Genomic DNA, 288,358 nt, shown 5'->3' with positions numbered 1-288,358 from the left:
ATAAAAATTGTGGTTTTGGCTAAATATTCAATTCAAAAAGCTTCACTGTCCATCAAAGAATGACAGGAAATTGTCTTGGGTTTGAGGCTCCGAAGTAACATTAAAAACATACATCCATAAAAACCCACACAAATCACAGCAGCATTAAAAGAAGTGGTGACAGCCTGTTTGGCTTTGTTTAAAATGGATACTGAAGTGGGAATTTAAGAGGTTTTGTATGTTCTCTGAAACTTGCTCCATCTCATGCTCTTAACCAAAAATAATGACCTTTCCCTTAAGTTGCTTTGAGTGGTTTAATTAAAACTATAAAAACATTAATTATACTTTAGCCAGGAGGAGTTCAAAATATACATTTTACCTCATTAGTTGATGAAGCAGCTTTGAACAGTATATGAATGTTAATTTGAAGATGAAGTGAAGCAATTTCTTAGTTTTATCCTTGCACGCTATGGTATAAAATGTTCAAAAATCTGACATTTTGATCAGTAAAGATCACCTCATGGCATCTATTGACCTGGATATCTTTTTATTTATATATCTACAACAACATAAAAAGACCTCTATCATGACAATAAGGTTATTTTCAAGCAATAATTTGTTTTGGTTGACCCTTGACCTGAATATATTCAGCAGCAGTGACACAAACATTTTCCTCACTCTACTCTGAAATTGCAAACAGACAAACCACATCCCCTCCAAAAAACGATGGAAATAATGAATTCTATATTGGTTGCTTGGGTTGAGCTCATGCTTTACTGTAAGTGCACAACAACAACAACGACTCCAGAAACCAGCATCACCGGGGGCGGCAGCATCAGCAAGTACAGATGAACCAACATGACTATTTAAGGCTATCATTACGCTGTGTTTGTGCCACGGGATAACTCCTCACGACGCTCTGCAGCCACATGTGCAAATTATTTACACATGTGCACAAGAAGGATGCATGTGCCACTCTCCACTGAGACACACTGGGACAATATGTGAAGAAAAGTGACATCAAACAGAGGATTTGGGTGACATTTCATTCAAAGCCATAATAAAATTGGCACATCATAAGTCTCAATAAATTTACATTTCAGAACTTTTACAGATGTGAATATTAACGTCTTTTTATCGAGAATGGTTTGTTCTCATATAGATGTTGGAGAATAATAAAAACCAGCGCAGAAACGTGACCTCCTGCCTCACACGGGATCAATAAAAAAGTTTTAAAATTCATCGGCACGTCCGCACAAATACTTGATTCTCGATGTTTGATGACACAGCAAAAACACAAATTTAGCTGTTTAACTTCTGTAACTAAAAAGCAAACGTGAAACAGGAACATGATAATGCTAGTCGGTCCCAATAGCTCTCCTTTTTCTTCATTTGTTCCCTAAGTTTAGTCAGTGCGCTTGTTAGCTGGGGCAATGAGTTCATACAGTTTATTTAGAAGACTAATCTGGTTTCATAACAGGAGCATATCTATCTTTTCCAGCTCATCAAAATGACATCTAAATATGACCTTTTTAAAGGGTTTTATGTTCTCAGCAATGTTCTCCCTGTAGGTCCAATATAGGACAAATATTCAATGTGTGTTTCCCTGTGTCAATATCCTAAAATCCCCCACATACAGCAGCAGGCAAGACAGTTTTCTATACTTTAGATACAGACATCTCCACACTTCTTCAATTGAGACGTCCATCTCCCTCATAACTGCCTGAAAACCATTCTTCTCAGTTTATACTGAGTTAATTAAAAGTTCATGGTAGTAAAAATGTCTCTCTGTTCTGAGGTCAGCACTGTAAACATCACTGGTGCAAATTCATTCACCAAAGTTGAAAAAATATGCACTGCCCTCTGCAGTTCTGCACGATTTGGCTGCAAAAATGTTTGCAGTAGTAACTACGCCCATTTATTAACCATTGTGTTGTCTTAGGGGTCAAAAATGACCTGTCACTATTTACCAAGATTGTGGCATTCATGAATTTTTTTCTTATCCAGGATTTTTCTTAGGTAAGAACAAAAACAAACACTCAGGAGCACATTTCAGTGCTGACATGTTGGCATGATTGTTTCTTTTGTTAAGTTTAATAAATACATTACAGTGAAATTTCCCTCATATTTATGTATTTATTTATTTATTTATTTATTTATTTTTTCATTTTTCATTTTACTTAAATTAAATGTGCCAACGCTTTAACATGAATCAAGTAAATTGGAAATCATGCCGTCCATTAGTGATACCACCCTATTTTATAGGTGCCATTTCTCCATCCACGGCCTACAAAACAATGGCATATATCTTGCTGCTGCAGGAGGGCTCTGTCCATTCTGGTTCTGTTGCAAGTTGGCTCAGCGGGACTTCATCTGTGATAAAAGATAAATAAATAAAATCAAGCCAAGGTTGCAACCATAGACTGTATATAAATCAGTCCAATACACGTTTTATATATATATATATATATATTCTAGATATTCCAGAAAATAAATTGTTTGTGTTGTTGCAACCTGCACTAAGGCTGCTAAATGTATCTAAAGTTTTCTTTTATTTTCACCTGTGCTCCAACGGATTTACGCTTTGCTTTAGGCATTCTGTTGCTGTTTCCTCTGTGTGGCGTCTACACACGGCCCTGCAGTCCTTTTTATGGGTCCTTTTATGGGCATTAATGGGCGGTTACCTATGCTAATCATATGTTAATTAGACTCACCTCGCACGCCTGCTCAATTTACAAGGAGATGGCATTCATCAATTTAACAACACGACTGCAAACAATTCAGCAGCTTAAGAACACGTAGATGAATCTGACGTAGGGTCTTCTTAGAAATCTTCTTAAGAAGGACTTAAGAAAGAATCTAAGAAGGTTCTTAAGAAGATGTTGGTGAATGAGGTCCATTGACTTTACCCCATCTTGAGAAAAAGTAAAGCATTGCCTTTGTTCATATTTCCATGAAAGTTATACACAAACAAATCTTGTTTTAGGGGTCATTTTTGACCATAAAAACCATGCATGCATGTGTGTACATATGCACTAAAAACTAAAAAATTGTGTTTAAAAATATTAAGATAAATAATATAGATTAAAGATATAATCTATATTAAATATAGAATAAAGATTATATCCAGATTTTATGCACTGTAAAAAGGAAAACCTAGATATTCACAAAGTTTATGATTAATGATTAATGGGTTTTTTCTTCAAGCAAAATAGATTTGGGTTTTAAAATTCAATCAAGCCGCTTCATTTAAGGTGTTTTAGTGAAGGTGGGTCATATTTTACCCATAGGACAAGAAAGAAAGTTAAGACAACACAAGGGTTGTTAAGGTGTTTTACTGTTTACAAAGCAGTGTAACTTGGTCATTTTTGGTTATGCTTTATTGATTAATAATCCAACCTCTCTCTTGTTTTGGTCAAAGCTGAAAAAAGAAGTCTGACTATCAGCTGTTTGGTTACATTTTTAAGACTCTGCTGCCAATAATCGCCGCTGTGACACCACTTACTGAGCATTTTTTGTCTAATATGCTCTTTGATAGTTGTTTTTATACTCTATTATTGCTTTAGTTAAACTTATATGCACACACATCTTATTTCTTTCTCTGCTGATCTGTATTTATTTCTGTCATGCTGCTGCAGAAAACAAACTTCCCTCTGACGATCATTAAAAGCTTATAGTTTAATTGTATTACTCTTCTTTTTGTTTATCTTCCAAAAATCTAACTTAAGTTTGGGAGTACAATATAATATTTTTTAATTTAAAAAAAAATACATTGCTCAGGTGGAAATATATTACAAAAGGCTAGTTTTATAGTATCTCAGGTTGCATTTACACTCCGAAGTTAGAAAGCCAACTCTAATCCGATCTTCACGCTGAGATTTAATGTGATTTTTCTCTTTACAGTCTGATAACTCAGCATGCTTGCTAATAAGAGGTGTAAACACGTTGGGAGACTGTTGCTAATTGAAAAGAGACACAGACTAATGAGCAGCAGTGCTGTATGTTTCTGTGAGGTGCACTGAGAGACAAAAAGCACAGATAAGGACGTCTGCAGCACATCAAAAGGTTAATTGGCATGACTATATTTATGTACAGTGCTGCCACTTATTTGTCTCTCCCCATTACTTCCTCTCCATCTGTTTTCCTGCCACAGACAGGGAAGATAGAAACTCAAGAGCATTCAGAAAAAAAATGGTCATCTCCACGCCCTCGAAATGAAAACATAATTTCCGTGCGCTATCAGAGCTGCCACCTGTAACATTTCATATTTAATGACTTATTTCATGACTGATATTAGTCGCTGGGTGATTGTGCCTTGCAGTAGTGACTCGTTTTCCTCCCAGTATCTTCATGTTTGGTGGTCTGAGCCATCACGTCTGTGCTGAAATGGACTTGCTGATTAACTGAAGGACAGCCGTTCATTACCAACGATCTCAAATGTTGCTGATTTTGCTCCTTCCATCACATTTTTCTTCTCCGTCATCAGGCCCACATTTCTATTTGCAGCCTATAAGGGATAAAATGAGACACATGACGAGGCTTGAGTGCTACTGCAAAGCTTCTCCTCTGATATTAGAGAAAAAGAGAAAACACTTTAGGAGCACATCAAACCTCGCTGTTCAGACTGATTATTCGGAGATGGAGCGACAGTTGGATTGGAAAATGCAAAGTAGAAGCCTTATATACAAACCACTTTAATCATGAATCACACAAAGGAAACTGGATTTTTACAAGAGAGCCAGAGACTAAAAACAGCATTTTTATGAATAGCTTGAGGGACACACTTTTTACAACGTGAGTCAATGTGATATGTGTTTAGCGACTTCTTTATCTTCACTGCTGGAAGATTTCTGTTTCTAAAAGAGTGCACATATTCACTGTTTTTTGCAAAAAGCTGCGGCTTGATGCATATCAACTCTCCTGCTGTGAGTCAGAGGTGATAGACACCTCACACAAATATGATGCCAGTTAGCTTAGCGCAAAGACTGGAAACAAGGGGAAACTGTTAGCACCTCCAAAATTCACCAATAAGCGTTTTATCTCGACTGATTTTGCACAACAAAGTTTAAAGCAGACATTTGTGTCGAGCTGCAGTGTGTTTCTGGGTTCTGGAAGAAATATTCTATGGAGAAAGTTTATGATTTCATTTTAACTCCCTTCAAGAACAATCAACCCGTGTAACGCCAAAACAGTCTGAATGTTTGGCCCTCAGTATTGCTCTTTGCAGGTTTCTCAAGAGACACTCGACACCGTGCTTCTCTGGTCCAAAGCAATACACATGCCATGACATAATTGCATCCCTTGGCAATGCTAGGGTATACAAATATACACCAGTGCTCAAAAGTTTGGGGTTTTCCATGAAAACAAACTGTTCTATTCATGAAATGAGTTACAAAATGAAGCGAAAATATAATAAAGACATTAACGTGGGTAGAAATAATCATTTTAACCTGTACAAATCTCCAACTTTACCTCTAGATACTCAACCAGCCTGAGGAAGGATCATTTTATTGCTTCTCAAATCAGCACAAAACATTTTTCAGCTGTATTAACATAATGCACACGTGGTTTAATGATCAATGAGCCTTTCAACACTATAAATGTGGATTAACACAATGTGCCACTGGAACACATGACAATATATAAAAGATATTTCATAAGAAAATCAGCCATTTACAGGTGAGTAAATAGTCATTTGCCACATTAACAATGTCCAGACTGTATGTCGGTTATTTTAATTTTAAAAAATTGTGCTTTTCTTTCAAAAATAAGGACATTTCTAAGTGACCCCAAACTTTTGAGGGGTAGTGTATATTTGGGCCAGGCCATTCCCACAAACTAAAGTTCATCCCGAATGTTACAGCACTGATGCTTAAAATATTTGATTTGCTACAATGTAACATCTTCATCATCTCAATCTTCATCTCCTCTTGAATGTCAGAGGGTGAGCTGTACCCAGCATTTATGAATGTATGTATAAAGAGATCTGGATACAGTTTTAGTGGCGGGGCTCTGCTTATTCCCTATTAGAGCTGCTCAGTGGCGCATGAAGCCAAAAAAAGTTTGATTACCCAGGTCTTCCACATCTATTGCACTGTAATAAATGATTCTGTAGTCATTTCATTTTACTTAATATATTTGATAAAATGTATTAAATATAAATGCGTCCTTGATTTTGAGGCAGTTGTTTAAGTAACTTTAATATAAAAATGTTTGAGATGGAATCTACTTATTTTGATCACATTAAATATAATCTTTATGTGTATGTAATTCTAAATCAAGAGAATTTTGAATGAATCCAACACAATAGAATTAGTGTTTTTAAATGACAGGCACTTCCTGATAAGTTGTTATTAACTGAACTTGTAAGGTAGTTAGATTTAATTAATAATATTGCGTGCAATCTGTTGCCTCAATTTTATTGAGTAGTTATTGTTTATCTTTTTTTTTACAGTGTGGGTCCATGTGGCTTGTGTGCTAAATACTGCTGCAGGTCGAGCCAGTACAACTTGACTGTGAACATTTATTCATTCATTATTTTTAACCGCTTATCTGACACTTAGAGACAGACAATCACGCTCTCAGTCACTCTCATTCCTATTTCCGGGCAATTTAGAGTCACCAATTGAACCTAAGTGCATGTTTTTGGACTGTGGGAGGAAGCCGGAGTACCCAGTGAGAACCCAAGCTGACACGGGGAGAACATGCAAACTCCACACAGAAGGCCATAATCAAGCCAGCGACCCTCTCACAGTGAGGCAAGAATGCTAATGCTTAATCTAGACTGAACTGATTAAATTCTGACAGTGACATGAGTCATTTTGCAGGAGATCCGTTGATTTACAGACATTTCCTTACCAATGTAGGTCTATAAGTCTATCAGCAGTGTTAAGGAGTCCCCTCACAACACACTACACAGTGTGTACACAACAAGCTACTAAGAAATGTCCTGTGAATCTCAAGAGACACAGCACTCCACTGGGTCCTCAGGAAAACACCAAAAAGCCAATCAGATGAACTGTTCCACAGAAAATCAGAGGACAGACAGGCACACAGACAGTCTATTCATCTCACTTCAGTCTTGTTATTTCTCCACAATGAGAGTCAAACCCACAGACTGACCAATAAAGTACTGAGTCCAACTGAACAGAACTGATATCAAACATGTATGGACAACCACAACTGCAGCATTTATCAAACTTTCCTGATTTTTAAGCTTCACTGCTTTGAATAGCTTTGATACAGCTGTATCTGTGAAATAACGTCACAACAGAGTCACATACCTGGGTTCCACTGTCTATAGCTAAAACCTAGCTAAAAACATTGTATGGCCTCAAGTCTTTACAAATGAAGAAAGTAATGGATACATTTTTTCTATAGCATGATGTCAGAGGTCACATGGGTGCTTTGAAAATCACCATGAAACATTAAAAAAAAGCCTAACTTTGCAGCGTTATTTCATCAACCTCTCGACACGATTTCCTGACACACATGGTGTGTAGATTCCTCGGATCTTCTAGTTTAATATGATACCAGTTTCTCCAATATATTCCTAAAAGTGAGCCCACTACGGCCTCCAGAAACGCTTAATATCGATACTTGGCAGCCAAGCCATGAATCGATATAATAATGCCATGCAAAATATCGCGATACTATGCTGTATCAATTTTTTCCACCACTTCTAATGTTTACAAATCATAATGACAAACCTTGATATTAGTTCTGGTTAATTTGGTGACACCACAGGTCAAAGGTCCAAGAGTTCTATTGAAAATTACACATGTATCAACCACTGGGGACAACAAAAAGTTTGAACTAGAGACCATCGTCAAAGGCGAGGGGTGGTTCTTCCTACCCCCCTATGTTTCCCCCACCTTGCTCGGACCACATCAATCCTTGAACATTGCCTTTATTTTCTGCTAAACACCTGCAAAGTTTCATGACTGTATCTTGCACGGTTTTGACAGAAAGACATATAAACACCTGGTAAAGAAAGCTGAACTCAAAACTGCTCGTGCAGTATAGTTCCTGCTATAGTAAGAGTCTTCAGCACATTTTCCACGATGACACTCACACAAACACACTATGAAAGTGATCCGAGCCCAATGCTGCCGCGGCTGGTAATAAGGAGGACAATAATACAGCTGTTTACTCATGCATGAGCAAGGAGCACCTGTGATCAGATCTCACGCTGTGCACAGCGAGTTTCCATAGACGGCCAAAAAAACGAGTGGTTTACCTTGATGACGTGTGTGTTGGCCCTTATGCAGCGCAGCAGGCGCCCGTCTGTCTGCAGCTCTTCATCCTACAGCTCGCTGCGGTCTCTCTTCTGGTAACATTCCTCCCTGCAGGAATTAAAAACAAGAAAAAGCTGAAAAACTTTCCATATCATGTTTTGTTTTTTTTGCTGCCACTAACCTCTAAGTGACCACAAAGTGACAAATACATTGCATTTCCTGTGGCTGCTTTACAATAAAAGCCACTTCATAATTCACCACTTGAACTCAAACATAAAGCAGGAGCATTGGGGTTTTTTTTGCACAAGCAGCAAATTTACGCTTGTTTCCCATAATTTGAGAAAAAATTGCATCACTTCCATACCTTATTTAAATGTATTACATTGCATGCAAGTTATCTTCTTAACCTTTATAACCTGCACTTTCAATTTATTGAATTTCATAACTATATTTTCATCTCCACACTACCGCTGTTAACTTGAAACATAGTGCTCATTCTGCCTCTGCCTCTCCTCTGCACATTAAATCTGCATTCATACACAGATTTACTGCTGCATCCATGAATTTCACGTCTTCTTTAAGCTTGTGAATTGCTTTTCTGTCTTTGTTCATTACAGGAACCTTATATTTGCTTCTGGCGAATGGAGGGGAATCATATTGGAGAAAAAAAGGCTTGATTACATTAGCTGATTACATCAGTTAGTCTCAGCTCATTTTGTAATGTTGATTCCTTTTTGAGGTAGAGAAGCGATGAACTGTGGACAGCAGGACAACAATAGAATGTAAATCACTAAGTCAATGTTGTATAAGTGAACCTCTCGTCCTTCACGGTGCAGCAGAACTTCAGGACACAGTGCAGCGAATAACGGGAGAGGGTCGACTCTGTTTACATACTGCGCTGCTGAGGTCAATGAATACAGAACAAGAGGTTATTATAGCTGTGATTACGCCCTTCAGGTGTGGCACGTGTCAGCAAAGACTGCATTAAAGATAGAAGAGCCTCCGGGTCAAAGCCTTAAACCTGCATTCTTTCTTATGGCCAGCAGGGGGCGACTTCACTGGCTGCAAAAAAAAGTCAGGTTGTACAGAAAAGATGAGAAAATTACCAACCAATTAACAACTTCTCACTTGATTTATTACCTAAGTAAACAAGCTCATAATGAGTTTATGGTCTCAATCTTCAGTTTCAAGTCTTCTTCAATACAGCACGATGTTCACTTTGTAAATTATGTTGCCATTTAGAGTAAAATAGACAATAAAGAAGGGTAGGGTATGGTTGAGGGCATGGTTATCTTGTGACTGATCTGTCAATCTGGATAGAGGTGTAGCTTGTGTTTCCATGCACTGTGTACATTTCAATCACAACTTATTTCTGGCTTCTCTTTAATTATAGGCTTGTTTCGACTGAGTACTTTCTGAGAACTTTTTAGAAAGCAGAGTGTTTTGGCTCCGCCCACTAGTTAGTTCCCCTCAGCCTCTGTTCCCATACAGGTACTTTTGTTGCGGCTAACCAACGGAATTCGAATGTGATGACAAACCGACGCGGCAAGCAGTGTTGCCAACATAGTGACTTTGTCTCTATATTTAGCAACTATTCAGACCCCTCTAGCAACTATTTTTCAAAAAAGCGACTAGCAACAAATCTGGCAACTTTTTATGGTGTTGTTGGAGACTTTTGGAGACTCGTTCCTACTCTTAATGAGTAGCGCCGCCCCAAAGCACTCACAAGTGGCCCAGTCCTCCCGCAGCAGTCTCTCCCAGCTGCAGTCAGAGCAGGAGATGTTAACCCCTCAGCGTCCAGTTTGCACAAGCCTGCAAATTAATCATGTATGCGCCAAATCGCCGCTCAGTAGCGGCTCAGAAAGTACCTATACCCGAGGCAGGCACTTTCTGAGCCGCTAACCGGTGAAGTGGGGCGGATCCTCTCTCCCAAGCCACACCCATAGCGGCTCACTAGAGGGAAAAGTACCTAATGGAAACCGCCTTATGGAAACTCTTCAGGTAAGTGCAGTTAGGTTGCCGATGTAGATGACCTTCTATAGTGTCATTGTGTTCTCCAACACACTGCCATTCTCAGCTCTTCTCACACTTTTTAATGCAGTGAGTAGCCAGCTGCATAAGCTACAACCCTCTACTATGGTTGCAGGTTTAAACACATTGTTAATGTTGTGATTTCAAACAAAACTCATTGGTTATGTTCAGGAAAAGAAGGTTTAAAATAAGTATGTTTGTTACGTAAGTGGAGTCACAGAAACTATTTGGTTGAGGTTAAAAAAAAGAGCATGGTTTGGGTTAAAATAAGCAATTTTCTTCAGTAAATTAAGTTATGGAAGTTAAGCACTTGACTTGGTTTCACATGAGACATGAACAGCCGTCTCTTATGTGAAAGTCATGTGTCATCCACCCCAACCTGCTCTCCCTACAGGCTGACCTTCTTGCTTATTAAACTTAGTCACCGGACTTCTGGAGCTCTTGATCTGAGCTTATATTGCTGCGGTTTCCACTGGAGTTAATTGAAAGCTTGGTACATCTCACACAGACACTAAAAGATGACACAATGCAGAGGGGTACTGATAAAGTGTTGGTATTTGATGACCTGGAATAAGAATGGGAGATCCACTATCTTGCCCATATGTGGTCACTTCTGGCTTCACAAACACAAATTGGCTTCAAAACAACAGTCCACAAACCAGTGGGTGAAATCACACTGCTTCATACAGTCTGTGGGTGTCGGTCAGCAGAGGTCCATTACGACAACAAGGTTTCTCCGAACCTAATTAACCTGTGAATCCTGGACTCCGTCCTTTTATCGCAGAGACTGATGAGTGGCTATATCGGGTTTAGTGTTGGGTAATTGACCCCTCCTGCTGGGTTTCTATTCAACCGTCTAATTATAGGTATTCAGCTGGCATTCCAGGTGTAAATCAGCATCTGATTAAACCAGCCGAGCAAAGACAATGACTCAAGTGCCGCCACAGATGGTGTAAGGCCACGAGGATGAGCCACAGGTTGTTTCAGGAGCTCCTCTCTCTCAGTGCATCGCTGTTACATAAGGGGACATCTACATTATGGTGTGGGTTTAATATCACAGTATACCAGAATCTGGATGAGGCATGTGCATTACAAAAACATTCTTCTCTTACATCTAATGATATCAAGAAATCAATACACTGTTGGGAAAAAAGTATTTTTAACAAGACTAGCTGTATCAAATCATCTGCAAGCACGGCCAAAACTGTGTGCATGGGTCAATATGGAAGAAACAAGTAAGAAAATGTATGTTTTTGTAATTTGAGTGAAACACATGTTTAACACTGTATGCCTTAGATGCCTTCATATATACAAATATTACCAAATAAAAACACACACAACACACAATGCTAATCATCTTACTGTACAAACCAGTCATATATATTACTGTATAGTGTAATATAAACATTGTACAAGTACATGCACATACTATCCTGTGCTGACTATAACTATTGTACATACATATTCAATGCTATCTGCAAGTCTAAGCAGACTGCAAATTCTTCACAGATATATTCAATATAATGCATGTAAAACCACCTTTCTGAACAGTGGAACATGCTATCCATGCAATATTTATTTCAGCATTCACCACCCTCTACATACAGTCGATAAAAAAAAAAAAAGTCCCTGTGAAACTGATGTTAGATCGTCTTCAGCTACTATATTGTGACATTTTTCCCAGTGGAAACACAATAAAATCCTTTGCATTTGATTGGAAAAAGTAGGTGGACTCAGCATTATATGGAGCTACAGAGGATTGTACGACCCCAAATGGTGAAGATTTGTAAAAGTCTATTTCGATTGGATACATATTTAAAAACATTTTTGAATCATCTTTATTCGTGCAGTTCACATTTTACAAATAACAGAACACGTGGAACAAGGAAGACATTTTAAACAGGTACAAAAATATGCAGCACCAGGTGTTTTTTTTGGTGTAGCAAAGAATATAATATAAGAATATAACAAGTTCAGTAAATATTTTAAATTTGGAGCACAGTTTTAAACTGCTATAATAATAAAAATAATGTATAAAATAATAATAAAGGCACAAAAAGCAGGTTTTTAGAACCTTGCATTTATGAATATAAAACTTAGCTAACAGTATAATGGGGTTGCGTAGATAATATTCTTTTTTATTATTGGATAAATTCTTGTAAATTCCCTCAAGTACAAACATTTTAGACCATTTTACAGGAAAGGGAAAGACAGGGATTTTGATGTAAAAATATACATTTGTTTTTTAAAACAAGTACGGTCAGGTCACATGTTACAAATAAAACTTGTCAGTGCTCTCTAGTGGAGAAACTCTGCAGTGGCATCACTGTTTCTAATCTACCTCAAACATTTCTGTACTTCGTTTTCTCCACATACACTTTACAATAAATATCTGTGATAAGCCAGTATCGTCTGATGTATCACATGAACTGGACACTCAGTTAATATTACCTGGAGGTAGTTTCCCATGTTTGGCTGTAGTGTTTACCACTTTGTCTTCTGTTTGAGTGCAATTTCCTGGAAGGCATTTCCCGATAGGCTTCAGTGTTAAAAATTGCCTTTCTGACTCATATCTGCTTCAACAGAACAGTGAGGTCTTCAGGGCTCACATGCCCTCCCTCCCTCCTCCACACAAACGCCTCCAAACAACACACTCTTTTAATCTGAGCCACGCTTCTACACGTCCTCATATATATATAACAGGAAATGTTAGTGCATGGGAGAACATACAGTGGAGTGGAAGCAGGAGCATGTGGGTGCACAGAGATGAAAGCTCAGGCAGCTTCAAAGAGAAAAAAACAGTGATTTCTGACGTGTGTGTCTTATGTCATTCTCAACATTTAGAGCAGCTCAGGAAAGACAGATTCTCAGAACGTAAGAGCTGATTAGTCTGTGACGGCCTTACATAAAAGCTAATAGTTATAGTGCTCATCAGTATTCTCATCCACTTTATGCTAAGAGCAGAATTTAAGAGAGCTGAGAGGCCGTGTTTTCACTCAGGAACATTTTGCTCTTTGTGCAAGTTGGAAAAATAATTGTCAAAATGCTTTTAACAATATCGTTATTATATTGTTATTTAAAGCAGTTTTTTTTTTACTTTCCATCATGCATTACATTATCAGAATAACTCTAATTATGCAAACACTAAATTGATTTGAAAAGGGGGATGCTGAGTGCAATAAGTTCTGTTTGGATTAATGTTTATTTCTGCTCACCATAATTTTCCTTTCAGGCTCTTTTAACTGCAACAAGTCAACAGCAGATCTGTTTTTGAATCTAATATGCAGTGAAATTGAGCTCGCAGTTTCAGTATTTTGCAAGCCATAAGCTGTTTCTTTCAAAGAGTGACAGGACTCGGTGTGACAGAAACCTCATGTGACGGGAACTTTGATGAACGTTTTAACTCTTGCCATAAACGCACGAGAAACACTGACAGTTACAAAAACTGTGGTGGGACTTTGCTTGTACACATGTGAACACCATTATAATGTGTGTGAAAGATTTATTTGTACAGTGTTTTTGCCAAGAAATCTGTCTCCCAGATCCTGCCCCCCTTATACGTTATAAACATTGTGTTCAAATACCATTAACAGACATCTACTAAACTTAACCCTCATGCATTATGGACATTTTTGTCCATTTGGGCAATTTTTTTGGTTGTGTTCATGCATATGGCATACATTTTTGTAAGAAAGTCTCTCTCTTAATTTTCCTAATGATGAATAGAACAATGTGAAACAAATTTACCATACTCTTAAGTCATTAGGGACAAAAAATATTAGGCTAATAATGCATCAAAGTCATATATTTTGGCTAATCTTTGACATATCCAAAAATAACATTTGTTATTTGGAAAATAACTAAATAAATAATTTTTGTGTGATTAAAATGAGTGATAAAATCCTACCTATTATTCAATATTTGAATGTTTATATCTTTTTATATCAAGATTGCTAAAAATGTGTAATATGGAAAATAACAAATTTTTGTGTATTTTTCATAAATAACAGCAGTGACATCAAACAATCAAACTGGCATTTAAAGGGTTAACATCCTCAAAATTATTAAATGTTTGTTAGTTTTGAGAAGGGCTGAAGTTGTTTAGGAGGTTTATGCAGAAAAAAAAGCAGGAAAAATAATTCCAGTTTTCTTTTATCAGTTTTTCTTTTTTCTTTTAGTTGTTTTTCTATTTTTATTACTTCGGCCAAGGAGATCATGTTTTCTGTTCAGTTTGTTTGTCAGTTTGGCAGCAGGAGAACAGAAAAACGTAATGTTCAAGTGTCTCGTGGGCTCAAGAAGAAGCCATCAACTTTTGGAGCGTACGAATCACAGCATGAACGCACAAATTGTTTTTCAATTTCGTCAACATTGCCAGGTAGGACTCGGCCTTGGCGGAGGTCTGTGTTCCACCAGTGCCCATCTAGTGAAATTATTCTGATTACAATGCAAAAAAAAACATTATGCAGTGGAATTATTCAAATCATAAGTTAACAAGTAATTTCTGCTGGGTTTAATCAGAACCATGGAGGTCGGACAGAAGTGGTACAAAATGTTTGTCTGCATGTGTTAGAAACCTATTTCAGACAAATGCTTCCAGATTAAACAACTTCTATCTTTACACAGAATACTTTGATCTGTCAGAGGGGCAGCGGCTGATCTCTGCTCTCACTGCACATGTGTTCGCTTCTACTACTGGCTGTGAGTCTGTGAGTGCAACATCAAATGCTAGATTCCTTATAAAAGCAACAAAAAACTGCATGTGAACATTAATAACATGAAGCAGAGCCTGCGAGCTGGTTCCTGCAATTAATTTGAGTCTACAGCTACAGACTCACTTTTCCCTGCTTCACTACAGAGCTAGGAGATATGGATGAATAAAAAATATACCAATAATTGTGCTCAAATACCTCAAGATCAATACTGTAAGATAAAGAAAAAGATTTCATATCAAACAAAAAGGTTTATGTATGAAAAAAGATAACAAAGGAAGAAAACGAAGAACGTTTTCACTGTTATTTTAGTTAGTTTTAGTTAGTTTTGTAACCAAACAATACAGTTTTAGTTAGTTTTTTATTTTTATTTCAGTTAACAAAAAATGATTTTTCAATTGTAGTTTTCATTATTTCTTTATTTTTCGTGAACTGAAATAACCTTGGCACAGACCAAATTTATTTTTGGTCAAAATTCAGTCGATTCAGTCGTTATGAGACTATTGAATGGTCGTTTATTAGCGCTTCCCATCCTATAAGCGTGGCTAAATAATAATTGAATAATGTTCGTAATTAGTGCAGTCACTAGAGGGCGCCGCCAACAACACATGTTAATATATCAGCCCATTCAATGAGCTGAAAATGACCTGCTGAACCTACTAGAAGGTAGAGCAGGCCCAGACTTGTCCACAGTTATTGGATGATAAGCACTGACAAACACCCATTCAATAGTGTCATAATGTTCGGATCGAGTGCAAAAAATCCTCTGAACAGTTCAAAATCAGGTGCTTGAGCTGGTAGAGAACTTGTTATAAAGGTCAATAACAGAGCAGCTGAAACATCTCTTTGTTGTAATTCCTTTAAAGCTGAAGTAGGCAGGAACGTAAAAAATTAAAGTGTTTCTGAAACCTTTGAGGTGAGAAATAGGCAACAAAATAACACAATCTTGATTTATATTTGATCAGCCGTCTAGTTTGACAGCTCACAAGCACTCAATGATGTGATTGACAGCTGCATTCGAGACTATGGCTCTGATGGGAACGTGATTATTTTATCATTTTTCACAAATTATCTGCCTCGTGTATCACTGTCAGGATATAGTGACAGTTACAACAAACATGACAGATATAAAAGTTGCCAACTGTAGCTTCAAGACAACACTTATTCCATATAATTATATCCAAAATATAAAATTATCACCAGCCCTGAAACACAATATACAGAAACTGGTGATTCTGAGTTGTGTGAACTTATATTTTGCTCTCCTGTGTTTTTAAAGCAGTGGTTATGGAAGCATTACTTGTGAAAGAGACAAACGATGGTGTTTTAACCACAGGAAGACGCTAATCCACCGTTTTAGATCCCATTAGTCGTGGTCAGAGTTCTCATGTGTCTTCCTGACAGCAAGGGGAATAAATGTTTCCACAAGTTTTTGCAGGACAAAAAAAAACACATTTTTTGCTGGATCAGATCTTCTACAACATTAAATATCATTTCATACTGAAAATAATGACTTAAACATTCATTTTGACACTATTAAAGATAGCCAGATGGCTTACAGCAGCGCACATACAGGAACAATGTGACTTATCTCTTTGGATTAATTACATTTTTAGGAACATTGCCTCTGAAAGCTGTGCAAACAATACCTTTTTAATGTGGGAATGTTTCCCTTTTGGGCAACTACTGTACGTTTTATCTCTGAGGTGCATGTCACTGCAACACATTCTTCTCACCTTTAATCAGATTTTCTCTTTTGCAGAGTGCATGTGAAAGCGTCTGTTCAGGTCTCTGCAGAGCCGTGCGTCTCTCTCTGGGTTTCAAATCACTTGAATCTCAGTCACATCAGTTTGAAAGTCGTGATATAAAACCTGAAGCTCCACTGAAAACAAAAACGAGGGCTGTATTATTATATCAACAGTAGTTTTAATTCTTATCTTAAGCTAGATGAATTGATATTGATTGGACACCATGAGCAGACCAGGACCCAGTCAATAACAATGATCTGTAGTCCCTAAAGACTCAGTTAACATGCTCTATTTGCCTCGGCTTATCGAGTGAAGCCTGCACAAGCTTCATCATCTCCCCCTCTGCAGGGCACAACACACTCCCAACCGGTGCTCGATACCATAATGAGGTCTGAAGCATCCCATTCATTATCACATTTAACGCTCAAAATTTCAAAGCAGTTGCACCCGGAAATCAATAAAGAAAAGCCAATGTTTCGATCGCGAGACATCTAAGAGAAGTCTGTGCACCAGTGAGCGGTGTCGTATTTGTAAACAACCTTGTTAGAGGTTTGATTGGCCGTTGGACTGGGAGGCGCTCGGGGGCCGGCTTATGGTGTTTACCAGCCAATCGATGCAGCTCGCTCCAACACCAGACGCTTGACCGAACATCAGAGCGACCACCATTAAGATATAAACAATCAGTCACAGTCATTGATTACATCACCTCGCTCTCAGCTGGTTTGTGTTTTTTAGCCTTGTTAGGTCACCGACGATCAATATCTCAGCGTCCGTCAGCAGGTCAACACCTTCATCCACACGGAAATATCTCAATAACTTCTGGATGGATTACCAGTTAAGTTTCATACAGACGTTCATGGTCCCCAGAGGACTTTCTCCTCACATGGATATTGAATGTTTTGACTGAAATGCTTCGACAACTGTTTGATGGATTGTCATGAAATGTGGCTCAAACATGCATGTTGCCTTGAGGATTAATTGTATAAACTTTGATCACTCTCAGACTTTGTATCTAGCGCCACCATCAGGCCACATTTTGATTTTGTCCAGTGCTTAAAAACTAATGACTGAGGACTTTAATGATAATAATGGCAAAAAATGACTTTCATATTTGCATTTTTGTTTTTTGTTGTATACACTTCTTGTTGAGGTGAAATTTTTTTATATGAGCGTTTTTTTTTTATACCTCTCATCTGTAAAACTTGCTTCTTTTTTTCTGTTTTTGTGTTTTATTACGCAAATAAAATTAACAAATTTAAGTAATTTCCCCCTGGGGATTAATAAAGTACTTCTGATACTGACATCACTTTACTGTACTGATCACAATACAGGATTGTCTGTCTTATAATGGGCTATCTTAAGTTAGTAAGAAAGTAATCTCAACAGGGGATCAAACATTACGAGACATTTTGCTTGAAAGGAATCCTTAACAAGTCTGTCTGTTCTCCAAAAACACAAAGGAGTTTAGTCTTCAGGACAAGATTTCTGTTGTAACAGGTTGTTAATGGTGTGGTTTTAACCCAAATCATTATCATTTTTTCTCAGCCTAACCAAGTCATTTTGTTGCCTAAACTTGAGCAAACTGTCACAGAAAATAATAAATCAACTAAGTCTAAGAAAAGGGTTTTTTTCTGGGGTAAAATACCTGTTTCACCTATTCATCCACCTCCTCTCTGCAGGTATTTTCACACTTTTTATACCACCAGAACTATTACTACTACTAACTAACTAACTAACTACTGCTACTAAGTCTGATTATTATTATTTTATCTGTATGAGACAATGAACTTTGTGTTCTTTTGATGTCATATATTGTTTTTTTTTTTGTTTTTTTAACTTTTGCACAATGTTACATGTTTAATCTATTACACATGCTGCATTTCTTGTTGTTTCTACCCTGTTATCATCTAGCAAAGGGACTACCGATGAAAATTACCTCCTCTGCTAATTCGGGTGCATTTATACAAAAGTGCATAATGCACGCTGTCCCTTTTCAAGTAAAGAATTTAATTAATTCTGTGTCCCTCACTCTGTATCTATCTCTGTGCTTTTATTGGCTTCATGTCCAGTCAAAACAAATCTCACAAATTTCAGGATCTGGACAGGTCCAGATATTTCAGCTGCTGGATATCTCTTTGGGGTCTGTGATGCACTTGTGCATCTCTCAGATTGTGTCTTCATACACTACCGGTCAAAAGTTTTAGAACACCCCAATTTTTCCATTTTTTATTGAAATTCAAGCAGTTCAAGTCAAATGAACAGCTTGAAAGGGTACGAAGGTAAGTGGTGAACTGCCAGAGGTAAATAAAAAAAGCTAAGGTTAACCAAAACTGAAAGATAATGTACATTTCAGAATTATGCAAGTAGACCTTTTTTCAGGGAACAAGAAATGGGTTAACAACTTTACTCTATGGAGTCTTGGGCTGTTTTGTCCATTTTTGAATACTTTTCATGTCTTTTTTTTTGTCATTTTGTGTCTTTTTTTTGGTCATTTTGTGTATTTCTTTAGTCCTTTAGTTCAACATAAAATGTGATTTTGAATCTTTTTTTTATTTTCAAAACACTATCATGCTCAATAAAGAATTTTAAATATTGCAAATGTGCATTAATTTCAGAGTAGACTGAGACATTAAACTACATCATTTTCAATTAAATTCTGGAAAAGTTGGTGTGTTCTAAAACTTTTGACCAGTAGTGTACATAGTGCCTCTGATCTCCAAAAGTCTATCAAAAACACCAAAGTGATGTTTACAGAAACATACATAACCATTGCTTAATTAAATCACAGTCTAACAACAGGAATTATCTCACCAGAGAGGAAGCAAACAAGATAAATCTGAGCTCTCAGTACTGGACTTCTTGCTATGTGCATATTTCTGATTAAATACAATAAAATGATTGAGGTCGAACTGTGAAGAGGCACCAATTTCCAGAGCACATCTGACTGTTAATTGATTGAAAATGTTACATACAAGTGATTAAAAGGAAACCAAAGGGTGAACTATATTAAACAGATGCTGCTGGACTGATTTGCTTTAACGTTAAGTGTTAATATGATCAAAGTTAATATATTTTTAAATGCTGATTTGCGTCAGGTCAGCGTAGGATCCGATCCATCATGCCGGCTGATGGCCTCGCTTATTACAGTGCTTTGGAAGAAACATTTCTGTCCTCGACAGAATGCCTCGGGCACAAAGTGGGTGAGCGGAGGACAAAACACTGAACCTGCCTGTCAGGACACCTGGAGGAAACCTAATCAGAGCTACACAGCCAGATGTCCACAGAGAAGGATGAAAAACATTACATCCTTTCACCCAACTTGCTCCAAGTATGAAAAAAAAGAGCGATGACTGAAAGTTCTTGTATTCTGTCGAGGGTGGGAGGATTAAAGATTGAGAAGAGGCGAGAAGATGAGAAGAGAATGAGAGAGACTCTGAACGAGCCCTTGCAGTGGGGCAGATTACTTGCGTCTATGGTGTTCACACAGATTTCATGAAGCTAATATCAAAGCAACAGCTGGAGGAAAAGGCCAGGCGGAGACACACGAGGACAGCTGCAGAAAGGGAATGAGAATTGCAATCTGCGTAAGAGAGGAGGAGCACGTGTGTGTGTGTGTGTTTCCATGTATATATTCATACACAGCTCAGCGGCCGCCCGCCCTCTGCCTCTTTAACTTTAAAGGAAATTTTTCAGGCGAAACTCAGTGGGCTAATATTTTATACAGCAGCGAACGAAAACCTTGGGATGAATTCAGAAGCCCTCTGATTGAGAACATCTTAAAAAATGCAAACCCCATCAAAGAGCTCCAGTCTGAGTCCATGTGAAGATGCAGCTGGCTCGCACTGAAACTTCTTTTTAACTCAACAGCTACTTTCTTCTCTGGCCTTGATGTAAACCCTCTGGGTGCTGATTATCATAAAGCTCTTCCCATTCTTTAAAAAAAATGCTTTGCTTTCACCATTTCCTCAAACACATTTTGTCCGACACACAATGTATGTTTTTGTTCATATTTGTTGCTCTCGTTACTGTACCTCGTGGTTATATTATGTAATGTGTTCTCTGTGGGTGATTTGTTTGGTCAGTGTGGACGTTTATCTCCCCGCTGCATCTAAAGACCGTTTAATACTGGAGCAGAATTAATTTCCTGTGGAAGATTATCTGTCCTCAACTAATACTGGCTTCAGAACTCTGTTTGCATTCAGCTTCATTTTTCTATTTTGATCATATAAGAAGCTGCTCTAGTATACAGACACAGAATTTATTTTCTATCATGACATATAACTTAAACAATAATATAAGTCGACACAGACTGCAGCTGCTTCAATGATAATAAACAGAGAAGTGTGACTTTGCAAATTAGCAATCATAATTATTATGAATAGCTGTTAATCATAAAAGTTTATAAACACATTTTAAAGTGTGACAATAAACACCATTTCAGCACATTAACATTACTAACACATAAGCTGCTGGATCACGGCTGCTACCTGTCGCAGCTCAAACTAACTGACAATTATTCATGGATTTTTTTTTTGCAGGATGGTGCAGATGCAAGTTGGGAAGTCGAAGAAGAAGAAGAAGAAGAAGAAGAAGAAGAAGAAGAAGAAGAAGAAGAAGAAGAAGAAGTGTTTAAAGAAAACATGAACCTGACAACAAAGAGCAGAGGAAACCGATCAGGTGAGTGATGAAATATGATTTCCAAAATTCACCAGCTTGACTTCCTACTGAACGTTTCTAGAAATGTTTGGGACATTTTTCCACCTCTTTGCAACCTTAAATATGAACCAAAATGAGTTGCTCTGACTTGAGAGACCATTCATGTTTCTCCCAGTCAAGAGCAAACGTTTTTGGACAACCAAGGATAGGAACACATTGGGTAATTTGTAAATGCATATTGCACAGACCAAAATGCCTCGGAGAAGACCTATAACCACTCAGAGCAATTAAACCTGACCCCCAACCAATCAGAGCCACATCTGTCATGTCACCTGCTGCAGCACAAAATATGTGACTTTGTTTTTAAGTTGCATAAGAACGAGACATCAATAATAAGTCTGGTATAAGTCAGTACAACCATCTGCCTGTGCCAGGACTACATTATGTAAATAGAGTTTAAAGTGGAACTATTCGAATTGACGTCTTTTGCAAACTGATTTGGATTTGAGAGCAAAGGACATTTTTAAAAAAGTCTGTAATGGTCAGAAAGATTAAATCAAGGACTCTGTCTGGCAGCACACAACTAATTTGCATTTTCACAAACCATTTATGGAACTAAATCAAGGTTCAATCTTAAAACTGAAAGAAAACGTATCCATAAGTTGCTCAGCATTGAAAGCAGGCTAATTGAGTGCCTAGCTGTGAGCTAACTGAGCCTGTCTTCAACCTTCTTTCAGTCAGGAAGAGTCGAATGCTGTGAAGTCAGAGTCATTATTAATTTGTGAAGCGTTACAGTGGAGCGTGGTGGCTCAGGTGCTGCTCTGCTCTCTGTATACTGTCAGCACTGTGCTGAAAAGTCAGCAGGGAAAAGAACAAAGCCTGTAGAAAGTCACAGAAGATTTACAGAAGAAATCATCACAGCTACTGTATATTAATTAGTGAGGAAGCAGGAAGGTTTGGTGTTTGTTATGGGGACGGTGATGTGAGATTAATGCAACCTGATTCAACTGAATGCAGGATTCTCAGAGGAGGCTCAACCATCACAAATAGAGAAGGAGGTCGATAAGGTCTGCAAGTCTTACTGAAAGATTTCAGAAAAGCCTAAAGGAAATATCTAATATTCTCCAGCGCAAAGGACAGTCACATGAAGACCAGAAAGATGAATAATGCATGCTGCATCTTCAGCATTATCATGGCTCCTAAATAAATCAATACATCGATTAATTAGCTTAACCTATGTGTAGTCGACCATGAAATTTTAGTCCTCGGGGGTCAAAAACGACCCCATGACTTTAGAATGGCTTATGGACATGTAGGAAAAAACTTTTTTTTTTTTGTAGGCAACTCAAGACCAACACATCGATATATAATTTTGTATATTTGACTAAAACTGACCAATAATAAAGATATATATATATATATATATATCATATATATATATATGTATATATATATATATATATATATATATATATATATATATATATATATATATATATATATATATATATATATATAATAAAACCTGAATATTTTTTCCAATAGTTATGGTAAAAAAAAATGTCTTGATGGGAATGCGCAAAGTGGGAAATGTCAACTTCTGTTTTTTAAACATTGTACATTTTTAGATGACAGCAAAAAAGTTTTTAAAAAAGTTTAAAAAAATCACAACTGTAGTCCTCCCAGGTCAAAAAGGACACTAAGACTATAGGAGGGTTAAATATAACAGATAATCAGAAATTTAGCTTTTATCCATCACAAGTATTGGGACGCAAAAGGCCGGTACCCACTGGACCGGATCACGACACATTTCAAAACCTAATTTCGTGGCTAATGTAATACCCGAGCAGTCAGTGGATTCATCCTCAGGTTCTCCAACATGAACATTACCGGCAACAGAACCACGCCACAGGCTTAAGAATATTACTTCAATTTTGAACATTTAAGTATACTTAAAGTGGTGGGTAATTCATTATCCCAAAGGTCCACATGAGATTCAGCAAATTTTGTGGAGGGCCAGACCAAAACTCTGACCTTAATTCTGCTCAAAAATAATTTCATCGCTTTATAAAATGCAGTAAATCATCTGGTTTTGAGCTGCTACTGGTAGGAATACATGTTAATGTGGAGTAAGTCAAATGTAGCAGCAAAAAATAGTAAAAAATGTATTTTAAACACAATATACATTCAAACCACAAAAACAATATAGAGCATGTATGTTATGCAGCACACCAGCAATTTATTAACTTTATTAACTTAACTTTAACTGCAAAAAGCAATGTGTTTTTTACAAGCTAACAGACAACTCAATGTTTTTGTTGAACGCATTTCTGTGCATGAACATACATAAATCGTCTTCAAAATAAAAGCACTGCGATTGTATTGATATCTAGAAATTTCTAATTTCCAGGTAACCTAACGCAAGCCGGACAGGGAGAATCAACAGGTCTGCTTTAAAATGTTAATAGTCAATATAATGTTCAATAAGAACTCTCAGCAATAAAAATCTGTTCTTTCATGACGCTGACTATTGCTTTTTATCGGTTCAGACTGTTTTAATACCGGTATTAGACATAACCCTAATTAACTTAACTTATAACTCTTATTGTGAGACATTCAGTCTGCAAAACTAGAGCATTAAACATGCAGAGCTACAGGCACGAGATAACTTGTTGCAGCCTTTGTTGTGATGCATCCTGAACAATACAAGACCATCAAATCAGCCTCCACACCTTTCATGTTCATATTGAGATATTACAGTTTAAATGTCTTCAGCTGACAGTTCTGACTCTCAAAACAAAGCAACAAACTACAATTAATCTCATAAAAAATGCTTGTTTGTGGAAGACGGTATGTGTTGTTGTTGTCCTCTGTCAACAAGAAGAAGCTACACAAACATGTCAGGGACACATGTAAGGTCACACACATGGATATTTAATGAACTACAGTGACATGCTTTCATTTCGTGCAGCGAGGACACAACCAGCAGTTATTTATTTATTTATTTATTCAGCAAGTGTGTGTGCACAGTTCTGCTGCACGTTTTATTCCAAAGCCTCAGAAAGGAAAATCCACTTCACGTACACCTGACCGTACTTTCACCTTGGCCCAGAGACACACTCCGCCCGCCCCGCATGGACTCTGATAACACATTCACACGTTCATGAACACAAGGTCAGACATTCAGAGTGCACACTGTACACACACAAACACACACACAGACAGAGCCTGCAGCTTAAAACGTATACAGTATGTATGTAGAGCTGCCAGCCTCGTTCCCTGTTAGTGTCATCGCTTTGAGTTAAAAGCCTTTAATATGAACGACGGTGACTACAGCTGCATGAAAAAATAACATAACAGGTCTGAGAGGACAGGGAGACGGAGAAGGAGAGCTGAAAAGAGAGCGAGGGGGGGATGGGAAGATGTGCCGGAAAAAGAAAAACCCTCCAGTACGAAACCATCTATCCAGTAGCGCCGCTGCAACTAATGATTATTTTCATTATTATTTTTTCGATTAGCCTCCTGATCATTATCTTTTGATTAAAATGGTACTCCAGCAATTCAGCACTGTTCTTCCATAAAGTTGGAGGCTGGAGAGAGATTAAACAATGATGAATGGTCAAGATCAAAGACGCAGAAGCAGCCAAGGCCTTCAGTTTTTAGCCGAGTCCAGATCTAAAAAGCATCAGATCCTGCAAAGATTTTCCCGACTGATTCTAATTTCTCACCTGCTGATCCTCATTCTGACCAATTCCAAATGATTTTTCTCCAAAAACTAAAAAAGTGACAGCATGCAGAACAATTTTTAGAACTTTTTCTTTTATGGAAAAGCCAATTTTATAATAATAATAATAATAATAATAATAATAAAATTGACAATAATAAAACTTTTACATGCAGCAGGTTCAGGACCTCTCTCACTCAAACAAACCTGGAAAAAAAAGTGCTGCAGGCTAACAGACAGACCATTTTGTATAAATGAAATCCAACTGAAAATGAACTGCAGAATATAATTTAACATGTTTTCATTTCCATGAAAAAACAGCCGCAGCAGATCCATATAACAACACAACTAATGTTATTTATTTCCATCAAATTTTTCCATTACCATTAAGAAAATGCACCCGATTACTGGAGCTTGACCTTTAAAAATATGCAGCTATTCATCTATTTATCTACACTAAAATTATTTATGAAACTGATCCGTTTATAAGCATCTAAAATGTGTGTGCATTTACTTCACAACCCTGTGTAAAAAGTAAATAAAAAAGGATGCATCAAATCTAGAATTCAGAGTGTTTATTTACCATAAAAGTTATCAGTTTCAGCAAATTATAATATGCAGTCTTATTCATGTTTTTATTTTATTTATTTTAATTGTTGTTTTTTATTTTATATATTTTATTTTATGTATTTTATATTTTATGTATTTTTTATTTTATGTATTTTTTATTTCATGTATTTTATTTTATTTATTTTATATATTTTATTTATGATTAATTATTATTTATTCAACGTCCCAATATTGTTGTATGCATGGGAATTAATTACTATAGAATATATTTGAATACTTTTCTGACTGTTTTGCTGATGGTGTTAAAAAATGCAAAGTCAGAATTTGTTGCTAGTCCGTTTTTTTATTAATACAGTCGCTAGGAGCGTCTGAAATATTGTGAAATCAAACTTAAAGAACCCTATTCAGCTGCAGTGTCTCCCTGAAGCTGCACTGCTGCTATCTGACATTCCTTTCTTGATAAACGATTGTTGAAACTGTTTAATAAATTCAGGGCTACTTCTGAGGATAAAAACATTTCTATAAATTATCTCCAACAGAGATGAGGCTGTTTACAGTCACACAACATGTTTCAGTGCTCACTTTGTCTTGAGGAGACACACAAGGTCACATGCAATCAGGACTGCTTTTATCTCTTTCTCTTTCATCTACACACACATATAGACGCCTCTTTATCTCCAGGCCGCTCTGTCTCTCTGTCTCTCTGTCTCTCTGTCTGTCTGTCTGCTGGCCTTATTTCTTCCTCTTATGCTGCTTCTTGGTGTTGAAAGTGATATTTTATTCAGCAGCATTTTCTAGTTTAGAACAAGCATTAATGCTTAATTAAACTGAAAAGAATCAGTGTGTACGCATCAGCCTCAAGCGGCAAATTTGAAAAAATCTCCTTTGAAACGGAGCTGGCGACGGATTTCACACCTTCCTGTCTCGACCTATACGGCCAATAAAACACTTAATACTGTGGTATGGATAATAACACTTGGCAAAGCAGCACCTTCCTGCCAGCCTTCACTGTAATAAATCCGTCCTATCGCTCCATTTCTCCTCAGATGCACATTACTGACAGAGAAACTGGCTCTGAATCAAACCTGAGAGTGTTTAAGCTGTAAGCACAGACGTTTACAGTCAAGAGCAGGTAGACATTTTGGCCCTTTTCATTAAATGTACAGTTTTTTTATTTATACTGGGGGATGTTGAGAGGTACACATCCTGCATCCCTGACTCATTCTACCGATGCATCAAAGAAATGCATGCGGTTTTTACCTGATAACATTGTTGTTTGGTCCCCCAAACAGATTCATAACTCACCGGGAGCGATTCAGAAGCCGAGCATTTTCCTGCCTGATGTTGTTGAACTGCAGATTTTGTGGTTGTTTGTGTTTGTGCAAACGGAGCTTAACATGCAGCAGGTTTCAGAGGAACATGAAGTGTTAAAACACTTATTTCTATGTCATGTAACTTTATACTTCTACTTCACTACATTTTGAGGCAAATATTTAACTGTTTACGCCACATTTACTCTACATTTAGCTGACAGCTTTAGTCACTTTTCAGGTCGAGATTTAACATAAAAAAACATGATCAATTTAAAGTGATTTTGAACATTTTTCTTTAATTAAACCTCATAGCAGTATATTTCGTAGTTAAAACTTCACAAAATTAAAATGCTGCTTACATATATCAGCATCAATAATAAGAATCCAATATTATATTTAGAATATGTATAACATTGGGGTCATTCTGCATAAAGAGTGTTTTGATACTTTAAGTACATTTTGATGCTGATACTTTTGTACTTTTACTTCACTAAGTAATTTTGAATGCAGGACTTTTTCTGTTTTTTTTCAGTGGAGTAATTTCACAGTGTGGTATTAGTATTTTTAATGAAGTAATGGATTTGAATACTTTTTACACCACTGCTGCAGTTTAATATGACAATGCAACAAGTTTATAGCAGATAAATAAACTGAAGTGCTGCAGCTGATTACTAGAGCCCGACAGATATTATCAGTATCGGTGTATATGCTGTCCCATATTTGCTGTTATGAAAACTTTTTTTACACAATATGTAATGCAGAACACGGTGATTGGCAGGGTATAGAAATGGTGTTAGCTATTCATTTGCTGTTAAATCCTTGTTACGATTCGTTTGGTCACTTGTGAATGCTCCAATCGTACAATTTGGAGTTTGAAAGACATGTTTCGTTCGAAAAAGTCCCCTAAATTGCAGCATTCACCAGGGCCAGAAACTGTAAAAACAGAAAATATCGTTGGATTTTCGAATTTCCGACTGTCATTGAACATGTCATGTGTCTCTGTTAATCGAAGAACCTAATATCCAGCCTTAAATCATTTTCTTCTACACGCCTCATTTAAAATCTTACAAAAAATAAACAATTTGCTTTAACAAGGTCCTAAACAGTAATGATGTTTATTTACCTTTTTATTGTATCCCTATTTATTCTTTATTTTCTCAGTTATCATTCATAGAATTGGCTGACAATGCAATACATTGTTTGTATAATGCATAATTATGTATAAGATGTTTTATGCTTGGGAAAGTCTCTGGGTTTGCAGAGTGGTGAAAAATCTGTGCACAATCCGCATAAAAAAAAAAGATTTTCAAGAAATGACTAGGTCAGCCAGCATATCAATGAATTTTCCTTCTAAAATCAGTATCGGCATCGACCAAAGAAATCTTATATTGGTCGGGCTCTAATGAGTCCAGTTTAGAGGTAGAAATACTTTGAGTTTGTTGTGTTTGACGCTTTACATCAATCATTAACTACAGCTCTCTACTCAAGTACGCTGCTGTATATTGATTAAATGTTTTACATAATAAATAAATAATGAAAAAACGTCAGGTAACTCACATTGTAATCTGGATTATTTTGAAATTAAAACTGGTATGGCTAGTTGCTATTGATATCCAGTGCTAGATATGGGGATCTGAGGGAGCTACAGCCAAAGCGAGCAGCGGACACAGACTGAGAGAAGGAGGATTAAGTGCTGTGGTGGTTTTGTGTGTTTGAGACAGAAAAAGGAGAGAAAAGGAAGTCGAGATGTGTCTGTAGTGATTAATAATTCACTCTGCTTCATCACTTTTTGACCCACCCCAAAACCTGTGACATTTTTCTAGTAAGCTGGAGCATCAGACTGTATAAAGCTCGACTGGGTCCGACCCTGGTCCCAGCGGGTCGACCTGCTCTTCGCCTCAAATACTCCTCTCCGATTCCTCCTGGTGGAAGCCTGTGGAGTGTGTGACCCTCATGAAGTGTGAAAACCACAACGACTTCAGGGCTTCAAAGTAGTCTATCTGAACAATAGAAAGATCTGATGACTTCAGACAGTCTCCCCTCAAAAACAACATTAAAGGTTGTTTGTACAAGCAGCAAAAGACAACTCATATTTACGCTTTAGACCGTCCTGCAGAGTTTAAATGGCGGATGACACATTTTCGAACAACTTTTTACATAACTTCTTTATGTGGCTCACGTCACCTTACTAACTACTTCACTTCCAGCATTCACGTACATTTATTTACTGTTCAAACTTTCTTTTTATAATGCCTAACTAGGAAGTTTTTTGCCCTAAACCTAAGTCAGTGGTTTTGTAGCCTAAAGTCAAAGAAACTGTAGTCTTTTTTAACAACCACAAACCGTACGCATATGCTCATAGGAGTCTATGGGTGGTATCAACAAACGGTCTATTGTATCGTTTAGGTTGAAGATCTTGTTGGATTACTTCTAAAGTCAGGTAGTCTGAACCAGGCATTAACCTTGTTTGTTTTTTTAGTGTAGCCATCAATAATAGAGAGAATAATAACATTTCAATTTAATTGCTTGGAAAGCTTTTCCAAGCAATTAAATTGAAATATTATTTTTCAATTTTAATTTTTCACAGGTTGTTGGTTTTTTTTTACAGTTTTGTTATTATTATTATTTATTTTATGTATTTTTTACAGTATATTTATTTATTTACTTTTTAAGTAAAAGTAAATATAATAATTTCCTCATAATGTTAATGGTGTCATTATTATATCACTAACAACTATAAATGATAACTATATTTTTATCTTGGGATAGTTAACACTGGTTCTGGGACAGTAGTAAAAAAGGTTTTTATAAAGTTAGTTTGGACTCAGGTATCCAATCCTATTCAAATGACGTCCTGTGGGTCCGAGGGACTGATAATATTGACAACCTCTCACCACTGTACACTGCAGTGAATTGTATCTTACTAAAACGTATTTCTGTATATTTATTCTGTCCCTAATTTGTATGCGTCTAGTGTTGAAATTGTAACACAATGTCAGAAAAAACAATAAAAAATAAACATGTACATGTGAGCTCCAGCAGGAGAACATCTTTGTTGTATGAATGTGGGAAAAAATAACGACATGTCTTGGGAGATCTGCCTGCTCTCTGCCAACAGGGATCCCAGTGTCACTAAGCTGCAGGACACATGCACTGTCAGCCTGCAGCTACAATCACCTGTCACCTCAGTCACACGGAGGAGCTTCAGATGATGTGTGCGCTCCTCAGGGAAGCCACACATTAAACAAAGTCTGCGGAAATGACTGAAGGCAAAGATCAGTGGGAAGCGAAGCGTTAAAAAGAGGCCACGTGTTGAGACGCTCTCTCCCGGTGCAGATGACTGAACATCCTCCACTGCCTGCCAGCCTCGCTGTGACCTGAGCACATACATGTTCCAAAGACAATTTTAATAAAGCAAAACGATGGTATGGCTGCTTGTGTTTGTCTGGGATTTATAGTAAAATAGTAAAAGTAAAATATCAAAGCTCAGCACTTGTATCTCCATACTGTCACCTCCTCGAGCGTTTCTTCACTTTCCATCGCTTTTGTTTGTCTTATGAGGACAGCTTTTCAATTTTGCATACGTCCCCTTCTCACTCTCCTCCAGAGATTTGCCTTTTCAAACAAATGGCTAATCTCTGAGGAAATGTGCAAATGGCACAAAGTGAGACTGAGCAGATTGTGATAGTGGTGCAGCGTGCAGGCGGCTGTTCGTGTGGAATTTTAATATCTCTTGGAACAAAAAAAAAAGAAAAAATATCCCTCCCTCTGCCTTGAAATGAATTCACTTCCAGCCAGAGGAAAATGTCATCTGCAGCGAAGCAAAACTAATTTAGAATAGAATAAATGATGTACCTGCTCAATTGACAGACACTCAAACCTCTGATCCCTTGTTATATGCTTCATTTCTCTCTTTTGGACGCCCGTGATAACCGATTGAGCAGCAGGGATACTCTCGAAGATCATCACTTTCATGCCAAAAGAAAAAAAAAGAGCAGACAGCGCCCTTAACGAGCACTGAGATATAATGCCCCGCAGCTGATCAATAAACAACTTGTGGAAGTGACTCATCACCAGCATGCTCGGCCTCTTCACCCCGCAGGCAAAGTGCTGATGCAAGGCTCCAGAGCCATGCTGGCCCCACTCAGACACAAGTGGCCCGCTGGCAGCGAGTCCATCTCATTTCATTGATCCGCTTCGGCCCGGATCTAAGAAATATGACTGAGGTCTGATTCCCTAATGGGACTGCAAATGCAAGCAGTAGGGCCGCGGCCTGTCTGCATGATGTATGCCGCGAGATGGACGGGCCACTCGTCTTCTCATTGTCAGCTAATCGCCTCTGTGCCGTGCCTCGTGTGTCGGTCGGGCCATGGATAATAGCCAGCAGGCCGTGTCTCCCCGCTGTCACGCCCAGCCCCCATCCTGCACCAGATCAATGTCATAAATACATACATTCCCCCCTCGGCTCTGTCCCTTTCCGTCCACCTTCCCATAAGGGACAGGCCGAGTGCTGTGGTTATGGCTAAGTGTTGCAGTTATGGTTATGCACATGCATTTATAATCAAACCTATGGCCCTCTGAAAGGCACCGGGAGCGCCACGATTCATATTCAGCCACACACTGCACCACAAACTATACATCATGTGCACTCAGATAGGCTCTTATAATTTATTGACGTTAATGGTCGAGGCAATTTTCGAGTAAAAAGTAACCAAAGAGAGAAGCTCTGCTCAGTGTGTGTCTACTGTCTGATCGTATCTGTGCACAATATTGAAAAGGTGCTGGATAAGATCAGCCCAATCAATCATGTAGAAGGCTAATATTTTGTTCCCCCCAGTACACAAACGCAACATCACTTAATCTGGGGATCAAATCAGAGAAACTATATTAAAGTCGAGTTATTAAAGTAAACTTACATAATAAAATGACAACTATGAACTAGCTCTAATTATTTTACCCTGTTTTAACTTTAATTAATAATGATTATTAGGCCTGGAATTATTTAGCCTCAATACTTATTGGCATCAACAGAAATGTCTTTGTATCGTTGCAATATTCTCCAAATTAAAATTTAATTTGGTCACTTTAAAGGCGACCTATTCTGACACTGTTTATGCTCAACATTTTAGGTTTTTACTTGAACATGTTTACAGCCTTACAAACTTTTTTCACACACTCCCTATAGCTGTTACATCACCATCACTGATTATCCAACCTTGCACCAGGTTTCAGCCTCGTCTCTGGCTAAAAACATCCAGTAATTCAAATTTTAAAAAATCAAAGCTTAGGGAAACATCTGAACAAATGAATCTAATTTAGTGCAGGATAAATGTTTCTGATCCTGTTAATCATCTTGTGACCCTTCAGATTTGTTTTCTGACCCCGTGAGGCTGCTGCAGATTTACTTTTTGCCACAAATTGTGTGTCTCGGACAAATTTCTTTGATCTAAGACTAAAACCCTGCAGTTGTCAGAGAGAGAGAATCTGCAGCGGGGCGGGGAGGGACAGAGGACACACCAACACACACACACACACACACACACACACACACACACGGAGTTACATTATTAAATGTCAAAGGAGTCATGGAGCGAGCTTCATGGGGAATGAAAAACAAACAGAGTGACATAATAAGACACATCAGAGACACAACATATATACAACCAGCAGAGAGAGAGAGAGAGAGAGAGAAAGAGGAGGGACGACAGCAGGAGGTGCAGGCGCAGGTGGAGGTCAGATTAATATACGTTGAATATAAAAAAGTCTCAGTAGAGAACTGGTGTAAATGCAGTGGAGAAGGAGTTCTGTTGCAGCCTGTGGTGATATTCTGATTATTTAAATGTCAAATTCTAATTGTCGATTTTTTTTATTGCAGTTGGCTGGTGAGAATTCCTCCTCACTGACTCGTCACAAGCTGAAGCGATCTTTAACTCACTCGAGACACTCAAGTCTATTGATTATACCATATCTAAAAGGAGGAGTGAAATGAGTAATCCATACTGCATATAACCCCTGAAGATAGATGTTTGCTCACAGATTCTTTAGATGAGTTTAAGATCTTTTTATTACAGACTGGTCTCCCATCAAAAACCTCAATTTATGGCGTTTGTACAGGCAGCACAATACGACTTACATAAGGTACTTTTCCCTCTAGTGAGCCGCTATGGGTGTGGCTTGGGGAGAGGATCCGCCCAACTTCACCGGTTAGTGGCTCAGGTAGCGGCTCAGAAAGTACCTGCCTCGGGTAGGTACTTTCTGAGCCGCTACTGAGCCGTTACTAACTAGTCAACACTGATTGTATGATTCAATGCAGACTGGTGCAAACTGGACGCCAACATCTCCTGCTCTGACTGCAGCTGGGAGAGACTGCTGCAGGAGGACTGGGCCACTTGTGAGTGCTTTGGGGCGACACCTGCTACCCGTGAAGAAGAGTAAGAACGAGTCTCCAAAAGTCTCCAATAACACCAGAAAAAGTCGCCAGATTTGTCACTTTTGTGAAAAAGAGTCGCTAGAGGGGTCTGAATAGTTGCTAAATATAGAGACAACTAAGTCACTAAGTGTCCCTTCCATGTGAAAATAAAAGTAAATCACTTATTACATAACTTATGTTTTTTACTACTTTTTACTTTATGTTTTAACTTATTTGGCTCACATCCCTCCTCTTAACTACTTCACTTCCGGCATTTCTGTACGTGTCTGTTTAATATATGTGTCGTTATGGGTGGTGATGACAAACAGTCTCCTCTGTCGTTTAGGTTGAAGACCTTTTGTTTGATTAACATGCTGTGTTGAATCCTGTCTGTTCTGTTGCAGAGCACAGCAAGGCAAGTATCTAAACACAGCTACTGTAGATTGTCACAGCACCACAATGCAACTAATGTCTTTTGTCACACATAAACAAACAATTATTTACCACCTCTACAGTAAGTAGGTGAAGAATCAACAGCTGCTTGGTTCAGGAATGATCGGGGTCATGGTTGAAGGAAACCAAATTTTACAGTCTGAAGATGCCACAGAAACAAAACAACTATTTTGATAATCGATTAATCACTAACGTAATTTAAGAAACAACAAAAAGTGTTGTTGTTGTGTCTCTTTTTTTATATATCTTATTAAACTTAATATCTTTAGGCTTTGGAATGACAAATCAAAACATTTCAGGATATAAGCTCCGACTTCAAAAAACCTGGTTAAGTTAAATTACGTACATAAATGTAGCTGGGTGAAGGTGTTTCTTTGACCCATCCATGCACACTTTATTGCTCTTTTTATACTAAACCTATACTATGTTATGACTCTCTGACAAAACATCGATATTTGACCTGGGAATGAAACCGGTCTGCTGCTCAGCTCATCCTTGAGATCTCCACAAAAGCAGCCAGAGTTGAAGTTATGAAAACACTGAGCAAAGTGCTGCTCATCAAAGAGGCAACAACAAGCAAACTACTGTAACGGCCTCACACGACTCAGAGCTTGATGCCTGTGTTGCAGCGTGCAGGCGGGCAATCTTCCTACATGGATGTATGTAGGAGGTAATGGGCGAGATGTACTCACAGCAGCAGCCACTGCGGCTGACCTTGCTGCTCCTCACGAATCAGCCGAGCACTCAGCTCGAGCCCAGGCAGGGGAAAAATCACTGTGAATAATTTCTTAATGCTTTCACAGAGGAACAAAGAGGGAGGGTGAAAGAAAGGGGTCAGAGAGAGAGAGAGAGAGAGAGAGAGGAGGGGGAATAAAAAGCTAGAAGAAGAAAAAGAAGAGCAGGACAGAGACAGAGCGAGAAGTTGAAATGGATGATAGTGAGACAGAGAGCAAATAAGAAGTGGAGACAAAGAGGAAAGAGGAGCGTGATGATACATAAAGTCAGAGTAAAAAGGAGGAATGGATGAAAGAGAGGCTGACCATGAAAGGATGCAGCTGCTGTGTCCGGTGTCCTGGGATCCTGCAGCAGTCTACATTATTCATCGCAGCAGCAGATTCATCCAGGGTGACTTACATCGCTCATCATTTACATGCCATCACCTATGAATTATTAAAGTAATGAGTTGTGGGGGCTGATGATCCATAAAGTAAGGGGGGTGCGCTCCCCAGAGGGAAACATTGACTTAGAGGTCAATCACAAGCAGCTATAAGGCTGAATTACATCCTGGATAAACACAGTGGAAGTGATACAGACTCCTCATGTTAAAAGGCCGTAACAGTTACAGTTTTCAGAAAATGCAAAACCGGCGTTCAGGAGAAACTAAAGCAGCAGCTGGTGAAAAAGGAGTGCAGCCCAGAGCATACTAAGTCTATAGTAGGAGAGCAGAATCAATTCCTGAAGAATTGATACAACAGAGTCATGTCTCGAGGATCGATACAAGAGAATTGATCTGTTACTCTCTTCCAAACTTATAGCAACAAAGAGTTGAGCTCCTTGCAATCAAAGTGCGGTTTTCTTCTGACAGTGTGATGTTAGATCAGTTTCTCTGCTGCCTTCATCACTCAATGCATCACTTACTCATAAAAAAAGTATCTATAATTGGTGTTTAGGCCCAGGTTTTAATTGTTATTGTTGAAGGGGTCAAAAAGCCAAAAGCTTAAAGACAAAACGTGCTTAAGAAGTCCACTGGGGATCATTACATCGGTGAAAAGTAATTCAGCTCGTTTTGATTCTTTCCACGTTGATTTTACATTAATTTAGCTCCAGAAAGTTGTTATGTTTTGTAATGGCAGGAAAACCCTGATGTTTATGTGCTTCTGACCAAAGAACATTTATGCAGCTTTGTTTATTCGCTCTAAACCAGCTGATGTAAACTTCCCTAATTCACATTTTCTTTAATGCAACATTTCAAAACTCCACTTCTAAATTCGCTTTGACTTAATGGAAACATGACTAAAGGCTAATACATACTCCACAAGAACAGAGAAACTTGCAGCCCTGGGAGAGAGAACACATTCCTCTGTTCTTGACACATCATCTGGGCAGAACTTTTTTCTTGTGTGTTGTCTGAGAACTATTGCTTGATTGATCAGAAATTTGAATTTGACGTGTACTGCAGTGGGAGGGCCCTTTGAGGAGTTCTGCACTTGAGTTTCTCGTGAAGTATGAAATGTCCTGGCCAGAACTAACTTTCTCTGTTCTTGCAGAGTATGTATTAGCCTTAATGGTAGAGGTGCAAATCATCTTTATCCCTATATTTGAGTCACGATAGGATACTATTGCCATTTTAGGCATTTTGCAATATGGTGAGTATTGCGATACAATATATTCTGCAATTTAACTGTTTCACTGCATTTTGTGTCCACAAAATTATATTCAACCAAGAATTGCTTTGTCAAATAAGAGAAAATTCTCAGTGTATTCATCTCACTTCAGTCTTTTTATTTCTCCACAATGAGAGTCAAACCCACAGAATGACCAACAAAGTATTCAGTCAAACTGAACTGAACTGAAATCAAACATGTATGGACGACAACAACTGCAGCATTTTATCAAACTTTCAAAAACTTTAAGCTTCACTGCTCTCAATGTTTTTGAATGTAACAATAAAAAAGGCTCACTTTACAGTGTTATTTCCAACACGATATCCTGACACATGGTGGCTATAGATTCCTTAGATCTTCTAGTTTCATATGATACCATATCTCCAGTAAATTCCTAAAAGTGAGTCCACTACAGCCTCCGGAAAAGAAAAGAAAAAGTTGAAAATACTGACGGCCCGCTGGCGCTAAATATCGATACTTGGCGGCCATGATTCAATATAATATTGCCATGTAAAATATCCCGATACTATGCTGTATCAATTTTTTCCCCCACCTCTATTTAATGGGGACAACAGTTCTTGAAACTGGTCCAGTATTGAGGACCAATTTCAGAAGATATATAGAACTAAAGTAAAGGTCTTACCGTAATGTTGGTTTCTTAACTTTGTGATCCATATTATTGGTCCGTAGCAGCTTCCATTCAACTGTCAATAAAGTAAATAAATAAGTATCACATTAAATCACTGCCATGTTGAAGTGGCTGTCATGTTGAGAACTGTGTGCAGAAAAAAATCAATATACTCTAAATTCCACTTTACAACAACAACAACAACAACAACAACAACAACAAGCCTAAATAAAGTATCTCCAACAAAGTCATCAAGCATATCACAATATACATTTTAAAAGTTAATCTTGTTTTCTGTTATATAGATATTTGTCTCATGGTTAGAGGTGTTTTGTCCCACAGAGAAAGGTCCAGCAGGATCATTCAATCAGCCAGAGAAAAGGCTGAAATCCTGGAGGACAAACAGTCTACATAAGGTTCTGTTAGCATTGTTCTATATTTACTGCTGCGTGCAGTGATAACTTATACTGCCGGCCATATATAGAACATTTGATTAGTCTGTGGTGATGCAGCAGGTCGTTGTTATAAACTCGATCCAGCTGTGACACGTTACAGCTAATCTAATCTCACTTTATGAACTCTAATATTATGCTTCCCTCCTGAGTCTTCCTGCTGTGCACAGTCACTTTACTGCAGGCTCTATGGAAATATGGAATAAGTTGTATGTTTCTGTGAATGGATCTTAAGTCAATTAAAATCAATGCAAAAACCACAAATAACTGTGTCTGCCCTCCAGGAACAGCACAACGCCACATTTATTTATTAGACGAGAAAGATTGTTAACTTATTTCTTTATACTTTCCTGCAGGAGTTTTTGTTTTTTTTAGAAATTCCATTTGTTTACATATGTTATTCATATGTGTAGTATTCCTAGCAAAAAGAAACAAGAAGGTCTTTAGTTCACTTGGAGTTTCATAATAAGAAGAAAGGATTGTTGGCAAAACAAAGTATTGACATTTGAGATATTCTTTGCCAAAAATCTATAGAAAAAAATAACCATTTCCTAATTCACCCCTAAACAGAATACTGAAATGTTAAATAGACAATTTCACCGGAGAATCAGACAATTAATGGTTATGAATTCATGAGAATTCTGACGTTAAAAGAATGTTTTAGTTGAAAATAAAGATTTTTTTTAAAACTATATTTCATACTGCTTCTGTCAACCCTATATATATATAAATGAGGGGGGGGGGGGGGGGGGGGGGGAAGGCAGACTAAAACTGTCAATTGGCTGAAAAATTAATTCAAGTGAATTTATTTGTGTGAAATAAAAGAGTTAAACAATGAAATTACATTTAAAAAATATATTTTTAACCGTTTTCTGTTAACATAGTTATTTTGACATGTCCTCTTGACAATTTCTCGCATTAATGTAAGGTAACACTTAATAATTCCTACATACATCTGTTTTGTTTTTAGGAGTACAAATGTTATATGTTACATGTTATATATGTTAATTGCTTAATTTTGTCTTGCTTAATTTTTGTCATATTTCTGGTTAAAATAACCTATGTGTGTTACTTTTTGGAGTAACTAACTAACTAATTACCAGGATTTGATACTTAGTTTACAACAAAAGACAAACAGAACCTGACATGAACAGGTGGAGCCACGCGACACACCTGCACGTGGAGCTAATGAGTGGGCGGGGCTTACACAGTTGTTATTGTTTTGGTTTTTTTGCCCTCCACCCCCACCCCCCACTTTTGGAGGACAACTTTATTTTGATTTACAGAACAAGAAGAGGTCAAGCAACTTAAACAGAAAATAAGGTAAATAATCAAAAAAAAAAAAGAGTAGATATTTACAATACCAGTTGTTGTTAATATTGATTTCTGATAGTTAATAAGTAGGAGGAGGGTTATTGTGTGGCCATACATGTATGCTGATAAGCAAATCAGCAGACAGACAGACCCAGATGGGGGAATTTTATGTAAATGCTATAGATGCGTATATGTGTGTGTGTGTGTGTGTGTGTGTGTGTGTGTGCGTGTACTTTGTATTTATAAGTGCTTGTATATATGTGTGGATATTTCAGGGAGGAAAAAAGAGATGTGTTGCAAAGTTCTGTGGAATTTCTGTGTGGGGCTTACACAGTTTAAAATCACCGCCTTAGTGAGAGGGTGGGTTTCTAATTATGTATATACATACTGTATATTTTCAGTTTAGTCATTTGCAATTACTTGATATTAATTTATGTTATATTTTATCCCTCATTTTAACAAAAAACAAGTTACGGTTAGATTCTGATCACGTTTTTACTAAACATGCAATCTTTTTTTTTGTCATTTCTGTAAATATGATGATTAAAAAACTTGAACTTGAATGTTATTTTTCAAGCAATGACCTAAATTTAGAAATCAAAATAAACAAATCAGTGACTGAATAAATGCTGTAGCTGGTGTTTAAACAGCTTCAGATTCCTCAGAAAACAAAATGTTTGTGAAGATTAATTGATGTCTCATCTCCTGTTAGTACTGTAGTCAGTGGTACAGCTTGGTGATTTCTTGTATACTAAATAAAAGAAAGAGTATTCTGGTTCTATGAAAATGACTACATAATCTATGCCTTTATCTTGCATGGAATTGGGACACAAACCTGTTTCCACAGCAGACTTGTTGACTTGTCGCAGCAGGTGTAACATTAATGAGTTCCTCAGTGCTCCAGCATGCACCTGGACTGGGAAGTTGTTATTAATGTTATTAGGACTAATTATCACTCCCGGCAAGGAGGTTATGTTGTCCGTTTGTTTATCTGTCTGTCTGCAGGTTTACTGAGAAACTACTGGCCCACTTTTAATGAAACTTGGTGGAGCGGTGCAGCATCAGCTGAGGATGGAGCAATTAAAGTTTGGAGTGCTTCCAAATCAAATGGCACCAATTAATATATCACTTTTATTAACACTGTAAGACAGGTCATTTGTTCTCCATTAATGGTCAGTGGTAGAATGTAACTACATTTACTCAAGTAGGCTATATTTTAGAGGCACTTATACTTTACTTGAGTATTTCCATTTATGTAACTTTATACTTCTACACCACTACATTTTAAAGGTAAATATTGTACTTTTTACTCCACTACATTTAGCTGACAGCTTTAGTTACTCTTCAGGTCAAGATTTAATCAGAATCAGAAATACTTTACTGATCCCATGGGGGAAATTGCTTTGGTACAGTTGCTGCTGTGTAAGAAATAGAATAGAAAGTAATTCTGCAGATAAAATAAAAGTAAAAAGAGCATGCCACACTAAATATACAACAATATGAATACAAATCCAAGTCTTAAGTAAAAGATATGTACAAACAGAAATATGAGATATAGAATAACATAACATTAATTTGATTGTTTTTATAACCAATATGTATTTTAACATAAAAAAAAAAAACACGATTTATAGTGAAGTTGTAAGTACATGTTGATACTGATTGTAATTGTGGTGGAGTAAAGTCAAAGTCACTTCTGACTGAAGTTAGAAGCTGAATACTTTTCCAATCATTTGTCATTCATATTATTATTAACATGTTGTTTAAACGCTCCGAGCAACAAAATACAGCACATTTCCTTTGTAGAATCCATGGTGTTTCTACATTACAACTTAAAGTGGGAAGAATAAATTCACAATTTGGCCATAAGTTTATGAAAACTTATAAATCTTGTCATTTCTTGACAACTTCTCCAAGGCTCCTTGGAGTGACTGTAGACACAATCATTGAATGTTTGGTAGTCTTGAACAAGTTTGAGGTTGTTGAAGAAAAAAGGCAGAAAAAAACATTGATGGATTTTTGTGCGTGAACATTTTTGCCACAAAGGTGTCAAGCAGTGTTTATGAAAACTTATAAATCTTGTTATTTCTCGGCAACTTCTCCAAGGCTCCTTCTGCTGACATACAATGCAGAAACGTCTCAAAGAGGCCGTTTGTTGAGTAAACCTGGTGGTATGTTTTCCCAGAAGTCTGCAGTAAAAAAAAGTATAATTCTCAGTAATGTAAGTTATCTAACTAAGAGAGATCACTTGTTCCCATGATCTTGTGAGAGAAAAAAGAGGAATTATTAATTCTAAAAGCCCAGCGACCCCTCTGGAACCTCTTTAAAAAAAGTTTCTGAATGCAACAACTGTCCAAAGTTCAAAGTCGAACCATCCCATCTAATTATTTTCAGAACTGACACGGCCCCGGGCTGCAGCTGTCAATGAGACTCTGTAATAACACAGGGGGAAGGAGTATTCAATCTGATGTTAAAGGGAGAGAAAATTTGAGTGGTGTGACTCAAAAAAAGTATAGTATAGATTAAATTATTAATATTCAGCATAATTACCCATTGGAACGACTTTCAGTTAGCAGGGAAGCTTTTGTCACTCAATGCAAGACGGAGATTAACTCTGCATACCAATCGTAATTGGTCCAATTTAAAGCAAATTATTGAGAATAGTTTAAGTTAAATGATTTACATTCAAGACTGCAGACTGGTCGGGTCTGCAGAGAATACATCCCACCCATTAGATCACAGAGAGAGAGAGAGAGAGAGAGAGAGAGAGAGAGAGAGAGAGAGAGAGAGAGAGAGAGAGAGTGGTGCAGCGATAAGATGGAAAGAAACTGCAGTAAAGACGGTTCAGTCTGTGATCAAAGGCACACACTCGGTTCTATACATAGATAGAATATTTAGATAGAAATGCTAATTATTAATTACTGTTAATCAGAGTGGACTGAGTCAGTGACTGAGACGCTTCTTTTATCTTTGCACTTCCCCGAAGCACAAATCCATATTTATGCAGGTGCAGAGGAATTTCTAAAAAAAATAAAAAAAATATGGAATTGATATGATTAGGAGGGCAGTGAACGAAATCTAATACTGAACAGAAACTTTACCTGAGTTTTTACATTTTCTACAACTTTATACTGCTACTCTGCTACATTTCAGAGATATATTTGATATATTTTTATATATTTTACTCCACTTTATTTATCTTTAAAACTTAAGTAATTTTGCAGACTCAAATTAAGAATACATTTTGATCAAAAGATGTTAGATAAATCAAAAGGTGGACCTTCACAAGCTATACACAAGTAGTATATTAAATAATAATAATAATAATAATAATACCCCCATATTTACCAAGATAAGATAAGATAAGAAATTCAGGTGTTGCAGCAACACAAGTACAAAGTAAAATAAAAATTAAATTAAATTAAATTAAATTAAATTAAATTAAATTAAATTAAATTAAATTAAAATCTAAATTTGAACTATATGACTATAAGAATGTTTATGTCTGGTGATTTAATAGTAGTTTTTTGTGCGTGTAAATTTTCCCCACAAAGGTGTCCAGATGGAGTAACTTAAAAATACTAATGCAATCAAATCAATTTTGTTGCTAATCTTTGACACATCCAAGACTCTAATCACCACCAAAGCCCCAGCACCCTACTATTTATTACATAGAAAATAATTAATTTTTAAGAAATTAAATAATTCTAATATATAAACTGGCAAATAAAGGGTTAAAATCCTGACAATGATTTAATATTTGGTAGCTTTGAACAAGTCTGAAGTTGTTTAAGAGATCTATGAAAAAAAGCAGAATAAAATATTGCTGTATGGTGATTTAATAGCAGTTTACAGAGGATGCAAAATGAGTAGTAAAAGACATTAGATTTCAAAAACGTTTCTAAAAAAAAAGTTCTTGCAAAAACTCATGCCTGAGAGAGAAAAATGTGCAAAAACAAGGGTTAAGACAACGTCCAAACTTTTTTTAATAATCTGGGTTGTTCAAACGACCTCTGGGGTCGTTTTTGTGGGAAAGAAGATCTCTGTTTTGTTACTTTTTTTAAAGTAAAAGATGTAAGAGCCCTTCTTCCTCCACCTGTTAAATCCAACCACGCTGGACTGATGTTTTGTTCTCGACCTGGAGCACTTGATGAGATTAAAATAAAGTGAGGTCAGGTGGATACAAGCCCGTCAGTAAGAGAGACACGTGTAACACCTGGGTGTCGTGTGTCTTACTAACACCTCAGAAATGTCTCCGTGCCCGACCCAAGGCTTTCAGCTGCAGCCTCCGTCCTTGAGTTGGCTCAAAGCGCTCTGAGACTCGTAATGCGATTGCGGTCCAGTCGATGAAATTACATTAGTGCATCCTTCAGGAGCCACTTGTGATAACAGTGCAGTGATGGCATTCTGCCATTTGGATGCATTTATTTTGTTTGAAGCTTTGAGGAATAAATACTGTTTTAAAGCCTTCACTGATGATCTGAGGAATATATTAAATCCCTTGTTTTCTGTTCCTTTTTGTTGAAAAAGTCATAAATAGATCAGAGTTTGGTTCCTGCTGCTGTTCCTGGCTCACACACACCTTTCCCCTCTCTTCTCTTCAGCATCTATTCCTCCCTTTGCTTCTTCTTCATCCCCTTCTCCTTCCCCTCCGTGCACTCACACTAAGTGAGATAATAAAACACCACAGAAGCACATACACACACACACACTCCCACAGACAGGCCCCTTTTTGGAAAACAATGGAGCTGGCTGTCCTTGAAGAGGGAAAATAAAACAAAAATAACACAAAGCCAGCGCAAAATGCTCAGTAAGCCCATGGTAATTAATTAAGAATGTTCAGATTTAGTCATGGCTTAATACCCAGCAGTGCAGTACTAAATTGCTGCGAAGTGAAAGCTAATTAGGCCTGTCTCTTAAGCCGTGATGTGTTTTATTTATGACTGCATTTCTGGAGCGTCTCCTCCATTTATTTGACACTACCATGGTGACCGAAGGATTTTACGCCGCCGGTTTCAAACTCTAGATGTCACGGAGCAATCATAAATCTTATTATTGGGTGGAATGAGTGTGTTAATAATGTAAAACAAGAGCAGTTTATGAATATTCATAGTTCCCATGATAGATCTGGGTGAGGCGTTATGAGTTGGCTTATGGCTCCGCCCCGGGCAGACAGCTCATTCTTAAAAACTATTCATCATGTGGAGGTGTCACTGCAGACTGGCTCATCTGTTAGAGCACTAAAGTGGCTTTCAGTCTGCAGTCAGACAGACTCTGCATCAGACTGTGAGCTCGGCTTTATACCTGTTCAAAGGAAACAATCTGATACAGGTCAATGTCTGCTCTTGCTGCTTGTTTGAAGCTGCTTTAAAGGCCCTGAAGAGCAATTTTCTCAATCAGTGTGCTACTATGAGTGATGGGATCCTTCATGGACTCACAGGTTTGTGCTGAAGTTTGATGACTTTTGGTTATTTTACATGTCTGACAATGATTTTAGCCTCTGGGGGGCGACGGACAGTACTTCCTGTCCCGTGCATCAGTCATCGTTTACAAACTTTACAAACATGAGTATGGAGTTGGAGTTGAAAGACAGTTTATTTCTATAAAAACATATCTATATATGAGATAAAAAGAGAATAAAAAGCTAAATCCACAGGAGACGATAGCCATGTGTTCAACCACTTTTGTTCTTCACACAAACTTTATAATTGCACAGCAAAACGTGATTAGTGTATATATATATATATATATATATATATATATACACACACACACACACACACACACAAATGTACAAATGTATTATACCAGCAGTTTGTGCCACAGCTGTCCTAAATTAACAGCATTAGTAATTACCAAAATCAATTTTTTATGTTTCTGTAATGGGTAATACACCAGTATGTAGAAGCTATTTAACCCAAATTATATTTTAATGCTAAAATATAATTATTATTGTAATCCATGATTTTTAAAAATTCTCTGTTGTATTAAAAAAAACAACTGTAAAAAATAGTAAAGCACATTATCATTTCTTGATTCAGAGTGAGTTTTAGTGGTTGAATGTTCTCTCTAAAAAGGTGAATTCAGTTTGTTATTTGCCAAATAAATAACAGAAACATTTTCAGTTTTAAATAGGCTTTTGAAAGATTTCTAAAATATTATTTTTTTCTCATTTTTCATATGACAGGTGGTCTCATGAATTTGTGAAGCACTGTATCTATTTCATATGTTAGATAATATTGGACTACAAATGAAAACCAGAACGCTTTCTCCCTTGCCTAAGGAATCCGATTTTTTATCTGTTTATAGAGGTTCATTTACATGAAATATTTCTGTATTTTTTTGTTTTGTTTGTTCTTTTTTCAATGGTTTGAAGTGGGCGAGGCTTGATTGGAAAAGGTGACTTCACATAATTACGTTTCTGCACCAAATTAGACTTTATCAACATTTAAACAAAAACAGCACTGATGAGTTTGTGACTTGAGGTATTTACTTTTTAGGAGTCAAACTTGTGAGTTTATTTTCTCTTTTTATTTTTCTGTGCTCAGGACATTTCTATTATTTTTCAAAAACTTCCATATTTGTACATATTGTTCCTAATATTGATATTTTTTTGAATATTGTTTGAATCCTGACTTTTTCTAGTCTTTTTTTTTTTAATTGAAGTCCTTGTTTCCTTTATATATTTATAATTAGCACTTTGTTCTTTTGCACCAACTCACTACAGAAAATGTCTTGGCAATAAAAAAATAATTCTGAATCTGATTTCTGGGCGTCAGTCTGGGTGTGAAGACTCAGCAACAGTGTGAAAGAACCAGATCATTCACATCCAAGAGGAAGCTACGAAAATGGCACAGCACCAAAAACAGAAAACAAATATAGTGAGACAAACTCTGAGCTTGTTCCAATCGTGCACTTCTGGTGTTGTTAAGCGGGGGAGGAGGGGCCAACAGACAAATCCGACTCATTCTGCCTTTATAGAACAGACTTTACACATAAACTCAGAATTTACACAGCATTTAGTGTGAATTAATTTGTTTAACTATAGAAAACACAACATGTTTGGCCCAGTTTGTGTCTCTATCTAAATTTGTTTTGGGTTATCTTTGACTCTTGAGTGCCCACCAATGCTGAAATCAAACCTGCATCAATTTAAGATCCCATAAAGAACCATAAATGAACGATTTGCAGATTAGCTTCTGAGATATATATATATATATGTTTGTGAGTTGGTGAAAGTAGGGAACGTTCCACGCGGAGAGAAAAAAAACGAATTTAAATGCTAATTTTAGTTTTCCAATTGAGGATGTGAGGGTGGTGCAGAGAACAGACTGACATGTACATTTATACATCTGCACCGTGCTGCCATGGAGGAACATATAATCAACATACTGTACTGTCTGTGCTGCTTCGCACCACATCTATTTCTACTTCTTTACAAGACGGCACATATGATTTCTGTGTGTTTGTCAGGAGGAGCCATCAGCCAGCAGACTGACCTTAAGGAAGCCTCTGAGAGTCCCACAGAGCCTTTCAGGGACTGTCTCCTGTCCTCACTCCTGCCCTTGGCTCCCTCACTTAGATCAAAAACCCCGTGGGGTACCCAGAGCTCATAATTAATTGATCTAATTCTTGTTTGGTTCTATTTATAGATCACCGCTTCCGTACAGTAACACTTCCTTTCTTCCCTGCTACATGAAACACACAACACTCTGATCTGGCATCGTTATCAGGTCGAACTGTGTCAATGTCACAGCGGGGCGACCGAGCAGCGAATCTATGGTTTGTTGCGTTTTATCTCATCCTTAATGCTGTCACATGCACAGAAAAACAGAGCACACGCTGTGGGAGCCTCACTACATGGGGCATGCATATTTCAAATGCTTAATGTGAATAGATGGCAGCGCCACATGATCTCTGGGTTGCTAAGGGCTCGATGGGGGCGCTGCCTCTCCGCCGGGCTCGTCATCCATATTGGATGATGTTGTTGGTTGTGTGGTGGCCATGTGACTTTGTTTTCCTCCCAGAAGGAAGCAGACATGCTGCCAGTATGAGAGGAAGTAAAATATGTCATCAGAGTCAGGGTTTGTTGGGAGTGATATGATTATTATATTATTCCCTTTCATTAAATGTGTAACACACGTAGCTTTAATGACAGCTGTACAGTGTGACCTGTGGGGGAAGAGGTCATACGATTTTGTTTTGAACCCTCCTGTTATGTTGTGGGTCAAATTGACCCATTTCAAGTTAAAAAATCTTTTTAAAAATAAGTAAGTAAAATAAGTATTTTTGGGGGGGGAGGGGTGAAACTTCTATATGTGATCAACATATACAATGAAAATGGTTCATTTCACATATCAATGTCATTTAAAACTATTGTATTTTATATGTAGGTCTTTCCAATGAACATAAAAAAAGTTTTAACGTGCATTTTTTAAAATGAAAAACAGGTGAATTATCCTCATTGAACATTATCTATGAGGTAAAGAACACCATTGCACTAAATATTGATTGAGATGGTTAGTAATTGAGTTATTAATGAAATATAAACAAGCTTCCTCCGTAGGGTGGCTGGGCTCAGCCTTAGAGATAGGGTGAGGAGCTCAGACATCCGGAGGGAGCTCGGAGTAGAGCCGCTGCTCCTTCGCGTCGAAAGGAGCCAGCTGAGGTGGTTTGGGCATCTGGTAAGGATCCTCCTGGGCGCCTCCCGTTAGAGGTGTTCCGGGCACGTCCAACTGGTAGGAGGCCCCGGGGAAGACCCAGAACACGGTGGAGGGATTATGTCTCTCTCCTGGCCTGGGAACGCCTCGGGGTCCCCCAGGAGGAGCTGGACGTTGTGGCTGGGGAGAGGGGCGCCTGGAATGCCCTGCTTAGCCTGCTGCCCCCGCGACCCGGCCCCGGATAAGCGGACTAGAATGGATGGAGAATGGATGGATGAAATATAAACAATGTTTATTGGGATTGTTTGTTTTCTGACACTTTCGGATAAAATTTTGTCAACGTTAAATAAAGAATTTTATTTTTTTTTTAAGTATCAAAACTGACAGAACCTGGTACCTAGTTCATTTCCTTACATAAACAGGAGTAAAAACAAACTGATTGCAAGTAAAAATCATCCATTTTCATTACTTAACTAAAAATGTGAAAGTATTTAAAGCAAGAAGCATCCAAAGTAAAAGTATTTGATGTGGTCACATGACCACTGTGGCTGTTTCACTGTTGTACGTTAGATTATTATGACTCATGCATTAATGTCTGTGCAGCTGTGGCTGGTTGAGGTGAAGGTGAAGCAGAGTGAGTGAGTGCTGAGGCAGACTGCGCAGTAAATAAGATATAGAATATAGAAATCACCTGGGATAGTGACTGTGTAATGAGTTGCAAAAAAAAGATATACATTTTTTTAAATCTTTCATAAGTCATTACAGTGTTGCAATGATTGCAGATATGAATGTATTTGCAGTTATTTGCCTGCTGCATACATACTGTTCGCTCCATCCTGCATATTGCATATTTTCCTGCATAAAACATATTGCAGATATATGTGCTCAATTACCAGAAAGAAGATTAGGATGCATAAATCTGCAACATGAGTTTTATTTCATGACAGAACAGAACAGTTGCTACCTGTGCTAAAACACTTTTTCATATTTTCTGATTTATCTGGGCTTATATGGGTCGTAGTGACTGTAAATCTGTTTGTGCATAAATGAGTGAATGAGCAGAGAAGAGGAAACCTCTGGACAAAAAGACGAGAGAAAAAGACCAATAATCTCTTCCTTGCGGCGTTCCTATTTATAGGGATTGAATGTCGCTTCAGATTAAGGTCACTGACAGCCATCTGCTGCCCTCTGCTGGACACACACACATTTTAGTTGTAGTTACATATATATTTTTTTTTACATTACAGTATTTGTTAACCAGATCCAAATCTTTTATATTTATCTTTGATTAAGAATAACACAAACAATAAACGGTTAATAATTAAAATGCTACTGTTGTAACTCTGTACTGCACACATATTATTGTGCACTATATGCCTCAAATCTTTACATGGCAGCACAGGATATAATTCAATTAATTGGACCATGAATCCACTTTCACAAATCCATTCACAGCCGCCCCAGGCACTGGTCTCTTAAAGCTCATATGACATAAAGAGAATATGAAAATGCCTGTGTGCACATGCATCTGCAGGGGAAGGGGAAGGGGGAGAATCAGGCATATAATCTATTCAATTATAACATTTTAATTAAATAAAGTTACAACAGTAACATTTCATGAATCAGAAATAGAGATAATTACACAAACATGTCTGGCTGAATGGTCATTATAGAAATGGACATAATGAGAAAAGTTATGGTACTTTGCATTTCAGGCCTTTGTGCTTCTGTGGATGATATTATCCAAGTTAATATCATAGACTGTATATAAATAAGGTTAATATAAATTTAAGGCTGCTATATTACTTGTGTACTGTAAAGTATTCAGATCTTTTACTTGCATGAAAAGTACTAATACCACACTGTGAAAATACTTCAGTATAATGCCTGGATTCACGTACGTATCAGCAGATTTTACGTCTATAATGAAAAGGAAAAATATTCATTGTGCAGTAAATTTTCCCTTTTAGTGTTTTACTGTTTCGAAACACCTTAAATAAACCAACTTGACTGAATTTTAAAACCCAAATCTCTTTTGCATGATGAAACAACCTGTCACTCATCACAAAACTCATTAATATCTAGGTTTTCCTCTTGCAGAAAAACTGGATTTAATCAGTGGAATCTACGATTTTTTACAATACACCTGTCATAATTGGTTTACTGTTTTACTGAAGTAGAGGTTTATTTCTATTATTTTTCTTGCTAAACATACTGCATAGGTGTAAACGTAATCTTCTAGCAAGCGTGCTTGCATATGTGCATACATGGTTTTTGAGTTTTTGGTGTGAAAATTATTTTATAACTGCCTTAGACAAGATTTGTACCCTGTTGGTGTACAGCTTTCGTGGAAATATGAACAAAGGCTGTGTTTTAGTTTTTCTCATGTTGGGGTCATGCAAGGAAAAGTTATTGTATTTGAACTTGAAAGAAGATCATTAAAGGGATTTCCTCTGCTGTTGAATATAGTCGTGGGTCTGTTTTGACCCCTAAGACAACACAAGGGTTAACTCCTTCATCTACTCTTGGGTAGTTTAATCTTCATTAATGCAGCATATTCTATAAGATAATCATGTTTGTAGTGTGAGAAGCACCTAGTATCTCTAAGAAGTCGACTTCTCTTGAGCTCAGAAACACAGCTGTTTTCAACTTTGTGATGATGCATTTTCCTGCTCATCTAAGAGTTTGTTTGGATCGAGAAGAAGAAGGATTTTGTCAACACAAACAAACACTTCTTCCTTCAGTTTGTCACAAATCATCAGATCTAGAGATATAAGTAGCATAAAAAGTAAATACCATGAGTAGAGGTACTTAAGTGCACATTAAAATTGCACTTAATTACAGTACTTGAGTCAGTGCACTCAGTTATTTTCCAAGCGATTAGACTGCCAACAAAAAAACAACAAAGAAAATATTTAAGAATATTTTTTTCAAAATGTAGAAACAAATTACTTCAATGTACCAAATGCACTGCCATCATCTTGTAAAAGTGTGTATATTTATGAATTTTACCTTAAAACCAGTACAGCTGCACTAAAAGCAAGTAGATTTGTTGAGAAACTAAAAAAAAAGGTTTAATAATTAGGAAAAAATAGGCCTAAAAATTTGCCTAAATTGCACATCCAATGCTGCTGCAGTCATCGTGAAAATTACAAAGAAAAATTACATATTGTTTAATTTATTCCTGACTTCCATTAATTCGTTTAATTAGTCTGCAGATTGATGAATTGCCTTTATTTGCCTGGTCTCATACAGTAGTGTTCAAAAATAATAGCAGTCCAATGTGATTAACCAGATAAATCCAGGTTTTTAGTATATATTTTTTTATTGCTACATGGCAAACAAGTTACCAGTAGATTAGCAGTAGATTCTCAGAAAACCAACAAGACCCAGCATTCGTGATATGCACGCTCTTAAGGCTGTGCAATTGGGCAATTAGTTGAAAGGGGTGTGTTCAAAAAAATAGCAGTGTGGCATTCAATCAGTGAGTTCATCGATTTTGTGAAAAAACAGGTGTGAATCAGGTGGCCTCTATTTAAGGATGAAGCCAGCACTTGTTGAACATGCATTTCTCTTTGAAAGCCTGAGGAAAATGGGTCGTTCAAGACATTGTTCAGAAGAACAGCGTACTTTGATTAAAAAGTTGATTGTAGAGGGGAAAACTTATAAAGAGGTGCAAATAAGTGTAGGCTGTTCAGCTAAAATGATCTCCAATGCTTTAAAATGGAGAGCAAAGCCAGAGACACGTGGCAGAAAACGGAAGACAACCATCAAAATGGATGGAAGAATAACCAGAATGGCAAAGGCTCAGCCAATGATCAGCTCCAGGATGATCACAGACAGTCTGGAGTTACCTGTAAGTGCTGTGACAGTTAGAAGACGTCTGTGTGAAGCTAATCTATTTACAAGAATCCCCCGCAAAGTCCCTCTGTTAAAAAAAGGCATGTGCAGAAGAGGTTACAATCTGCCAAAGAACACATCAACTGGCCTAAAGAGAAATGGAGGAACATTTTGTGGACTGATGAGAGTAAAATTGTTCTTTTTGGGTCCAAGGGCCGCAGACAGTTTGTGAGACGACCCCCAAACTCTGAATTCAAGCCACAGTACACAGTGAAGACAGTGAAGCATGGTGGTGCTAGCATCATGATATGGGCATGTTTCTCTACTATGGTGTTGGGCCTATTTATCTCATACCAGGGATCATGGATCAGTTTGCATACGTCAAAATACTTGAAGAGGTCATGTTGCCTTATGCTGAAGAGGACATGCCCTTGAAATGGGTGTTTCAACAAGACAATGACCCCAAACACACTAGTAAACCAGCAAAATCTTGGTTCCAAACCAACAACATTGATGTTATGGAGTGGCCAGCCCAATCCTCGGACCTTAAGCCAATTGAGAACTTGTGGGGTGACGCTGTTTCTGAAGCAAAACCAAGAAATGTGAATGAACTGTGGAATGTTGTTTAAGAATCTTGGAGTGGAATAACAGCTGAAAGGGACGTGAAGCAGTTATTAAAAAAAACTGTGGTCATACAACTAAATATTAGTTTAGTGATTTACAGGATAGCTAAATCCTGCTGAAGTTTGTACAAAATAGTTTTGAGTTTTTAAAGTCAACGGCAGACACTGCTATATTTTTTACACAGTCTTAAGAGCTGCATATCACGAATGCTGGGTCTTGTTGGTTTTCTGAGAATCTACTGCTCCTACTGGTACCTTGTTTGCCATGTAGCAATAAAAAATATACTAAAAACCTGGATTAATCTGGTTAGTCACATTGGACTGCTATTATTTTGAACACTACTGTACATGCAAATATGATTTCAGCCTTTCACACAATATTCCTTCACCAGGAACATTTAAAAGAAACAATGAAACAAGTTTAATTACTCATGAATCCAGGATTACACATGAAACTACAAAATTGTTGTTACACCTCTGATCCTCACTGTCAATATCACAAGAAATTAAATTATTGTTTTCATGTCAGGGTGCCAGATCTTTGTGTTCCACAGCATTTAATCCACCATAACACCCTGTTATATTCACTCTAATACCTCATCATTACTTTCACTTAATCAATGTTTAACAAGCCTCCGGTGTTGTGTAACAGCAAGCTGGATCGGCTTGCAATGTTGAAATGAAGACAGAGGATTAAATTTTAGATTTGAAGTTTGCTACCAGCTGGAAGTGACAGAGAGGACGAGGCAGCAAGGTTTCAGCTGGAGGCTTTAGGACAAACTTGTCATTTTATTAGTCTGGTTAACTGCAAGGTATCAGGATGCTATGGGCAGTTCTACCTGTCTGAAATAAAACTCTAAAGCATTTTTCAACATTTCTGTCACACAGCATTACTGTGGACACATTTAGAAACAAGATCCTACTTTTATTTGATGAACTGTACACTGTTTTAATACCAGAGAGGCAGCTCTGAGATGCAATGTTAAAAAGGCCTCTTGACCCTTGAACTCAACTCTGATAAACACACACTAAAAAAAGCCTGGAAGTTTAGATATCCACAAATCTATCTGATCTTTAAATCTTTATTTAGATTCCATGCTCAGCCTTCCTTTAGTGATTAAATCACAAAAAGGCCGGAGGATCCTACAGGTTTTCATGTCGTAAAAACGTAGAATGTAAGTAAAAGTAGAAAAGTTTATGTGTCCAACATATCCTGTCAATCTCAGACACCACAGCTCAGCTACAACACAAAGCAACAATAATGAACATCCTTTTCTTACAGAAAAGTACAAATAATGAAGTTTAAAAAAAAAAAACTCCATTGCAAGTAAAAGTCCTACATTTAAATTGTTACATATCTAATTAGAGAAATGTAGAAAACTTATCTTAAGTGAAAGTACTCATTTTGCAGAAACCCTATGAAGGGAGAATCTGGTTTATTTTCTTCCATAAAAGTACTAAAATACTCCGTTGTAGGTAAAAGTCCTTACTTTAAATCATTTAACTATTAAATAATGTCAAACGTGAAATAACTCGTTCTGCAGAAAAATAAAAAGCCCCTTTCGAGAAAAGTATTGTTCTCCTCATCAAAGTGCTAATAATGTAGTAAAAATAAACATTGCAAGTAAAAGTCCTTCATTTAACTCAACTATTAAACAAAATAGAAAAGTCCACTTGTCTGAATAAACCCAACATATCCATCAATCTCAGACAGTAAAAAGAAAATAATCCATTGCAAGTAAAAGTAAATGTTACTAAGCCAATTAGAAAAATGTAGATAAAAGTGAAAGTACTCGTTTTGCAGAAAACATGCCCCACATGAAGGGAAAATCTGGTTTCTTTTCTTCCATAAAAGTACTAAAACACACTTATGGAGGTAAAAAAAGTAAAAAGTGAAGAAACTCTTTCTGCAGAAAAATGAAAGGCCCCTTTTGAGAATAATATTGTTCCGTTTCCTCATAAAAGTGCTAATAATGGAGCAAAGTTCCTCATTTAACTCAACTATTACACAACAAAGTAGAAAGTTTTATTAGTATTGTCTGAATAAATCCAACATATATTAGATGCCATAGCTCAAGCAACAATAAAGAATTTGGAGAAGATATTTGAAAAATACTGTATTTGGGGTAAAGCACTCTTACAGAGGATCACAGACATTTCCTTCAAAATAAAAGCACACCAGTACACTGATCCACAAACAGAAGCCACTGTTTCACATTTAATCAACATTCGATTCAACCTTCTTCCACAAAACTATTGTCTAAAGTGTCCAGTAAAAAAAAAAACACTTTGTGCTATGAAACATCATAGCATGTCCTTGTAATAAAGCCCTTTATGGTGACAATATATCAGAAACATCATGATGAGAAAGAAATTAAAGCGGCAGAAGATCAAATCTTATTTACAAACCCACAGTTCTTTGGTCCATGCTAGTCATTGGTTGGGTCAATGCATCAATTATAAAGTGTTCCAATTCAATATTCAATCTGCTGCAAGAAAATAAAACTGTTTTGGATTCAGCTGTAATTAATATCAAACAGCATGACTCACGATAATAAAACTACCTTCATGCTACTATGGCTACTGCTAATACTACTGCTGAGAAATAAGATGAGTGGCCAACACTGTGCGGCTAACATCTGTAAACAGATCTAAAATTAAAAGAATCTTCAGATCTCTCTTTGAAAGCAGTTTGACAACACTGAACAATGTTTGGTATCAGAACATTTTGACTCTTACTGCTGCATAAAATGTTTTTAATCTTGTAGGAGAATTAACAGAATCATCACGTTTGAAGTGTCTGTTACAGTTTTTGGCTGATCGTTACTAAATCAAACTGCAGTTTCCGTTTAATATTATTGCTTCACATTAACTACCATGCAATGGTTCTTCTAGAAGAAATCATATACATGCACTAGACTAGTAATATGTAAAACTTTAAAGCAAAAATGTTCCGGACAGTCTTTACAGTGACATATTACCTTTTAGACATTCTTACTCTAATAAGGAGCAGCTTTCTTAAATAACTCGGAATCCCTTTTAGCACAAACTACGCTCATTTCCTTGAACCCTAAAATGAATTTGAGAGGATGAAGAGTGAGCACATGATGTTGTTGAATGATCTGGATTTGTATCAGATTTCATTTTGAGGCGTTTCTAATATTCTGCCCACTTTTATGTCAGTCATGACTCCTAAACATTACGCTCCCATTCAACAAGACGTTTCCAGGAACCCGTTTTTCTCTTGGATTATGGTTGCAGTTTTCAACACAAGGTTATTGTTTTGATTCGGAACAAAACTACTTTGTTAGGTTTAGAATTAGATCATGGTTTGGGTTAAAATACGTGTGTTTGTTACATATGCAAGTTAAGTATGTTACATAAGGTAAAGGGGACATTTTATACTAAATTTTCAGGTTCACATATACATGCTGCACCTTTGTAAAGGTAGCTCTCCAGCTGTGGGTGGAGATACTCAGATGGAGAAGAGGTATTTTTTAATCAGCCTGCAGGTGATGAATCTGGATGACTTGTTTTCTGATCTAGGCAGCCCACAAAAAACCCTGTCTTATTTCACAGTTTGATGGTTGGTTGGCACTCCAGATACCCAGATGTACAGTATGTGCACAAGAACTGAAAACCTAAGTTTTTCATTATATGTCCACTTTAACTTAAAATAAGTTAGCACTGATGTTTGGTTTCACACAGGACATAAACAGCGATGAAAGGAAACAAAATTCCTCGGTTAGGTTTAGGAAAAGATCATGGTTTGTTACATAACTGAAGTTACGTACGTAAGTTAAGTTCATTACTGTACGGCTGGATATGTTACGCAAGTTATCCAAGTTAAAACATGGGTCAAAATCCTGAGCTTGTTTGACCAATTCATCCAGTAGACCTTCTGAACATAATCTGCTAAACACAAATTTGGGAGAAAATAAGTTTCCCACAAAGTGTAATTGAGAATGAAGTTTTGTTGTATGGGAACATAATTCTTAGAAATGAGGGCTTCATACATGTGTAAATGAGGAGAACAGAATATTAGAAACACCTTACTGTATTTCAGGATTTACTGCAATGCTACTTTAGTGGACTGCATTAGATTGCACAGGCGTACCTAATAAATTGGCCCCTCAGTCTGTCTTTAAACTCCAAACTAAGATGCAGACATGACATGTGATGGGTCCTGAGTACTTCTAGTGACAAGCCTGAGTCCCCACGGTGAAGAAGTACTTGTCTCTGAACTCGTGTTGTGTCAGTAGGTTGCTCTTGTGCAGACAGCTCTGCAGACAGGAGGTTTGCTGTGACACAAACCAGAACAAGAGGTGTCCAAATATGGAAATGGTCAGATAAAAATAAGAGTTGCTTAACCTCCCAATCTTGGCCCCGACTAGAATAGCGCGGGCTAAATATAAAAACCTTGTGGTTTCTTGTGTCTCGCCTCTGCAGCAGTTCACAGGTCCCTTACCATTTCATTAAAATAGTGTTACTCTCCTGTAGGCACGGAGGCCTTAAGAAAGAGGAAGCTTCTCGTAGGAGTGCAGCTGAATAAATACAGCAGTGTATCATTACATACAAAATAAGTTTTGATGACAGCCTCAGAGTGCCAGTGGGTGTAAAATGGCACGATATGTGTGCGACTACATTGTCCTCTCCCTCTGACACCTGTCACAGCAGGAAATTGTCATTTCTACAGAAATGGACATAATCATAATACTCCCTTTCTAAGAAAGTCTTTGAAAAACCTGTGACTCAAAGGAAAGAGGCTACAAACCATCACACCAGCACACTTTCCCTTTGTGCACTTTCTACTGTGTCTCTTTCCTGGGGTTTGGTACCATGGTAGTATCCCCAGTAGGCTTCATTTAGAGCGCGGCTCAGCAGAGTAGAGAGCCAGAGGGCCACGGATCCTCATGGATCTGCAGCCAAATCAGAGGCCTGATACTCTGTGTGCGCTCAGCAGTCCACGGGGACTGAGGGAAGGAGGTGTCCTCTTCCGCCTTGTCAGTACTTATTAATCCCAAAGATCCTCACACCGTGCAGCTGGGGCAGCTTGGGGATCAGTACAGTGAGCAAAGAAACAGTGTTGACCACAAAATGGGCCCGATCATATTTGGTGTAGAAGCTGGTTAGTATATACCTGAAACAGACACAGAAGAGAAGATAAAGGTAATGAGAGACTGCATTCATGTCTGCATTTGTTTGAAGTTATTTTGTTAACAAGCCTGATACACACAAGGTCTTCTTTAAAGAAAAATTAAAAGATTAAAGCTGTCAAAACATCACTTTAAGTATTTAATAACCCTTTCACTTATTTTCTCTCTGATAGTCACAAGATGTGCCAACACTTTAATCTGTGAGTGTTTCAACACCCCGACAAACACGATTGCAACATCAGTTCATTGAACTAAACTATCCTCATGATGCTGCAATCTATAAAGCTCAGTGTGACCTTTGAACCCCCAAACTCTGCACAAGCTTTGAAAAGCATGTTTAAAATAAAATTTAAAAATAATGGCCAAAATGACATCATTTATCATACACAGAAACTGTAGAAACTTTTCTATGGTCCTTGAATGGATCATGTGTGATGAATGCTCTGGTCACTAAACCTAACCAAATCAAAACATTAAAAAAAGAGATTTTTTTTTAACAAAGTCACTTTATATGGGGCATTCAGAATCTCACCTAAAGTAAAGCATTTACATTTGTAAAAACAAAACAAAAAAACATTAAATTCAGTGTTTCTCAGCACAACTGTGAAGCCAGGAACTGAGACCGGAAAAAATGTAAATAGTTACTGTATAATGTACAGCATGTGGAAAAATGTTCCATGTTATTCCAGTTTTTGTCAAATTAATTATCAAAGAAATACACATTTTTATGATTTATGGCATGATAGCTTTGCGATACTGTTCAAAAGACATTTAGCCACTTTTAGCCATGACTGTGCTGTTTCCATAGAAGTTAAGGACTTATATATTGCAGGGAAATAAAAGGACACAGGGAGCAAAACAATGGCTTGGGTTTAACCAACAAGTAACAAACATTCATTTCTGCCTCTAAAGTGAGTTCCCAGCACCAACTGTGTTTTGGCTACATGCTGACAGATAATGTACAGATGTTTCTGGTGAGACACAGGAGTCAATATGAAAGTACACTGATCTCATATAAACAGCAATTTATAGATGCAACGGCAAACAGCAGTGGGGGTTTTTTGCTTGAGCTTACAATGAGAAACTGCACATCCTGTTCTCTCCAGAAACAAGTGAGGACATGCAATGATGGTTCTCAGGAGACTTTTACAGACATGGAGCTTTTCCATCTGGAAACTACAAACTGACCACCAGTCTCCTCCAGCTGGCACTGGTTGAAAAACAAAAGGCCTTTACAAAAACAAGTGTGAAAAAGTGAACACCTGCAAGAAGTGCTATGGCTACAATGTCCAAGTTGAGCTTGCAGGTCAACCCCAGGGAGCCAGAGTGCTTCCTGTAAACTGAACTGCTGGTTAATAAGGACAAGGGCATGAAAGCAGTGAGGGGTACGATTGCAAACACTAAGCCCCTGAACAATTTGGGAGCTTGGCTAATAAGGGAACAGCAGGGACGCTGATCAATCAAAACTCAAAAAGAGAGAAACAAGAAGAGGACATTTTGTAATGCAAAGCACATGTTTTGCAGGTTTACCAAAACACGTATATAGAATAAATTCAGCAAAGAAACTACTTAAAGTTAAAAGGTTGCACCCTGGTTTAGGCACCAGCGGAAAAAAGGAACCGGCAACTTCCACAGAGACCCACAACACACAGCTGGTGCTGGTGGTTGGGTAGTAAGGTTGGGCTGATGGATGATGGCTGACTGATGGTGGCACTAAAGGAATTAATTATGTGCTTAAAAAGCAACAAATCTGATTAATCAACAGTGCATAGACTTATTTTAATGAGTAAATCTAAAGATGGAGACACAATGCTGTCACTGTTCCTAAGATCAAGATCAAACAAATCCAAAGTAAAAGGCAACTTTTTCAAACAAATTAACTGGAGATTAACTGAAGATTAACTATTATGAACGCCAATTCTGAATTTGAACACATTTGAACAGTTTGGCTGTTCTCTCGGCTGCAGGCTGAGCATTATGTTTTGAGGAACCACTTACAGGACGATGGGTGTGATGGTGAGGAACTTGCGTGAAGCAGTGAACTGCACACCGTAGTCCATCTGCTCCCAGTGTGTCAGCAGGCGAGCCTTGCCCTGATCTGGGGTCTCAAAGGGCGTCCCTTTGACCGTGTGAAGTAGCAGGTACATGCACTGCAACAGACAACAGACACACAGTCACAGACAAAAGAAGAGCTTGCTTAACTAAGCAACACTTAGTTAGCTCTTTTCCACTTTTCGAACAATCTCAACAAAAAAAAATCCTTATTTCACAGAATTTGATGTAAAACATTTTCACAAATGCAGAGAGGTACTTTGAACTTTCTGGCTCGCACATTTCACGCTGTATGAGTTCAACAAATGAAAGGATTTATTTGGGATAATAATTGATTATGTCTTTATATGATATTGTAAAAGGTTGCTTCTATCTGTATGACATGATAAACAACGCCTGAGCGAATAACCTCAATATTTCCATTTTATTACTGTTATTTCTCATTAATTCCCATAAATTCCCAAAGTTTACACCTTGAATATTCCCAGACTTTTGCACCCACTTATTGAAAAACATAAATAACATGTAAATGTCCTGCTGGTGGATGAAAGATATAGCCTAGAATGTTTTTGATTAGCTGTAAAGACCACAAAACCAGCAGGGTCTTTTCTCAGGATTCCTAGTGTTAGGAAAACTTTAAAACTTCGGATCCATCTACAGAATACACTCCTGGAACAACAAAATCCAACTGCAGTTAATATTGAAGTCTTCAGGGCCAGACAGACCCTGTTAGGTGATCAAAGTTTATGATGCAATACTGAAGAATACCTCGGATCTTAAAATTAAATTCTGGTTGAATCATTACTGGCACCCACCTAACTTAACATGACAGTGGAGCTTTTTTTCTTCTTACAATAGCTTAGTACAGAGACTTGTTCCCCTCTGACTCATTAGTCCCAAAGCCTTTCACCAGGCTGCACTGTTAGCAAATGTTAGAGCACACTGTGGTGGTGCCACGGCTCCACTCACCAGATTGTGAATGAGGTTGGTGAGGGTCCAGACCACGGGCACGCTGGCGAAGGGAATGCTGAGCAGGATGACGTGCAGGAGGCCGATGCCCAGGATGTAAGACAGCCACATTCCTCTGCTGTTCATCACTCGGGTGTTGGGGTTCACCTCGCTGTGCGCCGTGCCCACATTCATGATGGCGGCGGTGCCACTTCAGAGCACTCTGCCCACTATATAACGTAGCAGATTGAACCCAGCTGGGGACTGCCTGTCTGCTGAAAGATAAACACAGACATGAGTCATAACTGTTAATTTGTACAACACATCTGTAAAAGGATATCTGATAAATCATTATCTATAGTTATTAAGACTTATGGCAACCATCTTAACTGTTCTGGAACAATGTACACTGTCACATTTTAATACTATGACTTGCTTATTCATAACTCAAGTCACACAATGAAATTAAACACTTGCAAGGCTGGGCAATGATTGAATATAACCATTTTCCATTTTATGTGTAATTTATCTAGACCCCTATAGGCTATTGAGAATGTATAATAATCCATCTAATTAATACATAATAACAATAGTTAATCCTCAAGGAGCATACATTAATATTATTAGTATTAACAATATGTCAGAAGAAATGGCAAAAACAGTGATCTTGATTGCTGCATATGATCATATCATGTGTTATTCTGTTTTTGAACAAAAACTGTGGTAGTTGTTGAAGTTTTTCATTTACAAGAAGGTTGATTAAAGTGAATGCCAGTTAAGAATGCTTAACATACATTAACTTATGTTCGGTATGATTTTTCATATCATGATGTATCAATGTAACCCATTACTACTTATCATTAATACTGTAGTAGGCTAATAGTGGTTTTACACCAGGTGTTACACACTATAAGTGCTCTAATTAAATCCCAAAGCACCTACATACAGCACTAAAGCACAATCGATGATGATTTTAGCAGGCATGTGCCAGCCAATCAGAAACCAGTATTCACTGTGACCATGGTAGAAATGGAAACGTGCAACTGTGGCTGAGTTAAGACATGAGTCGGCTGATTATTAAAGAAAAAAAAAACAAGAGAAACTGCTGATGGAGGCAGTATGTCTGGTCAACAGCAGCTGATTGACCAGAGTAAACAATGTAGCAAAGCCTCATTCCAGCATGCTGTCCTGTTAAGTTGCTTAAAATGTAACTGGCTAAATAATTATCCGTAACGTGGCTACAAAGATCTACAAGTGGACTACCGAGCACCATATGAGTTAAAATATGTACTTATATATGAGAATTATGAGTGAGTAAATAAATCATTGCACTCACATCAGAGAAAAATGGCTTCAACTCCGACCTGTATTGGTACTAGTCCGTTATCACAGTTTTTGTCTTATCGATGCCTTCAGTTATGTAAGTGGGTCTATCACGGTGAGAGTGGCGAGGCTCCGGGGTTTCCATCAGTCATCCGGCACCATCTTTCGGCTCCAAACGTGCTGCTAAGCGCCACGGCTCCGCTCGTGGAGGCTCACAATCAACCGAGACACATCCACTTTTCCTTCGTCTTCCAGACAACAGCTGGTGACAACACAGCACAGCTCATCATAGAACGTCACCGCTAGTCGCGTTCACGTTTTTCATGGCCGCAAGTTTTTTTACTCCGCGCATTCGGCTGCAATTGGTCGCGAGCGGTCACGTGTCCAAATTCGACCTATCAGCAGTTAGTGCGTCTTTAAAGAAACTGGACCACACCCCCTTCTGACGTCAGAGCAGAGGCGGGATCCGAGGAAACCGGCATGATTGACACTTAGGGTTTTTATCAACGGGAAGAAGAAAAGATTTGACATTAAATATCCTTTTAAAACCAATAACAAACATAAAAACATATATGAATAAAGCAAATGTATGAATAAAAATAAATACATTTGGCACTAGACTAAATATAAAAATATATAAAGCCCATTGCCAAATTTTATTTTATACATTTGCATGATTCATGTTGCTTACCTTGCCATGTTTTTTTTATTCTCTATTTATTTATCTTTGTGGATTTTAAGACTTTTGTTTTTCTTTTTTTGTATTTGTTGTAATTATTTCTATTTTTTTAATAAGCCTTTTTTAATCTAACCCACACAATTTGCTTTTTTCTGCTTTATGTCTCTGTTCCTTATTGTGCAAATAAATGCAAAACAAACAATTTGCATATTTTTCTAAACTTTTCTTTTTTGGTAGGTTGGTAAGTAGGTTATATAAAAAAGAAAAAGTAGTTTTAAAATGTAATTTAAAAAAAATGTATACAATATTGGGAGAATGCATAAATGAGTAAGCAATATAATCTTTGCATTACTGCAATAAAGCACTGTTTTAAAACAGGAAAACAACTCTAACTGTGCAGCCAGAGGTGGAAGATACACTCAAATCTTAAGTAAAAGTAGTAAGGTACCAAAAGTATAAGTACTCATTATGGCCAATTTCAAAATAATGTTCTTTTTATACTGTTGTATTATAACTATTGATGCATTAATGTACACATCACTTTCAAGTTTAAACTGGCAAAGTAAACTACTTTATATACTTGATCTGCTTGTGAATTTTCCCTGGGGAACAGTACAATCTTCTGTTGTCTTAATCTATAATAAAAAATCATAATAATTAATACGTTTGGTAGTATGTTTGTATTTATCTGAATCTGCAAAGTAACCTGTAACTAAACTTATCAAATAAATGTAGTGGAGTAAAAAAGTACAATATTTTTCTAACCCTTCTGATCTGTATCGGAGTAGAAGTACAAAATAGTAGAAAAATTGAAAAAAGTGAAGGAGCTCAAAGTGCAGAAAGATGTCCTAACCTACAATGGTATTCTACAGAGTAAAGAAAAAGTCTCTGTTCGATAGAAATGTGTGCAAAAAAAAGGTCATGATCATTTTAATATATTTTTCAATACAAATGATACAATGGTGTTGTAAAAATGGTCACTCCCCCCCAGTATCATGTATAAGATACTGATGTTTAGCAGGTAGTTTACCATGTTCATCAGGTCAGTTAAGGCCCTTGCATGCTAAAAATGTGCTAATTTGCACTAAATATAAAGTGCAGCTGAGGCTGATGGGAATGCCCTGAGGTTTGCAGGTAATTGGACTATTGGATAAATCAAAATGTTGCACTGACAGTGGCTCTGAGGAAAAGTCATTGCATCCTGAGGGAGACATGGCTGTCTGTACTAAATGTCATGGCATTCCATCAAATAATTGCTGAAATATTTCAGTCTGGGCCAAAGTTGTGGCTCGATCCAACAGTCTGACAGATAAAAATGGCAATCCTGTATCCCAGTAAGATCAATGTCATTCGGCTCTAAATTATACTCATTTTTATTAAGAGTAGGTTTAATCAAAATAGCCACCGGCTTGGATATGTTTCTGATTGATACTGAAGTACAAAAGGAGGCCTTTGACTACTAAGGAAGGAACCCAAGGTGAGAGAAGACCTTGCTGGAGGCGAGGAGTGACGTGGCTGGTACTCTGGTCCCAAAAATCAAAGATCAACAGTGTCATGTTCAAGATCCAAACATAAGTCCTAATACTAATTTAGGCCCACAGTAGCCTGAGGCCGAAGGGGTCAACTGTGTTCTACTTGCATGCGATGTTACGTGACACCCACTGTTTCTAAGGGGACCCCTGGGATGAGTGGCATGAAACAGGTTTGGCTGGACTCTCTCCTACGCTCATCGCCCTGGGTGCTGTAGCTGTGTTAGCTATGTAAACCTAGAGCTCTGTTCTGATGCAAACTATGGATGACTGTGCTGTGAGATCATTGCTGGCACTGGAACAATGGACAAATATGATAAAGAAGACCTCAGGAGGGGGGCAGATGATGAGTACTGATGCTACTTACGTCAGGTCCATAAGTTGTCATCTGGGAATATTTGACATTGAGGGACACAGAGTAGGCTTTATAGGGAGACTGAAGTTTTTTCAGGCCTTTCAGTAGCACAAAAGACTGCACACACATAATAAAATGATTAAATAAAACTAGGTTGTTATTTGTACTGTATTACTTCTGAAACAATAATGGGTATTTTTAAATTCAAGGTTTCTAAAATTATAAATATTGTCAGTTCAAGCAATATACAACTGAAAATTAATAATAAATAAGCTTTTAAGGCTGTTTAAATTAAGCTGCCTTTACACCACCGTGCAGAAACTGACAAGCATCTACAATACCTGCAACCAAATTACGCTTCATACCCCTACAGTTGTCGAAACGAAACCTATGAATCATAGAGTAAGATTAAAAGAGTACCGACAAAAAAACTAAAGTATAAACTAAAATAGACAACAATAGATATAATTTCTAAGACAAAAAGTAACAACAAAGAGCAATACATCTTAAAAGTCAACAGTAGTCAGTAAGTAGAGGTCACTATAATAGAAAACGAGGGATAAAAATAGTGTGAAAACCAGTGATTAAGGCTTAAAAACCAGGGCAACAAATGACAAGGCACCTTAAGCAAAAGCCAGGCTAAAAAGATTATGTCTTAAAGTCACTACACATGGAATTCAGAGCATAACACTTGCCTAAACACAGCTTTCAACATGGCAAACATATAGAGCACAGAGCCAACAGTGAAACCTGTGGCTTCCACGAAAATTAGGTGGCTCAGAATGGTACTAAGGAGATAGCCGACGCTTGATGCACAGGGTGTTACCTTTTATGTTTTGCTGTCCAGCACACATCTGAAAAAAGCTCTAAGAACACTCTGGCTTCTCTGGCAGTGATAAAATCAAAGCTTCAAAGTCCTGCACTCTTATCTATTTCATCACAACCACACATTTAATAGATGTTTAGATATGTAGACTATATTTCTCTGTACTTTGTGTGATGCCCACAGGCCATCAGGCTAAGCCTTTTAGTTGTAATCTGATTCTGTTAATAGGACTCATGCCAATAATAAAAGCTTTTAATGAGGAGATGCATTTCATGTTCTGGCATCAGAGGCTGTGAAGAAAATACATTACTTGCTAATGACATATAAAGAACTTACACTAAGGCATATCTGACTGTTCAGATAACAGATTCAGATAGCATAATATGAATTTAACTGGGGATATTTTTCTCCCAGTCTCCATCTGCGTTTTTGAACTAATTATCATTGAATTGCTCCAAAACATTTTATTCTTTAGGATTATTATAATGTAAAGGGTTTTTTATGTAACATTACTTTTACTCGTTGAATACTCCATAAAAGAGATCAATAAAGGTTTACTAGATGTTGAAACATGTGCAGTCTTTATATTATTCTGGAACTTAAAATCCAAGCTGCTTTTTTGTAGCAGAGAAAGTTGTATTGCAATGACTTGACTCTTGCCTAAGGAATTTGGTGTTACAATCCTTGGTGTACCAGAGATTGCAGCAATGTTGCAATTCTGTCAGTGTAGTAATTTAATCCTAACCATTAACCCAACCCATCAAAGAACAGCTGTCATCTTGTTCAACAAATTTGCCTTAATTAAACAATGAATTTACTGTTTTATAAAAGTAGAAGCTACACATTCTGCTCCTGTTTTTAGAGCTATACCAGATTTGAAGATGTTTCGGGTAAATAATGGTGACTTATTCAAATAAAAAAATAATTGTTTGTTACATCTTTTGTTGTCTACAGGCTCATTGCTCAATGCTTAAAAGATGTTTTGTACATGTAGTTGATAATCTAGATCTTCTGCTGGTGTGTGACCAGCAGATGTCACCATCAACACACTTTAAAGTGGCTGCTGCCCTCCTGGAGTCTGTAGTGAAGCACCTACAGTTGGGTAACTTTAACACAAGCACAGAGATGCATTCAAGATTAAAGGTTTAATAATTAAGTTCAGGTTATTCTTGTAGAGCTTTTCTACTTGTGCATATGTTTTAAATATGCATCTATCTATCTACATCTGTTTATGCACAATGATGACAATTCATATGATTCAACTACCAAAATGAAATGTTATGGTCATACTCTTCTTCTTTTGTATGCTTAATAAATGCGTAGGTCCTAATACATGCACAGTACATAGTTAGAATCGTGTAAAAAGTTTTGGCTTTTGTTAAAAGTGTTTGAAAGCTTTTGATTGAAATGTATGGTGTGTTATTCTGAGAGGTATTTCTAATATTTTGTTCATCCAAATAATGTCAATGAGAATTACCTCTTTTACATTAAAAAATATTAGACAAGGCAATATCTGACTGTAGTCTACTTATCACCCGAAACAGAGCATTATCTTTATAATTTGCTGTACTTTTCTGACATTTTACTTCATTAAATCTGTATTTCCAGCAATTTCCACATTTCCCGCTAACTGAATATATTTCAAGAACTACAGGTGTACAGATAAACCATCACGCAGTGAAGCCAAAAAGCAAGGATTTGTTCAAATTAAACAAAACTGATAGGGGTGTCATAATTTTTGTAATAATTAATGTAATAATTTCATTTATAAATCAAAATCAATCATTTGAATCATAAGCAGGCTTATTGCCTTATTGTAGTGCAATCGAAAAGAAAAACATCAGTCACATCAAACTTGATACCATGAAGTTTATGAGCTTATCTTTTTAAAAGAAGAATGTAACGATATATATGCGATAGCTGTCCAAAAAACAAACACAATCTGTTGATCTTTATGAATCAACACCCAGCAGTAATAATTACAGAGCAGTCAGTGCTGAGAGAGACCCCTAAAACTAATGAATACAATAAAAAAAAACAGAAAAAATATTCTCAATTTGTTCTGTAAGTGTTAAGGTTAAAGCATCTGATTTTTTTGCAAAGAAATTGAAGTGGTCATTGTCATCGACAATGTTACTTGAAAATACAGAAATATGCATGTCTATTCATACGAATGTGTCCATACAGTCAGCAGCACAGCGGTTTGTTTGGCCTGTAGATGAGCTGGATGTGACAGGAATGACACTGCTGGGGCAGCTTTCTCTAATAGGAGAGGTGGACTTGTGACCCAGGCAGGCTTGGATGATAGCCTCGCTGGAAAAGGCTGACGCAGGGAGTCCATTATTGCCCCTGGAGGAAGCTGAGGATTAGAACACCAAAGAATTTCAATAAAAGAAGTGTCTGTTTGGGGGTCGGGGAGGGGCAGAAGGATGGTGGAGGTGGTGGGGTCGGGGGGTTCCCCTCATTGTCCCAACAGTGATTGAGAGCAAGAGGAGGGGAGTGGGACGGCATTGTGTTTGCAGCTCCTCTGAAGAAGGTGGTTATTAGGGGGGATGGCTAAGGAGGGGTGAGGGATGGGGAGGCTGTTGACTCTTCATCTTGTGTGAACAAAGTCTCTGGCACATAGCCCTCTTCTGTCCCTCTGTCCTGGACTCCCTTGTTTACGAGTGCCATGAATTCTGTCCCTCTCGACGGGGACCCCCACCAACTCCAACCTGCACCGCCGCACATTGTGGGGCTTAAGTGCCCTTTAATTAGGCCGCCTCAGTGTCCGGCTGAAGACCGCTGAGGGTTTAGGCTCTTCCCTGTGGGACCTTGCTGAGCGGCTCATACAGCTTCCCTCACACAGTCGAGGGATGAAGTGTTTGCTGCTCTAATGAAAAAGGTTTATTTGGGGGAAGAGCTCTTGTCGTCTTTGTCCCCCGTCTTAAAAAGTCCTGACAAAGGCATTGATATTATCCCTAACACTCTCCCATTTCCAGGACACATTAGCGAGGACTCTGAGGTGAGGCAGCAGTCTCAGAGAGACACATGCCTTCCAAATTTCTCCAGACAAATCATGAAAGTAAACATGATGCCTTTCCTGTGCAGACGGAGCACACTGCGCACTTTATTATTATCTGCTATTAATTTATCAGGCAAGTACTTCACAGATGGAAGCCAAACAAAATCTGGTCCGTGGTCACGAAATGGGAAATTTCCATTTTGCACATTATGTAGAGAAGCGTGAATTCATGCAAAAATATGTAAAGGAGCGTGATTTCACCTAAACTCGTCCATGATCCACAAACACAGCCAAACACATGCACAGCTTTGTCATTGTGATGCAGCACATTTCATTATCATAACAGCAACAAGCACAGGATCCAGAGTACAAAGGGGGAGGTGGGCAAGAGGCATTGGGAATTTGCTGAACTGCTCTGGCAAAATGAGTAATTTCTGGATGCCCCATTGTGTGAAGAGCTTACAGGGTGAGGGCTCTGAAAGGAAGAGGCAAAGGAAGGATATAAACATGAGAGCAAGTGAAATAAAGTGAAAGATGGAAGGAATGAGAGACAGAGAAGAATGAAAAGAAGTTTGTGAAGGGAGCAGGGCGGGATTGGGCGTGTTCAGAAACTTTTTCGCTACAGCCCAGTGTGTGTAGATACCCTCCTAATCCTGGTTTTATTGGCTGCCTGTGTCCAGCCATGCTGGTCGGATTGAGTAGGGAGGGTAAAGAGGTGGGGGGGCCGAACACATGTCCTTCTTTGTGGTAATACGCTGATTAGGCCTGAGAAAGAGCCGGACCTGGTTACGGCCTTTCTCAGGTCACCGTAGAAACCGGCCCGGTAGGGGACCACTGTGTGTGCCTCCCCCTCCTGTGCACCTACTGATGCAGACCCACAGACCGAGGCCCTTCCTCTGCGAGAGTTTGTAAAAAACACCACAAGTGTTGTTGAGTCACAGTTCATTTCGAGATCAGACTCCAATGTTCTTGACCTTAATCGCTGTTGCCTTTCCAGACATTTTGCATTGCACTTGTGGCCTCAACCTGGGAAACGTGGTTTCAATGTTGTTCAGATGCAGACCGCAGACTGATTCCTTTGCCTGCACTCATAAATTAGACCACTGTCACATTCCCCCCATCCATCCCTGGCCCTGCACACCGTCTACAGCTCCTACAGAGCAACTGTCGTCCAAATCCCAGAGCTGAGCTCGGCACATTTCTGACGATGCCGTAACACATGACAATGTTCATGATCGAAAACAGACCTGCCTCATTGTCAGCACCGCTATGACATACCGCATCTTGACTCGAGGTATTGAAAAGCCATCTTTATTGGTATAATGTAGAAGACTCCCCACCACGACTGGCAGGAGAGCAGGCTTCATACAAGTTTCACAAAGATATCTATCAATTATTGTCACATTTAGAGGCTCCGAGGACCCCCCTCCCCTACTCTCAAACAGGGCGGTAGGTCGAGTGCTGCTCAGTCACTGCCTGTTTCCCTATCTTCTTTGTTATGTAGGAATAAAACACAGAAGGGGCGGGTGAAGGGGGGCACTCCACTACTGACCTCCAGACTGTGGTCACTGCGCTCTCTCCCTGCGGTGGGCACTCAGCCTCCTCTCTGCAGAGTGCATGCTCCCAGCCCCTGCTGAGCGACCTTCCAGCCCCCTCAGTCCACGGAGCTCACTGACGCCCTGGAGGTCCTGAGCAGAAAGACCACAGCCTCCTGACAACACACAGCAGAGAGATTTAGGTATTTTATAGTATAAATACATTCAAAATCACTTAGGAGTAACAGTATTTGTGTCACAGTGACATGTCCATGATAAACTTTGTGTTTAACAACAGTAAACAGTGTGACATTTGAGTGACTTGTCATTTTAACAGCATTGTGAACTCTAATCTATGCAGGTATCACATTTCTGTCTTTGTGAATTGGTGACATTTTCTCTTCAAAGTCCACAAAAGAATTTTCATTCATTTTTTTTTTTTTTTTTTGCAGCTAAAATATTAAAGCAGGATGAAATCAATAAAACATCTTTTACTATGGTATTGGACTTATTATGATCTTGCTTACTTGGAAACAGATCTCCCTAAAGCTGACTTCCACATGGCTTCACACACTCAATATGTTGTGAAATCTATCAGGTAACCCATCTGGTCTAATTATATTTAAATGTATTTCCAGTAAGTGTTAACTCACACTTTAAAAAACCAACAACAACCTTCAAGTCTACTTCGCAGAGGAACATTAAAATAAAAAAAGTGGTTTTTTTAAAATGTTTTGGTCTTTTTTAGAATTTACTCACGTCACAAAAGAGAGACTTGGAATTCAACTATAAATAAACTACAAAACCTGACACAGACTTCTACAATAACAGGTTAACATTGACATGAATAAATAAAAGAAATTTAGCAGTAAACTGGTCGGTAGATTAAAATAATCCTGATGTCAGAGAAACTTCAGAGCCTCGTTTCTCATAAAAAGTTATGTTCTGTGAAGTATGAGCTTAATACTAATAAACCCCTTCATTACTGGTTTCAAAATGTCTTCTGCAGCGGTCACGTCTTTATTGGTCATTCTTTCCACAATTTATAATCCTTTGAGACAAAACTCTTGACTAGATTGTTATCACTACAACCGGCTTTGTTTGATCTCTGCCGGCTATCTTGTTTGTATTCGTCCTGATCAGTTTCCTTGTGTGTGAATCAAAAGCTTGGTTACTTCAGGCTAAGTCCATCACAAGTGTCCCACCCTCCTCCTTCACTCTCTATCTGTCTCCCACTCCTCTCCCTCCTCCCCCTGTCCCACGGCTGCTCGCCCCACAGCCCATCAGAATGACAATAGTATTGATGTAAAATGTGTCGCCTTTGGGCCGCTGAAGCATATAACCCCTGCATGCCTGGCCCAGCCACCACCACAGTTTATGGCTTTATTGTGTCCCCTTTTATGTCCTCCCCTGTTGGGGTGGGCGGAAAACAATTTAGAAAATTCACTGTATATGTCCCTGTGAGTGGAGCAGAGAGTATGCATGTGTTGACGTGTGCGTGTCTGTGTGTGTGTGTGTATGTGTGTGTGTGTGTGTGTGTGTGTGCGCACAGTATGCACGTATATCCGGATCAATTAGTCAGGGCACAACCCCTAAAAATCAATGTGTCAACATGTACGTCAGCTGGTGTGAACCCTACATCCCTTCACCTTCCTCCAGCCACTTTGGGGAATAGTTTTTTTTTTCAATGATCACACATGAAACAAGTTGAGTAACAACTCTACTCTACCTTTTTTCATGTGTCCCTCCCCATACCTCCCTCTCTCATTTCCCTCCCTCCCTCTTTTCACTCTTTCCTTTCTTTTCCACATTACCAGGGGGTGGCGTGTGATTGACAGATGGGAACGAATCATAATTTTTTTTCGTAACCTAAGGCCATCTTCTGTGATTGGCTTGCCAGCTGACATCTCCAAACCTCATTCCCCCCGCCTCTACCCCCCCTTTAATATTGGGCCTGTGGATGAGGCATCCTGAGGGAGAAAAAAGTAGAGAGAGAGAAAAGATATCTACCTTAGGGAAGAACCTTAGAGAGAGGGAGGGAAGGAGAGGACGGGTAGGAGCGTGTGTGCATGTGTGTAAGAGACACTTATTCTCTTAACTACTAGGAGACAGACACACTTTCCTGGCCCGACTCAAAGAAGGGGGGAAAACAGGAGGAAGATTTTTTTTTCAATATCATTTTAATCTTCCCCTCATTCAACAATCAAGCTGCCCTAAAGCTTCTCTTCCTGGAAACTCTTCTTCATTGCCTGCTGGAAGTTCTATGTATTGATCCATTTACCCTCTCACACACTACAAGGCTTACCTCATGGATTTGTATCTGATTGGATATTTGATGTGTGTGTGGTTGTCCAGCTCTCGGGTGCTTGGAGGCTATCCCATCTGGTGGTGAGTACAAATCCACAGTTTCAGCATCAGACCCTATAGCCGCATAAAGAGAGAGAGTCTTTTTGGTCAAATGATCATTTTGAGAGGGCAGAATGTGCACTTTCAGTTGACTGCGTGGAAAAATGTTCTCCGGCCCAGTCCAAAGAATCTTAACCTCAAATACTAGTGTAACGGAAAAGGCTCGCCGTTCTTTTTCCCTCCACATGCAGGTCCATTTATCATATTGGAGTATGTTGTGATGCAAAGAGGGTGGATTTTTAGTTTGGGAATCATTAAAGGATTAAAAATGTGGAGACCTTTTTTTAATTTAAGGAAAAATACACGAGCGAGTGGTTGCCATGTTGATATGAATTAGTCAGCACTGTAAGGACTTGTGAGGCATTTCCACACACCAGTGTAAGTCAGTAGGATCATTCATTATTACATAAATTGTAGATATCGCTTAAGCACGATGACAACACTGATGTTGCTCATGAAAACTCAACAAAGGCTCAGAAGAGGCTCCTGTTTCTACTCCATAATCAATTTCTGTCTTGAAATACAACCATATAATTTAAGGAGGGCCTCAGGGAGTACAACAATCATGACTTATAAGATCAGCGTCATTTTGTTTTGTTTGCTATTGTGCGTCACTGTTCTACATTCAGGCCGCTGGCCCCCAAACATGCCGTGAATTGAATCTGAATTGTTTTTGGCTTTTTTGGGGAGCTGTATGACATGTATTGAATACAAAATCTTTGCGGCTGCCAAACTTGTGCACAATTTTTTCAATATTACAAATTTGTGGTCTGCCATGGGGTATCAGCTGTAATTAAATTAATCCCTTTTTTCTTTTTTTGAAAAACAGTTAAGCATATCATTTTGCTTTTCAATTGCACCACAATTCACCCCCTCCACCACGGATTTGTCAGGAGACAATATGTTTAGGTGCCGCAGGGTTTTATTCTTTGTTAAATTATCCCAGATCGCTTTTGGCACCAGTAACTGAAATTTAGAGGTTTATCTCATTACAAATTCAGCTACATGCAGCTGACCTCATAGCTCCTGGTCTTCTTTTGTAACATAAAGCTTCTATTTTGGAGATATTTGCGTAGGCGTATGACAAAGCTCTTTTGGCTCACGACACAATACTTGTCAGAGCTACTGCACTTTTAGTAGCCCAACTAGCATGTGGTCCCACCATAGTGCTGTCCAAACCGCGAGCATCTTCTGGTTTCATTTACAGAGCAGGCAGCTGCCAAGCACACAGGCCACAGGGCTGAAGTGTTAATGGCAAAGAGGACTTTACACCCACTCCTGGCTCTAGCAAGAACCATCAGACAACAGTGACAAAGAGCCTGGGATTCTCTCTGTGTGAATTACCTGCAGCTGTTCTGTTCAAGGAGCTTACATGACACTGGTATAATGTTCGAAGCTCAACAATGAGCACCACCTTTGATTTGGGTAACAAATTTTGAAGTGTAGGCTGGGGAAGGGGTTACTGGGAGGGTGGAAAGATGAAAAGCAGAGCCGTAGCTCCAGGTGACTGGGCAGGTGCTGAGGAATGGGTGTCAAACAGCGATGTCAGTGGCATCACCCCGCGGTGTCGAACATGTCCAGAAGGAGACAAAATGAGGTTGTGCGTCAAACAAGAGGGTGCCGAGTTTCAGCAAGGGCCCAGGCAGGGTCCTCTCAGCTTCTGTCTCAGGGGCGATGACTTGACCATAAATTCTCCAGCCAAGGTGGGACGAGCTGAAGGGGAGAGCAGTTTTGACTGCTCTATGCCTGGCAGCCTTGCTTTTACAAGATGGGGTGTTGAAAACACAACAGGGCATAAATAACTCGAGTGATATGCACATATGCATGGACGAAGATGAGGTGTAGTAGAAAAACATAGCAATCTAATGAGGTGGGTTTGGAAAAGGCGAGACAGAGGAGTAAATTGCCGTCTTGAAATGCAAGAATGCTGGGGAAACAGCAGTTTTGTACAACATGAGCAAAATCAAAGTTTGAGAAAATTCATGACAGCTTAAAGCCATGCTGTGACTCACTCTACATAATCCACAGGTCCCACAGTGTTTCTGTCCAATAATCTGACAACGCAGTCCTTTCCGTGTGGTTTGAAAATGAAAAAATATCTGTTCCTGGACTTATTGCTGTGTTTTGGTTTCACCTTTTTAACCCATGTTTAATAATCACAGAGTATCAATATCTACGAAATTGAAGCTGAGGACCATGACATAATATTCTCTACTTATCAAACACTGGGGCTGTTAATATAAGTCACGGCTGGTATTGTATTAAGCCTGTGTGGCTTAACTCATCAACAAAATCTTAAGCCACTCTGTCAGCCAGCTGTGTGTTTGTATTCCTTGCATAAACAGCGGCGGCTTTAAGTGAATGATGACAGTCACTTTCAGCGAGGAATTACCTCAGCTGAATTTAGTCCGATACCAGCGATCGAGCATCAGCAGTGATTATCGGTTTAAGTCTGTCATATCACACCGCACGGCCACGAGATGTTTAAATCCAATAACTGTTATTCTCTTAATCCTTTGTTGTCATCACTACTGTTATATCTGCATGAGAAAACTGAGACATTGGACACTTGATGCAAGTTCTTCTTTTGCATATGGATTATACTTTTCAATGCGTCAGATTGCCTAAAATGTACATAGTTGTGGTTATGAAATATTTCTCTGAATTGATGGCCCTGAAAGGGTTTTTTTTTTTAAACTTCCACTCAGGTGGGATATAAACAAAAAGAAGCAGTTATAACTGCTTAATATTCAGCCTACAAATCCAGGAACAGGTTATAAGTAACTCTGTAAAATCAGAACATAAAAAAAGAAATTGCAGTTGTTCTACAATAAGGCTACGTGTAACTTGAAAGCTTTCAGTGATTTAATTTTAACATCCAAATGCAATTAGATTTGGAGTGTGTATGAGCCTAAATACGGCTTCCTGACTAAAATCATGTTTGCTGTTTGAAGGACCACTTGTGGAAGTTTTGAGGGCCTCAATAACGTCAGTGACATAACTCTCGAAAGATCTCACGCACAGCTATCTAGGTTCAACAAACTGCCCTGTCTACACACAGACCTTTCCAGTTCAACCTGAGCGGCTTAAATGGGGCTCTAGAGTCCATCTCTGGGTCTCAGGAATGTCATTATCTGACTGTGACACCCCCCACCTCCAATCTTCAATCCAATCTTCAACCGCAAAACCCCTACCATTGGCAAAGGGATCACTTAAATGATTCTTACTGCGGGAAAATCCTCCGTCTGCCGTCTTGTGTGAAAAGATCAAGGATGTTCGGGTATTATTCTCAGCAGTGCAGTGGAAGGTAGAGAAAAGAGCAGGAAAGTCCAGAAGAATGTCATTCATAAGAAACTTTAGGGTTCCATTATGAATGGCTGAGGGCCGCCATAGGACCAGGGTCAAAGGCAATTTTGGGCTAAAGCCAAAGAGAAATGTCTCAACAGAAAGTGACATCCACGGGGATGCAGGAAATATGCAAGGAGTAAATTCCTTTAAAAAAAATATGTATGACTATAACCCTATGCAATTTGCCACTGTAAAACACATCTTGAATGCATTTTAATTATTGTTTTTTCCTCGATGCTTGTACCTTTAAGTAATTACAAGAAACTTTCATTTAATTTTGATTTTGGCTGCCCCTGTGGAGAAAAGTGGTAGTGTTTCCATGAGCACCACCGCCTCATGTCGTAAAGATCTTGATCTGGCGTGCATTTGTTTAGGAAGCAAGTGAAGGTAACTTCTTTTTAATACTATTTCTGTTTTTCTAAACACAGCTGTTTTCAGCATGCATAAAGCAATGAAATAATGTATATTTTTGGCTACATAAGAATAATAACTGTAATATAACGATGGTGAAACAAAGTAAACTTTGTTTTAGTCATGTATTGATGAAAAACCATGTCTCTCAATCTATTGTTTGTTTGTAAGTTTGGCTGATTTAACATCAGTTTTGAAATCTCTTTCAAATCCTGCAGTTCTTTCCATCTGTTGAATGATCCTCCAAAGTTGACCCGTGCTCTATCACTCTCCATTTTAGCTTTTTCTAGGTTTTTCGGTCAAGCCATTTCTTTTTCTCTTTTTCTCTGCTACAAAAGATAACGAAAAAATTAAATTCTTTAGGGAAAAATGTATATAGGCACTACCGCTCTAAGCACCATAAAGAGTTTGATCTGATTTTGCAAGCAATCTGATGCAGTGACAGGTCTGAAGAATAATGTTACAGAAATTGCCAATCTTCTCCCTGATGGTCTTGTTTGCTTATTTAGGTCATACAGAACAATCAGTGTTAAACTGGAAATGTTTCATAACCAGTTAAAACTCCTTTAGGCTGCTTTAAAGAATGTTGCCTTTTACAATAACCAAAAAATGCAGCAGTCTTTAACCGTACTGTCAGTGAGAGTTACCTTCATGTACTGAACCAACACGTTACTTCACAAAACAAACTTACAAGACTGTCGTCAGTGAACAAGCATGTGGGATGACATTACCCAGTCAGACCCAAGCTAGGCAAGAGCTTCAAAGGAGAGTGGTATTTCAAAGCAGCGAAGGCGAGTTCTAATCTTCACACACTATCAAAGGACATGCAATGTGCTCTTGTAGGAAATGACAAAGTCCCTCAGTGCACAGCTATTAGCTGCACTAAAACACAGGCCAGGACAGTTCCTCAAAGGGAAAACACCAACGGCCAGAGGCAAAGGGATCATTAGGGGACACGTGTGGAGGCACACACACACACACTTACACACAATATTTAAAGTCTTCATTACCTGGCTGATCTCACCAGGATGACTTGTTACAGAGGTTAATTATTAGCAGAAAGCAATTTCACACAGGGTCAGTGACAAAGATGTGTTGCTCGCACCTGTACAGCCTATATTCAGTCCAAGCCCTCAGGTCACTGACCAGGTCAACCAAACAGCTACTGGATGCAGAACAGAACAGAAGAGAGGGCTTTCATTCATTGTCTCTAAATTACAAGGAACATTCACTTTACTTGTTGAAAAAAAAAAGCTCAAAATATTTTTGAATAAGGTGTCATGTCTTTGCAATCATGAAACTTTCAAATATGAATCATAATGACATTGAAAAAAAATATTTTTGTCATATTAATCCTTGTCATGGTAGAGCTTTTTTAATGCTAGTCACGATATGACTTTTCAAACTGAACTACCTGTTTCTCTTGGCCTATACAGGTAAGATAACCGATAATTTCACCTATTGTATTATAAAAAGAAGTTCATAACCTCTAGTTGATACACCAGAGGGTGAGAAAGGCTGACATGTAGTGAGCAAAGATGGATGATTTAATATTCCTTAGCTCTGACCTAACCAGATTTAGCTAACGTCACTCTTCAAATGTTCACTAATTACTTCTAGCAAAGTACATAAAAAACATTAAGATACATACTTTGACTTTCAAAGCGCACATTGTCTCAGAATTTAAATTAAATTCTTTGACATAATCTGTTAGATCAAATATGCCAATGTATTCAGACATGCCATCCCCTGTTTCGCATTGTGTAAATGCTGCACTTGTTCAGTAAACGAAAGCAATTTTGCTTCTTATTATGAGTGGAGAATTTATCTGCTGTAATTTCAATTATAATATAATAAACTGATAATATTGGCATCAATACATCATGCATGATATTGACTAGATATGACTACTGAGTTTCAGTACTGATACCACAGCAATTTATTTTTTCAACACTTTAAATTGAGAAATATAACCATGTTTCTACAAATACCATTTTTTCATCCAACAAAAGAAGCCTGGGTCTCAAAAGGTTAAATGTTGTTTCAAAGCAAGCAGCCGCATAAGAAGATCATTAAGATCAAACATTTCGCCTGAGTGAAATATCTGCAGACCTGCACGCTCTCTAAACCAGGTTTGACACCAACAATACAATCACATCACAGATCTGTCTGAGTTTTTTCGAGATTGCCTAAGCATGCGAAAGTCAACAGCAATTAGGTTTTTAACAGCTTTTAAACACACAATGTGGTGTTGGAAATTACCACAAAGAAATTCCAGACATACAATAGAAGATTCCAGACAATCCACTACGAGTTATGATTTGCATAGACAATTCAAGCAGCGGTGCCAACAAGCTGGTCCTAATGAGCAGTGGCAGGGAACAATGCACTGTTTGAGTTGTGGTTCATTCACACAGTCCCTCAAGACTCTCATTCAAACAAGCTCTGTCCTCTCAAGACAACAGATCAGAGTCTGTTGTGTCCACCTACAGACAGAAAAGGACACCGAGCTTCCAGTCTAGCGTGCATTTGTCAGTGCCTTGTACTCTCCAGTGCACTTGTGTGCAGAGCTGCTCTCATTCACTTTCTGACAGGCAGGTTCACAAGTTTACACCCTGTTCAGTTTCCCTCTTCACGTCTCCATACTTGTGACTGCAGGGGCTCCTTGTCCCAACTCCACACTCTCAGCAACAGTCTGCAGAGAGGGGAAAGGAGGGGAGGCAAAGGAGGTAGAAAGAAAGAACAGGTTGGAACATTTTTCAGGGGTCCTGTCATTTTTTATCTGATCAGCCAGGAGCTGTTGGACTACAAATCAAAAGTGTGCCAAAGAAAAAGAGAAGACAACAAAACACAGACAGGAGCTTTGCATTCCAGCCTCCACCAGGAAAAGTCCCATCCTCGGGCAAAGCCGGCAACTTTCCTTGGCCCACTTACTCTCTTTCGAGTGTCTTTATCTCTCTGCGGACTCTGTTGTGGGATTTATAAATGAAATTCTGATGGCAATGTTTTCAATGCACGTCTCTGACTGCTCTGCCAGGGCCTCATTTAGCAACACGATGTCCTCCAGGCAAATCTGACAAGTTGAGCTGCGGCGTCAACATATAGAGGTAAATTAGAGGTAGATTGGAGTTTAATGCAAACAATATTCCCGCAGTCTGTTACTGCAGAGGCCTTTTTCAGGAGCATGGCTCTCACAGAGGATGTGACAGAACTCACTCAGGACTCAGCGCTTCAGGCACAAACCCAGCATAAGCTAACATTATTAATTTTTCTTTAATGAAATAAGTTAACTTGTTCCGACATGGCTGAAAACGACTGGCACCCATCATCAATAATGGCAAATACATTGGAATGCGACAGCATTTCATCAAATATGAAGCCAGAATCAAATCTGGGGCAGATCATAATCCTCTATTGGCTCTATTAAGCTGTAGGTTGAAACAATTACAAGTTATAATATAATTAAGTTATTATAGCATCCAAGACCAAACCTTAATGTTTTGTATGAGTAATTTCATTTCTCATAAAATACAAGAGAGGAGATAAAAGATTTGATGAGAGATTGATTACAGCATCAGAGCGGCATGAATCCTCGTATTTTACTAACTTTGAATCGAACCCTAATTGTAGACATGCACAAACGCAGTGCAGTTGACTGCATCATCATCATCAAAGTATCCTCTTGACCTTAAAGCAAAAGCCTAGAGAGTGTCCAATCATGTGATGAGACACAATGGAAATTTTATATCAGCATTTTATCATCTTGTTTCAGCAGTTTTCAGCATGTCTTGCAACAAGGGTAGAACCCTTGTCTACAATTAACGCTTTCACAATGTTTGCCCAGAATGAGCAATACGAAAAAAGCATCCAGCTCTTGCCATCATCTTAGTGATAACCTTGTTCGAAGTAGGAGCTTACAAGTAGCAACACAACCATGCAGTTCACTCTGCCTTCATACATGCACGCAGGTTTCCATGAGTCTTTGAACAGTGCCTAAGGAATAAATGCATGGAGGGATGGATTGTGACAGGCTCTCTAATCCTTCGCTTTTCCTCTCTGCTTCACCCTCATACTTTGCTTGCCACTTCAACACTACAATTTGTTCTGAACTATAACCACGAGAAGCTTGAACGTAAAACATATTTCAATTTGTGCCTTTCTGATCAGTGTTCAAGGTTAATCATTTCAGCTGAAAGCAGTAGTGGAAACAAAGTGCACGGTGCTCCAGTCCAGTCCAAATTTGTGTTACTTTAGGCTTCGACTCCACTAGATTTAAGGGGAAAATAATGTACTTTTTTCTCAACATTACTTTAACAGCTATACTTTACAATTTTCCATTCACACACAATGCATGTCTGAAAGCCCTTTGAGGCAAATTTGTGAATTGTAATTATGCACTCTAAAAATAAATTGAATTGAATTAAGCTTATAAATAAGAGATTTTATGAATTAAACTAAGCCACAGTAGTAAGCCTATAATTAGCTCTACCTCAGCCTACTACAAAATATATGACTACTTTTAGTAGTACATCAGCATTGTAACATTAACTCCTTATTCTCTTAACTGCAGGACTCGTAATGGAATATTTCTACATTGTGATATAGCTACTTTTACTTGAGTAAAGGACTTGTCTCACACTGGCTGAAATTTAAAGACAAAATAGTATTTCATGGAAACTCTGTTACCTTGTTGCCCGCATGCATTGAGGAGTAGAACAATAATACAAAACATATTCTTTAATGTTCTATAGTTTACTTTCATATAAAATTGAACTATTACAGGTGAAGTAGATATTCTCTACCCAGCTGTAAAGTAACCTAAAACATATTTTACAAGACGCCACTTAATAACTGATGTTAAATATTTTACTTAGGTAAAAGTAGCAATACTACAGAGTACAAATACTGTTACAAGCAAAATTCTTGCATTCAAATTCGTACTTAAGTTAAAAGAACAAAAGTATTAACAAAAACATACAAATTATGCAGGATAACCCACTTCAGAGTCATATATTAGATATATAATTTAATCATGCAATATTGTGTATATGACTTTACTGTTGTAGCTGGTAAAAGTGGGGATAATTTTAACGACTTTCTATAGCTACAGCTGGGTAGCCTAATTTGTAGTAATACATCACAGTTTATGAATTTATAATCTTAATCTGCAAAACTAAAGCTAATAACAAATAAATGTAGGGGAGTAAAAAGTACAATATTTTCCTCTAAAATGTAAATTTTACTGTATGAAGCACAGTACTTCGTATAGAGTTGAGGAGTAACGGTTAGGACCAACATACAATATCGTCACACTGTAAAAATAATCGCCATTTCAATCGTAATTTTTTTGTCAAAATTGTTTTTTTGTTGCCTAAATCATCTCCTCATGACGCCGGCCACCATATGGTAAAATCGCCTACATCCTCAGTTGATCAGATCATGTGATTTTACACCTTTAAGATAATGGCCTATGTCAAGTGTGTGACTTAAGCGGATTTATTATGCCTAAGTCAAAATAAAATGTAACTTAGGTAATTTTTTGAACATGCCTTTGTGACTCAAGCGAGATATGGTAACACTTTATTTTGAAGTGTCTACATGTCTAAGAGTGACATGAGCGTGTCATAAACATTAATGACACTTTGAAGTAACATTAATGCTCATGATACTTGTCATGTCATGTTTCTGACAGGCTTGTGTGACTCTTATGTAGACACCTTCAAAATAAAGTGTTACCATATCTTGCTTAAGTCACAAAGGCATGTTCAAAAAAATTGTCTAAGTCATTTATTTCTCTCAAATTACATAATTTACACACAGTCTTTTTACTATGCCAATAGTCATCCTTTGATACTTCCTTTTTGAGTGAAATGATCAATAAATGTCATATGTTACACGTTTGGTGAAGTTTTTTGTGTTTCCTGCAAAACTTGAAAAAATGAGTTAGCCGATTATTTTAACAGGGTGATGATATATTTTTAGGTTGATATCTGCTACAATGGTACTTAAAAATAAACTAGATATACTTCAGCAGCTCCTTCTAAGCAACATATAAAGGGCGGAATGATTACAGGTATAGTAGACATTGTTTTACTCAGTTGTCATTTAGCAAATATCATTTTAACTTGAGACGTTACTTAACTGACGTTGAACAGCTAACATTACATTTAAAGCTAACGGCTAACGGTTTCTGTTTTTCTGAAGGCTAAATATATAAGATATGAGTCCAATATTGACCTTAAAAAATAAGCAAGTCGTTTGAGAACACTTACCGCTGTTTTGAAGAGATTTCCAGATTACTTAAAGTTATAAATTACTCTGGCGTTATCCTCAGCTGCAAGGTGAAGAAGAAGCCGTTTTCCACATTCTGATCCAAGATGGCAGCCGGAAGTGACATATTACCTCCTCGGTTGCTTTTTACAACTCAACAAAAATGTCAGTATTTATCGTATAGGAAAATGAACAATTATAGGAAATAATGTGATCTATATAAATTATTATACATATTCCTTTAAATAATAATTATCAGGGTAAAAGTGTCAAATGTAAAAACAATATCAGACACAATCTGAGGCGAAGCAACATCTACACAACCATGCATGTGCAATTGAAACTACTTTTTCAGTATTCAACAACACATTCATGTACTCCTTAGATGGTCCTGTTTTCCAAGATGTGAAGTCTTCTTCCACGTTCAGTGTGCAATAAGTTTAATGCGGAAAAAACATGCATGCTACAAAGAAGATAACTTTTCTAACTAATCTAGGTCAAAAATCCTTCGCTCTTAAATGCATCAGGCTGTCTAATTCTTCAATAATTTACAGAAGAGCAGACTAACAGAATTTCCCCTCGGGGATAAATGAAGTAATTTTGATTTGATTTGACTTTTTTGATTTATGTGGACAGCAACAAACAGTTACAACCTAATACCATATTACAAATTCTTTGTGAGCAGAACATTGATGTGCAATACTTGAATCAATGACAAGTTTCTTACCACCAATACAACATTTACTTTTGTTTTTGCATAGTATAACTCATTTTTATGATTATTCCGTGACCACATGGATGCAGCATTACACCAAGGCTAGGACCAGGACCCCAAAAAAGTATAAAGGGCTTGCCTGAGTACACACTTATTTGGCTTCACTTACTCAAAGATGTGCATAAACTCTGACAAGATATATTGAAGTTGTGGTTATCACATGATGATAAATGACGCAAACAAGCTGGAGATCAGCACCTCTGTGCTTTGATACTTGTATACGGGCCCTGGTCATGAACTTCAAACTGTTTCTATAGCCCAGCAGGCTAAAGGCAGTGAGGTCAGATGTCATGTTCTGCTCAACAGGTTCAGAGGGTCACCTGGTACTTTTTGTGCCTCTGGACATGGAAGGCTGTCACACAAAGAAAGCTCATCTGTGCACAGACATGTGCTTCACGCTGACCCCTGTAATGCAGACCTCCCACAACAGCAGCTGCAACACATTTCTTATAGTACAAGATTTCTTGCTCAGAGACAGAATAAAAACAGAGATGCTGTCACTTCTCTTCTTGAACCAGGCAGCAGGGAGTGTAGTGGTGACTTTATTGCATTGGGAGTGGTTCAGTCAAAAGTTTTTGTTGACAGTGTTATAGTCTTGATTGCGTGAATTTCCACTCTTTTGCGAGGTGTGTGGTGGAATCCCTTTGTTTCCTCTGCTTCATTTCTGTGGTTTGCAGCAGCCCGTCATACTTTCACATCAGCCCAGTTTAGATACTGAGAAAACCCCCAACCAAGCCGTAAACCCCCCCAAGCCAGTAGAGGCCCCATACGGACCTGCCTGGGCATGCACCTGCCAAGCCCTGCCGCTCGCTGCTGCTCTGCTGCTTGTCTCGTCCCCTGCAGCAGATTCCCCCGGCATTCTGCCTCTGTGGAGGTCTCTGCGTCTGCTGCTCCCTCATTCGGTTGAGACACGTTGCTCGTGGCTTCCGAGAAGTGAGGCAAGGCAGGCAGGATCAGCATGGCTCACATGTGGTCTGCATGCATGCGTCTGTGTGTGCGTCTGTTTGCACGATACGCCTCATAACCCCTCAGGGTTAAGACTCTCATTAGCACCTAGCCAAAAAGATATCCCTTTCATCTCATCTGTCCATACGGATCAAGTGAGGCACATCCTTTGCAAACAAAGACAAATAGGCTGGCAGATCCACAGCCTGTAGTCTAAACATGCTATGTCCACCACAAAGTCCTATGCGGTTAGCTAATTGATTCCATCAGAAATCCTAAATTCACTGGCTAAGCCTGCATGTCAGGGTGGTGGGCAAGTGGTTTAGCTGTCCTGAACAGAACCTGTAATGTAGCAGAGGTTGGCACAGCGGTCGAAATACAGAGATATCTCACTTGGAGAAGAGAGATTTTCCTTTGAGGTAACTGAGTGATGTTGTTGGGGAGTATGTGACACCATGGTTCAAATACAAGCTCTGAGCAGGGCATCACCCACTCTGGTCCATCCCATGACTGAGAGATTAATGGGCAGTAACCAAGCTAGCAGACAGTGTAATTAAGGCCCTTAGTCACTCAGTCACCAGACAGAGTGAAGTCAGCAACACTTGAACTCTTTGGTGTTGGTGGGATCGGGACTGGCAGATGAGCTAATGTGGCTGCCTTCGCTTCGGTTAACTTAAGACAAGAACATGAACGAGATTGATGAGCGCTATCAAATTACTGCATGGGAACATCAAATTGGGCAAAACAGCATTTCTAAGTTTGAATTATTAAGTTGGATATGAAAGAGAAGAGACTTATTTTTCCTCGTGCATAGAAGTGTTTGAGAGTTTTTGAATAGTTTATGTCACCGTGCTATCCTTGATGAACTCTTCATACTGAAACGTAAGAATAGTTTGTTGTGTATCATGCCAACAACACAAGAGGCCTATAGCTGATTATGTTATTATCAAATATTCCATTGCACCAGCTGTAAATGCAAAACAACTCGGCATCATGCCTCTGTGTAAGCTCTGCTGGCAAGCCTTGATACCTGGGAGCCTGCTGTAACAATGCTCACCTGAGATCAAAAACAGTGTTTGGAAAGGAGGAGGAGGGTGTTGGGAGGTGGGGGCAGGGTTTTGTTGGTAGCCATATGTAGAAAGCAAAAGCACACATGAGCTGAGGGGAGATTTTTTCCCTGTGACTTCAATGGCTTGACTTTTGTGTTGGGGTGGGGCACTGCACTGCACTCATCTGTCAGAGTCAGTGGCTGCTATGATTGGGTTGCGCCCTGCGGGGGACCTGAGGTCATCCTGAGTGGCGCTCTGATCTGATCGGCATCAATTGTTCCCCCATGATCCTCTCATGGCCTCCAGCGCCACGTTGTCGGCCCAGACACAACCAAGTGCTGGAGAGTCTGCTCGACACTGGTAACGTTCTTCTCTTTGAGCTGCTGGCAGCACATCGTCACATCTCTAACCCTGTAAACACAATCATACACATTTTTTATACATCAATTATCTCTTCAGGACACTGACCTATACAGAAACATGCATGTTTCTTCAGTTTACATACACTGTATACCCAGAAATAAATAAACAAGAAATTTGAGCCCAACATCTTCATCAAATTCGTGACCTTCTGGAAGGAACCGCACAGTTTTGTTTGAGCCTGTCATCACAAAGAGCATGTTAAAACATGGGCATGGCAAACATGTTTTCTCTCTCTCTCTCTTTTATTTCAAGAGAAATAGAAAGCAATTACAATTAATTACCTGAATGAAACTATAATGGTTTCTGGCATCGCAAGCTGATCTTGGCTGTCTCGTTGTGGTGATTAATCCCTGCTTAGGCACATCTTCACGAGCCTTCTGGTGAGGCACATATCTTCAGATATGCTGTTTTTCGTCCATCAACAGTGAGCTGAACTGTGTACGCTGTCACTCTTGTCAAATCAGCTACAGAGGAAAACCGCAAATTAATAATGGAACTGCAGGGGCAGGTGTTTTCATATATTTGAAATTATATGAGGGGGCTTTTCCCAACCTAAGCAGACAGGTTCTTGTGTGTTATCTGTTAGATCAGCAGATATGTGTATGCTAACAAGTGGGAACACTTTGAAAAGTCAGTACTAATAGCTTGTATCCCTGCCCTGAAGTGGGCCTATTAGCCACCCTTCTCCTGCTGGAAAAAAAGAGACAAAATAAACAGGAGCTCTTAGTATAAACTACATTAAACAGATAAGTCAATAAAGCACTCTAGTATGAATCACTGTACTGTCACAGAGCTGCGCTTACAGTTAAACCTGAGATTAATGAATACAGAAGTGGTCTCCTCTCAAGAGGCCTCCCTGGCAGGTCACCATTATTGCTATTGTGGGCTGGAGTTCAGGGAGGGCACAGACTTCTACTGCAAGGCAAACTGTCTCGCTTCCCACATCCTATGAAACTGTAAAAGCACAAGAGCTGGATGCACAATGTTTTTTGATGACTTACTTTGAGAGATATACATCTCAGAAATGTTATTATTTCAGCATAAACCCCATGAAATGTATCATCTTGGTTGCAAGGGGGTCCCAAATAAACACTCGACAAACAGAAGGATAACACAACAGTATGAGACACAATAATATAACACAACAATGACAAAAGAAAAAACAAATTAAATACCAAGACAAAAAATGAGTAGAGACACAACCAAAAGAAAAAGAAATATGATCAGTCTATAAATAAATACAGCGGTTGCATTACTGAAAACATATTGTTTTAAGATTCCTAAACTGCTTAAATGACAGAACAGATATTTACAGGTAACTTTTTGCAATCTGAATTGGTATACATGTTTTCTGTAAAAAAAACTTTCAGTCATTTAGCAAAAGAAACCAAAGTCCTCAAATGTAAAATGTTGTCTAAACACAAGCAACAGTAAAATACTTAATGAAGTAAAGTCATTCAACATGGGCACAATGTTAATATAAATCAGGAACTATCTGGCCAAAAAATAAGCATACAAGATGATCTGACCAAATGGTAAATGGTAAATGGTAAAATGGTAAATGGGGTGCACTTATATAGCACTTTTATCCAAAGCGCTTTACACTACACACTACGCTCATTCACCCATTCACACACACATTCATACTGGTGGCAGAGGCTACCAGGGCACACTGGGCACACATTCATTCACACACCGATGAACGCAGCATTAGGAGCAATTTGGGGTTCAGTATCTTGCTCAAGGATACTTCGACATGTAGCTGCCATGGTCGGGGATCGAACCACCGGTTACTGGACGAACACTCAACCAACTGAGCCACAGCCGCCCCGATATTCAAACATCAGCTTTCACAAATACCAAAAAAGTTTAGGGTTTAATAACCCTAAAAAGCAAAGAACAAGAAATGTGACTTTAAAAGATGTTCAATGCAACCAAAAATTGATTTCTTATTTGCAGTGTTGGCCTGTTAAATTTTTGATTTTGTTGTTAAACCTGATAACTGGTCATGTTGCCGTTCCGTGCTAAACACAGATACAGATGTGTGTTTTGTCCAGCAGATCTCACCCGATGATGCTCTCCCTCTTTCTGTGTCACAGGTCCCTGGCCCTTGGGCATCAGTACTCGTCTCTGGGCTCCCAACCCATCCTGTGTGGCTCGATCCCGGGCCTGGTGCCCAAGCAGCTGCGATTCTGTCGCAACTACATAGAGATCATGCCCAGCGTTGCAGAAGGTGTCAAACTGGGGATCCAGGAGTGCCAGCACCAGTTCAGGGGCCGCCGATGGAACTGTACCACCATTAAGGACAACCTGGCCATCTTTGGCCCCGTGCTAGATAAAGGTAAACTATTTACAAGTGCCATGAATCTTTATCGCTGTATTATGTGAGGATGTTCATATAAGAAATAATGATCTGAACAATCCGTGCCAAACTTGCTACTGTAAAAACTAGGTTGTATATCTGAGGCTAATGCAAGCTGTTACAAAACGTAAACCCTAAGGCTCAGCACTGCCTGTTCTCTGGGCTTTTGCTGACAAACGCCTAACTAGGGCAATTACAATAATATACACCTTTCCTGGCTGCAGTGAGAAATGAGTGCAGGTACAAGCACTGACACATTATTCAACTTCCATCCATCTTTACCTTCAGTATCGCATTTGTCTTCAGTTTTTTTCTGTTTTCCCAACCGTGTTTACACTCTGTTACATGAAAGGGGGTCAGCTCGGTAAATCTATCAGCACAACCTGACGAGTACAGCTGATATACTGGAGACATCCATCAGGCGCTTCACACGCAGAATACTAATTGTAAGACATTGCCACACTAACTGTCTCCTCTAAACAATCCCACTAAACCTGACAGTGGGGAAACAATAGGCGCAGGTGTCTCGCTTAAGGCCTTGCAGTCCCTAATTATAAAGGTAGAAGTTTGTGTTGTGAGTGAGGCTGCTGATTGGAAATGAATTACCCTGTGTGTCAGAGGGGAAGGAATCTGGGCAGAAATGGGCAGTGTGAGCAGTCCAAGCTCCTCAGTCAAATAAAAGGGAGAGGGGAGGCCAAATGAGATTACAGGCAATAGAAAAGGGCCGGGGGCTCCGCTCAACCCCTACTGTGCATGAAGACCAGTGCGCGCCTCACACAGTCCAGCTCCCACGGACGCCCCATTCACACGCCCTTTTGACTCTGTCATGAAAACAGGCTGAAAGGGGATCTCTCCCAACCTAGCCCGGGTGTGCACTTCGGGATAGGGAAGCAAAGGAAGGAAGGAAGGAGGGAAGGAGGGAAGGAAGGAAGGAGAGCGTCTCACTTTGGGAGTGATGAATGGAAACGTTGGGGTTCGGGAAGAGAGAGCCACCAACCACCAGCCCCAGCCACCTTAAGCTGCATGTTGGCCATGGTGGTGCTGTTGGTGGATGCCTGGAGGAAGTGGGGGGTTGAGGTCCTGTGGTGGGTGGTGGTGTATGGGATTTCAGCTCAGGGTGTTGGCGGAGGGGTGGCTGGAGAGAGAGGGGGGTGGTGGGGGGGTTAGGGAGTTTAGGGAATGCCAGCTCCGGGCAGAGCGGGGCTGTGGGGGCGCGAGTCGCTGGGCCCTTTGTGTGGATAATACAGTGTGACACAAGGGAAACAAAGGCGGATTGATGGGCCCAGCAGGTAGCAGAAGCAGCGCTAGCCATGGCTAACAGCCAGAGCTCCAGGGCCCAGGGCTCACAGGCCCCTGTTGTGGAGGGCCCAGCTCGGCTTGCCAGGGCGAGCAGGGATGCCCAACCTGAGGACGGAGTGTCATCCAATCATGCAAGGACTCACTGGAGATTTAGACCAAAGCTGTATCATTTCACAAGGAATGAATGTTGGAAATACAGTATTCCTAGTCACAAAAAAAGTCTAGTTATTTTTCCATTGTTTAGATTTCATCAATGCTATGCCAGACAATGCTATGCTATTTTCTACAAAAACATTAAAAAACTTTGGTAGCACTTATATGACGGACACGTTGTGTCCGAACTGTTAAGATTCTCAGCTTCCCAAAGCAATTTGAATGATGCCAATGTCAACACAGAAGGTGCACACAGTCATATGATATGGAAATTTACAATAAGTTAGATGTTATTCAATGTTAAAGTTGATGTTGACCAAAATCAGCACCAAAAACCACCAGAACATATCAAATACTGATTAAAAGGTGTATTTGCATTAGGGAAAAACTGTGGTTCACTAAGGTGTTTCAAGAAAACATCTGTTTTGGGGAAAACTATTTTGTATGTCAAACATGGTATGTTCATCCAATGGTAATACATGGTACCGAAATGGCAAAAATACACAATTATGTTACTTAGGTTTATATGATATGTCTAAAAAAGACACGTTGTTTTTTTTTATATTATTGAATATAGTTGTGATTTACAGTATTTCAGCACCTGCATTACATTTTGACAACAAGGCACCACATCAGATGATCCATCTGACCTTTCACCCTGTGAATTTTTAGCATCAATACGCTTAAAACAATAAAACAGCAGACATACTGACCCCTGTGACATCATATCAGCCCTACAGCTTAACACAAAAACATATTATTGTTTTGTACGTTTGCATGCAGACACTTCCAGGGTGGGAAAGTATGACTAGCCTCCAGCCAAACATCAGTTAACTTTTTTTCTGTGGCCTGTAAAATAGTCTGATGGGTCTTGAAAGCCTCATTGGCAGTAGGATTGCTGAGGAATTTCTGGCTTTAGTGGCCACTGTGGTCTGAAAAAATACGTGTTTAATTCCCTGGTCGTGTTCGTACAAATGTAAAAAAAAACTTAGATCACGCAATGGTGCATATCAGACACTCAGGCCACTCAACGCTCTTGAAAAGTCGAGCCGTTGCTTAAGGACAGTTCCCCGTACCTCCGTGTGTATGTTTGTATGTCTGCTGCACGGGCAGTGGAGTGTAATGGGTGAGCCACGGTAAGTGTGCTGTGATTGTGAAACAATGGTGTCTGGTTACATAATAAGCTGTTGCCTTCAAAGGAGGCGTAACTCCATCCTTCAGTGTGAAAAAGAAACAGGCCGACACACTGCTAGGTTTCACCAGAAGGCCTTGGGCTCTGAACGGGGACGGGTATGAGGTGGGGGTGACAACATTCCTGAAACACTATCCAGATGCAAAGCAGCACACCTCAGGGATGACAGGAGGTCACTGAGATCCCACTGAGCATTAGTCCCTCCTGACACAACCACAATGGGCTGATGTCACTGCAGGGACTCTGCTTTTAGCCTCCTTCATGTGCTTCTCCATTGCTGATGATGATCATATGGTAAATACTGTGAACCGTGTTTATATATTGTAAAATACGAGAGGGTTAAAGTTTTTTTTTTCCTCCATAGGCTTCTTGTTTTTCACAGTGTCAAACACCCGTACATAGATGTGCCTTCTCACAGATGAAATATTGTGTTAAAAGGTTACTGCCTGGAGGGATCTCTTTCAATACTTCTGTCTGGATGTTGGCAGCAGTAAAGATGGCCTTGTCCATGTTTAACATAAGATTGACACACTCTCCATCTCTCTCTTTCTCTCTGTCTTTCTTCATCCGTCTCTCTCAGCAACCAGAGAGTCAGCGTTTGTCCACGCTATAGCTTCAGCAGGCGTGGCGTTCGCAGTGACGCGCTCCTGCGCCGAGGGCACGTCCACCATGTGCGGCTGTGACTCCCACCACAAGGGACCTCCCGGGGAGGGCTGGAAGTGGGGCGGCTGCAGCGAGGACGCAGAGTTTGGGGTGCTGGTGTCGAGGGAGTTCGCCGACGCTAGAGAGAACCGTCCAGACGCTCGATCAGCAATGAACCGACACAACAACGAGGCGGGACGCACGGTAAACACATTTAGACATGTAAATGTAAATTGTATTTTTCAGGTTTCTATATTCCATATCAACATAAACGACATTGCCAAAAGTATGTAGACGTGCATTTCTGCATTTCTGCGATTTTCTCCCTTTCAGCAACAGGAGTATTGGTGAGATCCAACACTGATCCTAAAGGTGTTGGATGGGGTTAAAGTCAGGGCTCTGTGCAGGCCAGTCGTGTTCTTCCACACCAAACTGGAAAAAGCATTTCTCTGTGGAGCTGGCTATGTGTACAGGGGCACTGTCATGTTCAAAAAGTAAAGAGACAAGCACAAACTGTTGCTACAAAATTGGAAGCACACTATTGTCCAAAATGTCATTGTATGCTGAAACTAGGACCGGCCGATATGACCAAAATGTTATCAAGATTTAAGTCCTGTTTTAATAACGATTTATCACGATAAAGCATGTTTTCTGCTATTCAATAAAGAAAAGTCTGTACAAATAAACACATAGTAAAGCCTATTTCTGCTACTACATGTTAGCAGGACAGCACCTCTATGGTTTTCTCCAGTTTTACTACCATGTGCAAAGGTCACAACGTAAAGTATTCAGTTCAGCTGCTGATTATACGACATTGCAATACAATCAACATACAAAAATACATACAATAGACATTTTCTGGTATTGTTTTGACAGTGCATATCGTCATATCACCCAGCCCTAGCTGCAACATTAAGTTTTCCCTTCAATTATACTACGTGGTCTAGCACAAACTATTAAAAGCAAATGAAAAAAGGTGGACAGGGGAGTCCACATATTTTTGGCCAGATATTGTACATATTGATTACCACAAGACTAAACTGATCTAACAGGCAGCAGTGGTTCAATAGTATCTGCAGGACTGACTCTGCGGGACAGAAGCAGGTTGCATTGCTGAGCACATTTTGTACAGTGGGATGCTTCACAGCTCTGTCATACATCATATTCATTAGACAACCTGGGCACACATTGTACCGTGGTCTGTAGTAAAAGGGGAAAAACAGAAACCAAGATGCCGTTAACAATGGACCTGACTGTCTTCTGAAGGGAGTGGATTTACCCAGGAAACATTACTGTTTGGGATTACTAATTGTTCATGTGACGGGCAGGGATTTGGTATCTGACTTGTCCGCACATTTCTGAGTTTCCACCTGAAAATGAGCACTTGACTTTGAATGACTGGTTAATTACTCGGCTAAGCAACACCGCGCCCCCACACCTCGCCTTTCATGCCTTGCATCCCAATGAAAAATTCCCTGACAGTCAAATAACCGAAGTGAGTTGAGGGGGAAAAGAAGGAAATCAGCTCAGACTTAAAACATCACTGGCTGCTGTCACCGCTTGGAAAGAAACCGTCTCCCCGGCTGCTTGCTGAGGGGCAAATGGAGGGACCACACGGCAACAAGACAGGCCTTTGATCTGAGCACACAGGAGCAGCCGGGGAGACCACAGGAGCTAACTGAACAGCCGTACTGTCAGGACTCTCCTCTCCTCTCCACCTGGCCCTCTCACGCTCCATTATTTAGCCCTGAGGGCCTCTGGGACTTAATGTTGGCATGACAAGCTCACAGAGTGATGTCACTAGCCCACCCCCCTCCTACCTCTGCCCCCACACTCCCCTTCCTCAGCCAGAGGTGCCACAGCCACCTGCCTTCCGCCGCAGCTGGGGGAATTCTGCAGCTAAATATAGCTGTTGAATTAAAGCACAACAAAATCAAAACACAAAGGTAAAATAAGCCCCGCGGCTGCACACTCATGATGTGAGCCAGTGACTTCAGAGAGAATTAGCAGCAGCGCAAAGCCTCTGTACTTCACAGCTGCATGACACTTAAATAAATTGTAGCCAGTGGCATATTGTTTTTCTTGGCCTGCTCTGCGAGTCTTCAGCGCTTTTGTTAGTCTGCAGTAACTGAATTGCCTGTACATTTCTGACCATAAAATTCCAACAGATCTTGCCTGGTGGTTCCTGACTTCACTGCCCCACAAGTCATTTAGCAAATCTACCAGCACGTTTTAGTTCATGACTTTTAAGGAATACTGTCCCAAAATGTACCTTTTTTGATTATGAAATTCTCACTGCCTGAAGGCCTTGAAAACTGGCTCTGGAAATTATGTAGCTTACTTACAAGCAGCAACCTGCATGTCTGAAAAAAATGAAGCCAATACAGAAATGCAAAAAAAAAAAAAAAGGTGCAGTTCCTCAAATGGCCACTTGAGGCTGGCTCAAAAGCGAGTCAATCCCAATAGACATTGATGTAACTGCTGAAATAAACATTCACAGCACCCCCAAAAACACTTTTGGCCACTTTAGCTAAATTCCTGTATCTCCCAGTGATTTTTTCCATGTAACTCAACCATTTAAAGTATACTGAGGCTTAATATTATGCAAAATTATGTGCATGGCCACTTGGAGTGACAGGTGGGTGCATCACAGGTGGTGTGTCTCAGCAACCGTGCTGTATTCAGCCTTCCTACGCTCCACCTCTTTGCCCATTTTTGGATTAGCCAGGAGGTAGCAGGAGTCAGAGAATGCCACCCACACTGAGCACAAGGAGATTACATCCATGTTTTATACAATCTATGCTGGTTTCTTCCCAGAGGACGAGGCTGTAGTCAGTTTGATTTCACAGCACTGCAAGGGGATTCCTTTGGCAACTGAGAGACAGTAAATGAATGTCAAAACGTCCATAGAAACTTCTCACCACCTCATAGCTCCAAAGCTCTGCCAAAAAAAAAGTGTATTCAGGGATTTCTTGGCCAAGGGCATACTGAACATATGGATCCACTGCGTAGAGGTGGTCTATACGTTTCAGACGTTCCTATATCTATTCTGTATCTTTGTGTCTCTTTGAAATCTGCTGCAACTGCTGTGGATCCAAACCTCAGAGCCAGCTTTCATGGCCCACAGGCAGTGAGTTTTACACTCTAAAGATAGATCTGAGTGGAGTTTTGCTTTAAGGGGCCAGGAAAATGGGTATTAAACATGTTGGTTGTTTGCCAGGCTGTTAAATTTCTTGTGCTGAGTTGTACATGCACTTTTGTCAAATTTAAAGCTTATATCGGCTTTATTTACACTTTACCTAGTATGCTTTTCTTTATTTTCAGTCATATTTATATAATGGCACAGTGTTGGATGTTCATATAAAATGTGGCAAAAATGTCAAATATTGTTGTAAACATATATAAGTAATCCCAAGTCATTCTCAACAGTAGTAACCATCTACTCTTGGTTGAAACTGACGTAAGCTTGTGATATGCTCACGTCAGGGAAACCTGTAATCTTGGTTGCCAACATTAATATTACCCCAATATTGCATCACATTCCTGCTGATTGTGTAGCTTTTGGTTTAGAAGCTTTTATCTCTGATTTTAAACCAAAGAAAGTGGTGTTATTATCTGTCAAAGTCATTCCTCAGGCTGTAATGATGGACAGTGCATAGCCCATGTATGTTTAGGAGAACTGGATACAGGGTTGGGGATGGGCTCTACTAAATCTCTCTGAATCCTAAAAGTTTCACTTTTGTGCATAAAAAACCAGGTCCATGGAACCTGCCTACTAAAGACTAAACGCCAGCCAAGTTGACTACTTACGTTTTTTTTTTTGTGATCAAATCTTTTTATTCAAAATAATCACATAGGGTGGCAGAGCACCATCACATGAGTGCTCTTTCAAATCACAAACAATATGCTGAGACAGAAGGAGGTGTCCCAGGACCAAAAAACACAGGGAGGAAAGACGGGAAGGGGAGGGGTAGATAATAAAAACACAACAGTAAGAATGATGTCTGCAGCTTACTAATGAGCTATATAGAAACAGACATACACAAACACACACATAAACAAACAAACAAACAAACAAATAAACATTGACGAAGGAACAGACATAAGACAAAACGGACCAAACATATGTGCAAATAGATGTAAGAAGGTAAAGCACATATCTACAGCATATTCTTTAAAGACTCAGCAATGTTGAGTCAAGTGTCCAAAGTCTTTTCTGGTGCTGCATTTATATGAGCTGTAGAGAGCTCCATATATATGACATCCAAAAAGGAAAGGGTCCATGTTCCAGTAGACAAGTCATGAGGTGGTCTCCAACTAGTTGCAATCATCCTCTTAGCAGCTTTAAGTCTGGCAAATGCAGCACGCTTTTGAATTTTAGAGAGCTGAAGCGCTGACAAAAACACTGATATAACAGGTATAGTATCATTTATCAAGGCAGATAACTTGGATGCAATACTGTTCCAAATCTGACAAACAGGAGAGCATTCCCAGAACATGTGAAGATATGTACCCCAAGCTTTTAGTGGGCAGAAAGTGCATAAAGTACTGGTAATTACTTTCATGTGAAGCATTTTCACAGGGGTGAGATATGTCCAATGAATGAAATTGTAGTGAATCTGCTGATGGTCTGGATTGCGTGACACTTCTGGAATGTTAGACCATACATCATGCCAGTCGAGATCAATGTCCAGGTCTGGGCAATCGCGTTCCCAGGCCCTCTCAATAGGAAGGCTGAGGCGGCCAGGTATCACCAAAAACTGATAAAGCTTGGATACCATACCGCTGTTTTTGCGCTGCATTGTAAATAATTTCCGGATAGGATGGATGGGCAAAGATCTCTGCCATGGGACACCATATGCCTTGAGTGCTGATCTTGCAGAGCGCGAGAGATATTGAAAAGCATTAGAGCCTTCTAGCCCCTCTGTCAAACCAATGGCACGAATATTGCACCTTCAGTTTCTGTCCTCCATATCCGCTAGCTTCACCTCCAGCTCTTGATAAGCGTGGCCATGGCTATCCAGTACGCTTGAGTTGCTTTCCACAGTAGATTTTAAGTTGTCCACATCAGACCTGATAGAGCCAAGGCTTACGGTAAGAGATGCTAGTTGTGCATGGATAGCAGTTAGCTTCCCTTCGTTGTTGCTCCCAACCTGTTGATTCTGAGCAAGACGCGGCTCGAGGTAGCTTCGCTGTTTCTCCAGCAATGCCTCTGCAATGGCATCAGTATCGTTGCGTTGGGGTCTGCCTTTGTTTGACATTCTGCTTGAACTGACTTTATCGAACATAAAATGGTAAAATGTCAGAGTTGGAGCCATATAAACAAACTATTTGACAAGGTTGGGCTAGGAGCTAAACTTTAAGTCGCCATCTCTTTCCAGCTGAAGATACGGAAGACCAATCAGAAAAGACTGGTTGGCTTTTTTCGGGACTGGGGCTTAAAGAGACAGGTGTCTGACGGAGTGTCTCAGACAAAAGGTGCAGCAGCCATGAGCAGTACAAGAAAAATGATGTGTTTATTTTGAACATTTAAGCGTCAAAACAGTATAAATATGTATGGTACAACTACAACACATGGTACAACAACTTTAAACATTCCTACAAAGTGAACATTAAAGTGTGTTCTGTGTTTCTCAGACCATCCTGGACCACATGCACCTGCGCTGTAAGTGTCACGGCCTGTCAGGGAGCTGTGAGGTGAAGACCTGCTGGTGGGCGCAGCCAGACTTCCGCATGCTGGGCGACTACCTGAAGGACAAGTACGACAGCGCGTCAGAGATGGTGGTGGAGAAGCACCGCGAGTCCCGAGGCTGGGTGGAGACGCTGCGAGTCAAGTACAACTTCTTCAAGCACCCCACTGAGCGCGACCTGGTCTACTACGAGGGTTCGCCCAACTTCTGCGAGCCCAACCCGGAGACCGGCTCCTTCGGGACGCGCGACCGGGCCTGCAACGTGTCGTCACATGGCATCGAGGGCTGCGACCTGCTCTGCTGCGGCCGCGGCCACAACACCCGGACTGAGAAACGCAAAGAGAAGTGCCACTGCATCTTCCACTGGTGCTGCTACGTCAGCTGTCAGGAGTGTGTGCGCGTCTACGACGTCCACACGTGCAAGTGAGAGAGGCTTTGAGACAAACTGACTGCTGGACTACAAGTGCTGCCCACCAACCCTCCAACCTCCCACCTCCTGCACGACTTCTCCGCTTCCCCAGACACAGACTCTGCACCACACACACAAACATATTCATCAGCACACACACTCAGGCCCTAATGGGTCATGGCACATCAGCTATGGATACTTCTACACCTTGTTTTGTAAAAACCCTGTCCTAGAATCCAAACCACTGCACCATTTACATAATATCTGACCAGAAAGTGTCCTGTGTTGACCTGAATGATCTCTACTCTGAGGTCTAGTCTGTTCTCACGGGAAGAAGCTCGAGTTGTGCCACTTTGTTCCTCTCCCTGCAGCATTGGGCCCCTTCCCTCCCCCTCGTCTTTATTTATTTCCCCCCTCCATGCCAACACAATGTCTGTGGCATGTACAGTAACACTTTTTACCTGTGAGATTAATGCAGTAAAAAAAAGCAAAAAAAAAACAAACAAAACTTTCAGACTCTTTTTGCTTTTGAATAAAAAGCATCTTCTAACTAACACCTCACTTCTCCGGCCAGTCCGGCTGGTTTTGTTTTTGTTTTTAAACTAAACCAACCTCTACACGTCACATAAGTGATACTGAACACGTCGGCAGCCCCAGGAAACCATCACTTTGTAACTACTGAACTGAACAGGTGTTGGAAGTGCCACAGTCCTGTCTTTTGTAAACTACTGAGCTGATGAAATCCTCAGTGTTGCTACTCTCCCTGCTGACTGACTCTACTGCACCAGTCAACCGGGAAGCCTGGAAGATATATGCTACAGTCTGATTTTATAGCCCTGCATTTCTGAAATATTACCACTGGGCTGGGACTGCAGGTATGCAGCATGTGTGTGAACAAGCATGCTCATTCCACTAACTAACAACCCTACACATGTATATGTATGCACTATTCAGTTACTCCAGGTGGTAAAAATTTGAGCATTGTTTATGCGAGCAAATTTTTCTTCATTGCAAGCTAGCTGTTCATGAATGACAACTTTGTTCCTGCATTCGGGCACCGTCGACCTGTAGATTGCTCACGATTTCCACACAGTCAGTCAATCTATGGAGCCATGCGGTGAAAACAACCAGCATTCAAATTATATCACTGATGATCATTTGTGGCTGTTTCATTTATAAATTTATGCATCAAACGTGAGCTTCAGCATGCTTAATATTAATTCTGGTCTTATGAGCAAAGTGATTATTGGGAGATCTTTTTATCTAACACTTCATGCATTCATCAGGTCCATCTTAGAGACTTCTGTCTGACCAGATCTTTCTTTTATCACTGTAAAAAAAAAGAAAAAAGAAAAAGGGGGACATGTGACGACATGTGGAGACCAGAGGAGGTTTTGATTGGCTTTCACACCCTTCCTTCCTTTTCTCTGTATTTTCCCTCATTTGGACAGCTGAGGTTATAAGGAAACCTGATTTATGGACTTGTACTCTTGTCAGTACACCCAAAAAAACACTCCTGCTTTGCGGTTTTGGAGATATTGGAAGAACAAAATACTGTAATATACTCACAGTACTTCTGTTTTTCAGAAGCTGATGTATGCCTGCCCAGTCAACCGACTGATTTTTTTTGGGAAAATAAAATTATTTGTATGGAAGCCTGTAATGGGCAGCGTAATAGGGAAAAAAGAGATCCTGTAAATCATTATAATGATACATTTTCTCAAAATAATGAGGAACTTAAATTACTTACTATTATTATCAAACACAACCGTTTTCCAACAGTTTGAGAGCAAATCTATCAACACTGCAATTAATTGTTTTTTATTGCATGTAAAATACATTTGTGGTTTAAAATGTTGTAAAATAATGTGGACAACCTGTTCTGTTTGATTGCATAATGAATACATAAAAATAGCCCCATATTGCAAAAAAAAAACAAAAAACTAACTCAATGTATACATACCAAGAAAACAATTACTTGGTATCTCAAAATAACTTATGAGACATTTTCTCAAAATAATGACTAATGACCCAGACATAAATCTTTTTTTTTCAACCAGCACAATTATGTACAATGTCAATACAGGGACGCAACTAAACTCTACTCAAATAAATCCTGCAATGCAAATATGCAATATTGTGCATTGATGCAAGTTCACATTTTTACAGCTTGAATGAGAAATTCAAAGTCCATCCAGAAAACACGCATTTTAAAAGTTATTTGCTTGTCGTCTTACAGACAGACCCGACAAAGCATTAAGTCAGACTATTTACAAATCAGCATCACAATTTAGTTATTTCGGCATAGTATTGATTTGTTTGTTTGCAATGAAATAACAGCAAAATGTGAACCATACTGTAGTAGCTGCTGTAGTAGCACTGTAGCAGCAGTCATGCAGACACAGTTCCAGGAGAAGGCGGTGAAATTCACGGAGCTGTGTGCACACAATAGTGGTTATTTCGACCACGGTTGACACTGTGGAAAGGTTGTTTACAACGGCATGTCTACCATGAGTAATATGAATAAACACAAAAATCTTCAAACTGAGAAACTATCTAAATAATTAGGATCTATTGAGAAAGTTTCCAACTATTTTAGAGATACGAAGTCATTACTTTAAGATAAGTCATTATTTTGACGATGTTCCAAACTATAATGACTTACAGGATCTTATTTTTTTACTGGCGGAAACAGGCTTCCATAGTTGAGACTTTTGGGTGGACAGAACAGACTTCTTGTTCATGTAGATTCAGAGAACATTCAGCAGAAGCAGGAAGGAGCTGGGTGATTTATGTGTGCAGGCTGTGGATGTGAACGTGATGGCTGCCAGTGACAAACAAGTAAATGGAAAGATGGATGGATGGTTGGCAGGCAGGCTGCTCACAATGGTGGAACAAACTGTGAGAGGTTTCCACAAAACATGTTCTGACAGTCCCACCTGCTTCCTATTAATTATATTCAACAGCAGAAATACCCAGTAGTGTGTAGGCTGTCCTCTGTTTGTGACATAGCTTAGCATCGTGTCATCTCTACCTGGGCCTTCCTCTCTGTGTTCAGTTCCCTCCTACCCCCGACCCCCACCTCCTTCCACTTCTCCCGCTATATCCAAAGTTTTGTACAAATGTTTTAAAGTGAATAATTCCCTTTTTATTTTATAATCGTAAATGTTATGTTTTTATAAATATTATTTATTATACAATGTATATATCTGTATGACTGAACTAAGATTATATATTTGAAGAACAAAACTGTCTCTTGTTTTTCGTCACACCCACACACACACACACACATACATTAAACATACAATAAGCAGTTTTCTGATACTCTTAATCCAAACAATAACAAAAGACAGAGTTTAGTGACTTCAGTTTTCATCATTTAGAAGCAGAATTATCCGCAGATGTCTCCTCCTCTCCAAAACAACCAGACAAACTGATTAAAACAAGGCAAAAACACTGAATAAAGGTGTTTCACATTAAAAATTATCTAAACTTATAATGAGGTTTGGTGGACACTGGACGTGCCGGAGCATTTGCACAGCATGTTTGTATCAAACAGTTTAAAGATTTAATCATAATGTTGACATTAACTTTCAAATGCTGCACAGCTTCTCTTTTTTTCTTTTGCATGGCTATTAATTCAGTTTAAAAGAGGCATTTCTGGACAGTTGTTTAGTCTAAAAGTCAAACTGTGATGAAAAATTCCCAAAATGTTTTTTAACTACTGAAATATTTTACTTCAATCCATATTGTTGAACGAAAAATCAAATATAATTGAATCACTTATTAAAATAAATTATATTTTTTATGGCCATGATGACAATACGACAATCAACATTTGAAGCTTCGTTCAAAAACCTAAATTAAACCTTCAAATAAAAAGGAGGAAAAAAAGAAGAATGTGGAATAATAGTGAAGAGTTGGTCAATAATTTGCACTATACTGTAGTTATATTTTAGATATTTCATATTACATATTTACGATATCTAAAGAGATGGTGATGAGATGAGGTGACACAATCACATCTTAGTCATCAAAAGCACACAGACATGTAGAATAATGGCATTTAAGATACAAACAAAGGGAATCAATGGTTCAATTTTATTTAATTTCACTTATATATATATAAAAAATAGAAAACCACAAGTTGTAGCAACAGAAGTTCCATTTGCAGCACAGTTATGAGGGAGGAGTTACTTAGAAAATATGGTGGCAGGCACTTCCATTACAGCACAGCAACAGTGGGATATTTAAAGATTAATAATAAAGAGGTAATTAGATAATTAGGTAGTTTAACATTTTGCAGCCCTGATTCATAAATACACAGAAAGTGTTTCCAAGTAACCAATCACAGCAATAAACATATAATGTGTACAGATTAACAGTGTGGAGTGATTTAGAAATGGTGTTTATTATTATATTTCTAATTAATATATTTCCTCAGTTATTATTTCTAGAAGTGGTTGACAATGCGAGACATTTATAATTCTCCAAATCCATGATTCAGTTTCAATTTTGCGGTCATGATTCGATTTAATTTTTTTGTCTTGATTCATAAACATCAACAGATCACTGATTTTATACCCGGATAACTGTCACTTACATTTTGAATTTATTCTTCATCCATACTTCTACTTTCTTACGTTTAATTTCTTTAAAAAAGAAAAGGCTACATGGTACCAGCTGTGATATGACTGCCATATACCCATATATGGTCAAATTTTGATTTTGTTGAATCAAACTGAAAGCTAATTTAGATAAAGTTAGAACTGAAATAATGACACCCATGTTGTATATAAGGTATAATAATGTATAATAGTGTTAGATATTATGTAATACAGTTATTTGTTTAGGAAAGCAGCCCTCTGAGAACTTTTGCAGAGTCATATCGCTGCACAATCCACACAGAAAGGATCTATTTTCATACCAGCTTCTAAAAATTACATTTTTTAAAAATTATTTTTTATCCTCCAAAAACAATATGTTTTATTGTTAGCAGGTTACCATGTTGTTACCTAAATATTACTAGACTATTATTAAAGTTTTGCCTTGTTGCTATCTTTAAACATGTTTCCCAGTTATTAAACTTTTGTGTTTGGCCCCTTATTACCCAGTAAATTTAAAATAAATTGATGTCTAATATTTCCCAGATATTACCTGGTTATTATTTGTTTAATGACATGTTATTACTTAATTAAAACCTCTTTAACTATTGATGATGAGTGACAGGTGTGCTGCAGTAGCTTCCTGCTTAATGCTCGACTGTTTTCTTACTCACTGATTGCTCAACATCGATGTTAACCGCGAGCGTCTGAGTAGCTTCATCTCATTATGAGATGTCAAATTTCTTCATAATTACGAGATAATTACACCCGATGATTATGATAGAGACATGTCTTTAGGATTTCAACATGCCGTAATTATGAGAAAAACACTTGATAATGAAAACAACTGGAGGTGGATTCATTTTTCTTCTTGTGTGGCAGTGTGTTCAGAGGGACTGCAGGGAACTTAGAGACGATTTGGAGCTTAAATCAACAAAAAACACCCACAGATTCTTCATTTTACTGGACTGTACTTTTGCATGGAAACAACTTAATTTCATCATTAATTTAGAAAGTTTTCTTGTTAGTAGTAGTAATAGAATTAAATTTATTCACAAAATAAAAAAGGCAAGTACATGACATGATAGGAAAAGATGTTTAAGTGAGGGCGCCACATGTCCTGGAATGATCAGATTACAAAGCTGTGCATACAAATGACGCCTATATGAACAAACTGTGTTATGATTAGTGTTCGTGCATGCACAATTCACTCTTTTATATATATAAAAACCCAATGGAGTGCCCGGGCATCACATGGAGATTACAGCACTCAAGTCTTCTGCAAATGCAATATACACAGATACCACAAACACGGCTTATATCTCATATTTTACACGTGCTGAAGAGGAGGAGGTCGTCTGGTTGGTTGCTGCTGCTGCAGAAAGCTGCAGTGCAGAGAGACGCGCACAGAGCTTCAGGGATGCAGAGAGAGAGAGATGGAAACTATCTCTTGCTCGCTTCCTCCTGCCAGCCTCTTTCAGGCTTCCGTTCCTCAGCAACTGAGTGATCAGAGACAAATAAAAGTGAGAAGAGACAGGCAGGCAAAGGAGACACGCTGCCACAGGAGAGCACCTGTCTAGTCGACCTATTTTTAGGCACACCGCGCGAACTAACTATACCATAAGTCTCTGAGGCTGCGACGAGAAGCAAAAAGCTCCAAGTTGAAGAGTTGTTCCAAGTTTGTGTTTGTTCGTCGACACCCTGGGCAGCCCGTCCCCACGGGGCGCAGCTCACAGAGCAGGATTAGCAAGATAACTTTCAGAAGAGAAATATCTTCTGGAACTTCGCCATTATCAACACACGGATATAGGACAATCATTTCACAGTCACCTGGAGAACTTTCTGGTCCTATTCTGTGAAGCTCCCTCCTGATGCTGCTGCAGAGAGCTTATTATTTATGTGAATACAGCGTCCACACAGGACAAATATATAGTCACTGTGGACATCCGTACACTTACAGCCTACAGTACAAGTACATTTTAAGGGAAACTTTGGATTTTTTTCCCAGCCTGAACTCTGTTTTCTCAGTGATAACATATTTCAGATTGACCCAGTACTGAGATTTCTGCAGCCGGCTGTCATTGTAATCCTTCAGCGTAGTAAATCAAGATAAATATTTTAGAAATGTCATGATGTCAGTCATGAATCAGTTAATATTTTGCACTTACTGCTGAGATGTCAGGTTTAACACAATAACATAGCTTCTGCTCTGCCTACAGCACATCTCCACTCTTTGAACAGCATTTTTCTTTAGGATAAAGTGGAAAAGTTCAGTGTAAAAAACATTTTTTAGTTTTACAGAGCACACTATTTGTCCTTTTTGCTGTTCATGCACTAAGTGAAGCTAACCTGCTGCAAGCTCGAACTCATATCTATCACACAGACTTGAGAGTGATATTAATTCACTCATGCAACACTCTGCAAGAAAGCAAATAACTGTGTCTCCCAAAATGTCGATAGACTCCTTCAGAATGACAAAAACTACTACTCTGATGCAGAAAAAGAACAACAACAAAAAATATTGTAAAAAATTAATAAATTATATCATTAAATAGTGTAATCCTTATTTCAAAATGATATATTGATGCATGGAGAAGAAAAACAAGCAGAAAATATTAATTCTGATTTAAATGCATGTCTATAGCTTTAAAAAATAAATAAATCTAAAAGTAGATTACTTGCACAATTACTCATAAAGGTGGGTTGTAGCAGTGCAGCAGTGATGGCTGTGTGTTTATTAATCTATACAGTACCAAAAAAATGTCTGAGGTCTATTTTTAACCAGCTAATCACATCTTAATTAGAATCACATACAGTTGGTTTGAATGACTCTTTGGTCGGACTTCTGCTTGACACAGATTATGTGTAAATAACTTGATGCAACAAGTTGAGGGGATTTATTAGTAAACTGAACTCACAGTTTACAGTGTTCTACATTAGTTCTGCTCTCAAGACCGGACAGGAAATGATGCAGCCTGATGCAGGCCCAGCAGTCTTACCGTTGAAGGATGCCTCTTTTTCACTCTGCGGCTCCACTGAGTCTAGATCGCCATAAACTTGTCAAAAGCCGAGTTAGACCTAGCAGAAGAACCCAGTCTGCAGAAGAGGAAAAAAAAGACCAAAATGTCTATTATTAATCTCACTTGATACAACGATAGAAATATAAACATTTTGTGCTCCTAACTAGTTTTTTTTTCCTTGCGTGGTGTGAGTGTTCAGTGTCACTGACGATCCCACAGGAATACTTACCCTCCTTCATCCTTCAGTAGACTCAGGAACTTGCTGACTCTGTGGCCAGGATCCATCTAAAACAATAAAACATTACTTCTTAGATGCAAATAATGCAATAACCTCATATTTACAAACAGGTCTTCGTTTCCCCTTTGGGTGAGCATCTGTTTCATTTAGAACTCAGAAGCAAGGTGTTGAAACATGAGAGCAGTGTGGAATAGTGGCAGGTCCTGGAGTTCACGTTTCAGTTTGTACAAACAGGAGTGCAGAGAAGAGGAGGGAGGAGAGGAAGTAAAATTAATGGCAACCTATGCAATAACTTACAGTGCGTCTGGAATCGCCTGTAGCTACCAGAGTTATGACATGAGAGCAGTCAGAAACGCTGGAATGAGAGGAAAAAAGATGAAGAGAAGACTGAGGAGTGACTGTGAATGTGTGTGTAGCGGCGTGGATGTTTGCAGCATGTCTCGGCAAACACGGATTCATACTTCTTCAGGCTCCAAGTGGGGTGGGTGGGTGGGTGGGTGTGTGTGTGTGTGTGTGTGTGTGTATGTGTGTGTGTGTGAGGGTGCAGAACATGGCTGCATTTGTGCATACCACAGCAATTACACAGCATCAACAAGCAGGCGGTACACATCACCAACATACCACAGACACACAGTCAAGGGGGAGAAATTAACACCAGCCAGCAGTCACATTTAGGTCAATTTCTGCTGCTGCACGGCTGCTACCTGCTTCGGTAAACAAACGTATTTAGAGACCACTGAAGCGGATTTTATCAGATGATCTGGCCACTGCAGACTGCATGCTCCTGCTCAAGATCTGAATTAAAAACGTCTTTCTATTTCATATCTAACGAGTTAAAGGCACACTATGCAGGAATTGTTGCTTACTGTTTGTAAACACAACGTTGACTCTTGGCCCCTCCTACCTGGCTCAACGAGAGTGAGAGTGAAAGCAAACCCCAGATTCATTCTCCTGTTCATGGCAAAAAAGGGGTGGCTAAAAACAAGATAAAAACACTAAATCTGAGGGAAATTATCTTGCTGCATGGACAGATAATTTCAATTGACAAGATTTGTGAATAAAGATTGTTAAATCTAGAAATAAGCATGTTAAACACTTAAAATAAGAAATTAACTCATAAAACAAGATAAATTATCTTACACTTCTAAATCTAAATTTTTTATCTTGGTAAGAAACAAATCATTTGCAGTGTTGGAAGAAGCTTTGTCCGCAGCAAAAATGTAAAGAACCCAAAAAATCCAGGCAGAGGGCAGGATCTCTGCACGTGATTGATTCCAAACTATTTTTTTCCAAGGAAAATCCTGCAGATATGGCTTTAAGCTTTAAACGTAACTCCAGCAATGTACACTCATTCATTCATCTGGGGAATCAGAACCAACTGAATTGATTATCCTGGTGTTTTGACGGGTCAGAGCCTATACAAGGCTTGGCAAGTACAACCCTGATTTAAAAAAAAAGTTGTGAATGCAGTTATTTGCCAATTCTTTTTGACTTATATCTATAACCCTCCTGTGATGTTGCGGGTCAAATTGATCCATTTTAAAGTAAAAAAAAAAAAAGGGATTCAATTTCTTTTTGCTTGGTTTAATGAGTGCAATCAACACTTTACAGAAAAATCTGTTAAGTGTGAGAATGCAGGTGTACGGAAGCGCATTGCATTCACTGGATAAAAAAAAAAATAGACACCTTATCTCATAATTACGAGATCTTTTCTCGTAATTACGAGATCCTGATCTCATAATTACGAGATCTTTTCTCATAATTATGAGATCCTGATCTCAAAATTACAAGATCAGGGGGACAGCGTGAGATGCATGCACAATACAGACGAACAGTGTCTGCTAAGAAGCACCAATCCTAACAGGTAGCATATCAAAATGATGGGGAGAAACTCAGCTAAAAGCCGTTACCAAGCATTGCCACCCAAACGAAAAATAGTTCAATCCCAACGAAATTATATGGGCATGTAACAAAAACATGAAAACGGGGCATGTTAACTTTAGTGCTTCTGCTACTTTCACCACTTCAACCAAACCACACAAACGACAAAGTTTGTCTTGGTGCGATAGACTATCTTTGAGTTTACTTCCTTCTGGATCGTCATTGGTAGGTCAAAGGTGAATGTGGGTGGTATCAATCGATTCTCCTGACTCTGACTGGTCGATAGAGGTGTCAATCATCAAAATCCACCAATCGGTTGCCAATATATCGCTCTGCATAATGTTTCAGTGAGTTCTACCCAGGCTGTGAGCTGTGCGCCCTCATGCGTAAACGCAGGGGGATTTTCAAAATTAATCAGAAACAGTTTTATTTGGATGGAATGAATAACCATAGTGATAAATCAGTGAAATATGATTAGTTTTCCAGTCTGGTACCTGAAAAAGGTCAAATGGCACATATGGTGCACATGTGGTGGATCCGCCTGGACATACCTGTGTTAAAAAATAATGCCTGCGCAGTGTTGACATACTAATAATAATACCATCCTCATTTTTAAAAAACATCAGTATTTCCCAGTGTCTCAAACCGAGAAGGTAGTAGTAGCAGATTAACTGCGATAGCGCCATCATTGCCACTGAGAGAGGATTTACAGACTTTTCCTTTTTCTTTATCTTACGAGGATCTCGTAATTATGAGATCAGGTGTCTATTTTTTTTCAAGTGAATGCAATGCGCTTCCGTACAGGTGTTATGACTTTTGCTTGTTATTTTGTTACATAAGAAAAAATGTTAAAATGTAAAATAAAATTGAAAACATATCAATGTGATGTGAAACCATTGTATTTTATATATAGGTCTTTCCAATGTGCATAAAAAAGTTTAAACGTGCATTTATTTATGAAAAAGGAGTGAATTATTCTCATTGAGCCGTGATCTGTGAGAGGTAAAGAACACCATTGCACTAAATATTGATTGAGATGGTTAGTAATTGAGTTAATAATGAAATACAAACAATGTTTATTGGGATTTTTTGGTTTCTGACACTTTTGGATTACTAAATATGCCCCGGGTCAAATTGACCCACAAACATTATTGCAATTCCTGAGAAACGAACACAACAAACCACTTGCCTGCTAGAGGTAAAACACTTGGTGGATTTTTAGCCACATGCTAAACAAGTATGGCTGCAGAAACTAGAATATTTTACCTTTTAAATGAAGCCTTATTCATGCATGTGGGCCTTAAAGCTCTTCTGTGAGAAGCTTTGGCTCCGAACCCTTCCCCTAAATCTACCCGGGCAGGTGGGATTTAAGAAGTTAATGCTCAAGCTGATAAACTTTAGTGTTTGTAAAGACAAAGTCTGAATTCTGAATTTGACACCTTCTGTTTTTATGTATGTTTTACACAATTCTTTGGAGTCGAGGTTGTAAATCATTTGGGTACACGGCGAACAGAAGTAACTACAGTGATGTCAACAGGGACTCTGACTCTGAGGCCAAACCACAAAACCCCTAAAGACAACTTCAAGAAGGTGAGCAGGTTTTATACCTACTCTACTTATCTACATACATACAACTGACGTGTTGAAAGGAAGCCAAGAATCTGCTGTGAGTTGGTGGTCTGTGTTTTTTTCTCTCTGTTTCCACAGTTGGATGGGTTTAATGTACACATTTTTTTTAACCTGCCACATGTGTCGGATGACTGATCTTTACTGATTTAGCTCCAAATTGTAGGTACAGTGAAAGCATGAGGTGTGCATGACAGTTCTTATGAGTAGCTTCCCCCTGATTCAGAACATGTGAATGTAACTTGGAACGCTCTGCAGAACATGGTTTCATAACTATAAATGTATTGGATCTCGACGGTTTGGAGAATGGTTTGTGAACTAGAAATGTTCTGGATCCTTTCTGCTCAACAAATCATCAGGAAAGCCACACAGTTTTTCATTTCAGCTAATAGATGACAGTTTTTTGTGACGGAGGCAGATTCTGTTGACTGTTGAGAATGCCGGCCAGATGTCGAGGAAGAGAAGGGACAGGCTGCTCGAGCTCAGACCGCACCATCACAAAAACAATAATACACAGGCCGAGCCAACTGGAAATGTGTGTTTCAGAAGTAAAAAAGACAAAGCTGCCTTGCTCTTGCCTTCATCCCTTTCTGTAATCGAATAGTGAATATTTCTGATGTTGGACAGAAAACAGAGACTGTGTCTTAATCCTGATACTGTTTTGTTGTTGGCATATTATGTGTATATTAAAAAATAAAGAGACCACAATCACAAGTTTTCATCTCTTCCCACACAAAATTGTATCTAATCTAATCTAATCTAATCTAATCTAATCTAATCACAATGCTTCAAATATCAAGCTGCAGTATTAATAACTCAAGATAAATTAAATCAAAAAATCAAAAAAAGGGAAATAAAACAAAAAAAGGAGAGAAATTATTAAGTAGTGGATTTGACACAAATACATGGTACCAGGAAAGGGTTATGAATCTTCAATTTATAAAAATATTGTATGATTGGACCCCAACTGGATTTGAATTCACTCACGAATCCCACAACGAAAATGTAATTTTCTCCAATTTTACAAAAAAAAAAAAATCCCCCAACCACACAGAAGAATTTGGAGTTCAAGTTGACTTACAATCCTTTGTGGAATTCTTCTACGAGCCAAATAAATAACTGAGAAACTCTGACACGGCTTAGAATATTGTAATTCTGATGCTTTTGTGAGTACACTTCCATGTAGTACACTGAATACACTGTGGATCTCCTTGTGTAGTGTGAGACGGAGTGGCATATCACAGCTTTTTCTTTCTGATTTCAATGGTAATTTGTAACTGTAAGGAGCATTACCGCAAACATTTGATCTTGATTATTACCTGCCAAAATATCTTCCGGCTTGTTTGCTCATTTAACACTTTAAAAACTCATGAAATAAACAGGATTTTGTTTTTATTTGCTTGTGTATGCTCTTTGTTTCACAGTTGTTGGAAGATACGACGCCATTACATTTATTCGAAATCAGTCAGTACAGATGGAGCAAAATTGTTTTCGCAAAAACAAACCATATAAACAAACACTGAAGGTTCTGGATTAAAAAAACAAACAATTCCTTTCAAATTATCAGGAAGTATAATTTTCTGACTTTTGAAAACTGTTTTTGTTCATTGCTCTTCCAGAGCCTTGCTTCACCAACATTTAGAAATGTTATGACCAACTGATCAAGTGAACTGATTATTAGCTTTTGGAAACCATGAATGTCTGAACAACTTTTCATGACAATCCATCAGATAATTGTTAAAAAGGTTCAGTCTGGACCAAAGTTGTTTGAACGACTGTCATCCAGTACTACAGACATTCTGCTGGCATGGCTGAAAAACACAACAGCAAAAAAAAAGGATATCTCTCTCACCTGTGCAGCCATTTCAATCAGCATGAGCAGCTTTTTGATGCCGATCCACAGTGTTTGACCCTTCACAGCTTCAGCTATTCTGGCACGCTCCACATCCTGGAAACTGCCCAGCAGCTGTGTTGAGGAGACGAATAAATAAGTAGAAATAAAAAAGATAAATTCATCATTCAAATTGGGAAATGTGTTCATGAAGTGGAAGATGGAATTTCACACTAGAGTATATAAAATACCGGCTAATAACACGCCTAGTCAGCATTGAGGAAATGCACATTATAAGTTGAATAAAACATGCTTAACACCTTCACTGACAGTAAAGAGTATATCAAGTGAATTAAATAGTGAGGGGTTTAAAAGCTCTGCTGCATGCATTCAGTGTTTGCATGTGTAAGTGTGTGTGTGTGTGTGTGTGTGTGTGTGTGTGTGTTACCTCCAGGGCTTCGACCAGCTGCTCTCCCCCTGAGATATTGGGAATGTGGATGGTGGTGCTGAAAGCATCCAACATCTCCATTTCCTGCAGGACGTCTTTACGGCTCGTGGTGCCGATGATCAGCAGCTTACGACCCTGAAAGAGACGCAGACGTGATTCCCGACTTTATTATTTTTGTTATTCAACCAGTCATTTGTTTTAACTCTTTACCCGCTTTACTTTTAAAAGACACAAGACTTGTTATGCGTAATTAAAAGTATGTGTTACAGATATAAACACCAGGTTTCATTCAGATTTTTTAAGAGGACAATTCAAGCACTTTTCAAGCTATTTCAAGATACCTAAACCAAATATTTCCAACCTCTTGAAGCCTTTACCATCACATCTAAATTGTCCTTTTAAATGCCAATGTGAAAAATAAAGTTTACAGACTTGCTTTATACCTACAACAAGTAATTATTTTATTAGCTGTTCATATTAACTCCAGTCTTCCAGAGTAAGGCATCAGGAGAGGTTTAATCTAGCTCTGAAAGACGAGTGAACACAAGAAAACAAATTTTCTTTTTCAAACAAATATGAGACGGGATTGTTTCCTTTCAGATTTTTCATCTGCAAGTACTTGTGCAGATGCAACATCAGATTATATTGAAAATATTTATCAAAAATTATATTGTAAATTTGACAGTTGTACACCCCCTGAAATGGAGATTTAGGGACATGGATTGAGGATTCTTTGTTTGTTACATACTGTGTGATACCAGCTGTGTTGCAGGCTTTCTGGTTGGTCTAATAAAATCTTACTAAAAGTCTGTGTCGCTCTGTGTGGTATTAGTCATCATGTCACGTGCAAAGATGAATGTTAAGAGAATCATAGCTCTGATATCGTTTTCCCCTTTTCTCAAAAATGCATACAGTGTCCCAACGTATTCTACATCAGTTCAGGTTTTATTCTGAGTGGCTGGCTTATAGCAGCTGTCACACTGCGAGAATTTAGTCCTTCATTGTCGTTATTTTGTTGTCATTTTCATGCAGGCCGTATTTTAACAGCAAATCTTTTATCCACATCAGTGAATGCGTCTCACACTGAGATCTTGGACCAGATTTCACCACATTTCTCTCATGATTGTGCGATTTCGGGCTATCCCAGATGGAGGTTGCCCGTGTACAGGGGCCTTAAGTCACAACAAGAGCACAGAGAATGGAAAATAACAGGAGACGGGAGAAGACAGGACAAGCGAACAGAGCATAACACCGCGGAAGACAACAGTAGAGAAGACAAACATGAGCAGAGAAGAAAGAAGAGAAGCAAAAGAAATGTAGCTCCGCTAAGCCGACAAGTTGGAGAAGGACCAGGGGAAGAAGACGAAGGAGGAGAGGCAGAGGAGTGGCGAGTAGACAGGGGGATTATGGCTGCCGGCTGCCCCCCCATGGCGTGGGGGGTTGTGATGCTGCATGCAGATGAGGTGCCACACAGGCGGCGGTGCTGCCAGGTCCTGGCTCTCTCACAGAGCCCATTCTCCTCCGTGTCCCCCTGGCCTCCCCCGGCCCCAGGCACCCCGCTGGGCCCAGCGCTTTACAACCCCAGAGGAGCACTGCAGCCAGGCATTCAACACCAGGCCCCGCGCCACTTCTCATGCACATGCAGCCATATAGTGGGCTATACTCTCATTCACAAACCCATCAACAACAGACACACACACACAAACTACAACCAAAGAAACTATGAGAAATGGGTCTCTACCACCACCATTCACTGTGAGCACAACGGGCCTGGACCAAAACACTCGCTAATAACCATACACTCACACACACAGTCGCTCACACATGCCAGTTGCAGCCAAAGACCTCCAACAATTCCTCACAAGACGCTGCGCTGGCATCCATAAGATCTGCTGCCCTCTTTCTGCCACCTGAGGACTAGCAGCCCTGCAGTGAGCACGATGCAAATAAATGCCACAACAAAGTGTTTGTTACCTTTGGAGGAGGTTTCTTCAGCAGCACCAGTAACGCTTGTAGCACCAGGTTGGAGAAACGAGGGCCGATCGGCACGTAATCTGATGAGAGAGATCAGTTTATGTTACAGGGTTTCTACACCTTTTCTAGAGTCAATTTCAATCACTTTCCAAGCACTTTTTAGGTGCATTTTCAAGCTTTTCCAGCACCTGACAGCTGTGGTTAATGACATACTTATATACAGTATATACAGATTATTTAACAGTTTTTTGAGCATTCTTTTCTTTTAGGAAATCACAGCATAGCTTCAAAATATGTCTCTTCTTTGTAAGTAGACTTGGTATTCAATATAACCTGGTTGAGCTGACATAAAACAATTATTCAGACAGTCACTACTTGAAAAACTTGTGTAGGCAGTCACTCAGCTCCTTGAGCCTTTTTTAAAATAAAACAAATACAAAATATTGTGCAAATCAAAACAAAGGAAGAAAAAATGACATGTCCAGTGTATACATTCACTGTAGTACAGTGACTCTCTGAATCTTACCTAACAAACGTTCAATGTCATCCACAACCACACAGCTCAGCTGGGACTTGTAGGCATCATCAAATATCTATTACAGGGATTTAAAAAGTTTGTAATCAAAGCATAAATAGGCAAACAGTGTTATGCATGACTTGAAATCACTCTAAATAAGAATGTATTTGTTATGAAATGAGTAAAAACGACTGTCCGTAAATTATTTCAGTTTAAAAAATGTCTTCCATACTTATTAAGTCAGACAATAAAACTATTAAAGCCGGGGTATTCAGTTTTTCGGAAAAGGAACCTCCCAAAAAAAATGTAGCCCTCCTGCAGATCTCCCCTCTCTGTAAAGCTCTTTGAGATGAGTGACTGTGATTTGAGGCTCTAGTTAGCTACATAAACATGAACTAGAGGCGTCAACCTTTGGCTACTGTTAGAAGAAGGCTAAACTATTAGTAACATTTTCTCCCCATCTCAGAAACGCTTCACAGATATTGCTGTGTGTTATTGTCGGACTGTCTTTATGCAAAGTCCATCTTCCTTTTTTTTTTGTGGGGGTGTGTTCAATCAGGCTTTCACCATCTGATGCATGCATGCAGAAGAGACACTGCCTGCAGCAGCGTTAACTGGTCATACAGATGAGTCCAAAGTCTAGACACATTCTCCACATTTTCCACATCTTCACATATTTTCTGTACAATCCCAAACATTTCAAGACCTTGACGTGACTAAAATATGGTCTCTCAAGACTTTCTACTAAAAAGTAAAACAATTTTACTAAACATTTTTTTTAAATTGTCATATCCGTGTTACCTTTTTGATGGCTTGGCATTTGGCGATCTCCGAGTGTCCGATCATCTTGTCCGGGGAACAGATTTTGATAAAGGGGAACTGTGAGTCTTCAGAGATCTTAGCAGCCAGCGCTGTTTTCCCACTGTTAGGTGGGCCTGAGGGAGAGGATCAATCACACATCAGCTGTTTGTAATAACACAAATCATTTGGCTGAGCTCTACATTTGTAGTCAATCACAACAGATGTCCTTTTACATGCATTCCAGTTTTAGTTTCAGTTTTAAAGGACTTTAGAGGGTTTATTTGTTTGTTACTGACTAAGGATGTTGCATGAGGTTAAAGTGTGCTCCTACCCTCCAGCAGCACAGAGACCAGCGGTGTGCGGTCGCTGTTCTTCGTCTGCTGCACCAGCAGCCCCCCGTCCTCCAGGACCGCCGAGACCGGATCTCCCCAGCGGATTATTCCGTTCATGATGTAGCTGGCGTAGTCCTCCTGGTTGGTACCAAACGCCTGGACAGGAAGAGGGAGAGAGAGAAAAGTTGTTAAGTTGCATTTTGTTTGTTGTTGTTGTTGTGTGAGTTAAAGTGAGAAAGAAAATACAGCATATGCTTTAAATGTGACTCTCTCATCACCTACACTAGTTCGTTTTGTGAGTCAGCTCAGCTAACATGTGGCAGCCTCCCTGTGAGCTTTTTTGTAAATCATACCAAGCAAACCATGAACCACTCGTTGGTGGTTCACATGTTTCATGCATGTTGATATTTACAACCAGGTTGTTCTTAGGACAGGGGGAGGACAGGAGAATGTGGATAGTGAATTTTTTATTAATGACTTTGGATTATTTGTATCATAAGGCTGTAAATGTCAAGTTAAATTAAAGCATTATGCATTTCTACTTTATTGTTTATTGGGGCTGTCAATCAATAAAAACAAGATAACTAATTAATCACAAATTTTTAATGTGATTAATTGCAGTTGATTGCTTTTTCCCTATAATAATGACAATAATTGTCTGTAATGAGGAGACTTATGGGTACCCATAAAAAACATTATTTATACCCCTCCCTACAAGATATGCTGGCATGCCTTTATTTTGTAGTACTTGCAGCCATTTTATGCATTAAATATTTCAGATTATTCACAAGAATTTGTACATTTTTCTAATTACGGTATAGTGCGAGAGACAGAGAGAGAGAGAGAGAGAGAGCGAGAGAGAGAGAGAGAGAGAGAGAGAGTGAGAGATGTAAAGAAACTTACAGGTTTGATGTCATTGTTGAGCGAGGCCATGAAGTCGAGCCTGCTGACCTGCAGCTTCTCTGCCGTCTCAATGTTTACCTCCACCGTGTTACTGGCCTGCAACAAACACAAACACACACAGACATACACACAATTCATGTTGAGTGACAGCTGATAATGAGTTGCTTTCGTTGGTGCATGAACTCCGTGCACCCCGTTAATGAAATCCATTACATGAAGTATTGCACATTTAGATTGCACAATGTGTCAGGAGACAGTGTTCTCCCTCAGAGCAGAAAGGTCAGAGCGGGAGGAGAGGGAGGGAGGAGCAAGTGTTCAGAGGAGTGAAGAGAAACGTCACAGCCATCAGACGTGTGTAAGGCCCCTGTCTGTCATTTATCATCACCCTCCAATATCTGCTGCTCCGTCTGTGTGTGTGTGTGTGTGTGTGTGTGTGCATGTCTGTGGGGGCAGAACACTTAACAGATGAGAACTTCACCTTATCTGTGTGAGCTGTGTAGATTTGAGCCTGTGCACCTGATAAAACACTTAAGTAAGGGGCACACACACACACATACATACTCACACACTCAGATACACACACGTGCACACAAACACACACACACGCACACACACACACACCTGGCTTCTTTACCCGATCCTTCCTCACCTGGGTGGCTAGCTAAACTGGCACCGTGCAGTAGTGCATCATGCCTGCCAGGTGTGTGGCCTGCACCTTAAACTTAACATGACATTATTCCAGTGATTGCTTTAAAAAACAGCTCTTTTTACAACAAATATTCCAAAAAAAGTTGGGACGTTAATGAAAATAATGAAAAAGAATGTGATCATTTGGTAATCCTTCGCGACATATATTCAATTAAAAACTTTACCAAAATAATACATTAAACCTCTAAACCTGTCTACCACCAGGTTGTACTAAAAAACTTTCAGTTTTTAAAAGTTTAAAAAAAACAGAATGGAAAAATAATGATTTTGGTTATTATCAAGAAAACCATGGAAAATGTCTAGGTATCAGCTCTTAAATTAAACTCTTTTCAGTTATTTTTGTTGTTATCATTATATTTTTCTAAACAAATGTATCTTTAATTGTACCAGGCATAAAAATGAACAAGAAATTAAAGAAAAAGGGTGGTCTAATAATTTTCCATGACTGTAAACCTTTCAAATAAAGCCTCCTACATGTATTTTGGCCTTACAGGTCTTTCTGTTATAAGCTTTGTCAAAAAAAAGTTTTGGTCTAACCCTCGCCTAAACCATACAGAGTTTTTCCAGTAAGTGAGAATGCGTCTGACACAGACAATCTCCTGTTGTGTGATACACGATTAAGACTCCAGACAACATCCAGACCTGATTCCAGACCTGATTCTCCACAGTTTATATGAGAAAATCCGGCACAAACAGATTTAAGTGTGGGGGACAGGCCTTTAAAATCTCCAGTGGAAATTTTGATTAATCATCTGGTCAAAAAGATACCACAATTACTGAATATGGCTTCTCAAATGTGAATCTGTGCTGGTTTTCTGTTCTGTATTACTGTTATTTGAATATCTTTGAGTTCTAGACTATTGGTCAGACAAAATATGCACAGTTTGAATTGGTTTCTGATGGGCACTTTCTTGGCAATTTTATGATAATTTATAGACAAAGTAATTGCTAGTCTGACACAACAAATACAGAGTTTACTTGAGCAGTAAGTAACCCTGGAGGAGTCTGACCTTGATGTGTCTGTTCATGGCAGTGGACTGTGCGGCCCGGACCAGGCCCTCCAGCTCAGCTCCGCTGTAGTTCTTTGTCTCCACCGCCAGCTCCGGGATGTTTACGTCGCCTGCCAGCAGATCGTGAAGACGCATCTTTGCAGTGTGGATCTGGAGGATCTGAACGCGGCCCTTTTCATCCGGTAAACCTGGTGTAGAGGGAGAGTGAGGGAGACGGTAAGCTTCAGCAAAGAGAGGCATCCTGCTTCCGAAGTGCTACATTCAGAGCAGAGAAAATGTCTGCAGGTAAACATTTTATGCATTTGAAATGTTCATTTATGATTTAAATGTAGGTCTGACAGTGTCTCTTTTCTAGACCAGTTAGAGAAATTACTTTTAGGCTGCAATTTTTAGTCCAGTTAAATCAGACTTCGGTTCATCTGGCCAGGTGTGAACACTAGGGATGGGCGTTTGGAAGAAACCTGCCAACTTGATTATCTAAAATGTTAACGATTAAATCAATTGATTAATCGCTGCATGCATACTTTGACTTCTTAATTTTCTTGTTAATTTTAATGCCTGGTACAACTTAAGGTACATTTGTTTGGACAAACATAATGATAACAACAAAAATAGCTCATAAGAGTTTAATTTAAGAGCTGATATCTATACATTTCAATGGTTTTCTTGATAATAACCAAAATCATTGTTGTTATCATTATTTGTTCAAACAAATGTACCTTAAGTTGTACCAGGCATTAAAATTGACAAGAAAATTAAGAAAACAAAAGTGGTCTAATATTTTTTTTCCATAACTGTATATACAATACAATTCAAAAGCTTGTTTTGATAATGGACACTTTTATTTTGAAAGGACGAAAAGAGACTAGATCCTGTCGGTTGGAAAACGAAATCAACTGAGATGATACTGTAGAGATAACATCAAGGAGTTCAATGTTTTATGTTTTAACCCCCGAAGAGGCATGAGGTTAGTTTTAACAGTAAAAGTGTGTTTTGTGTTTAAATAACTTTTGGATAAAAATTTTAACGAGTAATTCATGCTAACAAGGTTTGATACAGTAAGCTCAAATTAAAACTCTTGTGTTTTATGATTTTTATTGCAACTTTCAGTTGGCAAACTGTAGCTTTATTCAACTTAATTCTCAGCTTATTGAGAATCATTGGCTTATTGACGTACGGCCGCAGAACAACAAGTAATACCAACAAGTAATACTCAACAGTCCTACAACAACTTTAACAGTAAAAATACATTCCAAAATAAATTAGACAAAAAGTTCATTACAAAATGCAGCACAAATTAAAAAGACCGTTTGTAGAATCAAACCATTAAATGATAGCCATTTGGATTAAATGTTTAGGAATAATTGGTCAAATGCATTTGATCAGAAAACAAATAAAATACAAAAAAAAAATAACAATACAGCTTTAACCAGTATCATTGATTGTAATCCTGGACATCATGAATCCAGGCAAACATCGCTTCTATAAAGAGTAGCGTCCTTTCAACCAAAATAAACGAAACGATGTTGACATTAATATACTTTTAACTCCCCTTCCAGTCTACTGAGATAAACTGTGTGGATTTAACGCTAGAGTGAAACCTTATCAGTGTGTTGTTCACTTCTTACCGATCTCCATCTTCACCTCCAGTCTTCCCGGCCTCAACAAGGCCTCATCTATCAGGTCAGGCCTGTTGGTCATACCTGAGGGAGGGACAGATGGACAAAGGATTAATGAGAGGGATGATTTAGAGTGCAGATGTTCGGGGATAACACTGCAGAGCCTGTCAGATTGTGTTTTCTTGTGAAAAGGAGGGAGAAGTGTGTGTGTGTGTGTGTGTGTGTGTGTGTTTTTGCATCTGAGCACCTATGACCAGGATGTTGTTGAGCTGCTCCACTCCGTCGATCTTGGAGAGCAGCTGGTTGACAACAGTGTCGTGGACTCCTGTGCTGCCGGCCATGCTGCCACGCTGTTTACAGATCGCGTCGATCTCATCGAATATGATGATGTGGAGGCCGCTGTTTGCACCGAGCTGTGCAGAGAGAAAGAGAGTTAGTGGGTGAGCTGTAAATATGTGCTGCGGAGAAGGATTTTCATTATTTTTGAGAGCTTTTTGTTATTTTGTGACATAAAATCATCATTTCAAGAATGCTTCTCAATTTTTTAAAAGATTCTAAGCCATTTTATTTTTTAGTTTTCTCATTATTTTGAGATACAAAGTTATTTCAAGATGAGTAAATATTATTTTAATAATCTTTCTCAATTTTGGAGATACTAAGCCATTTTTCTTTCATCATTTTGTGACATTTAGCCATTTTCTGGGGTGAAGAAATCTTGAGATGAAATTTTTGAGATATTAAATCATTATCCCGAGATAAGAAAGCATTTATTTTGAGAATATTTCTCATTATCTTTGGATATAAAGTCACTCTTTTATTATCAGAATTACAATTAAACATCCTACTACACCTTTACATGGTCAACTAGCACCTAGCAGGGAAAAAGGATACCACCAATACTACTGTGAACACTTTTGATAGTAGAGGAAGAAGAAATACATAAAATCATGTTCATGTTTTCCTCTATTTTTATTCTTTGCAGCCAATGTTTTTCTCTCATTCTGACCTGAACAGGGAGACAGATGGGAACAGTGAGCGAGCAGCGGGGTGGGGGGTTATCCCTCCATCTACAGACCTGTCAGTCTCAGCCGTAGCATTTAAAGCAGGTGTGGAGCTGTCCTTATAACACACTGGACTGTGTGTGAGTGAGTGAGTGTGTGTGTGTGTCTGTGTGTGTGTAAGGAGGTCTAATAGGGGGTCAGACAGCCCAGCCCCTCATTAAGTGGTGAAGAGTGAGGCTCGACGCTGGTGTCTCCCCATCCAGACTGACCATTGCAGCAAACACACACACACAAACTTTACCAGAGTTATTACAGCTATGTCTGGCTAAAGGGCAGATCTCTCCACTCCTGCAGAATGAGCTTTTTTCTGTTTAGATAGATGAAATGCTTATCTGTGTTTCACAGGGATAAATGGGAGAATACTGATCCACGAGAAGAGACTTTTTATCTGATGTGTAGATAGTAAATTCAGCAAAGTTGTAGAGCTACGGGTAATGCATGTGGACGTTGTAATAAAACTGAATCATTAATCAACACCAAACTGTGGGGTTATTATTGTTATCTATGTGGGCTTGTCTTTTATAATATCTAAAAGCAACTCAACCAATGTTGGCATTACCAGTATATCGCAACACCTCTAGTTCAAACCCAGAGAAATCTGTATTTATCTAAAGTAATGGTGCTTTATATTTGGTCACCTGTCATATAATCTTTTCTACCTCTAGTTTCTCTGACTGCTGGGAAAACACAGAAAACACACCAAATGAGATGGCAGAAAGAGTAACTGTAGATCATACAGAGTCACAGTATTATACTCACTAACAGTGAAACAGCATTATTTTTTAATTTTTGCTGCATTTTTTGCTGCAGTAGCTGTATCAATGAATGTCATGTAAATACATCATTAGAAAAAATTCACATTTTTCAATAGAAAAATATGCAATTTCACATAATTTTGGACTGGTATTATTACAACATCTGTGCATAAAAAGTTGTTAAAGCAAAAGTAGAGCAGATGATAAATAAATCTGAAAAAGCTTAAACAAAACTTGCTAAAGAAATCCTCTAGCGACCAACTATCATCAATAGATCTGGTAAATTTAGTCAGTTTTGATGCTCTCCACATTGATTTTACAGTAATTTGGGTTCGGTCATACTCAAAAAGGCTTCGGTGTTGCACCTAAACCTTATAGCAGAAGAGAAAATTCTGACCAACACAACTTTTTTTTCTTCTGTCTGAGTCACATATAAAGACTTTCATCAGCAGTGGAGGTTATTTAATAATAAATGATCCTGTGCTACTTCACAACATAAAAGTCAATCTTTTGAATTTGCTTTGATTGAGAAGCCCGAAGCACCAGAAAATACATTGTATGTGTTTCAATTCTACACCTCTTGAAAGCTCAACAATGCAGTTTTTAATGTATGAAGATAAAATTAAGATTCACACTAAATGTGAGTAAATAATGCACGGTGTCCTCTGCTCACCCTCTTCTGTTCCTCCTCTGCGTCTGCGAACAGCTTCCTGATGTTGGCCTCAGACTCTCCAACGTACTTGTTGAGGATCTCGGGGCCGTTGACGATCTTTGGCTCCCGGGCTTTGAGCATGTTGCCAATCTGTCGTGCCATCAGGGTTTTACCGCAGCCCGGGGGTCCGTACAGCAGGATTCCCTTCACATGCTTACAGCCTGCAGACACACACAGCCAGGGAGAGAAAAGGAAGTTACACTCAGCTCAGGAGTTCATGCTTTCATGCTTATACACAGGAAATGTTGTCATGCTAGTTATAAAGTTTATATCATTGTTAGGGGTCCTCAGGGTTCATGTCATGGAATTTATTGAAAGAATGTATATATATATAAGCCTTGAAGTCATCATATTACAAATCTAGACATAAAATAAGAACAATGAATGTCATATTACAGCCAGTGAAAGTACAAAAAAAGTGCTATTTTTAAAAAATTACAAATGATGAAAAAGCACTATAACATCTTTATTTTCTTTTTTATATATATTTGCAATGATTATGAACAATTCCCCATGATAAAAAAAAAGGTTGAAACAAAATTACAATAATCCTTGGTGTTTTTCTCAGCTCTAAAGCTATATTTATAAAGTTCTGTGGAACTTTACGTTTTTAATACATGATCAAATAACTTCTAGATGTGATAGATCTATATTAACGCTACACAGAATCATAATTTGGCAAGACAGTGAAAGCTAGTGGCTATACAAATTAAAAATTCTTCATTGGGGTAAAAAAAATAATATTCGTATTAACTTGGTTACTGTAAAGCATTAACTTAAACACATATTTATTGACGTTTTTACAAGAATACATGTTTCTTAGGGCTTTTTGGATGTCCAGTACAAATATCAACCCAACTCAGTCAATTATAATAGGCAAGTCTCAAAATATAAATATATATAGAATATTAATTTAGCTCTGAGGGCCAAACTTTAAAAAATGTATAACTAAGAAGGTATTTGAAGTAGAGCTATCGGTTTGTTTGATTTTTTTTGGACATGATTTAGGAAAAGTTGTGGGTGAGTTGGCATGAAACTGACCCTTAGGTAAAGGCCAGACAGAGTACTTTTTATCCAGTCTTACAAATAATGGTAATTGAGCAGCAGGAATAAACCACAAATTTATTACAAATGTGGCAACAGAAGACCAGCAGCAGCATAATCTGGACAGTTATTCCAGCTGTTCCGCTGATTTCCTTTGTTTAATTCCGTCTCCATAAAGATCAAGTGTGGAGTCTGCAAACTCTCCACCCAAGCGACTTTACAGTGTAGCTCTTTTAATGGCCTTTTGCACCTGTTTAATGACATTTAGCCCAGACTAATTGAGAGGCCCCAGATAACCATCTGAGCTGCCATTTGGGCCCGCTGAAGGAAAAGCAGCCAGGCTGACAGGCTGACAGGTGGGGGAGGAGGGAAAAGTTATGTGGTTGCGTTGTGTTTGGGAGAGAAGCTTCTGTCTGTCTGCTTCACCTCTTGGGGAGCAAAGGGGAGACAAGGTGAAACTCTCAAACCTTTGCTCTGCCGCACATACAGCATGAGCGACGTACACGTGCACGCCACCTCTCTGTCATCACCTGCTCTGCCTGCTCCCCACGCCTGCCAATTACAGCTTTACCTTTTAGCTGGATGCTCTATCAGGGCAAGCCATCTCATTACAGCAGCCAGCTGGCCACAGCCAAAGGCCGACTCCTGCACACAGCCACCCAGCTAAAGGTCAGCTCACACACTGCTGGATGCTGTCACAGGCTCCGAGCAGCCGCTGTGGGTACCAGATTTAAGTAATGTGTGTATTTGCAGAGCTCAGAGGTCTTTACAACAGGTTTTCACAAGACTTCTAAGTCTGGGAGCGAGGATTAGGACTGATGTGTGTGTGGGAAGGGAGGGTTTTGTGTATGAGTCACAAAGAAGACTACCTGATGGCCTTTCCAGAGTGAATCATCGTCGTAATCTGACAGCTGTCAAAGATCTATTAATGAGTGTGTGCAGGGATCACTGCCGGGGGATGCCAGGGTCTTTAGTCATGGTCGAGACACACAGAAGGATGCGGCCTCGTCGGCTAATCGTTGATTGCCATGTTTCGCTGATTCAGGCAATGAATGATACATTCCTCAAAGTAATTCTTTAAAGTTTCTTTGGTTTTGGGATTAAAAAAAAGATGAATATAATATTTAATTACAGAGAACAGTGATTGTTTTGGCAGGTATTACTAATCTGTTCCACCTGAAGAATGCTGAAAGATTCTTTGCCAATTCTAAGTGTTTCTCACAACATAACTGTGTTTTTTGTCTGCAGCTGTTAACATTTAGCATGTTGAAGAAATGTCCTCACATTGATTTAAATTAGTTTAACCCTCTGAACCTCACAACCTGCTGGCAGATTTTTCTGAACAAAATCATCCAATTTACAACATTTATCACATCCAGAAACTGTAAAAACAAACATTTCTGTTGGATTTTCAAATGTTCTCATGGTGTTTGAATAAAGCATTTGTGAGGAACGCTTCTGTCTGGAAAAGTAACCAAACTTTAGAACTTTATTCTACATGTCTCATTTAAACTTTTGCCCAAAATAAACAGTTTGCACTGACCAGACCCTGTAAAAAACATTCAATTCTGCACTCAGTGCAACTGTGAGGCCAGTGAAAACTTCAACTAAACTGCACAGAAGAGGAGAGATTGTAAAAATGTAAATAGTTCATTTTGTATAGCATGTGGAGTCTGCAGTTTTTGCTCTGCAATCATGGGGTCTTGGAAATGTTGAATGTGTAGATTTGATTTGATTTCCAATTTTTCAAAAATAAATGATCCAAAAAACACAACTTGTGTTTTTTCCTTTCTTTATGATTTCTGTCATTCTAACAGTGTTATTCTGCACAAAGACATGTTTGAGTTGTTCCCTTCTCTTGCAATGATAAGAGCTGCAGGACTTATTTATTGCAGTGGAAAACAAGGCCACAGTGAGTATGATGTAAAAAGAGCAACTGAAACAGAAACAAACTTAAACATACTTAAACAAGACTGTCAGATGAAAATGTGTCCTCAGCACAAAGAAAATCTTGTGAAATCACCATCTGACTTACAGCAGGACTATAAACAGAGACACAAACAAATAAATAAATAAGTGATGTCTGGATAATAAAAAAAAGAGAGAAACTCACCCATCTGTTCCACTATGTCTGGAGGGAAGACTCGAGAGGCGAAGGCTCGACGGAAGATGTCAGAAAACTCCTTGTCGAGGCCGCCGATACCCATCTTCTCAAAGTTCCAGTCCGGGGTGATGATGGACTGCCGAGAGTCTCGGGTCTTCGATTTCCCTGGAGGCGTGAGATAAAAAACAGACACTAGATGTTTTGCTCCAAGTCTAATGTTTTATGATTATTAACTCAAAAACAGATGAGTAGATAGAGGTGCTTTTTGTCTTTTAATTTATAGTTATAAAATACTGTTGGAGGAGTCACAGCATGATTGTTTGCAGTGAAATTAACATGACTGATTGAAAAACTGCTTTGTTTTTATATCAGGTAAGTTTTAAATCTTCATAATCATAATCAGGTTTATTGCCAAGTAGGTTTTCTCATTTAAGGAATTAGCCTCAGTGTTTTGGTGCATTACAATAAATTAAGAGAAAATAAAAATAAAGAAGACAAGTAGGCTCTGCAAAAGTCAAAAAACATAATAATGACAGAAAAAAATGATAATAAAAATGTGAAATACTGTCAAAAAGATGTGCAACATATCTGTTTAAAAGAGCTGAACAGTTGTAGTTTTTTCAGGAAAATGAAAAACTTTAGTTTGTAAACTGTTTTGTTAATTTATGGTTTTCTTTTTTCATTTGTAGTTTACTTGTTTGTCTTATGTTTTCTTTGCCTTGGGTTTTTACTTACTATACTTTTTTTTTGTTTGTTATGTAATGGTTACTTATGTGGACTCCAGGAAGAGAAGTTGCAACCTTGTCATGGATAATAGGATCCAAATTTACAAATAAACTGTAAGAAGTATAACACGTTAATGTGTATTATAGTTCACAGAGATAATTGCCAAAAAGATGTACATTAATGTAACACACAGAACATATTTTTGCTTTGTTTCTGGCTTTTGTGTTGAATATGCACATCACCACAATATATTACATTTAAGCCTGATTATGAAGTTAAACTGAGCATCAGGTGGTGACCGGGAGAGTTGGACTTTAAAAGAGTAACATGTGTGAAGTGTGCCCCCTTGTGGTGTTAAGGAGAGTCTCCCTTCAGCCAGTGGACATAAGAACACGTTTCTTTTTGAATAATAATGGGAAATAAGTGAGAGGTTTGCAGTGGTTTAAAAGTTCACTATCTTTCATCATCATGCAGCTTTACTGTCTGTAATTAACATTTACACTGGCTGTTAAGTAAAGGCTAGACAAGAGAAAACGTCAAAGAGTTAAAATAATTTAAAGTAATGTCAACAATGTCCAATGTCAGCTACCCAAACTGTAGATACTTGAGATACAATGCTCTTGTTTTAGGTGGAAAAAATAGTTGCATCTTGTTTTTTAAAAGGTGAAAAATAGCAAAGAGCTGACACTCACCGACCAGCGTCATGGATGAAGTCTCTGACTTCTCAAATATCACCTGACTGTTTCCCAGCAATAAACCGATTTCAATCTGAGGAGAGAAACAATAAAGATGATACTCACTCAGGTCAAAGTACAATCAGCAGTTGTGCTTACTCTACTGTATTTATGAATGTGGAAGAGCTCAACTTGCTTTTCACTGGTGCCACTTTTGTAAAATGACAGCAGGCTTGGGGCCACTGTCCCCTCTTTTTATTATAGGCAAGCTCTATTTTGATGCTATTTTTGCATCCTGGCACCTTATCTACTTTCAACGTACATAAAGAATTCCCTGTTTGAATCAATTTATTTCCATTGTGAATTAGAAAATGGTCAACGGGCAACCTTTACTCAAATCATTTTGCTTTTGTTCTTGGATCTTATTTGTATTACTTATTTATTCATATATATTCTGTTTCACTTCCTCTGTGTTAAATGTGTCTCAAGTGTGATTTAAAACTCAGCGTGCACACTGTATCAATCCTCTGTGGGGTGGGACCGCAGGGACACAGTTGTGCGCTGGGAATCTGACGTGTGAATTAATTTACCTTTTCAATTTATTTAGTCTTTCCCTCTTCTCCCTTGTGCACACATTTACAACTTTGCTTGTAAGTACATGCCAACCTTGTGTATCATGATTTGAGCTGTTTTCTAAAGAAAATGATGAACAGTACAGAGGAAAATTATAGACATTATGGGGCAGTGGTTACCTTCTGTTTCTTAGAAGATGAATTTCCTCCCTTTAGGATGCTGGGGTCCATGCCCTCAATATCCTTTATCAGCAAGCCAAACAGCTTGTCAAAGCTGCTAAACGCCAGCTGGAAAACAAAAACAGAGAGATGAGGACAGAGAAACTCTTAATTACCACAAACAAATGGAACATTTTTGTGCTTGCACAGAGTAGGGCTGCACAATTAACCCAAATTGCAGTATGGACTAAAATCGCATTAGTTGATGTGGTGCTGCAGAGATGTCCCAATCTACAAATCGTGTTCTTCAGACAGAATAAATCTTTGTTTGATACAAATCCTTGTAAAACATCAAGCAATTTTCAATGAAATTAAGAATAAAAAGTCCTTCCAATATCATGAATCAAATCGTATTGCAATGTTAGCCAACTTAATTGCAATTATTATTCTAAATTGTGCAGCTCTAGTATTGGGAAAAAATTTAATAAATTGTTAAAGAAAGAGAGAAACAATTCATTCAACACATTTAACAGTAAGTTTTTGCTTTTACTGTGCATGTGCATCACATTAACTAGGATTAAAATCTGAACAAGTCTCTCTCACAGCGGCAGAGTCTATATTAGTTACTCTAATAAATTCTACAATAAACTAGAAGCTTGGCAGGTTGAGTGTTCAGCACCTGCTGTCCGACGCTGAAGGCCTGGTTGTTGAAGTGCTGGAGGAACTCGGTGGCTATTTTGTCCGAGTCGTAGGGGTTACTGTCCACCACCTTCTTCTGCAGGAAGTCGATTTCCACTGTCATGCTGCCTATACACTGCTTGGACTTGTCAAACGTGTAGTTTCTTACTATAAGGGGGTAAAAACAAAAAGAAAGCTGGTGAGGATTCGACAACAACATCTGGATTATGTCTGATAGGAAAGTTAGTTTTCATACTGTATAAGAGAAAATAAAGCTTCATTTATTGATTTTTGTGACTACTTTGGGGAAAGCATCTGAAGTATTATCAGCTTTTAAAGTGGCAAACCGATGCTTTTTTCACATGCAGCAGACACAGAGAGCAAGATTAGGATCAATTCTTCTGTGGCTGAGAAAGTATCTGGCTCTTAATCTGTCAGAGGCTGTTCTTTCTCTACCGGCTAACTTTGTTTCGATGCCTCGCTTCATTGCGCCAAAGATCGAGGCCTTCTTACATCACCGGGGCAGTTTTGAATACAGGGTGTTCCTGTCAATCTGCCATAGTATTTAAAAAGAGAGCTGCAGACTGTTTAAAATGTTTTTTATTGTGAATAAAATAAGACAAATGAAAAAAGGGAATCCCCTTGTATTCTGACTAAATCATCTCATATTTAATCCATCCACACTGGTGCAATACCAGGGTTTGGCCAGCAGATGTCACCATTTCTGACTGACTATCAAATTCAAAACAATGAACCGTTTCCAATGGTATTGCTTTATATTGATTCAGTGCTTCAGAAACCTCAGTTTCTCCCATCACTACTGAATATCGCTCGCAGCTCAAAGGCACATCGCCGATATTTATCCTCCGATTATGTTCAATCAGACACTGACTTAACTGCAGGGTCTCAGCTCATTAGTACGTTTGTTGTGGTTACCAAATCAATAAATGCCTTATTAGCCGGCATCAAACAGTGATTCCTTTGTTCTGTAATGGGAGAAACAAAATCAGCAACACAACAGGCAGCTCCTGAACTGGACGTGATTTGTGGTGCCCTGTTCTAATTGTCTGCATGTCTTTAAACTGCCTCATTATGGAAATGAGATCTTCTTTAAGTGGCTCCCCTCTAGATTGGGCTGATATTTCCACCGCTGCCAGGTAATTAGGAAAATTAAACCCACAATACCTCTGCATAATTCATATCCAAGTTACCAGGACACACTGCTAAAAATATTCAGTTCACGGTGGAATTTAAATGTTGAATGTTCTGATATGGTAGCTTTAAACACAAAAGGACAGATTATTACTTTAATCGAATATTCAAAATTGCATATCTCTTGAATTTCCTCAGGTTTTCAATTAAGGTTATAACCACAGTTCACATCTGGTTTTTACACAGGTTTGTCTTTGGTTATAACCACAGTTCACATCTGGTTTTTACACAGGTTTGTCCCTGGTTTTAACCACCGTTATAGCCCTTTTTTCAACCACAGGAACTTTTCCCAGAGACAAGGAACCTTTTTGAGGGAATCATTGCTTTTAAACTGGGATCAGGATATAAAATAAGTTACAGAGACATTTTTGGGGGCCATTTGACCCCCTAAAATGGGTCTGGTTAGGGGGTAGTACTTTCTGAAAGCACAGGAAGTTTTAGGGATCACTTATTGGAAAAAACACACATCAAAGCTGCTTCAGCTGCATGAACCATGCAACGGGTAATACAAAGAAATACTCTAGTAGCGATTAAGGACCATTTTAGGACACATTTTCTTAAAAAGGAGACAGAGAAATTGTTTCCACTGCCTATTGTCATCCTTTATTTTAACACTGATGTTAATCTCTTAAATTGGTTTTTATGCCCTCTAATCCTTTTTTCTTCCCCGGTTTCACACCTGGTTCTAACACAGTTTTTTCTTCCTAATCAAAAGCTTCACTGCTTTTTTTGTTTCCAGACGATGTCAGGAAAGATTAAGGTATCATGGGGCTTTTTCACTCAGTGGATTATATTTTCATTCCTCCTTTTCACTCCTGATATGCAGACAGTATCACAATAGCCATCATTCTGGGCATCGTTTGGCCTCAGGGAGCTGAGTGAAATATTTCATCAAAGAGCAGGTCTTCTCTTTCTCTGGATGCTGGCCAGCCTCTGAGACAGATGTGCAGTGACACCACCCACCCATATTGTTAGACTGTCTTTCCCTGCACTGGCTAAATCCTGTTGCCTTCACCCCTCATGACACCTAAATAATAGTTAAACTCCCTAACCCCACCTATAATTAGTCATCTGTAGGATGTGGCCATCACAGTGAGATGTTTCTCTGGCAGCCTTTAAAGCCATTCACATGTTTGTTGCATGAATCCTTCAAAGTCTGAGGGTTTGGTTCTTATGTTTCTACTGAGGTGAGGTGTCTCACAGAAAAGACTGTCAAGCACTGCTAATCAATATATGACAAATTAATGTCAATCAGACAAAAGGCTGAAAAGGTGCAGGACAATCAGAGGTCTGTGCAGCTGCTTAATACATACGGTTAACCTTTTCATTTTACCCGCAAACAGCTGGTGAAGACAAAATTGAATTAAGAAAATGTGTTAATCAAAATTCTGTTTAACATTTCATATCCTGCTGATTGACTGGTTTGGTGTATAGTTCTTCTAAAAGTGTAGTAGATGAATTATAATGTCTAAAGGTGTGACCGATGCATAAAGATGCAAGTTATTAAGGATGTTGTTATCTAATATTTTTGTCAATGTCAGCAAATCCCATGAAAAACAAAACCAACAATGTGTTAGTCTGTCTCCAAATACTTTGACTTCCCTGCCCTGTTTTGGCAGCCAGCACCAAGTCCATTTGTGCCAACTGTAAATTGTTAAATGGGATGGCAAATAGGCAGTTTAATTTTTTAATGAGGCACTATAATTTCCTATAATTGCTGTAATCGCTGTAGTTTTTAGCAAACATTGCTCAAACAGATGGAAATGGTGCTTCTGTTGGGAACTATTTTCAGCAGCAGATTCATCCACATAAACCACAGTGTGTGTTCATGTAATGAAGGAAAATGTTGCCCAGTGCAACAATGCAACAGTGCAGCTCTGTGCAGAGGAGGAAGATCAATCCAACTTTGGAAACAGAAAACACTTCTCAGTAGGATTTATTCATTGTTGGCTTTGTTTGTTCAAGGGATTTTATACTAGAAAATCACAGAACATATGCTTTAAAATGTAAAGCTTACCTTCAACCTCTTGTCCAATCGACAGGCCAGCCCATTTTCTCTGTAAAGAAAAAAAAGCAAGGAATTGATTAAGTCCCATGTCTCATTATTTCCTTTTGTATTAGGACACATTATTACAATGGAAAAGGGCAATTAAAGCTTCCAGAAGAACACAGTTGTCAGACAAAGGACAGCTATATGATTTAATTAACAACACTACGCGTTTCAGAAACATGATTGCAACATTCCTCTGCAATATGGTCTCATTTCACAACTTCTTCACACTAAAACGCATCACTTAGACCTATATTTTAAACATTTTTGATGGCCATTTTTGGGTTTTCGGAGATGGCAGCCGATAATGGCCATCATGTCATATATAAATTGATCAAACTGTGGATAATATTTAATGAATTCTTGTGGTGAAATAAGACCATCATGAGGAGGTTGCAGTAGTACCTGTGTGCCGTTGTGGCTGCCATAAAGACGGAGGAAGAGCGGGCAGAGAAAGGCAAGTCAAAAAAGGAAAAAAGCAGTCACAGACAGATTGAGACAAACAAGGAGGGCCATGCAAAGAGCCCGCAGAGAACCACCCAATACAGCAGCACTATCAAGGTTTAAAAAACATACAATGTCTGCAGAAAGAACTAATGATTGTATACAGTTTGCTGCCTTTAACACCATGCAGTGCAAGGAAATACTACATGTTAAATAAATGTGTTATTTAGGCAAATATACAGGTGTATCTCAAAAAATTTGAATATCATGGAAAAGTCCATTTCCAGTAGTTCGAGTCAAATATCCCCAACCAAGTATTGAGTGCATATAGATGGACATACTTTTCAGAAGCCAACATTTCCATATTAAACATACTTTTTAAAATTGGTCTTTTGTAATATTGATTTTTTTTGAGACACTGAATTGTAGCTCTTCATTAAATGCAAGTCATAATCATTATAATTAGAAGAAATAAAAAAAATGAAGACATGAAATGTTTCATTTTGTGTGTAATGGATCTATATAATGTGTGATTTTCACTTTATGAATTGAATTACTGACATAAATAAACTTTCTATGATATTCTAATTTATTGAGATGCACCTGTAGGCATTGTGTTATTTACACTTTAGAAGTGGCATCAATCATTAAGGAATAATGGTTTACTACAAACATTTTTATTCAATTTGTCTCATAACATCAATCAGCCTTGATGATATCTGCAGAGCAACTGTTTAGCAGAGATGCACAGCCACCATCAGGTGACACAGTAATCATGGTGAACACATGGCACTAACACCAACCTGTGGAAGGCTGAAGGCAATGCTCCCAGGGCTAACACCGGGATGCCTCGTCAAGGTGAACACAAACTTGTGGGCTAAATTGCGCACCGTCACATGTCTGCATTGTGATGAGGAGACAGAGGAGAAAGGGTTAAGTATGGTCCAGAACCACTGTGGATCCGGATGTTATTGTTCTTCCACAGGAAATCCCACTCACGCTTCAAACAGCTGCTCCTTGTCATTAATGACGGCACAGTTGGTCAATGACAGCTCGTCTGTCGGGCATCGAGCCGCTTGCATTATCTGAAATAAAGACAGCAGAGTAAAATGTAAACGGTGACACCACTGAGGAACTAGGATCTATAAACAGTATCTGGATGATGCAGGTTTCTGTAGCTCCTACAAGGTTCTTTTTAGTCCTTTCATTTAACCTTTCTCAATGATTTTATTGTTTTATGTAAAGCACTTTGAATTGTCTTGCAATGCTGAAATGTGCTGTATAAATAAACTTGCCTTGCCCTACTAATAAAAAATGATTTACATTTCAAAGTGCAGTTTTCTACTCATTTTCCCTTTGAGCTAAATCAAAGAATCCCTGAGTGCAATATCACACTGTGATTGTGATGTGTAACTTATCAAGCAAGTAGACACTGCGATGACAATAAAAGAATGATATATTGTGCAACCATGTTAAGCTTGATAGGTGACATGCCACCATACCTCAGCACTTTATTAAACTGGTCACATTAAAAACTGAATTTGGAAAAACTGCTTTCAGTTTTTCTGCTGCATCTACCTGGAACATCTTACAACATTCACTCAAACTCAACACAATTATAACTATGGGCCAGTTTAAAACTATGATAACCAATAACTTTGCCTTTCACTGTAACTGTTTTTAATGTATTTGCATGTGTTTTGTCTGTGCTGCTTTCTGTTTTCTCTGTACTCTGTTTTGTGTTTTCTCTGTGCTCTCGACATCATTGTAAATGAAGGGTTGCCCTCAATGATTCCTCGAGAAAATAAATAAAGGATAAATGAAATTAAAATTAATACAGCCTCAATAAAGAGCTAGACTAGAATATATATGGCTAAAATATATATGTGGAAAAAGGTGGTTTTAATGGAGGTGGGAAACTGGATGTAAACATGACAAAGCTGCAGCTCCTCTCCCTCTGCTCCCTCAATGAGTGATGTACTATTATTGCATCACACTGAGGAAAGAGAGCAGACAGCAGCAACGACTGCTGCAATACTCTTTCATAACAATCTGACCCACAGTGTTAGCTGTTGACTGGGTGAATCAGCAAGTAAGAAACATCATGATCTACTCTACTATATAAAGAGTTTTAACTAGTTATAAAAGAGTTGAATAATATTGATGCCTCTATAGACTTGCATAATCAAATGAGACCATCAGCAAGAAGATTGGTTGTATAGTGATGCGTAACGGCCATCCCAGAGTCCGATGCCCCACCAAATCAGATGAAATAATTTACGGCACTCAGACTAGAACAGCCAATTCCAAGATACCTCGCTAATGTCAAGCTGCTCTCTGTCTAAAAATACAATAGATTGGCATTTTGAGTCCTAAAATAAATGTTATCTTGTAAGGCTGAAGGGTGTTGAGTATGTTTACCAAATAAATGTTTACTAAGTGTATTTTGAGAAATGCCCTCATCAGGGTGTCCCAGAACTCCTCATACTCTGAGGATCAACTTTAAAAAACAACTGATATATAAACATATTACAGAAAGACAACAATACTTGCTAAGATACTGTCAACCTAGTCATTTAAAGTTAGAAAAAAAGTCTTGTGTCTAATTAAGACTTTCTAACAAAAAGACACAAGCACAGAAAATCATCCTGCTCCCGTTACAATAAGCTAATTAAGCTAAAGCAAACCGAGAGAGCATCACTGACTGGCCTACATCTCAAAATCATTCAACTTAACCTATTTCAAGTATTTTAGAATGCAGGCTAAGTAACCAGTGCTGCAGAGATTATCTTAACAGCAGAAATAGATAATGAAGCCTGCTGTAGGAACATGGGGACACACTGAATATAGAAATCCAGAGACAGTCAATAAAAACTAAATGTCACGCTTCAAAACGCATTATTTTATTTATTATTTTGCCCTTTTTTTTTACGTTTTATGCTGTACACAATCTATTTCAATAAAAAAAATAAAAAGTTGAAAATGTGATCCATGACTTGTGCCTTTAAGCTAAAGTCTAATGTAAAGTATTTCCTCTGCAGAGATTGTGTTAAGGACATTCCTTACATTGTTTCCACATAATCAGCTCAGATGTAAAATGCAAATAAGATACAGGAAAAAGTCACAGGGTCTGAAATATCAGGGATAAGGAAAGGAGAAAATTGTTGCTTTGAGTAAACATAAGATGGCGTGACATAAAACCCAACATGCAAAAGTGTTTACTCAGTAACCAGTTTATGAGGTATGCCTAGCTGAAATTAATGTAGATAAATGTCATGAAGGTTACAATGCACAGTTGTTGTTTAAGCAGTTTTAGAAAGTGTGTAATTCAACTTGATGGTAATTTTTTAGAATATTATTTGTAGTGCTGTTTTCTGTGTTTAGTAAAGACTATTTTGACACCTTCATTGCTAATAATGGGTTGGACAATATTTTATTAAATATTAGAAACACCTCTCAGTAAGGCGCAACACTGAATAAACACCTCTTTAAAACACTGAAATGCAAGAAAATACATTTTCGACCTTGGAAACAGTAGCTAAAAAAAAAAAACTCGACTCAAGGTCCACTTATTATCATTCCATCAGCTGACCAGTGAGATGTGGTAGGCTTCTTCTTCAAAAAAAAAACACTCATGGAACTTGAGTTTTTCCTAACCTAATCATTTATTTAATGCATTGTCACAAAAAAATTCACTTTGTTGCTCACAGGAGAGCCATGCAACAAGCATATGATGATCTAATAGAACATGATGCTCGGCTTTAGATAAAACTAAACAAAAGTATATAAAGAGGTTTGAATTAGTACAACCTTAAAAATATACAGCAGTAAAACACACATGAATGCAGCAGCAATACTACTACAAAAATACAAAAGAAATAGCAAAACACTGACAGGAACTGTAACTGCACAATGTGTACTTTTACTTTCTGTGCATTTTACTGACACTTTTACTTTTACTTTACTAATAAGGCTTTGCATGCAGCACCTTTACTTATAGTGAAGTATTATCCCAGTGTGATATTCGTACTTATACTTAAATAAAGTCACGTTGTGTGCTTTCCACTAGCTGTACCCATACACAGACAATTGTTTGTATGTGTACACAGCTGCACAGCCTTAAAATGAAAAGCACTTTGTTTACACTGCAGCTGCCTAAAACTGGCCACTAATGTAAGGAGTAAACTGCGTGTTAAAGATCAGTTGTTGTTCCTTTTTAGCCATTTAATGAAGCTACACTTCCCCACTTTCACTGAGGAGCCATCATTGATTTAGCCCTTTAAAGTTAGACCTTTATTTACAGCCCATAGCTGCATTTTTATATCGAAGTCAATAACACAATTAGCAAGACAGTTTCGCGGCTGTGGCTGCTCGTTAGCGGTTGAAAACATTAATTTCCAAGTAGAACAACAATAGTAAAAGCACTCTATGCTAGCAGTGGTCATAAGATACTCGAGTCGTCTTCCGGGCTGCCTACGAACTTTTGAATGACATCTGAATCTGCCACACAGGCTAGTGCTGTGTTGGCTCACTTTACGTGTCAAATAAATAAGCTTAATGTCCTTAAAGTACACGTTAGGTGAATAATTCAGTGTCAATATTGTGTGGTGGGTTTGTATCCTAATATTCGCTTCAGTAAACTCACCCTTTCGCCCATCTTTGTGTGTTTTTTTTGTTAAACTGCCGTTCAAGTGCAATTCAGCAGAAAGGTTCCGCTGACAGACCAACTGCTGAAATCTGACGTATGAGGGGCGGGATCTACGACGCGACTTGACGTCATTACGCACAAAGCACGCACAGATTGATAATAATTTTTTTTTTTTTGCAATGATGATTCTGAATCTTTAATACACTTGTTTTACCATTGTACACATTATTACATATATTCACATCAGAATGTAAATTTTGACTGTAAACGCTTCATTACATATTTTGAACGCAATACATTTAACACTGTCTTCATTATTAACCTGCTGATTTTATATGGTAAGTTTTACATTGCAAAATAAAAGCCCAACATATTTTCATGGATTTATGAGTTTAAAAATTATATTAAGACGCTTAAACTTATAAATACTAACAAAAATGGATAAAACTTTGAAAATTATCTTTATGCATGTTTCTTCTTTTTATTATAATTTATTTGCTCAGTTTCTATTGTTTTAACATATTATTCATTTATCCATGTAAAGTAATCTCTTGTTTATTTGTATTACTATATGGAGCACATTATCTGCAATGTTTGTATATTTGAATTTTGTATTCAATAAAGTTAAAAAAAAATAAGAGTGCGGAAAAAAGGAAAAGACCCTGTTGTGAAATTTAACAACACTCAATAATGCATAAAAATAAAGTATAAAAATTGTTAATATAATTGTTTTTCTTGTCGGACAAACCCAGGATTAATATAATGGTTAAAAATAAATGATTAATTTTAAATTACCTGATAGAAGTGTTTAAAAATGTTTGAATTTAAAATATTTTATATTAATCCGGATCAAAAACCACAACTTTATTTCATTGGTTTATAAAGAATGTTGAGACCTACATTAACATTTTTAAAATGTAACATGCCAACACATTAGAAAACTTAAGTAAAGTAAAATCTTTATTTTGGATGCTAAACGGGTCACAGTGAAAAGCTGTACACCTTTGTTAACAAATACTGAACGACACCAATTTAAAAAAATCTCTTTATGATGGAACATTTGAGGCTCAGAAGTCTTCTTCGTGGGCGTGACAGCTACATTTGAAATCATATTTCTATATTGTGCTTTTGTACATTGTAAAAGAGGAAAATAAGAAACAAATCGTGCATTTTGTAGCACTTGATTGAACCCTTTTGTGTCTGAAACTGTAATTTTGAATTTTGTTCTCTGGGCTCCAACCACAAATCTGAAGAAATGTTAAAACAAGTCAACAAGTCAAACCATTTGGCTGAAAAGTTAATTATTCTTCTCATGCTATATATTTAGTCCTTGGGCACACGGGAACTACATTTTTTCTATATCTTGAATTATATTTTGGCCAAAAAACAGTAGTCCCATGTGCCCAAAGATATAGTAATATGTATAATGTTGGATTTTTTTCCTTATTTTTCTACTTCCAGTAAAATATTAAACTTTTTAAGTTTCTAAATACTGTTAGCTATCTGGCAAAAGTTTGTCTGTACCGATTAAAAAAATCAGACCAAATCAGAGCATAATTGGGACATTCTGCATTATATCAAATGTCATTTTGAGGCACAAAAGAGTTAATCGGTTTTGATAAATGAGGAAAGGGTTGTAAAACCAAGATGCTCTTGTGATAAAATGGGAAATAGTCATGTGTAAAAACCAAAATAAGACAATCCAAAGCTGTCCATTTAACTGATTTAATGCCCTTTGATGTGTTCTTTTTCAAATTAGTGACACATAGCAGCAGGAGGAAGAGACTCAGGTGAATTCTGTATTTTGTAGTGTCAAAATCTGTATTTCTGTTCTTCTGACTGCATATAGATACCTCCCCTTCTACTTGTCCTTTAATGATCAGGCATACAGCACTTCCATTAACTGTTGTATACATTTTCTGGGTCACACTGCCATTTTTAGCGCATTTCAGACACTTTGCAACATGTAAATCCCCGTCTTCTCATCCTTAAACTGTAAAACAAATATCACAGCTGAGTGGCCGATTGAAAAATCACCAAGTCAAATTACCATCAGCAAGTCTTTTTTTGCAAGAGACAAGACAAAATCCTTAAAATACAAAATATTTATTTTGAAAATGTCTTTATAAGAGTAAAACAAAAAAAACAAAAAAAATCAAAACCAAATCAAAACCATACAAATTGTTTGGTTACTAGCATACCACACTAGTGCTAGGAACTAACAATGGAGAATTGCTCAGTCAGGGATAACTCACAGACGCTCAGAGGCAATGAATAAATCTCCACCTCTGCCCTCCGCTCTCATATTGCGCCCAAATACTGAGGCAAACAGAAGCGCCCAAAAAGTGGCACTAGTGGTGAAATGGCATCCAGTCTGTACTATAAACAGACATAACCAGGGTGGGCAGACATGTGGCAACCATCTGATTTTCTTTTTTTTCATTTTTTTTTTAAAAAACAAAATCACAAAACCAAAAACAAATAAAGTGAGTTTAATACATATCTGAAATACAATGGGGACTTAACTGTTGGCATTGATATGGTGAGGAAAAAAGAAATAAGAGTTAGGGGGAGCTCTTCAACCAAAATTCAGTATCCCAAGGAGTATCCCAACCTTCCAAAAACTGAACAGTGTGCTTCTGAAAGATATGGACAAGAAGAAGGAGAAAGCCTTGATTCTGCATACGCAGTAGGTAGCAGAGTCCGAGGCCCCAGAGGTCAATGTTGCACCTTTGAGGTTGCAGTGGAGTCAGCTTGGCAAGCCCGACCTTATAGCAGATATAAACATATATGTATTCTTAAACCTTTTAATCTGTTTATTGTGGTTGTACAATATTCCCTGATGGCCTGATTTGGCCGCTGAGTGTTATACAGAATCCTGAAGAGATATCAAAATTAAAGGAGGAAAAAAAAAATAAACAAGAGAAGTGATGAAATTGTCCATTGAGGGAGAGGAGGAGGAGGAAGAGGAGGAGGGGGGAGTTTGATGGGGAATCCTGTTTGTTGCAGTTTGTGGGACTTTTTGTTGCTCTCCCTTGTCCCCTTCTTAAAATGTTACACACGCTGGTCAAACACACACACAGTTCCTCCATCTCACTGCCGTGGCAATCTGCTCTGAGGACAAAACACGAACCATAGTTAAGATAAGAGTAGAGAAAGAATTAAAATCAATGCTTCTTCTCTTCATAAAATATATTGATTTTTTACCTATGTCAGCTTCTTGGCTTTGTTGTAAAGTGAATCCACAACTTTGCTCATGTTCTGAATTGTTTCCAAGGCTGCTTCGTATGTTTTGTCCACTGGAGGCTCTTCGAATATGATCAAAACACCTTCGCCTTGGTCAAGGATTCCTGCTCAGAAATATATAACAGCACACTGAAAAATCCTGCTCTGCCTGTGAAATGCTGATATTCGTTTTCATAGGAAAATACTTTTTACAATTACCGTGAAACTTTTTGTCCAGAATCATCTGTGATAATTTCCTCTCAACATCCGCCTATAAAATAAAATAATAAAAAATTAAACCCACATTTAACGAGATCTAAATTTCGATTTTAAAACTCAATGAAAATTGCAAATATACAAACCTTTGACAGTTTGATTAGACCTGATATGTGTTCTATCTGAAAAAAACAAAACAAGGAGAGGCAAATTAAATAATCATTCATTTCATTGTTATTGATGAGGAACAGGACAAGTAAGGTAGTAGATGTTAGCCTGGCATATAGGGAGAATACATCAGTATAAGCTCATGAGAAAGACTGATTAGAAAATAAATCCTTCGTACAAAAATACATCAGGGCTCTAGACTAAATGTTCCAGATCAATGGGCATAGTCTGTTAATTGTTGCCTTAAAACCTATCCTGAGAGTGTATTTACAAAGTCCCGAGAGAAAATAAGGAATAAATGCTGAGTCACAAGGGAATTAAAAGATTCAGGACCTGGTAATAAGCTGGTAAAAGCAGCTTGAAGGCTGAAGTTTCCTTACCTGTACTCTGGAAAAGGGTTCAATGACTCGGATGAGGTTTTGTTCCAGCAGGTTGTCATACAGCTTGGCCAGGTGAGTGCTGATAATGGGATCGTCCCTCAGTTCTGCTCTGTACTCTGTGAGGGCCTGGAAGAGGCAAAACCTTGACTTTAAAAACTTGTTGCGTGGCAGCACATAAAAAAACCCTCACTCAAATGCACTATTTAAGGTTTTGGCTGTTATATTATCATAGGAATAATCCAAACAACTTGCAAGAGTGTGTGCTGCACATTTCACCCATCAGGCAAAAGGAGAAAGGAAAAAAAAAAAGACCAAAAGGCTAAATGGAGGTTTGTCTTATCTGCATAAAAATCTGATGACACAGATGTGTTAAGACTAAAAGGATTCTCACCTTTTCAAAGTCTGCTAACGATCTGTTCTTGCAAGCCTGGGCGACACATTTCAGCGCATCTGTCTGGATGGAAAACAACAAAAAACATGTCATTTTACAGAAACCAGCTAAATTAAATAGCTTACTTTCACAAAACTTAAGTACAGGGAAGTTAGCTATCTTTTAGAAACGGAAGTAACTACAAATAATATACCACATTGCAAAATCCAACCAATATAGAATAATCTCAATGTTGAAAAGAGGCAGAAAATTGTGTAAACCCTGTATTTTTTATTTATTTTGACCTTAATCATCCAGCAATATTCAGGGAAACAACTGATGTTTGCCACAAATTAAAACAAATGAGTAGAAAATGATTGGTACTTGCCTGTCGGCCGGCATACCGCAGGCCCAGTTTTCCACTGCTCAGGGCTTGAACCTCTTCTGGTCTGAAACAGTCAACAGGAAAATCAATTATAAGACGACAATAAGATTTATTAATTCAGTAATGGAATCTGAAACAGTAAAGCATTGTGCGCCGAGTTTGAAGCACTACTTACAAGTTGAGGACAATTTTGCACAGAAGCATGTATTTGAGTGCTGTGATGGCTCTGGGGCTGTCGATGGAGTCGTAGCCCTCGAAGGCCTCAAAGAAGTAGGAGTAGGCCGTCTTCCAGTCCTTCTCCTCTGCTGCGTGGATGATCCCTGCAACAGAGATCACACTGCATGATAGAATGTCTCAAACAAACCGCGTCAGCCACCGTGAAATGTGAAATACTAACATAAACTGGAGAAACTGGCTGGGCTGGAGATAAACACTGAGATTGTACGATTAAAAGAAACGTTAAACACCAGTGTGTTGGCTGTTGTCTGGATCACTATAAATTCAAGAAGAATTAGCCATAAACTGTGTCTCTTTTTCTCCATTTCACACTGTGCTGTAAAGTCATGAATAAGCATTATATTATCATGCCTCACAGCTCTTCTGCTTTCACACTGGTAAATACAAACTGTGACTTTGAGCTTGTTATCAGCAGAAAATGAGCTGAATCACTGAACATATAACGCAGAAGAAGGTTTACAATATATTGGTATACATAACTCGTTTTAAATATTTTGTAAATAGTAAACACCGTAGGATTTAAACTGGGCACACGTTTCACACTTGACTGGCGCCATCTAGTGGTAGTATCAAAAATACTGATAACCCCCCCCCCCCCTGAATATTTCATGTTGAGGGTGGGGGTGTTTACAAATTTTTATACATGTATGATTGTTTTATTTCATTGTTAAACATCAATAAATACATTGTTAAAAAATAATCTGGCAGCTGCTGTAATCAAATAAAATCAATGATCCTTTTATTTTTCTATGAATATTACATACTTGTACACAACACCCTATTATTTAAATTCCTGTATATTAAAGTTAATAACAAATGCCCTCTGTAGTTTATTTTGTCATTTTTGTAGTTTATTTTGACCAAAACACCAGATGGTAAAGCTAAAATCAATGCAAAAAACTATAATCACTGTATATGAGGGTTATTTTTACATAACTTATAACTCCATATTTTCTATGATACTAATAATTAGGGACATGTGTTTGTTTGTTGGGATTACATTATAAAGAATTGCAAAGAATTAGCTCAGGTAAGCTTTGGAAGTGAGAACAGCGAACACATCTGACCTGACTGCATGTCCAGAGCTGCCTGGAGCTTCGGGGGACAGTAAATGGCGTTGGCGGTGGTCCTGGCTGAGGTGAGGGCTGCGCGGGCCTTGGGCAGGTTACTGAGAGCGTGGTACGTCTTACTTTCAAGCAGCTGAACCTCTACAAGAAGAGCTTTGTCATCCATCTTTTTCAGCTCCTGGAGCAACTGGGTGCCTGAGGGAAAGAGAAAGAATAATTAATTCAATGTCATGCATTTTAACTGTTGCAATAACTTTGTACAGCACTCAGCAAACAGCTTGGGGATAAATGTTTAATTATAGACCTGATATATGTGGTTCCTCTTATTCTTGTTAGAAGTAAAACATGTTTTAACAATACAGGGATGCCCCATTTGAATAAAGATAAACTCTTTTACTTGTTCAACTTCAGTATCATAATATCTCTTCTTGTTTGTTTTTGTTTTTCTTGGTGGATTAGAAATAATCTGTAATGGCATGGCACAGATTAATGCCTGCGTTTTCGTGGAGTCTATGCGGCAGGAGACAGATGCTGTCATTTACCAAAAGATAAAAATGTTTAGTCTCTAAGCACTCACCAAGCGCCAAGGCCTCCTGGTATCTTTTGGTGTCAAAATAGAGTGAGATCAGTCGTGCCTGAAAGAAGAGAAAGCGCCGTTAGACAAGCAGAGAGCAGTTGTGCCAATCTACTCCCGCGTACACAAGCTGCAAAAAATAACCAGGATGTACCAGGTTAGAATATAAATCAAAAGACAGGAACAATAGTTTTGACCTACTTAACATAAGGCTGAATAAATTCCCTAATGTTTCAATAACTAACAAATTGTGAGTAATAGTAATTCTCATAATTGTTCTTTGCAAAATAGTATTCTTCAGGCTTAGAAAACACAGCCATAATGGGCCACAAATTCCATCAATATTGATTATTTTCCAATGTATCCTTTTCATTTTACACCCACAAATCAAAAACATCTGTTAAAAATCAAGATTGGGATGTACACACAAAGTTTATTACATTTACTTCTCCAGGATAATGTATAAAAAACATGAATGCCATACAAAAAGAAGAGATGTATTGTACCATATTAAGCCAATAGCCCTGGGCAGATAGTAACAGTGTTTGGACCTTTGTTTCAATTCACTGGCATTTTGGCCCACGTGTTGGCATAGTCTTGTTTTAGCTCGCCCTATGGCCCTTTAAAACATCAATCATTCTGAGGTAATTCATGGCAAACGGCAAGATTTGTATATGCCACTCACAAACTTCTTGGCAGAATGTGCTAAATTACACACAGTTCCCAGAATTACTTCTTACAGGAAATGTCAGTCAGAGCCAACTGTTCTCAAAGGTGAACAATAGTAGGTAATCATTTTAGTTGAGATGCAGCTATCTGAAACAGCATTATCCAAATGCATGCTGTTAGAAAACTAACATGTTCATTAAATGTCACAAAATAGTAAGCGTGAAACAAAATATTGGCCCACGTTCGGGTAGGGTAAAAATTGAAACACAAACCTTAACATGATTTTGTCTACAGATACGGATGAAAACAAACACATTCTTAATAGTTATCCCTCTATGCTGTGTTTTACCTTTTTTAAAGGTGGGTTTTATCAAAGTACATAAGGACTTCTCTTTCTCAGCCTGAGCTTATGGTACACACAGTGCTATTAATAAAGATTTCCTGTATTTTTTTACTCCTATCACATTACTCATAATGTGTGTCCTGAGGCAAACCATGGTCTCTGAAGAGCGTCCCTCTTCTCAGCTTTCACTCATTCATACATGCCACAGTGTCATTTACACTTCATGCATAGAACAGCCAAAAGAACCAACAGCCAAAAGCTGGCAATAAACCTGGCTGTGAGTGTTAACTTGCTGGCAGTCATTTGGCCACAAAGCACATTTTTGGCTGCAATTTACAGGGTGATGTCATCATAGATGGCAGTGTGAAGTAGATGTATTAGCATCTCTTGTTATCACATTCTTTGGACAAATATTACAACTTCTCTTCATCACATTAATCAAGTTTCCTGTCTTCATTTGGTTTTCAACTAAAGTCACGCCACAGTGGTGGTGCATATCTACTAACAAGCGAATACTTCACCATTATCTGTTAATACAGCGTCTCTCACTCCATGAGTCAGGACATGCTAAATATGATCGCTCCCTGAGCTTCTATTTGTGTTTGGGGATATCTCTTTTGTTGTCGCCATCATTAATCATAAAGGTTACATGTCAGCGGTAACCATGTTTGAGTGAGAGGATGAATACATCAGCAGTTTATGAGTGTGTCACACAAAATGCAAAGAACTAACCTCTGACAACGTAACTGGTGTGCTATATGTTCTTGCAAAACCATTTAATAGCCCAATGACCTTTGACAATGTAATTAAACTCCTCATATGCAGCACTCTGTTTAAAGTTTTGTTCCATGTTATACACGAGTTATTCTAAGTTGAAGGGGTGGCAAGAAGGATACATTTTTCCTATTGTCAGATTTTTAGCAGCGAGGTATGCTGATATTGCATCGTCTTTCAGAAAACACTTAAATGATGGTATATGAAGCTACATTTATTGTGCTTGATATCACCTTTCAATCTTATTCCAGACCTCCTTACCTCCAGAGCCTGTCGTAGGAAGGTTCTCTTCTCAGTCTTGGCCCACTCAATGCATTCAAGACACAGCTCGACCTCCTGCCCTGTTGCTGCCTCCATGTCAAGGAAGAGGTCAAGCAGAGAGCGGACCAGCCGGGCCGCCTTTGCCTTGCTGATGGAAATCAGAAAAGGCCTCACAAATTTCAGCAGACCCCCTAGTTCTGGAGATGGCCCCAAAAAAGAAAAAGACAAAAACTTCAGGAGGTGAACATAGAAAATATAACAAAGTCAGCAATTAGTTTAATGTCCATTCTGTTTCAGAATGGACATTAAAGATGGACCATTACCAGCAGCCTGTCCCGTCTTAGCCAGGAGCGTCCCGAGCTCCAGGATGCTCTGTTCTTTAACCCTGACAGCTTCCTCATCGTTCTCTTGGACATCTCTCCTCACTGTTGAAGAAAGGCAACAGGTTGGTATCAGATCACATTTTACGTATCAATTCCCCACTAGTTTACTGTACATATTGTTTAGTCGACAACAAAAATAGTGAAAACAATTCTTCATCATAGTACCTTTACAAGCAAATACAGCATAAATTACTGTTTTGAATCGCTAAAAGTTGTTTTATATTTTATAAAACTGAATATCTTTGGGTTTTGGACTGACAACACAAGATGTGTAAAGACATCAGCTTAGACTTTGAGAAACTGGGATGGACATTTTTCACAATTCTAAAATGTAAGAAAATAATCAGCAGATTATTCTATTATTAAAGTTATTGGTAGTTGCAGCCATATTGTACCAACTGTACATATTTTGAGTGAAATTAATAAACATCTGTCTGTCTAGCTATTTTTTGGCCATTTAATTGTATTTTTTTTAAAAGGAGTCCGTTTTGTCTATATGTTTAACTGAATGTCATTTTGTCTGTTGAAAAAGAGAAGACCCATCTCAAGGGGCTTGTACTAAATTAGGTATTCTGCAGAAGGTACTTTTCCATCAAACTGTCACTAAATCAATTCAAGCCACTGCTGAGAACAAAATCAATGTTGTCTAAAAACATTAAAGTTTGAGAGAAATAAACTGCGAAGCCGGACAGCTTGACAGCTAGTGGGCTGTAGTGACAAGGCAATTTGAGGACAGGGATGCCAGGGAAATGTGAGCCCTGTTTACAGTACATCATAGTGTAATTTCCATAGGATTGTGCGTTCGCGCAACCATAAACACACAAGTTAACCTTGGCCACTTAGTAATGGGTCAGTGACAAATAAGGATTGGCAAGATGTCAAATGGTGTAACCACAAAAAAAAGATAAATATTAAATACTTCATCCACCTACATTGTATTTCATATATATATATATATATATATATATATATATATATATATATATATATATATATATATATATATATATATATATATATATATATTAGTGGACTTATACATATAATTACTTAATTTTAAAAAACAAAAAACATTTACACATTTTTGTCAATATTGAGCAGAACATATTCTAAATACAACCATTTTTTTCTAAAGTTGACAAATTATGTAAAATTTGTGATATACCATAGTGTTGCAATGTAAACATGGATTGTATTTTTTTTCTCTCATTTTAGTTCACATTTATTTTCCTGGATATAATCAGATTTTTATGGGAAGAAAATTACTGGTTACACCAACTGACACTGGGTTAAATCATGTCATTGACCCTAATACAGGTCTCATTAATAAACACGTAACATAGATTGGAAAAAAGTCTGGTCCCTACCCCAAAAGTTTATTTTAACTAATAAAACTAAGGAAGTGTCATTTAAACTGCTACATAGATTTTACCAGACAAAAGTGCTGTTACATAAGTTTAAAGTTTACATCGAGTTGGAATGTGGTTTTTGTGATCTGCACCCTGAAACTCACATTTATTTTGGTCTTGGGAATTCACATACAAACTCTGGAAGGACATTTCCTCCTTCGTTAACAGAAATATTCTCACTGGTTTTACTTTGCATTATAAAGATGTCATACTTGGCTGTTTTGATCACAAAAAGAAGGATGATGATGATGACATATTTTCTTAAAAATTGAATTTTTCTTTTTGCCAAATACCACATACACAAATGTAAATTCTCAATTAAAAAACCAAATGTCTTTTTGTTGAAGTCAGAGTTTGAACAGTATATCTCAAATCTCTCCTGTCTACAAAACAAAAAAGCTGTGAAGACTACCAACATATGCACAGCGTTTAATGTCTTTAACATGTAATCTTGCATCTATTTGTTTTATTATTTATTTGTTTCATTCTTTTCCATTTAATTATTCTTCTATTTTATTTTTTAAATATTATTTGATTATATTTAATTTTTTGCATTGTTTATCTTTCTGTAGCTCGTTTCTTATTCTTTTGTAACTGTGCATTGTATTGCTGTTTGATATAAATAAATAGAAACAAACACGTACACTGAAAAAGATTTTTTGGCCCTGTAATTATTATTTCAATCATCTATATATATTTTACAAAGAAATACGAATTCAGTGCTTTTCAATTTTTCATGTAGTGCATTACTTAGTAATTGTTATGTGTCCTCAGTTTTGTATGTAAATTGAATCATTCGTTCCAAGTAATATTCACTAAACTAAAGTTCATTGGCTTAATTAGTTGATATTTTCAAGTAAAATGTAATTGAGGACTATAAGTGAATCTGCAATTTACTCGTGTCTTGAGTATTTTCATGAAAAAATAAGTAGTTCTATTTAATAAATATTACTTGGAAACAGCCAGAGTAAAGTAAAGTGAGTAAAGATTACAAACACTTTCTGTGTGGAAAAACTTGCCTAGCTTTTTTTAAAGTAAATGTCACTCCAATTTTAGTAGCTCTGGGTTGCTGCCTTTCACTTTACTGATGAAATGGGTTAAAGGCTTTTGACAACAAGCTAAAGACGTTAGCCACAACAGCAACCATGCTAACATGACAGTGTTAGTTAGAGCTAATAGCAGTTAGCCTACAAACTACGGTCAATGACACAACAACACAAGACACAAATACACAGTCAAAACACAACATTAGTGATGACTACTAACAAATTTCACGCCCAGGCCTAAATTTGCTAACGGGCTAAACCGCTAACGTCCACTAGCAGTTGCCGTTACTCACCGTTCAACAGTGAGTCAGCACCGGCTCTCGCTATTGAACGAAGCTAGCATGCTAACTTCGCCGCCTGACACTGACTGATAAATAGCAAACTCCGGAGGTCGGAGGAAAAGTTTCCGTCTCAAACCCTGCGCCGAACACCTACCTATTGAATGGAGAATGTCGATAGAGGCGTCGCGGTCCGTGCTAATGAGAGACTGGGCTCTCTGAAACTCAACCACTGCTGCAGCCGCCATCTTCCTTATTCAAATGCTGCCTGAATGAAAATTACGTGCGGCGACTACGTTACCAAAGTGCGTGTGACGTCAGCGTGTGACTTGCATGGTGGGAGTTGGAGGCGTAGAGGGAAATGTAGTCTTTTTTAAAAAATGGTCGTAAACATGAATCACAGGCTCATTTTCCTACGCGTTTTGATTCCTTGGTGTGCTTACTATGAAACTCATTCAATTCTTTTGTTTATTTATGTTTGTTCATATGTCATAATAGGCTTATGCTTTCACGCGATTTTACTGATGGATTTAAAACATTCATTTAGACCCGAATATAGATTATATACATGTGTAATCGCCAGATTAAATATTCAGGTTAAGCCAGATTAATATTTGTATTAAAAGAACAAATAATTAATTAATTAGCAAATCATGTAATTACCCTTCTAAATTATAATACATAATAATAAATGTGTAATTTTAAAGTATGTTAAGAAAAATACAAATAAATATACATGTGCAAGTGCATGTATTTATTATTATTATTATTTTGTGCTAGTTTAACAATTTAAAAGCATAAAGCACTAGTCTCTCTTGTAAAATAATATGTTATTTTGGCAGCATCTAGCCTATATATATATATATGTATATATATATATATATATATATATATATATATATATATATATATATATATATATATATATATATATGTATTATATATATATATATATGTATTATATATATATATATATATATATGTATATATATATATATATATATATATATATATATATATATATATATATATATATGTATATATCTTTTTTCTTAATGGGATATAGGCCTATTGTTTATATCTCGTCTGTGGTTTATAAAGGCTATTTCCATCATATTGATAATAAACGACTGACTGAATGACCAAATGGCAAAATGATGCATTGGTCTGATCATATCTCATAATGGAGAACCACAGACACAGACACGCCCCCACTAGAGGACAGTAGGAACATATATAAAACTGTAAGAGAAATACAGAAATTAAAGTAGGGCAATCAAATACAACTACAAAAGATGTATTATTTATTACTAGGCTAACCTATATAAATACGTAGCTTGCCTACAAACCAGTGCATCTAATTGAACACTGTTGATTAGATTAGACTGGTGTTGTGAAGAAAAACACGCTGCGGGTTCACCGGGTTCAGTTTGCATGTGCCTGCTGTGTATGGTGTGTCTATAGGCGGAGTTGTTTCCCAGCAGAGACAGCACAGAGCGCAGAGCGGCGCCCCACCACCGCCTTTGCGTCAACCATCCTCTCACACAGCCAGTGACATAACACAACATCAGCCCTCGCAGCATCCGCATCTCACGGCCAGGAGGACCAGGAGCACATCTTCATCTGAGCAGCATCCATTCCACAACTGCCTCCCATCGTCTGCGCACCGCCGACACCAGGCGTGTTCATCCACCCGCTTTTGCTTTTTTTTATTTTTGTGCCTCGGACTCGGATTATTATTTTTTCTTTGTTGCATTTATATTCTCGGAGATGGTTTTCATGTTTTAGTCGCGTCTTGTGAGGAAAAACAAGCGCTGGACGCGGAGAATCATCATCGTTACAGGAAGATTATATTCTCATTGAGCAGGAGATCTGGTGAGTTCTTTTTCATTTTTGGAACATATTTGGTGCTGAAAATGCAGGAGGTCAGATTTGTGCTTTGGGTGTATTTGAAAACAGATGATGCGCAGCTATATCTAATTAGGAAAATATGAAAATACATTGAAAGACAGTGGGGATTTGAAGTTAAAGACACCTAAACGCAGCATCATAAAGCGAGATATTAATGGATATGAGGAAAAGATGAGGATGTTCTTCATTTCTAAGCCACCGCCTATTATGACCAGCGTTTTCATTTCGACGCAGACGCTCGGTTTCAGCACCATGGAGAGCACCCGATGTACACAACTCCTTATCACAGCGAGAAACCACACAATGCATGCTTTCATTTAATAAGCCACATTAAAAAAAACCCTCATGTTTTGGAATTTCGTCCCCCATTGACGGGTCAGATTGATAACAGGGTGATGGAATGAAGCATCGAGCAGCGTTGGATCCTGCGCAAGCGAGCAAAGTCGATCCATCGACAGTCGTACAAGCAAAGGTACTGCAGCGAGGAGGAAAACACGTCGAGCAAAGAAAGAATCAAACACATATCTACGCTTATCTGCTTTGTAATGGAGGTAAATGATGTGACCTTGGATTTGGGCTTTATTATCCGGAGTCTTATATGCATCAAACGCGACCTTCACCTGTTATTAAGGTGTTTACGTTTCCGTCTTCCATTTTAGTGAGAGGGGTGGCGCGTGGCTCACTCTGACTCGTCGGCCATTGCCCATGAAATATGGCTCTCTCATGAAATCTTAATGAATTTACCATATAGGATCCAATGCAATCAAGTGTGGAAGATGATTCCCTTGAATAGCTGATGCAAAAATCACTCATATTATTATGTTTCTGCATGCAGATGAGTTTCAACTGCAGCCAAATTTCACACTAATATGTTTATAAAATGTAAGGATGCTCATTATATTGATCATTTGTAGCAAGGGGGGATCTATACTGTTTGAATTAATTAGTATAAGCTCCAGGCCGATCCATTCCACCACTTACTGATTCAAATCAATACTGCTAATAAGCCTGAGGTGCAGTCAGATACAGCACATCCATGAGAACATTACAGGGCTGATAACCATGATAGAGGCTGAATATTTATGGATATAATAGACAATCAAATGCATTTTGTTTGCTTTTTGCACACATCCATGACTTATCTAAAGGTAATTGGTCTGGTTTTCTGATTATTGATGTTTTGTGCCTCCACAGTGGCCTTCAGGAGGCAGACAGAGAGCTGAAATCCAACAGTTTCAGTCGAGGTCATCGTTATCCCCTCAGAGCTGCTCACAGGATCATCTTCTCCCAGGCTTTGATGCCCAGCGGCAGCCTGTAGCCCGGGACTCCCAGCAGCAGAGGCTTTAAGACCCTCAGGATCGGCCCTTCTGACCCAGCGCGGCTGCAGCCCCTGGACGCCCCCCCACACTCACCATGGGAACCGTGCTGTCTTTGTCCCCCAGCTACCGAAAGGCGGCTCTCTTTGAGGATGGCCCGGCCACCGTGGGCCACTACACAGCTGTGCAGAACAGCAAGAACGCCAAAGACAAGAACCTGAAGCGCCACTCGCTCATCAACGTGCTCCCATGGAAGCGGATTGTAGCGGTGTCGGCCAAGAAGAAAGGCTCCAAGAAGGTGCAGCCCAACGGCACCTACCAGAACAATGTCACCCACCTGAACAATGAGAACCTGAAGAAGTCGCAGTCGTGCGCCAACCTGTCCACCTTCACCCAGGACCAGAGCACTCCAGCGCTCACCAAGACCTCCTCCAACAACACAGCATCGTCCGTCAAGAAGGCCCCTCTGACTAACTCCAATGTGGCCCCCGGGACCCCTAAGAGAGTGATCGTGCAGGCCTCCACCAGCGAGCTGCTGCGCTGCCTCGGGGAGTTTCTGTGCCGGCGTTGTTACCGGCTGAAACACCTGTCACCCACTGACCCAGTGCTGTGGCTGCGCAGCGTGGACCGCTCCCTGCTGCTGCAGGGCTGGCAGGACCAGGGCTTCATCACGCCCGCTAACGTAGTCTTCGTCTACATGCTGTGCCGTGACGTGGTTTCCTCCGAGGTGGCCACGGAGCACGAGCTGCAGGCCGTGCTCCTCACCTGCCTCTACCTGTCTTACTCCTACATGGGCAACGAGATCTCCTATCCTCTCAAGCCCTTCTTGGTGGAGAGCTCCAAGGAGACCTTCTGGGACCGCTGCCTGTCCATCATCAACCTGATGAGCGCAAAGATGCTCCAGATCAACTCCGACCCGCACTACTTCACTCAGGTGTTTGCAGACCTGAAGAACGAGAGCCAGAAGGAGGAGGAGAGGAGCCGCCTGCTCATCGGCCTGGACCGGTGAGGAGATGCTGGGGGGGGAGGGGCAGAGGGGTCAGGGGAGGTGGGGCATACTCCAGTCTGGCATTTTGAAAAAGATTATTGGGGGTGTTATTTATTTATTATTGCCCAAAGTATAGTGGGAGGCTAATTAGGTAGTATTTGGCTTTGTATCTAGAATCAGCTCTGGAGGGGGGTGAGTGATTTTCACACAGGATTTGCAATGATCATCTAAAAATGGGGTTTAAAAACACTTTTTTTTCTCTTGAAGACATGTAATTATCAAGGCGAAATTCTATTTTCAAACAAGCAATGGATGGATTTTCTCTCAACCTGAGAATGAAAGCTTTTTTTTGACAATGATGGAAAAAAAATGCCAGACTCGGGTAAATCCTTTGCAGATATATATCTATATGAAACACTGAGATCTTAAAAAAACAATTCAGACAAAAAACATTAGAAAAAGGAAGCGTACATCTACAGCAATGAATGTGGAGAGGACTGAGGCTGCGACAGCCTGCCAGTGACCTTCTGACTGTTTGACGATGTGATGTGCACTGCCTACTGCAGGAGGGTGAGGGCCATCGCCTGACTGGCTTTCTTCATGCATCACGGATGAACAGGCACCCCCGGCTGCAAACTGTGGCTCTTTGGAATGCCAACACCACGTTCCGTCCATTAATACGGATACCGCTGGACAATTTTTTTGCTGCAATGCATATCTGAAAGAACAGCAGGGGCCATCAATGCTGGATCCATATTTTTGTGGGTTTCTGTTTGTGGCTCTACAATAGGACTTATAATGTACAAGGGGAAACTGGATGGACAATAAGCAAAGTGGGACTTTTGATGAGGAGGACAACAGCCAGAGGACGTACGATGAGAAAGACCTACTTTATTTTCATCTAGAAAAAAAATAAACCAACAAGTTAATGGATGTTTTACTCCCCAGAGGCTTACACCTATGGAGGCTTATTTATTGCTTTTCTGGAACAAGTTTTCTTTTCATTTCTTTCTTTTTTTACTTAGAAATGTAATGTTTTGCACGTGTGCCATGCAATTTTACAGTTTCCGGGAGGGAAGGAACAACTATTACTTTTCTTCTTTTTACTTGATTTGTAAACCAACTGCATCTGCATTAGAGAATGCTGTGAACAAAGTGACACTAGTTTATTTAGCTCTGCTTGCTAAAATAGGCTATTTGTTTACCAGGGAAATTCTTTTTGTACTTTTTGTCGATTTTGGAATGATGTTTGATTTCGTGCTTATGATTCAGCATAGAAAATGTTAAAAACAGTGCCATATCTTTGATGAATATCCCACAGGTCTGAGAACACTCTGAAGTGCTGTTTGTCCAGCTGTTTGAATGATGGGACGGATTTTCATCTACTACTAACTACTTACTGACACCTAATTTATTGCCATTTACGTATTTATTTAGGCACATTTAATGTAAATGAGAGATCGTGATGAGACTTTGGAGAGGGGAGGACATGAGGAGGTTTTGCTGGGAGCAGGTGTGCTTATCTTTGGTGGGAATGAAGATTGATCTGGTTTATGCAAATGAATGTTGCGGGGAATTTATCGATGAATACCTAATTAAAAAACCAATGTTGAATCTGACCATCACCAAAGGGACGTCATCTAGGACACCTTGACAGAACACATCATTTACCTTGGGGAGGGGATGCCCTAAATGCCCTTAAAAACATCTTTCACCTGCATGAGGAGCTAACAACCTGCTGCCCCACATATCATACAGAGAAAGCACACACACACACAGTCTCACACACACACACACACACACACACACACAGATTATTTCAATGACACTCGTTCAGCATCACTGCAGAAAAGCACAGCTTACCTTGAGGATAATCCATCAGCATCACCTCTGTGTAAATCAAATGTTGGGGTGACATCACATTCATCCATGGGCAGCAGGAGATGAGGCGACCTCCACGGGAATAATCACATTTTCAATCATAGAAACCGCTTGACTAAAGAGACATGACAACCAAAACAGAAAGCATGCAGAACAATTGTATTTTTATGTTACAGGGGAGAGAATCAGTCTCCATAATGACTGCAATCACAGTATTTACATGCAGAAATGTACCAGAAATGTTTTGCATCTCATCTTAATATAGACGACTAGTTCACACTGTCTTTTTCAGCAGTGTTTCTGAAAATCTGTCTCCAGGAAAAAGCATTGTGGACTAACGAAATGCTTCTGTTGTGTTTTACCGATGTTCTGAAAGGCTTCTCTGCTGCTGTGTTAGTGTAAATCAGCTCTGATGGTCACAACCTGCGGTCTCCTCTGCTGTGGGGCTGCGGCTGCCATGTGGCATTGGATCAGTGAGAGAAAGTTCATTTGGAGTGTTTGTACTGGCACAATAGATGGACATGCACTTTGACTGGGCTTCTGCATTGGCAGGAAGAAAAAGCAGGGCATTGGGGTAAAGGGCCTCAAAGAGAGACCCAGAATCTTTTTCTCTTTGTCCACTTTCCCCCCCGACTCACTTGAAATGTGCCATTTTTTTCCACTTTGCATCATTGAGTAGTTGTTTGAGAAAAATACTTTCAAAAGCTTATAAAATATGAAAAAAGACTCAAGTGATAGTTAAAAGATTTCTGTCAAATTCTTTTCTGTATCTTGTTGCGTACTTTGTAGATAAAAAACGAAACAGTGGTTAAGAACTTCAAAAAGGGAGGGAGGCATTCGACGGCTGCATGTGTGCGCGAGTGTGTGTGTGCGTGAGTGTGTGTGTGAGTGACATCGTTTTATTTGTACAGAAGAATGTGTGACATGTTGTTTTTCTTATGGACATGGAGCATACACCAACCACACTGGAACTAAGACTCGGCTTTCCCTCAGCGGGGTGAGGGAGGGGGTGTAGATGCTGTTCAATAAAAATGTTCTTTTTGAAAAAGACAAAAAAGCTGTTACTGTAATTGAAACTTTTTTCAGTTAGTTTCTGCTTATTTTAATTTATTTTTGTACTGTGATGGAAAAATAAAAATGCACTGATCGTTCAAGACGGCCGCTTGTCTTTTTTCACCTCCAGATGTGCACCGATGAGCTAAATCTGCACTTTGTAAACACACTGTGGGACTTTTTACATCAATAGTTGCACACACACACACCTGAGTCTGACCTGTTGACCCCTGGAGCTCGGCGGTCAATGGGGGGGGTTAGGGGCCTTGCAACAGTCCACTTTAATTGGAGGGATGTTGGTTTGATCCCCACTTCCACATGCACACAGGTCAAAGTGAGCAACAACCCCAAATTGCTCCCAGTGTGTGTGTTTATATGGGAAAAATGTTAGTTGACTGTAAACATGAAACACAGCAGAGATGAGATATGAGTTCTTGCTCCACTGGATCAGTTCTCTTCAGATATATGCAGGTTCTCATATAATATAATGACAGCAACTCAGCAAGTCTTGTGAAAGTCACATCCTGAGTTGTTCAGTCATTAACTAATTTTTCCAATTATTCCGACACCACTCACACCACTTTACAATTTGATAGAAATCTGTTTTTTAGCTTCTCTGCCTGCTTGCTGATCAGTGATGATAACCTCTCAGTGACAGCAGCTGGTGTTCCTTGCTCACAGTGACTCAGGTTGGTGGGAGGCTGGTCCTGTGCAGTCGGCCTTGTCCGAGATGATCATTTGTTTATTTTTTAAAAAAGAAATATAAAAAGAGAAAGATCAGCCTCATATCAACCTATAATTCTCCTGTAGTTCCTCCTAAACACAAATATATGTTGAAATTCACTGGGCCTCATGCAAAAAGTGAAAAACAAAGACATTTCCTCTCATTTTTGTTAGTTACCACCGTTTTCTTGTTTTTGCTCTTCTCTTAATAGGAGAAAATTTTGTGAGTGGTCAAGTGCAGTTTTCTTTCACAAGATAAGGTTTTTACTGTTCACGTCCCATACATTATTTGTCCAATGTAAAGAAACACAGATTTTTAATTTGAGGAACATAAAAACACCCAAATATCATTCATCCATCCATTCACCTTAGCCACTTATCTGAACTCAGGTTGTAGGGGGCTGGAGCCGATCCCAGCCGACATTGTACACTGTGGACAAGTCTCCAGACTACCACAGTGCCCAAATATCATCAAATGAGATTTTAATGATTATGCTTATATATTAGGTTATTATGTTTTAGCTGAGTGTTTGATTTCCCTGTAAAGCAAGTAGTGACACTCATGCTTATGTTTTAGTTTATTTCACTACTTCTAAAGCCCTTCTTCTACAGCCTTTTGTTGGTGACATGTCTCCAATTTTTGTTTGAGTTTTTGCACTAGGATCAAGTGGGTTCCTCATGAAACACAACTGGTAAAGAGCAGATTTGGATGAAGAACTTTTGGTGAATCTGGAGCTGACTTAGAAATAGAAGAGATGTTTAGGGAAATGTTACTGCATGAGGCCACAGTGTTACAGAAATATCTCCTGATATAGTGAGCGTGCACCACGCAGACAGATTAGTCTGGGTCAGTTCACTCTTTGCATATCACTCTCCGTCCATTAACTTCCATTTATTTACCCACCAGGTCAGTCAGTGCTGTCGTACTAAGCCTCTGCCCTCTGGGGAGGACAGGAAAAAACCAGAGTCATCCCACTCTCTGTAGCAGATAGTCATCCATCACCCAGTGGATTATAACCCCTGCTGAGGGCTGACACAGTGGCAGTGGGAAGCGGCGTTGTCATGCCGACCGCAGGGGTTTTAGCTGCTTCGACGTCACCAACTGAAACAGCTGTTAGTGGGCAGATTAACGAGGGCCACGTCAAACATTCCAACAGAACATCAGTCCTGGCATCAAACACAGACAGTTTCATCTCTTCACCAGTAAACAAGCTGAGAAACACCTGCAGCTACTGATGCAAATAAATTTATTAATAACATGATTAATGAAATACTTTTCATTATCCTGGAATGCTTTATCTGCATTATTGCAGAATACATATGCAAAAAAAAAAAAAAAGCATTACAAAGGTGAAGTCCCCTTTGGACTTGGTCTGGATATTACAGAATATTTATGGTATCTAATAACAAATATGCAAAATATAAAATTAGGCACATACTGAGTGAATGGTGTATACATACAGACAGAATGGAATAAATTATGGAAACGAAAATGGAATGTCTTACCCTTTGGCTAAACATGGATGGGTTTGATAATAGAGTCTTGTGACAAATGTGAAAGAAAAACATTGAAAACTAGAAAAGAGATCCCATCACAGAGAGCAGCAGGGGAGAACACAATGGCACACGTCTCCTGCTGTCAACATTCATATCTGACGCTCCTTTATGCCCATTTATAAAGCGTTATTAGTGATTTTCAAACCTGCAGTAAAGCTGATAATCAATACAATGGAAAAGTAATCTTTGCTGATTGGGTCTGAACATCAAAAACAAAATCATTAAACAATAAATCTGATGATATTCCATATCCCAACACTGAAATATTGTGTGTATTAAAGCCTGAAATACCTTTTACCTCGTGCGTCATCAAACTCATTACCATGAACACTTTGTTATTTTGTCACACTGAATGTGTATTAATCTGCTGCTGCAAATAGTCCCAGACAAATACCATATTTACCTAGATTAAAAACCACAATGCCACGTTCCAGGAAATCACATCATTAAATTTGTGAGCCGTTTTTAAAGATGTATGCCTTCAGTAGGAACCACTGAGTGCCACAGCCAGGTCAGAGACAGATAATTTTGGTCTTTTATTGGGATTTGTTGACAATAATAAAGATATAAAATGACTATATTTATCCTTGAACCACTGTATTTTAATTTCAGGTTCATATACTCAGTTATGTCTAAGTTTTTTGCTTCTCGCCGCTGCATGATACTCCTATTGTTCGACTTGTTTTGTTGCTGGTGTAGTTTTGTCTTTTTATTTCCTTGCCTCCTGGGCACAGGATGGAAAGATGGAAGAAACAAAACAAAACAAAAAATAGGAAAAACCTTCACTGCCCTGCAGGACGGTACAGTCAGCGCAACTGGGAGAGGAGAGAAGTGATTTGACAGAGGAAGGAAAGTGGAAAAGGAGGGAGGGAGGGAGGGGAGGGAAGGGAGTAGAGGAGGAGAAGAAGAGGCCAAGCGAGGCTTTGTTCTCCAACCCCCCCTTTAGCCCTAAGAAAGCAGAGAGAGAAGCGCTGAAGTGAGGAGTGACACGGACTCCATCCTAATGATGAGCAGTGAATAGCAGAGCAGAGAGGAGGAGAGGAGAGGAGAAGCCCTGTGGGAGATTACCATGCTGTAGGATATGGAGAGCTGCAGAGTTAAAGTCCACACACACACACACACACACACACACACACACACACACACACACTCACACAGGCTGCCCCAGCGCCTGAGCTCCATAGAAAACCATCTATTAATGCTACCAATGTCACTCTCTTAATCCACACTATGAACGCACAAGTTTCCCCAAACAACTGTCGCCTGCATCAAAGCGTCTTATCGAGGTTCCTGCACCACAGAGCTGCGAGGTAGAGTTTGCTTCTTCAGAAGACGAGGGGGCACTCGCAAACTAATTAAGATAAACGACCCGTTCAGACAACACTCGGGCACAATTAGAGCGCCGTGCGACCGCGGTGATTGCTAATACGTTTTTTTTTCTCCCCCTTCTTGGTGAAGTAAACTCGACGAGAGCGCCTCTGCTTCTTCAACTAGGCCAGACACAGAGGGAGCTCCCATTCATAACCCTAAGCTGCTGCTGCTCAGCCCACAGTCACTGTTCTTTAAGGAAGCTTTACTCTGAGACAATACAGTCGAGTCTCTGCAGACACAGAGGTGATACCGCTCTGACTTTGTGAAATTTACTCATCATGCACCCTGTTATCCAGCAGGAATAGCTCAATACCTGCCAGGTGGAGAAAAACTTTCACAATCCATATTCAACAATAAGGATGTTCTCTGTTTTGACCACATCAGCTGAGTTTCCCCAGCTTTCGTTGAATTGTAGACAGTGAAAGTTGTTTCTTCCCATTGGAAAAAGCAGCTGAGAAAAGCATCTCACCACATTTAATAGCTGTTCTGGAGCTTTCAATCAGGGTTGCACAATATATAATTTCTTTATGCTCATTGTTATCTCAACCTGTGCGATAAACATGTTGTGAACATTGCAACTTGCAATTTGAATAAAGCAACAATGTATTGAATCACTTTCTCTCTGTAGGTGCTATTTTGTCTGATCTGCGGTTAGCGATCATCTGGTTCATGAGGATCTGCACGCATCAAAGGGAGAAGAACCAAGTGTGCTTCAATATCTATTTATGTGTCGTTATTGTGATGCTCAACAGTTTTGGATTCTTGATTTCTTGAAATACTGCGAGAATCCAGCTGCCGTGCAAGGTAACCATTTCAAAGCCTTGAGTTTGACATTTTGGCTGTTGTCTTCTTAGTTTTTTGGAGCCGGAGGTGACCATATTTGGAAGAGAAGGTGGTAACCAGGCCAGCGTGGCCAGATTCTGCATAGAGAATGCTAAGTCACCAGCTAACTGACACTAGATAGCTCGCTTGGATAGCAAGATGCTCCTGTAAACATTAACTGTGATAGATGTAAAAGCAAAAAACAGTCTTCAAACAAAATTGACTTATCAGAATAAATTATTATTCAACTCCTCGTTTAGCATAGTTTGATGAACTGAAAACATGAACAAAAACAAGTTTGCGGTTCTTTAAATGTAAACAGTGCTATGGATACAAGTTGCTACACCTCTATTGTGATTAACAGGTTTATCGTCTATTTTACTCTTAATGGGACCAAAACTCACAAAATGAACATCATGCTGTATTGAAGAAGACTTGAAGCTAGTGACTGACAAGCTAAATGTTTACTGAGGTCATAAATCAAGTGAGAAGTAGGGTCATTTTCTCATAGACTTCTATATGAGACTTCTTTTTGCAACCAGTGGAGTCGCCCCCTGCTGGCCAATTAGAAAAATGCAGGTTTTAATGTATTTCCAACGTGCAAAAATTAACTTTTAACCTCAGAATAATCAGGTATAAACAGATCTTTACACACTATGTGCTCAATCTGTGGATGGATATAAATATTAAACAGACGATTCCATCTCACAAGCTTCTGTGCTGCCACACTTCGCTTTTCCTTTTTGCAATGGCCGGAAGAGAACATATTGTAATGTGCGAACACTTAGCAGAGGATGAAAACAGTGAAACTTCCAGCAGCTTGTGAGGGAAAGGACAAAGGCTCTCTGAGTGCCTGAGTGCTGATGATTGGACTGGTGTGATTTGGCTCGAGAACAGTGAGGAGGGAGGTTTAACGAGAGCAGATGAAAATCAAGTCTCCGTACAGTGACCAGAAGAAGTCGTCCCCATCATTAAACAGGGAGGTAAACTAGGACAGCAGTCTGATTCCAGACTTCACAGCCCTCTGTCTTCACTCCCTCACTGTGGCTGGCAGCCAGCCTCTCAGTCTCAGAGCCAAGACGAGGAGAGCTAAAAAGAGCTAATCACACACACATACACACCCATACACACACACACACAGCCGCACTCACACTCTCTTTCTCTCTGATGAAGGGGATATTTGTCAAATGGGAGCCTATTCCACAGGACTAAGGACCACTACAAGTCATTAGGCTATTCACTCCACACAAAGACAGCAAATGAGACGATGTTCAGGGGCTGGAGTTCACATAGGAGTTTACAGTACTGGCCAGCAACTCCGCTGTTAACCCTCTGAACCCCAACAAGCTGTTTTTTTAGTTCTTTTTACATTTTACTTGGTCACTGTGGCTTTATATTTCACTGCAATATATACATCTAAAAGTCCTGCATCTCTATGGAATCAGCACAATCATAGCTAGAAGTGGGAACAAATCAAACTTGACTTTTGAGAAAAATAACACAGTAATCATGAAAGAAATCATAAAAAAAGAAATAAATGCTTACATTTCTGATTAATTATTTTTTTAAAATGGAATAAAATGGAATTTATATATAAACACTTTTCCAAGTGCCCACATGTGTCATGAAAATTTGAAAAAATAAATTGGGTCTCCACATATTGAAGTATTGTCATGTTTCCAGACTCTCCTGTCCTCTCCTCTCTGCTCTGTGTAAACCTCTTTTCAGTGAATATTTGTCACGTGACCGTTGGGCTCAGCAGATTCAATCATGTCTTCACAGTGTCTCTGAGGAGCAGAATTTATTCATTATTTATTATTATTATTATTTTTAACAGGATCTGATTAGTGCAAACACTTTTTGGAGAATAAAGAGATTCTGACAGAAATAGCACTACTTTAAGCTTCGAAAAAAAATTGAATTTTTTTTTACAATAATGCCTGTTTTTCTACAATAACCGAGTGGGGTTCAGAGGGTTACACTACAGTCTTTTTTAGGAGAATATGAACTCAGAATACCTCTAGGAAAAAAGCAATTTTGGGGTTATCATAATTTCCTTCAAGCATCTCTTTTTATACTAAATGCAGTATAAGTGCTGTCACATAAAGTATATCCTAACCTTTAATATAGAAGCAGTATTAGAGTATAAGACATGGCAGTAGAGAGTATAAGAAGCAGATTTAAATTAATATATTTTTAACACTTTGCATGGAGCAGGTTGCGATGTTCTGGATGTGCTCAACACATCCTGTGACTAACGAACTAACAATGAATTTGGAGTTTGTGTCTCAGACACTGACTGAACCACTGAATCACATCTCGCTGTTTTATGTGTGATTGTAAACATTTAACAAACTAAAAGTGGACGCTGTATTTCCTTTCATTTACCCCGTAGATAAGGTCATTAACATTATAATCCCTTTGAAACACAACACAACTAATGTTTTCTTCTGTTTTTAGAACAGATCTTACATGAATATATTCTTACTTCATTTGTCTGGTTTTGGTCCTACACAGGGAGCTGCACGGATTAAAAAATCATGCAAAGCCTTTTTTTCCCCCCCTATTACGCAACATCCGTGGTTCCGAGAACAGTCGCAGCCACATAATCTCTTCTCACCTTGACTTCTACAATATTCCATCTATCATAAAGTAAATATTGCACAAAGCAAATCATCTGAAATTTGGATTTCAAAACACCACTTTGGTGGATTATCCTGTAGTGCATTTTATTAAACCTTTTTTTAACAACTATATATTTTGCATGTAGGCGTTTTGTACACTTCCTGTTTCATAGTAACATTGCATAGAAATCTATAAAACAGGTCAAATTTGGCATGGCTTTGCATATGGAGGATTTAATTACCACAATCCTCCCACAGAGCGGCTATCTGAGTCGTCACATTATCAGCAGCTCTGCAGAAAAAGCAGTGAATCAGAAGTGACTCATCATCATCATCATCATCATCATCATCATCAGCCGGCCTGTTCTTTAGTTGCCAGGAACAGCCAGGATGTAACCAGATCGGCTCTTGGTGAAGTCCGGCTGTGACTGGTTGATCTTGGGCTCCACGATGACCGTGCACTTCCTGCCGCTCATGCTGCACTGGATGGGACTCGAGATGTTCACCTGCAGCTTCCTCTTCTCACTGCAGACAGAGAGAACATCAGAACATTAACATTTATGCAAATAATAAAGGTTAATACATGTACTCTTATTACTGCAGCACTAATGCATAAGCAGCTTGCCCCAGTGGCTTCACATTACCTTCAGTCATAGTTTAATGCACAGGAATAAAATATGCAGCTCCATTAGTGACCCATCTCTGTGTGTGTGTGTGTGTGAGAAAGAAAAGAGCAAAAGTAGGAGAGGCTATTTAGGCCATAAATCATACTCGCTCTCACACACAGCATCATAATCTCACAAATACACCACATTCATTCTCCCTCTCTCTTGGTCTAACACACACACACACACACACACACACACACACACACACACACAAACACACACACACACACACACACACACACACACACACACACACACACACACACACACACACACACACACACACACACACACACACACACACACACACACACACACACACACACACACACACACACACACAAACACACACACAATGCACTTTTATATGCACAGTTATACTCTCACACACACACAGATTACGGTTTGGAGCCATAAATCACGCTTGCTCACACACAAAAACACACAATTGTTCTTTCAAATAAACTCAATCATTCTCAGTCATGCATAGTATCCCACTCACACACACATGCACAGAGACACACACACACCATTATAGCATTTACAGTAGTATTGTCAGACAGAGACTGATACTGTGTATAAAGTGACAAACAGAACACATTTTTAGTTAACATTTTTATGGCAATTTTCCTTTGATATATATATATTCGTACATTTCTGTTTTTTGATTATTGCAATACTTGCTTATATCTTTAATATCATTTTTTTCTGACTAGGTTTATGCAGGCTGTTCATGAACAGTTTGGAGGTATTCCCACATAATAAATGCACAAAATTTTGTCAGTTAATGTTATATATAGGCTGCCGATGCATTAAGAGTGTGGGGGCAGGTGAGCTCTGACCCAGGACACTGCTGTTTGTGTCTCATTTGAAACCTTTTTTGCTCATGTTAGAGGTCACTGCGTCCAGTAGTTCAGTGGTTTTCAGCTGAACCTTGTTGTTATTTCCTGACCTTAAGCAAACAGTTTTGTTGCCTAACCTTAAGTTGCTCTGGATCAAAACTTTACCAACATGCTTAAAACGGCAACCATTAGCTCTTTCAAACAGAACCAAACAACAAATCGTAGAAACCTGTTCATGAGAATGCATTTTTTGTAAAAGGTCATTCCTTAATGGGAAAACCTATTTGGCAATAAACCAGACTCAGCTTTTGTTAGTGAATGAGACTATAAATAAGAGGGAAATGATAGTGTGTGTGACAGAAAACTTTAAAATATTCAATTAAGAACCATGTTGGTTCTGTTTGCTTAGAAGCCACAAACACGACAGTATAAACCTTCAACTACAACCTGAAAATAGGAGCAGCAGCATAATAAAGGCTGTGTTTTAAGTCACTCTGGCTGATCAGTGAAGAAAGTATCTTTTTCCATTTGTATTCAACCTCTACAAGTTAGTCAAATATATGTTTATTAATTCACAGTATATTTATTTAACACACTGCTGGTGGAATTTGAAGCACAGTCTTTTCTTCTTCCCTAACAGGAGTGAGGGAACTGTCAATCAAACCAGTCTGCCCACAGAGACCTGAGAGGGGTCGAACAAGGCCAACATAAGTGGAAAAACCTGAGTAGGTGGACTGTGGCAGTTATGAGTTATAATTAAACTTTTCTGTAGCCTGCATAACAGGTCAAAATATTTGGTTACTGATTATCTGTTAATATCCCTTTTCAGTGTTTTACGAGAACATATGCAGGCGAGTACGCTGCTGTGAGGATGCAGGAGTGTGTGTGGGAGAGAATAAGTGTATGTGCATGATTATGCTGCTGTATGTTTTAGCACACACACTGAAAAAAAAGAAGCAGAGCAGGAATGAAGCAGGAGGCCCGCTGAACGTAATGATCCATATGGCGTTGCCGGGCTGGATTGGCTTTTAGCGGCTGTCACATCTAGTTAGACCCTCTCTGGGCGGAGGGCGCTTTGCCTCGTTTGCTCTTAAACAGGATCGATGACGGGAATCAAAGAGTGAGGGGGAAAAGGCATAAACTGTGAAGCTGCAGAGAGAGAGAGAGAGAAAGTGTAATGTGATGTAAATGTGGAGGGGAATGAAAAGATGAATGTGATAATGAGAGCGAGGGAGAGGAAGACGTCACGTAAATGTAAAGCAGCAGAGAGGAGAGGAGAGGTGTAAATACGCATATATTCAGCTCGGCTCGTCGTGACACACTTTCTCACTGACACAGTTACTGATCCGGCTGCCTCTGTCACTCGTAAACAAATCAATTAGCTATCGTCCTTTTCAAAGCTAAAATTAGGAAATGAGTCGTGAACCTGACGACACGGACTTGTTGCGCAACAACAATAAGTCATAAACAAGAAGACAAAAAAAAAAAAAAGACACTCCTCTGCAGAGTGTGAGCCTCTCTGCAGCTCGGCTCAGGGTAGAGCGCTGATGCTGGTTTCCATGGCAACCCCCGTGAACTGAACTCCCCCATCTGTCATGGCTGCCAGCCAACGGTACTGTGTGTGTGTGTGTGTGTGTGTGTGTGTGTGTGTGTGTGTGTGTGTGTGTGATACGTCTCTTTCTCTGAGCGTCTCTCATCCCGTTACTCCTCCAGCTCACTGAGATGCCAGAGGGGGAAGCTGCGCTGCGCTCCCCGTGAAGGGCAAACAGGGTTAGACTCACATTCACAGAAATATACCCACACACATACACACACACACACACAAACACGTGTACACACACACACACACAAACACGTGTACACACACACACAAACTAACACACTCCAAACAGGTCTTTGACACCTTGCTGATCCGTCAGAGCCAAAGTTTGCCTCTGAATAAACACTCTGGCGTTGCAGTAAAAACCAACAGAACGCTTCATCTCTGAATAGAAAAACATCTCAGATCAATCAGTGTTAAGGTCGCTGGCTGGCCTTTTCCTACCAGGAGTCGGCCCGAGCCAGTCAGAGCCCCGAGGGCGAGCTCAGTCCTTCACTGGACGGCCTCTCCGACTGGAAAAATCAATTCTCTCCTTCTCCCAATCCCCCCCACCCCCCGCTCCCTTTGTGTGTCTTTGCCCTTCATGCCATGTGAGTCCTGACTCACTTGCTCCCATAAGGACCTCCTCTTTACTGGGAATGGTGGAGAAGAGGAGGAGACGGGAGAGGGTAAAGAGAAATAGAAGTTGAGGATAAAATTAACAAAGCTAAAGGTTAGGGCTGATGTGCTCCATACCTCTAAGGTGCAGACAGGAATATCACAGTACCAAGTGGTATCAGAACATGCATTTCATCCTTTTTGTACCCAGATCAAAAAATATGACTACTTGTTTGGTTTTGCTCGCAGCCAATCACTGCAAGCATTTCTCTATGTAGTGAGATGTGTGATCGGCCCACAGTCTGTGCATGCTGTGGTTGACAGATTCTGCAGTTCAGTGTGTGATATATCTGTGTAAAAATCATTTCGATGGAGAGGAATGATAGCCACATTTTATGCGACTACATGATTCCATTCATATGATGAGTATCAAGTGAAGCACTCTTTTTGTATCTGTATTTAAGGGTACTATACCTGTATCTCCGTATATCATAGTAAAAAAATATATGGTTTTCATACCTGCAGTATGGAAAAAAATATTCTATTTATATTCAAATGGGAGACCAAAAATTGGGTTTTCATTCCTTAAGGGGCCTTGTAAATGGTAATGATAATCATAATAATAAATAAATAATAATAATAATAATAAAATAATAAACCGTACTAATGATAATATAAATAATAAAATAAATAAGCAATAATAACGACGACAACGACAACCATAATTATAATAAAATAACATAATTTTAATAAACAGTAATAATAATAACTATATAAATAATAAATAATAATAATAATATAATGACAACAACAATAATAATTATAATAATAACAAATAAAATAGCTAACTGTAATAAAAAATAATAATAATGGTAATAATAAAATAAACTACAATAACATATAACATAAAATCAATAAACAATAATAATGATATCAACAACAACAATAATAATAATAATAATAATAATAATAATAATTGTGTTACCGTATACTGTGAAGCTGTGATAACTCCTGAGAGGATTATCTATATCTTTTATCTCTACTGTTGCGACTCTGAATTGGTACTGGTATTGTCATTTTCAAAATGATACTCAGCTCCACTCAAGGACGAGTTAAAGGGTGTAAAAAGAGAATAAAGAGGGTCCATAGAAAAGATTTATAGGAGAGAATATTCAGAATAAAAGTTGGGGCGCTGAGAGGTATCAGAGGGAGGGAAAGTGCTGCGAGATGAGAAACGCTGAGAGAAAAGCGGGGAGAGGACGAGCCGGGCTATTTTCAGGTCGAGGAGCCAGGATTACCTCCAGTCTGTGAAGCATCAGTCCCTCTTCTGAGTCATCCTCTAATAGTGTACCTGGCTCTCCCCCAAGCTCTCTGCTGCTGAAAAATATATGAGCGCTGCAGGTGGGGGAGGAAGGGGGGGAGGACTCTCTGCAAAGCTGTGAAGACTCAGGACTTTGAGGAGCTGATCAAAGTTGGATCTCTCCACACTTCTAACTATGATGACAGAGACATTTTAGAAGCTACTGAACAGAGCGAAAGCACTCCGAGAGAAGAGTCTGGTTTCCAAATTTCAAACTCACTCCTGCTCCTACAAAATCACTGAGCTGCTACTAAAACTTATAAAACAAAACCTTCAGTATCTGATGTAGCGCATGTGGTCAGAGAGCATCAGGTGACTTCATCATTATTTTATTTGTGCCTTAAATAAGCACAACAAGCAACTCGAGTCTCTTATAATGAGTTATATTTAGATGATTTATATCCTTGTCATAATCCTTTTTCATCGATTATCATGTAGACTAATGTAGGAGGAGGATACTTAGTGTGGGCAACGAGAAACAAAGCAGACTGATAATATGAGACTTGTGATGTTGGTGAGAGCAGATTCTGCAGAAACACAACAAATGCAGCGTCCAGTCTGAAGGAAAGGACCGTGGAGACACAAAAGATCCACACGGAAGTCTGATCTCCTGCAGGTTGATGCAGACGGAGCAGGAAGTGAAGCCAGAGACACAGCACCTCTACACTCACCCTGACCAAGTGATGCCACTTTCTCTCTTCCTTTTTTCTCCAGTCTCCTCGCATCAATATTTCAACTGCTGAGACCACACTGAGATCAAGAAAGAAAATGCACAGAGCGAGGAGAAAGCATGCACACACATGTGTGTGAAGGTCAGGCACCATGGGGCAGGACTGAGGCAGCACAGCCATGCTGACTTTATGACTGATGGCTTGCCAGGTTTTTATCCTTGTGCACATTTCTTCAACCACAGACTCTTATATTATGGATGGTTTATTTATAAGATGGATGTGCTGCAATAGAGTGAAAGTATTACTATATCTATACATTTCAAGGAACCTAGCAACTTGTTAAATATTTGAATGGAAGTGTAACCTTACTCTGGATGAGATCATATGGCGACAAAGATTTCACAGCTACCACATGGTGAGAAAAAGATATTTTTCATCTGATGTTTGAACACAGTTTTGTGCAGACAAACAGGGGTGTTTCAATTACTTCATTATATCCTTAACAAGACTAGTGGTCCTATTTAAAGGATCAATAGCACATGATCTAAAGTGCATTCAGGGCGTGTCCAACTCCACTTTTGCAAGTGGCACATAAGCTAGAAAAGGGTTGTATTTAGCCTCTTAACTAGTCATAGGTGTGTTTGGGGACACGTAACATGAATTAGACCAAATGGAGGGTCATCTCCCGTTCCCTTTAAAAGCCAGGTGTGCCTGCAGCTCCCACCATCTCTTCTGTTTCATCAACAACTCCATTTGGCTACATATAAGCAAATGTACCCATAAATACTGATGCTTTCTATAATAATGCACCTAAATACTGCACCATTGACTTTAGACCAGACTGTACAATGGCACGATCACTTCCTGCTACTTCAAGAGAGCAATGTGCCAATAATGCACCTGATCACACCCTCATTTTAAGACCAACACACCCATGGCCGTACAGATGGATGAAAAACACTGCTTACAACATGGGCACAGGGGTCTGAAACTAGAAATGAAAGTTGCGCTGCATTTTGTGCTGCTTTGCACCAATTGTAGGGGGGGCTCTAACAATCTGCAGATATGAGAGTAGTGCTGTGAGGCTCACCCCAGCATGCTAACATGCTCAATGACAAAGCTCACAAGAGTAGGTTTAGCATGTGAAATGTTAATCATGTTTACCATCTCAGTTTAATGATAATTCTCACAAAGTGCAACTCATGGGAGGGTCACTTTGTTGGATGGTGGTGGTCAGAGTATCACCAGTGTTATTGTAATTCATCCTGCAATTAATACAAATTATCAAAAAGCTGCAGACATTTCAGTTTCAACCATAAAAGGAAAAGTCACCACAGAATGGAAGACTTCTCCGCACAAATATTTAAGTGTGCCAAACATGTCTGAGGCATGTGTAGATATTTAGGTAATGATAGTTGAGTTAAGGTACAAGAGTTTGAATTGTTTTGCATGCCTGCAAATAAAGTTTCAGCCTTACTTTCGAGACAGAAGAGAAAACATTGTACAAAATGCAGTTGTTTAAAGTCCATGTTTCTGCATTCTTCTCTGCCTTCATAGCCGCCCACATAACTACATGAATTTGCATTTAACACCAGACCTGACAAAGCATCTCCCTTCCTCTCACTTTCACACCCTTTCTGTGTCTCACATGGCTGCATCACACGTCTCACGTGCTCCCCTGTACTACATTCACACTGGAGAGGAAGCGGAAAGATGCAGCACAAACCTGCAGCACGCTCAAACTCAATCTGAACCGGCTTTTTAAATGGGGGGGACAATGATTATTGATGGACAATGATCACAAAGAGACAATGTAATATGAGGCAGAATCACCAGTCGGGATGGGTGGATGGATAAAACCGTACTGGCCTCAGCTGCCCCAGTTTAAAGTGTGAAAAGTGCCTGAGAGGCTTTCTGAGAGCAGTTCTTTAATTAGCATCACCGGTTCCAAGTTATACAGTTTCGCTCGTACTGCCACTGCAGATGTGGTGTATAAATAATGGAGAAAATGCAGAGAGAGGTAGAGCTCAAGCAGTTTTGATGTCATGGTGGGTGTGTTGATTTGAGATACAGTTACTGCAGTATGATACATAAGCTCAGTATTAAACATGCTGGAGGGTTATCTGAACAGAGCAGATATGATAGTTAACCCTCTGGACCCCAACGAGCCGTTTCAGGGCGTTTTCTGCTCTTTTTACATTTTAGTCACTGTGTCCTTGTATTTCACTGCAATATATAAAATCTATATAAATCTAAAAGTCCTGCAGCTCTATGGAATCAGCTCAATCATGGCTAGAAGTGGGAACAACTAAAACATGTCTTTGTGCAGAATAACATAGTGAGAATGATCAAAATCATACACAAGAGAAAAAACACAAGTGGAATTTAGTGCCAAGTGCCCACAAGTGTTGCAGCCTCTCCTGTCCTCTCCTCTCAGCTCTGTGTATACAGATTTTCAGTGAATATTTGTCACCAGACCGTTTGTCTCAGCAGAATCAATCATGGCTTCACAGTGTCTCTGAGGAGCAGAATTTAATCTTTTTTAACATGGTTGGTCCAAACGCTTTAATTTTGGCCACTTTTAAAGTGACCCATGTAGAATAAAGAGATTCTGACAGAAAATTCACAATGTTAAGCTTTGTTTTGGTTACTTTTTCTCATGTAAACTTTCGTGACCAATGATCCGTTCAAGGGCCGTTGGAAAGTTTAAACTCTGATGGTAATGCCTGTTTTTACAGTTCCTTTCTACGATAAACGATGTCCCTTCGGTGATCTTTTCAAGAAAACATACATTTCAAAAAGTTAAGTACCACATTATGAAAGGTAAAACTTGTTCTTCAAACTTTTCTTTCTTATAAATACTTCACTAACAAACTTCTAACTAACTTCCTATGTTCATATTTCCTATTGCACTTCTATTTTTACAAAAGGCATCCTATTCTGTTGTTGAGCTTGACACGACAGCTTTAAACCGCAGAGAATAAAATGTTTAGAGGCAAGGAAAAAACCCCAAAGACCAGATCAAATGCAGCACTGAAAACCTTCTGCTGCAACAGTCCTCGCTTATTTCAGCATCAAATTATACCATGAGGCAGCTTTTGCTCGCGGTATATACTGAGCTGATATAGAATCCGGGTGGATATCTCTTTCCCTCTAATTGTCCGCTCCCTTTCTCAGTTTGTTATCTTTTCTTCTTGCTACAGAGAAAAAAAAAAGAGAGCTGTGCTCACAACGGGAGATTACTAAGTAGGTCATTTAAAGAACAGGGTGAAAATGCACTGACAGCAAAAATGGTATTGATTAAAATGTGTATAGAAGGAGAAAGAAGGGAAGAAATAGAGGAGAGGCCGATCTTTAGTGTACATAGAGGAGTGGAGTTCAGAGGTGGAGCTGCTGGAGCGAGGCGGACATCAAAAGGAGCTGAAAGCACCAGAGCTGCTGCTGCTGCTGCTGCTGCTGCTGCTGCTGCTGCAGGCCTCAGCACCAGACACACAGGAGGAAGGTCACAAGCTACAGAGGAAACTGTAAACCCACTTTCTCATCACGCTCTCCAGGCGAGACACTACAGGCAATAATACTGTTTTTTATGCACCGGTCAGATTTGGAGACTTTGCTTCAGTAACGTCTCATCTTCTCCCAGACGAGTGGAAAGAAAACGTCCAAAATACATATTTATGTTTATTTTACTACATTTTGTCTATTTTTTTCCACTAGATTTCTCCAAAAGCTTAATCCTATATTATTATAATGCCTCATTTGCCTATTTAAACATGACATTTAAAAAATTTAATACAAAAAAATGATTATCTTAATGTGAGTAATCAACTGTCGTCCTTTATAACGTTCTTTGTATATGATCAAAATACTTCCAATTCTCTGTTAATGATGTAAATATGAAAGTACTAAATTAATTCATATCTGTTGATTGCCAGATTGCCCTTCTTCCCCCTCTTTTTTCGGACATATAAACTGATATACACATTGTTTTACTATTTCTTTTGTATTAAGCTTTTAATTGTTTGTCACTGTTACTTTTCCTTTCTTTTTCTCCTTGTTTGTATGATAATCTTTTCTTTCATCATGTTCAAACGAAAGTTTGAAATACCAAATACCAAAATGGCAAGTTTCATGGTGATATATATTACTGAAAAATATTTTTACCATAAATCTATTCACCGATCATATTTTATTACACATATTTTACTCAAAATTAGCCAGAAATGTACTTACACCAACAAAACTTTCCAGTTTCATTACTATCTTTATTCTGCAGGTTTTTACAGATCATTCATATTACAATCTTAACTTGATTAATAAAACATTTTATCCCAAAAAATATGGCGAAAGATGTATTTTTAATGGGCGTTGACAGAAATTTCTGATTTATGAAGTGATAAAAAGAAAAAAAATATTTGACTGATATGTCCAAAGGTAATATTTCTGTTGTGGAAATTGATGCAAATTAGCACATATTTAATAAGATTATGCATCATTTCACAAAACATTTAATGCAACTGGGGAAGTTTCATGATGATATGTATTAGTTAAACATTTATCCACCTATTGACCTGCAGTGTCAAACATGTGACCTTCCCATCAGATGTTTTTCTACTGTAGCCTTTGAGTGTTGAACTGGAGCTCAGAGAAGCTCTCCTTGTTAATATGCTAAGCTAGTACTTCTGCCTCTTTATGCACAGTAAGCAAGATCTGGGGTGCTGCAGAGGCTGACTATCAAGGGCCCCTGAGGGCCCCTGAGGTGTTTTGAATAAAATGTCTTTTGTGATCCTTAAATGTGAATGCATAAATATTTCATACATTTATTTCCCAGTTCTCCAGTTTTTGGGTTGAAATCTCTCAAACTGAAAACAAACACACTGTAGATGGTATAAAAGGAAGCAGCAGCTGCTGTTATCTGATGGAAACTGTGAGCAGCAGCAGCGGCTCAGTTTGTCTCCGTGTTTCATCTGCTCTCCACCCAACATGTGAAGATGGAGCAGATTCTGAACTACTGATGTGAAAAATTGGCCACGGCGGCTGAATAGTTTTATCAAGCAAAACTAAATCAGGAGTTATTATCCTGTAAATGAATGTGTGGAAGAGTGTTTGACTCGTGTACGATTAGATAAGGATCTAAAGGAGCATTCAAGTGATTGTGCATTGCATTTCCATTAAGCCGAGGAAAAAAACTCTCTCATGCATGTGAAGGTAATAAATTAACGTGCAGCTCAGTAGCATCTTTACTCATTTGAAATTACACTAATTAGGAATTAGACCACTTTGTGCAACTAATGCACTTATGATGTTCACCATTTTTTATTTTCTATATTTCTATTTTGTTTAAGCAACTACAAGAAACTTTGAATTTGTGGTGATTCTGACGCCCCATGTGGACAGAAGCGGGAGTGTTTCCATCAGCACTACTACATGGCTAAGTTTGCATTTGATTTGGAAGCAAGTAAAAGAAAGTTGGAACAAATTTTTAGTAAAACCCTGATTCCAAAAGAGATGTAATGCTTTGATATTATAAAAACAGAATGCAATGATTTGCAAAACCTTTGCAACCTACATTTAATTGAATACAGAACAAAGATATCTGATGCTCAAAATGGTAGACTTTTGTTTTTTTGAAGATACGATATACACTTAATTTGAATTTGAGGCATTCTGTGTTTATTCACATTTTGCACAAAGTCCTGAATTATTTTAAGAGATTGGTCTCCCCCTAAAAATGACCCCATAGATCATTTGTACAGGTAGCAAAAACAACCCAAATTAACGTTTTAGACTGTCCTCCATCACTCTGGTCTCGTTTAAGTAAAATTACCATTTTACTTTAACGAGACCACTCACTTCTGGAAGTCACATCCTCGTAAATACTTCTTTTCCAACATTTACTTATATTTATTTACTGTTTAAACTGTCTTTTATAATGCCTTATCAGGAAGCTTTATGCCCTAAACCTAAATCAGTGTCTCTGTAGCCTAAATTCAACCAAACTGCAGCCTTTTTTTTTTACAACCACGAATCATTTGTATATGTGTGTGTGTGTGTGTGTGTGTGTGTGTGTGTGTGTGTGTGTGTACTATACCGCAAGCTGAATGATCATATGCCATTATTGGTGGTATTGACAAAGAACAAAGAACAAGAACTATCAGTCGTTTAGCTTGGAGATTTTGTTGTTTTTAGAGTCAGGGTTGTACATTGATGTTCACAGGCCACAAAAGACTAAAAAAGTATTCATGCTGTCAGTTAAGCCAACTGAGAGACTTTCTTTAACTGAGACTTGAATTGGATAATATTTTACTGCAAATGTTCTTCTGAATGCTTCAAATTTAATTGGACCTTGAGGATTAAATTCTCACAACACAAAGAGTCATTTTGGGATTACTTTTTGGATGAAAAAAATCTATTGCCGTTCCTTTTCCATATAATATCTTCACAAAACTGGCATTGTTACTGGCACGACCAACCTCCTGCAACCACAGCCCAGAACCCCTTGCACCACCCCTGAGGAGATGAGGGGGTGGCCTGAGGAGATGAGGAGGTGGAGGAGATGGTAATGTGTGCTGACCACCAGTTGTCCACATGACATCTGGAGGAGCACGCTCCCACAGGACGGCAGCGGGGGAATGACGCCTATCAATAACATGCAAGCTGCTCTGAGGAGTCCAGAGTTAAACAAAAGGACACACTTCTCACCTCCACGGCTCGCTCTTTAACACATCAGTGGGAGATGAAACACAACCGGAAATGTACAAAGCAAAGGCCTGGGTCTCTGGGGGACGCTGGAGCTGCTCCACAGATGGTGGAGGCGAGCTCACACTGCAGAGCCATAAAAGCCACACAGCAGGAGAGTTAAACAAGGAGGTCAAATGTGTGCCGGAACCGGTCATTGTTGTTGCCTTGGTAGCGTGAAAGCAGTGAGCTCAGTCTTACTCACTGATCAGCTGCATGTCCAGCCTCTGCACCATGTTAAGGATGAATGGAGTTAAAAACACATCAGGTGAATCAATATGCTGCAGCACACTGACTCACAACAGAAGCTGCCTCAATTAGTTGCTCATTACTGAAGGGAGACCGCTCACGCCTCCAATTCTGTTTATTAAAGGCAATCAATACGTCAATCAAAGGTTCATCTGTTATCATCCACTGTCATGGAACTGTTTTCTATTCACTGGTGCACAATGATTCACCACCAGGGACGAGAAGCTTCTCTCTGATGCTCGTCTCAGTTTCGCTCCTAGACTTCAATCATCAAATTATGGTGGAAATGTGATCATTTATATAAAAGAAAGCACAAAATTCAGGCCCCACGTCACCATTCAAGGTATTTAAAACAATCAGAGAGTTGATAAATGAATCATTAAAAATGTAGTTGCTACGTAACTCTGCTCATGACGCCGTTTTCCATCTCCATTTTCCATTATCCGTCCAAATAATCAGGCTGCAGACATTTCTACTGCTGTTCTGTTTGCTTACTTTTATCAATCTGGATTTGACGTTATTCTTATTGTGTGTTGCAAAAGACACTTGGAAACCAGATTTGAGCAGTCAAAGTGTCTGGACTGAGATTTAGAAATCCAAATGGAATTGCAGCCCACTATCCTGCTGACGGGACTGAAAAGTTTGTTTTCTTATGATAACAAAAATATGCCGTATATCCTAGAAAGAAAATCTAAAAAAATATATTTTTGTCAGAGTTTGACCTTTCTGACAGTCTGAAGTCTGAAGGGATCACTGCTTACAAAAGTATCTGTTGGAATTAGTAACTAAGACCAAGTTTAAAATTGTGGAATCCTGTCAAAAATCACTTTATTCTACATGTCATTTAAAATAAAGCGTTTGCACTAACCAGATCCTGTTAAAAACATGAAATTCTGCTCCTCAGAGACACTTTGAAGCCATGATTGATTCTGCTGAGACGAACGGTGAGGACAGGGCTGAGAGGAGAGGACAGGACAGGAGAGGCTGTTTACACAGAGCAGAGAGGAGAGGACAGGAGAGGCTGAGGTTGTAAAAATGTAAACTTGTATTTTAAACTTGTGTTTTTTCTCTTGTGTATGATTTCTGTCATGATAACTGTGTTATTCTTTTTGTGATATTTCTGTCAAAATCCCCTCATTCTACATCACCAAAAATAAAACGTTTGAAGAGGCTGCAACCACTTAAAACTGTTATTCTGCATAATTCATTGTGCTGATTACATAGAGGTGCAGGACTTATATATTGCTGTGACTAAATTGTATTAAACCACCTCCAAATATGGTTTATGTCTGATTTGCAAACCTGGATCAATCTGATATCAATCTGGAAATGCCACAAAACCTGGATACATGTGAACAAGACCTTTTTTGTTACATATATCACATTTGACTTAAGACTGAAATAAACCAATAACTATTTTAGAGATATGGAAACCTAAACTATCCCTTAATGTTTCCTGAGCTCCTTTGTGCTTTATCTGACGGAGATGTTTCACTATTTACCGGATCAAAGTCGCAGTCAGAGTATCTCTGTGTGCCGGCAGCCCCGGGTCAGGAGAGTTGATTGTGACGTTACATAAGGTGGGATAAAAAGCAGAAAATTAGGAGATGAAATGGAAGGGTATGGGGGAGAAAGCAGGACGAGGAGGAACGGTGTAATGAATGAGTGATGTGAAGGAGATTAAAGTACAGGAGTGAAGGGAGGACGAGATGAAGGCTGGGACGCAGAATAAAGACGCCTGATGAAAAGACGTTAGGTGGGGAGATTAATGGCAGGTGGGAAATGAAGACAGGAGGGAGGAACAGAGGAGCTGATTAAGGGAGGGAGAGGAGGTGAAGTGAGGAGGGAGTGTGTGCTGAGGCTAATCATAATTGGCCTGACAGTGGGAGCTGCTGTGGTGCTGTTGCTGGGCGGAACATGTGTGTTTGGGGAGGGGGGGGGGGGGAGTGGGGGATTATGGGGTAAATGTAGAGGTCACTGAAGAAAAAAAAACACAAGCTCTACTGTATCTTTAGCACTTAACTGCTGCTTTTATCTAAAGTGACAGTAAGATGGTCGACGGCATTAAGTGCACATACATTATATACATACACTCCTATGGGACTGCAGAGGAGAGAGCGAGTGGTGCAGCAGCAGATTAAATATAGCTCCTATCGTCAGATATATTTAGTATACCAACATGTATATATAGATTCAAAAACTTGCCGCTCACACAGCGAGCACATGCAGCATTTAGGGAGTTATATCTGAGAATTATTCATCTGAGGGTACGATAAGATATGCACAATTAATCTAATCACTTCAGCATTATGCACTAGTGGAATATCTAAAATTGCAAGAAGGTGTAATACTTGTAAACTTAGACTTAAGCTATACATCAACAGTGCACATTCCGGTCACAGGGGGTGGATGAAACATGACTAAACTACAATAAAAGAAGTATTTAAGATAAATATAAATATAAACAAAGGCAAAATATATGTCAAAATGTATCTAAATTAAGTTTTGGTGTGCTGCAAGATCCTACAAATCCTTTACTACTGACTTCAGAAAAGATCTTTGTTTAGTCGAGATCACACCAGGATCAGTTTAATATATATTATGTTCAATAAAGTTTGAAAAATTACGAAAAAAATCCTTCCCTCCTATATTGTGAACCATACTGCAATTGCAAAATTAGTCAAACTATATATTTTTATATAATTATATATTTATATATAATTCCTAAGAATGACAATAATAATTATCAATAATTATTGAATCAAATTAATTATTAATCAATAACAATTTGAATTCACAAATGTTAAAAATTGACCCCTGCAGCCGCTGTTTAGACATCTAAACAATAAAAGGCAGATATTACAGGAAGATGAAGTTGATAACACGATATTTAAAGTAGAATCACACTCATCAGCGAGTAACAAATCAAAGTAATATTAAGTAAAATTTATATTATAGGAAAAGGTAGTGATCAATGGGGAAGATTGCTGACTGAAGGAGTAAAAATTGCTTTTCTTTCAGTATATGCATCCAATGTGTATGACAATTGTTTTTACTCATTTCTACATTGATTCTTTATAAATGAATCCGTTTAAGATATAAAAGACGGTAACTAATCTGTGTTTGGATCAGGTATTTATGTGACTGCCGACGGTTGTTTTTGTTGGGGGTTTTTTCCCCACTCTCTTTTGTGCAAAGCATGTTTTTGCTGGACTGTGGACTTAATTAATTTTCCCTCTATCTGTGTATCCATTTTTTTTTTACAAAAAAAATAAAAAATAAATGTAAAGCTGAGGAAAATATATCAGCAAGACATGATGTAAGAATGGTTATATGTTTTCAATACTAATCTATAAGATGTTCAACTGCTGTTGTTTGAAACTGTGTGCTTAAAAAAAAAAAAAAAAAAAAAAAAAAAAAAAAATATATATATATATATATATATATATATATATATATATATATATATAAATAAATCAGCTTAAACTGACGATAATACAGTTATGGATCCTGGAGAAAATGCCCATCCCCTGGAATATTCTCCTGACAGACTCCAGAGCTTGGCGACTGATGGAGAATCTCCAACTCTGAAATTTAACGTTACATCCACAAGATTCACCAGAACACGGATAGGGCTCGTCTGCTACGATGATACGGACTTCAGAGTTTCCTACCTGTACTGACCAACACATTGCCGGCTCTGAAACACGCCAACATCTCACTAAGGTTTGTTTTAAGAACAACAAAACTACAAAACCTAAAACCAAGAAAGTCTACCCAAAGAGCAAACAATAAGAGTAATTGTTGGGCCTAATTCATGACATGGAAGCAGATCTGCGCTGAGCCTTTCATTCAATTTGCACTCGCAATCTGTTTGTAATTAGCGTCTGATTCACTAAGACGGAAACTAATTATGCAATCAGACTCTGTTTAAATGTGTTTAGCATTTGAGATGGAGGCGAGAAAAGGCAAAGTTCACAGTTGGGATTTATCTCGAGATCAACAAGCTTAGAAGAAAAAAAATCACAGAGATCCTGTAATAGAAACGCTCAGTAATGACGGAGCGGCATTCCAAATATTGATAATAATAACTCAGACTGCAATTAAACTTCAGAGGCGGAGAGTTTTCCATGCAAAACTGATCCTGGTAAAGAGAGTGAACTCCAGTAAATCCAGCGACCCTTTTATCTCTCCCCATTAGAATGCATTTGAAATGAGGCTTAATAAATCTCTCCAGAGTGCCCAATCTGTCAGACGGTCGCAGATAATTACAAGAGTGCAATTTTGTTCACATGTATCTTGAGATTTCATGCCTTATTGCGATGCTGGAGGACGTAATGATCTTTAGAGCAGGCAGCAGCACAAATGACTGCTGTAGAAGGTGATACAACAGAATTATCTGGTCCTCAAAATGTGAGAAAATAGAAGCAAAAGCTTTATTTCTCAATCTCTGAAAGCTGCAGGTGGTGTCCTGAAGTGACCAAATTAAATATGCATGTTAAATTTGCAATGATATATACATTTGAGAAGGAAAAGTTTGAAATTTCTTCTAGATAAATGAAAGCAAAATATGTATTTTTCTGCCGCATACCATAACAAAAGATTTAAAAATGGTTCAGCTGCAGCCTGCAGCATCCATTAGTATTCCTCCAGTGTTCTCGAGCCGAATTTTCTGCAAAAAGTCTTCTCCGCTAAAAAAACTAATGACCCGCTGATTAAAACTGCTATAAACACACAGTTGCATGTTAAAAATCAGTGTTTCAGTGTCATGTTTGCTCAGCTTTCTTCTCTGATAACTTAAGATCCAGTCGTCCGAGCACAAAAATCCTTCATGCAGTTAAAATAACCTTTATTTAAAAAGAAAAATATGGTATAAAAGCCCAACAAAGATAGAATATTTAAGCTGACACTGATTTTATATGGTAAAAATTCACTGATAATCAATATGTTGGCTGATATAGTACATTTTGGATCTTTAATGAAAATAGACCTTTTCTATAGTGCACCAATTTGATCATGCACAAATCCTTAAATTATTAATTTCATTAAAAGTACTTAGTATTATACATTCTAATCATTACAATTGGTAACCAAATCGAGAAATAATGAGAAAAGTATGTTCTGAATCGACAAGCATTTCCTGCATTATATATTGTGTAAAAGATGCTTTCATATCAATGCATATCAGAGAACATGTATGCCGAGACCCATTAATACTGATTAATGGACCAATGTAAGAGTCAGGCTCTACTTAAAACTGCTTAATAAGACAATTTCAGGCAGCTTCTGGCAGAAAACTAAAATAATGACCCATGCACGAAGGGGAAATGACGGCATTGACAGGTGACAAATTGACACAGATCTTGATAAAAATGACGATTTCTCTGGTTTTGAAAATTGTCAGAACCATTTAAGATCATTTAAGTGCACCCTTTGACCAAATATATAACAAAGGTCTTGCAGAAAAGTTACACATTATGCCTTTAAAAGATGAATTTGTAATCAACAGTTTGTGACTAATAAAGTAATTGTTTTAAGCTTTATATTCCAGCCAGTCATCTGTTACTCAAGCTTGTGCCAGTATCTGTGCTTATGCTACATAATAAAAACACAACATGGTAGAACCAGTAGCGTGAACACACTCTGCTGCGTGTGTGTGTGTGTCCTTGTGTTGCTTGGCAGTGACTCTGTGGCTGGCTGCAGAGGAAAAGTAGGTCATTCACACTCTTTCATTCATGCACAACCTCTGACACACGCTGCACATTTTCACACCTTTAAATGTTATCTCTAGTGCGTACTTACACAGTCAGCACGCACAAACAGTAAACATCCCTGCAGTCACAAACGCGCCCATACACACACACACAAGCACACACACAAGCACACACACACACACACACACACACACACACACACACACACACACACACACACACACACACACACACACACACACACACACACACACACACACACACACACACACACACACACACACACACACACACACACACACACAAACACACACACACACGCTGGCCTGGCCACTCGCCATCCATCACTCCACCCAGCCAGCTTCCTCCCCCAGGCTGCAGCACAGTGCCAGTGAGACGAGCAGGACTCCCCGCTGGCCCACATAACAATGTCTCTGAGTGCACACGAGTCTCTTTTAAGTGTGTGTGAGACAATTTATGAACCTGCATGCAATTTGACTTTGCAAATTGGGAGTTATATAACGACTCTGCAGATGGATTATCCTTGAAGACCCTTTGGTGACTGAACAGAAGGCTGCACAAGTTTTGCACAAACAAAATGACTTTTGTCATTTCTGGTTTCTGGATACCAAGCAGTTAAGGCTGCATTACTCTAAAAATGTTTTTAAATCACAACATGGAAGCGTGAAATATCAAATATTATAGACACAATATTTGTTTAAGGCCAAACAGACTCCAAATGGCCTACAAACATATTCAACAGACTTAAGAAATAATTTTTGTTTGATACAAATCCTCACTAAAATCACATTTGAAGGTACTTTTTAATGAAAATGCCAAATATGATCCAAATATCATCATTATACTATTACAATAGCAGTCAAAATAACTGCAATCAAATATTTTTTTCGTACAATCAGATACTTTTTTGACACCTTACTTTAAGACATTTACAACAAAACCCTTGTTTTTATGATCAAAAGACACATTGATCATAAAGGCATACTATGCAACATTTAAACCTGGCTCCTCCTCCCCGACTGGCTCAGCTTAAACCACAGATTCAGTCCTATTTTGGGAGAGTTGCTAGATTTGTGTGTTTTCTGCATTTTGTCTGCTATTTTCGTAGCTTCATGCTCAAAGGGAGACGCCCAGCAACATCAAGAGAAAACACAAGCAGAGGGCCTGCAGAAACAGACTCACCACATGCTTCTAATGGGTCATAAGTGATGATTTAGAGGGATTTTTTTGCTATACATTGTTTGATTTTAAAATCCTTCAAATTATAGCTTTAAGTATTACAACTGTCTATAAATAGCATCAGTGAAGGGGTAAAGAAGATTACAGGCATTTTTTGTTTAATAGTTTTTGATATTTGAAGCTACGGACATTTCAGTTTGTCCTGATGTCCTGCCCTGAATGTTTCTCTGACACACATTTCATCCCTCCATCCTCTTTATGTTCAGCATCCTTTTCTCTTCCTCTCTAATCCTCATATTCCTCTCACATTCTTCTTCTTCTTCTACACCGTTCGGTTTTGTTCACCTGCTCCTCTGTCTGTGGTCTGGGATTAGATGTGCCGTTATTATCTCCAGCCACTGGGGTTATTAATGGACCGCATACGTATCAGACAAACATGGATCCAATGGTTGCCATGGGAACTGCATCCGCAGCGCCCCAGAAAGGACAGAGAGAGAGAGAGAGAGAGAGAGAGAGAGAGAGAGAGAGAGAGAGAGAGAGAGAGAGAGAGAGAGAGAGAGAGAAGGGAGGATGAGAAGTGGAATGTGAAGTGAAAAACAAGAGGGGGAGGGAGCAGCAGCAGGGAGGTGATTAATGGAGAAAGAGGAAATAGAGAAGGAGGGATGGAGGAAGAGAGGAGAAGAGAAGCCCACTTCTATCAGTCGGAAATATTTGATTCAGCAGAAAGGGTGACCTTGGTGGAGAAGACAAAGGCAGCATGGCTTCCTCTCTCTCTCTGTCTGTTATCCTCCTTTTATCGTATCGTGCTGTTATAAATGATGTTGGTGCCAGCTCCAGATATAACCCAAAATACACTTTGACACATTTATTTAACAACACTTTTTCTGGGATCAAATATTAATTTCTCTCCGCAGCTAAAATACTCAGCAACAGATGCAATTGTCCCCAAAAAAGAAAAACAACCTGAATGGATGGCCTTATTCTATTTAAAGCAGCAGGACCGGGACCAGGTTTCATCACACCGCAGATGACACATACGTTTTCTTTGTCAGCGTCATTATAAAATGTTGTGTTTCCTCCATCAGTCCCAGCAGGTCACACCTCTTAATGTCACATCACTCCCTGTTAAAAGCTTTTATCAGACTGATTCCAATTAGCTGCACACAGTGAGCTACACACAATACAGTCAGGGAAAGAGAGATCACTGGTGTTGGATCAGTACTCGGTTAAACTCAAGGTATCTCAACTGGTATCAGATGAGAAAATGTTGCTTTGCTTCAACTTATTAATGTCTGTACAGTATGGCCATAAATTGCCGTTTCATTGTGCGCTAATGCGGCTTTAAGAGCAACATTTTGGCTCCGACATGCTTGAACTGGGGCGTGAGATGCAGATACTACTATGCAATTCATGATATTAATATTTATTACTTTAAGAAGGAAAGTCATAAAAAAACATTTGCACTTAAAGGCTTTATAGTGAACAAAAAAAGGCAGATGATATCTAATAACCATCGCAGGCCTCTGAATCGAATCAGTCGTACCGCTGCAGACTTTGTGACTTGTGTTATCCACAAATATCGTATAATTTCCCAATGAATCAATCTAATATTGTGTTGTGATGAAACCTGCCATTTACACGGTAAACCACTGCTAATTCATACTTCTTGTGCAATTAGTTGCATGCTCTCATCTTGTAAAATCATGGAATAATGTTTATTTTCACCATTTATTAATCTGCCCTTTATTTTCTTGATTAATAGATGAATTGTTTCGCCAATAAAATGCCAGCAAATAGTGAGAAATGCTCAGTGTGATTTTCCAGACTGACCAACAGTCCAAAAATCCAAAGATATTCAGTTTTTATCAATATTATATAAAGAAAAGCATCAAATTCTCACATTTAAGAAGCATGAAACTGTTTGACTTTTTGCTTATATAGACGACCTTAACAACTATCCCATGATTAACATAGTTACAGATTAGTTTTCACTGCTAATAGTTGCAGCTCTACAGAGAGCGAATGGAAAAAAACTTAAATTTGAAAATGATCTTCCTGTTCATTTAGTCATCAGTTTAGTTAACATTTGTATGAAAAAAAAAGCTCTTGAGGGAGATGATGAAGCCGTGACTAAAACATCCGTCTCAGTCAAACACAAACAGAGGAAAGTGACGAGCAGAGCACGGAGACGCCGACATGTCTGCATGATGACAAACGGGTTCCTGCTGCTGACTGAAGTGTCCTGATAGATTTAGTAGATCAATACAAGTTTACTTCTTTTAACCCTCAACATCTTCTACATCTCTTATTCTCTCTTCTCAGCTCACAATTTCTTCAGACTCTCACTAAGACTTTTCTGTATTTCCTCGTCTGTTCTCAATCTCTTTTTTTTTTTTTACCCCAGCTTAGCATTTCCCCAAATCCCTTCTGCAGTGTCAGGAGCAGACAGGGGGAGGCTAAACGTTCATGTCTTCAGGGAGACGGGGGCAAGGAGGCAAGGGCAGAAACAGAATATGACCACATCACTCTGACAGATCAATGAAGGGCTGTGTACCGCTCACTACTGCTGACTCATGCTGTGGGGAGGGAGAGGAGAGGGAGTGGGAGGAAGACAGAAGGACAAAGGGCGGCGGTGGAGGTTAGAGGAGAGTACGACGGAGAAAGTATGAATGGATGGAGCCGTGCTTCAGGAGGGAAATCTATAAACATCTGTCACAGAAACAGATGTGGAGAGTTTACAGAGGAAGATGTCCTCACGCTCACTGAGAGCCTCAAGCTCCACAATAAATTATAAAGGGCTGCAACAAACTTCAAATTAAGGATGTTGGGACCCTCGACAGGGGCCCCCGATTAAACTAAGGGGATGCAAAATGATTATTGCTGCAAGAAACACATATTTTATAAAAGCACAAAGCTGCAAAACATAATTTTGTTTTTTTCCCCCAAGTTTTAGAGTCAGAATCAGTCAGTCCACCACAGTCGTTTCTGTAATGGTTAATACAGTAGTATGTAGAAGCTCTTTAACCAAGATGATATTTTCAATGCTAAAAGATAATTTTTATTATTAAAAATGAATTTTCAAATTCACTGTTTTACAAAAAACTGTAAAAAAAAACTGTAAAAAAAAAAAAAAAAAAGAAAAAAGAAAAAAAAAGTGAAGCACATTATTATTTATTGTCAAATTATATTTTTAACTTGCTTTCCTGAACAGAAAAAATAGTTTTGGTGGTTGAATGTTGGCTATAAAAAGGTGAATTCAGTTTGTTATTTCCCATATAAATAACAATAACATTTTTAGTTTTAAACAAGCTTTGAAAGATTTAAAAAATATCTGTTTTCTCGTTTTTATGACAGATAGTCTAATAATTTTGTTAAGCACTGTATGTCAACAACTGTTCGATGGATTTCCATTAAATTTTGCACACACATTCAAGTTCCCCTCGTAATAACTTTTGTGATTTGCTGACTTTTATCCACTTCAACATGTCCAGTACTTTGGTTTTTGACTGAATACCTGCAGAGTGATGACTTTGTGTTTAGAAACGTGATTATTTTGTTAACAACTGAGAAATATAGCTCAAAGTGACGCATTTATTGCTTGTTCTGGCCGACCAAAACACAAATATTTCTCTTTTAAATGGCACAGAACACAGATGAGCAGCAAATAGATTTATTTGAAAAGCTGGATAAGTTAAGTGACTGTTTTTTCACTGCATTTTTTTTGCTTAAATGATCAACAATTCACCCAAATCGCAGCTGAGTATCGGACCTCTCAACGTTTTTTGTAACAATTTAAACATGTCAGTTATCGGTCAAGAACTAAAAGCTAATATAAGGCTTATGCCATTTTCCGGAAAAAATGTCTAGATTTCAGCTCTGAAATTAAACTGTTCTGAGCCATTGTTGTTGTTATCATTATATTTGTCCCAACATTGAAATTTCATTAAAATGAACAAAAAATTGAAGAAAACAAGGGTGGTCTAATAACTTTTTCCATGACTGTAGTAAAAATGATACCCAATCTAAGTCCAAATTGTTGTGGATGAAAACATTTTCTCCATTGATTTAACCATTTCAGCGCTAAACCATCAATCTGCTCAATGCACCAAAACAACACAGAGTGCAGCACGCTCGGGCCAATAAAACCCTGTCGATGACTCCTCTCACACACAATCTATCCACTGCACAGAGCTTTCATTAGTCACTGTGGACACTGTTGACACTGTGGACACTGAATCAGTGGCTGCAGCTCAGACAGAGCTGTTGCTACAGAAACAATCCACCGTGGTTTTCTAAGAAACTATTCGGCTGCTTACACAACACAGAGGAGATTATGTGAGCTGGGGATTAACAAGTGTCGGCCAACTTTGTCATTAGGTCGTGACTGACTGACACACACAGAGCAGAAAGAAGAGAAGAGAGGAAACTACTGTGAAAAACACATTTTACACAACATGACCTAAACACACTGCGACCTGTCAAAACACCTGCTTATAAAAAGGAACAAGAACATTTCTGCATAAGTATGATGTTTTGTTGCATTTGATTGAGCGGAGTCTTTTAACTGTACCACCTGTGTGAATTGAGGATGTGGATGAATAATTCAACACTGAGCTATTTTTACTTTCAGATCTCAGAGGAGAAGGTGTGAAGCAGAGTGTGAGGGAGAATAAAAACACTAGACATGTTGGCAAACATGATAAATAAAGTGAAATCCCTTTTTTTGATCTGTTTGTGTTCTCACAGTATTATCTATCTACTGCTGTGCATGGCTCATGCACAGGTTTGAGAATGTTTTTGTGCTTTTTGTTGCCGTTTATGTCGTTTATGTAAATGTCAACCATCACCTCAGTGCTTTCAGCCACATCATCTGCAAAGAGAAGAGATGCAATTCTGAGGTCACCTTGAGCTCCTGACCATGAATACCATGATTAAATAAGTGACGAGGGACGGCCCTGATGGAGGGTGTGTCTGACGTATATGGACACGGCTCTCACTGTGGTTATACAAGCAGTTCCCCCCACAGAGACACGGTCCTGAGCCTTCTCCAAGGCCACAAGACACACGACTGGACCAAACCAGTCTATCAAGATGATGTCACGATCAGAGAAATTAGCCATTATATGGTTAATCACACACTGCACATTTGCAATGACGGCTTCAAATCAGAAAAATCACATATTTGGTGTCTATTATGTAAATAAAGAGTGAATAAAGAATGTGATAAGTCGCTAATCCTTTTTGACATGTATTTAATACAAGATATGCAATTTATTTTATGTTTGAACTGATAAACTTCAGATTTTTTGTTGATTTAACCCTAAATTACATACATTTTACTCTCTGTGTCCTTGTATTTCACTGCAGTATATACAATCTATATAAATCTAGTCCTTCAGCTCTGTGAAATCAGCACAAAAATGGCTAGAAGTGGGAACACCTCAAACATGTCTTTGCGCATTAACACAGTCATAATGACATAAATCATAAAAAAAAGAAAAAAAGGAAGTTGAATTTCTGTGATAAATTATTTGTTAAATATTGGAATAAAATGGAATTTATATACTAATGTTTTGTTTCCACATATTCTACAAATTGAACTATTTGCATGTTTCCAGCCTCTCCTGTCCTCTCATCTTTGCTCTGTGTAAACAGCCTCTCCTGTCCTTTCCTCTCAGCTCTGTGTAAACAGATTTTCAATGAACATTTGTCACATGACCTTCTCAGCAGAATCAATCATGGCTTCACAGTGTCGCTGAGGAGCAGAATTTAATGTTTTCAACAGGATCTGGTTAGTGCAAACACAATTCTGACAGAAATAGCACTATTTTAAGCTTCCAAGTTCAAATTTTGACAATAATGCCTATTTTTCTACAATGAATGGTGTGCGGTTCAGAGTGTTAAACTACAGTCTTTTTAGGAGAATATGAATTCAGAAAAACTCTTGGAAAAAAGGCAATTTTGGGGTTATTATAATCTAAATAAGCAACTATTCCAGAGGGTTAATGCATTTTAACACAGTATCCCAACTTTTTTACAGTACTGTACAGTCTTCATTAACTTATTAATTATAATCCCTTCTACTTTTTTTGATCAGTGTTAAGCGAAAGTCAGTGACTGACAACACTTTCTGCACATATTTGGAATTAAAATCCTGCAGGGAGAGAGAGGAACTGACCCGCCTGAAGGCTTTTAATGTGAAACATCTGTGCTGCAAGTGTTGTCACTGACATTAACTTCACACTGATTGAGAAAGGGCAAAGTAGAATAATTAGTGAATTTAAAAAAAAGAAATAAACTCACTGTAACAGAGTGGCGGGTATGAACTGAATTGGTGCTGCAGAAATGCAGTTTTTCCTTTTTCCTTTTATTAATTCTTCTTTTCGAACCAAAAAATAAACGACATAAACTACAACAGCGTAGGCTAGATGCATATACGTATACATACACATACAGACCATTAAACAGATGTACATACACATATAAACATTTACACACATAAAGTATATATAGCCCTATACATATACATGCATCTGCCCCGTCTAAGTAATAAGATAGATATAAGAACCAGTTAACTTAATATTCACTACGCATTTCCTTTTATCATTTTGGTCCGAAAAAACCTAAACTCATAAAGACAATAAAAACATGTAGGAAGAGTTGAGACTGACTGACAGCAGAAAGCATTAGCAGTAAATGTAAACACAAAGAGATCAACAAAACCCTTAAATAAAGGTCTGTCTCTTATATAAAGCTAAAAGGCTAAAACTGTCCCTCTATCTGAGCATTTACGGTTATCAATAGGAGAGGGTGGAACATGTAGTAAGGTCCTCTGGATCGCCTGAATGTCTTATTGATTTTGCAGAGTTGGTGTGTGACAGAAGCAGATAGTCTGCTTTTCTCTGCTGGCAGCGGGTGGTGGGAGTGCTGCAGTCGCTGCTGCTGCGTGTCAACACACACACACACACAAAAACACACACACACAGGAGACAGAGAGAAAGGGGGGTGGCTCAGTCTCATCTAAATATAGGCCTCAACAGCAGCACAGCCTTAAATATTTCATCGCCTCCTCTCCAGAATTGAAGAAAGGGGGGGGGGAGCCAGGGGAGGAAGAGGGAAAGACTGAGAGAGGAAGAGAGAGAGATGAGGAAGTGGAGGGGGGGCCGCCAGGGGTTCATGAGACTGAGATCAGTACAAAGGGATACAGTCAAAAATAGGAAGCAGGGAGAGGAGGAAGGATGGAGGGGGAAGAGAGGAGAGAGGCTGAAGGCATGGGAATCTAATCCCCCCCCCTCCCCTCCCCTTTTATGCAAAATAAGAATGAAGTATTTCTGAATTTCTCTAGACAACTGGTGCGTCATGGCCGTTAAGAGGGTTATCTTCTTATGTATGCGTCGCCGGAATCTCTGAATCACTTCAGTTTGGAGCAACTTGCTGCCGTATTGATAAGTTTCTGCTTCAAAAATATGCCAGCCGTGACACTATCTCAAAATTAAAACCACTCCAGTCCTTAGCAAAAAAAAAATCAAAAGTCATAATAACATGAAAAAACAGATTAACTCCAAACAGCTTTAAAAAAAAACCCCAAAACTGTCAGAAACAAACTCAAGCACCCAGACACGGCTCTGACAAGAAGAGGGTTTATTCCCGGTGGCGGTGTCATTCTGCTTTGGCCTCGCTGTCACTTTGAGCAGGATAAAATGTTGCTTTGTTGCTGTTGTAAGCTGCCCTTCTCCCTGCTCGCTATTGTGCATATTGTGCAGCGTGCAGCATGTTGAAGGAGAGATAAAGGTTAAAGCTACATCTAGGGAGCTGCAGTGGAGAGGACGCTGCATGCAGAAGATCGTACGACACGTCGCATGAAGACGGCCTCTCAGGGAATACAAACACACACATGCAAGTGAGGAGAAACACACACACATTTTTGCACACATGTGTTCTTTGTTCTGTCAGTGCTGCACAGTGATGGATGAGCCGGCATGCAAGGCACATAGAGGGTCATTACAGGAGGCCCAGTGGAGGTCTTTCTCAGCCCGACACCTACAGAGAAATGGGCTCGAGATACCATCACAGGATGGAGCGACTCACACCTACACACACCTACACACACCTACACACACCTACACACACCTACACACACCTACACACACACACATACACACACATACACATACACATACACATACACATACACATACACATACACATACACACACACACACACACACACACACACACACACACACACACACACACACACACACACACACACAGAGATAAGCAGATTCAGGCACATCTGTCTGCATGAACAAACCCTGTCTGTCTCTCTCTCTCTTCACACAAAGAGAGACAAACATGAACACACAATCTAAAAATGACCTAAAAATCATCCAAAAACACTAATCACAGCAGCAGAATTACACAGTGATCAGAAAAATAATCAGAAAACAAATCACTTCTTGTTTTTGTTTTTGTCTCCTTGATCCACAATGTTTTCACTCAATTAGTGAGTTTACTGTAACACAAGAATGATAGTTTAATTTTTGGTGTCTACATTTTCTCTTACTGCTGCACAATGCTCATTATAAAACATTATTACATTACATTACATTACATGTCATTTAGCAGAAGCTTTTGTCCAAAGCGACTTACAATAAGTGAATAAAACATAGACAAACATGGATTTTTACCATTTATTTTTTGTGTTCTGGGTGGATTTGGCTTTTATGTTTGCTGTTCTTGGAGCAACATTCTGCCAGACAAACATATTTATTCTTTTTTGCTGGCAAAGCTGGAGACTCTTAAGTCTTTCTAAAGGCCATGAATCCACATGAGAAGAGTTGAAAGTAGACATGAACATCTTGCGAAAAAAAAAAAAAAAAGGATAAATAAATATGTCAGCTATTATTATTGTTGGTGTTTGTAAGCACACAGAATTTAAAGTTGTCCAATCCTCCCCAACTCAATAAGCCAGAAGACAATATTTGGCAATACTGTCATGCCAATAAAGCATACTGATCTTAACTGGATTGAGTGAGAGAGAAAAAAAGATAGCAATGGTGGTCGAGTTAGCTAGACGGTAAATGAAGAGAGGGAGCGACCTTTGCAAGTAAGAAAAAGCAGTGAATCGTAGAAATAATACTTTATTTTCTGGTTTAAAGCGCACACAGACACACACACACACACACACACACACACAGACAGACACACACGCCCCTGTGAGAAGGTCATATTGTCTGAATGTTTGTATATGTAGAGCTTCATCCTATGTGTGTGTATGTGTGTGTGTGTGTGTGTGTAGGTCAAGCAGACACAGTGACCGTCACTAACAGCACACAGCAGAGGAGAGAGATGAAGAGAAGCTATAGGATGCTATAGGTATCAGACATAGAGGGGCATAACAACTTGATGGAATTTAACAACCTTGCAATAAGAACGACCTGCACACCCAGTTACTGAGTGTTTACTAGAGGTGTGAATCAGCAGAGGCCCCACAATTAGATTTTACATATATATTATATGGTGAGTATTGTGATACAAAATATTGCGATTTAACTGTTGAACTGCATTTTGTGTCCACAAAATTACATTCATTCAAGAATTGTTTTGTCAAATAAGAGAAAATTCTCAGTGTATTCATCTCACTTCAGTCTTTTTATTTCTCCACAATGAGAGTCAAACCAACAGAGTGACCAACAAAGTATTCAGTCTGAACTGAACTGATACCAAACATGTGTGGACGACAACAACTGCAGCATTTTGTCAAACTTTCAAAAACTTTAAGCTTCACTGCTCCCAATTAAAAAAAAAAAAGAAATATAAAAAAAGCCGAACTTTGCAACGTTATTTCAACAACTTCCCGACACGATATAGATTCCTTAGATATTCTAGTTTCATGATACCAGTATCTCCAGTATATTCCTAAAAGTGAGCCCAATACAGCCTGAAAAAAAAAAGTCGGAACGCTAAATATTAATTCTTGGCAGCAATTAATCGATATAATATTGCCATGCAAAATATCGCTATACTATGCTGTATCGATGTTTTCCCCAGCACTACTGTTTGCACACACACCTAAAGACCTAAAGGCTATTTGCTAGCCCCCAAGACATCGCTGGCAAAGCAAAGTAGGAAGAAAAAGGACAATATATGCAGGTTGCAGGGTCTTCTAGTGGCTCATAAGTGAGATTACTTTTGCATGAGACTATACATTGCTTTTTAGGAATCTCCTGCATATTATACCGTTAATTTAGATTTCAAGAGATGTTGAATTTCCTCAGGCATACAAAGACTCTTCTGCACTGCTTTTATTATTCAAATATGGCCGTTTCTGCTTGGTGCAGACACATTGTACACTCACAAACTAGAATGGATCACCCAGTTATAAGACCTAACTATAATAATGTGAGGCCAAAAAGATGAATGAAACAGGAATGAAACCAAACAACAGGTAGATCTGATCATTTTAGCAGCATGGCTGGATTTAATGACTTCACTGAGAGGAATAAAGTGCACTAGGTTTAAGTAAGGACAACATTTAAGAACTACTTTCTCTCTGCAGTAAATAGAAGAAAGAACCTGAAGCTGTCTGACATCCACAGGCTATTCCAGTCAACTAACACGACCCTGAACAACTAATGTAGGACTGATAGTTCTAGACAGCTCCACAGCTTTTAATATATCTACTGAGTTTCAATATTTTGGGGATTTTCTGACATCTCAACTGCATTTTGTTACCTCTTTTACCTTGACGTGAGCTGAGGTGACAGGTTCATCCTCTCCTGGGATTAAAACACAGGATGAAAGTGGCAAAACCCCACAGAAATCACTTTTTACTGGAGCTACTTTTTCAGATTATTTTTTTTGGAGGGGTTTTAACAGTCGAGAGTTTCCTGCTGAGGTGCAGCTAAACCGTGTGTAAGCTGCTTGTAGCGGTATGGAAACAGCACTCTTTAACATTGGCTAAATACTGTAATGCAACACAATTAATAGCTTGTGACAGCATCCCACTTTATTACATAACAGGATAACCTTTTACATAAACTACAGGATCATTTTAAACCAAAAAAAAGAGTGAACTGAGGACAAGAAGTCTTTTATTTTCCTGATGGTAAGTGAGGAAGACAGTCAGATTTACTGCAGTGAGACTAACCTCATGTGAACTGGAATAAAATGAAATATATGGAGCTCCAGGAGGTGATACTGAGAGGCCAGCATCTGTGTTATAAATGTGCGTCTGGATGAATTCAAAAGGTTGTTATCTTTGCTCATTCTTCAATGTCTTAAAGTGATAATGGTATACAGTGGGGTTTTTATGCCATTAGTGCACCATGCTTTGCAGAAAAATATGAAAAGAGACAGTCCTGAAGTGAGCCTGAGTGAATCTGAAGATAAGAGATATTGGGATTTAAATTCCATATTGTTTTTTTCTCTGCTGAGGTTGCTGGAAGCAGGACGGATGCTGGCCCACACAGGATCTGCCCCCGAGAGATCTCTGAGCTCAGATTAAATGAATCAAAGGGTTCAAGTGAGGGCAGCTGTGACCGTGCACTCTATCTGCCCCGTAATCCTCCTGCAACAGGTCACATTTGGGCCAATACTAGATTTGACAGTGGGTTTTCTGTACCTCTACAAAATTTCATTTTTAGAAGTTTTTGTGCTGTAAAATTGCTGGAAGTTAAACTAGTTAAAGAACATTAGCTGAAAGTGTTTTTTTTCTGCACAGGAGATAGAAAAAAATAGGTTATTCCAATTAGCAAACTATAGTCCATGTTTTTAAAGATCCTCTCAACTCACAGATGTCTTTTTCTTACGTTCATGTCCCATAGTCTGTCTGACCTTAACTATACTGATCTATTTATGTGCAAAGTTTGTTACTAGAGAGGGTTTTTTATATCCCTCTACTGAAGGGGGAGTATCTGTGCACTTTCCTAAAACCTGAGATGTAAGCCTACCCCGCTACTTAGATTTTGTACGTAAATACTTCGAAAAAAACCCAATGCAAAGATGTAAAAGACACCGGAAACCTTCAGTGCAGATCAGGCTCGTTAAAACACACTGTTGGGTACCAAACCAAGCTCAGACATTCAGGGTTCTTCTAGCTACTTTTGTTTTTAACTTTATGTGGGATTGAAATAAAGCGTTTGCACTAACAAGATCCTGTAAAAAACATTAAATTCTGCTCCTCAGAGACACTGTGAAGACATGATTGATTCTGCTGAGACGAACGGTCACACGACAAATATTCACTGAAAATCTGTTTCCACAGAGCTGAGGGGAAAGGACAGGAGAGGCTGGAAACATGGCAATATTTAAAATATGTGGAGACATTCCCAACATTCATGACACTATATATAAATTCCATTTAATTCCATTTTTAAAAAAATAATCAATTTAAGCCCCCCCCCCCCCCCCCCCCCTTTTTTTTTTTTTTTAGGATTTCTGTTATTATAACTGTGTTATTCTGCACAAAAGACATGTTTGAGTAGTTCCCACTTCTTGCCATGATTGTGCTAATTCCATAGAGCTGCAGGACTTTTAGATTTTATATATATTATATATATTGCAGTGAAATACAAGGACACAGTGAGTAAATATAAAAAGAGCAAAACGCCCTGAAATGGCTTGTTGGGGTTCAGAGGGTTGAAACATATTCTTCAGTGGGAACTTTAAGTATTTAAGCCATTGACAACATCAGGCGACCTGTAGATTAATGAGTCATTGGGCCTCCACCACCACCTGTTCCCCCCCAACACTCACCTCTTGAAGTGGCTAAGCAGGGTGCCAACCAGCTCCCCGATGCGGCTCTCATTGGCAGGCACCATGCCCTGCAGGCACACCACCAGGTCCCTGCTGTCCTTGGTGTGGAACACAACCAGCTGGTCCTTCCCAGGGGACACGCTCATTCCTGTCACCTGGGACAGAAGAGGACACACAATTAAACACAGATAAACATGTACATAGATTTTACGGGAGCAATACAAACATGTGGAGAAGGCACAAATGTGTGTTGAGAAACGCAACATACAGCCATTTGCACTTCAGAAGAACACAGATACAGCACATAGAAAGATATAGATGCATATCAGGGAATATGAGTTGGTGCACACTAAAGGACTTGAGTCTGCTGGGGCTGCTGCACCAGGCTACAGTTCATCAAGTTTAACTTCCACTGGAAACAAAAGAGGAGACCTGAGGCCTTTTGAGTATTCAGCAGATCTTTTTGGAAAAAACCTTCATAAAAACCGTTGACAATAAACAGTAAAGCTTATGCTTATGTTATTTCTTTTCCCAAAGTAGGCCACCCAACTCCACTATGGTTCTGTGTTAATGCCCACAAAACCCATAAATCATAGTTTCGTCAGTAAGAACTTTAAAATTAGAAAGAAATTTCATTTTGACACATCACAATAAGAAAAAGCACAGGGTCCTGCTATTGTGCATATTGGTTCCTTGTCACACTGTACGGACTGAGCCTGACTTTAATCCTTAATCAGTCGCCCCCAAAATAGGCCTTTCCAATATATATTGTCCCATAAAAATGGAGATAAACAACATTGTTGTCATTTTAAGACCAATGCAATTGATATAAGTGTAAAATATATAGGAGCATAATAACACAACACATTCAAAGAGCAATGAATTTCTAAATGTGTGTGCGTAGAGGAGCTGCCTGAGCCCTGCCCACGGGGAAACTCTGACACAGACCGCAGAGAAGGGGACGGAAGCAGCATGATCAGAAAGGATGACAAAACGTGTCAAATTCTGCTTCAGAGTTGTTAAAAAAACACAAAAAAACAACACAGCACTACTCTCGGGTTTTATAATGATCAAGAAAGCTTTTATTTTGGCCAGTGACATTCTTATGTAAACATGCACGAGTGATATTGTTCAATATTCGGACCTTGATAACTATTGCTTTGCTCAATAAGTTGATATTGTAATTAATATGACACTGAATTATTTAAGAATCAGTTAAAATGCTCATCACAATGTTTGATTAACTGCCTGGAACATTCAACAATCTGGGCAGTCTCGCTGGATATTTTAGTCTTATAGGCAGGTTCAGCAGGTCCACAGTCCAATTTCACACTTAATAATAGGCTACTGTTGTAGTTTATCCCATGATGTGGCTAAAAATGTAGTCTTGAGACAACTGTGACATAAAACTGAACTGACACCAAATTGTCTGCATTTTCCACACATCTGCAGCTCTGTATTCCTTTGTACTTTGTGATCATTGCAGAACACAAAGCACAAATCAATGCTAAATAAACCTAACTGGAATCATCAGTGGACAAAACTGCAATGTAGGTGTAATTTGATGCATTATGGATGACCTATTTTAGGATGTAGTTTTTTTTTAATTTTGCAATTTTGCTTACAATCTGACCAAAAGCAAACATATAACACTGTTCTGGTGTTCTCAGCATCTGGTGTCTGGGATTTCTCCCACTCAAGGCTTAACTCAGCACTTGCACTAAAGATTTATTGATCAACATCCCAAAGGTCCAATGGATTTTCCCACTCAGAGCCCCCAAACGACATACCAGCAGAGAGCAGCGGGGCTGAAAGGGGAATCCCAATTTTGCGGTCGGATTGTTTCCCCTTTACACGTCTTCAAAGCAGACACAACAGGAAGAATACAATATCCTCACAGGTTACACACACATCTGAGGAGGAAAAGGAGCTCATTATGGAGTTATCTCTCTTCCCTTTAGCCTCCATCTCCTTTTGTCAGCCTCCCCTTTAGCTTTCTAGCCATTTATTTCTCTCTTAATTTGTCTTTCCGAGGCAGTGCATATTGAGGAAACAGCCACGGGGCAGACAGTCAGGTGCATTAATATCCACTCACCAGACTGCAACGCTGAGACAAATTCCCCATCAAGAGGAGGAGGAGGAGGAGGAGGAGGAGGAGGAGGAGGAGGACGGGCGGAGACAGGTTGCTTCCGGCAGCTAAACAACCAGCTAGCTTATTTAGCTCCAACATGACTTTCAGGAAACAAACACTTCACGTAATCACCATGAATTAAAGCCTAAAGCCATGCCTCTCTGTCTAGCAATCCACCCGCAGTTAATTACATGGAGCCGATTGCATTTACATTTATATTAAAGGCCTAATTGATTGGAACGACAGTCAGTGTTCTAATGAGTTGGGTAATGATACATTCTGATTCGTTTCCTTGTCTAATTTTTTTCGTCTTGATTCACCAAATCAGTTTTGTGAAATGTGTTGGAGGCATTTATCTGCCCGACCATCTGTTCGAGCCACGCCAGTCTGAGAAAAATCCAAGACGATGATACATTTCATTAGAGCGGTCGGAGTTATTTGTGTTAATCTGTGTGGAGGATAACAGCAATCTTGCAGGCTTATTTGCATGCAACACTGATCGAGATGTGGCTGATAAAATCATAAAATATCGAATATGAGGCATGTTTCATTGTGCACTACAGTCATTATTTCAAGAGATTTTCTGCTTTTCTTTGTCTTTGCAGCAGCTCAGTCTCAGCTACATGAGGATACAGGTTTCATATGAAACTAGAAGTAAAGTACTGCTCTTAAGTACAAATATTGAGGTACTTTACTGAAATTTTCATTTTTTGTAACTTTTCTACTACACCTCATTTAGAGGCAAATATTGTACTCCACTACATTTAGCTGACAGCTTTAGTTAATTTTCAAGTCCAGATTTAACATAAAAAATGATACATTTAAAGTGATTACACTTTTTTTTTAAACAGAGAGAACAAGAAGAACAAATATATTCTCTTACGTCTAATTATCTGTTAATACCAATATATTTGACTTATTCATATTTTTCATTCACTTATCTGATTAAGTTATTCTTATTTTACTGTATTTTTATTCTAATTTTACTGCATTTTATTCTTGTTACTGTATTTTATTCTTATTTTACTGTATTTTATTCTCATTTTATTACATTTTATTCTTATTTCAATGCATTTTTATTTAATTTTAATGTATTTTATTCTTATTTTTATGTATTTTATTGTATGTTTTACTGTATTTTATTCTTATTTTACTGTTTTTATTCTTATTTTAAAGTATTTTATTCTTATTTTACTGCATTTTATTCTTATTTTACTGTATTTCATTCTTATTTTAAAGTATTTTATCGTACTTTCAGAGCAACCTGACACCATGATTACCTCGGGATTAATAAAGTTACTTTTAATCTTATGTTAAGTAGTTAAAACTAACCCTCCTTTGACAGTAAACAGTAAAATGCTGCATACATAAATGCATCAATAATAATAATAATAATCTAATAATATATTTAGAATATATAAAACAATCTGAGTGGGTCCATTCTGCATAACAATTACTTTTGATACTGTAAGTACATTTTGTACTTTTACTGAAGTAAGTTTTGAATGCAGGACTTTTTTCTAGGATATTTCTATAGATATCGTCTCATAATTGTGGATTATTTGTCCACAGTAACTGGTAGTGATGAGATGGTGACAGCTCCAGTTGACTGAGTATTTGACCCGGGAGTGATGCACTGAATTGTTCACTAATGTCTTTTATAAATGACATGTTCAAACAGAACCAGCAGTGTGTTTTGGTAAAGTACTTCCTCTTCCACTGTGCTGTTGTCAGTGTGCACACTGGACCACAAAGCTTTTGTGTCAAGTGCTCTCCTGTCTGAACCGTTCTGCTCTGTGGTCGTCATGAGGACATAATTTGAACAGCAGGTTCTTCCAGCCTATTCTTTTGGGAATAATTTATTGGTTATATAACACGTCCCAGCAGTCCTGTAAAGATAGGAGGCGAAAAAAAGCATGGAGAGCAGAAGGTGGGGGCTCTGTGATTAAATGAATATCATATAATGAGCTGGGCTGTGCAGCCACTCATGTTGGGAGACTACAAGAGCAGCCAGAGATGTTTACAGCAAAAAAATATTCATCCGCCTGCAAGTTTTAACTTTTTTAAGTTATCTGATACAGCATTTTCTTATGGAGATTTCCCACTTAATTCATTTATTTTCATATATATGAAGTTCAACTGAACCCTGCTTCAACTGGGTCTTGGGGATAAATGTTTCAATATTTTCTTACATTTTCTAGATTGAACAATTAATGGATTATTTTAAGAATAATTGATAATAAAAATAACCTTTTCTTACCGCCATTTTATGCTTCATCACCTTCTTATCCTGGTTTCGCGCTCAATGTTTGAGCTTCTTACAGATATCTCTAAGATCAGTAAAGTGTTTGTGCAAAAATATAGAGTTATAGTAAGATAGTTATGGAATAGTAAAGTCATTCCATTAGTCACTAACTGAGTCAATAAGTAATTCTTGGTGAAAAAAAAAACAGGAAAATGCTTTTTCATTCTTGCAAACATGGAGATTTCCTTTTTTTCTCTGTTTTATTTCACATTAAGCTGCATATCTTTGGGTTTTGATCCAAAATAAATGTAAAATGTTATGTGTTATATGTAATTTTTTTGATTTAGCAAAAATGGCAGAAAATGCAGTTTTCAGCCGCTCAAATATGGAGATTTCCCACTTTTCTTTTTTATATACAAAAAAATACACTGGATATGTTTGGCTTTTGGACATAATTTTGGACTTTAAGAAACTGGGATGGATAATTTTCATTATTTTCTCACATTTTATAGATCATACAATTAATCAATTAATCTAAAGAATAACCAACAGATTAATTGGTGATGAAAATAAATGTTACTTGCAGCCCTTTTATTATGCTTCATCACTTTCTCATCCTGATCTTGACAGCAGACATCTCTTTCTTTCTACCAGTTGGTTACGAATAACATGACATGGTTGAACATGAACACTCCAGCGAAATGATTTGTCAGCTAATTGAACGACACAAAAATAATCGGCAACTATTCTGACAATCAGTTAATCGTTAAAGTAATTATTCATTTTGCAAAAATGGCAGAAAATGCCATTTTTAACCACTCATTGACTTTGAGAAACCGGGATGGACTAGTTTCTGAGAATTTATGAACATTATCTAAAAAATAATGAAGATACTATTTAGTTGCAGGCTCAATGTACACCGTTTATCTTTATAAACAAAGTTTACATGGTCATAGTGCAGCAGTGGGAGGAGAACAAAATACAGAAGTGAAGAAAAAAAAGCAGAAAAAGAAAGAGCCGCAGGGATCAAAACAAGCCTCAGTGGGAAAAGAGAAGGAAAAGGAGAGCGATTTGTGCACATGCCTGAACGACACCAGACATCAGCTGATCTGCCCTGCCGCTCGGTATCCATGACAACGCTGTCTCCTGGGAAGTTGGCATGACAACAACGGGAAGAGAGAAGCGGCAAGCTGAGAGGAAAGGAGGAGGAGAGGAAAGGAGAGGAGAGGAGAGGAGTGGAGAGGAGAGGAGAGGAGACAGGAGGAGGAGAGGAGAGGAGAGGAGAGGAGACAGGAGGAGGAGAGGAGAGGAGAGGAGAGGAGACAGGAGGAGGAGAGGAGAGGAGAGGAGAGGAGAGGAGAGGAGAGGAGAGGAGAGGAGAGGAGAGGAGAGGAGAGAGGAGCAGGAGGTGGGGAGGCAGGGAGAGGAGAGGAGAGGAGAGGAGAGGAGAGGAGGAGAGGAGGGAAGAGGGGAGGAGAGAGGAGGTGGGGTGGGTGGAGCAGGAGGTGGGGGAGGCAGGAATATAATATCAAATGAAAAGGAAAGAAAAGATGGTGAAAAGCAGCGAGATGAGTCACTGATGCAGAATGAACGTTTCAGCCTTTCTTCAACAGTATTTAGGGAGAAACAGAGTGATGATCTCAGGCATTAACTGGCTCCGTCTTATGGTGTTTCTTTAAATCTGTTGGCAGTCTGTGGCTGGCTCCTCCTCACTGTACACAAACCATCCATCAGGCCTGCAGGAGCAGCAGTAAACACAGAGCACAGGGCAGCCAACAGGAAGCTGTAGTGTGAGCCTATCACTGCTAATCAACAACGAGCTAACTGCTCTCCCCTCTGTGTGACCTTCTCCGATCGATAGCTCCACGTCACGCTGCCGTGCCTCTCAGCCTACAGTACATCTCTATCTCCTCCTCCTCACCTCTCTCCCTCTCTCCCTCTACACTTCTTCTCACCCACTTTTGCACTTGTTCACCTTGACCAATTCACTCACAGCTTGACATTTAAAAAGGCCCGTTGTTATTCAGACGGCAGAGCAGTGGTCATGATCACTGATATGATGGGGACTAAAGAGATGAATGACTCTTTGGCTCTGGCAATCAAATGCCATTAAAATGACAAGACTTCCAATTTCCATCCACCAGTTATTGTGTAATCAACTTGCACTTGCGAGTGAAAATGCCAAAAAAAAAATTGAGAATATTGCACGGAATGTCATTGCTCAGGTGGAACATTTGGTGCATCAATAAAAGTGAAATGCAACCAAATGCAAGTTTTGCCAATAAATGTTGATATAAACATGACTATGACTTCAACAGTGTCAGATTAACAGTCTCCTTATTGTACCACACAGATCTGATGCAACCTTACAAGCATTAATACATAAAACAAACAATAATGTCATATTTCTGGAGTTTTTGACATACGTCTTGATGCGCCCTGTTCTTCTGCAATGGTATAGTTATTCTGACAGAAGAATTGTGGCCACCTACCACTTATCTATATCTTATATAATAACTCCTAATAATTACATGACAAACAGAAATGCATTTACTTGCATTTGCTTTTGCAGATTTCCTCAGATTTCGGTTAAAAAAAGCTATACATTTGGATGGAAAGCTGGTTTGAGTAAACACAATTCTGTGAAAATACCAAAACTAACCACACATTTGTACTGTAGCAAATGAGACTATATATTTCCCTGTTTTTAAAGATAAAAATCCACAGTAGGAAGCATTGGGAATGGGACTAACAAATATATACTCTAATTTGTGGAAAAACAGCTGGGTACAGTAGTTTTTTAGCAACGTTACTCAAACAGGAGGCAGTTATTGGGGACTCCTTTTAGCGGCGGATTAATCTATAATTGGTGCTGATGGGATTGATTTAAAATAAACAGTGTGTGTGTTCATGGTGCAGCAGTGTGTCTCACTGATGTGTTTTTAATGCATTTAAGGACAACAATGGAGCTCTGTGGTAAAGAGGAAGAAGATATATCTCTCTGGATACAATACTGACAATAACTGCACTGTAATGTACACAAACAATATCAAATGCAAGTGCAATATCAATACATTCAATTATTTTATCAGGTATAGTATCACTGTGCATTATAGATATTTCTCTCTGTGCAATTTTCAACTGTTCTGTTTGTCTATATATTGTATACTTTTATATTTCTTATTGTTTAAAGTGTTATTGTTTTCTATATGTCCTGTTAATATTGCTTGTTTCTATTTCTTGTTTTTTTATTGATGCTTCTTTCTATTTTTGCTGCTGTTAGAATGGAAATTCCCTAATGTGGGACGAATAAAGATATATCTTATCCTCGGGTTAATAGCATTTATTTCATGTTGGTTTGGGTCTTTCGAATGGGATTTACGACAAAAACAAAAATATGGAATATTACCCAAAAATCTAATTTAATATGATAAAAAGAGATGCAAAAACAGTTGTTTCATGGTTAAAAAGTGTGGTTAAAATGGCAGTATATGTCTCTATCCTCAAGTAGAGATTGGTTATATTGTGTGTGTGTGTGTGTGTGTTTGTGTTGAAGTACTCTTGTTGTGTCACTGACAATGTGTGAATGCTGCAAACCATATATGTGCCCCCCCTCCCTTGTCCTTCTACAACACTGATGGCTCTCCATATGCCATGTGTGTGTGTGACTGAGCCTCATCTATCAACTCAGTGTGTGCGTGTGTGTGTGTGTGAGTGACTCACTCTCTCTGAATGAACAATAACTAAAAATCTCCTTAACTCACGCTGCTCTCTCTCTGCCACCATCTGTCTCAGCTCCATCTCCCCTCTCCTCTCCCAGATGCAGTGATCCCGGCTTCGGGGTGTCCATCTCCGAGCTCTCTAATTCCTTCTTGTCACTTTGTCAGATTGAACACCGGGGTGTCTCGTCACAGTTGTCATTGCCACAACGGGCCTCATATCCCGCTCATTTCACCAGACGACGGGGGCGTACCCGCCTCGCAGATTTATGTATTACACCTTCGCTTCCTGTCTCATTTCTGCCTCACCTCCAAGGTCAGCGGTGCAAATAATCGGCAGGAGAAATATATAATAATATATGTCATAGAGAGCAGAACAGGAGAGATGAGTATGTGAGAAATATAGTCTGTAGTTTGTTTTTGCACTCGTTAAAATGCAGTTTTCTCTTCTTTTTAAAAAAGTTTTCTTGAAAAATTAGATGTGGCGATTCATTTAGCTTCAACTGCAGGAGGACATATTGGCTGATCTTTCCCTCTTCAAAGCAACATTTAAGTCAACTCTGTGAAATATGAAGCTGCAGCCAAGAGACAGTTAGCCTAGCTTAGCATAATGACTGGAAACAGACACAAACAGCTAGCCTCTGCCAAAATCTGACTGCTCTCTAGTTTGATTTTGTGTTGATTTTGTGGACACGTTTCTTTCCATGAGCACCAGACTCCCTTTAGAAAAGCTCTTATTTTACTGAAGCTGGGTCTGACTGTGTGTGTCGCTCAGTCTTGGTTCTTGTTCTCCAGTGCCTTCCTCCCTTTCAGCAGGCCCAGCAATACGGCAGGGTGCTCCAGCAGGCATGGTGTCTGTTTTGGCTCCCAGGAAGCTGAGCAGTGAACTCCAGGTCCTGCAGCTGCAAACAGACCGTGCTGCAGCTTCTCTCAGCCAGTGGGCACATGCAATAGTTGATGTACAGGTTGTCCTGGATACCCCTTAACCAGCATCTTGTGTTTGGCTGGTCCCATCCTGATCAGTGGGGGCATTGAGATAAAACTCTGCTCCTGGCTGCAGTAGGAGCTGCTGATGTTCAGCTCGGAGCTCTTCACCTCCCATCAGAGCTTCAATTGCAGGTCAAAGGTGACAGAAAAGTCAGGCTGGTCACTGCTGGAGGCCACACTGGACCTCGGTTTCTGGTGATTTTGTCAGAATTTGACCGGATGACAGTCTTGTTTTCTTATGTAGGCAATTAAGAAGCATCAGCGTCAAACTGAGACTGTTTCATAACCAGTTTAAAACTCATTGAAGTCACTTTTACATGTTTTGTTTAATAAGTATAAAAACTGAAGTGTAGAGACGATAAATTGTGGTTTTATGGGCAGATACACGCTGCACTATACCTCGGCCTGGGCACAGGGACTTCCTGTAGTTTCATACAAAAATGGTTAAAAACAAAATGAGAACTGCAGCCTCTTATCAGGAAAATAATCTGTGTGAGAACAGTGCAATTAATTTAAGAGAAAAGATATTCCACCTTTAAAGGAACTGATTCAGTCATTGCTTGTGAAAAAAACCCAGTAGTATGAAGTCCACACACACACACACACACAGGACATGTTTGCCATGGAAACAGCCTCATGTGCAGTATGCATGTAGCAGCCTTACTGGGCCTATCACAGTGTGAATATGAATTAAAAGCAGCCAATTGTGGAGCTGAATGAGATTTTTGCATATTGACATGTTGCCACAGGATAACAGGCTGCTGAGAGGTGGAGACAGAGATAATACTGTCACCTCTGCCACAGCAGGAAGGTAAAACTACAGGTAGAAGAATATCAGATAGGTCACGTCTTACTGTTGGATAGGATCAACATTTCTATTAAAAAGGTCTCCGGTAGGGCTGCTACTAATGATTATTTCATAATCAAATAATCGTTTGGTCTGTAAAATGTCAGAAAATGTCAAATTGACTAACAAGCTAAATCTAAAACCCAATACTAAAGATTAAATCCTCACATTTGAGCAGTTTGAGAAACCAAATATTTACTATTTTTGCTCATTAAATGTGTTTTGCTCTGCACTGGAGGGTTCAGGTTGCTTTTCTGGCTTCATATTGGACACAAACATTCAAAAAATGTAGATATTTGAGTGGAGGGGGGCTCTTAACTTCCACCCCTAAAAATAAACCCTTGACCCCCTTAGATTTACCCTGCAACCGTTACACTGCAAAAAGGTGTGTCTAAAAACAAGATAAAAACACTAAATCTGAGGGAAATCATCTTGCTGCATGGACAGATAATTTCACTTGACAAGATTTATTTCTGTTAAATCCAGAAATAAGCATGTTAAACACTTTAAATAACAAATTAACTCTTAAAACAAGATACATTATCGAACACTTCTAAATCTAAGTTGTTGTTTTTTTTATCTTGGTAAGAAACAAATAATTTGCAGTGTAGTGGGGGTCCTGACCCTCAGGTTGGTAACCATTTCTGCATAGTAAAGCACCTTGAATTGCATTTTGTGTGTAAATTAAACTTGAATTTCCCTGATCTCACAGCTGATAAAAGGAGTAAAATGCTCAGTTTTGTAAGATGGTTGTTTCTCTTAGTGTCCCTCTTTATAAAAGCTTGGTCATATGTGAATATTTTGACATGAAATCAGGCTTCAATTATCATTAAGTTACATGTATTTTAAAGGGTGCAATATGTGGAAAAAGCAATTCTGCATAAACCATTCTCAGTGTTTTATGGATATGCATCTCTCCTGTGAAGCCAATATAGAAAACCTCTTTGGAAATCAGCACTAAAATGCTGTTACACCTGTGTGCAATGAGCCGCCCTGTGTTTGTAATGTAATGAATCAGGCTGTTAAAGGAACAGAGTGAGCCATACGTTGTAGAGGGGGATGCTCTTCATGGGTTTATACTGCTTCAGGGGGTCCATCTTGTACAGGTGGCGGTCAGTGATGAGCACAGCCCGGTCCTCCGCCTTGTGGAAACGGTTGATCTGGGAAACACAAAGCTCCTCATTAGTCACCCCGCAGGATACGAGCACACTCACATCGAAACACCCTGCAGGGGGATGGCAAACAGCAACGAGCAGTTGGGTTTATTTGTTTGTGCAGATAGTTGCATGTTGTGACTGTGCGACTGTGTGGTTAGGAGAGAATAAATGCTCTGTGAGACTCCTTCCTACCTTGCGCACGTTGCAGGAGAACAAAACTCTCATGAATTTGTCTTTCCGCTGCAGCTCGCTGGACACCAGTGTGAACGATGCAGCGGTGTTAGGGCTGTCTCGCTTCTGTTGGACACAAAAAACATGCAAACTGTTAGAAAACTCCACTTAGCATCTAAAGGAATTCACACACAGTATGGCATTCATCACATCAGATAAGGGTGTGGAGAAAGAGCTTAACACACACTCACTGGGCAGGATATCTTCATAAATCTCCTACAAAACCAAAGAAACACTCACCACAAATTAAAACTAATATTTCTTTAGAATCCATATAATTTAACCTTAAAACCCATTGTTGGGATAGAGGTTTATAGATTTATTTTTGCATGTACAGTAGGTATGTTAGACAGGCAGTTGGAGACAGGGACTAGAAGCTGTTGCCTTTAATAAAGCCTTGCATACATGCACTTAAAGTTTTCATGTCTAAGCTTTTCCTGTTGCACAATACGCAAAAAAGTCTAAAGGCTGGTTAGCTTAGCTTAGCATAAAGGCTGGAGACAGGTGGAAACGCTAATAAAATCCACCTAGCAGCACCTTTAAAGCTTACTAACACATTGTTTGTCTTGTTTGTTTAATCGGAGCAGAAATTGAAGTGTGGAAAGTGCTATTTTCATGGGAATTATGTGCCAGACTATTACTTGGCCGTGACTTTGTGGTGTCTCCTCTTGTTGCCTGGGAAACTGTCACAAGAAGGCGATGAAGCGTATTCCCAAAATATAAAACTTCATAAACTCCTACTAAACACAAGCAGCCTCACAAGAACTTGAAATAATATAAAACTGGCAAAACTTTTATTTAAATGAGGAACTTTCTGATCAAATGTTGTGATTTTGACCAGACATTTGATGCCAAAAGCACTGAAGGAGTATTAATGTTCCATATTCAGCACTAATAAAGATCTTAGAGGAACATTAACACAGAGTAGCAGCTGATGCATGCACACACACATTGGCACACACTAGAGGACAACATGCATGCACAAATCTCACAGTATCTTTCATTCTAGGGCTGGGCGATATATCGATATAAAAGGTATATCAATATATTTTTAAATGTGATATGGAATTAGACCATATCACATATATCGATATAGTTAATTTTTTTTCTCTTTCTTTCTCTATATAAATGCTGCCCTTACTAGGATTTAACATATTTAGTTCTTTTGTAATGTTTGTTATTCTTTTCTCATATAATATATTTATTTCGGAAAAAGATTGGCCTATTTTATTTCATAGGCTATTTTTATTTAAGTTAATCTTTTTTTATTCGTCTTCGTCTGAACATTTGCTCTCACTATGCGATAAAAATATTGGGATAGATATCGTATATTGATATTCAGCCTAAATATATCGGGATATGACTTTCGGTCCATATCGCCCAGCCCTATTTCATTCTAATTCTTTAAGCCCCGCCCACAATCCTATTCCACATGCTCACCAGGTAATTTCCTTCCCAGGCTCTCTGCAGCCCCAAGTCGGCCCTCTGGCCCTTCAGGGCCTCCAGGCTGGCTACCTTGGCCCTAACCTGCAGGGCTTCTTCTGGAGAGAGGCCTTTGATCAGTGTCCATGCCCACCACCTGGAGGCAAACACACACACAAACACACACACACACACACACACAAAGAGAGAAGTATGAGCAGAGGAATATTGACTCTCTCCACAGAGATTACTGCACAACCATGACGGCTGCGTCCGCGGGCAGATACAGCAGGACTGCAGCGGACCCCAGCTGTACTGTACTTATTGGCCTTTCACTCACGCATCCTGACAGCCAACATCATTCTCCAGGAAGGCTATTTTCTCACTGCACCAAGCTTCAAATGGAAAAAAGCAAACAAACAGACGTTGGGATGAAAGGCAGTGATGAGTCTCTGATGGAGGAAGAAAAAAATCAATGCCCAGCGTGAGCCCGAGGCAGAAGGAAACATGTGTTAAGTTGCTTCAAACGGACTCATCTGGATGTAAAATAACACTGGAGGCCATGCATTCTCTGCTGAGGTTGGGGTCAGATCCACTTTTAGTTCAGCCTATTGAGATTTTATTCAAAGGAAAGCAATTTGAAAACATTTTGTTCCTAAAAGGTTCGTCCCAATCTGCGGTTTTGAATGTCTTAATTGAAAATATATGGGACATTTTTAAACACGTAAATGCAATTTTACTTTTTATTTGAACAGTTTCAAATAAATGAGGATTGACCCTGAAGCTGCTTCATAATAGACACACTCCGCAGCAAATATAGCCATCTGCTGTTTGTGTTTGAAAGGAGCTTTTACCTGAACCTTGAAGTCGCAGTACATTGAAAGCATCACATTTAAAGATTAGTAACGATTTCTAGAAAATGTACCTGTTATAGATGCTCCTGAGTGCCTCTTCAAACTTGCGAAGGACTTTGGGGGGTGTCGGCCACTTCACGTGCCGGCCGTAGTCCTTCATGGAGCGGACATTTTTGAAGCGTCGGTTGACCTCGCGGATGTAAGATTTCACCTTGTAGCGCCGGTACGCCCGCAGGATGACGAGGGCCGCCCTCATCCGCCGGTACCGCATCCTGGCTATGGTGCCCCGCCACACCTGCACACACATGGAAACACAATGAACGTGCATGAAACTGCAATGAATGTCTGTACTTTCACGTGTTTGGTCCACGACTGCTGCATGGCTCATAAAAGGGTTCTTATTGTCCTGCACTTCCGTAAGGTTGAGGGAAATAAGAGGTAAAAATTGAAGCAGCAGAGGCCGAAATATTCTGAATTTCTTAAGCAGCAAAGCTCCTACATTTCCCATGATGCACAGCAAGAGAACGGGACACATCCTGACTCAGTGTGGTGCTTTAATTCCTTTGTCACGCAGAGTGCTGTGTGCCTGATGCTCCCTCTCATCAGATCACATTGGATCATGTCGTCATTTTTCTGACAAGTGAGCAAAACTGTAACCGAAAAAGTTGTTTATTAACCAAATCTTTACTCTAACCCCAAAATAAAACCCATGGGAGACCTCATACTTGCAATGGTTATTATTTTCTTATTTTTTTGTGATCAAATAGGCTAATAAAGTTATGATGCTGTGTAAATAAAAACAATGCATCAAATTCAGAATTCAGAGTGTACATTTACAAACGTTTTTCAGTTGTAACATAAAATATATTGTCTTTTTTCTTGTGAAGTTCTTCCTGAAGGCCTCTCCTTACAAAGACTTTAACTGACCTTTCTGTGTGAATCAGCAGAATTCCCCTTTTAGCCCTGAAGAAAGGGATGAGGGGACATTTAGAACTGCTGTATCTAGATTTGATTTATTTATAAAGGTCCACCAGTAACCAAGCTATTTTAAGCCCTTATGCACCAGCAGTGGCAGAAAGCTGACCATAAAGAGGGACCTCTGCACTGAGATCACAGAGAGGAATATATATATCTATAAATACAGCTGCTGTAAAGGCTAATATAGAAATATGGTTCGTTGCATTATTCAATTACACAAAGAGAGTTTTTATTAGTGGTCCTTACTTGTTACATATTTATTTGTTACACAGCATTGCTTGTAGTGTTCGAACAACATGGATTCAGACTAAAATAAAGGCTTAAATAAGGACCCCCAAGCCTGGCTGCGACCAAACATAGGTTGAGTGGCTATCAGACCCTATAAAACATGAATAATAGATGTAAGTGGGCCCCAAGGGAACCGTAACTCCTGATCCGCCCTCACTAAAATCACCACCATATGCTCCCCTTTTACTGTAGGCTCTCTTTCTTTCTCACACATCTTCTCAAGTATGCATACATTTATTGGACTACCTTGTCCCTAAATAATCCTAAATAACCAGCGACAGAGTGCATTTAATGTCACTGAACGGTCACAAATTTGAGAGAAAATACTGCCCAAGACGCCTGAATATTATTACTGAAGTGTAGTGCAAAGAAATGATGGAGATCATGAATATTTAATCTTTTAAAGTGTGGGGGTGGCCGACGGCGAAGAAAAGGATTTCCTGCATTTGCATATTAAAACTGTGGAGGAGGCGTTTTCACCTGATGAGACTGGCAGTGTAATCATTTGCAGAGAGGAAGATAAGTCATGCACCGCTAGAATGTGGAAGCAGCAGATTAATTAATGTCATTTTTCAGATAATAACCTTGCAGCCGTATCAGCTGCAAAACGTGTGTTTAAGTTGTACTCTGGCATTATTTCCTAATGTGAAATGTCAAGTTTTAACTAAAGAAATGTAACATTGAGCCATAACTCAGTGACGACGTAGTTATGTCTGCAGAATTAAATCTTCTGAAGAAGCTGAATCAGTGAAAGAAAGAAAGCCATCTAATCCCGGCCTGGTCACACTGTCTTTCTCAGAAAAATGAGGGTTTAATTTGGAGCCTTTAAGCCCTGAAGTTTATGTAATCATGTGTTATGTCCAGTAATCTGAGATCAGCCCTATCAGGCTACAAAGTTAAAAAAAAATCTGTCCAAAATGGATGTCAATTGATGCACATTAAAGCCTACTGGCCTGGTTTCATTCTGTGCATACAACCTCTGATGCTTCAGACAATTTCTGTAGGTAAATAAACTTTATGGCATATATGCTAAACTGTCACTATATCTGACAAAAATCCTGACAAAAAATGTAGTTTTCCTTCTCCCCTAATGGCAAGACTCGACTACACCTAAACAAAGACAATCAAACTACGGTTTGTGAGACAGAGACGGACGACTTCTTAGCATTTTAATTCACTTCCCGGATGTTTTTAGACCACATTTCTGGAAGGAGAATGGAGGGTAGCTCAGGGGATTGACAAACCAGAGTTAAATAGCTAGCTTGAGATCCTGAGCTCACCTCTGCTCTCCTCCTGGGGACGCTGTCTTGTAGAGACAGGGAGTAAGGTGAGGGGACTGTAAGACCAGCCACTAGACCGCTGGCACTTGTTTTGTAAGCAGTGTAGCACAAAAGCATGGTCAAACTAGTAGGTCAGCCACTTAATGAGTAAAACTGAACAATTTTCAGTACACACTCTTCACAAGTAAGAGCTTGTTTTATGTAACCAGTGTAACGTGAAAGCATGGAATTAGCAAACTAGCGAGCTAAAGAGCCATCTGTCTGTCTCCACCTCATGAGCAATGATTGACACTAGCTGCGTTTCTCTTTCTCTCTTTTGAAATATATCCTGAAAAATTAAAAAATGTGAATTAGTTAGTTTCCATCAGCTGGTTTAGAGCAAATGAACAAAGCTGCAGTAATGTACTTTGGTCAGCAGGTGGCAGTTTAATGTGTTGCTGTAGACTTATAAGGCAGTAAACAGTAGAAGAAGAGGGAAAACAACAAAAAGAGGTCGCTGATCGGAGAGAAAATGGAGAGAAGTCTGCAGGAATTAGATCCTATTTAGAATTGTTCTTTCATGTCGCTATATCAGAATTTATTCAGAAAAATGTTTAATCTGCTGTTTAGAGCATTAACTGTTTTGTTACCTCAAGCAAGAATAAAAACTCAAATTTTCATTTCTCATTTTTATCGAATTTTGGTGTCTCCATCAGGCCTTTCTCATGAGAATCTTCTGAATGTGCAGAGAAATTTGTTGATGGAAACATGACTACTGTGGGTGCAAATCGTAAATCCAATCTGACACTATACACTCAGATGAGAACCCTGTTGTTACTGTATGAATTAGCGGACGGTTAAATTTAACTTTGTGCCAGAGAGCACTCACACAGTGCTTGGAGTGACCATTTAAAAAATTCTGATTGGTTGTTTTCGTCCAAGTACATTGAAGCACTATGAGGAGTTTTACAGATTATCCGTCTTATGTAATGCTGTCAGGATATGACAAAATCTATACTGTGCAAAAGTTTAGGCAGGTGTGAATAAATGCCTAACATAATTGTCTCTGGTTTGAAGGCAAAGGGTGGTCACAGCAAACATTGATTTGATTTAGATTTTTCTTCTGCTCACTAACTTTGCATTTTGTTAATTGATAAAAACAAACTTAACATTTCTTTTTTTGAAAGCATTCTTATTTTACAGCATTTTTTCACAGCTGCCTAAGACTTTTTCACAGCACTGTATTTATTTTTTTAATAAAAGTTACATAGTGCACTTTAAATTCTACAAGTGTAGAATAACAACAAATGGCAGATCAGAAATACAGAGAGCTCCATATCGACTGTAACTTTTGCCCTGTTCTTTGTCCAAGTCTTTGTAATGGAAAGCTCGTCTCACACTTTGTATTTTCCGTCACATCCTTCTGTCGAAAACCTTCAATCTCAAAACAAATTCTCATAAAATCTGAAGGCTTAAGCTTTTCTTTACGGGCTGAAGAAATCCACATACTTCTAAAGGTAAATAAAGGATTTGTTATCTGACTCATTCCCTGTCTGACAGCTGTGGGTTTTTTTTTTAGCTCATGCTATGTTAAATCAGCCTTTATATTTTGACTTCAATAAATACAGAAAGCACAGAGTGTATTTATATCCAAACACAGTATATTCTCTGTGATTTCTTTATGTTCATGCCAACCAACATATAATCAGGAACCAAAATAGCCTCTAATCCTCTGTGTGTATTTGGGGATTCTCTGGCAAAATGGCAGTTGACGACCTTATCCTCCACGCTGCACTGATACATAATGTATGAGAGTGAGAAAAGAGGAGCAGCTACATATTCATCAGTGATCGACCCCTGAGAGGACTCTCCCACGTGCTCTGGGTGACGGCGGTGGGAGGACTGAATGGGTTCTCACCGCCAGCCCCGGCTCCGGCTGACTAAGAGTCTCTGTGAGGAAGGTTAAAAGTTTCTCTCATTTAAATTCAGACTGTATTCAGAGTGTTACGGTAAATTAGGCCGAGCTTTACCAGCAGCCGTCAGGTCAAACATACCTGTCAGCTGGAACCTGGTGTAAATACTCCACTCTGAGTGCATCTAAGGTGGAGTTTGAATCTTTAATACGTAACTTTTCAGCATCAAATAGTCAACTAGAAGTAAGTTATGTATGGTATGTGAACTTACATTAGATTGCATTACACTTCATTACACCCTAACCCTCGACATGCAGCCCCTCTGGGACGTCCTGTGTCCACTGAAACGCATTGAAGAAACACTGATTTTTAACAATAAACTGTTTTATTCAGTGTTTTTACCGGTTTTATTCACCTGGTCTGTTTGTTTTGGAGAGAAGGAGACCTCTGCAGATAATTCGGCTCCCAGTAAAAACATCCTGAACGATGAACACTGACAACAACTCCCATGACCCCACATAATACTCCAAAATTCTGTAACTTTTGTAAGTGTTTCAACTGACAGGCACCAATTGCAGAAAATTACTTATTGTGTGTAAAGTTAGTAAACACTTATGTGGGGATATACCATCATACCATTACATACACTAAGAGAGAAAAAGTCACAGTTACAAATCAGTCTGCTGCTTCAGCACCACGGACAGAGACATCCACCTTGATATTCTGCTAACAAGTTGGATGGATCTGTCCTGAAAACACAAAATTTAGTTTCTGTTGGACACTATGTAATACCAAGGCATGGATCTCATATAACCATATTGAATAAGATACAACCTCAATTCCCAAAAACTAAACTACAGTTTCTAAGAATTCAGAATTTGATGCATTGTTTTTAATTCACATTTTACACAACATCCCAACTTTTTTGGAACTTTGAGGGTAATTTTTAATGTTTAACCACTGTTAAGTTGTTAAGATGGTTATGTATGGTATGTGTCTATTATAGTGTTTCATTAGTGTATTCATTTTACACTTGCACTGATCTGTTTAGCACTATATTTATCCCTTACAGCGTATTCATCTTATATCTAGATATAACACTCTTCCATAGTGTATTCATTGTTTCCGTCACTTATACTGTCAACTGCACTTTATTTATACTGATCTATTTGCTGCTAGACCTCACTCTATACTCATAATTTGCACAACCCACCTTCTGTTGCTCCTCGTCTTCTTTTGAAACCATTCATACTGCACATCTTCCACTTCCACATATTGTATTTATGTATACATTTCTGAACATATGCACTTTACTGCTTTTTTGCACTTCTGGTTAGATGCTAAACTGCATTTTCGTTGTTTTAGCACCTGTACTCTGTGCAATGACAATACAGTTGAATCTAATCTAATATAAAGTTAAATAAAAAATGTTTGTTGAGTGCATTTTATTCATAAATGAAGTGAACGCTGCGAACACAGAAAAATGCAAGAAGCAAAGAAAAAGAAGAAGAAAAGTGTTCATGTTTACATGTGCTCTAATGTATCTAATAAATGCAGGATTATTAAGCTTTTATTCACAAAGCTCTTATGTGTGAAAATCTCCTAAATACGATATTAAACATTGATCTAATTATATTGCAATTATATACAGTAAAAACTCCATAATATAAAGCTCTCCTCTACCAGTCAGGCTCAATGTCCCAGCCCATATGTGCTCACATGATACACAAAGCAAAAAGTGGCCAAATTAGATTTTCAGTGAGAGCTCAGTTGAGATGTTGCCGGGATAATATGCACATGGTGCACAGGCCTCTGCCAGATCAACAACTGTGTTTATCTAAGCAACAAATCACTAATTACACTGTAAACGACCAGGGCTGGAGGTGAAAAGCAAAGCAGGAGGAGAGAGAAAAAAAGCCCCATAAAGCAACAATGAATCAGATAACAAAACACATAAAGTGTCTTCAGAGTCTGCGGAGCCTCGTTAAGGTGGGTGACAGGTGGAAAGTGGCGAGAGCGCAGAATTATGATGGGGCCATGCAGTCGCCCACAAACACATTTTCTCTGCTTCTCGACCGGCGGAGCAGACTGCGATGACGCTGCCGAGCTGATGAAGATGACACTCGGGGGATTGCGGATAAATCAAGCCAATAACAAGGCCCCTGACGGTCTGCCCCCTTACTCTCCTGGCCAATAAAGCCATCTGATCATCCTTTTAGAGACTCTGCCATCATGGAGCCTGCCCTCACCACGCTCCAGGACCTGGGATTTACGAGCTCATCAAAGCCAGATTGGGGGATCTTTCGTCGCAACAAAGCGGGACAGATTGCTGGGGTTTTACCTCGGGGGGGGGGCGGACTGGTTTGAAATGCACACTGAGTAAAAACATTCACGTAGCACATGAGCCAGGACAACTGGTGAGAGCTGGAAGGTTTCGGCTGCAGAGCAGAGAGGACCATTACTGGCAATTGGGCGTCTTTAATCTGAAAGTATTGGGACTGCAGCTCTAATAAAAGGCCATTAACTGAAGTGCAGTGTTGGCAATTTAAAAGGTCCAACATAACAACAGCCCTTCACCTCCTTGTCACCCAGAGGGGGAGAAAACACGACCGAACCCCGACACGGAGAGACAGATAGGCCGGCGATACACTTGACTGCAATCTGGTGCTGAACGCCTGAGTTTCCACGTCCTCTGGGGATATTGAGCTGGTTTTCCAGTGACATGCTCGATGCACACGGTGGGCGGAGGGAGGCGGAATTCAGAGCGTGCTGCGCAATTTAGAGAGGCTGCAACGTGCTCTGACCACAGGCTGTCATGGGGAGACACTGGGCCAAGGCACAGGCCAGCAGTCATTATCATAAATCAATAAAGTGCAGCAGCAACACCACTCTCATTCCTTCAGAATTATGTAGTTTTGAAGCCTAAGCTCTCGGCTAATGTTCCGACGATGTGACAAATGTGTTCAAAGTGATCTTGAAGAATACAGTGTGAGTGGAAGGGACAGTATTGGAGAATTAAATTGAACGGCTCTTGGACGGACCATCCATCAATTAGATGGGACCGGATGAATAGATTGGAAGAATATTGCCAATCGTCAGCAGAATGAGCTAAAGTAACATGCGCTATTCAAACATGTTAAAGGACACAATAAAATCGACTTATTGAGGAGGTGAAGCATAAACACGGCACAGTTTCCATACACTAAAATATCTCAATAACAATATTTATCGCAACATAGCATATAGTCTGTTAATTCAATGAATAAATAATCATGAAATAACTACACCTAAGCCTATTTTTGCATACTCCTGTGTGGATTAAAAACTGAATATTTTCTCTTTTAATAAGCAACTTTGGTGCAAAATAATAATGAGCTTAAAGAACAAGAAAGAGAGAGAAAAATTCAAAAACAATGAATTTCCAGCTATGTTTACATACATGCACACAGTTTGAGTAATCAATTTGAGTAATTAATTGTGTAAAATCAATGCTGTTCTTCATGAAACAGTTGCATTTTAAAAAAACAAACAAAATGTGCAAAATACAAAACAAAACAGGGACCCGTTTGTAAAAACAAAAACTCCTCAGGCTGCCTTTAATTTGTAACAATTTTAGCTTTTAGCAGCAACAAAAAATGCAAAATTGCCCGAGTTTCATCTAATGTAAATACTTTAATGAACAATAAACTAATATTTTGGGTTTTGGACGAATTACTTTACAAAACAAGCATTAGGAAACTGTGATGATCGTTTTTATTATTCTCTAAAATTTTACAGACTAGAACAATAACAGAGAAAATAATGACCAGATTAATTAATCACGGCAACCCTTGAATTGACTGCCAATTTGCATATTATTTCCAATTTATTCTTCTACTTCTTCATAACAATATATTCCATTCCATCAAAACATTACTTTCATTATTTTGACATTGTTTTTTATTATTGAGTAACCGGGCTCGTTGCTACGAGCTATCCGGTCCCTATATAACCAAAGTGAGAGCAGTGTCCGCATACTCGGCACAACGTCAAACACGTTCCCGGTGGGTGTTGGCCTCCGCCAGGGTTGCCCCTTGTCTCCGATTCTGTTCGTGGTCTTCATGGACAGGATCTCAAGGCGCAGCCGGGGGGAGGAAGGGATCCGGTTTGGTGACCTCAGCATTGCATCTTTGCTTTTTGCAGATGATGTGGTTCTTTTGGCTTCATCAAGCCGAGACCTCCAGCACTCACTGGGGCGGTTTGCAGCCGAGTGTGAAGCGGTTGGGATGAGAGTCAGCACCTCCAAGTCTGAGGCCATGGTTCTCTGCCGGAAAACGGTGGACTGCCCCCTCTGGGTGGGGAGAGAGGTACTGCCTCAAGCGAAGGAGTTCAAGTATCTCGGGGTCTTGTTCACTCAGTGAGGGTAGAATGGAGCGTGAGATGGACAGGCGGTTTGGTGCGGCGTCAGCAGTGATGCGGGCGTTGTACCGGACCGTTGTGGTGAAGAAGGAGCTGAGCCTGAAGGCAAAGCTCTCGATTTACCGGTCCATCTATGTTCCAACCCTCACCTATGGTCATGAGCTTTGGGTAGTGACCAAAAGAATGAGATCGCGGGTACAAGCGGCCGAAATGAGCTTCCTCCGTAGGGTGGCTGGGCTCAGCCTTAGAGATAGGGTGAGGAGCTCAGACATCCGGAGGGAGCTCGGAGTAGAGCCGCTGCTCCTTCGCGTCGAAAGGAGCCAGCTGAGGTGGTTTGGGCATCTGGTAAGGATGCCTCCCGGGCGCCTCCCGTTAGAGGTGTTCCGGGCACGTCCAACTGGTAGGAGGCCCCGGGGAAGACCCAGAACACGGTGGAGGGATTATATCTCTCGCCTGGCCTGGGAACGCCTCGGGGTCCCCCAGGAGGAGCTGGACGTTGTGGCTGGGGAGAGGGGCGCCTGGAATGCCCTGCTTAGCCTGCTGCCCCCGCGACCCGGCCCCGGATAAGCGGACGAGAATGGATGGAATGGATGGAACTTAATGTGAGGGTTGACATTTTAAAGTTTTTATTGATTATGTTTTTGAATAGTTTAAAAAAACATATTTTAAGGCATTTTTTATCCTTTATTAGTGGCAGTTTGTGGAGAGTTACAATGACTGAGGTGAGAGAATCATCCTGAACTGTCCTGGTGGCCTCAGACAAGGACAGAGGAGATGTTTTTGAGGAGTGAAAGCAAAATCTGAAGAAAGAAAAATGAGTAAACTGTCCGTGAGCCTCACATCAGTTACCTTGGAGAAAGGCCGATGGTCACAGTCTTTTAAAGCTTTTATACTGTGTTCTGCGGGATGTTTTTCAAAGAAAGCACAAGATCTGTTGAGATGGTGGTCTCTCTATGGTGAGAGAATATAGCAAAGTAAAGAAAGAGAGAAAAAAAAAAGAGTTTCCACTTCACAGCTTCCTCCGAGATCAGAGGAAGCACATTTCCTCTCTTCAGAATCCAGCAGTGTGATTGTAACAAAAAAGTTAAACCGCCCCGCTTTGATCCGCCGCAGCGTTCTCATGCAGTGAAGTTTTTGTGGAGGTGATAGCTTTGGATGATAACTTAAACACTTTGGCGGTTCAGAGGGGAGGATCAGAGGATTAGAGATCATGTTTCTGCTGAGGTCTAGCAGGAGACAGATCAGTTCTGGACAATTAAGCAGAGAGGAGGCAGTGCAGCAAGGAGCCTGATATCCACAAGAGAGAGCTGCACACAGATTACTCCCCCTGCACGTCTCTAAAAACACCATTTTATTTATTACTGCACTATTTATTGCCTCAAGACACGACCTATTCACTGGGAAACAATGCAAAAATAAAAAAGCCTCTTTATCCTTTTAAAACATTTTCATTTAGCCCATGCTCAGACAAGCCCCCCGTGGCCACGCTGTAAAAGCTGACTACCCAAGACATAACACTCGCCACGTCTGATAAACCCACAGCTACACTGAGACTATGTAAAGCTTTGGAAAGCAATTAAGGTGGCAGCTCAGAATACACACGAGGAGGAGAGGAGGGGGGGTCTCTCTTCTCGTCATCGCTGCTGCTCTGACAAGCGCAGACAGTTACTGTGATGTGGATGGCTGAGCTTGAATTTATGAAATATTCATTTTAACACAGGAGGAAGGTGGGGGAGGCCCATGTATAATTTATAACATCTGTATTTATGTTGGATTGTGTGCCTTTTTTAAGAGCCATTTTCCCCCAGTTCTCATTTCCTAAATTAGCTGTGACTTATATTGTTCTGTACAAGGTGGAGATTTCAGTGCTGGTGATGCAGGATGGCACACAGGAGGAGATATATAAGTGGTAATACAGGCAGCCTTGATTGCAATATAATTCCAGGTCGGGCCGATGGAGAGGCTGAAGCACAACACGAGTGGAGAGATGAGGTGAGTAAGAGCACATGATGGAAGGATTGAAGAGCGGCAGGATTAAATGGAGCTGTGAAGGAGCCTCCACCCCCAATCCCCCCTCCTCTCCCCACCCCCCCACCTCCCCCCACCCCTCAAAGCAGGAGAGGTTATGGTAATTTAACAGGATAAAATGAGACTGAGAAACACAATGTTCTCCCGATTTGGACAGGCTGTGGCACGACAAGGGGCCACTCAACCTGTCTTTTAGGGAAGTGCAGATCCACAAATGGTGTTTTTTAGCCGTTCGATGGGGCAAAGTAAGTGGTATTATTATAAATCCACGAGGCAAACGGAGGGACGAGAAGTGTGTCTCAGCCTCAGTCACAGGCTGACAGCCCTGGCACCGCGGTCCCGACTGGCATAAGGCTGTGTGGTGTGCCAGGTGCTGATAAGGGGATTGCTTGGCGCAGCAGATCAGACTCGGGCTGGGATGTTTGTTTGAGTGAACAGCATGATAGATACAGGAGTCAATGCTGCTGTCACACCACTATTTGATTGTGTGAGTGCATATAGTTTGAGTGAGCGTGCATGCATGCTGCACGTCTGGCCTTCACACTGACAGAGGGCAAGCTTAAATAGGCTTCCTCCGACACCTCTGTGATGTTTGTTTTGGTGGTGAGTCCTCTGGGCTTTCCCCTTCGTTATCGGAGCTCAGATACAAGATAGGGTTCTCCTCGGGGACAGGTGGGGGGAATACGATGTCCGTGGGAAGAGCCCACACGGTGTCAAACAGATCAATATAAGGGTCATCCAATCAATTTGCTGCAGGAGTTAATTTGGCTGGAAAAGCCTTTCATGTCTGAGAGCTTGGAGGTACAAAGGTAGCCATGAAAGCTGCATGCTGTGGAGGAATCTGCAAACATGATTCTGATATAATGACAGGTTGTGTGTCAGTCTCATGGCTCCCAGGTGGAGGATACGGAGCTTCAGATGATGTATGCAGAGTGTGCACATGCTCGGAGCGCCCTGCCTGTCAGTCAGAGCTGCCATTTTGCATGGTGCGTCTTCAATCTGACAGCCAGACGAAGCGGCGTACACCACATTTACAAACCCATCTCTGCATCCATCAAAAGGAACAATGTTCTGCTCTGCACGATGATTCGACACATGTCAGTGCAAAAGCCATAATCACAGCAAGACGCTGACACTCTCGCCTGAAGGTGTCCTCTCACCACCAACGCAGCAACTACTGAATACACACACGCACACACACACTGATCAATACTCAGAGCAGATCATCTAATACATGTCAGGCTGGAGGAGAAACTCCACAGAGGAATATCAGTATCAAGAAAAACTGCCCATATGATAAAAAGATTCATATAGAAAGGTTTAGCATGTGACCAAACACAAGCCATAAAAACATCTAAATACTGTTACTCTGCTTGAGTCCGTTTTCAAATCAATAGATAGGTGACAAATCAAATCAAAGCAGTCATGCAGGGCATGGAATTATCTGCAACAAAAAAGGATATCCAACACAATCATCAGAACATCTAAATGAAAGAAGATTGTGTTCATTCCTTCAAAAGGGTTCAAAACACTTGGGGGCTCTAGAACAAAGAGCACTGATGCTGGAGGCCTGTAAAGGCACATAAATGCAGAAAGAAAGAGAGAGGGGGCATGATATTCTATCTATCCATCCATCCATCCATCCATCCATCCATCCATCTGCACACAGAGGGGAACCAAGCTGGATTTGAATCCAGTCACCAAAATTTCACTCCAATCGTCCAGTTAATTCAAGCCTTCAAGAGCATTAAAAGAGCTTATATAATTGTTAAATAAATGTTCTTTTCTGATACCATTTACTTTACTTCTCAGTTCTTGTTCCTACAAGGTTTTAAAGTGCTTATTGTTAGCCACTTTTGATTTTACTGTCTACTTAACTTCAGTTGATTTAACAATATTTAGACTGCAGTTATGCTAAAATAATACAGCATGAACACAATCCTGTCCCACATCCACATGGGCTGCCAGATACTTTCAGATCCATTCTCGTCATATTTTGACAAACTGTTAAGGTCATATGTTTGACAGATGTGGCTTAATGATGATGTAACACATCTGCACTGTTTTTAAATCACATACACGGAGCATTCGTGTTGCTGCCCAAACACTCAAACATCTCAAATTCTCAATTTTAATCCACTCACAACTTTACAAGAGCTGTGTAGGAGAAAACTCAGACAGAAAGAGAAGAGAAGAGGCTGAGACATTCACCCTGAGAGAGAGAGATACGATTCCATCGCTAATAATACAAGATTATATCAGCTCCAGAAATACCTCAGCGCTTGTATAAAAATTTGAGCAGAGTTTTTCCAGTCTCCAAGCTAATTCATATGCAGAACCAGACCGGTGAATTTCAATGAGGACATTGAAATAGGATGCTGTTAAATTGGTTGGCTGGTTTAAATTTAAGGAGAAAAAGCATGACCAAGAAAAGGAAGAAATTTAATGAATCAGTGGCTCCTCAACAGCTTTTCCATTTAAACTTGAGAAATGCTGTGCACATCTCACAAATTCTGCATTTACAGTTTGAAGTTTACAAGGTGAGACTGACCTTCTGCAGGAAGAGGACGATCCTCTGCACCATCTCCACCCGCTGCTCCTCCAGGCTGAAGAGCGTACGTGGCGTGCGGATGAAGACCTTGGTCTTTCCGTAGGCCACGTCGTGGTCAAACCCGCAACCCTGCAGGAGCCTCTTCACCGCGTCTTTGTCTGAAGGCAGGTCATGGTTCGGCCACGTAAACTCTGAGATCATCTTGTATCTGGAGGAGGGATGGAACGGTTTCATCAGTAAAATGCTGAATGGTAAAAAAAAATGTAATAAATAAAATAAAAATGCCACCAATAAAATTAACACTAAATAAAATAAATAAAAAAAAACACTAAATAAAATGAATAAATAAATAAAATTACCAAATAAAAGTAACAATATGTAAAAATACATCAAATAAAATGAATAAATAAATAAAACCACAGAATAAAATTAACGATAAATATATAAAAATACTTCAAATAAAATAAATAAAACTACTAAATAAAATTAACAATATATATACAAAAATACATCAAATAAAATGAATAAATATATAAAGCCACAAAATAAAATTAACAATAAATATATAAAAATATATCAAGTAAAATGAGTAAATATATAAAACCACAGAATAAAATTAACAATATATAAAATATTTAAAATAAAATTAATAAATAAATAAAACCACAATATAAAATTAACATATTTATTAACAATAGATATTTAAAAATTAAAATGACAATAAATTAAATAAATGAATAATCAAATATAACTAACAAATATATGAAAATACTTACAATAATATAAACAAATGAATAAATAAGTAAAACCACCAAATAAAATTAACAATAAATATATAAAAATGTTATCAACAAAAATAAATAAATAAGTAAAGCAATTGTTTCAAACCAAGCTAGCTGGCTAGTGCCAGTGTCCTTCCGGCTCCTTATCCATTCTGCACTTGCATTACTTACAAAACACACTACGGTGACAGCAAAAAAATGAGATGGCAATGGTCAAAATGTCAACAAACCAATGTGTGATGGGTTATATTTGAAAATGAACCACACAAACATTGTCAGAGAGGAATAACTCACACAGATACAGCACAATAATAAAACCCAGACTCTTCTTAGATTCTCTTTAATTAAATAATAAATGCATGTCCCGCATGCTTTTTTAAAAAAATGCCATTTTTTCCTCTTCTGGCCAGGGGAGAAATGCCTTTCTTCACAGATCATATTATATATGAAGGAGGGCATAAAAAATGGCCTTGGAATACTTTATAGTGCTATATAGATCTTCTTAATTACTAAGCAAGTGTGAGGCTCGGCTCCTGGCACGGTGCCATGGAAATCATACCATTTAGTACATGAAAAAAGGGGATTAATTATTGTAAAGGGCACCTGCAGCTCGACACAGGCGGTAAGGGTCAAATTACACTCTGAAGAGTCTTTTCAGGGCTATAATTGGATTGAAGTGTGAGAGCGAGCTTTCTCTGCCTCAGATTCTTTTTCTCAGCCGTATGTTTTTATTTTAAAACCTGTGGAAGCAAAATTCAGAAGACTGAAGCTGAACTGGTCATACGAGTGAATTTAAGAAAGCTTATTGTATTGTTAGACTTTACAAATGGTCATGTAATAAAACTCCCTACATGCATTAGTCTTCAGTGTCTTGAAGGAAGTGGATGATATCACTCCAGTTTTAAGGTTTTAAGGTCAGAGAAAATATTTTCAAAATACTGCTGCCGCTTTATAAAACACTGAATGGTTTATCGTGAACTTCTGATTAACTTTAAACCATCCAGATCACTAAGGTTGTCTGGTACAGATCTGCTTTCTGTCCCCACAGTCAGAACCAAACATGGAGAAGCAGTTTTCAGTTTCTATGCTCCGTATATCTGGAACAAACTCCCAGAAAACTGCAGGTCTGCTGAAACTGTTACATTAATCAATTTTCATACATTTATTTTAATCCGTTTTTTAAAACTAGTGTCACAGAATTCCACATGGGACAGCTTTTGGCTAACATTCTATCAAAATCATCATGTTGTTATCTTTCCAATTAATTAAGTGGTGTGAAACTAGAGTCTAACTTCTTATCTTTCAGTTTAGGGTTTTAACCCGTTCCGGATCAGTCACTTGGATCTCCTCGCTGTCAAACAATGGGGCTGCTGATTTTTTCAGGTGAAGTTGGATGCTTCTAGGCAAGTGAAAAAATATCAGTTATCAACCATCATAATCAACACACCCGGACCACCATACTTCCGTCCTTCACAATAAAATACAGTATCATAAAAATTCAGATGTACTTTTTAAGATCGTCGCCAATGCCTTCTTACTGCTTTCTCTCATCAGAGTTATACTTTTGTATTGTAATTAGACATGTAAATCTCCATGTACATAAATAAAATTTCACACGTAGGTTGTTTAATATGTATAAATTAATTCTACATACACTGGTGGTGGCGATCTTATTTGAAATGACTGCGAAACATCGCAAAGTGCGGCATTACAGATGTGGCTGAAGAGGGAATACAGTACCGAATGGTGGCCGATCTGGGAAACAGTTATAACTGCACTGTAACTTATAAAACATACCATTATATTATAGCTTCTGGTTTAGCTATTTCTAATTTTTAAGGTCTTATTTTAATGATCTTCAAATCTGTTTTCCTGCTTCTGAGCTCTTGTGTGTCTTGTTGCTGAAATGTGCTATATGAATAAACGTGCCTTGTCTTACTGTATGTGAGGTTTTAATAGTTTGTGTGGGTTGTTTTGACTCTTAAAAATCTCTCCTCAGGAGGAAGACAGATGGCTTGAAAGCAGTTTAAAAAATTGGCTTTAAAAATACTATATAGATTTAATTCTATACTATATAGAATTAAAATAAATAAATAAACACAAAATAAAAGGAACAATAAATATATAAAGATACTTACAATAGAATAAATAAAACCACCAAATGAAATTTAAAACAAATAAATAAAATTCTAACAATAAAATTAAATAAATAAATTAAGCAATTGTTTCAAACCAAGCTAGCTGGCTAGTGCTAGTGTTCCTGCCCTTTGTCGTGATGCTTGTGTGTCTTGTTTGAATTGCCTTGTTGCTGAAATGTGCTATATGAATAAACGTGCCTTGTCTTACTGCACACAAGGTTTTTTATAGTTTGTGTGGGTTGTTTTGACTCTTAAAAATCTCTCCTCAGGAGGAAGACGGATGGCTTTAAAGAGGACACTGACAGGCCGTCACTGCTGCAGCATCATAAAGACGACAGTTAAATTACCGTGAATTTTCAACTTCTTCAACACGTCAAAAACTCCAGAACACAGAAGAGGTTTACAGGGACATTTAAGGACAGCAGTGATCATCTCTATCTTCAAAGATCCCTCTGCGTGTTAAACAGACGGCGTCCCCTGTAACTTCACAGCCGACCCACTGGCGGGGCTGTGATGTAAGTCCAGATCCATCGGAGAAAGGCGGAGTGGAGTCACAGAGTTGGATGACTTGTTATGCAAAAAGACTCATTACCTAATCCTCCTTCATCATGATGGCTTCTCCGAGGGCAGTGGGCAAATGTGACAGCTGGGGAATAAGGGCAAGTCCTCAACGTGTGTGTGTGTGTGTGTGTGTGTGTGTGTGTGTGTGATTTACTGAGGAAGGTTGGTCAGTATGATGCTCGGACTATTACGAAAGACAGATCTTGATTATTATCATGCTGTTTGGAGCTTGTTTATTTTAATGCCTGGTACAACTAAAGGTACATTTGTTTGGACAAATATAATAACAACAAAAATAGCTCATAAGAGTTTAATTTAAGAGCTGATATCTAGCCATTTTCCATGGTTTTCTTGAAAATAACCAAAATCATTATTAAGAAAACCATGGATAATGTCTCGTCCTCTGCGTTTATATATTTACATTTATAAAATGTGCTATATTAATAAACTTGCTTTTAATAATAATAAGTATTTAAATATAATATTGGACTGCAATGAATTACATAAGTGTATAAAAAATGTGCCCAGCGAGTGTAATAATAATAGTAATAATAATAATATTAATAGTAAATAAGTAAAAAATAATAATAAAAAATAAATAAATAATAATAATAATAATAATTTATTTGATGCTTATCTTTTAATGTTAATTAATGTATTTCCATACTAATAGTTTTGTTGAAAGTTAACTGTTTTGTTTAGTGTTTTGCAGGTAGAAATGTGTGGAATTTTTTGTAAGAAATGTTTATTTATATTTCACATATCTGTTTTCTATCAGCTGGAAGCATCTGATTTTTTAAACTCTTAAATATCAGCCTCAGACGTTCATTATCAGCACTTTGCTTGCAAGCAAATTATTGCTAATTGGGATGTAAACAGACTTGTAATGTCAGGCGAGTGAGCTTCTATATGAATAAAACATTTTCCTGTTATTAACGCGGGTCATTCACTAGTCGTTGTTTGCTACTTTACCACATTAAAAACATGATAATTTTGCAGCACATTAAAATGGTTTTACAACAATGTCTCTTTATAGTAATTACAGCTTTTAATCAAGGTCAGAGGACAGAAATATTATGCTTGTGGGAAACAAGCATACAAAACAACAAGTTGATGATGATGAAGGGGTTATTTTGTGATGGCTGCTGGAGATGTAACTGATTAGCTGCAGGATTAGATTAGATGGGAGCTGATTAGGCTTGCACAACATATTTACACCCCACAGTTAGAGACTGTCATGGTATATGCGTGTTTGCTGCCTAGTTAACTGCTTCATGTTTGTCTTGAATGTGTTGAAGGAAAAAGATGTCACTCACTTATTCTATCCAGATTTTGAAGCTTGTCCCATAACTTCGAAATCACAACCCTACCGTTACAAAAATCATGCCCAAAATTTGTGTTGTTGTTTATTTTAACTACTAATACCACGTTCAAAAGTTCTGTTGTTTTATGAAAAAGATGTGAAATGTTTTCTGCAAATGTGAGGTTTTACCACTTTTCTCTGGATCTATTTGGGTTTTGGACTTTCGTAGTTAATGCAACAAGTCTCAACAGGCTCTGGTGATTTGAAACGGAAATTTTTCACAATTTTCTTATGTTTCATAGACAAATTGATAAGTAGAATTTAAAAAACTGCAGATTAATCCAAAAAGCAAATAACTGATGGGTGCAGCCCAACATAATGCGTAAAAACATCAAAGAGGAGGAAGATAAAACTCACTGAAACAGGGTTTATCACCTGGCAAGGTGCTTAGAATGATTACTATCATTATTATTATATTGCATGTACCTCTGTAGGAAGCGAGGGTATGTCTGTCTGTAGGCGAAGCCGGCACGCCGCACTCTGACATTCTCCAGCAGCCCGAGGTACTCCACCTGGTGGCGGCAGCGCTCCTGCTCGAACAGCAGAGGGGACTTGACATCGTTGGGCTTGATGCAGCGGACATAGTATGGTTCCTGCAGAGAACAACAGGCTGTTAACACCTACTGGACAACATGCAGGACATTATCTCAGACAGGTGGGTAACAGTTTGTGTGTGTAACCTCCACTACAGTCCTGGATGCGGGGACATGAGCGACTTTTTCACTGCGACTCTTCAAACCATCTTATTTCTAAAAGGTATTCAGACCATGGGGGGGAGAGCAGCAAATCTACACAAATGATTATATTGTAATTTATTCCTATACTGCTCAGAGTCAGTCAGCACACAGGTGGGAGTTATACTGAGTCACAGCAGATGTGTTCATCACTTTTTAGTTCCTAAGCAGAACCATGAATGAAATTGTATCTCAATGCTAAAATCTATTAACTTAATTTCACATTTCACTTACAGGCCCTAAGAAATCACATGTCAAATAAGAGGAAGCCTAAAAGTCATGAAAAATATATGTTAAATAGGCTCCCTCTGCACAAAACATCAGGATTTTATTTCTAGAGCCAGAATCTTTGAAACTGTTTTTTTTGGTTTTAGCTGACAAAATGTTCAAAAATCGCTAATCAATTTTCATAGATGAAGAGTTTTGCTCCACTTTGCACTCTAATTTCACATTTACGATACTTTGACATATTGATAAAAGTACATTTAACCTTTCTTAATGCAGTAAAGATGGGATAGCTTGAGTTGTTATGGCTCACCAAAAAAGCCTCCACTTAATTTAACCCAGGTTTTATTAAACCACAGCAATACAATTGGTGTCGAATAAAAACGTATAATATAATTATAATATTCCTAAATGAATAATTTGTAGAATATCTGTTGTATGGGACTGCAATGAATTGTAGAAGTGTGTGAAAAAAATGCCCAGGGATTATAATAATAATAATACATTAAATAAATAAATAATAATAATAATGCATTAAAAAATAACAATAATCATAATAATAAATAAGAAGAAAAGGTAAATAAAAAATACATAAATACAATTAAATTAAAAGACCTGAATAAATACATACATAACAACACATATAATAGAAATTAATAAAATAAGAAAATAATAATAATAATAATAATAAATACATGAATAAATAAAAAAGGATAGGAACAATAATGATAATAATAATAATTGATAAATCGTAATAATTGGCATTCATATAGCCCAAGAAACATTCAGAGGTTTTAGGGTTAAGCCTTGGATCTCGATTGACCCTAAAACCGTCCCTGCCTGTATGTAAAGCTTTTTAAATGGTTTATCCTTCCTGACTGCCCACCTTGCACGCCAGATTCTCCACCAACGAGATCATGGAGTTTTTGAAGAGCGTTGCAGCAGTTAATGGACGTTTGGTGACCTCAGTGATGCTCAGTTTGCCCTCAGGCCACATCCCCTTCAGCACCGGGTTAGAACTGCAAACATGAGATCAAACACGTACTCCACTACTGAGTAAAAGCAGATAATAATCACAGGGCAGGAAAGTGTTTTTGGCCATCATCATGAATTGTTGCACATTTTCAAGTCCACACATCCACACATAACGAGAGTTCAGATGATTCATTTTGTTCTGACATGTGAATGATGACCACCTTGCACAGTTTCTACGCAAATGTAGACTCTGATTACAACACCGAACCATAAAACCTTCCCATTTGGGCATTAGCACCCATGTTGAAAAATTTTTGGCTGCTATCCACATATCCTGCTTTTGCCTCGACTGAGGAGTATCATAAAATGCACATTAGACAGGTCAGGAATTACTAGACCTCACATTTATATTCAGCAGAGAAAAAAGCAGCAGAGGATTGAGGAGAAGAGGAGGATAAAAACTGCAGAGAGGAGATTAGTCGTACTCGTCCTGTGCTGTTCTTTCTGAAGGGTGTCATGTAATCAAATGCTGCAAGGAATACAGTGAGCAGTGTGTGAAGGTGAGTGAAGCAGCGTATCTGACTCCGGAGTGTGTGTGTGTGTGTGTGTGTGTGTGTGTGTCACCTGTTGTACAGCAGTCTCTTGAAGTCCTGGAACAGAGTGTCTTTGTTCTTATCTATGAAGCCCACCACAGAGTACCTGTGGACAAAGGAGGCAAATTCACATATACTGTCATTAACCAGTAACATCACGACCACAGGGTTACTTTGACCTTCAGCTAACTTAACTTTCAAAACGAGAATTTACTCTTGGCCACATTATTATTAGGTACACCTTTCTAATAGCGACCACCAGAACAGTCTGAATTCTCCGTGCTATTAGAACTGTGACACAGAACTCATTGGGTATCAGTGTGACAACTTTTTTTTACACACAGTCAAAAGAGATGTACAAATAAATCATCCACAATACAACAAAATAAACTTGGTAGCACAACAGATTATCTGTAAACTGTAAAAATGTGTCTTAAGATGCAATTTAAAAGCAGAAACAGTGTCAGACGATTGGAAGACTGTTCCAAAGCTCAAGTGTCAGTAAAGCAAACCCTCCATCACCGTTTGACCTTAAACCTGGACTCTGGAACAGCCATCAGGCCTAAACCAGCAGATCTGACTCGCCTTTTTGGACAGAAAGGAGTCAAAAGTTCACTCTGGCACCTGGGCGTGTAAAGCCGTCAGCAGTCTGACTGCAGAGTTCCTGACAGTCAAAAGCATCTTGAGCACTCCTACAGCTCAACAAGGTGTTATAATAATCAAAGCATCACAATATAAAAGTAGGGGTGTACCGATCGATCAATCGGCGCCGATTTCCTTAATTTTGCGGGATCGGCGATCGGCCGATTCTATACGTCAAACCGATCTATCTACCTCGATCTATCTACCACTTTTCTAACAACTTTGTTGCTAAATTTAGCAACTTTTCAGACCCTCTTAGCAACTATTTTTCAAGAAAGCGACTGGATACAAATCCAGCGACTCCTTCTTACTCTTCTTAACGAGCCGCTAACCGGCTCGTTAAGAAGAGCCGCCGTTAGCGGCAGTTAGCTACAGTTAGCTCTGTAGCAGTACAGTGTGTATGTGCTGCTGCTGCAGGAGGTGTTCACTTAGTGATCTCTGTTTGTTCACAACAAGCACCGACGCTCTGTTTCTTCTTCTACAGTTTGGCCTCTAGCCGCCACACTGTGTAATCAAATGTTACGCTGCCCCCGTGTGGAAGGCACCAGTAATACAACTTTTTTTCCTTCCAGATATGATGAACTATTCGATTTTTTATTTATTTAATGACTATTCGAATATTCGAAAATCGATGCCCACCCCTAGTTGTATGTATGTTGTACTAAAACGAAACCAAAAACTCAGGACACTTTATTTATGGTTGCAGTTCTTCTGTTAGTTTGTCCTGTAAATTGTTGCTATTTATTTTAAGTTCAGTATTTTATTAACTACCTCAGACATTGTGATTTCCTTTATTTGTTAAAGAAAAACACTGCTGTGTTATTGTTTTTCAATAAAATAAGATTCAAACATTGAAGGTTCAGTTAGTTCAGAGTTATAAAAAAATCGGTATCGGCCAAAATCGGAATCGGCAGGTCAGGGTTTTTAAAAATCGGTGATCGCTGATCGGCCAGAAAATTGCAATCGGTGCACCCCTATATAAAAGCAGGAATAATATTCTCCTGTATAACAAATAAAATATCGGTCTGATCTTGAAAATATTCCGGAGTTGGTCGAAACATGATTATACTTTTTTTAGGGGATTTGTCCCAAGCTCAGTACACTGCAGATGTACAAGTGTCCCTAATAAAGTGGCCACTAGGTGTTTAATCCCTTAAAGAACAGCACCCCTTTTATAGAGAATTGGGGGTGGGGGGCAGTGGATATTAAGGGGGAGACAGTAGGTCAACAGTAGATAGAAGTGGCGTTTGAGATGTAGCTCAGCACTTTGTGTCAAGTTATTCTACACATAAATTTCTAAAAAAATGACTTCATTAATCAATAAAATAAACCTATTAAAGTGTACAAGGGTTCAGAATATGAATGTATGAATTTTTAAAGTCTATTTTTTTATGCTTGATTATGCTCCATAAGTTATTGATACCGTTTGTTCAACACTGTTGCCGATTTAGGTCTTTTTCTTTTTATTCGAGAATGGATAAAAAAACGTCCACATCCCTCCAGAATATTACATAAATTTATGAAGACTTTTGGAACAACATAGTTTGTAGAATTGCGTATTTTTTGCTGTTTTGTGTTGTGTTGCCTGCTGAGAAACCCCTAATAAAAAAAATAATAATAAATTTAAAAAAAATAATAATAAAAAAATAAAATACAAATAAATAATACTACTACAAGTAATAATAAATAAATACATAAATAAATAAAAAGGCTTTTTAACGCTTAATTATTGTGAATACAGTGTTGAAAGCCATCCATCCTCTGAATGCTATAGGTCTCTAGTTTGTGGTCGTAAACTTTCATGATCATCCTAGAGGCCACAGCAGGTCGGGGCGAGGGTTAAACTGTGCTTCAGTTGATCTCAAATTAATCTGATCCTCATAACCAGAAGTCAATACACATTATAAGTTAATTAGTGCTGTTAAGTGATGAACCTGTGATAAACAGCGCAGCGGTCCCACACCCCGCTGTGAGATGAGGTGCACTCTGCCTCCTGCCTGCTCTAAGTGGCTCAGGGATCAATCAGCCTGCCAGTCAGGCTCCCTTGCCCGGGTCGTCCCCCGGGTGGCAGACACTTAGCCCGCACAAATGGGCCCAACACGGTTCCTGAGAGCACTTTTTAGGGGCTTAGCGTGTGTGATTTATTCATCTGAATGGCGTTCAAGTGCTTTGGGGGATTGGGAAGTGGTGCTGTCATTTTGGGGGGACAGCAAGCAATGAATATGTCGTTTAGATTATTGTGTGTCCACCAGTGTGTGTGTGTGTGTGTGTGTGTGTGTGTGTGTGCGTGCGTGCGTGCGTTTCTGAATGTGAACTAGGAGATTATTTTGTGCCGTTTCAAAAAGAGGGGAATTTTTGATGAAGTACAACAGAGACAGAGCAAAATGAGATGATCTGAAAGCCACGCCCACCGGAGGGAGTGATGGAAGAAGTATTCAGATCCCTTACTTCAGTAAAAGTACTAATACGACACGGTGACATGAGTCCACTACAAGTACAAGTACTGCATCCAAAACTTACTTAAGTTAAAGTACAAATGTATCAGCCTCAAAATGTAAGCATGAAAAGTAAAAGTACTTGTTATTAGAGGTGTGAATCAGCGTATTGGCCCCACGATAGGATTTTATCCCGAAACTTGAGTCACGATACGATATTATTGCGTTTTTAAGCATTTTGCGATATGCTGAGTATTGCGATAAAATATATTGTGATTTAACTGTTTAACTGCATTTTGTGTCCACAAATACTCAGTCTATTCATTTCCCCACAATGAGAGTCAAACCCACAGACTGACCAACAAAGTATTCAGTCAAACTGAACTGAACTGACGTATGGATGACAACAACTGCAGCATTTTATCAAACTTTCCTCCACTTTAAGCTTCATTGCTCCGAAGTTTTTTGAATGAAACATAAAAAAGCCGAACTTTGCAGCATTATTTGGGCAACTTCCCGACACGTGACCTAACTCACATGGTGCCTATAGATTCCTTAGATCTTTTAGTTTCATATGATACCAGTATCTCCAGTATCTCCAGTATAGCTCCAGCCTGCTACAGCCTCCGGAAAAAAAATCAAAACAGGCGAAAATATTGACGGCCTGTCGGAAAAATGAATGTTGATACTTGGAGGCTATGAATCGATATAATATTGCCATGCAAAATCTTGCGATACTTATCGATTTTTCCCCCAGCACTACTGTGAAATGACTCCACTACAAGTTAAAGTCCTGCATTCAAAACTTACTGGAGGAAAAGGACAAAAGGTTCAGCATCAAAATGTACTTAAAAGTACTCAGAATGGGCCCACTCAGATTGTTTATATATTGTAATTATATTATTGTATTATTATTATTAATGCATTTATGCAAGCACTAAGTAAGGGATCAAAAGTATTATGCATCCTTATTTAGAAATGAACTTGCTGCTGGCAAATTCTCAAATCCAGAGGGTTGAACAGATAAATAAATTCAAAGGTTATGAAAAAGATATTTGGCCAGAATCTCGTTCTAAAGTGTGAATGAGTGGTGCTCCTACGTCTCCAAACAACCACAGAGTTTAATTTAGAAACTTCCACGGGCTCCTGCAGCACCAGAGGAACAGGCCTGTAGATTCAGTGGGCAGCTCCGAGGCATGAATATGTAAAAATGTACAAATGTGGGAAAAGGAGCATGAATCACCGCTAAAAGCTTTTCCTGAATAAATAAAACTTTAAGACACTTACACCACATCTCCCGCGTAGTGCCTGATGCGAAAGTCGCGGTCGAACTCCAAACTCTTGTCAGTCGGTGAGAGCTGCAGAGAAACAGAGAGGAGGCAGTGAGGAATGATAAAGGGCATCTCAGAACAGAAGAGGAGTTTACTGCACACTTAACCAGAACATTCACTTTCTACGCCTCTTCAGAACAAATTAAGCTTCATGTTTCCCTGCGACCCTTTGCTCACATAAATAATGTTCGACCATGAAAGTAACTAATGTTTCTGACTCAATATATAAAGAGATCTTCAAGCAAACAGCTATTTATCTGCTGTCTCATGCACTCTTTGTTCTAACCGTGATAAATTATGCAGAGAGTCATCCTCTGCTTTCTGAATGTTGACCATTAAAGTTGTATTCATATTGTTGTTTACACAGATGAAGACAAGTGCTTTCAATGCTCGAGAAGCAACAGAGAAACCAAACTTTCTGCACAGTCAAATTGATGTTTCCCCTCATAATCCATTTCCAGAGAGGGCTGAAAACTTTGTTTGTATGCCACTTTTTTAACAGCTCCACATTATAAATATAAACGGCAATGAAGGAGCAAACCTGCCATCAGAAACAATAAAATCAAAGGTCAGATGATAAGGTATATGTACAATACAGATTCCCCAAAAAGTTGTCTAAAACAATAAAGAAAGGCGATAATTTGCTAATATATATATTCAAAATTTGTACACTACCGCTCAAAAGTTTGGGGTTACTTAAATTAGTTTTGAAAGAAAAGCACACTTTTAAAAAAATAAAATAACATTTAATTGATCAGACATAGAGTGTAGACATTGTTAATGTGGTAAATGACTATTAAAGCTGGAAACAGCTGATTTTCTTATGAAATATCTATTATATATTGTCCTGTGTTCCAGTGGCACATTGTGTTAATCCACGTTTATAGTGTTGAAAGGCTCATTGATCATTAAAACATCAGAGCATTATGTTAGCACAGCTGGAAACTGATTTGTGCTGATTTGAGAAGCAATAAAATGATCCTTCCTCGGGCTGGTTGAGTATCTAAAAGGTAAATTTGAAGATTTGTACAGGTTTAAATTATTATATTATTTGTCAATATTTTCGATTCATTTTGTAACTCATTTCATGAATAAAACAGTTTGATTCCACAGAAAACAACACAGGTGACCTCAAAATTTTGAGCGGTAGTGTATACATTTCCATCTGTAAACCATACACAGACATGTATTTAATATCTAATATGATAAACTTTTGTATTTTGTACTCTGAAGAAGATTTTTAGAATGTGGTATATTGTTTATTATTATATTAAATTAGTAGTAATGTACTGATGCTAAAATATAACTGAAGTGTAAATAAACGCTTCAGTTCAAGGCTACGCTGGTGAGACACACATTTGAGACGTGATGCTGCACAGAGTTAGAGCAGAGAGCTGCGTAGATTAAAATCAGAGCGTATCTGTTGCATGAGACGTCAGAATAAAAAAGCATCAACTACACTCTGCATGAGCTGCCCCCACATGATATGATGCCATTTGATCCGCAGATTTCTCCTCTTTTTAGCCTTCTTGCTTCAGCACAGGATGGATTTTAAAACTGCCTCGGCCTGAAGATACTTATGGGAAATGGTGAGCAGGTTAACTCTAAAGTTCAGACTTATTTGACTCGAGTCTAAGTCTGAAGTCTGCAGTGTTTCCATTGAAGTCTAAGCAATTTGGAAGCAAAATTTTGAAATGTAGCATTAAAGAAAATGTGAATTAGGGACATTTCCATCAAGAACAGAGAAAACAACAAAAAGAGGTTGCTGATCAGAGAGAAAATGGAGAGAATTCTTTAGGAATTAGATTCAACTGGACAACTTCTAATTGTTCTTGGTTAAATGTTTGCTACCTCAGAACTTATTCAGAAAAAGTTTTTCCATCTCCTGTTAATGATTAACTATTTTTTTAACGAAAAGACAAAAAAATACCTTAAACAAGCGTAAAAACTTTTATGCACATTTCTTAAAGTTTTATTGAATTTTGGTGTTTTCATCAAGCTTTTCTCATGAGAATCTTACAAATGTGCAGAGATATTTTTTTAATGGAAACACGACAATTGTCAAATGCCATTGTCAAATCAGCAGTAGGTAGCAGGTTTGAACCCAATGTGAGAAACAGGACAGCTACTCTGGAGCTGAGCCTCTTGCTGGCAAAATTTATTAGAGGATAATCTCCTCTTCTACAGTCGAGGTGGAGAACCATCTAATATATTTTGGCCATAATTATTGAGTATTATTTACAACAAACTGCTGTCTTTAGTTGCAGATGTGTTGTTATTCCACATCAGGACAGTTCAGGTGAATTCTAAATCCTGCAAATGTTTAAAAAAAAAACTGTTCCATATTCTTAAGCTTCCCCTCTGTTGTTTCTCCATACAGGTTAATACAAAACACTAAGGATGACTTTCAAAACTGCGAGAGTGAAGGCAACAGCAGATGCAGTGATGCGGAAAACACCAACACTTGTCAGGGCGGATAAAGTCTGACAGAAGAGAGGAGGGGAAGCGACAGAGAGAGAGAGAGACGGGGAGGAATGTGAAACACGTGAGGAATAAAATTCAAGAATGGGGGCAGTGGAGACGGTGAGACAAGGACTGAGGAGGAGGGAGAGAGATGGATGGAGCATGATGGGAAGAGACAGAGCGAGGGGGAGAAAAAGGAGTGTAAAAGTGTGTGCGTGTGTGTGTGTGTGTGTGTGTGTGTGTGTGTGTGTGTGTGTGATGCGTGTATGTAGGCCAGTTAACAGGAGAGCAGGGAGGGAACTAGCATGAATGGAACCGCAGCTTCTGATGAGGCTTCCTGTTTCATCCACATCTGCAAAGCTAACGCTGACAACTAAGTCTGTGACATGAGTGTGTGTGAGTGTGTGTGTGTGTGTGTGTGTGTGTGTGTGTGTGTGTGTGTGTGTGTGTGTGATTCACTAAAAGCTGACATCAGAGATTAAAGTGAGACTGGAGTGGAGGGAGGTGTCCTGCACTCTCATGAACTCCCAAAGAGAGAAGTGATTAGCATATAAGGACAGAGGGCTGAAAGAGAGAGAGAGAGGTTAAAGAGAAGCAAGAGGAGATGACTGGTGTCTGAATGGTAACACAGGTGCAGATCAGGTTAGTATAGACCCTGTAGCAAACACTGGTCTGGGCCTTTAAATTACCTATTTTAAAGGAAATCTCAAAGGGAAGAGTTCAACATGTTTAGCTTTGACCAGCAGCTCTACAGCTCGATCTGTAGGGTCAGTCCACAAAAATCTCCCTACAGCTTTCACCCCAGGAGGTAGAAATTTAGCATGGCGGTCAAGTGTGTATCTGTGTGTGTTCATGCCAACTGGTAACGAGATTGGCCCATTGCAAAAAGGTGCATAACATTCAAATGGATTCACAGACTTGCAAAAAGTTCCTGAGCCTAAAACGACAGCTGACTAACTGTTTCTACACCAATTCAAACACGCCTGGTCTCTTACTGGAGTCAGAATGACCTTAATTCTCTGACCATGATGTTTTCTATTTGTGTTTGAGGGGGAAAAAATGTATCTGTTAACGATGTGTCTGGAAGCATTTAACAACACGTGAGGAGTGGAACATTTTTAGCTTTAACTAGAGAAGTTTAGTATTTCCTAACAATATCAGTAAAACCTCCAAGATTCTTGATTAAAGCCTCGAGTTCAGCATCTTGGTTTACAGTGGTCCCCATATTACTACTACATGCTGTAGTGATGGAACCCTGACACTAACAATTGAGACCGTAAACTCATCAGGAAAATGTTTACCGAGATAATAAATCAAGTCAGAAGTAGGCTAATTTTCTTGACTTTCATACAATGAGGATTTCATTCACAAAGAATGGATTGTGGCCACTGATGGCAATATGAATTGTGCATCACTTGCAACCGTTATCTGCTATATGATGCAAACACACCCATAAGCATCAACTTTGGACGTCACAAGAGTCAGACATCTATTTGTTTATCAACCTATTAGTTGTATTTTCAAAAATGACACATTTTGAGAGCTGAGACGACTGTCCTGCCACAAAATCCTAAAATAAAGGAGCGTGAGTCAACCTTATATTTTTCGCGATAAATGTGATTAATTTAATGTAATGAGGCTCACTCATAATGCAATAATAACATGCAAACTCCACACAGAAGAGCTGCATGTTTTCATGTTACCTCAGTTAAATATGTGCAAATAGAACTGGAGCACCAAGACTCAATTTGCTTGGCAGCATAGTTAGGGGTGCTTTTTTTTTTTTTTGCCTTACTATATGCATGTTTAGCAGCCACAAACGCCCCCCAAACTTCTTTTTGCAACCATTGGCCATTAGAAATAATACAGTTTTCAGGCACTTCTGCACTGGCCTCACTGTTTGCTGCTTGCTTTGCACAGAACACTTAACCTCAACATGTTTGTAATGAACTGGACTCAGCCATGCTCTTATGACTGAACTGGAGCACATTTCTGCAGCCATCTTTTGAGACGTCTACACAGAAGCTTGGAGACTGTTACACCAGCAGAATAATAACCATAGTTAGTTTGAGAATGAGGCGTTCTAAATTTAAATATGGGTGCCATGTGTGGGTGTCCACATACTTCTGACCGAGCAGCGATGCATCAGAACTGAAAATGGTGTGAAGGAAAGCGAGAAAGAAAAACACAGGCAGCGAATAAAACTTTTACAGCCACCTTGCCTTCAACCGAGATGCTATTTACATCAGCGGAGCCGACACAGTCTGTTCCATTAGTGTGAGTCTTTGTGAAAATATTGAATGACTCATCACACACACACACACACACACACCACACCACACCACATACTCAGACAATCACACAGACAATGAAAGGAGGAACAATCCCGTATGAGATGAAATATTGCAAGCACAATAAAAAGCTGAGAGAAACAGACAGATTTACATCAGAGGGCTGAATGAATCAGTCAGCCTTGCTTCAGGTCCAGAAGCTCTCAGAGCACTGCTGTAAATCTGACAGATCCACTGAAACTCCTCACTGAGATCACAGAAATATTTACCTCCCTGCCACATCACAAGTCTACTGAAGCATTAAAGCGCTCCCATTATTATTCTAGTTTCTATCGCCAGCAGTAACGCGTTTGACAAACAAAGGAAAGAAAACGTTATTTAATGCACACGGTTAGAAACGCTTTCTATCATTTAGAGGTTTAAAGAGGAGAAAAAAGCATTCATTACTCAAGATATCAATTTCAAGCCTGTTTGGAGGTTCGACTGTCTCCAGATTAGAAGATAATCCGTTTGGAAATTAAAAACACACACACATTTTGGGGGGATTAATACGACTGACACTTGCAGGAAACAAACACACAAACACAGAGACAAACAGATGCACCGTCAGACAGAAAGACAGCCTGCATCTGCTGGAAGCCACACACACACACCGCCCCTCATCCATCACAATCAGTCACACTCCAATACACACACACACACGCTGTACACACACTCTGTACACACACGCTGTACACACACATGCAACCAGACACACATCTTGGCAGCCTTATTATTAGCACCTCCTCTGTGTTTGGGACTCAGCCTGGTGTTAAGACTGAGGGTGTGATGGGGATGGCCAAGTGTGTGTGTGTGTGTGTGTGTGTGTGTGTGTGTGCGTGCATGTATGTGTGTGTGTGTGTGTGTGTGTGTGTGTGTGTGTGTGTGTGTGCGTGTGGAGGGAGGGCACACAAATAAAAACAGAACAAGGTCAGAATGAATGATTAAAGGATTCTGAGAATATCAGAATGAGTCAACAGGCGAGAAATAAACACTCTTAAAAGAAGAAAGAAGAAATAAATCATCAATAAATCATTTATCAAGACTTGTTATATAACAACAACTATAGACACAAATATTTCTTTTCACACTTGCAGATATGTTTTTTTTTTTTTATTTAAGTCCTAGACTCATCGTTTATGCTTAACAAACAATTTTTTTTTTGTAATTTGTTAACAACAAATGCCAAAACTTTCTTGCAACAGCTTCTCTAAAGTGTTATTTTGTTGTTGTTTCTTTCTGTTTTTAATCATTGTAAACAATCTGTTGGTTTTGGACTGTTGGGTGGACAAAACAAGCAATCAAAAAACATAATTTTCAACATTTTTGCCTATTAATGCAAAATGCAGAATGCATCAAATTCAGAATTCATTGTGTATTTGCAAAAAACAAAAGACAACCAGCTTGAAAATAACATTTGTTCTCAAGTTTGTTCTTAATTTGTTCTGAATAGATTTAATCAGTGGAGTTACTCAATTTAATATGTTTTGATGTTGATTGATGTCTAGACATTTTTGTCGTTCGTTATAGGAATTTGGAATGCTTTCAACCTGCTTTTTTTTTTTTTTTTTTTTAGATTTTCAAGAAGCATTTCAATCTGATTTCAGTATTGATGCACTGCATAGTGTTTTGCTTATCTATGTTGATTTTACTTGTTAATAGTGCGTAAAGGTGTTTGCAAATTCTAATGGTCTTACAGTATTTTGGCAACTTCTCTCAAGTTTCTGTTTTTTTACAGCACAAACAGCCTTTTTAAAGTTAAAACTATAATTTCCCCTAATTCTTTATCCTTATTTTCCTTATTGTGTGCTCCTCAATTCATTAACAAAAAAAAATTGTAAAAGAAATTAAAAAGAAACACTTTCAGAAATCAGTTTCGACCACTATATTAAAAACTAAACGGTGTCCGGTGAACACGAGCAGCTAAAATCTTAGCAGGGAGAAAAATTAAATCGCTCTCCCTTAAAAAATACGTGCAGAGCAACACTTAATCCCTGGTATTTGTGGGAACGTCGAAGATGCTAATTCAGGCAGTAAAACAGCGTGATAATGCTGTGCAGCTCCATGAATGTAAAGCAGGGACGGAGATGAAGAAGAGCAAGTTCAGCAAGCTTTCCCAGGCTCATCTTAAATAAAATACCAGAAGCATGTGCAGTAGCATGATTATATTTCAGATTAATCGTGTCAGAAAATTGCTGCGGTTCACAATTTCCTAAAGGTCATCAAGCTGCAACAACAAACCCAAAGATGTTGCATTTAAAATCATACAAGATGAAAAAAAACAGCAATTTTTTGCAGCATTTTTCTGAAAAAGATTAAAATATTATAACCAATTATAATAAAAGTTGCAGATTTGTTTTCGGTCAATCAACTCGTGTTTTCAACTTCAACGAACGTCATTTTTTTCAGAGGTTGTGATGTTTTAACTGCAAAATAATAATAAGTTAGTCCTCCACAATTTTCTTGGTTTTCATATTACTTTCGTCACTCATATGGGAGAAAATCCAGATTATTTTGAGGCAGAAAATGGATTGAGGCACAGTGAGACACTGGAACTAGACTGAAACAACGCAGAAAGAGGGAAGGTGACACATGTAGAAAAAAGGAATCAGTTTTAACAGGAGGAGCAGTGAAGAAGATGTTAGTTCTGTTAAATATGATAAAACACAAAGGCAGAGGAGAGCAGGCAGGGAGGAGACAGGGACATATAAATTAGAGGAAGCTGGAGATGAGAACAGGCAGAAAGACGCTGAAAAGAGGGAGAAGTGAGGTGAGAAGGCGAGAGACGGAGCGAGAGAGAAAATAACAAGAACACGCTGGAGCTCCTGTGTCAGGTGCAGCAGGAAGTAAAGACAAGAGCTTCTGCACCTTCACCTCTCATTACTGTCACATGTTTGTTTGTTTGTTTGTTTGTAAAGAAAAAACTGACTATCATCACCGTTGTTCACTTTAACTAAAGATATTCTGGCTGTCGGCCCATTAAAATATTAATAATCACTTTATTGTAATTGCAGATAAATTTTGCATGTTGTATGCATTAAAAGTGTATGATAATGGAGTTACTGTCAAGATTTCAATACTCTATAAAAAATCATGCACATCTTCAACAACCTTGCAGACAGGTGCTCAGGAGGAAATGTCCACATCCGGAAAGAGAGAAACATTCTGCATACTGACATTGACTTGCAGCACAAAAACAATAAAGTGCATGACAGTGTGTGGGAGTTTTCTCTTTAAATACTCAACATAGGAGTGAACAATAATGCACATATATATCTATTATTGGAAAACAATTAACAACACAGTAACTACAATTGCTGCTGGCTCTGTCCCTATGGGCTGCTGTCCTTGAAACTTGAAACAACTGAACTGTAGGAACCGCCATTTTTCTTACTCTATAAAACATAAACAACTGCAGATAATTTATACTTCATGCACAGACTCAGACATATAATAATCTTTCCCAACTCCTCAGCTATTTGTGTGGTATTTATACAAGTTACGTATCTTGTTAATACTATTTGTATTTCTACACGTCTAAATTGTAAATTGTTAATACTTTCTAAAATATTCTTTACTTGTTTGTTAATATATTTCTTATCTTTTTAGTTTATACTGCTTGTTTACTATTTATTGTTATTTTCACTGAAGCTCTTCTCTATCTTGCTATCCACTTTGCTTATGGGATACTGGAAATTTCCCCATTGCGGGACTAATAAAGGAAAATCTTATCTTATCTAATCTCTGATCTGGTCAGCAGCCTCCCGTCCTCCACTGTGTTTACTGGTGATGCCACAGGCCTGAAGTTTGGGGTCTAACAGGACTGCCTGCCTTAGATGCATGCCCAGCAAACTAATACTGGGTGTAAAAGAAGTAAGAAAATATGTTTGGTGAAGCCAGTTGAATTTGGGTGAATTGGTCCAGGTACACGGGTTGAGAAAGATAAAACTGCAGTTATTCAGACTGGTGTTGATGGGGATATGTTCGCAATATTGGAGGAAATTATCATTTTTTCATCATTATTCTTCTTTTCATTGAAAAAATATACTGAAAGGACCATTTGTAGACCAGGACACATGTGTTCACTTTAACAAATACTGCACCTTCTGCAATTTGAATATTGCTCTTGTCTGATTAACTGTTCAGCCATAATACAAAGTGAAAGTTACACCGTTTTATATGATTAATTGTCAATCACGAGTCCCTGAACGAGGCCTGTCAAACTAAACAGTTTGCAGTCTGAGACGTGTGAGGACGGCTTCACCAAACACCTCAAACTGCTTCTGACCCTGCAGCCAAACAGACAAACACAGCTTCTCTCTGCTAGATCGAACTGTCCTCTGGTCCGCATACATACAAAGATTATTCTGACATTAATCTAACCCTCACTGACTCCTCTCCTGCGGTCGCTTCTTCCAACAATCCTGGTTGGCACCTGTGCCCTCATGCTTTCTTTTTCTCGCCCCCGGACCCAAACAGCCTCTCCAGCTGGACGGCTTGAGCCGGACCTCCTGACGAGCAGCGTCTGACTGCCTCCAAACCTGTCAGGGACTCACAGTCGGGACCGGGGAGCTGATCCAGGCGGCAGATGAGGAAATGGATTTTGCATTTCATGCCCAATGAGTGGCAGCTGTCAGGGTATTAACACAGTGTTTAAGCTATCCTCACTCGAAATATCAAACTGTCCCGTCTCTGAACTGCTTCATGCTCTCATACACATCAATGAGACTCCTCTGTGTGTCCTTGCTGCTGCTGCTGACCTTGTGCCTCCCTGGAGCTAATGAGCAGAGTATGTGTGATTAGCATCACCAACACACGGCCTTTGAAAGCTTTACCACTTAGCGCCGACCCCTTACATACATTAAACACATGTGGCAGCACACGCTAACATCACATCTCATTAACATGTTGCACCTGAGCACGCCACGTGCAGTGAAAAGTAAATTTAGAGAAAGGTGATGAAGGAAGAGACCAAGCGTGAAGGAGGGTGTGTGAAAGAGAAAGAAGTAAAGACAGAGAGTCGGAGAGGCAATGAGGAAATGAAGCCGCTCCAGCAGAAACTACTGCGTCAGCAAATTATTAAATAAAATGTAAAAAAAAGTACATCTGGGAAGATCAAAGCAGCGTACAGTGAGACACGGAGAGAGTTGGGAGGAGGGAGGGAGGAGGTGAGCAGAGAGAGGATGGTAACCACACAAGAGATTCGATTTGGGACAGAAATGAAAGATTTTACCGTGAAGATACGTGTTGATGCTTCAGATCAGCTTTGATTTAAACATAAAGCTGATCCCATAAAAAGACCAATAAGTTCTGGCTCTAAAATAACTGGATGTACTGGATGCCAAACCTGCAATAACTAAGTTCTTTTATCCACTAGTGGGCAGCAGAAACAAGCTGCAAACAAAAAAACTGACATATTGTTTCTTTTTCCCGAAGAAAACTGTCCTTTGTGGTCCCTGATCAGAGGAACCAACACATCTTCATACGTTAACGACAGAACAGTTTATTTGCCAAAAAATAACATTTATGAAGCCATAAGGGTCACAAGGTCGCAGTTTCAAACACTCCTACTATATCAGAACACCCAGAAAAACTCGCTGTAAATTTGCGGTTTATTCACTTTAATTCCCATAAATTCCTGTTAATTCCCATGGAAAGTTTCCAACCTTACAAGCTAGCTGTTGCTGTCTGAGGCCAACATGTTCCTGATACAACATTTAAAGCTGTTCATTTGTTGTTGGGCTAACTGCTAACTTTTAATCTTTCAAGCTCTAAATAACAAAATGTTGTGAAGTAGGGACTAATTTGGCAGTAAATCTATACTTCAGTGGTTCCAGTGTACTTGTTCTGTACCAATTAATTTTACATTCGACCCCTTCGATATAACTCTATAAATACGTAATTCTTTCCTAAAATTGAAATCAATATCACTGATTTGAGTTGTGTTTCAACTTCCAGTAAAAACTGTGAAGCCCATCTGCTGTCTATAACCTTGTGTGTTTTTGTACAACCTCAACAAAGAATGGCTCAAATTCTGAATTCATTACATTTACAAATCAGACGTTTATCAGTAAGAACATTAACCTCTTAGGCTCAGAGGTAGGGGAAGGGTTAGAATTAGACCAAGAACAATTTTGAGCCAAAGCTTCTAACAAAGAAAACTGTAAGTTCAGAATACATGTATGAGGCTTCATTTGAAAAGTAACACCTTCTAGTCTCTGCAGCTCATTTAGCATGTGGCTAAAACATAACTGAAACTACATCAGTTAAAAAAAGGATCAACATTGTACATGCATAACGTAGTGTGGGCAGAAAAATGTGTTTTCGGACAACAAAGAGAGAAAAAAAAAAATCTATAATCAGACAACAAGTCAATAAGACAAATAAAGAACTTCAGCAGCGAGTTCTGATGTGGTGCAGTGACCTAAAAATAGATAAAAATCTCTATGACTCAAGTAAACAAGTATGCAGTATAAGTCAAGAAGAGTAAAACATTCATGAGACTAGTTAGATTTCAGAGTGATGAAAGTAAAGAGACTAACAAACAACCTGATGGAAAAACAACTGCAGACACGTTTTACTGCAACAGAAGAATCAGACTGAAGCTTCATCTGCAGAGCATCACATCCAGGCGTCTTCCTTCAGGTAAGACATCTCTGTAAACACGCCCGTGGCTCCCGTGCATCAGGAGCGTCTGATTAATTCATAACAAGGCTGAGAAGCCCGGGAGCCAGTAAAGAGAATTTCTTCTCAGCAGACTGCAGAGCAACATGACATGTGGAGATGTGGAAGCTCAGATTAGAGAGACACTTCCTCTCCTCTTCTGCTTTTGATCAGTCCTTTTCTTTCTCCTCCAGGTCTGTGTGGCAACATGTGCCTCTTTGTGTGTGCATTGTCAGCCACGTGTCTTTGAACATGTGATTTACTGAACACATGCAGCAGTGAAAAAATGAATGAATGAATGGACTGACAACAGCCAGGACAGGTTGTACTGAGTAAAGACATTTCTCCGTACCGGAAGAAGAGTGCGAACATAACTGCACACACCAGCTCAGATTGTGTTACAGGAACATCTCCAGGAATAGATCTCTGACTCAGACTCTTCCTATGCATCTCTGCTCACTTCTTGGCAGCTTCGAGGCTCTCATCAATTCCTGCTGCTCACCGTTCTGCATTTGCACGATATTCAATTTGTGTGTTGTTTGTTTTTGTGGTGGGTGTAAGAGGCGGATGTTGGCAGGACTCAAGACTCATTCTTGACAGTGGAAACAGCAGCTAGATAAAAACATCAACATCCACTCAACGTCCTATTTATATTACTCATTCCCCAAGCTCTCAGCTGCTTCGTTTATGCTCTGCAGCTGAGCTCTTGTGTTGAGATGTTGTTGTCAAACTAGTGACACAAACTTGTGCTAAATCTTCTTTATAAAAGTGGGTTTTCTTATAGTTGCATTTCCTCCCAGAAATACCACTTCCATATCAACAAGGTCTCAATACCTTCAATTCTTCAATCAGGTACATTATCACTGTGCAATATTTTTCTCTGTGTGATGTACTGTGGGTCGGTCTATAAACTGTTAATACTTTTGTAGTTCTTGTTAATATTGCTTGTTTCCATTTATTGTTATCTTATTGATGATTCTCTCTATTTTTGCTTTGCACTAAAAATTTTCCCATTGTGGGACTAATAATGGAATATCTTACCTTATCTTATATACATCAGTTTATTTTTTTATTAAAGTCATTTTTATGTGATTATAACAACTTTAAAATTGGTCTCAGGGCATGCATTTTCATTTGTAAAATGAATAAATGATATTGTGCAAACTAATAGGCCTTTTCTTTTTGCATGTGCTGGCTCGCCTTGCTTCGGTTTGACTCTGCAGTGATTTGCGTCTCCTGCTTTAAGGTGCTTCCATGAAATGCTTGCCAGAGTCGACAAAGTTTAAAAGTAGTGGGCGGATCCATGGTGACTAGTGGTGAAAAGAAAGGCTGTAAAATGGAGGATAAACAAACATAATCTCCTATAAATTCTTTACAATAAAAGTCCCCTCTTATTTTTGCAGAGAGTGTTTTTCCATCCAGGCAAGAGAAGTTGTTTACCTGCTGAAGGTCAGCTTCACCTCAGTGCAGTAAGAGCCTGTTGTCTGCAACTGAACTAAACTGCTGTTTTTCTAGTAGGAGCCAGATTGGTACTGTGCAAGTGCAACATTTTAACTGCTGTGAGAAGGAAGTGGCTCACTCCTCAGCTACTTCAGAGGAGATGCGTTTAATTCTTTTTCACCACTCTTCCAGCTCTTCCTCTTTATCAACCGGCACCGTATCTGCCATGTTTTGAAGCTTACAATGTGCAATGTTCGGGGTTGAGCCAAAGAGTAAGAGAACCAGAGAATGCTATATCCCTGTCGGGTGCAGAGGCAAGCAAACGGCCGTAACAAATAGCCACCATAAGTTAAGTCAACATCAAAAGAGATTAAATACCGGTAAGGTTGTATTGTCTCAACTACATATCTCTTTCTAAAATATATATAACTCATAATACCGATATACCGCCCAGCCCTACACCCAGCCACAGCGTGAAGGAAGGTACACCTCCAGGTGAAAGCTACAAAAAATGGTGGACACAGTGGCGGAAAAAACAAACAAACAAAGAGAAATGCATAAGCCAAGTGGACTGAGCTTGTTCTAAAATGAGCGTGAATCTGGAGTTTCACCTGCTGGGGAGCTGGGGAGGAGGGGCCCACCTTGAATGCCATTTCTACAAACTGAAACAGACAAATTCTCCCATTTTGCCTTTAAATTATAGCAGAAGTTCACGTGCTACATCAATCATCATTTACTATATTTCCAGCCATGGTTTTCATATGTCCCTCGGCTCTTTTCTGCCCCTTGATGTGCGTATCTCTCTCCCTCTTACATTTAATTTCCAGTCTCCCCCTGTGCACCTCTCTTCCTTTTCTCTCACACTTTTTTTCCTTCCAACCTTCACACTTTTATCCCTGGCAGACAGGCTGGGGGAGAGATGTGAGCGGCGAGGCTGGAGAGCCACGGTGGGTGTTTAAAGTCTGCACAGCTCGTGTACACTTTGTACCCTCACAGCCTTGAAATGTTCAGAACTTTCCCAAGAGCTCATTTGCATCGTGAGTGTGGGTTAGGATGTCTATTTTGGGTCACACTAATATACAGAGGAGTAGTTTCTTTCTTCCTTTTTCCCCTTTGGTTGAAAGTAATTCACAAATCTCAACCCCGCTCCTGAATTGAAAGAAACCCTCTTAAAACATATAGAATATAGGATTCAGAACACATCACAGGCTCCATTCTTCACGTGAAAACAACGTCTTTCCCTACAAGCTTTGCTTTACAATGATTTCTCAGAGAACAATAAGAACAGGTGTTTTCAGTCTCTATAATAAGACTATCAAAGTGTGCTGGCAGAAAAAGTCTGCAGATATCACTTTGACCACTATGTGGTGCTGAAAACAAACTGTCTAATTAGTCCTGACAGTCCTCCTGCTACACCTTTTCAATTAATGTCCATATGGGACAATTACTCACCCTCAGAATTAATCACCCTAATATCAATCAATGTCTCAATATGCACGAGTTCTACAGACTTTAATTAATCACCGTAAACCACAAAAAGGAGCTCATTTTTATATACGTGAAATAAAGTGGGACAGGTTAAAATCATAGACTGTATAAGGTTAAAATCCACAGAAAACTACAAGGTTTTATTGTGTTCATTGTCTTATTAATTATTAGATTTTCTGTTATAGTAAATTTAGGAAAGGAAATTTAAAAATTGTATGAAAATGAGCCTCTGAATCTTTTCAGAGTCAATCTAATTAAAAAACTCTTTCCCTGCTGTATATCATGGTAAACAATCAATTCTACTTTTTAGTACGCAAATAATATTTAGTATTATTTCGCAGAAAGGCTAATTCAAATAATACCTTGAACTATACTGTGAAAAGTTCTAAACAAATAAGGTTTTATTATTATTATTATTATTATTAAGACAGTGAAACATATATAAAATATATCTTTACAGGCAAAGTTAATTGTTGAGACATAATGTGCATTAATAAATGTTTCAAAATGTCCTTATTGCCGCTTAAAAAAAACATTATGTTGGTATAATGAAAACATTAAAAATTAAAAAGAATTTTCATTTTAATGAACTCAGGCGAAATTAACTTTCATGACTGGTAGTTTAAATGGTGTTTATTCGCCCAAAAAACACCCCAGAGATCTTCAATGCTTCACACTACGTCCTGACCAACGAAAAAAAGTCCATTGTGTTAATGTTGCCTGGCAACAGGACTCCAGACTGTACAGGGGGGAAAACGCTCTCTAGCCAATATTGATTCATAGCAATATTGGTTCCAAGTAACAGCTGCATAACTGTAAGTCTGGAGCGGGTCAGAGAGCAGCAGAGAGCGGGTTGATTCACCCTGCAGCACCACAACCGTCTCCAGGTCATCCTGACTTCTGGGGACTTCCTGAATTCTTTTATATACAGTTCTCTGTCTCTGTGTGAATCGGCTCAAAATTCTGTCTTTCCTTCACACAGGAACCTGGAGTTAAATCTGCTTTCTTCGCCTCACTTTGCAGCCTGTTGCTTTATTTATTACTGTTCAAACCGACCTCGCAATGGTCAGAAACATTCAGTCTGCAGATGTCCACCTTCCACTTGACATCATTAATTTTCCCTGCATCACCATGTCTCCCTCTCTGCTCCGTTCTCCTCATAAATTTGTAAATACATTCCCTTTCACCTCCTCCTCCTCCCCACCCTCTATAAACACAGCAGAGCTACAGCTCCGTACAGTCCTATTGGCTGCCAGTGACATCACTTGTGCAAAGTGTCGAGTCAGACTCCTGCGCGCTCTCTCTGACAGCTGATGCCCCCTTGTGTCCGAACAGAGAACGGCAGTCGTTTAAAAAAAAGACAAAATAACTTCTATCAGCTGCCCCAAATCCTCTGACCCCAGATCAGTTATTACGGGTGACTTTCACCTTTATCTCAGTCATCTGATCCCAACAGAAACGTTCCATGTTAGCGGGCTTATGTAATGTTTTGTCCGGCTGTACGCACCATTAGAGTGAATTAGACTGCGAGCCTTCCTGATTATTCAAACTAACAGGATCATGTTCAGGCACTAATGGTTACTTACTGCACAGTGCAATCTGCCCTCTGCTGTTCTCAGGTTACTGCAGCCAAATCCTTTCTGAGTTATTGCTTCATAATTACATATTAAGGTTGATTTAAGAAAGAAGAAATGTGTTAAATCAACTGGAAAATGACCAATTTAACTGTAAAAGTCAGACCAAATATGGCACACTCAGCACTGAAACTAGGGCTACAAAAAAATAGATTTTTCCTAAAATTATAGATTAAAATGCCAATTATGTTTTGATTAATGTATTCATTTCCATATAGTCTATAACATGTGGCTCTTCAGGCCGTCTGCAGTGACTCCCTGTGGTTGTGACAAAAAATGATACGAAATGAAACAGTTATTTCTTTACATGTATCATTGGTCAGCCCAAAACAATTTGTATTCTTCAATTCAAAAAATGTGTAGCTTATATACATTTCTTTTTTTTTTTTTAAACATTTTAACATTTTATTCAACTAAAATGTGCTTTATAGCTCACAAAAGTCTACGGCCAGGAGACATAACTTCTAAATTTTGTCAAAAAAGCCGAAAATTACAACCATAATGTCCTTGAGCTGAAGGTGATGATGCCAAAAACCAAAAAAATATTCAGTTCACTTCAAATATTTTAGAAGCTAGAACTATAAATAATGCAATTTCTGGTTGATAAATTACTTAAATGATTGATTATTAGAATTCATTTTCTGTCAATGGACAAATCAACGGATTGTTTTTAGCTCTAACTGAGAAAATATTGTACATTTAATCTCTTACAGGTAAAGCCCTAACATTTTTTAATAGCTACTTTTCATTATTATGTTTTGAGTTTTATACACTCTAAACTTTGAATATTTAAACAGGTACCAAAGCAAAACATTTATCACAGATTTTTGCAGCTTGAATTCATTTTCAGGTTTCTAGCCTTCAGATGATTTATGTGACATTTATTGTTGACCTGCTATAGCCCCGTAAAGATCCCACTAAAAAAAAAAAGACAAAAATGGGACACTTTCTAAAGTGAACTCAGTGGAAGTGAAAGGAGACGTGATGTATGATGTGTGATCGAGCTCAAAACCAGATTCAAAGGCATTATTATTGACTTCAGTTCAAGAAGTCACATACTCTGCATTAGTTAATATCAAACTAATAATCTAATACTAAGTCAGATGTGTGTTTAATGCCTCCTACCTTGCGGCTGGTGTAGTGGACATGTTTGGCCAGCTTTCCATTGAGTCCCTGGAGAAAAACCTCATCTGTGACTTTGCCCACATTCATACAGGCTTCATCCAGCACAGAGAAGATGCCCTTATGCTGCTGCTCCACCAGATCCACAATGATCTGATTATTGAAGTAATCAATCTAACGACAGAGGACAAAGAGAATAAGAAGACACGTGTTAGGATGACAGAAATATATAGCAGACTATGTGAATAAAAGCAGTCCAACTGCTTTCCTGAGATCTTTGTGAATCGGTGAAATTAAAACAAACCCGTCCTCCTTACATGTTTCCAGGGGATGCCTTCTCGTTGATACTCTTCCTGCTCCTGCTTCAGCACCAGCTGGATGAAAAGCTGCTGCAGCTTCTCGTTACAGTAGTTGATGCAGAACTGTTCAAAGCTACAACACAAAAGGGTAATGTTAATCTTATGTTGAGGATGCAACAGCATGCATTACTAATTCTATACAGAGAGATTTGATCCTTACTTTGTGTTACAACCAATAACATTTTAACCCTCTGAACCCCAAACAGTCCTGTCACATTTTACTCACTGTAGTCTCATTTTTCACTGCAAAAAATACCTATATTGAATCAGAAGAGTCATGGCTAGTGTGCAACTCAAACATGTCAAATATTTTGTGCAGAATAACAGTTATAATGGCCTCTATATAACCTCCACTTCCAACCTCTCTTGTCATCTCCTCTCAACTCTGTGTAAACAGCCTGCGGTTCAGTTCAAATTTCTCAGAATTTTTGTCATGTGACTGTTGGTCTCATCTGAGTCATTCACGGCTTCAAAGTTGCTCTGAAGAGCACAGAATTTATTGTTTTTTACAGGATTGGGTTAGTGCAAACAGTTTATTTTTAGCATAATTTTAAAAGAGATGTAGAATAAAGTGATGTGGATGAAATATCACTATTTTAGGTTCAGATTTGGGGATTTTTCCTAAATGAAAGAGTTCGTGACACATGTTGTTCAAGAACTGTCAGAAATAGGAAAATTCACTGATTATTTCTGTTTTGAAAGTTTCTGGCTATGATAAAAAGGTGTATTTTTGGCAATTTTTTAAAAGAAAACACACCCTTCAGCTTATTGTGGTTTGTGTGTGTGTGGTTACATTTGGTCACAAATGTAAAATATCTTTATAAATATGCAGATGTTTTGATACTTTTTATACTGGTTGAATGTTCATCCAAACCTGTTGTTCTGGAAAATCTCAAAACCGTAGATGTCCAGCACGCCGATCACAGTGTTCTTCCCGTGGACTCTGGCGTCGTAGTTTCTCACCTCGATGATGTCATTGATGCGACCCACGATCCAGCAGAACAGGCGCTCGTACATGGCCTGAGGACGACAAATAATATTACAAGTGGTTATTAGACTATTTGGCTGCTAGCTGGTGAGCAAGTGCGTTGCTTCGGGGCGCAGAGCACAGAGCCGTCTCACACAGAAACGGTCTCTGAGAGTGAAATGTCACAATACGAGTGAGTCAGACTTTTGTTCGCAGCCCACAGTGCCGGTTTATAAACTGCCTACATACATCGCTTCCTCCACAGTCTCCAGCCTCTGTCTGGAGTCATAACATTGTGACTCATGCTTGTGTGAATCAGTGTGAATCGCAGTAAAAATATCGCCAAGTACTAAGTGAAATGTCACAACCCTCTGGGAAACAGCAGGCCAATGTTTCTGTTGTTTCTTCTCTGTGCAGCCGGCTGCAGAGAAAGGCTTTGTCAATGTGTCGTTTTCTATCCTCCCACCTTGGCGAGAGCGTCCCGTCCGTAGCTGGCCTCTTGAGCCGTGTGCTGCTTCTCGATGACGTCTCGGCCGGTGGCCACGGTGCGGTACAGCAGCGCCTTCTCCACGTTCTCCTCTTTGGTGGACAGCAGCTCTCGGATCACAGACACCAGCTTTGTGTTCTCGATCAGCGTCACGTCACCGTCCACCCCAAACGTCATGTTGCCCTGCAAAGAGGGTGGTTTATTTATTAGTGCATAACATGTTCATAGCATTTTATAAATGTTCACGCTCCCAAAAAAAACCACAATATGTCTCTTTTACATTTTTGTTTGTGTACAGATTAAATAATCAAGACAAACAGTGTTAATTAGGAGGATATTTTGTCTCAGAAATGTATTATATCAGGATGAATCGCTTCAAGATGTGTCATCTCGTTTTCAAAAGGGTCCAAAACAAACACTCACCCAACAAATGGGAAACAGAACAGTACAAGACACGATGATATATAACACAACAGTGACAAAACAAGCAACCATCAAACAGCAAACCAAGACAAAAAAGAACAAAAGAAATGACTTAGACAACCTTAGACACCATCAAAAGAAAAATATTTAGATTTTTTTTTTTTAAATGAACAGCGATAGCATTATTGAAAACATAAGCATTTTGTTTAAAGATGAGAAAACAAGCTGATATTTAAAAGGAAACTTATTTCAAGCAGGAGAAGGAGCCAAAAACATAAAAGATTTATTACCAACCTAAGATACAAAGTGGAACTTTCAGAGTATTTTATCTGATATATAAGCTATAAAACTTTTTTTATAGACATTAAGGACGTTTAGAATAATGCATTTAATATTGGGGGGGGGGAAAGAGAGCTCCACATCCCATAAATATTGAATTTTTTTTTTTTTTTTAATTTTTAATTTGTTCACATGACCGATAATCTCAGTTCAGTCAACCATGGCTCCACAGTGTGCAGAATTTAATGATTTTTAATTTGTCATTTTGGTGAAATATCAATATTTAAACTCAGATTTGGATATTTTTCCTAATGAAAGCATTCGTCACACTTGATTCATTCAAGGACTCTCAGAAATGTGAAAATCCAATAATTATTTCAGATTTTACACTTTCTGGCTGTGATGAACAGTGTAATTTTGGCGAGATTTTAGAAAAAGAAGACATGCCTTTCAAACCCGTCAGCGGGTCGTGGAGTTCAGTGTGTCGAACATTGTGCTGTGATTTGTGGAAAAAAGGAGCAATGTAGTATAAATCTGCAGAGTCTATTATACATTAAGGGGATCAGCTATTACACTACACATTATAGTTCTTTATTGGGAGATTAAATTGTGAAAAAAGTCAAGATTTACCTTTGGACAGAGCCAGACTCACTGTTTCCAGGTACAGACACAAAAGTGATGTCGATCTTATCTTCAAATAAGCACATTGCTTCAAAGAGCAGGGTTCAAGGTCTTTAATTGATAAAATTCCAACTAATTAATTTCAATTATATTCTTATATAACTTAGAGAGTCTTTCATACAGTGAGCAGCAGTTAAGCTGCAAAAATGTGCATTTTTTTTCCAATCAGGTTCATTTTTCTACAGGCAAACATACAAACCAATATAAAGTTCCCCATAATAAGCACATTATGACAGAACAGTTAAATTAAGAAATTAAAGAAGTTAAAGAAATGCCTCTGAAAATCAACATCATCTAATAAATGTAATAGCTGTGAAAAAACTGTGCATTTTGTCTTCATTTCCCTATAATGAGGACGAAATGACACTTTTTCTTATATGAAACTTGCTATGAATGTAAAATAAACTGCTACATTAACTACTTTATTAAGATTAAATGTGAGCTGCTTCAGTACTGGACACAGTATCCATTGGTAACAAGAAACAACAACAACAGAATAATAAACAGGTGCACTATGAGATCTGTCATAGACTCAGAGTCTTGGCAGGGACGCCGGTCCGCTCTGCCAACATGGCACTAATGTGTTTGATTCTCCCATACTGGGACACAGCTGGCATGAGGAGCGAGCAGGATTTTGATATTATCGGGTATTACCAGATGTAGGATGGTGGCCAGGATCTTGTAAACAGTCTGAATCTCGTCCCCGGTGAAGCCGATCACTTTCATGGCGTCCGCTACGGCTTTGAAGTCAGCGCCGTCGTTGATGGAAGACTGGAGAGAGACGAGAGGAGGACGAGAACATGCTGAGAGTTAACTATGGTGGAGTTGACTCCATCAATCACTGGAATGTTTAGCAAGCTTTAAACATGATTATTCTCATCATTATTATTATTATTATTATTAGTGTAGTTGGTAGTGTAGTTTGGTTTCTATCTAATAAGCTTTCATAACTTTGTTTTCTTAGATATGTAGTTAAAAACATTTTGCAAGGGATGTTTTACCTGTAATAATTGTATTATTATTAGTGTTATTATTATTATTAATAATAATAATAATAATAATAATAATAATAATAATAATGGAAGTAGTAGCAGTAGTAGTAGTATTATGCCATCTTATTAATACATTCAAATATAATAGTAATAATTGTTTTTATTATTATTATTAATAATAATAATAATAATAATAATAATAATAATAATAATAATAATAATAATAATAATAATAATAAATAATTATAGTAGTAGTAGTATAATAACTTTTCATTATCAAAATCATATTATTATTATTATTGTTGAATTATTATTAATACTATTATTATTATATTGGATAATAAAAAAATATTGTTTATATATTAATACATGAATTATATATCATATAATAAAATATAAGTAATGTGATAAATAAATATAATTGAAATAAAACTACTGATACTACTACTACTGTAGTACAGCAGTATTATGCATTTTCATTAATATATTATTATTATATCATTAATATTAATAGTAGTTGTAGTAGTAGTAGTAGCCTATGTATTAATAAATAATGATACATTAGTTTGTTGTTATTTTTTAAAAATTGTTTCCTTTGATAAATTAAATAATTGATAATAATAATTTTACATTTATTAACCTTTTTGTTCTTTCTACAGTATGTCTTATTAACATTATTGTTTTTGTTTTACATGGACAAGATTCAGGGCAATACCAGTTTGTTTTCTTTGAGTAAAAAAGTAATTTTTTCTTTAGAAAAATGTTGTTTTTCCAGCTGAAGCGATGATGAATGTGGATAAGCTACGTTGTTTGTGAGTATTTTGTGACTAACAGCCTTTTTTTCCCTTCCAATTAATCTTGCCGGGATATCAAATTCCCACCATTAATTAAATTACAAACTGGTGCTGAACTGTGATGTCTCGCTGTAAAAAATCGAAAGCCGCTGAGGCACACGGTGCACAAAACGCAGCCTCAGCTGTTCTGCTGCATTGTGTTCCATGACATCAGGCTGTTTGTTGCTGTCAAGTGGTTTTGTTCCTTCTCATTAAGCTCGTGCAAAAACAGCGGCGCACAGCAGAGGTCTTAATAAAAAACACTCCTCTGTACAGTAACACAGACATGATGGTTACTGAAAATACTTTCTCTGCATGCGATTCTGTGTGGTTTTGTTTCAGGAACGTGTAAACTGTGGCGTGGAACACATCTGTAAGTCATATGCTGGATTATATTTATCTCTCTGCAGACACCAACACTCACTCAGACTTTTGTTTTTGTGCTTCTTCTGTTTGTTTGTGTGCGAGTTGGATTGTGAAAACCACCTTAATTTGGCCTCCGACTTTGATGTAGTTATAAGCTGTCGGATCCTTCTGGATGTGAAGAGAGCGTAACAGGGAGTCTGGAGCTCCTCTGAGCAGCTGGTGAAGGACCACAAACAAACACATCACACAGGACCTTTGCATCATTACATAGCTATTATACAGTGTAAACTACCTTCAACTCTCTCCTTGTTTACTCATACATTATGCACACAATGCAGCCTGACTCATTAGCTTGTCTGTCATGTTTGAATTGTCTGCATCTGCACATCCATCACAAACTGAGGCCTCGATTTCAACTCCAAAAACTCCAACAAATCCAACAAAATGCCTCTTGATAACTCGGAAAGTCTGCATGGATTTATACATCTTTAGTCTTTCATATGCTGCACACACAGTAAAATAATGCATGCACACACACAAACTCTTTCTTCACATGCAAACACACACATGTGCACAAACGCACACACAAATGTACCTGGTAGTATGAATGAAAGCTCCTCTCTCCTTCCTGTTGGAAAATGACTCTGGACTGTTCGAGGGGAAAAAGGAAAGTGTAACATCAGTTTCATCACTCTTCATTATAACCTAGGCCAGTGGCTCCAAGTGTTTTTGGTTTATGACCATTTAAAGTCCAGCTATGTCTACTTGAAAGCCGTTTCCCCAAGTTGAGTTGTGAGAAACTCAAAAAAAGAGTGATGTTCATTTCCGCTGAATAGTTTTGCAGGACTGAAAGGGAAGCAGTCTCCAGTATTTCACAGGATTAGAGAAAAACCTAGAGAGAATTTCATACAGTGACCAGCAGTTCAGCTCCTTAAAAAAAATTCTTTATAGTAAACAGATGATGACTGAATGTTTACATTGGTTTCAACAGAAAAGTTAAAGAAATCCCTCTGCAAATCAACATCATCTTATAAACTTAATTAACAGAAAAAAAATCCCAAAAATTAACATAACCAGGTTAATAGTTTTCTACTGCATCGTATTAATATTATGCATCCCCTTCAGATTTCCAGTATCCAGCAACCCCACAGAGCATCCCGACCCCCAGGTTGGGAACCACTTTTGCATGCAATGGAGAACAAAGAGGAAGAACACTACTGTGTGGGAATTATGAGCACATTTAGAGCAGATGCTTGCTTGAAACAAACTATTGTACAATGCAAAAATATTTAACCCTTTTCCTTTGTCAAGAAAAAGTTACATAAAGGGTACTTTATGTAACTGTAAGGGTAAAGGGTACTCTTCACCCACAATACACTCCTTATTGAACTAAATGAGTGAAATAATCATTGACCTCAGCAGGTCATATGCTCTGTTGGTGATGCTTTACCTTTTCCAGCAGGTAGTTGTTGATGTGGCCTCCAATGGGATCTCCCTTGAAGTCAAAATTGATGTCCATGTACTTGCCGAAGCGGCTGGAGTTGTCGTTGCGGTTGGTCTTGGCGTTCCCGAAGGCCTCCAAGACACAGTTGGATTTAAGCAGCATGTTTTTCACCCTGCAGGGGGGAAAAAAGGCAGCACAGCGTTACAGGTAAAGAGCAACTCAAACTGTGAAGAGGTGAGATACAGAACTGCACATGTGCTACTAGAGCCTTCTACTTTAGGTTCACCATTACTGTAGTACATGATCATATCCCAAATCTTGTTGTTTTAAAGTGTTTTTACTGCCCCCAAGTGGGCAAAACAATCCAGTAATGCAGGTGAAATACAAAGTAACATGTACACAGTTAAGAAAACAGAAGCACATGTGCAAATCCTGTAAAAATAAGTGAAAATGCATATGGACTACAATGGATTTTGTGTTTTTATTGTATTTATTGACCGTTTTTTTTATGTGGAATGCTATTGACCCTTATTCTGTGCCCTTAATAAAGTAAATAATAATAATGATTATTATCATTTTAATGTTATTAAACTGAATTGAAAACAAAGAAAAAAATGATAAAAAATAAAATAAAAATAATGAAAAACTATAATAACTAATACATCTGCAAATGTACTGCAAATAGAAATTATTATTAATAGTCGTAGTAGTATACCTTTTCATTAATTAATTTGTACATTATTTTTTTAATTCTTGTGTTGTGTTATGTGTTATTGTTACTTTGTGAATTCATTGATAATGATACTTTTTTCCATGTTTCCTTGTTGTTTTTTTCCTGCTGAAGTGATTATAAATGTGTAACAGTAAAGTCGACCTTAAAACATTTTCCCTGTGCAAATCTTATCTTATCCATGACCTACTATATTTTGTCGACTTTAAAGATTTCAACACACTTAAATAAAACCATTCTGTAACATGGTGCAATAAGGTGCTGACTATCTCTTTATCAGTGATCTGGTCTAACGCCTCACTGAGCTGGAAATATATCTCTGTGTGATCTGACAGACTTTGACTACAGGCTGTATTAATATCTGTCAATGACTCACTTCTGACAACAATAGCTGTGATAAGATAATAAAGCTGACCTAGAAAGACGATAATCAGTCATAGGGCATGAAGTTCTTGCAGCTGTGTCAAGCACTAAAAGGAGTTTTCACCTCACAATAAAATATCATGTGTATCTGGACTCATTTTTATAAAGGAAACACATCTCAGTGTGACAGAATTTCCAGAGAATTGTTTATGCATCTGGAGAAAAGATGCACAACTGCAAACCAGAGTTCCACAGAAAAACTCCTCCGGATAGTCATGGAAAAAATAATTAGACCACCCTTTTTTCCTTCAATTAATTGCTCATTTTAATGCCTGGTACAACTAAATGTATATTTGTTTGGACAAATATAATGATAACAAAAATAGCTGATAAGAGTTTAATTTAAGAGCTGATATCTAGTCATTTTCCATGGTTTTCTTTATAATGATTTTGGTTATAATCAATAAAACCATGGAAAATGGCTAGATATCTAGCTCTTAAATTAAACTCTTATCAGCTATTTTTGTTGTTATCATTATATTTGTCCAAACAAATGTACCTTTAGTTGTACCAGGCATTAAAATTACCACAAAGTTGTAGAAAAAGGGTGGTCTAATTATTTTTTCCATGACTGTATTTGCAGCTTAGTTTCGAAAACGAACCTGTGCACAGACTGCAGCAGCGTGTTCAGGATTAACGGCTCACCTTTCAACCTCAGCCCTCTGATTGGGATTGGTGATAGCAGCGATGTATTGCATGATGTACTTGCTGGCTTCTGTCTTTCCTGCTCCACTTTCCCCTGTGAGAAAGACACACAGAGCAGGAAATCTTTAAATAAATAACGCTTTATATAATTAGTATCTCTAATTTTGAGGCAGTTTGTTTACCTGCAAATTAAACAACCACACCTCAAGTGATTTAAATAACCAAATACTCAGCTTTAGCCCTGTTTCATACCATCAAACCTTTCTGACATTTCACAGGGTTATATTGTATATGACAATATTTGTGTGAGAAAAACAAGTTGGTAGACTGGGCTAACCAAAAGTGTGATTATCTGTGTAATACTAATTTCATTTTAAAATGACTAAACATACTCTATAGCACAAAAACATTTCAGTTTTTTAATGTTTTTTTTGTTTGTTTTTTTTAGCTTTATCTTATATTTATTTATTATTAGACCAAACTATATCTCTTTATGGACTCATGATTTGATATGAGGGTTTTATTAGGGGTTCAGTTCCTCCTCTGACCACTGGGTGGCGCTTCATCCTCTGAATGTTTTCTCCACATTGCCACACAACTTGTGAACACATTGTAAAATATTTGTTTTTAAATGAAATATGGTGAATTGCTTTCATTAACTTAGCAGATGTTATATTAATATTTCTCTTCCTCCTCCAGAACATCTCTCAGGAGAGAAAACACCCAAGTACAAGAGGAAATAAAGGACAATTACGGGCAGGACTTTATATTTTTATTATAAGAAAATGGGATACATATTGCTTGTAGTTACATTAAGTTGTACAAGAGAGTGAAACATGTGTGAGCTCTTTGTGTGGCCCCTGCAGGGGGGCTCCCCGCGTTACCTGAGATGACAATACAGGTGTCTTTGTTCCTCCTCTTCATGGCTTTGTAAGCAGCGTCAGCGATGGCAAACAGGTGGGGCGGCCTCTCATACAGCTCGCGGCCTTTATACTGCTCCACGGTGTCTCGGCCGTAGATGTTCATGGCACGGTAAGGGTTAACGGACACGACCACCTCTCCGATGTAGGAGTAGATCCTCCCCTTCTCAAACCTGAGGACACACAGAAAGGTAATCAGATACCAGACATCCTTCAGTTTGTATTTGATAATTTATCACCACACTGACTATAGAAATACTGCATTTTTAAAGGTGTGTAACTGTCGTGGCAAGCATGTTAACAACACTGAAAGTTCAATTCAAAGTGTTGATGCGTGCATGGACAGTTTGTTAGAGAGAACAACAGCATCAGAGAGGTGTGAGACCTGACCTCACACTTTCTGACTGTTTTCTCTGCTCTGACCAAAACAGCTCTTGATTAGAGGTGTGAATCAGCAGAGGCCCCCTGGTGCAAATTTATTCCGATACTTGAGTCACGATACAATATTATTGTGATTTTAAGCATTTTTCCAATATGGTGAGTATTGCGAGACAATATATTGCGATTTAACTGTTTGACTGCATATTGTGTCCAAAAAATTCATTTCAATCAAGAATTGTTTTCTCCACAAAGAGAGTCAAACCCACAGACTGACCAACAAAGTATTCAGTCAAACTGAACCGAACTGATATCATGTATGTACGACAACAACTGTAGCATTTTATCAAGCTTTCAAAAATTTTAAGCTTCACTGCTCTAAATTTTTTTTGAATGAAACGTTAAAAAAAACTGCGTTTCACCTCACAATAAAATATCATGTGTATCTGGACTCATTTTTATAAAGGGAACACATCTCAGCATGAAAGAATTTCCAGAGAATTGTTTATGCATCTGGAGAAAAGATGCATAACTGCAAACCAGAGATCCACAGAAAAACTCCTCCCGCCCTGTCCGATGATAGTCATGGAAAAAAATAATTAGACCACCTTTTTTCTTCTTCAATTAATTGCAATTACCTGACACGATATCCTGACGCACATGGTGCCTATTGATTCCTTAGATCCTCTAGTTTCATATGATACCAGTATATTCCGCAGCCATGAATCTATATTATATTGCCACGCAAAATATCACGAAACTATGCTGTCTCCAGTATATTCCTAAAAGTGATCCCGCTACAGCCTCTGGAAACGCTAAATATCCAAGTACCACACCAGCCACAACAAAGAGCATCACCTGCACTAACTCCAGTCAAGATTCAAACTACCAGGGCGGTCATAGGACTGTCTATCTAAGGGGCTCAATGCTCTGCTTGCACTTTTTATTCATGTTATCCAGAAGATTCTGCCTCTTTTATTTCAACTTGAAATGTACAGGTCTTCATTCATTGCACTTGGACTAACGTTGTACTTGGTTCATACAGCTGTTTGTTTCCTATAAAAATGCCAGACAACTTCAATGTGCATGTACAGTATGTGAAAAGTATCCAGAGTTCCCACACCTTCTTTAACATCAAATTCAAGAACTTCTCAAGGAGTTTCCAGGCCTAATTCACTCAAATACAAGAAAACAACCTGCCATAGTTTGAGACACCGTTATAGAGGAATGAAACCTATTCGGTAAAGTTCAATTGGGTGGTTGACGTGACGCTCAATTTTTGTGTTCCCAGTGACAAATATTACTAAAATTTGATAATATTTCATTAAAATTAATGTTTTAATATGCAGTTCATTCTTCTACATCTAATCCATCTGCAAACAATGAGTATCGTTCTTCAACTATGCAAATATTCTGTTTTGAACATGACATTTGTCCACCGGTGCAACTGTACTAGGTAGCATTACTTATCTTAAAACAACTGTAATTTAATGAAAAATTAATCTAAATACATTAAAATACTTGAATGCATGTCATACGAGTGTTTACTTAATGAATCTAGAGGATATAAGTGTTAAGGTCCCTATGTAGAGTTATTATGACACATTACATTTTGTCCGCAAAACTGGTGTCCTCCTGGAGCAACGGCATTATGTAGATATAAAACAGGCATTAATGTGACCACCCCATTACTGAGAGGGGTCCTTCCAGAATCAGGAAGGACAGAAGACATCTCTGGAGCAGGTGGACTGCACACAAGATCAGTTCTGTCTCAAATATTTTCATAATATTACTATTTCCGTGCAGTGTTGGAACTGGTCGTCTTAAGGTAGTCCTTTGGTACAACGCAGTTTAAGTATTGATCTGAATATTTTTATCAATTTACATTGATTGATAATTGAAAATAATGTAAACCTTAACACTGTTACTCAGGATGAAGAATGTCTCTCATATAGCTAGGCCGCAAACTAGCATTGATTTCGAAAATGTCCACTGGTGAAACGCACTGTCCTATAGTACAACATGACGTCAGTTTCACTTATTTTTTTCCTTTACTCCTATCATAATGAAAATTAACATAGTGAAAGCAAACATGTAAACAAACATTTTTTGTATTACAAGTTTTATTGAAAAATTAGTTTAAATATGCAAAAGAGATATAATCCGAGTCTAAAAAATGAATGGAGGTTAATGGACGGCCGCATTTGGATGGCCCGTCCTACCTGGCTGACGGGAGCTTCTCTGTCCTGCTTGGGGATTTCTTCTCCTCTTTTGCCCCCCTCACCTGTGGGGTCCCTCAGGGCTCTATACTAGGTCCCATCCTCTTCCTATTATATATTTTACCCCTAGGGGACATCCTAGTCAAACATAACATCTCCTTCCACTGCTTTGCAGAACATGTCCAGCTATATCTGCCTCTTAATGTTGATGGGCAGGCTGCACTCCAGCCATTGCTTGATTGTCTGGCTGACATCAGATCATGGATGGGTGCAAACTTCCTCAACCTTAACGAGAGCAACTTTTAATGACTAATTTAAGTAGCTTTTTTGCATTTTCTCTTAACCTCAGAATTTGAGGACAACACAACTCAAACCTTCCTTCCCTGTTTTGTTAAAGCTAGTTTGATTTCCATGTTGAAAGTGAGAGGCTGAAATGACCACCAAAGAAAGGTCTAGGAAGTTTAGGGAGAGGCTGAATGAAGATCCTGAGAGGAAAGAGAACTTCCTGAGAGAGAGACGCAGAAAGTAAATTTGACAATGTTTGATAATTAATTTGACTTTGTACACGACATGGGCATACTAGTACTCTGTTGTCCAATGGTGCAACGGAATGTCCTGTGGTGCAACAAATTGAATTGTGAGTGGAAAAGGTATTTTAATGAAAAATGTATGTAAAAAGTGTGGGATAGTACAATAATGTTATCATCACTATGCAGCTATAAGGATGAAATGAAGATTCCTTGGGTTTTATACCAATTATAATGAACGTAACCCAGGCATTTGGGAGAAGTCTCTATGTGTACATCTTATAGTATATAAATAACATAATTCTGAATTTTTTTGGGGTATGTTTGATGTGGAAATATAATTGGGACAAACTAATATGCCTTTGGCTTATCTATCTTATCTGTCCAACATTCTCTGAATTAAATAATGACATTCTTTATTGTGTTGCACCGGTGGACACATTTTAGGACTACCACACCAAAAAGTGAATAATATGTGAAGAATTAGAAATGGACATATTCAGTTTTGAATTATTCACATATAAGGGAATATAATTATATATCATTTGACATATATTTTTGAATTATTATTTTTTTCACTTTGAATTTGAGTTCACGTCAACCACCCAATTACAGTTAAAAAATATAAATCACAAAAGCTTAAGTATCTGAGGGACCTGATGGAACCACGAGTGTCCTAAAACTTGAAATGTTATGGAAATGCACGGTTTTGATTTCATTAGATAGACTTTGAGGGAAAGCTATCATTGGAATTTTGACCTAATGAGGTTCAGAGCTGGAAGGAAATTTTAGTAACTTTACTTAATGCTAATCAAACAAAGGCTTTTAAAAAAGATACAATACCTCTTTCACTAAAGGATGAGTTTAGCATTTGGGAAATACGCTTATTTGCTTTCAGATTTGATAGCACTAAGACGTCTGTACGGTAAGTTGTATCGCAGAACATCTTCGTCCAGCATTAAATAAGTAACGAGAAATCACAGAAAAAGAAGATCACATTATTACAGAAACTCAACAATTACAAAAATAATTCATACACAACTAATTCTGCCCCAAACAAATCAACATCACACTGTACTGAGAGGATACTGCAAAAAAATCCTTTAAGCTACAACAGCAATCAAACCAGTTTAGAGAAAACCTGTGAGAAGTGAAGCTGAAGTGCAGACCTGATCTCGGGGTCATTCTGGGACATCATTATTAAAGGTTGATTTATGACTGTTGACCTTTACTTAGCTAAATATTAGCGATCATAAATACATTCATCAGATACGGACACAACTGAAATGTAAATAAGTCATAAATATTACAACACTGAGTCCATGTTTCCATCTGACCAAGGGAACAAATTTGAATGTTACAATCTCTCTCAAAAAAAAGTTTTCTTCACACCATGTTTTTCTCCAGCTCCTGTCCTGTCAACATGCCTTGCATAAATGCTGCAGCAAACAATGATATTTTGGACGATTTACAACATTTTTTTGTAGATGACATGTTCCTGTTTCAACATGACAATACACAGAGTCAGCGGCATGAAGAAATGGTTTCCCTAGTTTGGTGAGGATGAAGTGGACTAGTCTGCACAGAACTGTGACCTCAACCCAATGCAGAACGGGAGCGAATCTCTGCAACCAGGTTCCAAAATGTGGTGGAAAAGACTGAAACCAGAAAGGCTGATTGTGGCAGCAGATTGTTTTGGAATGAGAGCATGAACGCCTGTCTGCATGTGCACAGCGTTCAGGTGGTTTATGTGTGAAATTCATATGTGACGTGTATATTTTTCTTCTTTAAAGCACTTTGCATGCTCAGATTTTTCTGTGAGTGCTATGTTATCATTACTTTTATTGTATACAGGTGTAATGTTCTGGAGTCCACATACTTCTGGAGATAAATTTTGGCCCCATCTCACTTTCTGTGCCCTTCTCTCTCACTCTCTCACTCTCACAATCTTTTGATCTCTCTCTCCGCCCCAGGCCGCCCGCCCGCCTGCCTGCCTGACTTCCTTCCTCTCCAAAGAGGACTAGGATCCCAGTTTCTCTCCACAGAAGAATGGCCTCTTTCTTCACAGCTGCCAAACCTCTGCCGCTGCCTCGCAAACAACGCCAAAAGCATATTATTCCAAAACGCTTCTAATAGGCCCGAGTTAAGCATTTGCGATTTTGGTTTTGGAACGACTGCCAGATAAAAATCAATCAAGCACTCATATTTGTTTTAAGACCTGCCAGATATTGAGATATACATTCTTTGAATTAGAAATGCTGACTCGCTGGTAGAACTACAAATCAAACTGTGAAAAGTGTTGATGTTGCTGCAGTGAGCACAGTATTTATCAACCTAAAGGACCTTGAGCTGCAACCAAAACATTCAGAATGAGGCTGGTAACAGATAACCATCACACTCTTCTTGTTTATCTGTTTCCTAAACCTTCACCTGTTTACCCATCTTGTCTTCTCTAAACTTTTAAAGTATCTTGTTCATGCATTCAAGAACATATGAAATAAAATGCCAGTATGAGGATGGTCGAGATAACTACATTTTGTTGGATGATATATTGCCCCAGAAAAAAATGCTATGAATGTCAATATAATGTCAATAATAGCATAAAAATGAAGTTCACCCTTTCAAAGAGCAATTAACTAATATATCATCTGTGTGTGGGAGCTATCTGAGCCCCGCCCGTGGTGAAACTTGAACACAAATGTGATCAAAACATATCCCAGGAAAGTTTTTTTTTTGTTGTAAAAGAAAAACACTTCGGAGCTGCACCAAAGTCTTATAATAGTAGGGAAAACCCTGCTGTTTTTATGGCACCATGTTGGTTAAAAGGTTGGTATCATTCTCAATGCAATATCATACAATCTATGGACATGACCTTCATAGTTTTTGCTGAGCTTGATTAGTCGATATTGTGACAGGCTGAGCCAGTACAGACAAAAATAAACTTTAAAATACATTTAAAAATCCGAAGGAGGCATAACAGCAAAATATCTGACTAAGAAATAAAAAATAACACTTAATTTTGATGTATAGTGACTTATCCACATCTGCAAACAAAACAGGGAATAATAGAGCAATGCAAAAGTAATTTGAGCTCTCATACAATCATAGAATGATAATGATTCTGTTCATGCTGCCCAGATTAGCTCATCCTTCTGTGTTCAGATCTGTGTGTGAGTGTTCATACTGTATGTCAGAGCATGCACAAACTGGCACAACTGGCTGACGATGACATGCGACACGATAATGAGTCCTGCACAGAGTGGGACGAGCAATGTATGGTGGGATAAAGATGCTGATTAAGAGGCTTCAGTGTGAAATAATGCTAATTTTAACTTAACTTCCAGAATCTAAAATGTAAGTCAATGGAGAAGGAGGATTTTGCATGCAAAAAATAGTGTATAGTATATAGTCTGTATAATAAGTAAGTACAAAAGTGTACTTTAACCTGTGTATAATTTATATTTTAAATACATTCTGTCAGTGTCATGTGCAGACATCAAATGCATAGAAAAAGCAGCTCCAGTGTCATTCCTGTGAGCAGCTAAGCTAACATGCTGCTCTTCCTCCCCTGGTGCTGCAGAAAAAGAGCCATTGTGCCCTCGGTCCTCTCAGTCAGGAGGCCGCTGTGTGCCCGCTCCATTGTTCAGACGTCAATCGGAGGTCTTTGTCTGAGACGTCTCCCCTACATGGGCCGACGCAGCGAGCTGCCCACTTAACGCACATGTACAATAGCTTCTGGGGACAATGGTATACATGATGGGAGGGGGGTATGTGGCGTCCCAGCTGGGGATGCATAGAAAGAAGGTGGCAATATCTATAACGAGAACACCTGCAGGTGTTTCCCACACTGGACACTGAGATAATGTATTAGGGAACTAAAGTGAAGGACTGCAACTAATGATTATAAACCATCATCAATCACCTGCTCTCGCTCTGAATCAGAATTAATTTTGATCACTCAGGACCTTTGTCAGTAATTTACTTTCAAATCCCCCAGTTGATGGAGGAACTGCATAACTTTTTTTGTGCAAGCTGCATTATTCAAAACACACATTTTGCTGTCAGTTAAGTTGGACTGTGTAGACTGTAATACAAGCAGTTCAGTTTGACAGATCCATGCAACATTTAGACAGTGCTGGTCAGTCTGACTTATAACAATCCCATTTTGCTGCAATAAAAATGACTGAATTGAGATAAACAGACTTTGTTTTATTAGATAAAACAGATGCTGACAATGTTTTTACTTTAGGGACATAATGTGTAATAGAAAATACTAGAAGTGTGAATCACCAGAGGCCCCACGATACGATTTTATCCCGATACTTGAGTCACAATGCAATATTATTGCGATTTTAAGCATTTTGAGATATGGTGAGTATTGCGATACACTATATTGAGATATAACTGTTTAACTGCATTTTGTGTCCACAAAATTAAATTAAATCTAGAATTGTTTCTTCATTTTCCACTCTTGTTGTATGGCCTGAAGTCTTCGAAAATAAAGAAATTAATGGATTGTGTTATTTTCTTTGCACATTCTAAATTGGGAGGCAGCTATGTATGTAAAGAGGAGACTTGTGGGAACCCAGACAGCCTATTTTTATTGAGATAGCATGACGTCAGAGGTCACATGACTTCCCGACACGATATCATGACGCACATGGTATCATGGTGCCTATAAATTCCTTACATCTTCTAGTTTCATATGATACCAGTATATTATATCAAAACGGTAAATATCGATACTTGTTGGCCATGAATCAATATAATATTGCCACTCAAAATATCGCAATACTATGCTGTATTGATTTTTTGATTGAGTGATTCCCACTCCTACCTGATGCTCTATGAGCTCACCAAGGCAACTTCTTGACCTTTACTTTAATGACAACAAAGTAAATAACAAAAATGTCCTCACAAGCCTACAAATCCATTCAGGTCCAGCTATGATTTGTCTGGTATTTAAACAGCTCCTGTCATTTGTTCAGCTGTTACAACAAGTTGATGTTATCTGTTAAATCAAACCACACTCAGGTTACAGGTGGAAACTCCTATTATAATGACTCAGGTTTTTCCCAACAGATGTCACTTATTGGAAGGTTTGCTACATTTTTAGATTCTTTTTCAAAAAATACAGTGAATCATATGTCAGGGGGATGTTTGTATAAACATTATCTCTGGGAGTGTCACTCTGGCGTTGTGGTTTTCCTTTTCCCACCCAATAACAAAACATTACACACTGGACAAACAAACCACAAACAAACGGTCCAACATCAACAGGACTCTTTGTGAAGCTGCACAGTTTAAACCAGTCAAAGGCCCAGAGGTGTCCTGGAGTTTTCCCCCCACCTCTCACTTTATAAATAGCATCCAGGAATCATATTTGAGTGTGTCATCCTTCCATGGGGAGAAGAGAAAAGACAAGAAAAATCAATCAGCTGGAGCGTGAGAATCAGGGTTGGCTGACCCATCTGTTCACTCTCATTTAGGAGGATTTAAATGGACACAGGACTGAGATTAGAGAACCTTATGGCTCATAAAAGTCTCCTAAAATTGCTATTTATAGTTACATGGAGATTTAAATTTGGTAACATGGTCATCTGTTTACTTCTTGGCTGAATTGGGCGATTTGCAGCCACGGGTTAGAAAAAGCTTGAGCTATGAGTTGTAGTTTGAGTGTAAATAAAGCTTAAAAAAGAAGGTTTATGGTGCATAAATCCTTCAGGTGTAACAGATCAAACTCCCTCTACATCATCCTCTATTTCCCCCATGGCTTCATCTCTCTGTCTGTCCAGCTGTGAAGGGAAGTGTGTCTGAACCCGTCTGACCTGCAGCCCTGTGATCTATTTCCAACAAGGACCCCTCCCAAGAGCTGCCAGGAAATGAGAGATGGAGAGAGAGAGACAGACAGGCAGACAGACAGAGGAGGCCTGAAGAGAGAATATACGTGATCTAATCATTGGCTCCCACTGAGGGATGCACTGGTAGCAAATACATGCTCTGTCCCTCACTAAATGTTAAATCAAGTAGGTCTACGAGTTAATATAAACAGAGAAAGTCACGAGTTAGAGGGACAATAAGCCTGGTTCTGTGGTCCTGATGGAACCAGGAGGAGCTCCCTTTCAAAATAAAGCTGCTAATAGAGATAAAAAAAAAAATTCATTCCGCTGGCAACATTGTTACCAGAGCTACCAACATCTCCACCTTCCTTAATTTAGACTCAAAATAATACAAATAAATTAGTATTAATATTAATATTAATAATTTAAATCACAAAAATAAAACAGTAAAAATCAGCTAAATGTGCCAATCGCTTACCATTTAATAACAGTAAACAAACTTATTTTACTGACAATATTAAAACTAAGCAATTGAAAAATACTGTAAAAAAAAAAAAAGCAAAAAAAAAAAAAAGTCTCATATAAATTTACAGATGTCAACTTCCATTTTATGGTAATAATTTGTAATAAAAGAAATGTACCCTTTTTTTTGTTTAAATGGCATTTGCACTCAAATTTCTGGGAAATTACTTTTTTTGTCTTTTTTATAGTGTGGGCAAAGACGTTGAAAAGTGACTTCAAAGTTTTTTCGTACACAAAAACACAAAGGCAATGTGACCGATGTTACCGAGGAACTTTGCCTCAAAAATCCCCAGGGGAGCCTAATGCCACACACACTGATGCACAAAGCTCCAGCACACACACACACACACACACACACACACACACACACACACAACAGACTACACTCACAAGTGAATTACAAGGAAAGAGCAGAGCACAACCACTGTCTCCAATCTTGCCTGGGTGGGACTTTTTTATGGTTAACTTTGGGAGGAGCGACAGCGATTTATGACATTTTCTCACCAACAATCCCTCCCCTCTACCCGACAGAAGACAAACAATTTAAGAGGTAAATGCGACTTATGGTAATGATGTGAGAATGCCAGCCTCAGAACTCTACCCCGAGGCTGAACACACTGCTGTAATTATGATATTTTGTATAATTGTCTGCCTCTAACACCCAGATCTGTCACTTTAGTTATAAGGGCATATATGCTGAAAAATAAAAAGCACTGCATCGATGAAGCATCGTAAAAACTTTATCAGCCTCTTAGCTTCTGCTTGTAAAGTTCAATTCAAAGCAAAACGTCAAACAGAGAAAGTTTAACTACACTTAAATGCACTTTTTGTTTATGCTGTAAAAAATATAAATAGAAGTGTTTCTGTTCTGGTTCTGTACGGTGCAAGCTGTGACCCATATTGAGCCACACGTGTCGTCATCGTTATGTGTGCGATCTTCAGGGTCACTGTAGGAATTATGAAGGGTAGGAGATAATCTGTGCCTGTTCCACTTTTATCTCAGAGTTCATTACCATCACTGCTCTTGTTTGGACTCACAGCAGTATGCTTCAGGGCTTATCCCCGCGCCCGCTGGGGAAGGGACATCTTGTCAGTGACAATGAGAAGAAACAATCTGCTGTCCTATCCTGACAATCACAGATTTTCAAACCGTGAGGCCGTGCAGAGGGGCAGTAGATGCTGTCTGGCCCTTTAACGACCAGAGGTAATTGGAAGTTACTGTATGATGGGAAGTAGTGTTTTATACACCTAATGCTGACCTCAGGATAGTGGCTATTTTGCTTAACCTTAAAAATGTAGCTTTGGTGCCTAAACCTTACTGTTTTATACAGCATCAACAATGTGTTTAAAACAGTGATTGTCATGTGTTAAACAGTGATTGTGACTTAGGGTACAGAAGCTGAATGAGAATAAAAGTATTTATCTCTTCTAGACTTTCCAAATGTTACTATTAAACTAATTTTGTAATTCATTCTCTTGTAAACAAACACAAACACAATGCAATATCAAATAGATAATCTATGGACATGACCTTCATAGTTTTTGCTGAGCGTGATTAGTCGATATTGTGACAGGCCGAGCCAGTAGAGACAAAAATAAACTTTAAAATACAATTAAAGAACAGAAGGAGGCATAAAAGCAAAGTAACTAAGAAATAAAAATTAACACTTAATTCTGATGTATAGTGACTTCTCCACATCTTCAAACAAAACAGGTTATTATAGGGCAAAAGTAAGTCGAGCTTTCATCCTATCATAGATAATGATTGTAATTATTGTGCTAATTTTGTACCCACTGATTGACAGGCGTCTCTTTCTCAATGCAAATCTATAGGAACAAGTATTTTTGGGCTCCGTGGCATCACATGAAGGACCTTGTATAAAGCCCGATTCTTTTTCTGGGGGTTTGGCTGCAGTGCTCAGCTGCTGTGCTACAATAATGCAAAAAGTTAGAAGTTTGCACATTGAGGCAGGAGGTTAATTGGCACATTTTTTGTGGGATGAGTGGTTTTGCATTTGCAATGCTGACGCAGTTGTTTATGTGTCAAGCCCCTTTTGAGACATATTATTATGAGACTGTTGTTTGGTTCAGTGTGATAAAGCAAAGCCAACAGTGGGCCTTCACACTAATATTGTTCTGAGTCTGAGTGAAAGGGATAGGCACTATTAGTTAGTTCTTGTGGTTTATCCCACTGACTTGCACAAGGCGGTCAGCAGTAGCAGCTGTGACACGCAGCTCATGGAGGATATTAAGACGAGGTCTTGTTGATTAATGTGTAAACTCGACTTGTCATCGTTTATTATGTGACAGCCGTTCATCAACTGCACATGACAGCTATTGCTCCTTAGTGGCTAATAAAGATTTTCTCTGCTGTAGGAACAAAGTTTATTTTAATGTCACAGTGGGCTTTTTGTCTCAGACATATCGCTATAATTTTCATATAAGGGACCCACCAGTAATGAGTCAAAAACTCCACCTTTCTCCACTCCGCTCCTCCTTTATGTACAGTGTGACAGAGGCCTCCTTCACGGTCTGCAGCCATCAGACATCTGGGCTCTGCATTAGGGGATTTTCCGCTGCTTTGTAAAGCCTACTTAGTGCTAAACAGCAGCCTCCCAGGCTGTCTGCAGGAGACGCAGCACATCAACACATAACACATCCACCCTCCCCGAGGCCCACATCAATCTCCTCCCAAAATCAGAAGAGGTAGTTTCCCTGCTACCGACACAGCTGGCCTGCACCGAGGCTGCCGCAGGAGACACGTTATGCAAGACTTCTTCACAGGCTCACACTGAAGTTTTAAAATCCTGACCCAGGCATTTCAAGAGGTTTGCTACAAAGTGGTTTCCCGATATTAAAATTAGACATAAAGTAACAAAGCTGCGTGACACAGTGCCTCATCTTTTTATGTCCTCGTAACACTGTGTCCTACTTTCCTGCCCTCTGATGGTGCACTGTCAGTCTGAGAGTAAATTATATAATGTTATCGAATTAGTAAGAGAGGCAGACTTCCCATCTGTCAACACAACAATAAGCCAACACATGAGGACAGGCAGGATGTGACACACACGCAGACATGGACAATGCAATTTTTGCCTCCATTTCTCTCCATTACTGCAACAAGCAAAACCATCTCACTGTAATCTTAAACTATCCACAATACAAACTACTATACAGAGAGGAAACTGCTGAGTTTAATGGCATTTAATGGATGTAACAGAACAAACAACAGCAATACAATAATGTTGATAATGTTAAGTGTCAGTGATGTTGCAAACTATCCATCCTGCATCTCTGGCGCATTCAAATCTGAAAGGATGCAAAACATAAACTCACCATTAATGAGGGAATGTACTTGTCCCCCCCAAAAAAAATGCTACTTTCTGAACAACAAATCAAACTTCAAGTCACAGAAATAAACAAAACAAACTAAAATCTAAAGATCTATAATAAAGTTTAAACTAAGCACTCTTCAGACATTGAGCCTTACAGACAAATATCTATTCTTGTAAATTGCCCAGTGTAACTGCTAACACCGGTGTTGTCACAAGTTTATTAAACTGTGGGAAAATGTCCTCACTATGGCATCCCTACTTGGCATGGAAACTAAACTCACGCTGTGTTGATGATGACCATATAACATCAAACACAAGCTTAACCCTACAATTTCTCAATAAACATAATTCTTTATTGGAAACGATCTTAAATGACCACCTGTGTGTCTCAGGGACTTACTACTGAACTACTACACTGAAAACAGAGTTGTCCGCTTTTCACACATATCTTGACAAATATCATTAGGAACGAAGGAATTCTCCTGTTTTGTCTGATAGTCCTTTTGGTTTTTGCTGGTGTGAACGCTCAAAGAACTGAACTTCGGGTGTCTCGGTTCTCTTCCAAGAGCACCAGAGTTCGGTTCTCTGCAGATGACAACGCAGTCCGAACCAAAGGAAGGAAGCCGACCAAAACACAGAGCATGCTGGGTTCAATTTGGGCGGAAATGTGAGAATCACCAGCAGGCATGGTAGCAGAAGGATGGAAATTGTCTCGTGGACAGACGTGGTCTAATAATGGAGTAAAGGATCCAAATATGGTCAGACAATCACAGAATAGACACAAAAACAACAAAGTCTGAACAATGATTTAGCCACAGAATGGTGGCTGATGGATTAAAAACTCAACAATACATTAAAGTGTAAAAAGTATCAACTCTTTCCATTCCAGGACATTTGTTTACATAAATCTCAGTTTGGAATAAACCAAACCAGATGAAAAATGCAACAATCTTGCAACTTCACCACTGAATTGCACCGAGTCCACCAGACTTTATATGTGAAAGTGACCATACACTTTTCTTAGGCATTAATGGAAATAAAGGGAATTATTGAGCTAAAGTTACATCTGTCCTGCATGCACTCTGCAGAACTTTAAAAACAGTCCTCAAAGACAAAGCCATGAAGCCCAACTTGAATACTACTTAGCAGCATGTTCCTCCCATTCACACTGCAGGATGTTCCCATGAGGCTGCAGCTCGGGATACTTAGGGGAAATGGGAGCCATGTGTAAACAGCCTGGCTGCAGATCAGGTGGCTGACCCTCCTTTCTTTGCTGACTGGGATCGCAGCCATGCACCACACCCCTCTACACACACAGATACACACCGCCACCAAGCTGTTACTGTAACATGTATTTCCAGAGATGATTTCAATCTGATTAAGTTTCCAAAATGCAATAAAAAGGACTTTCTGGTTAAATGAAGGGAGGGTGGTGGTGGTGGAGGGGTTTCTGGACCTGGCTGCGAGCTGGAACCTGTTTGTACTTTACACACACACACACACACACACACAGGCCAGAAGCGAAATCACAGTGGGCTCAGCTCTGAAAAAGGACGACTGGATGGATTTGGAGAAAAAGAGAGCAAGAGAGAGAAAAAAAGAAGGGAAATCAAACAATCCAAAAAGAACCAGACATTAGTCAACATGCTATTTCAGGATCACTATGATTTCTATTGAGGCTAAAAGAAGGGCAGAGAAGAGCACAAAAACAGACAGATGGACAAAGAATAATAGCACGAGAACAGAGAGAGGAGGAAAAATGGAGAGGGACAAAAAACAATGGGATTATTAACTGAGCAGAACAAAGACTTGTTCCTTCAGAGACAGTGGTGGAAGAGGTACTCAAAACCTTTACTCAAGTAAAAGTACCAATACAATGATGTAAACATACTCTGGGGCTATATGAGGTGTTTATCCAGTCAGTGTTCTACCTACAGTTTGGAGAAACATTATGTTTCTTTGGTGTTATAAAGCGTTAGTTTAGTTTCACCAAACTTAAAACAAATGCACTGATCGAGGGAGCAGGAGACCAGCAACTCCTGTATTCTGGCATGTAAAATTACTGTTATTTTTCAATTTAGTTTGGTGTCTTTGTAGAGAGCATAAAGACAGGGTGGAAGGGTTGAACAAATGGCAGACTTTCACCCAGGAGAATGGGGTTTGTGTTCAATGTGAAAAAGATTTACACATACGTTTTTTAATGTAACTTACAGTAGTCACATCACCCCTGTAACTTCTTTGCTTCCGGCATTTACGTACATTTATTTACTCTTTAAACTGTCTTTTATAATGCCTTACCAGGACGTTTTTTGCTCTAAACCTAGGTCAGTGTTTTTTTAGTCTAAATTCACAGAGACTGCAGCCTTTTTTACAAACGCTCCGCTTTGTACCACGAGCTGCAAAATGCTCATACAGTCATGGAAAAAATGATTAGACCACCCTTGTTTTCTCTAATTTCTTGTTCATTTTAATGCCTGGTGAAACTACAGGTACATTTGTTATATATAATGATAACAACAAAAATAGCTCACAAGAGTTTAATTTAAGTGCTGATATCTAGACATTTTCCATGGTTTTCTTTAGAATGATTTTGGTTATTATCAAGAGAACCATGGAAAATGTTTAGATATCAGCTCTTAAATTAAACTCTTATGAGCTATTTTTGTTGTTATCATTATATTTGTCCAGACAAATGTACCTTTAGTTGTACCAGGCATTGAAATGGACAAGAAATTGAAGAAAAAGGGTGGTCTAATAATTAGTCCATGACTGTATGTCGTATGGGTGGTATCGACAAACAGTCTCTTCTGTCATTTAGGTTGGAGATCTTGCTAGATTTAGTTTCCCCTGTGTACATTTAAACTGTTTCACAGCAAGATAAAGGGGTGAAAATATATATTTTTTAAAGCTTAAATATAAGCTTGTTTTTATGTTTTTAGGTAGTTAAAATACATCGAGCTGCTGCCCCCGTCCACAGCACTACATCACTGTTTCCTTCTGAAATGACTTGTTTTACTGAGACCATCTACACTGACTGGGTAAGTGGCTACATGTGTTTCCTAACGATGCACGCAACATCTGGCTGTGTGATTATTATAATATATAATTCACAACTGTCTGCAGAAAGTACGTCCGAGCCTGTGAACTGGGACTCATTTGCTGGCTCGTCTGTTAACGGTTAATGATCGTAAACAAGGGTCAGGAGCAGGAGAAAAAAGTCTTGTGTTCTACATGTTATATGAAGAAACCTTTTCATCCATGTGTACTTTTATATCACTATGGTTGCAAAGTTCTGGTATACACATGTGAAATAATGCGTCAGGGAAAATTACGCTTTGGTGGAACTGCAAATTTGCAAGTGTTTTGTATTGTATTTGATAAGATAATCATGTGTTTTGAATATAGATTTTAAATGTGAAAAGTAGCTCGAGACTGCAGCTGTGAGATAAAAGTAGTGTAGTTAAATATTTCCCTCTGAAATTAAGTAGAGCAGAAATATGAAGCACCATTAGATGGAAATACAGTACTCAAGTTAAGTACAATGTTGTAACTGTAGCTACAACCTCTGAGTCCAAAAACTTTGGAGGTGCTGTATACAATCTGATTAAAAACTGAATTTTCCAGGTTTTCCCTGGATTTGCCAATAAGCGCATCCTGTTTTTGTTTTGTCTTTCAAAGCCATTCACACTGTCTGATTATTAAAGATAAAATAGCTTGCATTGGATAATGGCAGTAAATAATCCCGCCCAGTGTGTGTGTGTGTGTGTGTGTGTGAAGTGATGTGAGGCGCTGGCTGTGAAAGTGAGTAAGTGTTCCACCCCCACTGCGGTTCAGGGCACGGCTCCAACAGGTGGACAAGAGAACAATACCACACTGAAGGAAGCCGAGGATGACATCACGGCCGCCCAGGACACACACAAACAAAGACAACACCCGTACGCTCACACACACACACACACGCAACATCAGCCATCTGACTCACATGCATCATTAGGGATTCCCACTCATCATGACGCCATGCGAGCCGATTCCTGAAAAACTTAAAGCTCACTGCTTCAGTAAATGAAGAGATGAGATAAGAGTGTCGCCTGAATGCATCATCCCTCTTGTGTGTGTGTGTGTGTGTGTGTGTGTGTGTGTGTGTGTGTGTGTGTGTGTGTGTGTGTGTGTGTGTGTGTGTGTGAGAGAGAGAGGTTGTGTCTGGGGGTAATGTTGCAGACAGAGGATGCGGTTGCTTGTTAAATCATGAGCCAGACAGCTTTAATGTGACGCTGAACAGCGTTAAATCCTCCAGTGAGACAGTGACAATGACCAGAGGACAGATTATTCTTTTAGGGTAATCATTTTAAATTCCAGGATATTAAATACCTCCTACCTGGGCAACAGCTTTTTTTTTAATAAAAGATGCCTTGAGTTTGAGGAGTATAAAGCTAAATCTATAAACCTACTAAACTCCCTTGATTGTAATATAAAAGGTTTAACATTGCACTTCTATAATGTTGATTTCAGTTAATATAGAATCAAAATCATGCAGCAGAACAATACACCCCCCCCCCCATGCATTCCGATTATTTGCTGAAAACTGGTGCCTACATTTCCGCCACTTGTTTGAAAACAGATTTATGCAAGTAGCAGCTATTGTAGCCTTGAGCCACAGCAGTGATGAGGAACGAGCTACATTGATCATTTCTTTTTACCTCCACACTCCCAGATTTTTGTTATTTTCTAGCTCGTATTCAGACCCAACTGATGCTGACTCAAGTGACATCACTTAAGGCAATTTACTGAGCCACAAAAGAAGCATTTCACATAAGCAGCAGCACCGTTAAACAGACCTTGATGTGTAAAACCAGAAAAACCTCCCCTTTAATAAAAATTCCAGGCTTGCAACAATGCATAATGTTGTCTAAACAAAATCAGCTGCACCAGAACAAATCTGCCACCTCCATCTACGAGGGTTGGAATGGTACACAAAGGTTCTGGTTCACTTCTTACCTCCGTTTAGGAGTCACGGTTGGGTGTGAGTTCAGTACAGCTAAAGAACAACAGCAAGAAATGCCTGAGGATGAGTTTTGTTTTGAACAGAGAGTAGTGCAAGTGTCAAAGACGGACAAAACCTCCTGCTCGGGACTAAAGTAAAATTATTCAAACTTTGCAAAACTATTTTCATCATAAAAAATAAGAAAAACACATTTGAACAAAACACTTTCCTAACAGACAACAGGTCACAACAGGCTATACAACTGAAAAAATCTCTTCTACAAAACTGAAAACACCAAAACAAACCACATATCAACATTCAAAGTACTTGGTAACATCTACAATCCTGGTTTTGCATCACCATCCATGTGTTTCTATGCTTATTTGCTCATAAAAATATGTGACCCCTTACATCACAAACATTGCAAAATAAGTAAACATCACTCTGATAAAGCAATACATGTAAATTTCAATACTGTTATGATAATACTTTTCCTGCTATGGACATATATGTAAGTTAAAATATCTGTAAGGAAACAGAAAAAATAAGTGCAGAACACTAGAGATGGGGGGGGGAATCGATATAGCATAGTATCGCGATATTTTGCGTGGCAGTATTATATCGATTCATGGCCGCCAAGTATTGACGCATGCCAATACTGGTATCATATGAAACTAGAAGATCTAAAGAATCTATAGGCACTATGTGTCAGGATTTTTTATGTTTCATTAAAAGAATTCAGAGCAGAGAAGCTTAAAGTTGAGGGAAGTTTGATAAAATGCTGCAGTTGTTGTCGTCCGTACATGTTTGATGTTTGATATCAGTTCAGTTCAGTTTGACTGAATACTTTGTTGGTCAGTCTGTGGGTTTGACTCATTGTGGAGAAATAAAAAGACTGAAGTGAGATGAGTAGACTGAATTTACTCTTATTTTCAATTCTTAATTGAATTTAATTTTGTGGACACAAAATGCAGTTAAACACTTAAATCGCAGTATAGTGTATCGCAATACTCAGCATATCGCAAAATGCTTAAAATCGCAATAATATCGTATCGTGACTCAAGTATCAGGTTAAAATCGCATCGTGGGGCCACACCTCTGAAATATACTAATATGTTCAGAACACACATATTACAGCATAAGAGGAATAATCAGGGAAATGCTTAAGGGCAGTAGCCAAATGAAATGGCAAGAAACTACTGTACGACACAAATGCCCCCAAAAAAAGAATATAAAGTTGAGCTTGTGCTGAATGGCCTGCTCCCGACCCCGCCTGCCAACTCCACAAAATGAGACGTCTCTGTGAGCTGGTGAACTTATTTTAGAGGGGACTAAAGCTCGGCGAGCACAGCCCCTGTTTATGTAAGGATGGTAATGTGTTTCAGATTACAGACGGTTGTATGGAAATTCTTGTGGCGAGACTGGACTTCTCGCTGCTGGATTGCAGGGGAGCGTGGGCCTGCGAGGCATTGCTCAAAAAGCCTTCTATGAATCTGTCAGTTCAGGGGAGACTTTCTTGCTTTTTTTTCATGATTAGTAAGAAATCTGCAGGGAGTTTCAGTCTGAAGCTCAGAAGCAGCACTTGCATAACAAGCTCTCATAAAGTTTTGACTAAAAGAAGCACATTTTACTTGCACAATAGGCCAGATCGTGTCCCTTTAAACACATGATTGTAAGTGACATTGCTGCTGGTTGCGCCAAGAGAAAGAACTACTGGGCAAATGAGCAGGAAGCTAACAGGAGAACACGGTTTATCTTAGTGTTCATCTATAAATATTTCTCTTCCAGTTGCTGACCACTGCAAAGAGGGAAAAAACTTTAATAAGCGGGTAGGGATTAAATATTCTTAGAGGCATTTGCTGCACAGAATCAGCCATCTTCATCTTTGCTGCAGGGTAAGAATCTGTCAGCCTGAGCTATGTGTTCTCCACATGGACTTTGGTTTTATTGAGGCATGAACAAAAACAAATATCAAGCCAAGAGAGAGTATCACCTGTGCATTCAGTGAAAAGAAAGACTTATTAACTGCAGCATATCTCACAGGAGGAGAACAAAGTGTGACCCTTGACCTCAGGTGTCCCTGGCTGGCAAGCCTTTCTCTCTCTACCTCAGCCACAAGGATACTTTGATCCCTCAGATTATTCTGCAGGAGGAAGCAGGAGAAAGAAAGAGTCGGGGTTGTCCCTTTCTGCACCGCACCTCTTTTCACTCTACCTACCAGTTTAAAAACAGTACAACCACTGTTCCTGAAAACAGCAGATGAGAATAATTTGCCTGTAATTTCACTCTGAAATCCAGGAAACACCAGAAATAGAGTGACAACTTCAACTTGTGAGTTATGTAACTGCTCACAGCATGTGTCAACGCTACCTAAGAATTAAATCCTACCACAATTTTGAATGTCAAATACATGTGCCTGGCTGCACACAGTTTTTTTTTTGTTTTTTTTAACCAACTCAGCTATGAAGAGGAGCTGCAGGAAACAATGAAATGTGACAAGAGGCGAGGGGAAATGCCAGCTTTCCTGCCTCGCTGGCCTGCTCCGTATTATTGGAGGCTTCCTGTTCAAAGTCCTCTTTAACTCCACATAGATGGGTTCAAAGGTCAAACCACTCAGAGCAGTTCATACAGTCAAACAAACAGGAGCTTTCAGAAGTTATTGCCTACATGATATTCTATGGATATAAATACTGAAACACAAATATGTGCAGTCGTGAGCTGAGCATTCTGGGCCTCTGGTTGGACATATTTGCTCCAGATACTAGGTGCATACCACATCTGGGCAATTCAGACTGTACTGTGTACTAAGCCGACTTTCAAATAGTGCACATATTTGGGCTCTCATTGTGTTTTGCTATGGGATATAAGCCCCACCCGCCATGCACTCCCGACAAGATTAAAACAAACATCCAGTCCTGTGAAGCTCAGATTTTTTTTTTTCAACAATTTTCATTCATCTGCACACACACAAAAAAATAAGATTAAAGAAAGTTGTGCAGTGCGGTTGACTTTGAAATACCAGATTTTGGAAGAAGAATTAAAGAAATCCTGCAGTATTTATTTGGGAAACACATGGCAGTTTGGCAGGAATGTTTGTTCCTGGATTCCAGGGGACAGACAAAACAACGCTGCCTTATAAAGACATTTAGCTGCAGGAAAACTGAGCCTGGCACACATACTGTAAGCTTACAGGACCATTAGACCCACAGTATGCAGAGAGAGGGCCTCAGCTCTCTACTGGTAGCTTCGACAGCTTATTTTGTCTGTATTTATCCTTGTTGGATGGGTTATGGTTGACAGAAGCCCTCAAAGAATCTGTCCTTGTGAGAAAACTTTGCCTGACTGTGACATCCCTGTGGGCATCAATTAATAAACATTTAGAAAATGTAGAGCGCAATCACCATTAAAAAGTGTATTCTGATACTATAATTCCCTTCAGTCTCTGACCTGCTGTATTTTCCTGTCATGACTCATTTTTAATCGGTTGATTCTGCTGCATAAACACATGTTGGTCAAGTGGGCTGCGCCACAGTTTCAGCCCCGAGAAATCTTATCTGCTGAGTGGTCGATTCAGGCAAATTCCCAAGACCCTACAGGAATCCGGCTTGAACTTTTATCCTACCCGACATCTCTATAAAAGAGCCCGGGCATCTGCTGGGCTCTATTTAGAGACTGGGAGGCTCTCTGGAACACAGTTCAACCTCAAGTCAAACAAAGTAAATGTCAACGTTGAACAACCCTGTCTGGCCACACTGAGGGGAAACGAGCAATCTTTTTCTCACATGCAGCCACTTGGGGACTTGATTACCTACTCAACGTGGCAAGTACTTAATGACACAAGCAGAAATCCCCTGAACAGCAGCGTGATTCAGCTGGTTAACCAGTAGAGCCCGACGATACAGGATTTATTTATAGATGGACACTGATTTAGAGGGGAGAAGTTAAGGGATAACTGATTTGGCAGTCGATTTAGGGAATTTTTGAGCACTGATTTAGCATCAATATGATTCTGAAAAGGTAAATAAAAGACTTCATGAAAAATATTTAATATATTCATACATACAATGCATTCAAATGTCGATCAATTCCAGAAATAAACACTGGGAAAATGATCATATAAAAAAAAATAGATAAATCAGGACTGTATGTTCAGTATCAGTCGATTACTGACAGTTTAAATAAAGAATAAATAAAAAATAAAAATAAATAGCAAAATAGAACTGTATGTTCAGTATCCGTCGACTACCGACCATTTTAAAAAATAAGATTAAAAATAAATAAATAGGTAAATAAACATCAGTCAATTATGTTAATTGCTGACCATTTAAAAAATAATAAATACAAATAAAATTAATAGCTAAATAAATGTTATCAGTCATTTGCTGATGCTTGTAAATATAGAATAGAAATAACAATATATAACTTAACAGTACTGTATGTTCCCTATTTTTAGCCCTTTGATTAAAGACTAAAATAAAAATAAAATAAATAGCGACATGACATCATTTCTGCATTACCCTGAGCATCGTTTTCCGCATTATAAGTTCTGTAAAAAAGGTTTTCATTTGGCCGCATATCGGAAAACATATATGCTGAGTAATGAATCGGCCTGGCTCTAGTTGCTGGTTATACTCAGGATGGAAGAGTCACTAACTGATGGCTGGCTGCAAACCAAAGCTCTGCTTTTGACCCACTTCAAATAAAGATATTTGGGGATTTTCACACGTTCTGCATTTCAACGAGCAAGCCTGAGGAAGCACATACAGAATGGTTAATTTGCTCTTCCAAAAAAAAATGCAAAACATTCATTTCGTTCAGTGAGTTTAAAGCTGAGCTTGGTGTGCAATTAGCCCATTTTTAATCATGCCAGGTATTCAACTGTGGAGTCAGTTCTTACAGCATTAAATACACCCAGGAGAGAGGAGCAGACGTGCTCCAGCCCTAAATGTTTTGGATAACTGACCAGGACAAATTAGACCGTTATATATCTCTACATATCTTGTGATATATCTCTGGATCCCAGGCAAACACGCTTGCACATGCATGCATGCACGGACCCTCAGACGACAAGGAAAAGGAGCAAAAAGGAAGCTCTGCTGGCCGGTCACACCCTCTACAAATAACAATCTGCACACGCCATCTCCGGACTGAGCTGTCTGCTTGGAGGGAAAACAAACAGGCAGAAAATGGGAGAGAGTTGGGAAAATGAGGCGGGGTGCTGTCTGGTTGCTCTCAGGTCTTCATGCCTGGCTGCCAGAGCTTCTGTACACAGCAGCACGATTTATCTTATTTAAGAGGTATGGCTATAAAAAACACTGCTGACCAGAACTGCCTCGTCCTTGAGGAGGAAACTTGTGCACCTGTCGCTCTCTGAAACTTTCAGCTTCACATTTATCCAGTTAAAAAGATGTTTGCATTGAAGTTTAAAGCTGCAACTAATTAATGTTTTCACTATTGATTAATCTGATGATTATTTTCTCAATTTCTTGATCATCTACTGGTCTAAAAGACTTCAGAAAACAATTAAAAGAATCACAAAATGTCTTTTTTGTCTGACAAAAAGTCCAAAGATGTTCAAACTGTTGTAAGTCGGGGTAAAGCAGTAAATTCCACAATTTAAGAAGATGGAAGTATCAACAGTTTGGCATCTTTTGACTTTTATACATCATGCATGACACAAAATAATGTATGAAAAGTTTGGAAATGCTGACACAAGCTGTATAGAGGCAGGAGAAACAAGGTGGATCTGCCATCTAAGAAGCCGTTTTTTTTATTTTATTGATAGATAATTAATAATTATACCCTCGAAAAACTACTCCATCTTGCCTTCCTTTTGAGGTTTCTGAAACACACTGAAATTAAACAACCATTCCAATTTGGCATCATCTTTGCACCAGAATATTTGGGGGTTTCGGGGTCGAGCCATTTCACCATTATGTCACCACAAGTTGAACACAGAAACAAAAAAATGGTACGCAATTCCAACAATGCAAAACAGCTCAGTCCCTAAAAGACATCTAGCTTCTAGAAAAGAGACAGGATCAGGATCGCTACACCCTTTCCAAAGTCAAATTCAAGCACTTTTCAAGCATTTTCAAGCTTCCCCTGCAGTGGTAAATGACACTCTGACTGTTCTGGGCTCATGGAATTCTAGTCAACTAACACTCACAGGAGTTTGTCAACTAATGGAAGTAACAGATCAGTAAAACTGAGTTTCTCTGCAAAGAATCAGCAGAAAAGCACCACTTTAAATATCAAGTTTCTTGGAAATAAGTAATTCAAAAAGACTAAATTGACATCTCAGTTAAACAAGACCAAGAGGGGACAGCCTTACAGTATACAGATTATTTCACATCACATTAAATTAGATGTCATTGTACTAAAAACAACCAAATTATGTTTTCTGACAGAATACTCGTGACAGAGTCCAGATTAATGGAAAACACAACAAAGTTTCATTATTCAAAATGTATCACCTGTTTGCAGGTAGAATTACCTAATATTCAAGCACTGTATTAAAAAATCAAGCACTTTCCAACCATAAAAAACACCATGTAGAAACCCTCATAAGTCCTTAAATTTGGTTTTGACAAGATATTTTCAGGCCATTTCTCTTCCACATTGGACAACAGCTTACTTCAATGGTGTCAATATCACATTATAACCTGTTCTATTGTTATCAGATACTCCTACTGTTCTATAACCAGGCATTGTGCTGCCAAAAACTCACTATTTAGGCAACTTTCTCTTATTACAAGGGAGTTTCCAAAGCTGCACTAGTACTATCCTTTTGATATCTACTGTGCCATGACTGTCCACAACCACCTGAGCACTAAAGGCTGCCCGAAAGTGACATCAGGGATCGGCTTGCACTTTCATCACAGATGGCAAAGGTGAGGAAAGGAGATGGTGAAACTGATTCCACGCCTCAGCTCTTCTCATGTCAACTCACAACTGCTCTCTCCATTCACTGAGCATGCTTTGACATCATGCTTGACACTGAGCCACGGACAACACAGCTGATAGAAACCGGTCTGCAGCACAATAATAATGTGTAGCCTATGTGTGTGAGTGAGTTAGTGTGCAGCTTGGGTGGAGTCTCCACACAACATTTTTCATCAAGAGTATGACCGGTTTGATCGAAAGAAGGCATCAAATGAATGCAGTGGCATCAATCCAGCGACTGTAACACAACTGAGTGAGCTACAGTATCGCTGCAGGTGCGCAAGATGACAAGCTGGGTTGTTTAACAAGTTGTGTTCATTCATGTTTTTCAAGTTGAGAGCAAGGCCGAAGAAAACAACAGGAAAGTTCACTCAGGATGAGCCAGGTAGCACCTGTTGAGAGGCTAAAAGTGACAACTAGGAGCTTTTTTCGGCTAAAATGATGCTTAAAAGGACACTAAGTTTGTTCGAATTCTCTAAAGCTTTCGTCTCCTGAGTGTGAGTGTGTTTAGAAAGGTGAATGACCGCTTACCTGAGTTTTAAGTTAGCCATAAACTCCTCCATAGATACGTTGTCCAAAAGCACAAAATCTGCTTTTCCATACTCCAGGCTCTCGTGCTCAGCCATGCTTGCTACCTTTTCTTTTTTGGCTCTTTTCTTACTGAAGCTCGTGGATAAACGCTTTTTCAACAACTCCCTTTGAAGTGCCGAAAAAAGGTGAGCATTGGCGGGATTTTCTTGTGAGCACCTCCTATCCTCAGTGGACAGCTGTGTGGTCGATGCGCGTTTCCATTCGTCAGATAATTTCACTCATGTTGCATTAAAGTCGAAAAATGTTTGTTTTTTTAAATACTCTATGGCTTAAAATAGTGAGAGTAAATGGTGAGTTTTTTCCTTATAAGTCCTGAAGCAGAAAATGGTCCCAGAATATCCTCATGGCCATACAAAGTTTCCTCTTTACTCAGAAATGTAACCTTCCCGTTACATCGTGCGCCAGCTCCGTCACTTTTCCTGGAGTTTCTCTCCTGTCGTCCCGGCAGACCAGCATCCAATCAGCTCGGAGCTGCCTGTTCCTGGCCCCGCCCCCCGCCCTGTGGAGAGGTGTTGGTCAGACTGGTCAAATACTTGTGGAGACCACAGCTCCACTGCTCCTGATACATATTTCTGCGATGACGGGGCCACCTCTAAGTTGTAAAACACTCGCAGAAAAAAAAGAGGAAAAAGCTTAATGTTTTGGCCTGACTTTTATGATGCCCTCTGTTACCATAAAAGGAAAAATTAGAGCTCATCAGAATTTTCTCAGTGGGATATGAATAAAATGTATGGTTTTAACTTTTAATATTCAAACTGCAGCTTTCTCGGATCATCATACTAACTGTATCATAATTAACTGGACTATCAGACCTGTATCAGGTCCTTTGATTTGTCCATGTTCTCTGTGAATGAAGCCTCCTGTTTGACAAACTCCTGTTCAAGAAGCTGAACACTAACAACACAATGACGCCAATTATCCACCAGCTTACACTGATGTTAGTGCGCCACCTGCTGTAAAACACACGCAAGTGCCTTTTCAAAATGATGATATATATATATATATATATATATATATATATATGTGTGTGTGTGTGTGTGTGTCTGTGTGTGTGTGTGTGTGTGTGTGTGTGTGTGTGTGTGTGTGTGTGTGTGAGAGAGAAATAGGGGGTCATATCAACATCACTGACATTTGACATTTGACTATATATATACATATATATATTATCTGTGAAGCACTTTGTAAACTTGTTTTTTATTATTATTATTATTATTAATTATTATTATTGTTATTATTATTATTATTATTAGCATCATTATTATCATAAATAAAATGCAATCTGAGAATAGACACTGAACTAGGACTGTATATCTATTATATGCCATAATTACATTTAATCACTGTATTCATATTGTATTCTTAGAGTTAGTTTTTATTTATTACAAGAGTTTTATTAATCCAGGAAAGAATAAATATTTATCATATTTTGACTATCCCAAGGAATAAAAAAATCACTTGCAACACATTGGGTGCAATGTGATTTGTGTCGTTTCCATTAATATTTTTATGCACACTGCATTGAATATAGTGGAAATAAACTAAAAGACGCTCTCCAGTTCTCCCTCCAAAATGTCAGTGATGTTGATATGACCCCCTAGTTTAACATGGCTTCAGAGATCAGAAATTATATCATCTTTTCTTTCTCTTACACCTACACTTATCTCATCTTGGCTGACACAGGACTGGTTCTTCTGCACCACCTACATACAAGTGTATTGATATCTTAAAACATTCAGCATCATTTAGACATGACCCCTTTAACCTCACACTAAACCTGCAGAAGAAGAAGCAGTGCAAAGGAAAGGTACTGTTTGAGAATGACATAATCCTCATTTAATACCTGCAGTGAACCAAATACCAAGATCCACAAACTTGCACGCCAGTTCTTCTTCTAGGGGGCACATGCATAACTTTTTGTAAGAGATCATACAAACCATTTCATGTTGCATCATTTGAATCATAAGGATGTTTTTTCCTTCTTGACAGTAACTCTGCCAGAATTAGGTCTGCAGAGCACAGTGGGTTACAGCACATAAAGAATTGAGAGTGAATGTTGTAAATCATTCTACTTTATGTAAAGAATGCTCTCAGCTTGTTATATGATCTGTGAATCAAGTAAACGACACGTTCAGTAGCTGATTTACAGAACAGGGACACATTTTAAGGGACTCGTATAGACGTACCTGAGTCAGAGCATTCTGCTGCTGCTGAAGTGTTGTTAGTTCACACATTTCCATCTCCTGCAATACAGCACAGCATGCATTTTCATCAAACATTCAAATGTTACAACGTCATTTAAAAAACCCAGCAACTTCTTGCAGATTGAGAAAATTAAAGGATTAACATAATAAATATTTCAGATGTTGCAGCTTATGTTAAGGTAGGTTGCATGGAAGACACTGCAAGGAAGAGACTAAATATTTTTGGACTGTATTTAGGGGGAAAAGCTGAAGAGAATTAGTTAAAATAAAAAGGATTTAGTGTAGCAAGCAGAAAGGACAGCTTAGAACAACATTTCGATAATTATATAGAGGAGTTTGACATAAATATTTAAAAGGTTAAAGTAATATATAAACAGGTGTTATTTTGGTGGCTAGTGAAACATTTCTTTTGTGGTTGGGATTGCTCTGGAGAGAATTTGGACTCTCTTGGTCTCTTTGACTTCAGTATTTAAAAAATTTCGGTAATTGCATTATTCAGAGGTTTAGTGATTACATTGGTGGACTCAGGGAAGTTTGTAAAAGATGCAGCAAAAGTACCAGTACTTGGATGTCCCTATAGTAGATAAAACAGGAGAAAATGCTCTCTATGGTGACTTTTCGGTGGAGAAAATCTGAAGCCGTGCCCTTCCTAGTGGAGAAAACAAGATGCAGTGCATTAATACGTGCACTTAACTGATCAAACAAGATGAAATGCTTCCATTGTTGCCTTCTAGTAGATAAAATGTGATGCAGTGCCCTCTAGAGTTCCCTTCCAGTGAAGAAAGCATGCTGCAGTACCCTCTAGTGTGGCCATAATTTTGAGAAAAACATGATCCAGTGCCATATGGGGGCCGCCCTACATGCTGGAAAAACGTCTACGTGCTGGTGCTCCACAACATGCAACTGGTGCCAGTTTTATTTTTTTCACCCCTGTCCCTCAGCCAGAGACTGTGAAGGCCTGATCTGTCACAATTTGCATTGTGTAAACGCCTCAATTTAGCTGCAACAACGTTAATTTTCAATAACCTGATGATTATATTCTCAATAAATGTAATAATGATGTTCAATAAAATGTCAGAAAATAGTAAAACAGGCCAAAACCCAAAGATTATAGGTTTCTGGACACATAACACAAGACAAAGAAAGTGTAAATCTTGACATTTTAGAAGCTGTTGAAAGACTAATCAATTGAAAACTGATCAGATAACAGGTTTTTTAACTAACCTTGAACACAGCAGCTTGTTACACAGCCATAAGGTTTCCATGCACCAAAGCTTCAGCTGAGTCAAGAAAAGAAAAGAAAATGGAACTACATGTCAAACAAATCTCAGTCTGTCACACAACTTTGTAAGTAATTGGCTTTAATATAACGTAATGTTCTATTCTCTTTATGAGTTTAGTGTGACAAAAGCTCGGCACAGTTCTGTCTGTGCTGAACAACATCTGGGAAAATGAAAAACTTTTGTTGCATAATGTATGAATTTTAAGTTCCATCTGCCTTCTAGCCTGAGAACATCCGGGAACAAAGCTCGTTCCCACAGAATCTGTGCTCCCCGAGCAGCCAACTGCACAAGATGACAATGTTACACACACAGACACGCTAAGACAACCATCTGGGGACAACAACAGTTGCACAATAATTACATAAAAATGTCTTTTCACTGACTCATATTATCATCACACGAAATTACTGTTTTAATATGAGCAGTTTTTGAAATGGAACTTGTTATTTATGTACATATGCCTGGTGTTTTTTTAAATATATAAAATAGTCATTCATTAACTAATTAGTCATGATTTTTTTTTTCCAGCAAAGGAGTTCATATTTTTAAGGTGATGAAAAAAGCATGAATGAATTAGGACATCATCACATGTTGTAAAAAGACACATTTTTTTTAAAGAATTAAATTAATTCATGTTTGCTGATGCTTTGGATTTTCAGGTATAATATGATAGACTAATGAATGGTGCATTATATGTAAATTGAACATTTCCATGTTTTTGGATAAAAGCATCTGCTAAAGGACATTATAGAATTGTAGAATGTGTAAAATA

At 38.7% G+C, this 288,358-nt stretch overlaps 6 protein-coding genes and 1 long non-coding RNA gene across 11 annotated transcripts; 2 read left to right on the top strand and 5 right to left on the bottom strand.

Annotated features, from left to right (window-relative positions):
• Positions 1–53,834: 53,834 nt before the first annotated feature.
• ormdl3 (ORMDL sphingolipid biosynthesis regulator 3) lies at positions 53,835–61,502 on the bottom strand. Of its 4 annotated transcripts, none has more exons than XM_059324981.1 (4): positions 61,223–61,502; positions 59,908–60,161; positions 58,885–59,036; positions 53,835–56,870 (listed from the first exon to the last, which is right to left on the bottom strand). In XM_059324981.1, exons 2-4 carry the CDS (start codon positions 60,079–60,081, stop codon positions 56,735–56,737), a joined length of 462 nt encoding a protein of 153 aa, XP_059180964.1. In that variant the 5' UTR covers positions 60,082–60,161; positions 61,223–61,502; the 3' UTR covers positions 53,835–56,734. The 4 variants fall into 4 exon arrangements, with proteins under 4 accessions (XP_059180964.1, XP_059180965.1, XP_059180967.1 ...); XM_059324982.1 differs by having other exon boundaries at positions 59,908–60,158; XM_059324984.1 differs by having other exon boundaries at positions 61,251–61,502.
• A 7,757-nt stretch (positions 61,503–69,259) lies between these two features.
• Positions 69,260–82,164, bottom strand: LOC131960129 (uncharacterized). Its single transcript, XR_009389597.1, has 3 exons — positions 81,575–82,164; positions 71,443–71,558; positions 69,260–69,313 (listed from the first exon to the last, which is right to left on the bottom strand). It is a non-coding gene; the product is annotated as an uncharacterized LOC131960129 (long non-coding RNA).
• Positions 71,301–99,760, top strand: wnt3 (wingless-type MMTV integration site family, member 3). The gene is made up of 4 exons (XM_059325373.1): positions 71,301–71,525; positions 86,864–87,105; positions 90,351–90,616; positions 96,050–99,760. Exons 1-4 carry the CDS (start codon positions 71,446–71,448, stop codon positions 96,527–96,529), a joined length of 1,068 nt encoding a protein of 355 aa, XP_059181356.1. The 5' UTR covers positions 71,301–71,445; the 3' UTR covers positions 96,530–99,760.
• Positions 99,761–100,598: 838 nt separating this feature from the next.
• Positions 100,599–134,955, bottom strand: LOC131959697 (vesicle-fusing ATPase-like). Its single transcript, XM_059324912.1, has 22 exons — positions 134,860–134,955; positions 131,214–131,299; positions 131,018–131,114; positions 129,738–129,777; positions 126,510–126,676; positions 125,852–125,959; positions 125,118–125,193; positions 123,709–123,864; positions 120,513–120,712; positions 118,271–118,436; positions 118,033–118,107; positions 116,405–116,592; positions 114,687–114,782; positions 113,783–113,939; positions 113,452–113,585; positions 112,660–112,726; positions 112,134–112,213; positions 110,160–110,294; positions 109,733–109,846; positions 104,365–104,420; positions 104,115–104,211; positions 100,599–102,614 (listed from the first exon to the last, which is right to left on the bottom strand). The coding sequence occupies exons 1-21, from the start codon at positions 134,869–134,871 to the stop codon at positions 104,157–104,159; spliced, it is 2,265 nt and encodes a 754-aa protein (XP_059180895.1). The 5' UTR covers positions 134,872–134,955; the 3' UTR covers positions 100,599–102,614; positions 104,115–104,156.
• Positions 134,956–136,573: 1,618 nt separating this feature from the next.
• psmd11b (proteasome 26S subunit, non-ATPase 11b) lies at positions 136,574–146,926 on the bottom strand. Of its 2 annotated transcripts, none has more exons than XM_059324967.1 (13): positions 146,805–146,926; positions 143,855–143,956; positions 143,532–143,728; positions 141,488–141,545; positions 140,911–141,105; positions 139,782–139,926; positions 139,606–139,670; positions 139,243–139,301; positions 138,852–138,977; positions 138,450–138,485; positions 138,307–138,358; positions 138,070–138,212; positions 136,574–137,976 (listed from the first exon to the last, which is right to left on the bottom strand). In XM_059324967.1, exons 1-12 carry the CDS (start codon positions 146,893–146,895, stop codon positions 138,070–138,072), a joined length of 1,269 nt encoding a protein of 422 aa, XP_059180950.1. In that variant the 5' UTR covers positions 146,896–146,926; the 3' UTR covers positions 136,574–137,976. The 2 variants fall into 2 exon arrangements, with proteins under 2 accessions (XP_059180950.1, XP_059180951.1); XM_059324968.1 differs by having other exon boundaries at positions 136,574–137,971.
• A 1,294-nt stretch (positions 146,927–148,220) lies between these two features.
• cdk5r1b (cyclin dependent kinase 5, regulatory subunit 1b (p35)) lies at positions 148,221–150,884 on the top strand. The gene is made up of 2 exons (XM_059325303.1): positions 148,221–148,522; positions 149,753–150,884. The coding sequence occupies exon 2, from the start codon at positions 149,972–149,974 to the stop codon at positions 150,881–150,883; it is 912 nt and encodes a 303-aa protein (XP_059181286.1). The 5' UTR covers positions 148,221–148,522; positions 149,753–149,971; the 3' UTR covers position 150,884.
• Positions 150,885–155,749: 4,865 nt separating this feature from the next.
• Positions 155,750–284,515, bottom strand: myo1d (myosin 1D). Its single transcript, XM_059324375.1, has 22 exons — positions 284,043–284,515; positions 258,729–258,937; positions 257,845–257,938; positions 256,053–256,218; positions 255,198–255,251; positions 254,723–254,818; positions 253,066–253,182; positions 251,008–251,211; positions 250,449–250,594; positions 249,533–249,647; positions 249,219–249,389; positions 232,032–232,102; positions 227,699–227,773; positions 226,986–227,118; positions 225,567–225,733; positions 220,297–220,504; positions 206,953–207,176; positions 206,046–206,184; positions 204,567–204,671; positions 204,264–204,377; positions 193,289–193,443; positions 155,750–161,418 (listed from the first exon to the last, which is right to left on the bottom strand). Exons 1-22 carry the CDS (start codon positions 284,135–284,137, stop codon positions 161,262–161,264), a joined length of 3,015 nt encoding a protein of 1,004 aa, XP_059180358.1. The 5' UTR covers positions 284,138–284,515; the 3' UTR covers positions 155,750–161,261.
• Positions 284,516–288,358: the final 3,843 nt, after the last annotated feature.

Source organism: Centropristis striata, chromosome 21 (genome assembly GCF_030273125.1).
Source record: "Centropristis striata isolate RG_2023a ecotype Rhode Island chromosome 21, C.striata_1.0, whole genome shotgun sequence".
In the NCBI taxonomy this organism is placed as follows: domain Eukaryota; kingdom Metazoa; phylum Chordata; class Actinopteri; order Perciformes; family Serranidae; genus Centropristis; species Centropristis striata.
The sequence above is the reverse complement of the archived record's forward strand: the minus strand, read 5'-3'. Positions and strand labels throughout refer to the sequence as shown.

Bases quoted from the DNA above. Each gene is read 5' to 3' on its own strand.
- psmd11b (XM_059324967.1), bottom strand. From the start codon at position 146,895: ATGGCGGCTGCAGCAGTGGTTGAGTTTCAGAGAGCCCAGTCTCTCATT. The intron at 143,729-143,854 runs GTAATGGTCCAT...GGCCATCTCCAG, and splicing joins TAAGACGGGACAGGCTGCTG to AACTAGGGGGTCTGCTGAAA. The intron at 141,546-143,531 runs GTAAGGAGGTCT...CTCTTCTTTCAG, and splicing joins TCCTACGACAGGCTCTGGAG to GCACGACTGATCTCACTCTA.
- wnt3 (XM_059325373.1), top strand. From the start codon at position 71,446: ATGGATTTGTATCTGATTGGATATTTGATGTGTGTGTGGTTGTCCAGC. The intron at 71,526-86,863 runs GTGAGTACAAAT...TCTGTGTCACAG, and splicing joins GGAGGCTATCCCATCTGGTG to GTCCCTGGCCCTTGGGCATC. The intron at 87,106-90,350 runs GTAAACTATTTA...CGTCTCTCTCAG, and splicing joins TGGCCCCGTGCTAGATAAAG to CAACCAGAGAGTCAGCGTTT.
- myo1d (XM_059324375.1), bottom strand. From the start codon at position 284,137: ATGGCTGAGCACGAGAGCCTGGAGTATGGAAAAGCAGATTTTGTGCTT. The intron at 253,183-254,722 runs GTGGTTTTCACA...GTCTCTCTCCAG, and splicing joins AAGTCGGAGGCCAAATTAAG to TCTTCCATCAACGACGGCGC. The intron at 204,378-204,566 runs GTAGGAAGGAGT...TGTGTTTCCCAG, and splicing joins TCTCCTGCAACGTGCGCAAG to ATCAACCGTTTCCACAAGGC.
- cdk5r1b (XM_059325303.1), top strand. From the start codon at position 149,972: ATGGGAACCGTGCTGTCTTTGTCCCCCAGCTACCGAAAGGCGGCTCTC.
- LOC131959697 (XM_059324912.1), bottom strand. The intron at 129,778-131,017 runs GTTGGTGTTAGT...TTTTCTTTACAG, and splicing joins TTGCCTTCAGCCTTCCACAG to AGAAAATGGGCTGGCCTGTC. The intron at 113,940-114,686 runs GTAAGTTTCTTT...CTTCCTGTCCAG, and splicing joins TCAACAATGACATCAAACCT to GCGTTTGGTACCAACCAGGA.
- ormdl3 (XM_059324981.1), bottom strand. From the start codon at position 60,081: ATGAATGTGGGCACGGCGCACAGCGAGGTGAACCCCAACACCCGAGTG. The intron at 59,037-59,907 runs GTGAGTGGAGCC...TGTCTGTTGCAG, and splicing joins CCAACCTCATTCACAATCTG to TGCATGTACCTGCTACTTCA. The intron at 56,871-58,884 runs GTAAGTGGTTCC...TGTCTGTTTCAG, and splicing joins ACCATCACACCCATCGTCCT to GTATATACTAACCAGCTTCT.